At 57.2% G+C, this 202,998-nt stretch overlaps 2 protein-coding genes and 1 long non-coding RNA gene across 6 annotated transcripts; all 3 read right to left on the bottom strand.

The window, feature by feature from the left end:
* Positions 1-1,160: 1,160 nt before the first annotated feature.
* Positions 1,161-14,405, bottom strand: LGALS9 (galectin 9). 2 transcript variants are annotated; one of them, XM_008271048.4, is made up of 12 exons: positions 14,299-14,405; positions 14,055-14,166; positions 9,968-10,056; positions 8,073-8,274; positions 6,898-7,008; positions 5,919-6,011; positions 3,898-3,933; positions 3,394-3,444; positions 2,904-2,945; positions 2,449-2,537; positions 2,141-2,303; positions 1,161-1,499 (listed from the first exon to the last, which is right to left on the bottom strand). In XM_008271048.4, exons 1-12 carry the CDS (start codon positions 14,388-14,390, stop codon positions 1,353-1,355), a joined length of 1,227 nt encoding a protein of 408 aa, XP_008269270.1. In that variant the 5' UTR covers positions 14,391-14,405; the 3' UTR covers positions 1,161-1,352. The 2 variants fall into 2 exon arrangements, with proteins under 2 accessions (XP_008269270.1, XP_069916135.1); XM_070060034.1 differs by lacking the exon at positions 5,919-6,011.
* A 22,321-nt stretch (positions 14,406-36,726) lies between these two features.
* Positions 36,727-192,381, bottom strand: KSR1 (kinase suppressor of ras 1). Of its 3 annotated transcripts, XM_070061100.1 has the most exons (21): positions 191,837-192,381; positions 101,770-101,910; positions 74,523-74,670; positions 70,360-70,819; positions 66,522-66,526; positions 64,191-64,251; positions 62,154-62,237; positions 60,839-60,900; positions 60,645-60,748; positions 58,449-58,614; positions 56,633-56,674; positions 54,191-54,245; positions 53,596-53,650; positions 52,315-52,694; positions 50,381-50,477; positions 47,469-47,602; positions 46,773-46,904; positions 45,743-45,878; positions 42,415-42,548; positions 40,630-40,710; positions 36,727-39,106 (listed from the first exon to the last, which is right to left on the bottom strand). In XM_070061100.1, the coding sequence occupies exons 1-21, from the start codon at positions 192,065-192,067 to the stop codon at positions 39,028-39,030; spliced, it is 2,787 nt and encodes a 928-aa protein (XP_069917201.1). In that variant the 5' UTR covers positions 192,068-192,381; the 3' UTR covers positions 36,727-39,027. The 3 variants fall into 3 exon arrangements, with proteins under 3 accessions (XP_069917201.1, XP_069917202.1, XP_069917200.1); XM_070061101.1 differs by lacking the exon at positions 40,630-40,710; XM_070061099.1 differs by lacking the exons at positions 40,630-40,710; positions 56,633-56,674; positions 66,522-66,526; ... (2 more) ...; positions 101,770-101,910; positions 191,837-192,381 and having other exon boundaries at positions 64,191-66,420.
* On the bottom strand, positions 124,508-159,453 carry LOC138846169 (uncharacterized). Its single transcript, XR_011383603.1, has 2 exons — positions 156,521-159,453; positions 124,508-153,513 (listed from the first exon to the last, which is right to left on the bottom strand). It is a non-coding gene; the product is annotated as an uncharacterized lncRNA (long non-coding RNA).
* Positions 192,382-202,998: the final 10,617 nt, after the last annotated feature.

Below are 202,998 nucleotides of genomic sequence, written 5' to 3'. Positions count from 1 at the left end.
GAGCCAGCTCACGAACCTGGTCTTGTTAAAATGCAGAGGTGGCAGGAGGGCTGGGCGGGCCTGAGATCCCGCGTCTCTGCTGCTGCTGGAGGTCCCTGGGGGGCTGGGGTGGAGCAGGATGCACTGGCTCCCTGACATCGGCCCCGCGGCTGGCAGATCCCATACACGCAGCCGCTGTCCCTGTGCGCACCCTCACCCCTGCAGTGGAGGCAGCCCCTGTGTAGTAGCACAACCAGATCTCACTCCCAGCTGGCCTCTCCCCACCCCTCCTGCCCCCTCCTCACTCTCAGAGCACCCCCCACCCCCACACCCCTGCCGCAGGCCAGCCCTGTGATCACAGCTCCAGCTCCACCCAGCGTCTCTGCTGCTCCTGACACGTTACGGGCTGGGTAAATGATAAAGGGGTTTGTTTGGGTGCGCCCCTCATGAGGTCCAAGGTCAGGTGACCACAGCTGGTGGTGGCCTTGGTGGTGAGTGCAGGGCGTCATGCGCTGAGGGGTGGGGAGCACACATGTGTCCTCCAGGCCCCAACCCTCTCCTAACAAAGCCACCGGATTCCAGCCTGGGGGCTCTGCCCATGACATCATCACATCCTACCCACGGCCCAAGCCTCAGCCTCGGGGAGGCAGGGCGGGCTTTTGGCCTGGTGGTTGGGACGTCCACATCCCGTGTCAGAGCACCTGGGTTCAAGTCCTGGCCCCACTCCCAATCCCGGCTTCCGGGTGATGCCCACCCTGGAAGGAAGCAGGCAATGGCTCAAGTCCTTGGGCTCCTGCCGCCCACAGGTGCCTGCATTGAGTTCCCAGCTCCTGGCTTTGGACTGGCCCAGCCCTGACCACTGAGGCGTCCAGAGAGTGAACCTGTGCATGGGAATGGTCTCTCTGCCTCTCAAATCATGACGCCCCCTAGCTGGCGTGAGTCTCCACCCCCAAAATCCCTCCCGCTCTGGGGCAGACAAACCACACGTGGGCCCCTGCACCCAGGTCCCTCGCCTAGGGCTCCCGTGCCAGGGACTCTTGCCTTGGAGGCCAGAGCCCCAAGCTGCCTCCCGATGGCCTGTGGGGTAGACGTGGGCGCCCACGCTCTCTCCTCCCACTCCCTTCCGATTCCAGACTCTACAGTGTCCCCAGACACACTTAGTAAACCACGGCCCCCTCACATTATGCACCAAGAAGCTTGTTTATTGTAAGGACACGGCCAACGGGCGAGCCCACTGCTGAGAAAGTTCTGGCCAATTGCAGGCCTGCAGGAAGTCATCAGGTGGCTTTCCTGGAGGGTGAGGGGCTGGAGCAGGTGCAAGGTGAGGCAGCAAGGCTAAAGGTCAGAGGCCGGGGAGGCCCCTGCGAGGTCGCCTATATCTGCACGTGGGTCAGCTGGATGTCGCCGGCCACCTCCAGGTTGTTGATGGCGGGCAGGTTCTTCAGGCGGTGGTTGTACTCAAACAGGTGCTGGCCATCCACGGCCACCTTGAGGCAGTGGCTCTCACACATGATCCACACCTGGGCAGAGAGGCCGGCGTTGGCACGTGGAGACCGTCAGCCCGAGCTGCAGGCTCAGGTCTCCTCCTCCAGGCCGCCTTCCTCAGGCAGCCTCATGTCTGTGTTCCAGCCGCGCGGGAGGACTTGCTCCTTGCCCCGTCCCTTAGCACGTGCCAGTCCCCCGCCGAAAATGCTGCTTCCCACCCTGGGATAGCCGCTCAGGACCCCGGAGGAGGCAGCCCCCTCCTTGCGGAGTCTCTAAGTGCACCCTGAGCCACCAGGGTCGGGAATGCCTGCTCGAGCCCTCTGGCACCCCTAGTAGCCTCCTCCCTAGCCTTTTTCCAGTCTGAGGGTAGTTGGGGCCAGAGGGTCACAGCCTCATCAGCCCGCAGCTGCTACCAACGCCCCCCCCCCGCCCCAGCAGATAAATGGCCTTGAATGAATGTGTGAATAATGACCACACCTCATTCTTGGTTCCACCTGCCCTGGTTGGCAGTGTACCCTCAGGGCCGGTCACTTGCACCTGAGAAGTTGTGTCCCCACCACAACAGGTAGTGACAATACAGTCACCGCAATGTCATCCTGGAGCGGCAGCAGCTTCCGCCCTGCCCGCATCCCAAGACGCCATCCGCACTCCCTGCGCGCCCGGCCGCAGGCCTCACCGCCACGCTCTGGCCACGGTGGAAGGGCATTTGCCGTGGCAGCCTCCGCTCCTCAGACCCCCACGAGCCCTTGATCTGGGTGTTGCGGACCACGGCGTTCTCGTTGAAGCGGGGGTTCAGGTGGAACGCGATGTCACTCCCGGAGCGCAGGTTGATATGGAACCTGGGGTGGGCGGGCCACAGGGGTTCTCTCTGCCCACTGGACTCAGGGCCAGCCACCCCCTCAGCCTATCCGGAGGCAGGGGGATGGCCAGAATGACCTCGGAGGGCCCGTCTCCTCCCTGCCAGCCCAGGCATCCCTGGCTTACTGCTGAGCACTGGGCAGGACGGTGCCCGTCACGATGATGGACTTGGATGGGTACAGCCCGCCCGGGATGCTGGTGAAGAAAGGCATGGGCTGCGGGCAGGAGGGCACAGGTCAGCCGGAGGGTCGTCTGTATGGGCCCCTGTGCCAGGCCGGCTGCATCCTGCGTCCTGGGGGATTAGCACTCAGGACAGCCAGCCAGGGTTCCCCAAGGGAAGGGGCTAACACTGTCGCAAAAGGAACTTGGGACAGAAACCAAGGGACTCCAGGGGGACAAGGGAAGGCCACGGCGTCTGCTCGGCCGCAGGGCAACTTTCAAGGGGAAAGCTCCGTGCGGCATCTTCCAGTTGCCCTGGCTGCTTTATTTAGCACATTCTCAGCTCAACACAGAACTGCATTCAATTAGGCAAGGTCAGAGGGTCACCCCAGCTGCCTCCCCGCCCCCCCCAGAACACTTACATAGGTAGGGTTTGGGTACAGCATGGGTGGGATTCCAGGATTCTGTTGGGAGAGACCAGGAAACTCAACGTGGGAGCACAGACATGCGTTCCCTAGAGGGGCTGCTCCGGCGGGAGCCAGGGGTCCTCCTGGCCACCTTCCTGGTCACGTTAGCAGTCCTGGGACTCCCATCACGGTCACCTGCCCTTCCACCCTCATCCAGACCCCCACCTGGCGTGTACAGCAGGAGGGGAACAGGAAGAGCTTGTCTGAGACCAGCAGTGTGCCCCGCACTGAGGGCCAGGAAGCGCCTCTGTGGGTGTTGGGGCCCAGGTACCCTGCTGGCCTCTGCACCCCTGGGGAACCCACCACATGCTGCGGCTGTGCCGTCCTGAGCCGAAGCCCACCTGCTGTCCCCATCCTCCTTGCTACATTGCTGTCCCCCTGGCCCCAGGGCTCCAGCAGGCAGCTCTTGCTGAAGCCGGACGCTGTGGGGCATCTCTAGACTTACTGGGAACATCTGTCCAGGGACACTCTGAGCCGTGGGCATCACCACTGGAGTCTGGCAGAAAGAAACGTGCAGCATGAGGACCACCAGGGGGCGCCACATGACAGCACTCCCCTGGGGCCCTGAAGGAGAGAGGGCTTTCCTCTCTCCACGCGCTGAGGGAGGGCAGTGACTTCCTGGACAAGAAGTATGGCTGTGCTTGTGGCCTTTGACCCATCTTTCCTCTGCAGGCCAGCTTCTCTGAGCTCAGCAGGGAGGAGAAGTCAATGTGAGACCTCAAGCAGGGGCCTGAGCAAACAAGTGGCAATTCAAGTTCAAGTTCAAGGACCAGCCAACCCCCCCCCCCCCAACGCCCAGCTCCTTCCCACCAGCATCCTGCAGACCAGGATGGTGGTCAGGGGCTCTGGCCTCCCCAACCCACCCTCCCCATGGGAGAGGGCAATGCCTGGGCCTTCCTGCTCCCTGTTGACCCACAGGTGACAGGACCAGCCAAGAGCCAAGACTTACGACAGGGGCAAAGTTGGCAGAACCGAAGCCTGGAGGCTGAAAGGGGTGAGAAAAATCGAAACAGTTGTTATTGTGGGTGCCACGTGAGGTCTAGAGGCGAAGTCAGAGCTATTGGGAACGCTGCCTCCTTCCCACCCCCCTGCCCTCAGGTGCAGCAGGGACCAGGCCGGGGGGAGGAGGGGAGGCAGAAGATTCTCATTGGTTTCTCCTGGGAGAGAGGAGAGCGCGCCTGACTTGGGCCACAGCGCTCCTCTGAGCGCCCAGGGCAACATGATGCCTTCCAGGGACAGGTTTTCCCCGCCAGCGGCAACCATTGACTCCCAAAGGCCTGGTAAGTGCTCTTTCCAGCCCCTGTTTTGCTGGGGAGGTGGCGAGGTTCAGAAAGCTTCAACAAGCTGCCCGAGCTAGCTGGGCTGTGAGTGATCCAGTTCCAAATGGTGCCCTGAGCTGTCTGATTGCACTTGCCACAGCCCCTGTGCCCCCGAGGCCAGGGCCAGCGCTGGGCTGCCCTGCCAGGGTCCCCGGGAGCTCAGCCAGTGTTGAGGCAGGTGCTGTGCTGGGAACAAGCTGGACTGTGGGCTGGCTCGGCGGATGAAGCTCCCCTTTCCCAGCCCCCACCGCTTGAGTGGCCGAGGAGGGCTGCTTGCCGTCCCCTCCCGGATCCTGGCGTGCCCAGCGGGCTGCTCTTGCGCTGGCTGAGCTCCCATTCTGTTTCTCCATTCCCGACGGTGTGAACGACCTTCCACACTGAGCCACTGAGTCCCTACCGTCTGTCAGGCACTGGGCAAAGTGCTGGGGACACAGACATGAACAAGCCACAGTCCCAGCCCTCCGAGGGCGCAGGGAAGGTGGAGGCGGGCTGACGGAGACGGACAGGTAGACACGACCATACATGTGGTTATGGGGGCACAGGGGGGAACATTGAGCAATCTCTGGGTGGGGACAAGTCCCCAGAGGAGCAACACTCAACATGGCATTGAAGGGCACTTGGGAGCTTGCAGTGGGCAGAGTGGGGACAGCGGTGCCACAGCATGTGCAGGGGTGCTGAAGCTGGGAGTCAAAGGGTGAGTGTGGATGGGATTCTAGAAGTCTTGCTGGGGACCTGGGGCTTCTGTTAGAAGGTTTGGGGATTTTAAAATTTTTAAGCAGGGATTAGGGCTGGCAGTGTGGCACAGTGGGGGCAAGCAGCCGCCTGCTTCACGACCATCACATATTGGAGTGCCAGTTCGAGTCCCGGCTGCTCCACTTCCCATCCAGCGCCCTGCTAATGAGCCTGGGAAAGCAGCGGAGGATGGCCCAAGTGCTTGGGTCCCTGCACCCACACGGGAGACCTGGATGGGGTTCCAGACTCCTGCTTTTGGCCTGACCCAGCCCTGGCCATTGCAGCCATTTGGGGAATGAACCAGGGATGGAAGATCTCTCTCCGTCTCTCCCTTTCTCTAATTCTGCCTTTCAAATAAATCTTGACCGAATTCCTTATAAGACTTTTAAGCAGGGGGAGGACGTGAGCAGACGTGTGTCCAGCAGGGTCTCCGTGGCAGTGGTGGGTGTCGGGGCAGTGGGGAGCCGTGACAGTGACCGTCGTGAGGAACTGGTGGCCGGGCCGGAGGCAGCGGCTTTGGGGAGGAAGCTTCCTGCTATGTACCTGGAAGGCAGTGGTGATAACTCGAGTACTCAGGTCCCTGCCACCCACGTGGGAGACCAGGGTGGAGTTCCAGGCTCCTGGCACCGGCCTGGCCCAGGCCTGGCTGTTGTGGGCATTGGGGCAGTGAACTAGCGCATGGGAGATCCCTCTCTGTCTCTCTCTCTGTCTTTGTGTGTGTCTCTTTCTCTGTCTCTCTCACTTTCCAAATAAACTAAAGGTAAATAAATAAATTTCTAAAGGAAGCGGAGGCAAGGATGAGGGAGCCCTTAGGTGGGTGGGACGAAGCCCACTGGTGCTGGCTGGCCATGGGCTGCGCCAGCCGCTCAGCCCTCTGTCCTTTCTGCTCAGCCTCCCATGGCCTCCATGTTCAACTCACTCTTGCTTTGCGCCCCTTGCACTTGTGTGGGGAACGCACTGGCTGGGAGGATGGCCTCGTGAAGGCAGGCTGGCAGAGGGCCACGCGGGTGCTCTGTTAAAGACAAAAGGTGCCGTGCAGAGGAGAGAAGCGTTAGTAGAGCCACGGAGGGGCAGAAAGCAGGGGTAGGGTCGGGGGGTGGAGAGTAGGCAGGCAGGGGGATCAGGTTAGGCTGCAGTGAGTGAGGGGGGTTGCCCGTCTACCTCCCCTCCCCTTTTTTCTCTCTCTTGCCTTCTCTCTCACTCTCTCTCCCTCCCTACTCTTCAGGGAAGAGACTCGGGGAGGGAGGACTATGGGAGATGAGGACAGAGCCTGCATTTGCAGAGGACCTACTGTGCACTCTGCTCCCCTCAAGGAGCCCACTCGGAGCCACAAGTGGCCACAACAGCAGCTGCCTGGTGCCCAGTGGGAATGTGGACCCCCCAGTTGGTAGCCTTCCTAGTTCTCACACAGGTCTCCTGACCCTTCGGATGTCAGCAACATATTTAGAAAACATGAAGGCATAGGGAGGGTCAGGCAGATGCTGGGTGGGCCCGGGGGGCCACGTGTGACCTGACACATGTGGTTTCTGCAGGTGGTGGTCACTGTGCTCATCCCAAAGATGAGGAAGCCTAGACGGGAAGAGGTGAAGTCGTGCCACTAAGACTGAACAGACGACAGGAATGGCAGAGCCAGGAATTTCAGCTGCCTTTAGCTTGGTTCCCAAGCCTGGGTTCTTTCCCCAAACACCTGGCCTCATAACTGGGGTAGAAATAGCAGGGGCCAGAGAGCAGAGTGGCTGAGGAGCCTGGGAGACCAGGGCGGGGGTTCCACATGGAGACAGGACTCAGAAGCAGGGACAGAGAAGGGGAACTGCTGTGTCCCTGGAGCCACCAGGAGAGGCGATGAGCCGGGCCCTGCACCCCAGTACCCCGGACAGGTTCCAGCTGGACGGTCTGACCTTGAAGGTGATGTAGAACAGCTGCACACAGCCAGCGACAGAGATGGCGTTCACGCTGCTGAAGGGCACCCGGTGTGCGTACTGCACAAAGAAGGAACCATTCACTGTCACCTGCCGCAGAGAGTGTGCATGGTCAGCAAGGAGGCCCCGGCCTCTGCAAGTCCAGCCCCGAGCGTGGTCAGCGTGCCCACCCTCTCCTGGGAGGTGGCGGCAGCCTTTGGCGCTGTCTCAATCTCAGGAGTGGGTGTCGGCCCCGAGGGGCACCCACCCGCATTGCCGCCTGTCTCTGGCACCTGGCTCTTAGTTCTTATGGTTGGCTGTCTGTTGCAAGGTTTGTCCTTGTGGATTATTTAAATATACATAAAAATATTCACAGAGGAGCTGTGACCCCTGGGGGCGAGTGGAATGGATGGGAGCGCCCCAGACAAGCAAGGACGTGGACACGTGCACTCCACCCGCTCCCCGCGCTGGCAAAGACAACTTGGCGTGACTGACGGGTGGCCCAAGGACTGGAACCTGGGTGAAGTTTGGAACAACATTGCTGGTAAGCAGATGTTACTAGGAACCTGGACTAGAGAAATGGCTGCTGCTAATTAACCTGGACCTTAAAAGGCACCCATGGGACTGGTGCTGTGGCCGAGCCGGTTAAGCTGCCACCTGTGATGCCGGCATCCCGTATGGACACTGGTTCAGGTCCCAGCAGCTCCACTCCTGATCCAGCTCCCTGCTAATGCACCTGGGAAAGCAGCCCCCACTTCGGAGACATGGATGGAGCCCCAGGCTCCTGGTTTTGGCCTGGCCCAGCTTTGGCTAACGTGGCCATTTGTGGAGTGAACCAGTGGATGGAAAATCTCTCTTTCTCTGTGTCACTCTGCCTTTCAAATAAATTCATCTTTTTTGTTGTTTGTTTAAGTGAACCCAGACAAAAAACATGGTGATGAATCTCGGGCTCGGCTGCAGAGTGCAAGAAGTAGCAGGTGCACCCGCAGGTCCAGGTGGAAGTGCATGAGGGGCCCAGCCAGCCATCGGCAGCACCCTCCCAGGAGCTGCTCGTGGTGTCTATACCGGCTGCTGCTCTGCCCTGACCTTGAGAAGTGTGATGACTCAAAGGTCCCGCCTAGCGCCGGCAGGGCTGGAGGGGCAGGGAGCTGGGCGCAGGGGCGAGGTGTGCTCACCTGGAAATGTGAGCTCTGCACCAGGATGCACAGCTCGAACGGCGCCCCCTTCTGGAAGGGCATGTGCATCTTCCTCTCCTCCACGCCCCAGTTGCCTTTCTGCTTGGTATTGCAGACCACGTATCCACCCTCTTGGAAGCGCGGGTTGAAGTGGAAGGCAATGTCGTTCTCGCTGAAGCCACTCTGTAAATTCACTGCAAACCTAGGCGGAGGGAGACCAGGGTCTCCTGTGGCCTGGCTCACCGCCAGGGAGAGGGAAGCCTCGCGCCTGAGACAGCCTGCGTTCCCCTCCTTTTTGCTCGCCTAATGGTTTTTGTGCAATGACTGCTTTTTTGCTCTCCTCGCCTGATTTTCTCAGAATGAGTGGAAAATGGATAAGGCGGAGTGCTGGCACCAGCGACAGGAAGCACAGGGGTTAGAAATGATTACGAGGTGGCGGGCACCGGTGCACCTGGGAGAGGGCCTGTGGCTCTACCCGCACACTCGCTGGAGGCCGGCCCGAGCCTGCTGAAGTGGGAAAGAGGAGAACCAGCTTACAGACGGAGGGAGATGATGGGAATGGCAGTTGTCTGGCAGGGCGCCGGCTCTGCCTAGGTCCCTCCCCAATGGGGGCTGGTGCTTGTTCTGGGGAACCCCTTTGGTGTGGATGTGGTGGCCCCGATGTCAGATCCCTGCTCTGTGCTGTCTGTCGTCTGGGAAGACCCCTGAGCCACAAGACCCTTCAGTTGCTCCACCCACAAAGGGGGGGGGGTCCTTCAGGGATGGCTAGACCAGGCCGTGCAGACGAAGTCCCCAGTGCGAGTCAAGGTTCTGTCCCATCCCTCTCCTCAGGGGGCCCCTCCTGTCCAAATGTCCTTGGGCACAGGTGGAGCCCTAAGAGTGGGAATTAAGACAACAGGCCCTCTCCCAGCAACAACAGGGGCTGTACAGCTGTTCCGCCTTTCCCTGGGCGTTTCCCACTCCTATCCCAAATCCAAGTTCCAGCTGAGGCTCTCCTCTGAGGTGTCTCTGCCGCCTGCGGCCTTCGCTGAGCTCTGTGCAGCTTCCCTGGGTCACTGCGGTCTCCCCAGCCGACACCCGGAGCTGCAGCGCAGGGCTCTTGTTCCTGTCGCCTGCATTCCCCCACAGCCTCAGCACTGTGCCCAGCCCCGAGGCAGCCACGGCCGAGGGAGGCATCGGGAGTCCCGGAGTGCAGAGCCCTGGGGGCAGCATGGAGGGGCTCCCGAGAGTGCCGATGCCGCTCGTGAGCAGGTGGCAGGAGCAGCGTGGCTGAGACCCAGGCCGGAGTGCAGCGGTGGCCCCCAGGCGGACGCCAATCCAACCAGGTGAGGGCCACATACCCGCGGGTGCCTCTGCAGAGACTGGCCAGGGCTGTGTGTGGTCAGAGACCTTGCCAGCCCCTGAGAAGACCAGGGACCCTTCCCCGAACCCAGACAGCCCACCAGGGAGAGGTGGGGGACAGGGGCGGCCAACAGTACTGACTAGATAACAGGATTTGAATCGGCTGAATATTTCCCAGGAAGGGCCTTGAAACCAAAAGATACCGCATTACTTTAGCCGGAAACTCGAACACGCTAACAGAATACGGGCTCCAGAGACCAGAGCAGTTACAGCAAGCCAGGCCGCTTCTGGGTTTGCTCCCCTGGCCTGTGCTGTGCAAAGCTCAAGCCTGCACCCCAGCTCTGGCCTCTGGGCTATTCTGTGTCCCTCCTTAGACCGGGACTGGGGAGCCTGGGGGTCCCCTTAGCCCTGGAGCCTGTCGGTGGCACTGTACAGTGATGCTGGGCGGTATGGGCAGGTGCAGGAGAGATGGGAGGTTGCTGGGTGAACCCCACACCCAGGCACAGTGGCCGCTCAGGGCCAGGCTGCAGACAAAGGCTACTTGTATCACGTACCTGCTGGCGCTGGGGTGAACACACCCATTGACAGTGATCTGAAGCCCATCCTCCAGGCCTCCTTGGATCTCCCCAGTAAAGGGCACAGCCTGCAGGGAGAAGGGTGGGGCTGTCAATCAGCTGGTGCTGGCCTCAGGGGACAGCCCTGTGCTAGGGACTGAGGAGTGGCTGTGAACGGGGCAGATGGTGAGGAGGGGATAAGACAGGGCCGGAGCTCACGGGGGAGTCTGAGATGAGTGGCAGCTGCACTGAGGGACCCCTGGTGGGGAGGGACTTGCAGGCCTGGAAGCAGCATGCAACAGGCCTGACCTAGCACCCTGGGATGAGCTCCCAGCAAAAGCCCAGGGCCCTGGCCAGGATGTAGGAGAGCCAAGGGCCCAGGGGCCCCAGCAAAGTATTCTGGAGGGTAAACCTCCCACTGCCCGGCCGGCCCTCGGGCCAGGCACCCTCGCTCCACCACGGGAAGATGGTGCCAGGCCCCTAAGCGGAGCCTGTGCCCAGATGCCCTTCACAGCAGGGCGGCCGCTCTGGGCTCCTGCTCCCTGACCCCCCGGGCCCTCCGCAGCCCCGTTCTCTTTCTAGTGGGTCATGGGGAGGTGTTGTTTTAGCCAGGAGACTCCAGGTTTGAGTACCACCACCACCACCCCCCCCCCGCTCATTTCCGAAGTGGCTGTGGGAAGCTCAGTTAACTCCATTTGCCTGTTTCCTCATCTGTACACAGGAGTAAATCTACCCCCTGCCTCTGCATGTGATTGTTTGATGATTTGGGTGGGTGAGGGGCAGTCTTCGGACAAGACTGGAGCGCAGCAGGTGCCTCTCTGCCCCTGGCTCCCCACCCCCCCCAGTCTTTCGGAGCAAAATTCCCAAATCGGTTACTCGGTTACTTCCCATCTTTCTGTAAACTTTTTTTTTTTTTTTTTTTTAATGAGAGGGGGACAGGGGGAGAGGGGGAGAGGGGGAGAGGGGGAGAGGGGGAGAGGGAAAAGCAGTGGAAGATGGCCTAAGTGCTTGGGCCCCTGCACCCACATGGGAGACCTGGAAGAAGCTCCTGGCTCCTGGGTTTGGCCTGGCCCAGCCCTGGCTGTCAGCCATCTGGAGAGTGAATCAACAATGGAAGATTTCTCTCTCTCTCTTCCTCTTTCTCTCTCTGTAAATTTGACTTCCAAATAAATAAATAAATCTTATTTAAAAAAAGAAATTGAGGCTAATCCTATAGACAAGATGATTTTTTGGCATTATAATAACGAAGGATTGAAAAGACCCTAAAAGCACACCAACAGGAAAAAGTGGAAGAATTTATGCAATTTCCATACAGCAGAATCTATCTTAAAAAGGGGGCTGACATTGCTGTGTGGCAGGTTAAGCCACTGCCTGTGATGCCAGCGTCCCGTATCGGAACGTGGTTTGAGCCTTGGCTGCTCCAGTTCCAAACCAGCCCCTCCTAACGCACCTGGGAAAGCAGTGGAAGCCGGCTCAGGAGTTTCAGGCTCCTAGCTTTGTGCTGGCCCAGCTCTGGCTGTTGTAGCTATTTGGGGAGTGATCTAGTAGATAGAAGGTGGATCACTCTCTCTTCTCTCTCTCTCTCTTTCTTACTCTGCCTTTCAAATAAGTAAAATAAATCTTTTTTTTTTTTTTAAATGGAGGAAGTACTTGGAGCACCGAGTGGGAATGATGCCATTGTATACACAGCGGGTGGAGGAGGGCTGTATACAGGAATGTTGGTATTTGCAGATAAAGTGTCTCCGCTGGCAGACTGCTCCAAAGGGCTCCAGGCCTGGCCCAGGCGTTCCCAGACATGCCCACATGCTAACCTGTGAGCATACCACCTCTCCTGCAAAGGGGACTTTTGCAAATGCAGTTAAATTAAGCACCTGGAGATGAAAACGCTATGCTGGGTTCCTCAGGCTGCCCAAGGTAACCACAAAGATCTGTGTGAGAGCGAGGATCCGGTCGCAGCCGGTGGTGGCCGAGCGAGGCCCGCAGGCAGCTGTGGGAGCTGGGCGGGTGAGGACACAGACTTCCCCCTGCCACCAGCAGAAGGAGACAAGGGACGGCGGGCACGCGGGACCTCCAGAAATGTAAAGAACCTGTTTGTCGCCGTCCCCCACCCCCACTTGTGGCTTGCTGTGGGATTCCAGCCCGCCTGTGAGTGCCAACGGGGGGTCTCTGGGACCCAGATGGAGTTTTGCAGCAAGCCTGCGATTGCACAGGCCCCGGGGTGGCAGTGGCTTGTGATCGCACAGTGGTCTGTGTTCCGCTTCCCTCCCTGCATCCGTGGTGGGGCAGTGTTCGGGACAAGGTTAGATGAGACCAAAGCGGAAAGCCCCTGGCGCTGGTCGGCCGCCAGAGAGGCTCTCTGAAGCAGTCCCTCTGCGGGGTCAGAGCGGGCTGCCCACTCCGGGCTGCGCCTGCAGGCTGGGGTCCTTGCCCTGCTCTTCCCACGCAGGGGCCCGGAAAGTGAGGTGAGGGCCCACAGGCCAGGGTGTGGGCAGCCCCCTCCTGCACGTGGCATCATGGGGCGGGGGGGCTCAGCCCGGCTGGCCAGGGCTGGCCCGGGAGCTGAAGCCCTGCCGCTGGCCGCCTTCTGTGCCCGCGTGACTTCCCCCCGGCCATTGCCTGGGTCACGGCACAAAGATCATCAGTGACTTACCCAGACCACACTGTTGCGTCTCAGGAGGAAGCACAGAACATCCTTGTTTCTGTCACCCACACCCCCGCGGGTCCCATCCAGGCTGCCCTGACCACTTCCCTCTGGCCCTCTCTGGACACCTCACAGGGTGAGGGTGACCTCTCGGCAGAGGGCAGCCGCGTGACCTACAAACCTCCTTCAGAGGAAGCCCGGCTCCTGGGGGCCCTGGGGGATGGCAGCCCTCCTGGGGCAGGGGCCAAGTATGCCGCTGGGTGGGGTTTGGCTGCACTCCTGACCCTGTGGGAACTCTGCTGCCCCGGGAGGTCTTTTCCTGCTGGTTTCACTAATTTCGCTTCTGAATCCCAAGACGGAAAAGCAAATACCAGTCCCCAGAGTAAGCAGGTGCCAGGTCCTGGGAGAACTGGGGAGCGGGCGCGTGGCCCAGGCGGTACTTCTGATCTGGAGGCTCCCCTGGTGGGGCCGGCAGCCTGTGCCAGTTTCTCCCCAGGCACTTTGCACAGGTCCCACCTCTGGAGCCCTCACAGGGTGGCTGTACGGGCAGCGGTGACGGCAAACAGGAAGGGGCCTCAGCGACGCCCAGCGCCTGCTGTGGCACACACGCCCACCTGCTCTGGCCCTTGGAGAAGCTCTTGGTCAAGGCTGGGAGGGACCCTCCTGTAGGCCTGGCCCAAGCACGAGGACCACAGGAGGCGCCGGGCCTGGGGCTGCCTCTCTCTGCCTCCCCCTGCCATCGCTCTGTCCCCGGCACCCCCTCTTCTGAGGGGTGAATCAAGGCACTGCCTTGGCTGCCGCTGCCCCTCGGGGCACATTGGCCCATGACCTCACCTGTCTGAGTCGGTTTTTCCACATATGAAGGAGAAAATAAACTTTAGAGGGTTTAGAGCAGGCCGCCCGCCGACAGAGCCGGCGAACAAGGCAGCCGCGTACCCACACTGCTAGGACAGCCCCACACCCTCAGTTCTGAGAAACCCTGGACCCCGCCTTGCCAGGCAGACTCCAGCTTACCCCCACCCCTGGGCACAGACACCTCCTGGGGAGGTTTTCCTGCTGTTCCCAGGCTCCTAATAACACCAAGTCCCCCCCCCCCCACAAAGTGCCTACTGTGTGCTAGACACGGTCCCCACGTGCCAGGTCTGCTGCCTCACTTCATCCTTACCCCAACCTTGGGAGGTGGGCTCCAGTCTTGTCCCCATTCTATAGATGTGGACACTGAAGCCCAGAGAGGTAAAACTATCTTGTCTGAGGCCTCTCACCTGGTCAGTGGCTGGCCCCAGGCAGGCCATCTGCAAAGCTAGTGCCCCCAGTGCCATGATAGGCTACTGTCCCCCCAGGAGCCGCCTTTATAAACTGTCACCATCTAATACCTCCCGGCCCTCACGATGGCGGGCAGCTCAGCACAGACCCGCCTGGGACCATGGCTGCAGCCCCAGAACTCACCGGATACAGGAAGGGAGGCTGGGGGCGTTGGAACGCCATCATGTTCTCACCAGCACTGGGGCCACTGCTGCTGTTCACACCAAGCCGAGAGGTCCTTTGCTCAGGGAAGGACCTAGCAGGGAAATAGAAACTAAAGAAGTCTGGCAGTTAGCCAATGGGGAGGAGCCAGGGGCAGGGGGACCAGTGTCGGGGAAAGAGAGAGCTGGACAAGGCTGGACTCCGGAAGAAGCCAGTGGGCACTCACAGCCCCAGGGACCTTCCTCGCCTCGCTCCAGCTGGGCTCCACCCAGACTGGTCACCTGGGGTTTGCACAGGTTCAAAGTGCAGTGACATCATTGCTGTGGTGGGGATGGGTTTTGCCTGGGGATGTGGGTGGGGCAGGTGGCTTCTACCGCCTCACACAGGGGACGTGCTGGAGGCCACACAGCCAATCAGTGGCCACCTGAGCCGAGGGCACTGAGGCTCTCCAAGCAGCTTGCATCCCTTTTACGGTCCTATTCCTTGTGCAAACACATAATTATGCAGGAAGATGCCTTTTACAAGAAAAGCATCAGGGAAGACCTTTGCCTCTGCCCCGCTGCAACTCTGCCTTTCAGATACATAAGTCTTTAAGAAAGATAAAAACATCACAATGGAGATCTTTTTTTTTTTTTTTAAAAAGTATTTGTTTGATAGTCTGAGAGAGGCCAGCGCCGTGGCTCAATAAGCTGATCCTCCACCTGCGGCGCCGGCACACCGGTTTCTAGTCCCGGTCGGGGCGCCAGATTCTGTCCCAGTTGCCCCTCTTCCAGGCCAGCTCTCTGCTGTGGCCCAGGAGTGCAGTGGAGGATGGCCCAAGTGCTTGGGCCCTGCACCCGCATGGGAGACCAGGAGAAGCACCTGGCTCCTGGCTTCGGATCAGTGTGGTGCGCCGGCCGCAGCGGCCATTGGAGGGTGAACCAACGGCAAAGCAAGACCTTTTTTTCTGTCTCCCTCTCTCACTGTCTACTCTGCCTGTCAAAAAAAAAAAAAAAAAAAAAAAAAGTCTGAGAGAGAGAGGTAGAGAGGTAGAGAGAGAGAGGTGTCTTCCGTCTGCCTGGTTCACTCCCCAAATGGTTGCAATGGCCAGTGCTGGGCCAGGCAAACCCAGGAGTTTGATCTGAGTCTTCCGTGTGCGTGGCAGGGGTCTAAGCACTTGGGCCATTATCTGCTACTTTTCCTAGCCCATTAGCAGGGAACTGGATCGGATGTGGACTGGAACCGGTGCCCATACGGGATGCCAGCATCCGAGGCGGTGGCTATGCACAACACTGGCCCTGACAATAGAGATCTTTATTCTGGAGTGTGGTGGTACCCCCAGGAGCTTCCAATCCTCTCTTTGTGGATTTATCCATCTCCTTCTCTTCTCTGGATTTCAAGCTGGAGAGAGGAATCTCAGGCACAGGAGGATACTCCAAGTGACGTGGGTGGGAGAAAGTGTATGAACTAAATTGCCTTAAGTTGGCCTCCACCTCTGGGGAAGGGAAATAATTGGCTGAAAGAGAAGCACAGGATAGCGGGGGGTTGGCGGAAGTGGGGCCGGGACAGTGAGGGTACCTGCGGTGCACTAGTGAGAAGGACCCAGGCACAGTCGGGAGGCACAGTTGAGTGTTGCTGTGGTTCACCACAAAGTGTCTACTGGAAATGTAAACCCCCCATGCGCCAGTGTCAGGCCAGGGGCTGATGGGAGGGGCCCAGGGCACGAGGGCCCCACCCACACCGATGGATTCCCACCAATCACAAAAGGGCTTGAGGATGTGCGTTTGAGTTCTTGCTCTCACTGGGACCTTCTCTTGCCCTCCTGCCTGCTGCCGTGGGACGAAGCAGGAAGAGGGCCTTCAGATGCTGACACCTTGGCACTGGTGTCTCCAGAACCCGAGGAAGCAAATTTCTACTGTTTATAAACTGCCCAGTCTGTAGCGGCAGAACAATGATGGAGCAAGGCAAGCATCCTGTCTCACAGGCACCGAGTGGGCAGGAGGTGTCTCAGGGCCATCTGTGTGTCTGCACCTCCTTTTCTGCTTCTGCTCTGCCTATGTGCCCCAGAGTTTGCAAAGAGACTAACTTCTTTGGAATGCTGCTAGAGATCAAGGCCACGTGCACCCTCGTCCCCAGGATGTTCCTGGATCAGCCAGACTTGGGGTGCATGTCGGGAGCAGACGGCACAACCGGAGGGGGAGGAAGGGGATTCTTTACCATTCTGACACCAGGGAGAACCTTGTCAGCGGCACCTCACTTGCAGACAATTGCCCGTGGATTGGGATGTGTGCGGGACAGCCGGAACCCTCACAAATCGCAGGTTAGACAGTGAACACAGCACAGCTTAGGGGAGCGCCTGGTGGATAGAATGCAGTTGAATAGCTCCTTCTCCTATGTCCCAGCTATGCCGCCTCTGAATGCTGGCCCAAGAGAAAGGCAAACGCGTGCATTTCTTACAACAACTTTACTCAGTCTGGCTCCAAGCTGGAAGCAGCAGAAATGTCCAGCGCCCAAAAGCAGGAGACACAGGAGCCCTGAGCTGAGGGCTCACCACGGTGCAAGAGCCCTCGCTGAGAGCAGGAAACAGCATTGAGAAATATCCCGCTGAGTACCGGAAGCCAGTGCAGGGAGTTGGACAAAGGGTCAAGACCGTTGTCACCACCCCCACCCCCAGGGAGGGGAGTGCTGACTGGGAGGGGCCTGTTGGAGCCACCTGGGGGCTGGGGGGGCTGGGGGGAGCACTTTGGATTTTGACCTTGGTGATGATCACACAGATGTCTGCGTTCGGAAAAAACTCACATGGCAAACCAGGGCCTATGCACCTTCCTCTTTGTAAACAATATTTCCATAAAATATTGTTCAAAGAAAAAAGTCTTCCAGACGCACGAGTGGCTAACAGGCTGGCAGTTCCCGGTGAAACGAAACCTGGAATTAGCATGCGTTCTAGCAATTCCACTTCTGGGAATGGTCCCAAAGGAGGTGATAGCAGAGACTGGAAGCGATATTTGCACACCTGTGTTTGTGGCAGCGTCCTGTGCAATGGCAGCCGTGAGGGAAGCACCCAAGTGTCCTTGGATGGATGAATGGACAAAGAGCATGTGTTATCTCCATAAAACTCAGCCTTGCAAAACACAGAAGTGCTGACTCATGCTACAGTTCTGCAGAACCCTGCAGACATTAGGCTAAGTGAAGTGAGCTGGTGGCTAAGGGACACACACAGTAAGGTACCACGTGTCGGAGGACCCTGGAGTGGCCAAAACCAGAGGGGCTGGGAGTGCCGGGGTGGGGAGGGGTGCGGAATGGGTGCAGAGTCCTGGGCGGGGGCAGTGGGGTGACCACACAGCAGTGTCCCTATCCTGCGGGCGTCTGACTATACCGACAAAGCCGTCACAGCTAAGTCTGACCCAGGTTCTACCACTGCCGGTCCCACCGGGTGGGGTGGCAGGAAGGCTCCTGTGGAACTGGGTCTTCCCACGGCGAGGCAGGAAGGGCCTGTTCTCAGCTAGGACTGTGGGGAGCAGGGTGCAGAATGAGGGAGAGCAGCATCCTGTGGCCAGCGGGAGGCACAGCTGGGGCAGAGCGTGTGGAGTGCAGCTCCCGCAGGAAGGCAGACCCAGCTGGGCCCAGGCCTGTGCTAAAGGCGATGGGAAGCTGCAGAGGGTGCTCATTTTTTATATTGCTCATTTTTATATATATATTTATTTGAAAGGCAGAGTGAGCCAGGTTCGTGCCGGGCTGAAGCCAGGAGCCAGGAACCCCACCTGGTCCCCCACCTGGGTGGCTGGGGCCCAAGTACCTGGCCATCTTCTGCTGCCTTCCCAGGCAACATGAGCAGAGAGCCTGGTCAGAAATGCAGCAGCTGAGGGCCGGCGCCACGGCTCACTAGGCTAATCCTCCACCTGCGGCGCCGGATTCTGTCTCGGTTGCTCCTCTTCCAGTCCAGCTCTCTGCTGTGGCCTGGGAAGGCAGTGGAGGATGGCCCAAGTGCTTGGGCCCTGCACCCACGTGGGAGACCAGGAGAAGCACCTGGCTCCTGCCTTCGGATCAGCGCAGCGCGCTGGCCATAGTGACCACTTGGGGGGTGAACCAACGGAAGGAAGACCTTTCTCTCTGTCTCTCTCTCTCTCACTCTCACTGTCTAACTCTGCCTGTCAAAAAATAAAAATAAAAATAAAAAAAATCTTTAAAATGAATAAATTCATTAAAAAAAAAAAAAAAGAAATGCAGCAGCTGAACTGGAGCCGGCAGTCTGGGCTGCCCCCATGGCGAGCAGCGTCCTAAGCTGCATCACGGTGCAGGCCTCTGAGACGTGAACTGCAAAGAGGAAAATGCACGAATCTCAAGTGTGCAGCACGACTAAATTTGGTGTATGTATCTGCCCATGCAAGCACCACTGAGATAAGACAGGGCACCTCCAGCAGCCCAGGGGGTCCCCTGGGTCCCCTCGTCATCAGCACCCCCGACCCTCATCTCCTGCCAAAGGAGAGCACGTGTTCAGGGCCCAGGCTGCAGCCCGCCAGGCCAGAAGAGAAGTCAGCAGGTGTTGGCCGGTATCTAGCCCCTCTTCCTGTCTCCTCGTTTAACTACTGGACAAAAGTCAGGGTGCCCCCATCCTTTATGACCTAGACAGCGAGCTTGTCTCGGGCCACACCGAGCACCTGCAGTGGATCGCTGCACAGGATGGGAGGATCACCTTCCCCCTGGCTTCGGCTCCAGCTCTGCCCACCTGGAGTTGATGGAGTTTCTTCCCTTCCTGGCTCCCTGCACCCTGACCCTGGCCCCGGTGTGCTCTCCGCCACATCACCGGCGGCTTCTCCCACTCGCTTGGAGGAAAGACCGCAGGCAGTGCCATCAGCCAGAGCCCGGGCTGGCTCCTGCGGTTCACCAGACAACTAACTGCGTGGCTTTGGCAGAGCCTGTAAGGGACCTCCGAAGCCGGGGCGAATCAGGAAGTCGCGGACGTTGGTGAACGGGGCTGTCACGGCGTCTCAGGATGCTTTCAACGTGCGTTTCCTTACAGAACTGTGCTTCAATTCATTGTGTACCTTCTTTACATCGGCATATCTTCTTTTGAATTGTCTGTTCAAATATGTTGCCTGTCTTTAGAAGTAGATTGCTTTCTTCTTATTGGGTTTTGAGAGTTACTTATATATTCGGAATGCAAATATTTTTATCAGAAATCTGATTTGCAAATATTTTCTCTTAGTCTGTGATTTATCTTTTCATATTTTTAAAAATTTTTTATTTATTTATTTATTTATTTATTTTTGACAGGCAGAGTGGACAGTGAGAGAGAGAGACAGAGAGAAAGGTCTTCCTTTGCCGTTGGTTCACCCTCCAATGGCCGCCGCGGCCGGCGCGCTGATCCGATGGCAGGAGCCAGGTGCTTCTCCTGGTCTCCCATGGGGTGCAGGGCCCAAGTACTTGGGACATCCTCCACTGCACTCCCTGGCCACAGCAGAGAGCTGGCCTGGAAGAGGGGCAACCGGGACAGAATCTGGCGCCCCGACCGGGACTAGAACCCGGTGTGCCAGCACCGCTAGGTGGAGGATTAGCCTAGTGAGCCACGGTGCCGGCCTATCTTTTCATGTTTTTAAAATGACATGTTTTAAAAGGCAGTTCTTGATTTTTTTTTAAATGCACTATTCACATTTATCTCCTTTTTTCTTTAAAAAATTTATTTATTTGACAAGCAGTGTGACAGAGAGAGGAGAAAGAGGGAGAGAGGCACAGAGATCTTCCATCTGTTGTTTGTCACTCTCCAGATGGCCAAGCTGAAGCCAGGAGCCAGGACCTCCATCCGGGTCTCTCAGGAGTGCAAGCGCCCAAGTACTTGGGCCATGCCTCTCAGGTGCAGTAGCGGAAGCTGAACAGAAGCGGGGCAGCTGGGACTGGAAGCGGTGCTCTGGACGCTCTGATACGGGATACCGGCAGCAGCTTACCCCTCTTCATAACAATGCCGGCCTCTTGGCTCCTTTCTTAAAAAGCAAAGGACAAAGATGTACTCTATTGATTTTTCTTATTTATTTAACCTAAGCTTAACTGTATGAATTGAAACAACTGTCAAAACCTGCGAAGTTGCCAGCCAGCCTTCGGGCACAGCTAGAACACATCCTTATTTTCTGTGAAACCAGAAATCCATTTAGGCATTGATGTCTTTCACTACTAGAATGGAGAAAAGCTGTAAATCACTCGGCAGAGGGGTCAGCCTGGCACGGCAGCAGGCCGACACCACCTGGCTCACACCTCAGACGTCACCAGAAGGCACATCCGTGCTGGTGTCCGTGGACAAGCTGCTTCTGCTAATGAGTCCTGGTGCATCTTGGATTACACTGAATAATAATAATAAGTGCATGGAGGGATTTGCAGTTTTAAAGACCAAAAAAATAAAAAAAGGTTCTATCAGGTTCTCCCAACAATACATCAAAAATTCTATGACAGATAGGGGCTTCAATAGACTGTTACAACACTTTAGTTACAGTTATAATGAAAGTCAAGTTCATGTGAAATCATCAAAAAAGTGTCTGCAAATGGTGCTTATTACAGTTGGACCTTTCTGAGAAATGCATTCGTGAATTCCTTCTTATCTGAACACAGCAGGTGCCTCTCTCTGGCCATCTTCTTCCTCTTTCTTAGCCTTTCTCAACAATTCTCTGTAATGATTCTGTCATTAGCTTTTTTTTTTTTTTTTTAAGGATTTATCTACTTATTTGAGAGGCAGAGCCAGAGAGAGGTCTTCCATCCACCGGTTCACCTGCCAAATGGCAGCAATTGGCCAGAGGTGTGCTGATCCTGAGCCAGGAGCTTCTCCCAGGTCTCCCACGTGGGTGCAGGGGCTCAAGCACCTGGGCCATCTTCCACTGCTTTCCCAGGCCACAGCAGAGAGCTGGACTGGAAGAGGAGTAGCATCTTAACTGCTAGGCCAAACACCCACCCCTTCCTGATTCTAAGATTTATCTAGATTATATGAAGAACTCTTAAACCGCAACAATAAAACAGATCAGTCATAAAATGGGCAAGACTTGAAGAGCAAAGCACGTATGAATGACAGAAAATCCCAAGAACAGACGCTCAGCATCAAGACCCTTAGGGAACTACAGGTTGCAACCTTGGTGAGATAGCTCTCTATGTATCAGAACGGTTCAAATGTCGCATTCCAGTGCCGCACAGCACGGAGGGCCACTGTCCTACACGGTGGTGTATTACCCACTCGTGTGTCTGGCTGTGTAAATGGAAGCGAATTGGAATCTTAATTGTGATGAACAGGACAGGGCTTTTGCAGTACCAGCTCCATTTTGGGCTTTTTCTTGTAACACAGCTGTAACTCAGCCAAGCTGCTGGCAGACAGCAAGGAGGCAAACAACTTCGCGTGGCCCTGTAGCACCCGGGCAACTGTGGGCCTGTATGCAAATGAGCCCGCTGGGTGTGGTGCTTTTCCTGCAAGGTTGCCACCTGGAAGCTAGGAGAACACGCCTCGGGGACCGCTGCCACGAGGCACGCCACCTCTGTGCTCATTCCCCTTGCACAGGCATCGCCCAGTTGATGACCCCTGCTCCCTTGCTGGCGGCTCCACATCAGTGAGCCATGAGGCTTGCCTGGAAGGGCTGTTCCCTGGGCGTTTGGAAGCCTTCCTCCATGGAGGCATGCTGTCCTCAAGTTATTTTCTTGACTTATTTTTTGCCTAGCTTTTCGTATCTTCCTTTTGCTTATTTTTGCTAATTCTGCTTTTGTGTGTATTGCCATGAACCAATTAATTTGGGAACTATCTTCGCCCCTCACGGCTTATTTGATTAGAGTAAAAGGTCTGAACCACTTAGAAAGTTATAATCTTGGGGCCAGTGTTGTGGTGTAGTGGATTAAGTTGCTGCCTGCCAATACCAGCATCCCACCTGGGCACTGGTTCAAGTCCCAGCTACTCCACTTCCTATCCAGCTTTCCTCTAATGAGCCTGGGAAAGCAGCAGAGGACAATTCAAATGGGAGATCTGGAAGAAGCTCCTGGCTTTGGCCTGGCTGAACCCTGGCTATTGAGGCTATCTGGGGAATGAACCAGTGGACGGAAGACATTTCTCTCTAACTCTGCCTTTCAAATACAAATAAAATAAATCTTCAACAACAACAAAAAAGGAAAATGATAATCTTTCCATGTTGTGGAAACCAGGCCACTCTGGCTGGTCCCGTGTGACAGCACTGAAGAACTGGAGAGCAGGACAGTGAGCCTCCTAACAGAAAACCAAGGAAACAGAAATGCTCGTTGCCTGATTTGATGCGATTATGTTGTAGACATGCATTGATATATTCTGTTGTACCACGTAAAAATATGCAAGGATTACATTTAAAAAAATATATATATTTTGATTTATTTGAAAGAGGAACAGAGAGTGAGAGAGATCATCTCTCAAAGGATTCACTCCCAAAATGGCTGTAACAGCCAGGGCTGGGCCAGGCTGAAGCAGGGGCCAGCAACTCCACCTGATAATGGTATAACTAGGCAGTTAGTTAAAGTTTAGGCAAGCTGGATTTCTTGTTTTCTTAGATTTATTTTGAAAAGCAGAGTTTTATTATATTATTTATTATAATATTATATATTATATAACATATGATTGTATTTTATAATATATAATTATATTATAAATTATAAAAATACATATTAAGCAGAGTAATATTCTAGATAAATATTTTCTTTTCCTTTTTTAAAAAAGATTTATTTATTTGAGAGGCAGAGTTACAGAGAGAGGGAGAGACAGAGAAAGGTCACCCATCTACTGGTTCACTCTCCAAATGGCTGCCATGGCCTGAGCCAGGCAGAGCCAAAGCCAGAAGCCAGGAGCTTCTTCTGGGTCTCACATGTGGATGCAGGGGTCCAAGTGCTTGGGCCATCTTCTGCTTTCTCAGGTGTATTAGCAGGGAGCTGGATCAGAAGCGTCGCGGCTGGGACTTGAACCGGCATCCATTTGGGCTGCTGGTGCTGCACGTGGAGGCTTAGCCTACTATGCCATAGTGGCAGCCCTGCAAAAAAAATCTTTCAACTGCTGGTTCACTCCTCAAATGGCTGCAACAGTCAGAGCTTTGCCAGACTAAGGCCAGGAGCCTGGAACGCCATCAGGATCTCCCACACGGATGGCAGGGGCCCAAACACTTGGGCCATCTTCTGCTGCTTTTTCTAGGCCATTAGCAGGGAGCAGGGTCAGAATTGGAGCAGCCTGGACTCAAACTGGTGCCCATATGGGATACTTGCATTTCAGGCAGCAGCTTACTCACTATTGCCAAAATACCGTCCCCCACCCCCACCCCCCGGAATTCTGTATGCCTGAATAGTGTTGCTGTCTCTTTAACTGTTGGCTTGATAGGCCCACTTCCCCAGGATGCCGCTGTTGCATCCGGGACCAAAGCTCATGCTCGGACCCCACCCCCTTCCTTATAAAAGGAGGTGGAAGGGCAGCTGTGGTTTTTCCTCTGCAGACTGCTCTCCTCTGTCTGTCCTGCTTTTGTTTTGTTTTGTTTTTTGGCAGGTAGAGTTCTAGACAGCGAGAGAGAGAGACAGAAAAGTCTTCCTTCCGTTGGTTCACCCTGCAAGTGGCCGCTACAGCTGGAGTTACACCAATCTGAAGCCAGGAGCCAGGTGCCTCCTCCTGGTCCCCCATGTGGGTGCAGGGCCCAAGGACTTGGGCCATCCTCCACTGCCCTCCTGGGCCACAGCAGAGAGCTGGACTGGAAGAGGAGCAGCCAGGACTAGAACTCGGTGCCCATATGGGATGCTGGCGCCGCAGGTGGAGGATTAACCAAGTGAGCCACGGTGCCGGCACCCCCCCCACCCCCCGCTTTTGTTTTTGCTTTTTTCCCTCTCTCGTTCATGGGCAAATATCTGGCCAGGCCTGATGGGTTTTCCAGTGTGGGGCGGCCCACACTCACCTGTGAATGCGTGTTTGTTCCCTTGATGTTTTGTAGCTTCTGTTCCTATTTGTGTACAATACATCTCTGCTTAGCTCCTCTATCTCTGCGGGACAGATTGGAAATTAATATATTCATTGCCTATATCACACCTCTCTCTCAGATGGGTGGCAGGGCCCAAGCACTTGAACCATTTGCTGCTGCTTTCTAAAGATTTTATTTGTTTACTTGAAAGTCAGAGAGGCAGAGGCAGAGAGAGGTCTTCTATCGGCTGGTTCACTCCCCAGATGGCTGCAACGGCTGTAGCTGTGCCAGTCTGAAGCCAGGAGCTTCTTCCGGGTCTCCCCGGGGGGTTCAGGGGCCCAAGGACTTGGACCATCTTCTACTGCTTCCCCAGGCCATAGCAGAGAGCTGGATCGGAAGTGGAGCAGCTGAGATTCGAACTGGTGCCTATATGGGATGCCAGCACTGCAGGCAGTGGCTTTACCCATGATGCCACAGTGCTGGCCCCAATAAAATTTTTTTTTAAAAAAGAGAACTTCCCTGAACCAACTCTGGCAGGAAAATCTTCCCACTGTCTCATTGAGAATTGCCTCTTAGAGTCGTGTCTCTCGATCTCTTCCTGGCCGGGGCTCACATGAGGCTCACACGGGCCCTTGCAGTAGGATCACGTGTGGGGCAAATCGGAACGCAGCCAGGCTCTCTGGGAATGACTCCAGGTGGCTCGCAGGCCGAGCCCCAGCTGCAACCCCGGCCTGCTACTCCTTTCCATCAGCAGGAATTCCGAACCTGCACAGACGATCCCTCCTCCAGCAGCAGCTGGTTTCCAGGAACAGGGCGGGGTGGATGGCAGGAGGCTCAGCTGCCTTGATTCCCAGGCCTAAAGCAAACAGGCCAGGCCCTGCGGGTAGGGAAGGGCATTTAGCCTGTGGGAGCAAAGGTCCTCTGAGTCAGGCCTGCTCCAGGATTCCGGAGTTCGGAGTGGGGCTGGGAATCTGCGTGTTTAACAAGCATCACACACAGATGTGGACCTCGGGGATCACAGACTTCAGGGAACCTATTTAAGAGAAAGAAACAGGGGTGGAAGGGGGGCCCAGCACTTAAGACACCGTCCGGGTTGTGTGCTTCCTGGGTCAGACCGGGTGCCTGGTTCAAGTCCCAGCTTCCCTGCTTCCAATCCAGCTTCCTGCTGACGCGCACCCTGGGAGGCAGCAGGTGATGGATGGCTCAAGTACTCAGGTCCCTACCAGTCATATGGGAGACCCAGATGGAGCTCCTGGCTCCCCGCTTCAGCCTGGTCCAGCCCTGGTTGTTAGGGGCAATTTGGGGAATGAATTTGGGTGGATGATCGCTGGCTGTCTCTTTGCCCTTCAAATAAAATGAAAAGGAATAAAACTTATTAAAATAAAAGTCTTTTACAAAAATCGATAACCTGTGAATATGTTGGCAGGGTCCCTCCTAATGCCCGTGCAAGGCAGGGACCCTGGAGCCCGCGCCTCCTGCGGCCCTCGGTGAGTCTGCACGCAGGGCCTGAGCTTGGCCGTACATCCTCAGGGTTGGTGGTTCTGGGAATGAGTAAATGCACCCGTGGACTGCGAAGGACGTGGGGCGGAGAGGCATAGACAAAAGCTGGGTGAATCGGCGCAAGTTCTTTAAACTCCCCAAGCCGCCTTTTTCTCATCTGGCCCCATCTACTGAGTTTGTTGGGGAGAGTTAAACGGGCGAAAGCCGGTCAGGCAGTCCATACAGCCCATCTGTGTTTTCACATCTGTCTGCGATGCTGAGGCCAGGAGAGACCCGGGAGAGGAGGCGGGCCTGGGGCGGAGGACTGACAGTGCCACCGCAGCAGAGGAGCCGGCAGGTGACAGCGTGTGCGCATGCGTGCGCGTGTCTGGCACAGAGGGTGCAACTGGTGCGCGGAGGCCGCGGACGAGGCTGTGAGACAGGCGGTGCTGGCGGAGCCCTCACCTTGCCCGCGAGGAGTTTGGTTTTGTTGTAGCAGAGTAACCGGAGGACGCGTGTTATGGGTTAGGCAGGCCACGTGGGTCGCGGAGAGGAGGCTGGTGGGGAGAGGAGGTGGGCTGAGAAGCGGCCGAGGGTGTTGAAGTGCCGTGTCGCTCTGTTCTCGCCGGGGTAAAGAGCTGCGGCAGGAGGCTGGTGTTTGGACAGCGGCTAAGCTCCAGTGCCGCAGGGGGACGCAGGCCTGAGTGACGGCGAGGCGGGCCCTGGCCACAGGCAGTGTCTGGTTCAGAATCGAGCAATGCTTTCTGTGCCTGGGGAGTGGGAAGCCCAGAGCGCTGCAGGCCCCCCGCTGGTGCCGCCTGTGCCCCTCATCCAGCCCGGACTCTGGGGTGGGAGGGGGGCTGCAGGAGAACATTCTCTCTCTTAAAATACACGTATAGCTCAGTTATTTGATTTATTGTCTTTTATTTTTTTAAAGATTTTATTTATTTGAGAGGTAGAGTTACAGACAGTGAGGGGACAAGACAAAAGGAAAGGACCCCCATCCGCTGGTTCACTCCCCAAATGGCCACAACGGCCAGGACTGAGCCAATCTGGAGCCAGGAGCCAGGAGCCAGGAGCTTCTTCTGGGTCTCCTACATGGGTGCAGGGGCCTAAGGACTTGGGCCATCTTCTACTGCTTTCCCAAGCGATAGCAGAGAGCTGGATTGGAAGAGGAGCAGCTGGGACTAGAACCAGCACCCATATGGGATGCCGGCATTGCAGGCGGAGGATTAATCTACCGTGCCACGGTGCCAGCCCAGCCATTCTCTCTTGTACACGGAGGCTCCCTGAGAAAAATGGGATGTGGCATGAGATGGTATTTTCCACGGAGTGGGACATCCTCTCGTGTGGGGTGGGGAAGGCAGGCGTCAAAGCAAAAGCAAGGGTAAAGGCTTGGGCGTCGGCTGACCTGGCTGCAAGTCCAGGCTCCTTGAAGTGCGGGCTGGCTGACCCTGAGCGGGTGGCTCCATGTGGGGGCCCTGCTCTGTGCTTCCGTGTATGGGAGTGATGGGAAGCGAGAGGACACGTGCACAGCCCAGAGCGTGGGTCCAGCCATGCTGCTGGCCAGCGTCATTCCCCTTTGCCCCGGCCTCCCGGTGCCTGCCCAGCACTGGGCCATGTGCTCCGAGGACCCTGGTCAGTGTATCGCCGTGGGAGGCTTTTGCCTCCCCTGTTTCTAGATGCTCTTCTTCCAGGAACGCAGCCCGTGCTTACATAGCAGTGGTCTCAGCAGCTAAAATCCTACCGTTCTTTCCACGAGCAGCAGCTGCCCCTCAGCCTCCTCCCCATGGCCATAATGCTGAACAAGGCCAAGTGCAAACAGTCATGGGTGTGGTGTTCCAGAAACATGGCAAATCCCGGGCTCCTCCCTCCATCCACACTGCTGTGGAAGACTTTCTTAAAAACCCCAGGAAAGCAGAGGCCACTTCCCTGACCCCTCTAGTCCTGGGGGTCTCCCCAGCCATGTACCCGGCCGGGAGTCAGTAGACAGCCCACTCCCATGGGTGATAAGGTGAGTACACTTCTCCAAAGCCGCTCCGTCTCCCAGCCTAGAAACCTACTGCCCTAACAAAAGGCTTACAGGCTTTTAAAAAGACTAATTTATTTGGAAGGCAGAGTGACTAAGCTTTCATTTGCTGATTCACTCCCCAGATGCCTGCAACAGCCAAGGTTGTGCTAGGCTGAAGCCAGGAGTAAGGAACTCCATCTGGGTCTCCCCAGGGTGGCAGGGACGCAAGTACTTGAGCCATCATCAGCTATCTCCCATGAGATAGGAAGCTGGATTGGAAGCAGAGGGGAGACTCAATCCCAGGCACTGAGATATGGGTTGTGGGCAGCCCAAGCCGGGGCTTAACCCACTGTGCCACTACACTCCCTCCAAGCGCTGGTCCACTCCCCAGATGGCCGCAATGGCTGGAGCTGGGGCAATCTGAAACCAGGAGCCTGGAGCTTCCTCCAAGTTTCCCATGTGGGTGCAGGGGCTAAAGTGCTTAGGCCATCCTCCGCTGCTCTCCCTGGCACACTAGCAGGGAGCTGGATTGGAAGTGGAGCAGCTGGGTCTTGAACTGGGATGCCGGTGCCATAGGCAGCTGCTAAGCCACAATCCCGGCTCCTGGGTGGTAAAATTTTTAAAAGTGGGCTGGGGGTGAGAGGTAGAAACCTATACTCACACTGGAAACTAGAGCATCGCAGGCCATCTGCGTGCTGTGATCATGGAAGATGACCCACCGCTGGGGTCCACGCGGGCTGGAGGGAGGGGAGTTACAGGGTCGCCGGGCTCCAGGCATAGCTTCCTCTCCAGGGAATGGGTCTGGTGTTCTGGCAGCAGGGGTGCAGATGCTGGCTGGCCGAGGCTCTGCGCATTCGCTGGGTGCTAAGGGCTGTGCACGCTTTGTTATTTGGCCACGACAACACCAATGCCAGGGAGCAGGGGTCCATTGTCCCTATAGACAATGGGGTCCAGGAGGTGTGGGAGCTCCTGTAGGCTGTACAGTGAGGGGGCTGAGGTGTGGATCCTGCTCAGGATCTTGATGTCCGCTCTTCCCTTTCCTGCAGTACCCCAAGCCCTGGGTTTGAACTGGGGTCGCACGCGCTTCAACAAACAACTTGGCTCTGATGGCTCGGATTCTGTTCTCTGTAAGCTGTGACAGTAGTGTGGCAGCGAGAGGGTTAAATGAGGTAACCAGGAATGGTGCCTCCCCTAGGGCCTGGCACATAGCAAATGGCCAAAGATGCTTACAGAAAATAGGGGCTGCTTGTTTGCTGGTGCTGTGGACTTGTGGCCAGAGGCAGGGAAGAGATCCCAGAGACTTCGGGAGCTGTCCCTGGGCAACTCTGGCCAATCCTTTGCCCTCCGGAGTGGGGCAGAGGGGACCTGGCATCCCATTCAAATCCTGGCTGCTCCACTTTTTTTTTAAGATTTTATTTATCTGGCCGGCGCCACGGCTCACTAGGCTAATCCTCCGCCTGCAGCGCCGGCACCTCAGGTTCTAGTCCCGGTTGGGGCACCGGTTCTGTCCCAGTTGCTCCTCTTCCAGTCCGGCTCTCTGCTGTGGCCCAGGAGTGCAGTGGAGGATGGCCCAAGTGCTTGGGCCCTGCACCCACATGGGAGACCAGAGGAAGCCCTGGCTCCTGCCTTCGGATCAGTGCAGCACACCGGCCATAGCAGCCACTTGGGGGGTGAACCAACGGAAGGAAGACCTTTCTCTCTCTCTCTCTCTCTCTCACTGTCTAACTCTGCCTGTCAAAAAAAAAAAAAAGATTTTATATATTTATTTGAAAAATAAGAGTTACAGACAGTGAGAGGGAGAGACAGAGAGAAAGGTCTTCCATCTGCTGGTCAGTTAACTCCTCAAATGGCCGCAATGGCCAGAGCTGAACCGATCCAAAGCCAGGAGCCAGGAGCTTCCTCCAGGTCTCCCACACGGGTACAGGGGTCCAAGTACTTGGGCCTTCTACTGTTTTACCAGGCCAAAGCAGAGAGCTGGATCAGAAGTGGAGCAGCCAGGACTCAAACCGGTGCCCATATGGGATGCCAGCACTGCAAGCGGAGGATTAACCTACAACCACAGTGCCGGCCCTGCTCCACTTCTGATCCAGCTCCCTGCTAATGCGTCTGAGAAAGCAGCAGAGAATAACTCAAGTACATGGGCCCCTGACACCTATGTGGGAAGTCTGGAAGGAATTCCAGGCTCCAGGTTTCTGTCTGGCCCAGCCACAGCCACTGCAGCCATTTGGGAAGTAAACTGGCAAATGGAAGATATTCTCATTCGTTCGTTCTATCTCTAACTCTGCCTTTCAAATAAATAAATTTATAAAAATAAATCTTAAAAAAAAAACTTTTAGAAGAAAACACAAATCCACCATGATGATGGATTTGGCAGTTTCTTAGATGTAATGCCAAAGGCGCAGTCAACAACAAAATCCAGGGGCCTGTGTTGTGTGTGGCACAGCAGGGCAAGCCACCACTTGCACCGCCTCCTCCCCTGTCAGAGAACCAGCTTGTCCCAGCGGCTCCACTCCTAATCCAGGTCCCTGCTGATGCACCTGGGAAGTCAGCAGATGATGCGGTGCTCAGGCCCCTGCGCCCACCGTGGGGGATGTGGACAGAGGTCCTGGCTCCTCACTTCAGTGTGGTGCAGCCCTGCCTGGCTGTTGCAGACAGCTGGGGAGTGGACCAGTTGGTGGAAGACCTCTTTTCTCTGGCTCCACCCCACTCCATAACTCCGCCTTTCAAATAAATAAATCTTTTTTTGAAAAAAGGAAAAACAAGTTGGACTCTGCAAAACTTAAAACTTTTTTTTTTGTGTTAAAAGACAACATAAACAGAGTAAAATGACAGCCCACAGAATGGAAGAAAATATTTGCCTATTGTGTATCTGCTAAGGCATTGGTGGTACCCAGAACATATAGACAGCTCCTAAAACTCAGCCACAAAAATCAAACAACCCGATTTAAACATGGGCAAAGACCTGAAGTAGACATTTCTCCAAAGAAGGTAAGTAAATGGCCATCAAGCACAGGGAAAAAGACATCAGTTATCATTAGTTAGGGAAGTGCAAATCAAAATTACCATGAGATACCCCTTGCAATCATTAGGATAGCTACTATTTTTTAAGGTGTTGGTGAGGCTATGGGGAGATGGGTGCCCTCGTGCACTGTTCCTGAGAACATAAATGGGGAAGCTGCCATGAACAGCAGGGTGTGTACACACAGGAACTGAAAACAGTCTTGAAGAGACATTTGTAGACTTGTGACCTCAGAATAGTTAGGACATGGACACAACCCCAGCGTCATAGACTGGGAAATGGATAAGCAAAAGGTGATCTGTATGTAGAAAGAAACATTATTCCATCTTACAAATGAAAGGAAGGGCCAGCACTGTGATGCAGCGGGTTAAGCCACCTGCCATGCCAGTACCCCATCAGCGCCAGCTGGAGTCCTGGCTGCTCCACTTCCAATCCAGCACCCTGCTAATGTGTCTGGGAAAGTGCTTGGAACCCTGCACCTACTTGGGAGAGCTGGATGGAGTTCCAGGCGCCTGGCTTTGGCCCAGGCCCAGCTGTTGCCTTCTCTGTAACTCTGCCTTTCAAATAAATGAATAAGTCTGTTTTAAAATGAAGAGGATTCTGCAATGGGCTGCAATGAGTGACCCTCGCAGGACATTATGTTAAGTGAAATGAGCCAATCACAGAAAGACAAATACAGAATCATTTCCCTTGTATTAGGGTTGTCACTATCAGAGACAGAAGAATGGTGGCTGCCAGGACCAGGGAAGGGTGGGGAAATAACTCACTGATGAGTGCAGTTTCACAAGATGAGTTATGTAGGGGGGCCGACGCTGTGGCGTAGAGGGTAAAGCTACTGCCTGAAGCACAGGCGTCCCATATGGGCACTGGTTTGAGACCCGGCTGCTCCACTTCAATCCAGCTCTCTGCTATGCCTGGGAAAGCAGTAGAAGATGTCCCAGGTCCTTGGGCCCCTGCACCTGCATGGGAAGACATGGAGGAAGCTCCTTGGAGCAGCTCCTGCCATTGCGGCCAATTGGGGAGTGAACCATCAGATGGAAACCTCTCTCTGCCTCTCCTTCTCTCTCTGTGAAACTCTTTCAAATAAATAAATAAATCTTTTTTAAATAAATAAGTCTTCAAAAAAAAAAAAAAGCTATGTAGGAAGATTGATTACAATGGGGGCTGGCGCTGTGGCACAGTGGGTTAAAGCCCTGGCTTTTAGAACCAGCATCCTATATGGGCGCCGCTTCTAGTCCCGGCTGCTCCACTTCCAATCCACCTCCATGCTAATGCACCTGGAAAAGCAGCAGAGGATGGCCCAAGTGCTTGGGCTGCTGCACCCATGTGGGAGACCCAGAAGAAGCTCCTGGCTTCAGATTGGCTCAGCTCCAGCTGTCACGGCCACTTGAGGAGTGAACCAGTGGATGGAAGATCTCTTTCTGTCCCTACCTCTCTATATAACTCTTTCAAATAAATAAAATAAAAAAAGAAAACAATTGGCGAAGATATGGGTTTAAGGGAAACACAAATTGAAAAGGAAAACAATAATTTTAAAAGATTACAATGGTGGTTGCACATGATAAATTGTAATACCAATGGAAACACTAATTTGATTAAATTTGATACCACTCAAAATAGTTAAGACGGTCAAGTTATTTGTATCTTAAGCCAATAAAAGGGGAGGTAAAGGGGGAACAAGGAGGTAGTAAGTGCTGGAACAGAGGAGGAAGCAGCACCTTTGCCTTTGGTGTGAGCCAGTGAGGCTCTGGCAGGCTGCCTGGAGGAGGTGACGTGGGAGCTGTCTTGAAGGTTGAGTACACACGTCTGGGGCATGAAAGGCCTCCTGCCCAGCAGCAGTGTGTGCAGAGCTCGGCGTTCTGGGAACCGTGGCCTGCTGGGGAACCAGGAGTGTTTCGGCCTCTGTGCATGGAGCCTGGGCAGTGAATGAGCCTAAGGGATCCTGCGGTGCCAGCGAAGGGGCTTAGGTTTGCACACGGCAGGCCACGGTTTGCTGGTGCTGTGGACTTGTGGCCAGAGGCAAGGAAGAGATCCCAGAGATCACTGAACACTGTTGCGGGGGGGAGGGGGTGGTCCACAGCAGATTTACACAGTAGACGTTAGGGTGGACTGGGGTGAGGGTAACCAGGAGCAGGAGGGGTGCTGGGCAGGGCTCTGGCTGTGGCAGAGTGGCTCATGGGATGGGGGGCCCTCTGGGAGGGGTCGTGCTTGCGGGACACCTGAGTGAGAGCTGCAGGAAGAGCGAGACGGGGGGACAGGTGCACTCGACAATCAGCACGCGCCAGGCCATGGCAGTTCATGAGGCAGGGGGCTCCTCACTGGCTGAGACAGCCAGCTTGCCGAGCCCCTCGTCTCCTCCTCTTGCTCCCGTCTCAAGGACAGAGCTAGCCCACTGCCCAGCCTCCCTTGCAGCTGGGTGAGGTCACGTGGGGGAGCTCTACCCTGCCGGATGTGAGTGCCTGGCCCCTGAACCCCACCAGTGAGTCTCCGTGTGCTTGTGCTGAAGGCCCGGGGCAAGGGGGATGAGAAAGGCAGCAAAGGGTGGGGGTGGGGGGGGCGTTCCTAATTCACCAACCACGCTCGCAATCACTGTGCCCTTGGGCGCTGTCCCCCAGGGGCATTGGTCTCAATAATGCCATGAGTATTGTGGCTTCAGTAAAATGTCCCTGCAAGCCATCCTCTCTTAATTAGCCCAAAGGGGGCCTGTCTGTGTAACAGCGGGTCCCGAGTCGGGGCTGCTGTGGACATTATCTCAACATTGTCTCAGTCCAGCCGTGAGCAGCCGCTCTCACACTCCACAGGAATTGCTTCTGAGACAGTGTGGGACCTCTTCCTCTGGACATCCATTTCCTCATTTAAGACAGACGAGCACTGTCTCACCGTAACCACAAACCACCCCAAAACCGAGTTACTCGCAGCAACCGCCGTCTGTCTGCCCAAAGTCTGCATCTTGGGCAAATCCAGCAGGTGTGAACGAGTGAATGAGCGCCTGTACTCGCCCGGCTGCAGCCTCGGGGCCGAGCCGGCCATCCTGTGGTCTCATCTCCCACGCACCTAGCCTGGGCTTCCCGACAGGGAGGCAGGAGCATTGCAAGACGGCAAAAGCAAAAAGGCCTTCTGGGCTCCTGGCCCAGAAATTGTATGCTTCTGCCACATTGTATGGCCACAGCGAGCCACCAGACCAGCCCAGTTCCAGGGGTGGGAAAGAAGACGGGACTCTTGATGGGAGGAAGAGCAAGGACACACGGCTGAGCGTGGACACAGAAAGTGCGGCTCTCTGGGGACCATCGTAGTAAAGACCTCTCCAGTGCCAGCCCCTAGAGCACCAGCACTCAGGAGACAAGATCTCCCACTGCAGACTGACCCCGAGAAGGGAAAGCCAGGTCTTCCTTTCACTGCTTTGTATGAGGTTTGCTGTGGGTTTTCATAGATGACTTTTATTCTCTTGAGGTAGTTTCTTTCTGTTTGTAGTTGTTTTATTATGAAAGGATGTTCACTTTTGTCATTTTTAAAAGAATTTATTTTATTTATTTGAAAGGCAGAGTTAGGGAGAGAAAGATCTTCCATCCACTGGTTCCCTCTCTAAAGGGACCAGGCCAAAACCAGGAGCTTCTTCCAGATCTGTGTGGCTGCAGGTGTGCAAGCACGTGGGCCAGCTTTCACTGCTTTCCCAGGTGCAGAGGCAGGGAGTGAGACGTGGAGCAGCGGGGACTCAGACCTGCGCTGTGTGGGATGACGGTGTTGCAGACGGCAGCTTACCCTGCTACGCCACAACATCGGCCCCCATAAGTTTGTTCCGCATCAACTGAGATGATCATGCACTTTCATCCCCTTCATTCTGTTCTTGCAGTCTATTACATCAATCACTTTTTGAAAAAGATTTATTTATTTGAAAGGCAGAGTTACAGAGAGGCAGAGGCAGAGAGAGAAATGGTGGCAATAGCTGGAGTTGTGCCAACCCAGAGCCAGGAGCTTCTTCAGGGTCTCCCACATGGGTTCAGGGGCCCAAGCACTTGAATCATCTTCTACTGCTTTCCCAGGCCATAGCAGAGAGCTGGATCAGAAGTGGAGCAGCCAGGACTCAAACCGGTGCCCACATGGGATGCCGGCGCTGCAGGCAGTGGCTTTACCTGCTACGCCATAGCACCAGCCCCCATCAATCACTTTTTTTTAAGAGATTTTATTTATTTGAGAGGTAGAGTTACGGAAGGTGAGAGGGAGAGACAAAGTTCTTCCTTCTGTTGGTTCACTCCCCAAATGGCCGAAATGGCCTGAATTGCACTGATCTGAAGTCAGGAGCCAGGTGCTTCTTCCCAGTTTCCCATGCAGGTGCAGGGGCCCAAGCACTTGAACCATCCTCCACAGCCTTCCCAGGCCACAGCAGAGAGCTGGACTGGAAGAGGAGCAGCCGGGACTAGAACCCTTGTCCATATGGGATGCCAGCGCCACAGGCGGAGGATTAACCTACTGTGCCATGGTGCTGGCATCCCATCAATCATTTCCAATGTGTTGAACCAACCTTGCATTCTAGGAATAAATCCCACTTGGTCATTGTGACTAATCCTTTTAATAGGCTGCTGGGTCTGATTTGCTAGTACTTTGTTGAGAATTTTGACATCAATTGTGATATCGATGTTCGTAAGGGATATTGGCCCAGTTTTCTTTCTTTGTAGGATGTTTTCCTGGGTTTGGTATCAGGGTGATGCTGGCCTTACAGAATGAACTATTAAGTGTTCCTTCCTCTTCAGTTTCTTAGAGAAGTTTTGGAATTTTGGGTGTTAGTTTTTCTTGAAACGTTTGGTCAAAGTCATTTGTGAAGCCCTCAGACCCGGGGCTTGTGTCTGAAGAGTTCTGATTACTGACCTTGTCAGTTCCCTAGTGATTTAGCTTGGGTAGTTTTTGTGTTTCTAGGAATTTCTCTGGCTCACCCAGGCTGACCAGTTTGGTGGCACACAGCTGTCTGTGGCACTCTTAAACTCTATTTCTGTACAATCAGTGGTAATACCTCCACTTTCATTTCTGATTTCAGTAATGTGATTCTTGGTCCATCTTGCTAACGGTTTATCAATTTTCTTGACCTTTTCAGAGTTTTGGGTTCACTGATGACCTCTAACATGCTTTTCCATTTATGTCTGCTCTTCATTTTCTTTCTTCTGGTTTCTTCTTCTAGCTCCTTAATTTGCAAAGCAAGGTTATTTAACTTCCTTGCTGTTTCGCGTAAGCCTCTGAAGCCTTAAGTTTCTCCGATGAGCACCGTTTTCTGCGCATCTCATAAATTTTTATTTTTGCCTCCAAGTATTCTCTGGCTGCCCTTGTGACTTCTTGGACGCACCGGGTAGGAGTACATTGTTTAATTTCCATGAATTTGTGCATTTTCTAATTTCTGGTTACTGATTTCTAACTGCATCCTATTGTGGTGACAGGAAACATTCTGTATGATATTTATCTTTTTAAAATCAAATCCGACTTAGATTTGTGGCCTGCCACATGGTGCAACCTGGAAAGCACTGTAGGACTTGGTGCTGGCTTTTGAACACAGTAGGTGCCCAGGGAGTACACGCCAGTAGGTTGTTTGTCTTGTGATGAAGGGGAGGTCAGGGTCAGGGTCAGAGCCACGGCCCGGCCTGGCCACCTGTGGCCGTGTGGCCTCAGGTGAATACCTTCCGCTGTATTCCTGTGTCCTCAGTCCCAATCCCCCCAGCCCCCGGCCCGGCACTTTGAGGACGAGGAGGAGATGGGGTGAGGTCATGTACAGAAAGTGCTCCGAGCAGGGCCCCACCAAAGCCGGCTCCTCTCCCCTCCACCTGTTCTGCTTACCCCAACCCCCGAGGGGCCTGTGTTCTAACGGGCAATGTGAGGCTCCACATCCCGCCCCCCGACCTGAGGTTGCCTCTGAAAGGCAAAGGCCGCTCTGGCCATGGGACGAGCACCTCGGCCCAGGGTCCTGGGGTTGTGCGTGGGCCTTGTGCCCCCTAGGGGCTGATGCTCTTCCAGGCACATCACGGGCCTTGCACACGGCTGCTTCCAGGTCCCAGCGTAACCTCTTCTTTGGAGGGGTTCCTTAATCCCGAGAGGGGCTTCACCCACCCCGACCCCTCTGTTCCGCACGGTCCCAGGCACTCAGGGGACGCCGCCTGTGGTGCGAGCGCCAGGGCCCCTTGGCAGGACTTTATGTGTGTGGCTTATTCACTGGCTCACTAGCTTGCAGGTGTGTTCTTGCCAGCGGCAAAAAAACCCAAGCGATACGGCTTGTTTGTTCGTTAATACTAACCATTTTAATTTAAATTAATAGCATTTCTGGAAGACAAATGCAGCTGATAGAAAATATAAAAACTTTTCCTGTACAAATTTTACATCACATTCAAAAAATGCAAGTGTGAGCCTTGCGGCCGCAGAGGCTTGCTTTACACGCACTGTTGACGCCCTGGCTCCCAGCCGCCTCTCGGCGCGGGCTCTGCCCCACCGCCCAGACCCTCCCAGGATGGGCTTCCGATGCCCTGAGTGAGCACAGGGAGAAGCGGCACAGGATGGCAGAGGGTGTTCGGACCCGGTGACGCGCGGAAGCCAGTTTTGCTACAGGCCGCTCACAGTTAACTCTGAACCAGCATTGGTTCAAGACCTTGCGTTAGACAGCTTGGGAGCCACAGGCTTCGGGGCGAGGCTGGGATCGAGGGGTGCCTCGAAGGGCTGAGCCCTTGGAAGCTCCCAGGGGGCCCTTCTCCACCTCCTTCACAGTTGGCTGTGGGGGCTGAATTCACAGTATCTGTCATTCTCCACGTGTTTCCAAGGCAGGCATGTCTTCCGCACCTCGATTCACAGTTACTTCAATAAACAGGGCAGGGGGACCGGGGCGGGGTTTCCGTAAATGACAGGCAGTGCGGAGGGGACAGGCCCAGAGCCGGGACCTGTGAGGGGAACGGGGACTGTGTCCCTAGTAGCTTCCCAGCGGCCAGCCCCTGAAGGCAGGGCCCGAGTTCGCTGCAGTACTCGGGAGAGAACGCCCTGCACATACCGGGTTCTTGTGGGCCGCATCACCGTCAGGGCATGTAGAAGGGTCCAGTCCGCGAGACTGAGCAGCGTGTCCACAGCTCTGCTCTCATCCGAGGGAGGAGTAGGGTCTCCGGGGGGAAGTGGGAAGGTGCAGGTATGTGGGAGGGGTCTGCCCCCACCACGGTGGCTTTGGGGTCGTGGGGACCTGGGGATGAGGGCGACCTCATGCAGTCTCTACAGGGCTGAGCCCACTGCCGACAGGGGCTCTTTCCTCCTCGGCACTGGCTGGAAGGGGTTAAGAGGCCCAGGGCCTGGGCATCCGTGTGCTGGCCTGGGGAGCAAGAGGCAGCAGAGGGGCGCATTTCAGTGCTGATCCAGCCTGGATCTGGGCGGGCAGGCTCGGAACACTGGGGCCTTGCTGGTGCTGGCGTGGAGGAAAGGCGCCCGGCCGGCCCCACGCCCTCCCGGACCCCCTTGTGCTTTCCGGATTTGGAGCCTGACCCTCCCCCCACCCACCCCCCGCCCCGGCCCTGGCACCCTTGCTGCCACTGGGAACCTGTCTCTGGGGGACGCTTTCTCACTGACGGGTGGGCAGAGGTTCCCTCAAACCCAGCCCCTGCTGCTGGCTGAAAGGGGAACAAGTGGGAGGCCTGGTGGCACAGGGAGGCTCACCTGCTAGGTGAGTCTAAAGGAAAGGGGTAGCGGACAAGTCGGGGCTGGGCAGGGACGGGACGGGCAGTTCTGGAGCCCCTGGTGCGACTGGAGAAGGGGTTCTCCAGGGCTCAGGGGCCTCTGCTGTCTTCCCGCCTCCACACATGCAGCCCTCATGCCAGCGCCAGTCGGGGACAGGGATGTGGCTGGAGCTGAGGCCCTGTGTCCCATGGCTTTGGTGCCTGCCGGGGGTCTTCATGCAAGCAGCACACATGTACACATCTCTGGCTCTTTGGTCACCTTGCAGCAGAAACCATGGCTGGGAGTCGACATTGTGGGGGGGTAGATTCTGCCAGGAAGGGGAACCCAAGCTCTCTGGGAACTGCTGACCCCATCACCCAAGGTGGCTCCTAGCCAGGGTTTCCTCTGTGGGACAAGGAGGGGCCGGCATCGCTCTAACAGGGAGACGCCCCACTGCTGGGGTTCAGGCTTGAGGCTTCGCTTTTGCCTGGCCGTGTGGGCCCCTCACTGCCTGCAGCGTCGTCCGGAGCAGTGGCCACTTCCACCCTGCTGGCCGCGGGCCTGCGCCTCTGCACGCACTGCTTTAATTATTCCCTACTGTGAAACATCAAGTTCACGCAGCGGGCACATGCGTGTCGTCAGCTGTCGTTCAGTACAGGGTGAGCTGGTGGTGGCGTCCGTGTCGGGGGAAAGTGCAGTGGCGGCGGCTGTGTGTGTGGTGTGTGTCGGGCTCCAGAAGCCTGGGGCTCCGTGGACGAGCAGTCCGGAGTGGGCCCCTCGCACTCCCGGGCCATGGCGCTGGGCAGGCAGAGCGTCCATCTGTCGTGGTGGAGGTCTGGGGTTTTAGCAACACGTTTTAAACAAAGACAGGAGCAGAGATTGCACGGCCGGCTACATCTTTGGATTACTGGACTCCAGGACCCCCAGGCCAAACCTTTCAAAGCGGGGCACAACTTTGCTGCCGTTAATGCTGCAAAGAGGAACAAAGACATGGGTCACGGCCCCGCCGGCGTGGGTGAGGAGGAGGGAGACACCTGTGAGGAAGCGGGCGGGGGACCCAGCCCGCACCAAGAAGTGAGAATGATTGCTCTGCCCCTGGTCATGCTGAGTCCCCGGCACCAGCACGCACAGGCACCGCCCCGGGCTCTCTTCCACATTGGCTTCTCACTTGCACCCCAGGAAAGCTCTTGCTCCCCGTGGAACTGGGAGAGAAGAGACCTGGCTCCCAGGGTTGTGCCCCTTCTAGAAATGGCTGTCAGTGGCGGGGGGCAGCCTGGGTTGCGGGGTGAGAGGCCGAGAGCCGGCCTGGGCAGGTCTTGTTGGGGGCAGGGTGAGAATCTGTGTTTAATGAGCAGTGCGCTGCCGACTGTGGGCAGCCCACAGGGCGGACTCGGGGTCTGGTCTGGGGAGTACGGGCGGAAGTGGTGAGTAACTTCACCCTGCTGGGGCAGCTGCTTGGTTTTCCTGACTGAAATAGCCTGGGGCACCCTCTGCATGAGGACAGCTTCTCGGGGCGTGTGGCTGGGGACACAGGCCTCTGCAGCTGGGGTCCTGCATGGCGACAGAACTCTGCACCCAGCCCCCACAGAGGCCTCTGAGTGGCTTAGATCATTGCACTCCTTGAGGGACGAGATCCCCACGGGTTCAAAGCCAAGGCAAGCCCCCACCCCTGCATTCAGAACACACTAGGCCGGGAGACCCGTCTCATGAGGGTGTTAGTAGGGGAAAGAGACCCATCCCCCCTCCACAACAAGGCAGCCCCCGGAAGGAGGAGGACAGAAACCAAAGTCACGTCCAGGAAGGCGTTAGAAGCTGCTGGAACCGCCTCGCGGGCGAGCCCGGTTAGTGGGATCCTCTGCGGGGGTTACTCGGCACACGTGGGCCGTGTGGACAGGGGAGCAAGCGGAGAAGGCTGCAGGCAGCGAGGGCGTCCCTCGGGTTAGTGCCCGCGTCTTGTTTTGCGTTTTAGTAGAATCTCAGCGCCGAGTTGTCGATTAGGAGGGAGCAGCCCCCGGTGCATGCAAGGCAGCCAGGCCTACAACCTACGGGAGGAAAAGAGAAGAGGGAAGAGCGTGTCAGAACCGGAGTTTGTGGGTGTCTGGGGCTCAGAGGCACGGCCGGCTCGGAAGGGGCCTGGGAACAGGGCGCGTCTCCGAGCCTCCCCAGGGTAGCTGCAGGCTGTGACTGACAGACGGCCGTACAGCCCCTGCGCCTGGGAGCCGAGCCCTATGCTCCCTGGATTCTTTCTCAGGCTCTGGCCTTGTTTCCCTGGGTGCCCTCGGGCTGGAGCCTGAGAAAGAGGGACGGGCCCTCTGCCCACCACTGAGGCCTTGCCGCGTGCCGTGATGGTCTCTGAGCCCCCGAGGGAAGTGACAAGGCCGTGTGGCACTTTGCGCTCATGGGAATGAAACACAGGCGAGGAAGCTGGGGTGCAGGCGGCGCAGGAGGCAGGTGCGCTGGGGATGGCACAAGCGGAAACAAGAGTAAACACACTATTCCTCCAGAACCGGACAGCAGTTCTTAAAGTCGGCGTGGCCATATCGTCCTTTCCCGGAGTAGCGGCTCCGCCAGCGACTGCCGGTGCCCCCGGGGCAGTCCGCCAGGCGGGGAGGGGGCGAGGGAAGGGCGCGGTCCAGCCCAGCAGGCACCAGTGGACAGCGGAGGAGTCAGGACAGCGGCAAAGGGGAGGACGGCGGCCAGGCCAGCACATCCGCCGCCCCCCAGAACAAAGCGCCACAAGACCAATGGGAAAGAAAAGAGAAAGTGAGAATTAGAGACGAGTAGACAGTGGAAATGTGGACATTGTGACCAGTGGGTGTGGAGAGACTCATTCGCTGGAACTGAGGGTCCTGGGCAGGCAGCACCCTCCTCCCCCACCCCCCATGTGTGACTCCGTTTCCCGCCTTTGAGGTGAAAGGGTGCACCCCCGGCGTTTAGGGAACTGGAATCCTCTCCTGATACCAGCGCCCACCTAGTGCAGCCTTCTCTTTCATGGATGGGAAAACCAGGGCCCAGGTTGTTAACCAAGGGGCCCACGGGCTCCGCTGGGGTGGCTCCTGCTCAAAGCCAGCTCCATCATCCCTCACCTGGACACCCTCACCCTCGCCCTGGGGTCCCAGGGGAGCCCTGGGCTTTGTCACGGAATGCAACACATGGCAGTCACTGCCTCGACTGCTGTGTTCCTGGGGCCGGTGAAGCAGGAGTGACGAGTCTGCGTGTGGCCCCACAGAGGCTCCACCGCGGCAGCGGCTACCTGCCTGTCTGTGCCTCCTAACACTGCAGACTCCCTGTGGGCGGAGTCCCAGCCTTGGCCGTCTGTGTCTCCCTGGGCGCACAGCAGGTGTGCAGCAGTGGTGGAGTAAGAACGCCAGCCTCTAATGAGTAGATTCTGTCGCTCTGTGTTTGTAGGGGAGGGGACTTGAATCCCTCCAAACAGCAAAACACTGCACATGACATGACGCAGGGAGCTAGAGCCCTCCTGGACCCTGCCACTGGCCCTGCCCAGCCATGTCTGCCGCCTCTCTTAGGTGAGTTTGCCTACGCTGGCCCTGGGTTTGGGTAACCAGTGGGCCGGCCTCCCCTCACGAGGTCTTTTAGAAAGTGTCCTGGGCCTCAAAGCCACCCCTTTCCTCCGGGAGTCCAGCCTGCACCTGGTTCGGCGCAACCCACAAGTGGTTTGGGGAAAAGAAGTTCTTGTGAGTGTGAAAGTTGCAGGAGACAGATTCGCATGGCGGCGTGTGAGGGGCACGGGCCAGCTCCTGGCTGACGTGGTGTGTGCGGCTGCTCCCGCGCTACAGGTGCACGGCTGAGTCACAGTGACGGACACAGAGCTCACTTGCACTTCCCTTATGTCTCGCAAAGCTTGAAATATTTCTGACCTGGCCCTTGACGGCCCTAGATCGGGTCCCACACCTGCTTTGTACAGCCAAGGAAAGCAGGGCTCTGAGGACAGGCCTTGTCCAGATCCTCGCGGAGGGTGGGAGCAGGCCCGGGACAGACAATGCAGGAGAGGGGAGTGTGGCGGCACAGGGGCCGAGGGCCGTGGGCAGAGCCCACCCGCATCAGCGCACCACACCCACCCCAGTGCTCTGGCCCTCTCCGCCCCTTCCGGAGGGATGCTGGTGTCGGCGCTGGTCTGAAAGAGATTTGTAATTTTTCACAGATGCAAACTGAAGGTTTTAAAGCCTGACAAAGGGAGTCTCCAATCAGAGGCACAGAGGCAGGCAGTGAGCTGCCGGGGCCTGGCGGGCAGGGTCGGGCTCGGCGAGGGGTACTTACTCAGCTGACTTCCAGAAGTGGCCAGGGTGGGAGAGCCGCCGGTTCAGCTTGGGCAGTTTCTCCAGCATGTCCATCAGCAGGCTGAAGCTGGGTCTCCCCTGCAGGTCGAAAGCCCAGCAGGCAGACAGGATCTCCTGCAAACGGAGCTGGCGTCAGCGGGGTCTGTGCTGGGCAGGGTGAGAGCCGAGAAGCGCTCGTGCCTCCAGTGCAGGAGCTGGCCTCCGCACTTTGCTTCCTGGCCCCCAGCCCTTAAGGCCGAGTGCACAGTACCCATGTTGAACAGAACGGCAATGGGAATGAAACCAGAAGTGGGGGCTGTTAGCTACAGAGGCTGGGGGTGACAGGGAGGCTGATGGGCAGGAGCAGCCGCAAGGCCGGCAGGACGCTGATCCACTGCGACATCTTGCTGCCTGTGAGGACACAGCACCCCCCTTTCCTTCCGATTTGGGCAGGAGGCTTGCACAACACAGCCACATGGATTTGCAGCGTGGGCTTTTGTTCTTAAATATGACTGGGTCCCGTGGGGTTGTCTGCGTATCAGGGAGACCAGAGACTGCACAGATAAATAGATCAGAACGCTGTCTCTGGAGGGGACGTGTGTGTGCGTGGGTTAAGGACACCACTTGGGATGCTTGCACCCCGTAGTGTAGTACTTGGGTTCAAGTCTTGGCTGTGCTTCCAGTTCCAGCTTCATGTTAATGGGTGCCTGGAAGGCAGCAGGTGGTGGCCCAGGGAATGCGGCTCCAGCCACCCCTCGGGAGACCTAGCTTGAGTTCCTGGCTCCTGGGTTTGCACCGGCCCAGCCCTGGGCTGTTGTGGGTAACCATCAGTGCTAAAGGCTATCTCTGTCTCTCAGATAAACATATAAAAAACAAATCAACAAATAAGTTCTTGAAAAGATAATTTCTGAATCAAAACATTCAAAGTGATAGAAGATAAAAATCCAGAAAATTCTCCAGCGTTTGGACCCAGTTTTGGAAAGGGATGGAAAATACAAGATTCTGTATTTCTGTATTTGATACAGAGGCTCGCTAGGAAGGACTGAATTTTAATGGGAATTCCCAAAACAGAAAACAAATAACAGGGTAAGAAATTATCAAGGGAATAATAAAAGCAAATTTTGCCAGAAACTTGCAAAGGAAACAGGAACTTTCACTGCTCACTGAAGAAAGAGAAAATAGCCGCCAACCAGCCTCTGCTCTGCTCATCTGCAGTTTCACAGGTCCTGCGCACGTACATAAAGAACAAGGGCAACAAAAGGTGGAGAGAGAGAACCCACAGCAGAGCAGGATCCCTGAATTATTTTATTATTATTATTATTATTATTATTATTATTATTATTATTATTATTATTTGACAGGCAGAGTTAGAGAGACAGAGAGAAAGATCTTCCTTCCGTTGGTTCACCCCCCCCAAATGGCTGCTATGGCTGGAGCTATGCTAAGCCAGGAGCCAGGAGCCAGGTGCCGCACTTGGGCTATGCTCCACTACACTCCCGGGCCACAGCAGAGAGCTGGACTGGAAGAGGAGCAACTGGGACTAGAACCCGGCGGCCATATGGGATGCCGGCACAGCAGGCGGAGGATTAACCAAGTGAGCCACGGCGCTGGCCCCAGGATCCCTGTATTCCTGTCAGTGTAGAGTCCTGGCATGAAGCCACCACAGTGACTGCGTTAGGCAGGCAAAGGTTCAGAGTTGACTTCTCATGCATCCACCGAGAGGAGGATTCACTCTCACTTTGCCGGAGTGCAAGTAGAGAGGAAGACGAGAGAGAACAGTGCCAGTAACCCAAGTCCGACTGAACACAGGACAGCAGGCCCAGGACCCACTGGTTCAGACCACAGAAATGAACAGAACAGACTCCACCCAATGAGGAGAACGCAGAAGGAGCTAAAGGCTCCATGAATAAGATGAAAGTGTTCTTGCAGCAAGAAAAAAGGCAGTTAGACACTACTGGTAAAACCTAAAACCGTGCAAGGAAGCCTTGTGTAGACGACAAAACTGAGGCTTTGATTAACGGAAGTGGAAGAGGAGAACCCAAGGTGACAATGACGTAATCCCAGGAACTGCCTGCCCACGGCCGCTGGCACTCAGTCACCCTAACGGCACAGACGCTGCTCACTGTCCAATTGCTTGCAGACACAGAATGGAATACATAACCACGGAGACACACATCAACTTCCACAATAACTGTTCCAAGAGAAAGCTGACCAGGGTTGAGCGCCTGGGGCACAGCGTAAACCCCTCTGGCTGTTGGAGCTTGCCCTACATGCCCAAATCCTTAGATAAAATTATGAACTCCCGAGTGCCTCAAAGCGTAAAGCAGTGCCAGCACTCTCCTCCCAAGGTGCCCACGGCTGTGCCACTGTGGAGCCGAGTTCAGCTGGCCGTGGTCCAAGAGCCCAAGAGCGTCAGGGGGGTCTCCACATGCTCCCCTGCCCACCACGGAGAGCCCGCTGCTGGCGCTGGAGACCAGCACCCCGAAGGCATTCTGGGAGGAGTGGAACTGCAGATTCCGCACTTCCACCAGAGGACACAGTGGCTCAGACGGAACCTCTCTGTGAGCCTTCAGCTGACGGATCCTGGAGGGAGACGATGGCTCAGTCCTGGGCCTGTCCAGAGGGTGCACGAGGGGTCCTGCCCACCTGCTTCATGACAAGAAACCGCCTCCAGAGAGACCTCAACCTGGACCCGGGCTGGGCAGCCACAGATGCCATGGGAACTTCTTAGCTGTTCTGCCCCAGTCCTGGGACTCAGGAACACACAGCTGTCACCAATCACACCGAGAACACCGATTCCTGACATCTTCCCGTGTGACTGCACCGTGACAAGGAAGTGTGGAAGTGCAGAGCAGTCACTCGAGAGAATCTGTCCGGCAGTGAGAAGTCATAAACTGCCAAGTTTGCCATGGAAACTTCAAGAACAGTCAAGAAAGAAAAGTGTTCTAAAGATTTGATGTCACAGCATAACCTCACTGTATTTTAAGGAGTGTTATTTGAAAGACAGAGGTAGATGTCTCAGCTGCGGGTTCACTTCCCAAATGCACACAATAGCCAGACAGAAGCCAGGAGCCCGTATCTCCCTCTAGGGTGGCAGGGACTCAGGTATTCGAGCCATCACCCGCTGCCCCCAGGATGTGCACTAGCAGGAAGCTACCGTCGGGGATGGAGCCGGATCTGAACCCCGGCACTCCAGCATGGGGCGGGGGCCTTGTAAGCAGTAGCTAAGCCCTGCACCCGACGCCCACTGCAGCGTGTATGATTTGACTCTATCCCGACACCTCTGGGTGGCAGGGCCCCTTGCCGCCCCACATCCTGCGGCTACTCACGCTGACTTCCTTCCCCAGGTTGATGGAGGCCAGGATGCGCTTCATTCCTTCCCCGCTTCCAATCTGCCAGATCAGGGCCTCGGCGGCCTGGGTCTTGAAGGGCCAGTCCCGTGCTTGGAGCTCATACCAGATGGTCCTGCAGAGACCCGGGCCCCCAGGTGAGCTCCCAACCTTCCTGCACGGCACACATTGAGGTCCTGCGGGCAGGGCGTGAGGAACCTTCTCCGGCCCTTCTCCCCCTCGAGGCACTGGGGATGCTGGAGGAGGTGGGCTCCGCGCTCCGGCCTCTGCTGTGGGAGCCAGGCTTGATCAGAGCGCCCCGGGCAGGAGGCCAGCCCTGCCATGATCGAGCTGTAAGATGCTGGTCTAAGGAAGGTGACAGATGTCCCAGGACCAAGACTGCCAGTGCACCTGGCACTGGGAAAGTGACCCAGTGGGAGGGACACCCCGAGAGACTGGAGTGAGGCTGAGAGGTGGCCGGCAGCCCCGCCCCCTACACGCACTGTCCCAGAGGCTGTCACTGACACCTGAAGGGGCGGCAGGTGTAACGCACCATCTCAGGAGTTTGCTTTGTTGATGTTATACTGAGACGGAAATATTTTTTCCATGTGCTGGGTTAGGTAAAAAGTTTCAAAACTCACTTCATCTGCTTCCTTTTCTTTCTCAACATTGCCCATGGATGGGGCCCATGGGATTGTCTGTAGATCCTGCACCCCGTGGTGCACCTGAGGCCACTGGCAAGACAGGCAGTGCTCCCAGGCTGGTGGGGGGGTCCAGGGGAGCACCCCGAGGGCCAGCGGATGAGCCTGAGCCCAGCATCAGGCACTCCATGATGCTCTGGGGTGGTGTCTGAGGTGCTATGATTTCCCTCGTCTTACGGGTGGGGAAACGGAAGGTCAAGGACGTGGTCGCTTGGGTAGCAAGCAGCAGAGCCACGACTCAAACCCAGGGTTGTTCTCACTCCACAGCCCAGGCTCAGAACAGCTCAGCCCACACCTCCCCTGGCCCTGGAGCACCCGGAGCCGCTCACCCGAACGCATAGACGTCAGCAGCTTTGGAGAACGGCAGCTGGTCCTCGTCCTTCCCGGGCGTCATCTCACGCACGATCTCGGGCGCCAGGTAGCACAGCCAGTCATGGGACAGCTTCAGCTGGTTCTCACGCCTGCGGGCCGGGGCACCAGCACAGGACACAGGCCCTCAGGCAGGCAGCACAGGCCCGTCTGGCTCATAACTGCCCCAGGGGGCAGCAGAGTCCACCACACACGAAGCAGCAACAGCATGCGGACTCTGCACTCGCAAAGGCACTGGGGGCCGCTGCTGCAGAGCCACAGCCAGGTTTTCTAGGAAAGTGGTCAGAGCACGGGGCCTGGCAGGGCCCGGCTCTCTACGCCAGCTGGGAGGTCTCTGGCATTCTGGGGTGGCGGCAGGTCACCCCACATGCTCGGGAGGAGCACTGCCCCCTGTTGGCCTCTTTGATATCTGGGTCAGTAACATCTGATGCTCCTCCTCATGCTGGGGATGTGACCCCTGGTTCCTTGCCAAGCTGGGAGCAGCCAGGGAGGCAGGGAAGGACCCCGTCTCCCAGGGGTTAGCCTGGGACGCAGTGCTACGAGAGACCGGAGCACCTGGCTGTCCCCGGGGGGAGGTTGCTCTTAGCCACGTGCAGCCCGCGTGCCCGGGCCGCGGTGGGGTCCCATTCCCAGCCAGCACCCCCTGGTCCACTCACCGCTCCTCTCGGAACACTCCCGAGATCCCAAAGAGCCCAAAGTCCGTGATGACCACTTTGCCGTTGTCGTAGAAGACGTTCTTGGACTTGAGATCCTTGTGCACAATGCCCTTGGCGTGGAGATAGCCCATGCCCTGCGAGAGAGCCAGCCTTGCGTCAGGGGCAAGGGACAATGCCTGGCTGGAGGCGGTGCTCAAACCCCCTCATCTCATCATGACAACCCGAGCCTGGTGCTGCAGCTGGGAGCCCTCTCGCCCCAAGCCCCAAACCACACCGCGGTTCCAGCAGCCAAGTCTGTGCCTTTCCACACCACTGTACCACACTGAGAGCAGCCACCTCAACGGGGTAGGTCCAAGGGGTAGCCCAGAGTTGGGGGGGGGGCAGGAGGGCAGGGCATACGAAGCAGTGATGCCACCCAGGTTAAGACACAAGGGGGCTGGCGCTGTGGTGTAGCTGGTTAGTCCCGGCTGCCCCACTTCTGATCCAGCTCCCGGCTAATGCACCTGGGAAAACAGCAGAGGACGGCTCAAGTGCTGTGCCCCTGCACCCATGTGGGAGACCCAGATGAAGCTCCTGGTTCCTGGCTTCAGTCTGGCCCAGACCTGGCCACTGCAACCGTTTTGGGAGTGAACCAGCAGACAGAAGACTTCCGTCTCTGCCTCTCCCTCTTTGTAACTCTGCCTTTCAAATAACGACACAGAGGTCCGGCAGGAGCTGGGGGCTCCACTCAATTTGCACCGCTGGTGTCTGCTCCCTGCAGGGCGAGGGCTCAGCCAGGGCTACTTGGGGCCTTCCCTCTGGTCCCCAGGCTCCCAGGTGGCCGTGCTTTGGTAGGAGCAGCCTGGGGCCAACACTGAAATCCAGGTTAGAGTGGACATTAGCGCACTCTTAGCCACGTGGCCTCACTTCCTCATTGGTACCGGGTACTGTTTGGACTGAACACCAAGGGCAAGGCACTCTGACACAGCACAGTCTCACCCAGGCCAGAGCCCCCTGTATCTCGATGCCACAGCCAAAGCAGCCGTCCCTGTGTGCTCGGATAACACAAACGTCAGCCCCTCCCTGTCTCCCTGGTGGCGGGGGCATGCTAGGGCAGAGGGCGGGCAGGTGACACCCAGGGGAAAGCGGGCCACGCACACATGTTCAGGAAACAGAATGAACTGTGAGGCAGATGCAGACAGAGCTCAGGCCAGCAGTCTGGGGAGCACCAGAGAAAAATCTAACACAGCACACCCCCTGCTCCGAGATAACTACTTCCCCCAAGCTTGCTGGGCGCCATCGTCCCCCAGCAGAGGCGGGCTGGGAATTCCAGGAAGGCAAAACCCGCTCCTTCCCAAAACTCTGTCCTGAAGGTCACACGGCCCTTGACCCACCTGTCCCCTTCCCAAACCAAACCAAGGTTCAGGCTGCCCCAGGAGCCAGACCGAGCCAAAGAGGCTGTGTGACTGAGGACAAGGTGCTGTGCCTCTCTGAGCCTTATATACAAAACAGCCGTCAGCCTCAAAAGGCCAGGGTCAAGAGACAAGACGGGAAGCCCTGGAACTCCACAGCGGCTGCAACAGAAGCCAGGCCCCTTTCCACTGAGCCGCCCTTCAAAGCCCTAGCGCGGACTGCAGAGAGGCCGCGGCTCAGCACTCCCAGCTGGGGAAAGGGGGCCGTCTCTCAGCCCCTCGGGATGGAAACCCAGCAAGCCAGCAGAGGCAGCTGCGGCTCTGGGGCTCCAAAGCCTTTGGCAACCTTTCGCCTCTGCCCTGGAGGGGTGCGGGTGGCTCAGTACTCAGACGCCCCCGTGTTCCCACACCGAGGAGGGCGGAAGGGGGCAGGGCCCACGATGTCTGGGGCAAAAACGGAGCCGTGGTGATACTGCAGCTCCCCCCAGCCCCTCCAGAGGCAGGAACGGGGAGTTTTTGTCTCAGAAGTACAATTCACCAGTTCAGCCGTGTGGAAGGGGCTAGGGGAAACCTTGGTCAGCCCACAGGCACCATGGAGATAACCACAAAACGGAGGGGAGGAAGACAGGGCAGGAGGGAGACAGGAGATGGAAGACGCAGGAAAAGGGGGCACGCTGGTGGGGAGAAAGCGTTCACACCCAAAACAACAGGAACCAGGGAGCGCAGGAGGAGCCCACCCCCCAGGATCCAGGTTTTTCTGTGGGGCTGCTTACTGCTAACTGAAGCAACAAATGGATTTATTATTTCTTAAAAATGGTCAAAGAAAGGAAAAAAGTAGGGGCTGAAGCAGTGGTACAGTGGGTAAAGCTGCCACCTGCAGCGCTGGCATCCCATATGGGCACCAGTTCGAGTCCCTGCTGCTCCTCTTCTGATCCAGCTCCCTGCTAATGCCTAGGAAAGCAGCAGAAGATGGGCCAAGTGCTTGGGCCACTGCCACCCTTGTGGGAGATCCACAAGGATCTACTAGCTTAGGCCTCATGCAGTGCCCTGGCCGTTGCAGCCATCTGGGGAGTGAACCAACAGATGCAAGACCTGGGTGGAGCTGCAGGCCTGTCTCATGAAGCCTGGATCTGAGAGCACTAAGGAGCACACGGGAGTCCTGTGCCCCCGGAAGTGAAATTTCACACCCCGACCCCTGCCAAGGGCCGGGCCCCATGCCCACTGAGCTCTCCTCGGATTACTGCGTTCCATTCTGGCACCCGCCCAACCAGGGGTGACACAGGGAGCCCCATTTCACAGTGGAGGGGGCTGAGGCTCACAGAGGACAAATAACCTGGCCCAGGTCGCTCGGCCGCTATGGGTGGGACTTGCCCCGGCCTAGAGGCTGCCGTACCCCTGGTCCACATCTGTCAGTGCTGAGTGAGTGGGGTGGCTCTGAGTGGCCCAGCGGGAAGGAGATGGGGCCCACGCGGGGAGCACTGCAGGAGAGGAGCAGCGGACGAGCGGGAGATGCCCTCTTACCTTGATGATCTCCTGCGCGATCTGCCTCGTCTTGTTGATGTCCAGGGACGTCTTGGGGTCTCTCACAAACGAGTGCAACGTCCGCCCCTTGCAGAAGCTGTGGGGGTACTGGGGGTCAGTCGGGTCCGGGCTGCTGTGGCCTCACCCACCTGCCCGTTGACTCTCGGTCAAAGAACCCTTTCCTGCTGGGCCTGGCCTGGCCGCGCGCACGTGGATATACACACAAGTACGCGGATACCACATGCACGTACATGGACACACACGTGTGCATATATATATACATGGATGTGCACACACATGAATGGATGCGTACACGTATGTACACACACACACACACACACACCCTACAAGAGGAAACCCAGCTCATCAAAGCTCCCAGTAGCTTCGAGCGGCCCAGCCTCAGGAGGTTCAAGGCAACACCACAACCCCCAGAACTCAGATGGGAAGAAGGCAGCCTCTCGGGGCTGTGGTCGGACAGCACAGAGGGTCAGGGGCTCACTGTGGAGAGCCCCATTGCTGTTTTCATTGTTTGTTTGACCCTTTTCTTACAGTGAAGGGGTGTACGAGGAGGAAGGGGGGAGGCGTGTGATCCTGGAAATGGAGCGTGCATCAGTCAGGACCCAGGAGAGGCGGGCTCGCCCCAGCTGGTGCCGGACTGGCTTCTAGGAAGGGTCTCCAGGTGCCTGAGAGCTGGGGGGGGGGGCAGGGTCTCCCCGCCTGGGCCCCTCCTTCCTCAGTGTATTCTAACACACGTGCAAGACCTCTGTGTGTGCTGTCTCGCTGTGGCACTACGGTGTCTTCTGGAAAGAGGTGAGAGAGGGAGGGAGGCAGGAGGATGGACAGAAGGAGGGTGACATGGCGGGCTGCTGGGGTGGCTGAGCCGGGCACCGTGGTCAGGATCCCTAATTCTGCCTCAGGAGGAGTGGCGTTATCGCGAGGCTTAGCGGACCTGGTGGGTGTGGCTTCTGTCTCTAATAAGTAAGCAAAACGCCAACCCATTTTTGCTTGCTGGACAAAGTTTGAGAAGAGAGCTCTTTTCAAAGGGCAGGATCCAGCTATGGGGAATGACCACAAGGGTTCTTGGGCTGAAGGAATTAAAGCGAGTTTTAGTGTCTTCTCAAATTTTCTGCAAACCCCCAATCTCTCTAACGACCTCATGTTACTTTCCCCGATTTTCAAAGTAAACGATTTCTTAAATGCCACAAGCAGACAGGCTTCCGTCTCACAGCCCCTGGGGCTCCGGGCACAGGGCCACTCTTGGACCACGGGGCGGGGGGGTAGGGGAGCTGACGGACCCCCTCTGGGGTGGAAACAGGTGGTTACAAATGCCCACCCCGAGCCAGCCCAGACCATGCCCTCACTCAAGTCGAGAATGAGCGAGTCTGCTAGGACGCGGCGAGGAGCGCTGCTTAGACGGAGTGGGAGCCCTGACATCGGCTCCTGAGACGCCAGGGCCCAGCCACGGGGCTCTGCTCTCACTCACGTCACGCTGGTGGCCTGACTCTGCAGGTGGGGCAGGGTTACATGCAGGACCTGCCCAACAGCCCGCTGTGGAGCCGCGTGCTGAGAGTACTGCGCAGGGTCAGTGACGAGAGTGAGGCGTGCCCCAGCAGGACCGGGGGGCGTGTTTGTAGAGGGCAGCTGGGCAAACCTCTGCGTGTTCCTGGAGGGGACGCACAGTGGCAGTGCCTGTGCCAGGGGGAAGCGCCCTGCAGGGCTGGGAGCTCCGACTGTGCAACTTTTGGGACCGTCGACTTCTCCCTGACCCGAGAAGGCGTCCTCTTAGGTCATGACGCTTTTCCGTCGGTGGGGTCCGGCCGCGGGGCACTCACGCCCGCTTTGGGCTTTCTCCTCTGCGGGTCTCTGTTGGACACGGGCACACCCTCTAGCATTCACCCAGGTGACGGGGCTCCGGGGGATGGGCAGGCGGGTACCTGGTGATGATGGCCAGGTGGGGCGGGTTCATGCAGGCGCCCATGAACAGCACCACGTTCTCGTGCCGCGTCTGCCGGTAGTTCATCACCTCCTTCTTGAACAGCTTCAGGTGGTCCTGGTTGTGGCCGTCCATCTCCAGCAGGCGGATGGCCACCTCGCCGTGCCAGCGGCCCCGGTGCACGCGGCCCCAGCGGCCCTGCCCGATGGGCTCGCCCAGCTCCACCTGCTCGAAGGGGATGTCCCACTCCTGCAGGTACACGCTGGTCTGGCTGGCCTTGCGGGAGATGGGGCCGCGCCAGGGCCGCCGGGAGCTGGGCAGGTCGTCCACCTCGTCCTCGTCATCTTCGGCCTCTGACCTCCCCGCCTCCGGCTCCTCAGCCTGAAAGGGAAGCGGGGGGATGGGGAGGGCGGCAGGTCTGGGCGCGGCCACTTCTCGGCCATTTCCTGGAGACCTCCCCGGGAGATGGGTGAGATGCACGGGGACAGAGGCACTGGCTCCAGCTGCAGCTCCGCGCTGGCCTGCCGTGCACCGGGGACACGTCTGTCACTTGGCTGCACCGGGCCTCAGCGTTCTCATCCACGAAACGTGCCAGCAGGCCCAGGCGAGCACACTGCCCTGTGTGCTGCTAACACTCCAAGGTCTACCTACAGGAACGTCTACCACTTAGGGGAGGGGCTGGTGCTGTGGCGTAACAGGAAAGCCGCCGCCTGCAATGCGGCACCAGTTGGAGTCCCGGCCACTCTACTTCCTATCCACCTGCTGGCTGATGGCTTGGGAAAAGCAGCGGAAGATGGCCCAAGTATTTGGGTTCCTGACACCCACATTGGAGGCTGGGATGAAGCTCCTGGCTTCTGGCTTTGACCTTGCCCAGCCCAGGCCATTGCATCCATCTGGGGAGTGAACCAGCAGACGGAAGATCTCTTTGTCTCTCCCTCTCTCTCTCTGTAACTCTTTCAAAACTCGCCGTGCCATACTGTGTGGCCGGGGCCCAGGCTCAGCCAACACTTTTGGTCAAGGGTCCAAACAGCGGTTCTCGGCCCTGGCTATCATCGGGATCACCAGTTCCTGCCCCTCCCACACTCACTGAACCAGTCTCCCAGGCCAGGGTCGGAATTAAACGTCAAAAACAGCAATGCAAGGGGAAGCTGGCTGTGCTGCACACCTCACCACCCTTCCCTGCGTCTGTAGCTGCCGGGCACCCATTCAGCCCCAGACCCCCAAGGGCTCTGAGATGAGGGCGGGGAGCAGAGAGAGAGCCCCTGCGCGTCACCCTACTCACCTCCGCTCCAGGAGCCTCCAGTGTGTCCACGTCGGCTCCAGGCTGCTCGTCGGGCCTAAGAGTAAAGCAGCCTTGGTCAAGGAGGCCCCGAGGGAGGGCTGCTCTGCTCTGCGCCGGGCGGGGGCAAGAAGCCAGCAGGCCTGGCCAGGGCACGGACTCTCCCAGCAGTGGGAAAGGCAAACAGGCAGGAGGCAGAGGGCAGGCCCTTTCTGGCCTCAGCCCTCCCCAGGCTGTCTTGAGACGGCCGGGCACACGAGCTGGGCAGTAACCAGCACGGCCCCTCTCCTACCTGGCACTCGGGACATGGTGCCAGAGCACAGGCACAGACCGGGCCTCTGACAGCCTCACCCCCCAACAGAGCCGGCCCTGGGACCTTTGGTGGTGCCTTAACCCCCAGCCTGCCACCTTCTCCAGTGGGGTCAGCACCATGGGGGAAAGCAGGGCTCTCGTCTGCCAGTCCCGGGTGACAAAACGCAGCCCCCTGGTGCTGAGTGCCCCACGGGCAGGCAGAGGCAACGCTCGGGCGACTTAGCCTGAGGAGCATTCGGGCCAGGCCAGAGCCATACAGGTGGGACCGGGGGACAGGGATGCCTACCGGTCACCGTCGGCTGTGTCGGGGGGCGGCGCTGTCTGCGGGAAGGCCGAGATGTCTGGAGGAAACAGGAAGCGGACACAGCATTAGCCCACCTCTCCAAGCCCCACGAGACCCACGCTTGACACCCAGCAGCCTGGGGGGCCGCCCCTCACCTCAGCGTCTGCCACCCCCACCAGTCCCACTTGTGCTCCCCCCTGGAACCTTCCGTGGGCTCAGCACCAGCGGCACCTGCTTCTGCCCACACAGCTCTGGTCTGGGAAGGACGGTGGGCGGGGGTGGAGACTCCCAGGCCAACACCTGTCCCCTGTGGCCCAACTGCCCCTGCATCAAGTGTGTAGCAGCCACGTGGGCGGAGCCGCCCCTCTGGGGGAGGGTCCCTCTGTGGGGTGGCAGGGCTGGCCGTAACCACCTTTGAAGGTAGAGATGGGGGCGGGCGTCTGGCACAGCAGTTAAGACACCGCTTGCCTCCCACCCCCAACTGCCTGGGTCTGAGCCCCAGCTCTGCTTCTGATCCAGCTCCTTGCTGATGTGCACCCTGGGAGGCAGAGGGTGACGGTCCAAGTGCTGTCTGCCACCCACATGGGAGGCAGCCCTAGATGCAGTTCCTGGCTCCTGGCTCTGGCCAGACCCGGCCACAGCTGTTGTGGGCATTTGAAGAATGAACAAGAGGTGGACGATCTCTCTCTTTTTCAAATAAAAATAAAATAAAATAATAATAATAATAATAATAGTAATAAAACAAAGCAAAGAGACTCCTTCACTCAGGCCGGCGGAGTGGCCGACAGGACTTGCAGGTGGCTCAAGTGAGGCTGAGGGTCTCCAGGGCAGAGGCCCCACCCCCTGGGCTTCTGGGGTTGGGCCGCGGGGGAAAGAGCTCATAGTCTGTCCAGCAGGGGGCGCGAGATATGGCCCAGATGTGTGTGGGTCCCTGTCCGAGCACAGGAAATCCCGCACGCAGGGACAGCAGGACCCATGGTCACCGCTGTGCAGAACCGCAGTGCCACAGGCGCCCAGGATGGGTGTGGCTGCCCATGACCCCCCTTTCAGCAACAAGAGAGCCCACGCGTGGCAGTGACTCAAGCTGTAACAGCTTCTCTCTTGCCTTCCTGGACACAGTCCCTCCCTCCCCAGCGCTTCCTGGCCCTACTGTGGCTTCCTCCACAGTGACCTCTGAAGGTCATGGGGCCAGAAGTTGAGGCCTCTGGGACCTCGCAGACTTGGGGAGCGTGATAGAAGCCGTGGGGCTTCTTATCAGGGGGACGCATGCACGTGCCCGCCAGCCTGTGGGCTTGCCCTGGCACCAGGATGGCTGTGGTGGCCTGCCCATTTCCCCACCTACAAGCGCCCGGGTGCAGGGACACCGCCCGCCTGGGGGAGGAGTGTGCAGAAGAAACACCCGAGAGGGAAGACAAAACGCCTCTGGACTCATCCTTTGCCGTAGAGGTTGAGAGCTTTGCGCATTCTGTTCCCAGACATGCCCACGTTTTTAACAAGAATACATTGCCTTCCCCTGGACATAGCTTCCGGGCGGGACAGGCCCTTCTGGAAGAAGAGCCATGTCTCCCCAGTGCCCTGGGGTAGTCCCCTGTCCCAGAGCTAAGGTGCCCAGCCACTCACAGGAGCCTCCACGGGGCAGGCCCCAGGCCCCTGACGGCTGCCAGTCTCCACGTGCTCGGGCAAAGCCATAACACTCCAAGCCAGCCCTCTCAGAGAGCCAGGCTGGGGAACAGGAAGTCCTGCGATGACCAGACCTCTGTGGCTGCAAAAGGAGGTTGCTTTACCTGGAGGCACCCCGTTAGCTACAGGCTGTCTGAAACACCTTACAGCCAGCATGTCACCACCTTCAGTTGATCAACTCCTTCAAGGCTGGGATATGGTCAAGTGTAAAGGCTGGCACATGGCACGTGTGCAAAAGAATCAACGGATTGTCTTACTGAACCCAACAGTTTTCAACTCTGCCATAAGGAGGCATTTCCAATGATGACCAGCAGATGGCACTGTGCAGTAAGGCACAGGGAAGCCCGCTGAACACATGGAGCCTGCAAACCTACTCAGCTTGCATCTCTTCTCTAAGACAGGTCCAGTGTCATTATGCAGGGATGACAGGGTGACAGATGCTTCTAAAGCATCAGCCAGAAGTCCTATCTCTCCATTCCGCAAGCCAGGGTTATAGCCCTGTCCTGCCACCTCCCAGCTGTGTGACCTTCAACAAATGGACCGCAGTGTCAGTGCAGGACAGCGTGGTAAGGGCATTGCCCATCACCAGGACACATGCCCTGCCCCCTGCCCAGCCTCAATGTGTAGTCAGCTCTCAAAGCAGGTGGAGGGACACTCAAGCACCTCCATGGATGGGCACACAGAGAGGGAGAGGGCGCCTGGGTGAGCCGGACAGAAGGGGGTCACAGCCAAGGGGCAGTTAGTGGGGCCATGCAAAAGACTCACCTGGGAAGATGAACTGCTGTCTATGATGAATGAAGTAGGCAGCTTTAAACAGAAGAGGAGGTGAGTCTCACACACAGAGAATGGCAAATGCAGAGGCTGGTTACTGGGCTAGGACAGCCTGATCCCACTTGCCCCACCCCAGGGGGCCTGGAAGGGACAGGCACAGCCATGCAGGGAGGCGGGAGCAGCAGGGGAAAGACGGGCACTGGCAGGAACCCCAGGATGAGGGGTTCGCACAGAGGACTGGGGGTCCCGAGACCCAGCCCCGCGGCCACCTTGCCGCAGAGCCCGGCCAATGCCCTTCTCTGTGAAATACACGTGAGCCCAGGAGGGCTGCACACCCAGGGGGACACGGGGACTCTGCAGAGGACAGCCTCCTCTCCGTGTCTCCTCACCTCTTCCTACCTGCGGCCCCCCAAAAACCCAACTTCTCCCTTAAGTGGGACTGCACGGGACGCAGTGGGGTTCTAGAGGCCAGGGCGGAGTGTTCTGACTCCCAGACTCTGGGCCCTGGGCAGGCAGGGGCTGGCTGGCTCGCCAGCTGCGTCCCTCTAAGGGCGGTGATGTGTAGCCCACTCCCAGGTCATCCTTGAGGATCAAGGCACAGCACAGAGCCAGGGGGGCCCCAGGAGGTATTCCTTCCCCATCACTGGGCTGGCCCGACCCCAGGGGGCTGGCACCCCTGGTGTTGCCGGGAGCAGAAAGAGGGATGGAGAGAGGCGTCTACAGGGGACAATGAGGCCTGGTCCAGGGACAGCAGGGAGAGTGGAGAAGCTTTGCTGGTCTGAGGCTCCCTTCCCTTCGGGAGCTGCAGCAAGAGGCATGACCTCGGAGTGTCAAACGGGCAGGGGCGTGGGGCAGGGGTGGGGTGGGGAGGTTAATCAAGGGGTGCGGCTCAGCCATGGGAGGGGTGGGGGTGCTCTGCTGATGCGTTCAAGTGCGTGACGGCCAGTGCGTGCACGTGAAGGCAAAGGGACAGGCGAAAAAGAGGAAGTCCCACAAAACGCCAGGGGCCTTGCGAAGCTGGGCTCAGAGAGGCGGCCCAGCCTCCTGCTGGCTGTGTGGCCCCAGTCCCCAGTCTCCTGGCACAGGAAGAGCTGCACCTGGAACTCCAGGACCCAGTGACGGGGCCTGACCCGGACCGGGACTACAGTCAAACAAAGGCTGAGCCCCACCGCGAGGCCGCGGCAGAGCCACTTCCCTGGGCTCCCGATAGGCAGTGCCGGCCAGTGCGGTGGCAGCTGAGGGCAGGGCAGGCCGGCACCGCGACACCTCCCTCCACGCCTTGGGGCAGCCAAGCCAGAGGCCTGCTCCGCTCCACCTGCAGGACACACGCCCTCTTTCCACAGTGGGGACCACTGAATTCCCACTTGCGGTGGTCTCCCTGCTGCACAGAAAGGGAGGGAGAGCTCTCCCTGTTCACAGAGCAGATGGGCGCTGGGGCCCAGATCCCTGCCCCGTGCCTGCAGCACCTCCCGCGAGCTCAGGGCCTGGTCCTGGGGGGAGACACGGAGACTGCGACAAACCCAGGCTTTGTGTCACAGGGACTGAGTGTCAGAACTGGCTCTGCCACTTATGGGCTCCTCTGCACAGGGCAAGCTGCTCCCTGTCCCAAACCTCAGGGGCCCCATCTGGTAAATGGGTGTGGCCGCAGCATCCAGCCCAGGGCTTCGTGCTGGAGGCCCCCGGCAAGCGCTCCAGGAAGGGCAGCTCCCAGTGGCCCCAGCAGGGCTGGACCTGGAGCCTGCCGGGGTCTGCTGAGAAGGGGGGTCTGACCCCGGCCCTGAGGGCTGGGCAAAGCCCCGAGGGGTGGTACCTGGGAAGTTGAACCTGCTGTCCCGCTGGCCAGGTGAGGGGTTGGGTGGTGTGGTGGCGCTGGAGGGGTTGGACGTCGGGAAGGGCGCCGGCGAGGAGGGCGTGGAGGAGGTGGTGGACGACGGGTTACTGCTGGAGTCCAGGTGGTTCATGGCCGGAGGATGCTCCTGCAGGACCAGAGCCGCGGGCGTGGGTGGGGCTGTGCTGCCCGGGGCCCCTCTGTCCCTGACGATGACCTTTAGTCTCATCCTCAGGCAGGGTGGCGCACAGACGGCCTCCCTCACCCTTCCTAGCTCAGCACAAACACGCTTCGCTGAGGACGGGCTGAGGCCAGGCTCCTCCTCCTCATCCGCCCATAGCTCCCAGCCGCTCAGCAGGGCATTGTAACTACAGGTTCTCCACTACCCAACACCGTGCATCCTGTGTGGGCAGGGTGCTCGCCACAGCTCAGCCTCTGACCACGGTTCAGCCTACTACGCGCCACGGGCTCTGCTGTGGGAGAGCAGAGGCACCCAGTGTTTGTCTCTGCAAACCTTGCTGTCCCCAGTGAAGTCCCATCAACGGAGGACTCCCAGAACCCACAGGACACTGCAGACCCTGCAGGCGGCGGTGGCTGGGGCTGCTGCCGGCACACACCTTGGAAGCGTTAAGAATTTCAGAGCTGTAAGGAGCCCAGTGTCTGTTGGCCGAGGAATTCCTTTCCCACCTGCTGAGGAACTGGCATTTGGGTCTGGGACGCACTGGTTGGATCCAGGGCCCCACCTGAGACAGATGCCCCCTGCAGCCCTCTCTCGGGTGGGCCTTTGGCCCTGCTAGGGCCAAGCTGCTGGGTGGTCCCAGCTAGCAGGTCTGCGAAAGAGTGGGGCAAGCACTTAGGAGGCACCTGCTGGGCACTGCACGCTCATCTGTCACGTCTCCGGGCCACCATGCCCTGGCACAGGACTTGCTACTTCCATTTGAGGACGTGGAGGCCCAGAGGAGTGAAGGAAATTGCCCACAGACACCAGCTAAGAGCTGCAGAAGCTGGATAAGACCTCCTGTCGAATTCCCCTAAGCTGCAGAAGCCCGGGCTGGGGTCTCCTCCCCACCCTCTGCCCCTGCGAATGCCTTTCACCACCCCCGCCCCGTTCCCCCTCCCCAGGGCTCGCTGCCACATCCTCTCCCTGGCTCTGGCTCTCAGCCATGAGATGCTGGTGCAGTTCGCAGGGGTCTCTGTGCTGGGATCCGGCCAGACTCCACAGCCAACGCCTGTGCCCAGGGCCAAGTCCTTCGCCTCCCTGGGCCCCTGCGCTGAGCTCTGAAGCGGGACCGTGGTAGCACCCAGGGTGGGGTGGGGGGGAGGAGGGAGCTGCTGCCGCAACCGTGCTGCCAGGCCGCTGACAGGGTGCGGAGCGACCTGGTGGTTTCTGTCTGAAGCAGGCCCCGTGTGAGTCACGGTTTACTTACGAGAATTCACTTGACGCAGTCATCGCTATCATGCTTGGAAAAACCACTCAGCACAGGGAGAAGGCAATCAGTGTAACACACAGAGCTGAAACCGGCCAGCCACCACCTGCCCTCTGGCTGGCGGCTGGCAGGGGGCCTGCTCTGCCCTGGGCATTAAAGAGGGGACCGGCTGCTGTCAGGGAGGTGGTGCAGGCGCTGCAGGGCAGCCCTGATGGAGGCCTTGCCCTTGGCACATTGAGAAGCCAGGAAGAGACCTCTGTGCTCAGGGGTCCCTGTGTTGGGTCCAGGAGCCTCGCGAAGTCAGCTCACAGCCACCAACCCATGTGTGTGTGCCGGGCAGCGCGGGGTGAAGGGTGCGGCCGTGGGCATTTAAAGCAGGACAACAGAAGTGGGCAGGCCTGTCCTGGCAGACGGGCTCCTGCCACCTTGGGCTCAGGCCTTGGCACCCTGAGTTTGCCTCTTGCTCTTGGGGGGCCCCAGGCTCAGTGTCCTTGGCACACTGGGGTAACACCAGCTCATGCCCTTCAGAGTGTCTATGGGGGCGAAGGGAACACGGAGGGCAGAAGCCCCGTGGGCGGCGATCGTGGCCACGTGACCACTGCTGGACGTGAAGGTGAAGTCAGGGCCAAGGAGAGGTCCCAACGCCCACCCCCACCTGCCCGGGCCGTGCGTCAGTCACCTGTGCCGGCCAAGCCTCTGCGGGAGGGGCGCCTCACAGACAGGAGCCGGGGCGGCAGCTGTCCCCACCTACCTTCTTTGTCAGTGCTTTGGGGAGGGTCCCGAAGTGGGGTTCGGCTGCTCTGTCCACCGGGTTGTTGATGTCCGAGGGCACAGATTCCGTCCTCCGAAGGGTTACTGCTGGTGGGGGGAGGGGAGCCTCAGCAGGGGAGCGGTGGGACCACAGCCTCCGCGAGTCCGGAGGGGGCGGGAGGGCAGAGGACTCACGTGGCAGGAAGGAGATCCTACAGGCGGGGGCTTCCTTTGTGCACTTGTTGTGACACTTCAACCTGGCGAAGGGGGCTGCGTTAGCGAGGGGAGGGGCTCCAGGGCTGCGCACGGGGGCTCGGAAGCCCGGGCCAGGCAGCTCCATGTAGCATCCCTCTGCCCCCTGTGACAGCCATGGTGGCCACGAACTGCCTGGCAGACGTGAGCTCAAAAGCGTGGTCCCCCTGACACTCATGGCCTCGGTGGCCTCTGTCTGCCTAGTGCCTGTCCTTCTGTGTGCCCGGAGAGCAGGTCTGATCACCCCTGAGCCTGACCCAGCGTGACCCACGCTTCGGCCTTTCGAAAGATGAAGAGACCTGCCACCTACTTTCGGAAAGCTCGAGATACCCGAACTTTAAATAATGCCAGGCAAACACCGGCATTACTGAGAGACCCCAGGGAGGCCGGGTGGCCCCTCCTTCCAGCACGGGGCCACGTGGTCTGAGGGTTGGCACTGGGCCAGGAATGCAAAGAGCTGGGTTCTCCTCCTGGCCCTGCCTGCTCCTCTGGGTTTCAGTGTTCTCGCCAATGAAATGGGCTGACAGCTGGTGCCCTATCAGCCTCACACGGCAAACGCGGGGCAGCCTGGGGCTCAGGGTCATCCTGTGCTCTCCACAGGAAAAGCACTACTTGAATGGCGGGTCCTGGATTAAAGCCAATGGCCAGGAGCCGGCGGGGACCTAGACCCGAGGGAAAGGTGGCACTCCCTGGAGATCAGGAGACACCAGACCCAGGAGCAGGCACGAGTCGCTTTCCTGCATACTGATTCTGATTCTTGGAGCACTCCTCTGGGAAGCAGCTCCGCAGTCAGAAGCGACAAAACCAAGGCCCAGAAAGGGCATGCACCCTGCCTCAGGTCATAGAACAATGTGGGGGGCAAAGGGGACCAAGACCCCAGGGCCACGTCCACAGGGGGAGAGCAGAGGACGTGTTCTGCTCACCCCTCCTCCCCCCTCCCCCTGGCCCTCCTTCCCACCAGAAACCCCACGGCGTGAGAAGCCTGGGTGGGATCAGGCCGGCAGACGTCAGCTCTGCACCACAGCCTGTCCCGGGTTCCCCGCCCGCGTCTGCTAACACACCAGGCTGCGCTGCAGAACGCCTTCCAGTCCCGAGTGCTCTCGCTGCTCGCTGCCTTCTCCACACAGACGTCCCCTCCAGCCCAGTCCCCGTGTGCCGGCCGGCTGGGTCCCGCAGGAAGCCCTGCCGATCCCCGGGACTCTGACTCAGCCTGAGGCCAGGACTCAGCAGGGCCGTCCCTGCCGCCCCGAGCCCGCACCTGCAATGCTTGCACTTCACTCCGAACATCATGCTCTTCTGGCACACGTGGCACACCTGCGACAGCCAGGACTTGGTGGAGAACCTGCAGGGGGTGGGGGGACAGGACAGGTGCTCAGGCTCACGCAGGTAGGGAGCGGGGGCCTGGCCACGGCGTGGTCCCAGGGCACTGAGACTTGGCTCCACCCCAGAGCCCAGGGGTCCTTCTCCAGGGACCACCGCTCCTCCCCAGCCATGGAGTCCTCACTGCCAATCCCCTTGAGTCAGTGTAGACTTCGTGCCAACCCAGAAACAGCGATGAGAACAACCAGTGTGCACGTCCTCTGACCCAGCGACTCATCCGGCAGACACGCTCACGCTGTCACACGACAGAGGGACACGTTCCACCTGGAAATCACCCGTGAGTCCACCCACAGGGGCCTAAGGACAGCCCATCGAGGGAGGGCTAGGGAGCACTCGTCAGCCAGCACATAAAACAAGGGCTCTTTTAGTCCAAATGTGTTCTCCAAATCACACTGTCAGGTGAAAAGGAGAAGGTGCCACACGATGTGGTTCCATGGCCACAAAGTTCAAGTACAGGAAAAACCGATCTGTAATGACAGAAAGTCCCATATCTTCACAGAGCTGATACCTGCAGGTATCTGAGAAACTCCACCAGGAGATCCTCACGACAGGGCTACAGGACAGCCAGGTCTGGGCCCGAGGGGCAGGTGCTGGGGGGGGGGGTGGGCTGGCGGGGGGAGGGGAGGGGATAAAGCTGTCCTGGGCCAGCGAAGGATCATGGGACAGCTCCCCCCTCCCCAGATGATTAAACTGGAACTCTGCAGGCCTTCTTGTCAAGAGGGTGTGAGCCTGACCTCATTGTCTCAAGCCCAAGCCCCAGGGTAGGTGGGGCAGCCGGGCAAGGCGGGGGCAGGGCTGTGCGCTGGCAGCCACAAGAGGAAGCAGCAGCCTGGGAAACGCTGGGCCAGGCTGGCCTGGTCCCAGACGCTCTGGGAAACCACAGGAGCATTGAGGCAGAAGAGGGCACGGTGCCAGCTTGGTTTCCCTCGGGAGCCCCAAGTTAATCCTGTGGCCGGCCCGTGAGGCTCAGGGCATGTACCCTTATGATGGGACTGGGAGGAAGATGCCACCACCCCATTTGCATATGGGGAAACTGAGGCTCAGAGCAGCTGCTGTCTACAGCTCACAGGGGGATAGGTGGAGTTCCTGACTGCAAAAATCCCTTTAGTGGCCCCTGGAGGACCACGGCTGACACCCCAGGGGTGGCTGACTGTTGCTTTCTCCCAGCTGTCCCTGAGAGCCCTGACTCAGAATACAGGTGCCCCGGCCCTGACAGGGCTTCAAACACAAACCTTGGGTACCTCCTGGGCGTCAGTGCTGCCCCCAGGTGTGAGCTCAGACATGCTTCTCACTGCTGGGGAGCCCAGGCCAGCCTGGCTCACAGCAGACGGCAGCTCACGCACCCTGGGGGCAGGGGAGGCCTGTACGAGTCCCCGGGGGCCCTTACATCAGCCCCGAACAGGGGCAGCTGGAGCATGGGCTTCCCAAGCCCGAGGCAGAGAGAGATGCCCTCCAGCCCACGGCTGCCATCCAATATCAGCCTCGCGAGCGTCGAGGCCAAGACCGCGGGACAGTCCCCATCACCAACCCCGTCAGCCCTCCCCAGCGGGTCTGAGCGGCGGAGTCAGGAAGTCGTTGGAAATCCCGATCACCAGGCGAGGAGCTCAGGGAGGTGCATCTCCAACAAGCTCCACAAGGGGCTCTGGCACGTGGCCAGCGTCACACTGGACACAGAGCAGCTCCTGGCTCCTCCTCCCTGTGACCGTGACCCTATTGGTGGGGTGAGGAAGGGATGCAGGCAGGGGCTGGAGAGGCCCCAGCAAGACCACGGGGCCGCGGGTGACGAGGCAAGGGCTCTACGTGGGTGCAGGACTGTGTCACACACAGACGGGCAGGGAGCCCCAAGAGACAGTAGCCAGGGCGGATTCCCCAGCCCTGCTCTGCACCCCCTCCTGACCCAGGCGGCTCGGCCTACCTGTGCGTCACAGAGAGTCCGATGTCCCTTCGTACCATCTGTGGGGATCCGTGTGGGAGATCTGCAGGGAAAGGGGCCAAGCCCGGCAGTCAGGGGGACCCCCGCCTGGTTGCAGGCTGGGTGGGGGCACAGGGTTTAACACATAGGGGAGAGACATCCTGGAACCCATGTCTATCAAAACAGGGTCAGAGCAAGCACAGTGGCCCTGTTCTTGCCTCGCTTCTCTGAGGCCCGTTACTGCCCAGCCTCTGCGGTTGGCCCAGTCTGCTGAGCCTGGGCGGTTTCCAGCTCAGGTGCAGGCAGGCAAGCTCAAGAAGGGGCCAGGCACAGCCAAGGTGAAGGCCAAAGCCCTCCACGTCCCAGTCTCTCGCACTCCCTCATGGACGAGGCCACAGGCCACAGGTCTGCAAGGGCTTTGCTCAGGTTACTTCCTGTTGAGCGGGTCGGAGTTGTCGGCCTCTGGGGACAGGTACAAGGCCAGCGAGCTCTGCAGCTCAGCGCGGCCCCGTGCAGCCTGCAGGACGCTCCTCAGAGCCACCAGTGCCAGATCCCGTGGGTGGAGCGAGCGCAGGTGCAGCTGTCCCACACTCCCCCCGGGTCAGCCCTGCCTGTGGCTGTCTCTGGGGCTACCTGGGGCACCCCTTCCTCTGCTGAGAGAAGGGCTACCAGCTTCCCTTCTGCCTGCCTCCCTGAGGGCGGCCTGGGCGCTTGTTCTGCTTCCAGATTCCCCATGAGGAGAGGCACCCTGTTTTCCACATAGCAGGTCTGGGAGATGCAGGAGCAGCAAGAACCAATCTCTCTGCCCGCTGGTGGCCTGCATGCTCAACTCACGTGGCCCTGTCTCCTTCTGGAGCCCCTGGCTGGGCGCCAGGGGTCTGTAAACCCCCTGGACCAGTCAGCAGGATGCTGTGGGCTTTTCCCTGCCAATTAAGACCTTCATGCAGTGATCAAAGGACCCAGAACACGCAGGAGGACAGTGCCCCGGCCATCTGTGGCCAGCTCACGCCCTCTGAGTCAGCAGCCCCTGATAGGCAGCCACTGCCCCTCGTTGGCCAACTGCTGGCCCTGCACACAGCTGGTGCTCACTCAGAAAGTGCTGGTTCTCTGAAAGCCAAGAACACAGACCCATCCACCAGAGAAGCCCATGCCGGAGGCACTGGCACCTCCCACACCAAGGGCATTCTGATGACAAAAGGCCCAGCGCTGCCCTGCTGCTGATCGGCAGCTCTGGTACATCTGGGGTACGTCCCAGCTCCTGCCCGGGGCCTAGCCTACCCTGCAGGAGCCACAGCCAGCAAAACACACAGGTTATCTGGCAGCCACAGAGAAGACGAGGCTCCAGCCATGCAGCTCTGCATGCAGGCTGCGACTTGTAACATCTGCCCCTGGCACAGGACAGGAGAGTGGGGTGGCACACGAGCCGGGGCATCCACTCTCTCTGAGCTAGATGGAAATATTGGCCCTAAGGGTCAACAGCTGCACTGTCCCCATTCCTGGGTCACCACAGGGTCTGGAAGATGACAGATCCTCGGCTGTGCAAGGGACAGAGCTGCTAGATTTTCCTCCAAGGCTCTGTCAAGAGCCCTGGGAACCACGGATGTCTCCCTTCCTTACCCCCGTACCGGCTCCACCATGCCAAAGCACAGCTGCTGCCTCCGCCATTGCCAAGAGCCCACCCCAGATACACCCCCACTCAGCCAAGAAACGGCGTCTTGCCCAGGCAGCAGACAGACACTTCTGGACTTCCGCTTGGACAACTGGAAGCGAGTCCACAGGCACAACAGCTTCGCTCTGCTTTGGCTCCTGGGGGAAAGGCTGCACCGCATAGCCGTATGTAAGAACTTGGGGAGGGCTGCTAGAGCTTCCTCCTCCTGCCCTAAGGGGGAGCGGCACCCTCTGGGCTCTTAAGGCCTCCTGCAGAGCTGCCCCTGAGAAGGTCCTTGTCCTAAATAAGGGGTCTGGAGACACGGGCTGGGGTCCGAGCTGGCTGTGGCCCACCTATGCTGGCAGATGGTGGTGACCTCTCTTCACCGCGGCAGCCCAGTGGGCAGAGCACCTGCCACAGGGGTCCAGGTGGAAACGGGCTTGGCACAGGCTTGCCCCCAGATCAGGGTACTGTCCAGGTCTCTGCTGCCCAGAGAGGAGCCGCTCGTGGGGAGGTGGACGGCTGCCTCTCTCCCTGGGCGGCTGTCACCAGCACCTCTGCTCCTGGGCCATGCATGCAGAGGCCCAGTGGGCTAGGAGAGGGTCAGAAGAATTCACTCCCGACGGGGACGGCGACACGAACGCCACTCCCGGCGACAGAGGGGACCAAAATGAAATCTCTCTTACCAAACCTGGAGGAGACAAAAAGGAGAGAGAGGGATTATGTTGGCGTGCTGCGTCAGCGTGTTCTAGAACATTCTTCCTGGGAGACAACAGGCAAGGGGCTGGGATGTGGGACTCTGAGGCCTGGCTTGGGGCCAGGCTGCCAAGCGACTGTGGGAACCTCCGCCCGCCCTGTGGGGAGGGACACTGTCTCCACGCAGAGAGCCACAAGGGCCCTGGCTGAGCTTTCCCAGGGGACATGGACATCATACCCTGTGCTGTGCACTTTAATGCACTAGCTTACGCAAGCCCAGCCAGCCAGCATGGTTGCGAGTTTACCCCATTTCACAGCTGAGGAAACGGGCGTGGGACCCACTGGTGGGGCGAACCCAGGATCCAGACAGGAGGAGGGGGCCGTCTGCTGGAGAGGACACAGCTGGGCCAGGAGGGCAGAGAGAACAGCTGTGCGGAGTACAAGGGTGGCCCCACGGGGAGGGTCAGGCAGGGACATGCCCTCAGCGACATCCCGCCTGGGGCTGCACAGTCCCCTGGGGCCCTGGGGGATCAGCCAGGGCAGCAAGGTGGCCTGCGTGTCCCTGTCTGGTGTCACCTGCCCACGGGCCTGTTCTCTGCCTGGAAGGTGGGAGTAAGGCTGCCTGTGCTCTTCTCAGGAGAAGAAGATACAAAGGCATGGGGTGGCCCACGAGGCGTCTCTGACCAGCCCAGACTGTGGTCCACAGCCCCTTCCGGCTGGACCGGGAGTAGCAGGGTGGGTATCCCTGGGTAGCAAGCTCATCACAGCTGCCCAAGTCTCTCCTGGAGTGCGCCCAAGAGCCCGCACCAGGACAGAGGAAATAAGCCCCTGCCACCCAAGGCAGACCTGACCTTGGGAGCCCCCAGAAAAAGGGGTGCTTGTGTCAAGTACCCCAACCCTCAGGGGTACCCACAGGGAAGAACACCCAAAGGAAACACTGTCCTTTCACGTGCTCCCAAACGGTAAACCGACAGAGGTGATCTTTGTAAAAACAACAGTGGCTTAAACGTCCATCACGGGGCCGGCACTGTGGTGCAGCGGGTAAAGCTGCTACCTGTGGTGCCAGAGTCCCATATGGGTGCCAGTTGGAGCCCTGGCTGCTCCACTTCTGATCCAGCTCCCTGTTAATGTGCCTGGGAAAGCAGAAGAGGGTGGCCCAAGTGCTTGGAGCCCTGTACCCATGTGGGAGACCTGGAAGAAGCTCCTGGCTCCTGTTTTCAGATCAGCCTGGCACTGGCCATAGTGGCTTTTTGGGGAGTGAACTAGCAGATGGAAGACCTCTCTGAGTGTCTCTCTCCCTCTGTGATTCTGCCTTTCAAGTCTCACTTGGCGTGTCTGAGTTCAACTCCCAGCCCTGGCTCCCAACTCCAGCTTCCTGCTAATGCAGATCCCACGAGGCAGTAGTGATGGCTCAAGTGACTGGGTTCCTGCCACTCACATGGAAGACCTGGGTTGCATTTCAGGCTTCTGGTTCTGGCCTAGGCCCACCCCAGCGGTCGTGGGCATTTAGGGAGTGAATCAGCAGATGTGAACTCTCCCTCTCCTCCCTCTCTCTGCTTCTCAAATAAATAAGAATAATTAAAATTTTAAAAATAAGGGTTAAGTCACCACTTGCAGTGCCAGCATCCCATATGGGCACTGGCTCGAGTCCCAGCTGCTCTGCTATGGCCTGGGAAAGCAGCGTAAGATAGCCCAGGTGATTGGGCCCCTGCACCCACGTGGGAGGCCCAGAAGAAGCTCCTGGCTTCAGATTGAGCCCTTGGCAGCCATTTGGGGAATGAACCAGCAGATGGAAGACCTCTCTCTGTCCCTCCTCTCTCTCTGGGTAACTCTGCCTTTCAAATAAATAAATACATCTTAAAAAAAAAAAAAAAAAAAAAAAAGAAAGAAAGATGTACTGAGCTGGGAGCTGCCTGGTGTGATGCTGTCACACACGTCAAGGTGAGCACAAGTCACAGGACAGCGTGCACCATACGTGACAGTCATTTGTGGTTTCAGCCAAATATGCCAGCTCTCCCCCTCTGGGTGCACAGGAGGACGGCCCTTGCCAATTCCCTGCCTTGGGTGGGGCCCCGACCAGGGAGTGGAAGGAGGACAGCTGTCCCGCAGAGTCTGTGGGGGCGGGGCCCGGGCCCCCGGCAGAGGCTCCAGTGCCTCAGGCGCAGTGTTCGCTGAGAACCTGTGCACACCGCTTCCGCACACTTGGAATCATCCCGGGTTTCCGGATAGCGCTAACGCAATGCAAAGGCCGTGTAAACAGCTGTTACGCACTACTGCTCGGAATAACGACACAAACCCGTCATCATGTCAGTGCATCACGAGCCTGACTACAGAGGCCACGCGTGACATTGGCAGTGACACAGGACATTGGCAGCGATGCGACAGTTTTTCCCTGAACTTTTCAATCCTGGTGAGTTGACAGCAGGTGTGGAGCTGGCATTCAACCAACAGTGTCCAGGACCTGAATGCCCCATTCCCTCCGCCACAGGGGCCAAGCACATGCCAGAAAGTGGCTCTTTGGCCAGCCTGGGACCTGAGAGAGTCTGACCCACCTGGACAGTGAGAAACAAGTCTTCCTTGTTCTAAGCCCCAGAGCTGTGGGTGCGCTCATTCACGTGGCCTCACCCAGCCTACCCTTTGTGTGTGTGCAGACAGGAACCAGCAGGATTCAGCTCAGCCAGCTAAGGCCGTCAGGGCCTAGTGTGAATGGGGAGTGCCTGTGGCTCCCACACTGCACAGTTCTGTATGGCTGACTTCCTTGTCTTTTGTGCACACTTTCTTTTTTTTTTTTTTTTTTTGACAGGCAGAGTGGACAGTGAGAGAGAGACAGAAAGGTCTTCCTTTTCCATTGGTTCACCCCACAATGGCCGCTGTAGCCAGCGCGCTGCGGCTGGCATACCACGCTGATCTGAAGCCAGGAGCCAGGTGCTTCTCCTGGTCTCCCATGGGGTGCGGGGCCCAAGCACTTGGGCCATCCTCCACTGCACTCCCGGGCCACAGCACAGAGCTGGACTGGAAAAGGAGCAACCGGGACAGAATCCGGCGCCCGGACTGGGACTAGAACCCGGTGTGCTGGTGCCACAGGTGGAGGATTAGCCTATTGAGCTGTGGCACCGGCATTGTACACACTTTCATGATGAGAATGGCAGGCAAAACTCCTGGTGCGGGGCCAGCACTGTGGCACAGTGGGTTAAGCCGCTGCCTGCGATGCCAGCATCCAGTGGAACTGGATGCCAGCATTCCAGTCCTGGCTGCTCCACTTCCTATTCAGCTCCCAGCTAATGCACCTGGGAAGGTAGGTAGATGGACCAAGCACCTGGGTCCCTGCCACCCAAGTGGGGACCTGGATGGAGTTCCTGGCTCATCCCTGGGTGTTGTGGTCATCTGGGGAGTGAACTAGCAGATGGAACACTCTCTCTCTCTCTGTAACTGTGCCCTTCAAATACATAGCATAAATCTTTTTATTTATTTATTTTTTGACAGGCAGAGTGGACAGTGAGAGAGACAGAGAGAAAGGTCTTCCTTTTCTGTTGGTTCACCCCACAAAGGCCACTGTGGCCAGCGCACTGCGCTGATCCGAAGCCAGGAGCCAGGTGCTTCTCCTGGTCTCCCACGCGGGTGCAGGGCCCAAGCTCTTGGGCCATCCTCCACTGCCTTCCCGGGCCACAGCAGAGAGCTGGACTGGAAGAGGAGACTAGACTGGACTAGAACTGGACTAGAACCCAGGGTGCTGGCGCTGCAGGCGGAGGATTAGCCTATTGAGCCGCGGCGCTGGCCCATTGCATAAATTTTATAAAACCTCGTGGTGGCTGCGGCGGGAGCACTCACCGCATGGGGGTGACGTCGTCGATGCGGTTCCCGAGCTGCGACTCGTGGGACTTGCTCCGGGTGAGCGTGGGGAAGCTGGGCAGCAGCTGGAAGACCTTGCGGCTGGGTGGCGGGGGCGTCCGTGGCGGCTTCAGCTTGGCATGCCGGCGCAGCTGGGGCGTGGCGGGTGGCGTGATGAAGCTGTGCAGGGCGCGGGGGGTGAGCCGGCCGCTGGCGTGCAGCGGGAGGCAGGTGTCCGAGAGGCCCTCGCTCAGGCCAGGGGCTGCGGAGTCCGAGGCGGGCAGGGCTGACACGGAGACGGAGCGTGGGCCCTGGGTGCTGCTGCCCCCTCTGCCCAGCTGGGAGCTGCCTGGTGTCCAGGGCAGGCTGGCTGGAGGGAGGGTATCCGTGGAAGGCCCAGAGCCACTTTCCCGCCGAGCATCCACTGAACTCCAGCCCGAGTCCTCTTTGTGCTCTCCTCCTGTGGGTCAAGAAGCTGAGTCGCAGATGGTTGGGGCTGGAACAGGTGAAGGGACTTAGGGTCCAGAGAGGTTAACTGCCTTGTCCAAGGTTGCACAGAGCATCTGTGGAAAGCTTCAGACACCAGCCTGTCCCCGGTTTGTAAGAGCATCTCTCGCGCACATGCAGCATTCACACTCTTGCTGACGGTGAGGCCCCCAGGGCGGGTGCTACTCTGAAATGGGCTTCACAGAGCGGGGAAGGAGGCCCAGGGAGGGAATGGCTTGTGCTGGGCTCCTGCGGGCAGGACTGGGGGTGCAGGCTGGGAAGCCCACCCGAAAGCTGATGACCCCTTTACGGGTTAGGAAAGGGAAGTTGGGTGTGTGAAGGGAAAAGCCTGGGGCAAGAAAATCCAAACAGCAGGAAAGAGGGCTGCCCTGGGCTGCGGAACAAAGATCCAGCCAGAGAGGCTGCAAAGCCATTTTCTTCTGAGAGGTGCCCGTGAGGGGCTTCTGGTTGCCCCCACTGGGAGCTGAGCCCCAGGAGAACCCGAGGTTCCGTGGGGCTCTGTGTCGACGGTGCAATCCGTCCACTGCTCCGTGTGCAGGCTGGGTGCTGGGTGCAAATGCACAAGGCAGACAGACCTGTCTGCTGTGCCCACAGAGGCCCATGGGAGCTCTCAGTGTGTGGAGCACTGGGACAGGGAGACGCGTCTGCTGAGACAGTGGCCTGGGGAGGCTGGGGTCAGGGCTGAGGCAGCTGGGGGTGGGGAGGGGGAAGGGTGTCCCGGGCAGAGGGAGCAGCGTACGCACAGGGAACAGCACGCGGCACCTTCCATCACTACAGAGTGTTCCGTGTGCTTTGCGAGGTCAGGGCAAGGCGGGGACAAGGCTGGAGGGCTCAGGGCGGCACGGCCAGCTCAGGGAGGCTGGTCTGTCTGCTAAGGACTCCGGGTTTGTTCCTGTAGGTCAGGGGAGGGCAACCTTTACTCAGCCACAGGCTGTCTGGGTATTTACATCGGCATTCACGGGCCATATAGAACCATAAACTTAATAGCCAGCCTGCGGTAGACGTGCTGAAGTCCAAGTCCTGCCTGCGGTTGCCTTGGCGGGGCCACGGCGGTGGGGGCGGGCGGTACTAATGGGCGAGCTGCGACAGCAGGAAGGAGAAGACACCCACTCCCTCTCTCAGAATTATCCACACGTAGAGCGAGGAAGGTCAAGGCTGACCCAAAGTGACCTCTGCCCTGGAGGCCTTTACCACGTCCTGCAGAAGCCCTGCCTCCCACAGCCCCCGTGACAGGGGAGGTCACCCACACCACCAAGGTCGGTCAGCAAAGGCAACAGTGGGATGGGAGGTGAACCCCTCAGCCCTGACCACAGCGCTATGCCTCCTCCCATGATGCCATGCGTTCTGAGGAACCCACACTGGGTCAGCTCTGGGTCAGAGGTCAGAGGTGATGAAGCCCCGCCTCCACAGCCTCCCCAAGTCATGAGCTTGGTTTGTACTTTCCCCCAGGTTCATGGCACAGGGAGGCAGGACGGGTCGTCCTGCCTCTGATTTACACTTGAGCTTCTCTACTGGCCTGGGGGAGGCACTGAACACAGGTTTCTTGCTAAGTGGATGAAGAACAGATTCCATGAATCTCTGAGCAAGTCTGCCACCCAGGGAAAGAAGCCCCACATTCTTCAAACAGCCTATTTAATCACTGTTGCTCTGGGCCAGCTCAGGGATGGCAAACAGGTCTTGGTGCACAGGCCAGTGCCAGTCAGTTGGCAGTAGCCACGCTGGAGTCACTCAGTATAAGCATTCACGGATTGATTAGTGATGTCTGCTGTGGGTGAAGGATAGGGAGTATCAGCGGGAATGGTCGTCCCTATGCACCAGCACAAAGAACCATCGCTCACTCACCCTCTAGGACCAGAGACCATAGTGCAAATGGCACCAACATAATCCATCACCCCACAGGCCTAATGTGGGAAAGGGCACCTAAGCTATGGCATGCTCTGGTCTAAACACTTCGCTTCAACCCTGTGCATCTTCACAGCAACCTCATGGGAGAAGTCCACAGAGAGGTTAAGTAACTGGCCGAGGCCCCACGGGTTCCGAGTGGCCTCGGCAGTCTGCTGCCACGGCCCGCCTTCACGGAGCTCAGGCTGCCATCACTGCACCCTGTCTAGGTGCCGTGAAGATGCACCAACAGTGGACCCTAAAGATAGGCATTGCCGGTACCCACCCAGTCCCTAGCAGGTGTCCAGGAAGAATGGCCATGGCTAGGGCAGTCGAAAGGCCTGCACCCTGGCCTGGGATATGGCCAGGACTCTCTTGGGGAGGCAGGGGCCCCAGGAGCTGGCACTGAATGAGGCGGGACCTGGGAAAGGCCCCTCTCCCCAGGCCCTCTGAGGAGGCAACCTGAGTTCAGAGCCCAGCTCTGCCCTGCGCCGGATGTGGGAGCCCAGACCCCTCCGCCAGTGCGCCCCTTGCTCTGCTGCTTCATGCCTCCTCTGTGAAGGGTGTGGCTCCAGCGTGTCATGTGCCAGGCACACGGCAGGTGTTTCCCAACTAAGTGCCCCCTCCCCATCTCGGCATCCGTGGGAGGCAGACGGCGGCCTTCATGACACCGGCAGGTCAGTACCACACGACAGCTGGCTCCTTGAAAACCCCTGCATAAGGGGGATGGGGGTGGGGTCTGAGAGGCGACCCTAGGGGCCTCAGCTCCAGTGACAAATCCTCCTGCCCTCTGCTGCCAGCGGAGCCCGAAGCACAAACCCTGGCTCTGCTACTGACCGCCGTGTGTCCCAAGCCCCTCCCCAGGGCTTCCTCTGTATGGGTGGAGACGAGGATTCTGACCACACCTCTGCCATGTTACACCCAGCACCATACCTCTGCCATGTTACACCCAGCATCTGCAGGGAGGCCCGGCGGGTCACGATTCTCTGAACCTGCACTGAGTTCTGGGTTCAGATGACTCGGGAGGAAGCTAAGCCTCATCTTCCTGGACGGCAGGAACTAAGCAGCACATACACCTCGGTGCTTTCCTGAAGCCCCAGGCAGCCGGGGCTCAGACAAGAGGCTCAGATAATTAAAAACAGGCTAATTCAATTCACGAGGCTCATTTCAATGCGTATCTGCCCGGGGCCTGCAGTGGGAGCATCGGGCAGGCATGCGAAGCTGTTTCCAAGGCAAGATCTAGAAAGCCTGCAAAGAATTCCCCAGCTCCTCGTCCTGCAGCCAGGATTCCATGCCTTGCTGTGCACGCACTCTAAGCATCTCGGCTCAGGCTAAGCCCACATCCACGGTGTCTCTGAGCACAGAGTGCAGCCGGCCGACAAGGGCCGGGGGCTGGAATGCAGGAAGCTGGCGGAGTGTGCACAAAACCCCGCACAGATGCACTCCCCGGAGGGAAGTCACACAGGGCCCTCCCAGTCTGCCGATTTCTAACAATGGCTCAAGTCTTCCCAGGTCCAGACCGGCCAGACCCACTGCGATCCAGAGCCCCAGGACCCTGGGGGGCCTCCCTTTTGGGTCATCAAACACATTCTGAAGGTTCACCCTGGCCTTTCCCAGCTACCCCAGAAACCTGGGGCTGTGGTTGCCCCATCCCAACCCCCACCTAGGCAGGGGCCCGAGCCCCCAGGGGAGCAGGCTGGCCCTGGAGAGAGATGTCCCCTTCATCCCCCCACCCCGTGGAGGCAGGGGACAGGAGGCCAGCAGGCCCCACTTACCCAGGCCCGTGACCTTCCGCAGGCAGGCGAGGGCGTGCTGCAGGCGGCCGCACTCCTCGGGGCTGGCTCCACAGCGCCGCAGCGTCTCCTTCACCTTGGCCTCGTTCATCTCCAGCAGGGCGTCCAGCGTGAGTTCGTGGGGGATCTCCTGTGTGGCACAGAAGGGACAGGAGAGGCCGGTGAGCAGGCAGGCAGGCAGGCCTGGGCGGTGGCCTCAGCCTTCGCCTGGCCTGGGCCAGGGCAGCCTCTTGGCTGAGTGGCAGGGGCCAGCTGCTGGCCGGGCCGGCTCTGCTTGTCTAAGGACACAGGCAGAGAGCTGCCGCCCCCACCCTCCGCAGGCCCAGGACAGCAGCTGACGTGAGCCGAAGGGGCAGGGGGAAGCCAGGAGGGTTTCAACAGGGCGCCCTGCCTCTCCTCTTTTTATTTCTCCACACTGAAAAAGGCGGGTCATGGGGACTTTGTCGAATGACAAGCACTTCCCACAGAGATGGCCCTTGGGAACTCTGTTGTATCTGTGTCAGGAGATGCCAACAAGGGGAGGACAGAAACAGAATAAGCAACCCCCCCCCCCCACCGGCACTGCTCTCAGGTGAGCCTCCACGGAGGAGGCTCAAAGAGGCCATGGCACCTGTACAAGGTCACGCAGGGGCCAGAACTTTCAGGTGCCCAGGTAGGATTAACCCAACCACACGAGCCTGTAAAAGCAGAGGGTCTCCTCTGGGGTGGAGGGAAAGCGTGCGAGCGATGCCATGCCAGCTTTGAAGACACCGCAAGGGCCACAGGAGGAGGCACGTCCATGGCCTCAGCTGACAGGCGGCGAGGAAGCGGGGACCCCAGACCGACAGCTGTGTTGGGGCTCAGAGGACGACACCTCCCCGAAAGGTGGCATTGGGGGGCACATTTGATCCAAAGGAAATTAAAAGTTCCCCAAAGCCGGTTCAGAGTCAAGGTCCCTGTAACCTCGCCTCACCGCTCTCCTCCCAAGTGCAGGAAGAAGTCTCTCTGGGCACGGAGGGACCTGGCCACTCCCCCCCCCACCCCGGGTGATCTCGTTGTCTGTCTCAGGAGAGAGGACAGAAACCAGGCCAAGACCGGCAGGCTCGTCACAGCGTCACAGCGTCAGCTCCCTGGGCTCATTCAAACTCCCAAGGGAACCTTGCCTCAAGCTAACTGCTACCTCTGGGGCCACTGCTTGCCCCCAGTCACTGTTCACAGCCCCCCTACAACTGCTGACCCCCATGCCCCCTCCAGCCCCCAGCCCACAGAGTACATAAGTGGCTGAGTGGTTTGCAGTGGGCTGGTAGTGATGAGATGTGATGGGCTCACGCCCGCAGAAGATCTGTGTATCTCCCGGCTTAGCCAACTCCGCCACCCTTTCCCTTCTCCCCCCAGCTATCCAGACCGCGTCCCATCCACAACCTGGGTGAACATGGAAGTGGCCTCATGAGAGGCAGGGCGGGAAAGCTGGAGGAGCCAGCCTGGAGCCTCCCCGGGGGCTGCAGCTGTGCACGGTGAGCTGTGGCATGCGTGTGCAGTGTCACGGGCCACCACGCTTGTCATGCAGCACCAGAAAAACAATCCCAAGAACAAATGTTTGGCTCAAGGCCCGGCTGACTTGGGTGCTCTCCCCTCACGTCTGGAGGGTGCGCCAAGCCTGACACAGACACAGAGGACAGCAGGACACGGCTCTGGCCTCAGGAGCCTTGCAGCCGGGGCTGGGGTGACACCAAAAGGAGTCCTTGCAATGCGTCCTGACCTGGGCTCAAAGACCTGGGGCATCAGGTCTTCTTTTCCCCTTTTTCTACGCACATTTCCTGGATTCTCCAGGAAGCAAAGGCTGGATGAAATAACCCCTAGCACGTGCATGGTTCTTGAGACTCAAAAGCAATTTTGGGTGAATTTTGGTTAAGTCTGGTGTCATTTGACTTGGAAACGGTAACTCACTGTCAGTCCATTCACAAGGCTGTAAACCTGCACCCGAGCTAGGAGGGCAATGGTGTGGGGGCGGCCACACCCCCTCTTCCCACCAACAGGGCCCCCGGTGGCTGTCTGCATCCTGTGACTGCGGCCTTCGATGTCCCGGCTCGGGCAGGAATCTCACCAGTGTCTAGAATGATCCGCACCAGTATAAGAACCAGACACGTGAAAGTACCAGGAAGTACGCTGCCTGCACACAGCCTCGGCTGTCAGAGATCCTTCTGGATGACAAAGCGAGGACAGGGAGGCTGCTGTGAGGGGCACAGCCCAGACGGCGGCTGGCTACAGAAGGGACACCCCCCACCCCGCCACTCCTTTATGGCCTCAGCAACTCTTCTTCATAGAAAGCCAGTTTCTGGGACCAGGGTCGTGGCGCTGTGGGTTAAGCTGCCGCCTGCAACGCTGGCATCCCGTATGAGCGCTGGTTCGAATCCTGGCTGCTCTGCTTCTGATCCAGCTCTCTCCTAATGTTCCTGGGAAAGCAGCAAGAAGATGGCCCAGATGCTTGGGCCCCTGCACTCCCAAGGGAGACCTAGATGGAGTATGAGGCTCCTGGGTTTGGCCTGGCCCAGCCCCGGCTGTTGCGGCCATTTAGGGAGTAAACCAGCAGATGGAAAATCTCTCTCTCTGTCTCTGCCTGTCAAATAGATGGGTAAATAAATCTTAAACAAACAACACACGTGGGGTCAGCGCTGCAGGGTGGTGAGCGAGGCCATCACCTGCGATGCTGGCATTCCATACTGTGTCCTGGCTGCTCCACTTCCAATCCTGCCCCCCCGCTAATGGCCTGGGAAAGCAGCCAAAGATGGTCCAGGTGCTTGGCCCCTGCCTCCCACATGGGAGACCTGAGTGAAGCTCCTGGCTTTGATCTGGCCCACTGTGGCCATTTGGGGAGTGAACCAGCAGCCAGAGGGTCTCTGTCTCTCCCTCTCTCTCTGTAACTCCAATTTACAGATAAATGAATAATTTTTTTAAAAGGCAGTTTTGATGCCATTTTATGTAAAAGACAACTTGGTCAAAGAGTCAGGGCAAGAACCAAAGCGACCTTCAACTCTCACTGCACAAAGCAGCCCTCCATCTCCCTCTGGGTGGGGGACCCACACACATAGACATGTGCACATAGGTAGACAGAGACACACAGGTAGACACATGCACACAGAAGACATGCGCACATGGGTAAACATGCATACATGGGTAGACACGCTCATGGTAGACATGTGTACACAGGTAGACACGCCCAATGTAGACATGTGTGCGTGAGTAGACATGTGCACATAGGTAGATGCACACACAGGTAGACATGTGCATACAGTAGACGTGTTTACATGGGTAAACATGTGCATACAGTAGACAGTTTACATGGGTAAACATGCATACACAGTAGACATGTCTAAGGTGGACACATGTATATGGGTAGACTTGTGCACACAGGTAGACACACACACAAGTAGACACACACAGATAGACATGTGCACACAGAAGACATATGCACACAGATAAACATGCGCACACAGGTAGACACATCCACAGTAGACACATGTATGTGGGTAGACATGCACACACAGGTAGACACGCACACACATTTTCCCAGGGCAGTTTTCTCACAACAGAAGGTGGTGTCTTGACAGTGCAAGTGGAGAAGCAGGCCCGGGCAACTCAACCCCAATCTAAACAGAGCTTCCCCTCCTTGCTTGCTTCTTCCCTCCTCACTCACACCACGTGTCTGTCTCTCAGGCTGCATTTATTATTACAAACTGTGCCAGCACGACATGCCCAGTGCATTTCAGCTCCCAGCTCTACTCGACACAGTGCAGCCTACTGGCTGCACCCTTAAAGCAGGATAGTCTCGAACCAGGCTCAGGCCTCCTGCTGTGCGGCTTGAAGTCCAGTGGGGCCAGAACCGAAGCCCCTGCGTGTGCCAAACTCCCCCCGCCACGACGACTCCACCCTGCCACTGGGTGACCTGGCACAGCCTTGGGACACATGCAGCAGATACCTTTTGGGGGCAATTCTTTTTTGGAAATAAATGAAAGTGATTAATTTCTATTTACTTCTTGAAAGAAACATCTATTGTAAAACTGAGTGTTCTTTAAGCAAGGGAAGTAATTCCCTGAGGAAGAGAAAGGCAGCACCTGTTCAGAGCCCTTCCCTTATAAAGACCGGGGAGGGGGGGGGCATGTGGCAGAGCAGTGACGACGCTGCTTGTGATGCCCTCACCCTGTAACCCTATGCCACGTGGAGCTGCCTCGTTTGAGTCCCAGCTCCTCTACTCCCATGCAACTTCCTGCTAATGTGCACGCTGAGAAGGCAGCAGGTGTGGCTCAGGCACTTGGGTGCCTGCTGCCATCCACGTGGGAGACCCGGATGGAGCTCCAGACACCTGGCTTTGACCTGGCCCAGCCCTGGCCACTGTGGGCATTTGGGGAGTGAACAAGAAGATGGAAGATCTTTGCCCCCTCTGCCTTTCAAATAAACACACACACAAACATAATTTTAATTTTGTTTAAAGTTTTTTTTTTTTTAATATTTGACAGGCAGAGTGGACAGTGAGAGAGAGAGACAGAGAGAAAGGTCTTCCTTTTGCCGTTGGTTCACCCTCCAATGGCCGCCGCGGTCGGTGTGCTGCGGCCGGCGCACTGCGCTGATCCGAAGGCAGGAGCCAGGTGCTTCTCCTGGTCTCCCATGCGGGTGCAGGGCCCAAGCACTTGGGCCATCCTCCACTGCACTCCCTGGCCACAGCAGAGAGCTGGCCTGGAAGAGGGGCAACCGGGACAGAATCCGGCGCTCCAACTGGGACTAGAACCCGGTGTGCCGGCACCGCAAGGTGAAGGATTAGCCTATTGAGCCACGGTGCCGGCCTGTTTAAAGATTTTATTTATTGATTTGAAAGGCAGCATTACAGACAGAGAGAGGGAGAGACAGAGAGAGGGAGAGACAGAGAGAGAATCTTCCATCTACTGGTTTACTGCCTAAATGGCCACAATAGCTGAAGCTGGGCAGACTCAAAGCCAAGGGCCAGAAGCTGCTTCTAGGTCTCCCACGTGGGTGCAGGGACCCAAGTATTTGGGCCCCTTCCACTGCTTTCCCAGGGTCATTAACAGGGAGCTGGATTGGAAGAGGAGCGGCTGGGACATGAACTGGAGCCATATGAGATGCTGGCACTGCAGGCGGAGACTCAACCTACCACACCCCAGCTCCAGCCCCCAGTAAACATTTGTTTTTAAATTAAGGAAGAGAAAGGTGTATTAACTGGCGCCTTGGAGTCAGGTGGGAAGCACCTGTCTCCCGGGAGGTTTTGGGATGAGTCAATTCTGCTGGAATCATCGGGAGGGGCCGCCTTTCCTGTCCCTCCCTTGCCCCTTTCTTTATTCTCCAATCTAAACCAGCACGAGGGGCAGGCAGGGGTGCTGGAGCCACAGAGCCAATCAGGGCTCTCCCGACCTAGACCTGCCCTGCCTCTCACTACAGACAGCAGCACCTCTCTGTTAGGCCGAGGGCGAGGGCCCCGCCCTCTGTATGCCTTGCTGCCCGGGGCGTCAATCACGCATCTGCACATCAGTGAAATGACGGTGCTGAGCACACTAGCCTGCACCAAGGTCACTATCATGAACTCTGAGCGACTGCTCCTTCCCCGCTCTAGCCCCTCCTTCCTGCAGGGCCTGCTTCTGGAACTGGGGCGGGGTCCACCCTGACCTATTTAGAAGCCTTGGTCGCTGCAGCCAGGATCAGTCAGCCAGCAGGTTATCTGGCAGAACAAGGGTCTCCAACAGGAGCAGCCTCAGCGGGAAGTGAGGCCAGCAGGGTGTGGCCCCTGCACCTGTCTTCTGATGGAGAAGCAGGTGCTGGAGACGCTTCTCTCGCCTCTTTGGTAGACAAAGAAGCTGACAGTGGCGTTGGGGATGCTAATCAGAGACCCACCTCTGCCCTCGTTCAGTGCTGGGGGGACATGGGGAAGTCACAGGGGGCGCCAGCCCTGGCTGTAAAGAACTCAGAATTTTTTAAATGGCTGATCTTTCTACGTTAGCAAGTAATCCAAGTCTGTGCAAACAGCTCACGTGCAGGGTTGCGTGGGGCCAACAGCCGGAGCGTGCAGACCCGGCGGGGAGAATCGGGTGCCTGTGGAGGCTGAGCTGAGTAGGCAGCAGGAAGGCAGCAGGCCAGCAGCAAGCACGCCAGGAGGCCAGGCCCGCTCAGCCAGCATGCTCCCTGCAAACACAGCACCTGGCCCCGGACTCCTAGACTGCCGGGGACCCAAGTTAAGTGAACCAAGAGAAGGAAGCACACGAGGCAGGCACGTTGGAATCATGGAAACTGGTGTATGAAAAAGATGCAGCCCCTCAACCTCGCCTGGGCCTCCAACTAGGCGACTCCCTGGGGAGGCCTGGCCGTGGTGCGGGGCCTGGGAAGTGGCCCCAGTCTCTTCCCATATCAGGACTCCACAATGCCCTAAGTCAGCTCAGCATTCCCCAAACCCCACACGAGTGAGACTCCATCACCCGCAGTACCAGGCACGGCCAAGTCTGAGCTAGGAAATGATTTTCTCTCTCTCTCTCGCTCTCTCTTTTTTTTTTTTTTTTTTTTTGACAGGCAGAGTAGACAGTGAGAGAGAGAGACAGAGAGAAAGGTATTCCTTTGCCGTTGATTCACCCTCCAATGGCTGCCGCAGCCGGCCAGTGCACCGCGCTGATCCGAAGGCAGGAGCCAGGTGCTTCTCCTGGTCTCCCATGGGGTGCAGGGCCCTAGCACTTGGGCCATCCTCCACTGCACTCCCTGGCCACAGCAGAGAGCTGGCCTGGAAGAGGGGCAACCGGAACAGAATCTGGCACCCCGACCGGGACTAGAACCTGGTGTGCCGGCACCACAAGGCGGAGGATTAGCCTATTGAACTGCAGCGCCAGCCAGGAAGTGATTTTCAACAAGCAGAACCCACCTACACCGTGTCTGGGGAATCCCTATGCCAAAAGCAAATCAGGGACTCAGCTCCAGGGCCTGCCCAACATGGACCTGCAGGTGAAGCCACTCTGAACACGCTCAGGTCGGGAGGGCTCAGGAAGGCGCAGAGAAGATGCGACACTGTCCCAAGGCTGAGGCCAAGGGCCTCCTCTCTGCTCAGAGGGAAGGGAGGAAGGCCACAAGTCCAGATGGCTTCTGGGAATTACCGCCATCCCAGCTTCTGTTTAATGGAGAAAATGTGGATCTAGAAATCAAAGTGGCCAGTGCTGTGGTGTGGTGGGTAAAGCTGCGGCCTGCAGTGCTGGTTCGAGTCCTGGTGCTCCACCTCCCATCCAGCTCTCTGCTATGGCCTGGGAAAGCAGTAGTAGATGGCCCAAGTCCTTGGGCCCCTGCACCCACGTGGGAGACCCCGAAGAAGCTCCTGGCTCCTGGCTCCTGGCTTTGGATTGGCCCAGCTCCGGACATTGCTGCCAATTGGGGAGTGAACCAGCGGATGGAAGACCTCTCTGTCTCGGCCTCTCCTTCTCTCTCTGTGTAACTCTGCCTTTCAAATAAATATAAATCTTAAAAAAAAAAAAAAAAGAAAGAAAGAAACCAAGAACGGAAGAGTTGGTGTCCAGCAGCAGCTCCAGCCAGCCTCGGGCGGGCAGTCATGGGAGCACATAGTGGGGCAGCGGGAACATGGAGCAGGAGAGCAGGGACCGCCTGGCCCCGCCTGTGCCGGAGCTTTTGGTGGCGACCTACTGTCACTAAGCGCTGACAGTAGGTAGAGAGCGGGCCAGGCAGTGCCTTGAGGCCGCCGCAGCCTGTGCCACTTAAGCTGTGCCATCAACGGGAGACTGCTGGCCTCTGGAGCAGAAGCAGCGGTGGGTGTGGCAGCTGGCAGCAGGCAGTGTCGCAGGCCAGGCTGGGTATCAAATGGGTATCAAATGGTCTCCCAGACAGAGCAGCAGCCAGGGGCGGCCTGGGGGCTATACTTAGAAACTCCACGGCTGACAGCAGGAGCCGTCCACATGCGCTGCAGGTCCTCCAGGGTGATGTGGCCTGTTTGGGGACCAGTGCCCAAACACGTTACGGTTCAGACCGGATATCGGGTGGAACCCAGGGAAGACCAAGCAGAGGACCCATGCGGGGCCCAGGGCATCGAGAAGTCAGTCTAGTAAGGGCCACGGCCTCCACCAGCACTGTCAGCACTTGAGGCCTCAGGCCAGGGTCTGGGACTGTGGATGCTTCCCTGGGAACTGCTAGCACTGGAGAGGCCAAAGGCAGACTCCTGGAGTCTGTGGCTAGCGAGGGAGACCTGGCCCATTCCCGTGAGGTCCGGCCCAAGAAGCCTGGGAAGGCAGGAAAAGAGGAAGGGGCAGTGTTCCACGGCAGCCCAGGCAGGGAGGCTGCACAGGTGTTCCTGCCTGGTCCCCGCCTCGGGGGCGGCGGGAGGAGACGGACTTGGATAATAAGAATCCGACATCCTGGCAGCTACAGGAGGGGCTGCAGAGCCAGGACCTGAGGGGTGGGCGGCCTCAGGGGTTTCCATGGAGACCAGCAGCCAGCCTTGGGACTGGTTCTGGGCCCAGCCTCCTCCTCATCCCATCCTGGGCAAAAAGGAGAGCAGTCAGTGCCTCCTCTGGGCAGGCTCCTGTTTCCTCGCACCACTTCCCAGCAGCCGGCGCAGGGAAACACGGCGCCAGCACGCACCGTAGACATGCCCACACCTGACTGGGACCTCCGTTTCCTCATCCATACGAGTGAATTGGCCTCAATCAGATCAGTGGCTTTCAACCCTGGCTGTACCCTGCAATTTCCTGGGGGCTTTAAAGAAAGAATCCTGATGCCCGAACCCAGCCCTGACCAACTGCATGAGGATTCCTGGGGACGGGGACCACCAGGGCAGACAGGCTGTGGGGCTTCACGGGTGGCCAGTGGAGTCCAGGGCAGAAAGGGTCTTCGAAGGCCCAGTCAAGAAGGCAGGTGTGGCCAGGGCAGGCCCTGCCCTGGGCGTGTCCTCCTGCCCGACCCCTCATCTGCTCAAGCTCTGCTCAGCGCAAGCTCAGACGTTCCGGATGTCCCCTCCCGTACACATCCAGTCCCCCCCGGAACTGGCACTCTCAGTGGCCGAATCAACCCTCAGGGACTGGCTGTCCTTGGCCTGTGCACTGGGTTGTCTGGGATGTGGAGGCAGAGGAGGACAGGATGAAGGGAAGGAGACTGGAGAGGTGTGGTTCAGACAGACAACTGAGGAGCACCGTGCGTCTCCTGGGTACGGGCGCTGTTAGATGAGGGCCAGTGCATGCAACCCTCTTACTATCCCGAGATGGGGGAGCAGGCTCAGGCACAGCGAGCAACTGGCTCAAGGCTACACAGCACAACGGGTGAAGTTGGGCACAGCTGTCTCTACCGACTGCCAGCCGCTCAGCCCCTGCTAGCCCTGTACCCACTGCCCTGCTCGCTCTACGAAGTGAGCTCTTTTCTCTCGGGAAGTGTTTATCTGCAGACTCTGGTGTAACAGGTCACATCTGGTGACCAAGCCCCCCGGTTCAGCTGGGGTAAGATCTGGCAGTGGCTTACAAGGTCGCCCCATGCCCCACCCCCACCACACACACCTGTCGGGCTCCCTTGGCTCTGCCCAGCCAGGTCCTCTCCTGTCCTCTAGAGAGGCAGGCGCTTTCCAGCTGTGCCTGGGACAGGGCTTCCATATCACTCACTGTCACCCTCCAGGGCTGGCTCCAGCCTGCTGGGTAGCCTGTCTTGGGGTGGTCTCCATGACGCCGTGCCAGCCATGGAGGCAGACACCTCTGTTCGTTGTGTCACCAACATACGTTTGAAAGTGGCCAGACAAATCCAGCACTGCACAAACATGCATGGCCCCCAGCTTTGGGTGGGAGCTCTCCCTCTACACACCTCTTCCAAGACAGACAGCAGGTGGGCAGGCCCCTTTTCCGTACAAATTGGGACTACCCAGGAAGCCAGGGTGGTAGCACCCCAGGTTTGTAGCTCCCCCATCCCCATGTCCTGTTGAGCAGCAGGTGAGATGAGGAGCTAGCAGGGTGACTGAAGGGGAGGGGCTGCAGGCAGGGGAGCACTGCTCCTTTAAGGAGAGGGGGAGCTGTGACGACAGGCCTGGATGCGACTGTCCCCAGTGGTCCCTCCCAGAGGCCGCAGGGTCGGGGCTAGCATGAAGCGCGTTCCCTGTGGGGGAACCCCAGCTCTCCTGAGGGTTAAGGCCCTGGCAGAAACAGACAGGGACTCCTGGGTGTCGTCAGGTCTCCAAGCACATTTATTGCCTGCTGGTCTCCAACATCGCCTCCTCCCACCTGTGCCCAACCTAAACGCCATTGCAAGGGGAATTCTCGACAAGCCCACTCCTCCTGCTGTGCCCACCTCCTCCATCAGCAGAGTGAGAGCTCTGAGCCCAGCAGGGAGGCTGCTGCATCAGGGGGCACCTGTGCCACCCAACAGCCCGCAGGTACAGCTTGCCCCAGCCTTGGAGTCTTGCTGGTCCCCAGTGGGGCTCGGAGCCAAACCACTCACCCACTCGGCCCTATGGCCAGGGGCCAGGCTTTGCCTGGTGAGGTTTGTCCTTTGGAGCAATGCAGCTCCCTGTCCAGGTGGGGACTAGGCGGGGCCTTCAGAGGCGAGCTCGGCGCTGGAGATCCGAGAACCCGGTTCCACTGGCCCATGACAAAGGCTACGCTGTTTCGGAGCCAGGAGATGGCGATCTCTCGGGAGATGGGGGAGAATAGCCTCTCTCTGTAGTTTTCCACCAATACTGGGAACCCGTCAGGCCCCAGAAAGCCGGAGAGGCCATCGCCACGGACGCCAGGTGGACACTCACGAGGTGACACCCTGTCTCGGCCGGGGTCAAAGGCAGATTTCGGGGGGCCTTAGAGACCGTCCACAACAGTCACTTGAGAGGAAGAAGCCGGGACCCAGGGAGGAGGGCAGGCCTGCCGGCGTCACCCAAAACAGCGCCAGCACCAGGAGCCAACCCAGAACACTGCGCCCAGGCCCCCGCAGCTACGCCCACCCAGAGGCAAAGGTTTCGTTCCTTCTGGCTTTCCTGGGCCTGCCAAGACCAGAGCCAAGGGGAGGATTCCCCTGAGGTCTGCCTGGAGAGTCCCCTCCCGTGGCCTGCGGGAGGCCATGTGCTCACCTCATGGGCCAGAGTCTTGTGCAATCCAAAGCAATAGGGAGCTGGACCCGGCCTCACCCAGAACCCTAGAAGACCATGGGCACGCAGGCAGACCCCGCCATGCTCTGGACCAACTCTGCCCTCCCCTACACGGGCGACAGGCCACACTTTGGTTCTGCTTAAAAGGAAAAAGCAAACCCCGCATGACATCCGAACATCTAGTTGCAGCAGGGGCCTCGGACCCCACAGGGCTGCAAGCCTGGAACCCCTCCCAGTCCCCCACACACTTCCTCTTCTCACAACCAGCCTGATCCTAACAGCGGCAGCCACTGCTGGTCCCACTGCCGCTGCGTGGCCCGAGAGCCCAGGAACGCAGGCTCCCATCGTGTGACACAGCAAGTGATGACAGAGCCTGGATCTGGATCCGGGTCCACGGACTCCAAAGTTAGCACTCAGAGGCTACAGGGGTCAGCCCCCACCCCCAGCCTGGCTGACCAGAGGCATGGACAGGCAGGGCTGGCTCAGCCCACACGGCCCCTGCTGCGAGCCAGACGGCAGGATCAAAACAAGGGCACGTTCTGTGTAAACCAGAGCGTGAGAAGACCACAGACCACGGCCCAGGAGGAAGGGGAGAACCTATTTCAGGAAGATTCTAACGGCTCCCAACCACTGTTTCATAAGGACAGGGACTGGGATGATGGAATGGAAGCCACCATCCACCCCCTACACGCAGACTTCTCCAGATTGCTCCAGTCAGTGGGTGCAGCAGGGGCTAAGTGCAGCCCAACACACCCATCGCCAGGACTCACGGGCCCGGCCCCGGCACCTACCTGGCAGCCGTCACTCCCAGGGAAGCTCAGGCCTTGAGCTTCTCTCGGCATCCCAGGTGGTGGGGCCTCCGTGCCCCTGGAGGCCCTGGCTGTCGCCCAGCTCCACAGGCAATGCATGGCGAGGGGGCCTGCGCCCGGGGCCCCGGCAGCCCGGCGCCCGTGCCCTGTGCGGCGTCCCGGCAAGGAGTGAGGCAGGGAGAGTGCTCTCTGTTTTCATGACTGTAGTGAGCAGTCACCGCAGCCAAAAATAGTCTGTGCCTGGGAGCCTGGGCGTCAGCACATACCTCCGGGAGCAGGTGCTGGGTGTGAGGGGCGGGCCTCGCGCGGCAGGGGGCTGGGACCCATCAAACCAGCACGGACGGGGGTTCTCCCTGCCTTGCTGCCTCTCTCCAAAGAGTAGGATCTGAGTCAGCAAGAATGCCGTCACTTCGGCGCTCCGGTGAATCACAGGGGGAGCCCCCACCCCCGCCCGGGCTCCAATGTCCCCCGGAAAGCTCTCGTGCATTTGGGGCTGGGTAGTTTGAAGACTCCCAGGAAAAGTCCCTGGAGGGCACACACACTCGCCCCTGGAAGCGGTTATACCTCCCAGATGCGCATGGCCCACCGTGAAAGTCTGCCTGAGCAAAAGAAAACAGCGATGGTGAAGCCGGTGCCGATGCCGGCGACCTGGGGCTGCCGGCGTCACGCTGGGGTTGCGGTTTGCTCTTTTTTTTTTTTTATATATGTATTTCTTTTTTGAGGTTTTTTACATTTTTACAATGAACACTTAAAAAAAAAAGATTTATTTATTTATTCGAAAGGCAGAGTTAGAGGCAGAGGCAGAGAGAGAGAGAGAGAGAGAGGAGGAAGAGAAAGGCCCAACAGGCCTGACTGGATGGAAATGCACCCAAATGGTTCAAGTTTTCTGAGTGGCAGGACCACAGAATCAACCACCAACAAAAGGTGGCTACTGCTGCTTTCTATAATTTCTCTGCTTTTCCCACTTGAAAATGAACACAGCTGTACATCTGTGGCTATTAAGAAAAAACCTAAAATGCCAAGAACCAATGTATCTGAGTAGCATATGGTAACCTGTTTTCTTTGCTTTTCACTATTTTCTAAAATAAATGATTACTTTAGTAATAGTGAGAAAAATGACAAATGTTATTAAAAGCAAAAGCTGAGAGACTGGCACACCTGCTGACTTACAGAAACATGATCTCCGGCTGGCGCCGTGGCTCACTAGGCTAATCCTCCGCCTTGCGGCGCCGGCACACCGGGTTCTAGTCCCAGTCAGGGTGCTGGATTCTATCCCGGTTGCCCCTCTTCCAGGCCAGCTCTCTGCTGTGGCCAGGGAGTGCAGTGGAGGATGGCCCAAGTGCTTGGGCCCTGCACCCGCGTGGGAGACCAGGAGAAGCACCTGGCTCCTGCCTTCGGATCAGCGCAGCGCGCCAGCCATGGCGGCCATTGGAGGGTGAACCAATGGCAAAGGAAGACCTTTCTCTCTGTCTCTCTCTCTCATTGTCCACTCTGCCTGTCCAAAAAAAAAAAAAAAAAAAAAAGATCTCCACAGACCTGCCCCATCCCCCTGCACCCCAGGAGCTGGAAGACCTTCCTGGGACTCCCTGAGCTAGTGGGGCTCTGCCTCCCCCAACACAAGGAGGTCTGCTGACTGACAGAAGCAGAAGGGTGACCCCCGAGACTCCCAGGTGGCCCACGTCCTTGGTCGCTGCTGTACAAAAGGCATCGGCAGAGGGAGAGCTTTCACACACCTGTTGCTACACCTGCCTCCTCCAGGAACCCGTTTCTGAGGGCAGGTGGCCCTGAGCTCAGGGCCCTCCATCAAGGCTGAGCCCTATCAGCCAACTGGAGTGCTCCATCTTCCGGGCCCAGGGATTGGTTACAGCAGGAGCAGGCGACCCGAGTCAGGCCAAGCTAAGGCCTCTCTGGGGTTTTTCAGCTCTTCGCTGGCAAGCACGACTAGAGAGGCAGGAAGGGAGGCTTGGCTGCTGGTGCAGTTCCTACCTGCCCCGCGGAGCATCTGCCATGTGGGCTGTAACAGAGGCGTGTCCTAATGGTGTTACCTAAGCCTGCGTGTGCAGAATTCCCTGGACACAAAGTCTCTAACAGTCCCTGTTTAAGCTCATTCAAGGGTGGGGAATGCACGGCCCATGGGCCGTATAAGGAAGGAGAAACCGTTTGGTCTGGCCTTGCAGAGGCAATCGCCAGTGGGACTAGAAATTCAGTAATTGCACAGCAGGCTAATTTTCAAGCTGATGACTTGGTATGGACCACGAATGATGTTATAAATATCCAAGTGGCCTCTGGCAGAAAAAAGGGTCCCCACTCCTGTGGAACAGAATAGCTTTGACTTAGAAAGTGGGTATGGGGGCCGGCACTGCGGCATAGCAGGTAAAGCCACCACCTGCAGTGCCGGCATCCCATATGGGCGCCGAATTGAGTCCTGGTTGCTCCACTTCTGATCCAGCTCTCTACTGTGGCCTGGGAAAGTAGTGGAAGATGGTCCAAGTCCTTGGGCCCCTGCACCCACGTGGGAGACCCGGAAGAAGCTCCTGGCTCCTGGCTTCGAATCAGTGAAGCTCCAGCCCTTGTGGCCATCTGGAGAGTGAACCAGTAGATGGAACACCTCTCTCTGCCTCTCCTTCTCTCTGTGTGTAATTCTGGCTTTCAAATAAATAAATAAATCTTAAGATAAAAAGAAGGCCGGCGCCGCGGCTCCCTAGGCTAATCCTCCGCCTAGCGGCGCCGGCACACCGGGTTCTAGTCCCAGTCGGGGCGCCGGATTCTGTCCCGGTTGCCCCTCTTCCAGGCCAGCTCTCTGCTGTGGCCAGGGAGTGCAGTGGAGGATGGCCCAGGTGCTTGGGCCCTGCACCCCATGGGAGACCAGGAAAAGCACCTGGCTCCTGGCTCCTGCCACCGGATCAGCGCGGTGCGCCGGCCGCAGCGCGCCGGCCGCGGCAGCCATTGGAGGGTGAACCAATGGCAAAGGAAGACCTTTCTCTCTGTCTCTCTCTCTCACTGTCCACTCTGCCTGTCCAAAAAAAAAAAAAAAAAAAAGATAAAAAGAAAGTGGGTATGATATGCCCATATCACGCACTCCTTGCATCCAGCCAGGCAGGCACCAGCTACTGGATGCCAGCTGTGTGCCAGGCAGGCACTTCACTGCACACTGGGACGCAACAGGGAACAGAACAGACAGGGAGCTTATATTCTAGTAAGAACCACAAGCTAAAATACAAACCCAACAGTGACTACACTATGTCACTGAAGCTTGGGAATCAGTGCTAAGAAGAAAGGCGCCTGCCGAGAGGAGGCGGTGGGTCGGGGGCATCTATTCTAGGGAAGCCTCTCTGAATGGCAGACCCTCAAGCCCAAGCCCGAGGAGGTTCCACGGAGGCTGGAGACACAGGGCAGGCAGGAGACAAGGTGGAAGAAGGCGGGTGCTGAGCTCAGGGCCCCAACGGCTATGGGGAAAGGTTTGGGTTCCACACTAAAAGCATCAGGATGCCCACAAGAGGTTCAACTCCCAGAAGGCCAAAGACCTGATCTGAGTTTTTTAAAAAAAGTCTCCTGGTCCCTGAGTGTGAAGAAGAGAGGGCAAGAGCAGGGCAGGGAGGCGGCAAGGATGGGTTAGGACGGAACTGGACTGGGGCCACCTGTGAGGTCTTGAGGCAGCACGAGGGGGCCTTGACAGCTGGCTGAAGGTGGGGCTGAGGAAGATGGAAACAACCCCGAGTCCCTGGCAGCAGCAATGGGCAGAGGACAAAGACCAGCTCAGAGCGGTGCAGGGACTTGGCCGAGGGCACTCGGCTGCGAGTGGGAGTTGGGGCTCCGGCCACCTCCCAGGGCCACGCCCTGGGCCATCTCCTTCCAGAGCTCTTTCCAATCCTGCCACCTGCCCAGAGGGACACAGCTGGAAGCAGGGGCCCTGAAACCCATGTGCTGACTGTTGTTTTTTAAAAAGAAAGGTTAATGAAAGAAGAGACTTGCTGTGTAACACCCAAGATGGTGCAAGGTCAATGTAAAAATGTCCCGGGGCTGCCTGGTGCGTCAGACGTGTCCTACGGCCCTCCTGCCTTCGAGGTGGCACCTGCGGGACAACCTGGCAGCCCAGGGAGGCTCAGCACGCACTGGGCCAAAGCCTGGCCACACAGCAGCTTTATGCCCGAGATCCTTGCAATCCACACAGGTGGGACAGCTCCTGCCACACCTCGGCCCAAGAGACCAGAACTCTTTGGAGGATCTGATTTGAATGCAGTCTTCCTGCAGGAGTGCCTACTACGTGCCAGGCACTGGGGATAGAGCGGTGAGCAAAGCAGCCAGGTCTCTGCCTGCAGGGTGCATCGGTCTCATCAGTGGACTTGGCAGCCCGGAAAGCCACGGACAGAGGAGGTGGGCTCGATGCTCACACTGCCGAGTGGGGCAGAGCTCAGCAGAGCACGCGTGCCGGAGCGACTCCTCCGTCCGTCCGTCCGTCCATCTGGGGCAGTGATGGCTGCCAGTCGCTCTAGGACAGCAGCTGCGCTCAGTGCCTGGAACAGAACCGAGCACACAGTAGGTGCTGAAGACGCTGCACTTAATGTGACAATCAACTGGACGAACGGGGAGATTGGAGAAGTGGTCCTCCACCCTGTGCCCACCAGTCTCCCTGCATCCCTGGGGACCGTCACAGATGCGTGTGTCCCATCAGTGGGAAGCCCACGAGACGGGCTGTGCTGTTCATCCATGAATCCTTGTGGGGACTGACCCAGGCACCTGGCCTAAGGCAAGTGATCAGTGGGTGCATGGTGCACAGATGTAGAGGAGAGAGGGAGAACAGGAGGAGGCAGGGAGGGCAGGCAGAGATACCGCCGCAGAGACAGAGAAGGCGAGGGGCAACTCAGTTACACAGCCACAGAATAGCCCCAGGCTGGGCTACCCTGCTAAGACACCAGATGGCAAAGTCCTGTGCAGGGAGGAAGCTGGCTTTGCAGTCACATTCTCATCCTGCACCAGCTGGTGATGCTGCCAAATCACTCAGTTCTGAGCCTCAGTTTGCTCAACTGTAAAATGGGCATCAGAGCCTCTCCCCATCAGCCTGCCCAGGTCCAAGGCTTCAACAGGGCGACACAGACACGATGCTGGCCTCGTAGTGTGCCCTTCCTTCCATACCCCAACCCCAGGTCCTCACCTCTGCCTCCCTCTCCTAAGTGGGAAACTCAGCAGCCCAGCCATGCTGAACTGGTACTAAGATCCAGCACCCAGCACTAAGATCTTGCTGGGCTGCTGGGGCTGACATGTCGGCGCAGGTCCTACCACGAGGCAGGGGAGGGCGTGTGCTACCTCCTGGGGAGGCTCCCAGTTGCCAGCGAGCAGGGCTGTGAGAGCAGCCAGGCCCTTGGCTCTCAAAGGCGGAGTGTGGGCCCCATGGGGCGAGAGGCAGGAAGGGGGCCTCAGGACACGTGCACACTAAGCCGTGGACCCCAGGGGCCAACGCTGGTGTGCCTTTCTGGTTTCGATATTATAGACTCCCATGTCACAGGCCTCCTGTCCTGAGCACTCACAGAGCTGCGGGCATGCCCAGCCAAGGGCAAACCACGATGGTGGCAGGTGGCAGGCAGCTTCCACCCTCAGCCCCAAGAGAGGGTCTCGCTGGAAACCTGGGAGGGCCAGGGCAAAGGGGGAGGGGAGGAGGACCTCGCCCGGCCAAACCGCCGCAGCCCCTTCACCAGACGCCTGCGTCTTCAGTTCAGACCCACCTGTAGCAGGGGCTCGTAGGGGACCCTGGGGCCAAGCCGTGGGGCTGCGCCTCTCCCTGGCAGAACTGACTCCACCAGCACTGGCGGCTTCCTTCAACAACTTCCAATGAGGAAACCGTTGAAATCATTTCCCCAGCTGCAGCCAGAATGCAAAGCCATGCTTTTCAGAGGTAACCTGCAGGGCACAGGTGCCTGGAGGCTGCCGCTGTGTGCGAGGGGGACGGGGCCCTGCCTCTGAACACTCACCTCCTAGGACACCCCTCCACCTTTGGCATCCCAGCCCTGTCTCTCACCCCAGCCCCAACACACCCAGCCTTGCTGCCAGTGGTCTCACTGTCCTTGGCACAACGCTGATCTCCACGCTTCCTCCCCGTTCTCACACACACACACGGTGATGGTCCCCCACAGAAACCCAGCCCCCACATTCCACACGTCCCAGAGTCTTCCCACGAGCCCTCTGCAGAGGCTCCCGCGAGGACGGCTCCAGCTTTCTCAGACTAAAGTCTACGCAGCTGCTGTTCCTCCAACTGCTGTGCCCTTGGTCCCCACTGGTTCCCAAGGCCTGGGGCTGGCTTCCGCCGGGGCCCCTGGCCCAGCTCTGAATTCACGTTTCCCCTCCACCTGGGAGCTCCAGGGCCCTGGGGAACACCCTGAACCTCCCAGCTCTCAACAGGGCCCTGGCTGGGGCAGGCTCCAGACCCACATGGCCAATGCAGCAATAATCAGAGCTCTATTTAATGCAAATTTACTGCATTAAAATGCAGTGCAGGGGCCAGAACTGTGGTGTAGCAGGTAAAGCTGCCACCTGGAATGCAGGCATCCCATGTGGGCGCCGGTTCAAGTCCTGGCTGCTCCACTTCCGATCCGGCTCTCTGTTCTGGCTTGGGAAAGCAGCTGAGGATGGCCCAAGTCCTTGGGCCCTTGCACGTGAGAGACCCAGAAGAAGCTCCAGGCTCCTGGCTTCAGATTGGCCCAGCTCCGGCTGTGTGGCCAATTGGGGAGTGAACAGCAAAATAGAGGATCGATCAATCTCTCTTTCTGCCTCTCCCCTCTGTGTAACTCTTTCAAATAAATAAATAAATAAACAAACAAACAAATCTTTTAAAAAAATGCAATGTAAATTTCAGGTTCTCAGATGCACGTGTCTTTTGAGCATCCAACAGCCATAAGTGGTGAGTGTGGCGACCACACTGGGTGGCAGCTCCCGGTGAATGGCAGACGGCCAGGTAAGCAGGCGAGGGCCTCGTCCAAGCACCCGCCGCTGAGGGAGGAGAGGGTGAACTGTAGGTGCTGCTGCAGGCTCTGAGGCGCAGAGGGCCAAGAACTGACACCGACTCAGGCGGGGGTGGGAAGGAGCCAGCGCAGGCACCTGAGCCCCATCAGAAACCTGGGCCTGCAGCCCCCGGCGACCACAGGGCACCTTCACGTCCACGCCCCGCCTCGCCAGCCAGCACAAAGGCAGGATTTCCTGGAAACTTTATGCCCACAAACACTACCCAGCCTGCAGAGGAAAGCTGAAATAATGTTAGATAAGCGTACAGGGCCAGCCCCCAGGAAGGCAACACTGCAAATACACACTTCACACCTGGAGGTGTAGCACGTGTGTTTTCCTATGGGAAAAACCAGGTTTACCACTCCCCCCCACCCCCCAAATCAGGGATCCGAGAAAACTCCAGGTCAGCAGAGAATTCAAAGAGGCCAAAGGGACAAAGCCTGCCACACACAGCCCAGCCCCAGGGGCATCGGGGAGCACCCCCAGTGCTGACCACACCACACTGCAGCCCTTCTGCCCGAACAGCTTAGCAGAAGGAAACGGCCAGCCCTTCTCAACTATGACAGGAGAGAGGTGAGGGAGACATGGCTGTGGCAGGGAGACCCAAATCTGAGGTCCGACACCCGCAGCCTCCAGGCCACAGAGAGTCCATCACTCCCCAGTGAGACCTTCACCCAGCAAACACGCATGCATGGCGGCGCGCGCCTCTTGTGGGAGCAGGCAGGCACCCCCCTCAAACCGTCCTAGGGGGTCCTGAAGACACGCACCTCTACTGGAGCAGGAAGCACATCTTTAAAGACTGGCACAGGGAGGAGTTTAAGAGCAAGCCCGCAGGAGGGGATATTTTGCATGGTCCCATCTTAGCAAACACACAAGAAGCAAGGGGGAGGAACACGCTTGAATGACAATTTGTCAGTTTCAATGACTGCCACATGCACACAGGGGTCTGGCAGGGGCCCCTAGCCGCGTGAGAGGAAGAGGAGGGTGGTCTCAGCTTGCTCAGCCTTGGGTGGCAAACAGCTTACTACACACAGGTTCTCAGGATCCACGGGTGTGCTTGCTGCCTGACGGCTTCCCGCGTGGGCTGAAGCCAGTGAGTGAGCACACACGGGCAGAGGTGCCCCGAGTCCACGGGAGAAAAGCCTGACTCGGGGCCCGCAGAATGGGCTCTGACACCATCCCCGCCTGCAGATAGTGCTGCTTCCTTCAGCGTTGGCCGGCCGGCAGCAGAAGCACAGCAGTGCTAGCAACCCCCGGAGGACGGACACAGCCAAGCCACTCTGGAGGGTGCAGGAGGAAGGGGGGGTTCCCTCCGGCCTCTCCCACTCCAGGCTCCTACTGTAGCCTCCAGAACAGACCACCCGAGCAAGGGGCTTCAAAGACCACTGAACCTGACATTTCTCATGAGGGTAAACTGAGGCCCAGAGAAAACGACTTGTCTCTGACCCCATGGAGTGTAAGAGGCAGAGGGGCAGGTCCTGTCTGCCCCACTCCTGGCTGACCACAGCCACAGGCCCACAGATCCACTCTCCCGCCACCGGGGGCAGCTCTGGTCAGGGCAGGCCCCCGGGCTCTACCTGCAGTGCCCCTGCACCACCTGGCTACAGAAGCCACACTGCAAATGCAGCCAGGAGAGCGTGGCGTGCGTGAAACATGGGACAGACGCCGCAACTTCCTGACCTCCCATACCCCCCAGGACACCCGCCCTGATCCTGCTGTGGCTTTCTGTCCCAAACCTCTCTCTCTCTCTCTCTCTCTCTCTCACACACACACACACACACAGGGCACACGGGATGGGGGGGGTTAGGGGGACTGAGCTCTGCAGTCTGAACCACCCTGACGCTGACTCTGTCATGGGCAAACTTCACGGTCAGGCAGCGGGGCGGGCAGCTCCAGAGGATCCTGCAAGCCAGGTCAGCTGCACCCCCCCACCCCCGAGACCCCTGGGAAGCCATCTCCAGGCCAGGTTTCTAGAGATGAGTTCTAGGTCCTTCCTGAAGCTCGGCAAAGGGAAGCAGCATCCATCCCCCCAGGCCTGGACACTGGAGCTGGGGCTGAACCATGAGGTCCCATGCAGGACCTCGGCCTCCTCCGCCTCAGTGTGGGCCACGCGGTCCTGGCTGCCCTTCTTAGCAGCCAGCTAAGGCCTGAGGCAGGCAGAACAGAATGCAAATACTGCTTAGGGGCCAGCGCCATGGCGCAGTAGGTTAATCCTCTGCCTGCAGCGCTGGTATCCCATATGGGTGCTGGTTCTAGTCCCGGCTGTTCCTCTTCCAATCCAGCTCTCTGCTGTGGCCTGGGAAAGCAGTAGTAGATGGTCCAAGTCCTTGGGCCCCTGCACCCACGTGGGAGACTGGGAAGAAGCTCCTGGCTCCTGGCTCCTGGCTTTGGATCCGCGCAGCTCTGGCCACTACAGCCATCTGGGGAGTGAACCAGCAGATGGAAGACCTCTCTCTCTGTCTCTCCCTCTCACAGTCTATAACTCTACCTCTCAAATAAATAAAATATTTAAAAAAGAAAACGCTGCTTAACTTCCAGTCTCCCAGGTGTAGCCCCCCATAAACACCCGGCATCCTAGAGGGGTTCCTGAAGTTGGGCCAGGGCAGGTGCATCGGGGCCCTGCACCACAGTGACTTAGCGAGCGCACACAGGGACACGGTCTCTCCTCTGCCTCTCGGTGTCTTGCTCTTTGCGTGTGCTCTACACAGTTTCTGGGGGAGGCTGTGCGGCAGGGACTGGGTGGGGTCCTCACCACCACTGCCCCGAGGATGAGTCTGGGAAAGGAACACACGCAGCTGACTGTGCTGGGCTGGGCTGAGTCTCTCTCTGCACTCCCTGCTTTCCAGAGCTGAGCGAAAGACCACGTAGACGGCTTTGTTGCATTTGAAAGGACACCCTGGCAGGATTCATTGAAATCCTGCCCCGCGAGTTCACATCCAGGAAGGGTTTTTTCCCTGCAGGAACACACAGGTGCACAAAGATGTTCCTGGGGGCAGTGTCCGCAATCGTGGGGAAGGCAGACTGTGACATGCAGAGGCAAGCTATGGGACCACGGGACTGCGGGAGAGGACGGTGGGGCCCAGAGTCCCCTGCAAGGATGCAGATGCCGGGGACTGGGGAGGCCGGGTCGCCTTCCTCTCTTCTTCTTTGCTTTAAGCCCCACACCCCATTAATAGACACCTATTTTCTAGCAAAAGCGACGTCTGAACAAGCAATGGTTCACTTGGGAAGAAAGCTCTGGTGGTGGTAATGCCATGTGCTCAGCACCACGGACCCACAGGCCTAGGAATGATCACGATGGCACACTTCACGTCACGGGTGTTTTTAAAAATACATTCAGAAAGGCACGGCAGAGCCAGGGCTCACCAGGCTCGCCAGAGATGGAGCTGTCCTAGGATGTGCTGGAGCATAAAGCAGGAGGCTGGAACATCTCGTAGGGTCAGCGTGAAGAAAGGACAGGGCGTGTGCAAGGACACGGGTACACTAGGGACAGTGCCCCGCAGCCAAAGCTGGAGCAATCAGTACCGCATTACACCTGACGCAGGGGCTAAAACCGGGACCGTGGAGTCATGCACAGCCAGCAGGTCCTTGTGGGCAGAAAACCGCCAGGCCCCGCCCCCTCCGGTCTCATTTCCTTCTAGCCCTGCAGGTGGGGATGCTGGGTGGGAAGACGTCCTTGGCAGCAGCAGGGGGACAGGTGGCCGGCACTCAGTGAGCCATCCTCTGCCCTAAGCCTTGGTCTGACTCCTAGTCAGCCCGTTCCCAGCCCTCCTCTCACTCCTGGGGAGCCTGCTGTAGGCTCACAAGGGAGCAAGCCTGCCCCACCCTCTGCCGGGTCTGCACCGGCTTGGGATCAGCCACTGCTGAGGGCGAGAAGTTCCTGGGAACATTGTCTGGCTTTTCCTTCTTCCACCCCGGTGGCCGCGTCTGTGCTTCTGGGAACTTGGTCCTTGCACCTGTGCGCCAGCAAGTGGCTGTGAGCTTCTTCTTGTTTTAAAGGCGGGGACTGAGGCTCAGGGAGGCTGAGAGCCCAGGCACCCAGGGGGAGGAGAAAGCTAGGGTGACAGCCGGGCCTTGCAGTCAGGCCTGAGGGGTAAGAGGTGCCTGGCTCTGGGATCCTGGGTGAGTTACTGCACGCTCCACGGAGCCCGTTTCCACGACCGTGATGCAGTGGAAGAAGGACCTGCTGATGGGGTGTGGGGACAATGGCACGTGACAATGCATCCGGGTACTCAGCACCACTCACCAGATGGGACCCATCTGTCAGCTTCCGAGCAGGCAGCCTGCACTTGGTGCAGCCCCGCAGCCTGCAAGCCTCCCCAGGCTCCTTCCCGAGGTGACCCCACAGCACCACGGCACAGGTGGGAGGCGGTCCTTTGGGCTGGGGCACCTACAGTGGCCTCTCCTGCAGGGCTTACCCTGAAAGGCAGAGCCGAGAGGAACCTCCCACCACCCGCTCAGGACCCGACCCACAGCTACAGTGTCACCATGAACTTCCCCATTCAACAGATAAACATCATCCATATTTGGATCTACCTCAGTCAAGTGATTGTCCTACCAGGCCCAATATCCAATAGTGACGTTGCAGCAGACAAGCCAGAGCAGTGGGGTTCCTGCCTTGAGGAGCTCACATTGCAATGGGAGAGCAGAGCAGATACAATGAGCAAGTTCAACACTTCCAGAAAGCATTCAATGTCATTGGGAAAGTAAACCAAGGTGCCTTGGTAGAGAATGAAGGGTGGGGGTGACCGTCCCTCAGATCAACAGGGAAGCCTGCCTGGAGGAGGTGGCCACAGATCTGACACTAAGCACGATGTTCACCGATGAGTCGTGGAGAGAGGACCCCAGGAGGGTGTGGGGAGGAAGTGCAAGGGTGGGGACCAGAGGGAGCAGAGAAGAGGTGAGCGAGCCGCCGCAGAGGCTAACCCCCGTGAGGCCCCTGGTGCTCGCTCAGAGGGGAACGGGAAGGAAAATGGTAACACCTGATCACGTCCTGAAGCGGGCCTGCAGCTGCTCGGGGAGACGGAACGAGCTGGGAGCGCACGAAGCAGGGAGCCCAGCAAGGGGCTGCTGCCAGGGTTTGGGCCCCAGAGGGGACAGCCCGGACCACGGTGCTGGTGCTGGTGCTGGTGCTGGTGCAGAAGGAGGTGGGCAGACGTGCAGCACGTCCGGGGCGGGGGGGGGGGGCCCACAGGGCTTGCATGGGTAAGGCAAGGCAGCGGGCAGGGAGGACCACAGTCTGGGGCCTGAGCTGCGGGCTGGGTAATGGGGTCATTTCCCGAGGCAGGGAAGGAAGCGTGCATGTGTGCGTGTGTGCATGTGTGCGTGTGTGTGTGTGCGTGTGTGTGTAGAACCAGAGCCCTGCCTGCGCCGGTTTCTGAGCTGCCTCGCTGCCTCCAAGAGGGAAGATCCCCGGGCGGCTGAGGACGTTCCTGCTGCCTCGCCCTGACCTCAGAGCTGTCTGCTCAGACATCTCCACACCAAGACACATCCTGGCTCCCGGCCTCCCTCTGGCTGCCGGACCCCACTGCCTGCTCCCTCGGACCACCTAGCTCTGTTGTGCTGCACGTGACTTGGTGATTCCAACATCCCGACTCAGCATCCACTGCACCCCTGGGCCCGGCTGAAGACCCTGGTCTCAGCTGCCATGCCGAGCCCCCAGGGCCAAAGCAGCCCCCACAGCCTTGTTGCTGGCTTCTGCTCCAGAACCCTGCTTTCTCTCTCAAAGACGGGCACGGATGGAGCTGGGTCTCCTGCATGTTTTACATCCGGAGGGAAAACTCCTGAGGAGCAAAGCCAGCAGTGGAAAGATGTCTTAGGACCGAGAAAGCAAGCGTGGCACAGCTTGGGGCCCAGCCTGCCTGGTCTGAACCTCAAACCTGTCGCTGTCACCAGCTCTGTGACAGCGGGAGGAGGACACAGACGGGGCTGTGAGAAGGCGTTTTCTGTCTCTGGAATCGCAGTGCAGGCAGGGAGGAGGTGAGGTGGGACGGGGCTGGGGGACCGGACGGACCGCTCGGTTCTTCCCAGTCTCTGAGTCTATGGTTACGGATCTGTAACCGGGGACTTGCCACTGCGTGGTCAGAACTCCTTGCACGGTGGAAAGCAGGCAGGCAGGCAGCTGGGTCGGGGGGCAGAGAGGACGGCGGGCCACACAGGCCCGGGCGGGATGCAGCTGCTTGCTAAGGCTCAGGGAACCTGTCTCACTGGGCATGGGCTTCCTGCAACCTTCATGCTGGCCCACCCTTTGGCCTTCTCCTTAACACCAGACAGGAGGGTCCCTGGGCAAGTGCAGGTGCCAAGTGCTCTGGGGCTCAGTCTCCCTGTGCGGCCCCCACTCGCCCCCCACCCCATGACAAGAACCTTTTATGCTGGTGTCATTTCCTGCCCGGGAATCTCTCCCAGGGAAAATTTCCAAGTATACAAATAGCTCCATAAACAATACTAACCGCTGCGTTCAACCTAATAGCCAACATCTGCAATCAACCCCAGCCTGGTAACTCCATCACATGCACTCAATAAAACACTGGTAATGACTAATATAACATAAAACAGGACAACGTGCTGGTTAGCAGGCCAGACGACAAGAGCAAAACATGAAGTTATTATTCAAGTTGGTTTAAATCAAGGCCGGCCCACAGAAGTGTAACGCAAGGCACACACGTACATTTTAATGTTTGAGTTGCCCTGTTTAAAACAGTTAAAATGGAGGGGGCAGGTGGCCAGCACGTGGCACACTGGGTCAAGCCACCGCTTGTGGTGCCAGAATCTGGTATCAGAGAGCAGTTCTGAGTGCCAGCTGCTCTGCTCCCAATCCAGCTCCCTGCTAATGTGCCTGTGTGCTTGGGCCCTGGCCACCCATGTGGGAGATCTGGATGGAGTTCAAGGCTCCTGGCTTTGGTCTGGCCCAGCCCTGGCTATTTTTGTGATTATGTGGGGAGTGAACCATTGGGTGAAAGATCTCTCTCTCTCTCTCTCTCTCTCTCTCGCTTGCTCGCTCTTGTTCTCTCTCCCCCTCTATGTTGTTCTGCCTTTCAAATAAATAAGTGGATCTTTAAGCTTTTAAAAAATCCAGATATACAGAAAAGTAATTTAATTTTATTTAGCCCCACATCCAAAACAGTACTTTCAACATATACTAAGGATAGACGTCATTCACGGGGTTGTTTTCCATTCTTTGTCCTGTACCAGAGCTGGAACATCTCCCAGCCACGTCTGGCGTTAGGGCAGGTCTCAGTTTATCAGCCCCACTGAGCTGAGCTCACAGCAATTTCAAAAAGACGTCTGTGCTAAGCCAGAAGACAAAGGCTAGAACACCAGAATCTCAATGATGCCGGGGTTTTCTCCGAGTGCTGGGAACGTGTACAGGATTATTCTCCCTCCCTCCCCGATTCCCTGAGTATCCGCGTATCAGGAACTCACACCACAGCCAGGCCAATCCTTCTGATTTCCCAGCGGACGGAGAGATGTGATGACCTGACCGGGTGAAGCACGCCTGTCGTGTTGGGAACTGCTGACACTCTGGGCACCTGGCACCGAATCCTGGCTAGCTGGGTGGGAGGTGGGCAGGAGAGATGGCGGAACAAAGCGAGGCAAACGACAGACCGTAAACTAAACTCTCACTCCAACTTCCAAATCCACACTGACTGGATGCGCCACTACGTTTTTTTAAATTTACATTAATATTTTAAATGTTTACTTATTTATTTGAAAGGCAGAGAATGAGAGAGAGAAAGAGAGAAAGAGAGAGATCTTGCATCTGCTGGTTCACTCCCCAAATGCACCCAACAGCTGGGGCTGGGCCAGGTGGAAGTCAAGAGCCTGGAACTGAAGCTGGGGCTCCCATGTGGGCGGCAGGGACCCCGCCACGTGAGCCATCACTGCTGCCGCCCAGGGGGTGCATCAGCAGGGAGCTGGACTCAGAAGAGGAGCTGGGTTGCAAACCCACACATTCCAATACTGGGCACGGTATCCCGAGTGGCATCTTAACTACCGCACCCAACAACTCACCCCAGCTGCACAACTCAAAGTAAGTTACTTAACCATTCTGTGCCGTAATTTCCTTGTCTAAAACGCCAAGTGGTAGTAAGAGGTACGTAGAGTGTTGCAAGAAGAGAGATTATCTTGGCAAAGCATCTGACACAGCTTCCAGGAAAGCTGGCTGCTGTGAGCTGAATCCATGGTGGCCAGGCTGCCCCGCTGTCTCCGGCCTGGGCACGTGCTCATCTGGCTGTGCCCTCCCCCACAGTGCACACCCCTTGGTCTTAGCCATGGTGAAGCTGGCCCTCAGAGGTCCCTGTGCCTTGCCCTCATGCCCTGTCCCCCGCCCGCGTCCCAGCCTGCGTACCTGCACCAACTCGGGCCTCACACTGAAGATGTAGAGCCAGTCACTGAAGCGGGGGTAGCTGTTGAGCTCCAAGGTCCTCTCGCTGGGAGCCACGCTGAGCTTGCACTGCCGCTGCTTGCAGATGTACCGGACCAGCTTGGCCTGCAGGACACACGGGAGAGGAGAGCCACCCTCAGTCACAGCACAAACACGCGGGCTACAGGCACAGGCAACTGATGAGACGAGGCTCCTGCAGGATTCCGTGCCTCAGGACAGCAGGAATGGGAGGAGGGGCGGGGGGCATGGGGAGGACTGGGGAGACAGCAGGCAAGGAGCCTGGGGGCCACCTGGAACCCCAGCCGGCTGACTCCGTCTCAGCCTCAGGACCAGGACTGTGGGGAGCAACCTGGACTGGACTAAGTTACTGGAATTAAGACTTATTCTATGCATCTGCTCTCCCACAATATGGCGCTGAGAAGGGAGTAACAGCTTCTACACAGCTGCCTCCAGTTCAACCAATAAACAGCACGACCTGCTCCTGATTGGAGGAGAGCAGTGTACTCGGCGTGTGGGTAGCAGAGTTGGGATTGGCGGAGGAGGACTATAAAGGAGGAGAGAGACAACATGCACCAGGAACATCTAAGGGGAACATCTAAGGGGAACACCTGTGCAGCCCCCGAGAGAGCCGGCCGGCGGTGTGCCGCTCCCCCGCGGAAGTGGGGAATGTGGCAGGGGGAGCGACATAATGGTGCCGTGACTTGGATATGAAGCCTAGGCAGAGTTTAGTGTCGTTCCTCCACGAAGAGGGGGAGCGACATAATGGTGCCGTGACTCGGATATGAAGCCTAGGAGGGTTTAGTGTCGTTCCTCCATGAAGAGGGGGAGCGACATAATGGTGCCATGACTTGGATAGGAAACCTAGGCAGGGTTTAGTGTCGTTCCTCCACGAAGAGGGGGAGCGACACAGGACGATCCTCGGAGAGCAAGGGACAGGCCTGGTCGGGATGGAGAGCTGGGCTAACACACAGAGACCTTGCTGCTGCGGCCGGGCAGCTGGCGATGCTACCATGGAGGACCTGGGGGCCTGGGCAGGGTGGGCAGCCGTCCACCCAGGGTGCTTCCAGTGCAGGTTCGGATGGTCTGGGGTGGGCCAGCTCTGGACCTTGGACAAGTCACTCAGCCCCCTGCAGAGGCTTCAGTTCCCGCCTCCAGAAAGTGACGATGATAACAGAAGCGCCTTCTCAGGGAGGGTGAGAAAAACACAGCACTCAGCATGCCTGGCCCACGGTGAGCTCCCACAGCGCTGGCCAAGAGGGCCGGGCCGTCGCGCGGTGCCAAGCGTTCTGGATTCAGGTCCCTGCGCTGCCTCTAGGGATCCCACCCGGAACGACAACGCTGACTTCAGACTCTCCAAAGGCCAGAACTTCAGACGAGGCTGGGAGGCCTGAAGTAGGTCAGCACATTCTTCTAACAAACTCGGGGCTCAGACCAGGTACCCGATGCGACGCTGAGAGTCGCGGTGGGGGTGGGGGCAAGACAAGGAGGGCGCGGTCTGGGGCTGATTGAAAAGAGAGGTGCACCCCCACTGGAGGTGGGCTGAGCAGACTGCAAGCAACAGGAAGGAGCAGCACCACCTGGTGAGAAGCAGGGGCCCCTCTGGCTGGGCTGAGATCACGCAACCCAGGACCAGGGGCAGCTTTGCGATGTGGGGGAGAAACCTAGTGACCTCCCATTGGGGTCTCCCACGCTGCCCTCCATCGCACTGGGGGACAACTGCACCGAGGGTCCTGTTGCTGGGCTTTCGCTGGTTCCTTTCCTTTCCTCCGCAGGTATTCCAGGGTACTTCTCTAAAGCGCTAACGCAGTCACAATTCTAACATCAAAATACACTTAGAATTTTAAATATCCAGAAAGACTCCTGATTTCCAATTACAGCAGGAGCTAAGAACCACGCTGGGGCCATGGCGGTCTAGGGAAGCCTACAGTCTCTCTCCAGAACAAGGCTTTTGTATGCAGAAAATAAAACACAGCTTCCCAGAGACATCAATGATATTTAAATACATTGACTGAAATACTACTTAACATTGTAACAGTAATAAACCCTTCTTTATAAAGTGTTAAATAATAGCAAGCATTGGGGCTAATAACTAACCAACTTCCAAGCTGGAACGGCGTGAAGCAGCTTTTACAGAGCCCCAGAGCTGCACAAGCAGGTGTCGCCTCCCAGAACTCCTGCAGATGCAACTTGAGGTCTTCATGTTGCTGCTCGGGGGACGAAGGGAGGAGACCTGACCTAACCGAGGCACCTGCCAGGTGCGGCCAGTGGCAGGCCTTTGGGTGGTTCATTCTTGCCAGAGGTTTGATGAGCTGAGTTCCAGTTCAGCCCAGGTTCCGTGCTCCTTCCTGCCCCCACACCCACACGAGCAGCCTCCGCCAGAAGCCAGACTGATCCTGCAGCCTCCAACCATGAGCTGAAACAAAAACATCTCCTTCCCAAAGAAGTTCCCTTGGGTATTTTAAAGTAAGGAAAAGCAGATTCATATCAGTGCGAGAGGAAAATAGCTGTGATTCCCACCGGAGGCCGAGTCCCTGGTCTTTGCAAAGGTGCATATGCCTGCTGCCTACAACCCAAATGAACCACACGCTGAATTCCAGTTAAGGTGAATGAAAATACAGGTGGCCAGAGGGATGTGAGTGTGAACGGAGCCTCTCAATGAGTGTGAACTGAGATCTACGATGAGTGTGAACTGAGACCCAGAGTGTGAACCAAGACCCACGGTGAGTGTGAACTGAGTCCCACGGTGAGTGTGAACCGAGACCCATGGTGAGTGTGAACCAAGACCCATGGTGAGTGTGAACAGAGTCTCTCAATGAGTGTGAACCAGGACCCACAATGAGTATGAACCGAGACCCACGGTGAGTGTGAACTGAGACCCAGAGTGAGTGTGAACTGAGACCCAAGGTGAGTATGAACAGAGACCTACAATGACGACCAAGCCTGTTTCTGTGTAGCCCTTCTGAAGCCTTCCCCAGAAGCTAGTTTGGTCCCAGGCCAACCACAAGCTGACGGAGCCAGATTCTGCCTGCCCATGGTTACTGGCCCACTTGAGTGGTCCCCGATCCCATGGGTCTTGCTGACTCAGGGTTGCCAGGGGGCTCAAAGAAAAGTGGGGACGCATGCAAGAGATGCAACATAGAGCCAAAATCAAGACTCTCCCACCCACTTGCAGGGTTTGGGGAATCAGTGACACAGAGGCCAACGCAGGTGCAGACCTGTGCCATGCATCCCTGCTGCACCCACAGCAGGTAGTGCTAATCAACCAACCACACACTCTGTGAGGCTCACTACTCTGCAGTCTTTGGCTGTCCTATCGTGGAACCTAGGCATGCAGCTCACAAACACAAAGACACAAGTGCCACTTTGACCCTATTGGTTCAAGTAGAGACACACACATCTTCCACCCAGGCTCACCCCACTGATACCGCCTGCCCCCGACCAAGGTGTGACCAGAGGCACATGCCCAAATCAGGGCCCCAACCTGTTCTTCCAGGCTCACTTCCAGTCCACTCTGCTCCTGGTGCTGCCCTGCCCCCAAGGTGCTCACCTCCGATCAGCTCTTCCCCAGGCCCTTCTGTAGCCCCCCCATCCCAGCCTTGTAAACCGTGGGCTCCGGCCCAGAAGGCCCTTGCTCCACCCGACTCGCCAGGCCAAGCCAGACCTCCCCTTGTCTATTCTGAGCACACAGTTTGCAACCGCTGTAGGCCACAGGGAGCTTTGCACTCAAGGTGAGAGCTTGTGAGTGGCTCTCATCCAACAGACGGGAGACCCCGCGCCTGGGACAGGCTTCCCAGCTGAAGAGAAGCGGGTTCACATCTCCTTACTAGCTGTACCTGCGAGGGAGTTTATTTGCTTTTCCGAGGCTCAGGTCAGCACCTGTAAGTCAGGAAGGACTCGCTCCCACAGAGCCACAGCATGGGAGCCCCCGATGACGGGACGAGCTCCCCTGTTACAGCACCTCGGGGCAGGGGCTGCGCTCCCCTCATTCAGTACTGTCCCACAGACCCACCACTGCACATGGCGCAGGACCTGCTCGGAACTGCCCCCGCCCCTCCCCCCACAGTGTTTCTCACAGTCACTCCCTCCTTCCATCAAACCACAGCTTCAGAGGGCTGACCAAAGACAGGACAATCAATGAAACAGCTGTGTAGATTCAAAGCCACTCTTTTCCACATCCACAGAGGAGGCCGGGCTCTCAGCACTAACAGCAGCAGCTATAAAGGCCACCCGTTGGGGCTGGCGCTGTGGTGTAGCAGGTAAAGCCGCTGCCTGCAATGCCGGCATCCCATATGGGTGCCGGTTGGAGTCCCGGATGCTCCACTTCCAATCCAGCTCTCTGCCATGGCCAGGGAAAGCACTGGAAGATGGCCCAAGTCCCTGGGCTCCTGCATCCATGTGGGAGACCCAGAAGAAGCTCCTGGCTCTGGATCAGTGCAGCTCCGGCCATTGCGACCATCTGGGGAGTGAACCAGTGGATGGAAGACCTCTCTCTCTCTCTCTGCCTCAGCCTCTCTGTAACTCTGCCTTTCAAATAAAATACATAAATCATAAATACATAAAATACATAAATCATAAATACATAAATCATAAAATACATAAATACATAAAAAACCCCAAAAAACAGTAAATTGTCCTGGAAGCACTAACTGACAGACATTAAAAAAAAAAAAAAAAAAACCAGACCGCCTGTCACCAGCTAGAGGGCTACACCCCTGGGAGCAACTCATCACACCTCCTTCCTGCCCGAGACTTGGGCCAGCGCAGAGCAACAGAGACGGCCAATCTGGCCTTGGCCTGGGCCAGCACCTCGGAGTCTCCACTTCAGCCCCTCCGACCTGTCCGGCCCTCGCTGGCCCTGAGGCACTCGTCCCTCCACCAGGCAGGCTCGTCTTAGTGCCCACTGGGTCTGCACAGCTCAGCTTGGACACCCCCTCCTCCGAGAGGCTTCCTCCAGCCTGTGTGTGACCTCTGGCTCAGACCTGATATGACACCAGTCTTTTTTTTTTTTTTTTTTAAGATTTATTTATTTATTTGAAAGGCAGAGTTAAAGAGAGAGAGAAGAAGAGACAGCGATAGATCTTTCATCTGCTGGTTCACTTCCCAAACGGCCACGATGGCTGGGGCTGGGCCACGCTGCAGCCAGGAGCCAGGAGCTTCTTCCAGGTCTCCTATGTGAGTGCAGGGGCCCAAACACTTGGGCCATCTTCTGCTGCTTTCCCAGGTGCATTAGCAGGGAGCTGGATGGGAAGAGGGGCAGCAGGGACTTGAACCAGCACCTGTATCAGATGCTGGCACTGTAGGCAGCGGTTTAATGGGCTGTGCCACAGTGCCGGCCCCTAGGCTTGTCATTTTTAACTTTTCTACTTCCTCCTTTACTATAAACCCTGTGAGGCCAGGGTCCCAGTCTGCGTGCACAGTGTGGGGTTTTCAAATCTTTGTTCATGGAAGGACAAACAAACACACACAATACACTCTGTAGCCAGGAAAGGCACAGGCATCTCTTGGGGTGGGGGTGGAAAACACACCCCAGCGGGGCAAGTGCTGAGTCAGCAGCCGAGTGCTGCTAGAGAGCCACACCACGCCGCCCGCGGCAGGACTGCCAGCACCCAAGTGCCGGGGGCACAACCCCGAAAGCATGCAGCCAGGGCCAGGGTAGGCGGAGTCAGCCGGCAGCCTGGGGCCTGTCGGGAGGCCTGGGAGCCGCAGGCAGATGCGGTTCTGCGAGGAGTACAGCTTCTCTCATCCAGGACGCGAGAGGCCCCGGAGGGCAGCGGCTCCCATCACGGCCAAAGAAAGCTGCTCTCGCTTTTCAGAAAGTGGGTTGCAGTCACAGAAGCCCCAGGGGCTACTTTCCCAGACAAACCGCAGCAGGGCTGCCAGCTCAGCCCCGAGGGCCTGGAAGGGGACCTCTCCTATTAGTGGTGTCATTTTCTCTTAACCACGAAAACCACAAGATACACATTTTCCGGAATAGGAAAGCACCTGGGGTTTCTGAGCTGGGAGCAGCAGCAGAGGGAAAGAGCCATCAGGATGCCGGCCACAGGGCAGAGGAGGGCCCAGGGCAGAACTGAAGCCCCGGGCGTGCCCCACCACTCCTGGACAGAGTCTGCTTTACAGAAAGGGCAGAAAAGCATCGAGTCAGCCCCAGAAACACTGCACACAGTAGGCACTCACTGTCCCAGGCTGAAAGACCCAGGCTCCGGCCCCGGCTCTTACATTTAAGATCAAGGCATAGCAGGTAAGCCCTAGTCTGCAATGCCCACACCCCATATGAGTGTGGCTCAAGTCCTGGTTGCTCCACTCTCCATCCAGCTTTCTGCTAATGCCCCTGGGAAAGCAGAAGATGGCCCAAGTACTTGGGCCCCTGTACCCACATGGGAGACCAGGATGGAGCTCTTGGCTTCTGCCTGACTCAGAGCTGGCAGTTGCGGCCATTTGGGGAGTGAACTAGCGGATGGAAGTTCTCTGTCTCTGTCTACCTTTCAAATAAATTAATTAAAAATATATACACACGTAAAAGTCAAGGATCAAGATCAAGGATTCTGGGGAAATCACCATGCAGCGCCAAGGAAAGTGGCATCAACTCCAGGAATGCGGCCTGCCCAGGTGTGCACTGGACACACTGACCAAGTTCAAATGCTGAAGTTCAAAGCTTGACCCAGACCCAGGCCTCCCAAAAGGAGGCTGCCACAAGCATTGCTTCAATGGCAGTGAGGCTTATCAACATTCCTGAAGGGCACGGGGCTGGCAGAGCAGACACTGGGCAGGGCACACAGTCTGGTCTCAGAAGCACATGCCACTGACAGACACTTCTACGGAGACAGCAGGTGGCTCCCAGAACCCCAAGGTTCACCAGGAACGTAAACTTCGCATAGCAGCACTGCTCACAGCTTCCAGGCACACGGGCCACACCCTCCCCTGGGGAAGGCCCTCTCCCTGTCACTCTTACCTTACCTGCACCCAAACCTGTTTCCCCATAGGTGGCACCCACTGATGCTAGGGCCACCCAGGCAACCACACGCCAGGATGACAGGGACAGCAGGCCCTTCTGCGGGCACAGTGCAGCTACCATGGGAGCTGTTTTACTTCCCCAGGCCAGCTTAAATGGTTGTCCAAGCAAAAGCTTCTCACAGAGGTCCCCAGGGTGGCTGGGCTGTGGCCAGCCATTGTGAGGGACTAGCCGGGCAGCACAGGGGTGGGGGCCGGGCGGACATACCACCCATGTGCACTGCAAGCCAACACCTCCTGTTGACCACCAGCACCTGTTCTGACAGGGCAGGGCCAATGCCCACCATGAGTTAACTGTTCCACCCCTGGCAGGAAGCATTGGCTTGGCAGGTGCCACCACCTCACTTATTTCCTTATAGTCTCCCCACCCACAAGGTAGAGAAGACAGCGCAGGCTGCACAGCGCACAGAGAAGTCACTGTAGACCCGACCTGTCAGCGCATAGTCCCACGTGCAGAACACCTGACGGGCCCACTACACGCGCCCCTGTCAGGACCACTCCTGCTCAGCCCACAAGGGTGCCTGAGGGAGGAGGACGAAGACTGGTGGGTGCCATCTGGACTACACCTTACCCAAGCCTTTTTGCACTTTCACAGAGAACCTCTGTTTCCAGAAAACTGAAAACAAAGTCAGCTTTGCAAACCAAGTCCGCTCCACCCCTAAAATTGCAGGGCTTCAAGTGGGGAGTCCCTCCTGCGGGTGACTCCCAAATCCGTGAGCTGGGCTACGGAGGTGGCCAGGTGCCCCGGCATTTGTTACCCTCATGCTGGCCTGTCGCGGGCCACTGCAGGACCCTCAATGGGGCCCATGTCTTCATATCTCAAAAGCAGGCCAGGAGGTTAAGTGTATGGGGACAGATGGGGCAGATGTTGGCTTATAAATAGACACATGAACCCCAAGCACAGAGCGAGATGGACTGCAGACCCCATGGGGACCACAGGCTCCCTGATTAAGTAAACCATGTCCATGACTGTCAACTTGCTAGTTCTAATTTCCCCCACTGTTCCCGGTCACCTGCTCCCCCGGGATTCTCAAATTCCAGGAGGCAGGGATTACAGTCAGTGCCAGACAGCACAAGGGTAGTATCCTAATCATCACACAACCCCAAAGCTGGCTCTGTCTGTGAACCTGTTGTGGCACAGCGGGTTAGACCACCTTCTACAGTGCAGCCATCCCATAGGGGCACTGGTTCGAGTCCCAGCTGCTCCTCTTCCCATCCAGCTCCCTGCTAATGTGTCTGGGAAAGCAGTGGAAGACAGCCCAAGTGCTTGGGTCCCTGCATCCACATGGGAGACCAGCATGAAGCTTCTTGGTCCTTGGCTTCAAGGTTCTTGGCTTTGGCTTGGCATGGCCCTGGCTGTTGCGGCCATTCAGGGAGTGAACCAGTGGTTAGAAGATTGATATCTGTTTGACTCCCTCTCTCCCCCCATAACTCGGACTTCCAAATAAATAAATAAATCTTTCAAAAAACAAAGGGCAGGAAATATTCACACTCAAACTTTAAACAACAACAAAGTTCAGCCACGAGGAACAGAAAACATTCTAGACCCTTCTAGACTTCTGGTGGGAAGTACCACGTACTCAACATCAAACATAGAGCCAGCAGGTCTTGAGTGCCTGGCAGGGCTCATCCGCAAGATACAGGGTGCCCGCCCAGCCTCAGTATGGGACAAACCACTGCTCATCAGAGTCAGTTACAGACAGCAAAACCATGTGCTAAACCCACGACACTTACGATGTATTCTGGAACTCTCGTCTTACAAATGAGGCACCTCCTCCAACCCACATGGATAAAGAAGGGCTCACTCCCATGCTCTGTCTTGTGTCTTCTCCCCAAATAATGACTCCTGCTACCTACTCCCCTTAACCTATCGAGGTTGCCCTGACTGTACCAGGAGGATGGCAGTAGACAGGGCCTCTCTCTTTCTCTCTCTCCATCTCTCTCTCTGAATGGCAGTGAGTAGGGCCTCCTTCTCCCTCTCTCTTACTTATTTGAAAGACAGAGTCACAAAAAGAGAGAGGGAGAGAGAAAGGTCTTCCATCTACTGGTTCACTCTCTAGATGGCTGCAACAGTGGGAGCTGGGTCAGTCCAAAGCCAGGAGCCAGGAGCTTCTTCCAGGTCTCCCACATGGGTGGCAGGCTCCCAAGCACTTGGGTCATCTTCCGCTGCTTTTCCCAGGTGCATTAGGAGGGAGCGGAATTGGAAGTGGAGCAGCTGGGACTCAAACAGACACCCATCTGGGATGCTGGCGTCCCGGGCAGCAGCTTTACCTGCTACACACAGCGTCAGCCCTAAGGGCCCACATCTCTTAAGACCCAAAGCCAGCAATGTCTACGCCGTCCCAGGCAATGAATCCTGTGAATACAGCCACAGGCTTCCCCACGCCCTCCACGTGTGCCGAGTCACAACAACCCATCCTCAGGCTACCTGGCATCCCTGGCTCCAACCAGAACTCAGTGCAGGAAAACGAGTCACACCCTGCCCCGTTCCCAGGGCCACCACTTACAAGAAGGTGCCAGCAGGCTTTGCCGTGTTGATGAAGCACCTGGATGGCCACCCCACTCATCCATCCTCTTCCTCCTGGCTCTGTAGCCCTGCCGCTGGCAGGCACTCAGGGACCAGCCCTCGTTCACCAACACCCCTGCAACACTGGCTCCTTTCTCCTAGAGAGACAGCACTGGACTTTTTGCTTCTTAAGATTCATTTATTTTATTTATTTGAAAGGCTGAGCGCGTGCAGAGAGCGCTAGAGTTCCTCCATCTGCTGGTTCACTCCCCAGATGCCTGCAACAGCCAAAGCTGGGCCAGGCCAACACCAGGAGCCAGGCGCTTCATCGGGGTCTCCCAGGTGGGTGCAGGGGCCCAAGCACGTGGGCCATCCTCCACTGCTGTCCCAGGTGCATTAGCGGGGAACTAGATTGGAAGTGGAGCAGGCAGGACTCAATTGCTGCTCTGTTATGGGATGCCGCCTCACAGGTGGCTGTTCAACCCGTTACACCACAATACCGGTCCACAGCTGGACTCTAAGTGGATACCCACAGCAGTCCCTGTGAGGGCCAACCCCCTATCTAGACCATCCTAAACTTCAGGCAGTCCCCTAAGGTCTCCTGCCTCCATGCAGCCCGCTCTCCATGGCCCCCATTGCTGTCCCTCCTGCCCCAGTCCAGGGTCCTCTGCACCAGCCTCGGGCCGTTCCCCTTCTCCACCGCCTCCCTGAGGCTACAGTGTGCTTCTAGCGACTCGCTGCCAAGCCGGCCAGCTCAGCGGTCAGGCCTGGCTGTCACGGCTGGCTTGTTGCAAAATCATTTCTGAGAATGTATGGAGGCCTCGCTGACAGCTCCGTGCACAGGCACAGGCTGACCTGGCACGCAGCTCCGGGGCGGCCAGGGGAGGGCGGACAATAGCAGGCAGGGGCAGTAAGAGAGAGCGAGCTCCAGGGCCAGCACGGCCAGGACAGGAGAAAGTGCAGGTGACCTCAATCCCGCGCCGGGCGTTTTGCAACGCCAGCCCTCAGCGCGCGGCCGCCGGGGAGGCTGCCAGCCGAGCGTATTTGTCGCAGACGACCTCCCCGCCAGGCTCCCGCCAGCCGTCCTGCCTTGACGTCAAACTTGGAGTCGGGGAACTTCAAACACAAACAAACAAGTCTGCCTCAGACCGCAAGCGGAGCCGTTCCCAAGGAGGCCAGGGCTGAGAGCAGCCGCAGCTGCGAACTAGGGCTGCTTCCCCTGCCTTCGGCTCCACCTCAGCCGCCACCTCCAGGGACCCGACACCAGGCTGCGGACCGGAGGTGCAGCACCGGCGGGGACCCAACAAGCCCAGTCTCCAGCCCTAGCCCAGAGTGCAGTGGCTGCTGAGGGGCTGGCACGGCAGTGGGTGTGGGAGACAAGGGAGCAACAACACATCACACATTCTGATCTCCCGAGGACCAAACCCGAGCTGTGGGAGGAGTGGGGCAAGGGTGTGATATGGGTTGGACGTGCTCACGGAGCTACCTGGGACACAGAGAGCTGGCAGCCGGGCCAAGGTGGGCAGCCCAGGACCACACTCTTCTCAGTGACACCTGCTGACCCATCTCACAGCCCGCTAAGGTCGTGATGTTAAGCAGGACTTTCGGGGAGATGTCCCCTCCCTCCCTCGGACATCTCCCTGGACTCAGTGTCCTGACCCAGCTCCCGCCTGGGCAGCGGGGTGAACGTAGAAAACAATGCTCTTCACAAAGGAAGCCTGACCCTGCCAATCAGCGGGTGACCTGTCTCTCGTCTGCCCTTCTACAACCCTTCAACACCCCGGGACTTCTCAGGACCAGTTGTCCTCGGGGGCTCGGGAGACTACAAGAAACCCGCTTCATCTCCTGGCTGCCCTGGGCCAAAGTGAACACACAAGAGCAAGTGGAGCAGAGTCTCTAACCATCACCAAGTCACTCAACAGTGAGGAAACTCTGCTATGCACCGTGTTAGCACTGAGGACACAGTCATAGCAATGTGGGGATGACAGATGTGGCCACTGACACACCTGCCTGGGGATGGCCAGAGGCGCAGACAATGGGTGTGCCCGCCCGCCCAGCATACCTAACACAGAGGCCCCACTGCTGGGAGCTTTTGCTGGGAACCTGAGGGCAGAGCTGGCCCAGGGGTTGCAGCCCCGGGTATGGCACTGCCCACAAGCCAGATCCTTCATGAACACATCCAAGTTCCGACACTCCACAGCTCGTCTGAAGTTCAGCAGGCTCCCAGGGCAGAGCCATGCAGCAGCTGTACCCTTCAACCCCTCAATTATGACAGGCAACTCTGGAGAACCCTGACACTACATACTGGGATGGCCCTGGTTGTGAATTACCAAGCAGAGGCCATGCCCAGTGACAAAGGTGGATGTCTGCAATGGGCCCACCCCCTTACCTGGCTCCTTAAGACCTGACCCTGGAAGGCAGCGGAAGGGCGGAATGGGGGAAGATGAGGCGCTTACACTCTGAGCTGTGTGCACCTGCTGGACGTACTGTCAGATGCTGCCGGAGAAAAGGGTACGTGTGTATGTATGTATCTGAAAGGCGGAGAGACGAAGAGAGACCTGCCATTCACTTGCTCGCTCTCCAAAAGGCCACAACAGCTGCAGCTGGGCCAGGCTGAAGCCAGGAGCCTGGAACTCCAGCCGGGTCTCCCACGTGGGTGCAGGTGTCATCTTCCGCTGCCTTCCTAGGCACACTAACAGAGAGCTGGATTGGAAGCAGAGCAGTCGGGACTTGAACTGGTGTTCACATGGGATGCTGGCCCGCAGACAGTGGCTTAACCTGCTGTACCACAGCGCAGGACCCAGAAACAGGCTTTGACTTTGCCCAGGAACCTGGGCCTCTACGGAGAAGGAAAAAGCACTGCACAGAGGCCAAAGGTCAGTGCAGATGAGTGCCTTGGACGAGAGGGGCCAGGCGATGGCAAACTCCCCTGGGACGATGATGGGTGCCAGGACCCCCTGCCAAGCACCTCCCTAATATCCACTTCTGTCCTCGCTCACGGAACCCAGTCTCATGTGGGGTTCATACTGTATCTGGTGATGAACTGGAATGAGCCTGCGGTTCTCAGCTTGCCTTCACATGACAGCCCCAGGGGCCCCGCCCTGCAGATGCTGACGTGGCTGACCTGGGATGACCCAGCCCCAGGCCACACGGAAGGCTTCTGGCCAGTGAGACGAGTGTGGGATGGCCTCTGGGGAACCCCCTGGCTGCTCTGAAGATGGGCAGGCTGCACCAGCTGTCTCGCAACCATCAGAATGGCCAAGAGACGCCGTCACGGCCCAGGGGCTGGGCCAGCACACCTAACTCCAGCCTTCTCAAGGTCGGACAAACCCAAGGGCCCATCAAGTCCCCTCCACTGTCACCTGCAGCCAGAAGCAGCCCTCCCTAACAGCGAGGAAGCCTGCACTGTTTCAAGCCTCCTCCTGAGGCTCCCAGAAAACCAACAAGCAGAAATGGGAGGTATCACCTCCTTCTCCTCTGGAGCCGGGTGCCCTCCATAAGTCCTTCCACGAGCAGCTAGTGTGTCAGGGAACCAAATTTATCACCCTTTATTTTTGAGTATGTGCCTTTCATTTCCTATCTAAGAAACCGTTGTCAATTCTCCATTCACAAAGATACTCTCCTAAATTCTAGACATTTTAGAGTTTTACCTTCTTTGTTTAGGTCCACGATGTACTCTGAATTAATATTTGTATTATAGGACTGTTTTTTATCACAACTATGTATTTTTAAAAAACTGGGTATCCCTATAGGTCAGGCACCATGCAAAGCATTCTATGTAGATTATCTCATCTAATGCATGAATGCTCCGACAAGTAGGATTTAATCCCATTTTAGAGATGAGAAAACTAAGGCTTAGAGAGTCACAGAGACTTGTACAGCTGTCACTCAGGGACTGGCTGCAGGACCTCCCCCCACCCCCGTGGACACCAAAGTCTGCAGCTGCACGAGTCCTTTCTGTCCAGCGGTGTCATATGTGGATGTGACCTGCTCACGCCTTCCTGTATGCTTTAACTCATCTCCAGATTACTCCTAGTATCAAACGCAACAAACACTACATGAACAGCTGTGATTCCTACTGCTTAGGAAATGACAAGAAAAAGGAAGCCTGTACATGTTCAGTACGGGTGCAGCTTTTTTGATCCATGGTTGGGAGCCTGCAGATAGGAAACCCACAGAACCCAGGGCCGACTGGACTTGAGAAGCACACCTGGAGCATCTTCGAGTCCACTCCGTGGCCAGGTGCTCTTCCCCACCGGGCAGTGACTGATGGGTTAAAGACAGCTGCAAGGTATCTCACACCCCTCCAAGCTACAGGCCTAACAGAGTGCAGAGCGAAGAGCCCAGCCACTCTGCCAGAGGCCACACGGAGTGCTCCTGAGCCCGGGTGGAGAGGGCGGGCAGCGCAGCTCAGCTCAGCTTCTGGCGGGGCTCACCGAGTGCCAGGTGTTTGAGTGGAGCCTTCTGAGAGCCCCGGATCAGGACAGTAGTGCCCTGTGGAGCGCGCTCTGTGGGGTGGAAGGGCCGGGAATCCCCAAAATGATTCAACCGGCTGGGCAGGGCAGGGTGCACAGGCAGGGTGCTCTAGGCAGGCGTGGCATGAGCACAGACCAGAGTTGTAGAACGTCTTTTTTTTTTTAAAGGGGACAGAGAATAGCTGGGGACTAGAGGGGATGGGGAGGAGCAGGAGAACAGGGCCAGGGCCCAGGGCCAGCTCATGCAGGTCCTGCAAAGTTCCAGGAGGTCGCTCACTGCAAAGCATCTGTACTCAATCTTGCAGGCTTGGGGAGGGAAGGGAAGGCAGAAACGTGATCAGATCTGCAGTTCCGAGCGACTGACATTTTGGGAACCATGTGGAGGACAGATTGAAGAGGGTGTGGGGAGACAGGAAAATCAATTAAGAAGCCATGGCAATTCAGCAAATGCTGAGAACAAAAGGTAATGCAGTCAGTGGCAGTGTGGGTGGGAAGGAAGGAGTGGATTCAAGAACTGTTTTATTAGCATTTCTGCAAGAAAGCCAAGACTTCCCTTCTCGCCTGGCCGGGGCATAGCTAGCATACCAGCAGCCTGGAATGCAGGAAGCTGAAGGGCTGGGTCTCTGCTGCACATCTGAGCCAATTGAGCACGCCCCCGCTGGTGGTTCGATTTTCTAGAATGTGGCGCTTCATGGGGCAGGAGGCCTTGGGCCGAAGGTCAACTGTCGCCTGGGTGCTGCACCTGCCCTGCTTCCCAGGCAGAGGGGAGCCCTGCATTTGCCAACAGCCAAAGCCGCTGCTCCGACAGCTCTATCTCCAGCCCTTCCCACCACCCTGCAGGTGCATCAGACAGAAATAGGGGAGAGGTAGCCCTGGCCAGAGTGGCCGGACCCGGCCTAGGGATTCTGCTTCTGTCCACCCTTCTCTACCCCAGATGAAAGGGAAAGGTCATGGGGATTAGAGCTAGGGGAACCCCAATCCAAATCTCACTGCCATCTCCTACCAGCTGAGGAGCCACAGAGCACCGGGGGAAAGCTCTCTGAGCCTAGTTCCTCTGCTACAGATGGGATGTGGGGATGAGCCGCAGAAGCTCCCGGGGCAGACAAAATGCTGCAGCGAGTGCCCAGTGGTGGGTGTCCTGCAGGTGGGCACCCAGCAAACACTTGCTCCCCTCTTCCTTCTCTCAGGCCTGAATCATGGGAAAGGTCACGCCTATGACGGCTGGCAGGGAACAGGTGATGGGGGGGTGGCTCCCGAGTGGACGTGCCATCTGCAGGGTCCTCATGGACACAGGGAGATCAGTACCCACCCTAACCCTAACCCACTCACTGTCCTCGGGGGCCCCAGGCGGCGCCTCTGACAGCAAATGACTGAGCAGAGACCCATAGGATCACGGCGACGCATTGCTGGCACAGCCGCCTGTTCTCGCTGGGAGGCACACCCAAACGCCACAACCGTGGGCCTGACGGACACTCAGTCACGGTCACAGTGCTTCAGTACCGCGCTCTGGGGAGACGGCATCTCACACAACCTTCACCCCAGCCCTGTAGGACTATCTTCACCGCCACCGAATAGCGGTGGGAGAGTTAGGCGGCCAGGGCCACACACCTGACTCTGCAGCGGTGCCCACTCCACGCCCACCGCCCCTCCCCACCGGCCCTGCGAGAGGAAGCATGATTTTAAGTTAGTAGATGAAAGCCAGGTGATCCTGAGAGCCCAGGTGGCACCCAGGTCACTGCCACCTGTGACCTGAGGGACCCCAGTGGCCCCTCCGAGAAGGGGCTGTGCTCACAGCACGCACGCAGAGGCCAGTGCAGCAGCCACAGCCTGCTCCATCCTCCCATGATCACCGCTTCTTCCCGGGGGCCTGCCTGGTCTGCCAGATAAGGAAACACGGCGTCTAATGATGCAAAAAGGAGGCAGCTCCACCCCAGGAAACCGGACCGCAGGGGTGACGTCGGCTCTGCGAGACAGTGAGGGTGCAACCACCTCACCAACAAGCAACGGCCGGAGACCAGGGCCTGGGCACCTCGGGTGCCACAGCTGCAGCAGGCTAAGCTCGCCAATGTGAACATGAGCAGGGAGGGCCAGGAACGCACGGAGAGGCGGGCAGCGAGGGACAGTCGGGTGCAGGGGCCTTGGGTCAAACCCCAGCTCTGCAGCTCACGAGCTGTCCGGATTCACGCTAACTCATCCAATCTCTCAATGCCTCAGTTTCCTGACCTGTAAAATGGAGGGAGAGAGAGAGACTAAAGTGCTGAACACGAGGCTGGAAAGTCGTCAACCCTCATCGTTGGCCATGTAACCCTGAAAACCCCATTATCTGTCAGAAACAGACCTGTGATTCCACTGAAAAAAGTTTTTTTATTTGACAGATAGAGTTAGACAGTGAGAGAGAGAGACAGAGAGAAAGGTCTTCCTTCTGTTGGTTCACTCCCCAAATGGCCACAACGGCCGGCGCTGCACTGATCCGAAGCCAGGAGCCAGGTGCTTCTTCCTGGTCTCCCATGCAGATACATGGGCCCAAGCACTTGGGCCATCCTCCACTGCCCTCCCAGGCCACAGCAGAGAGCTGGACTGGAAGAGGAGCAATCGGGACTAGAACCCGGCACCCATATGGGACGCCGGTGCCACAGGTGGAGGATTAACCAAGTGAGCCATGGCGCCGGCCCCTCCACTGAAATTCTTAAACATGTTCCCACATAACAAGCCCCGCACATGACAAACCCCAAGCAAAGCTCATGGATTCCCTGGAAAGGGGATGGCTTAGACGAGGTCCATTGCAAAGAACACGCTCACTCTGGAAGACCCTTTCCTGGCCCTGATTTTACTCCTAGGAGGTCAAGAGCCGGTCAATGTCAAGCCAGACGGAGAACAGAAGAGCCAGGCCAACCAGGACAACGCAACCTGAGGAAGCAAGTTGAGGAGGGCTGTAACGGGAGCTGCCCTCTGGGCCTGGGGCCGGGGCCGGGGGGGGGGGGGGGGCACAGTTCAGGAAGATGGACGCACGTGCGTGCCCATGACACACAAGCACACACCTGCATACAGGGGACCTGTTTCAAATGAAAAAGAAGCAGGAAGCGGCCGCCAGGCGCCCTGGAAACCAATGTGAGCACACCCACTAGAGAAACTGGATCCCAGGCCACCTAGACAAGGTGCTGATCACGGGCCAGGCACGGCTTCACAGGTGTGACACACACACTCGTTGGATCCTCACAAGGGACCCAGAAGAGAGGTCCTGCTGCCACCCCACCCACAGAGGAGTAAACTGAGGACAAGGAGCAGCCCCGAGTCCCACAGCCAGCAAGTGGCACAGGCGGGACCTGAACCCAGATGGCATGGCGGCCAAGTCCACCCTCCTGAGCACAGGCTAAACTGCCTCCTTGAAGGACTGATGCATAGGGTACCTGCTGTGCCAGGGCCAGGGCTAGGCATGCTGGTCTGAGCATCCTCGTTTGTAAACGAGGCCCCAGAGGGACAGGAGCCCAGGCGCCATCACCAGCAGGTGCGTGCCAGAGCCAGCTTGCACTCTGGAGAGGCTCAAAGCCCTGGGTCAGGCCTGACAGGGCCCACCCCCTGCCAAGCCCTGGTGCCCAGGACACCATCCCTGTTGCACTCCTCCAGGACTGCCACACAGATCCAGGCAAGGGGCCCAGAGGGCTGCTGAGCCACCTGACTGGCAAGAAGCCAGAACCTTCCAGAAGGCCTTAGCTAGGGAGAAAGCAGGGACCAGCAGAACTTGGGCAGAGAATCTGTCAGCCCCAACACTCCCCTGTATTCCCCAGGGGCCCGCCAGCCACATCTACGCCTGGCCGACATCACTAGAAAGAACAGGGCTGGTTCTGCTCTGGCTCCCAACGGCAGGAGCTGTGTGTGTTGAACTTTCTGATGTAACAGCTCCAGCAGAGACTCATACACTCTCTTGCCCAAGTCCTGATTTCACTTATACACAGACCTCAGGCAGAACAAGCAGGGAGCCCCAGGAGCCAGGCCTCACCGTGGTTGGTGTGGCCTGACAGAGGGGCCACACCATGCACGACTGCACATGTGTCACAGCCCACTCCCATGTGCCTCGGACACACTAACTGGTCGTCCAGGTGGAGGACAGCTCTCCTGGGGACCCCAAAGGGCTATGCATCTCCTGCTCCCCGGTTCTTGGCAGTCAGTCTCCAACAAGGACCGCACCAGTAGCCAATGGCTCCTGGTAGGACTGAGCCCACCTGAGAACCAAGATAGCTCATCCGGGTCTCCCACGTGGGTGGCAGGGAGGGGTCCAAGCACTTGGGCCATCCTCTGCTGCTTTCCCAGGTGCATTAGCAGGGCGCTGGATCAGAAGCAGAGCACCTGGGATCCAAACGGGCAATCTGATGTGGGATACCAGCGACACAAACCTGCCACACCACAAGGCTGACACCTTCGAAATACCTTGCGATCACAAAAACCCGGAAATGTCCAGAGAAGGGCCGTCAAGGTCATCTGGAAGGTGACTAAGGAATGGAGGCACTCGGGCCCAGGAAGAGACAGCAGCAGGGTCAGATCACCCAAAGCCGAAATGCAGGCTGGGACAGCCCCCACCCCCTCGGCTCCCTGCTTCCCTGCAGCACTGCTCAGGCCTGGGTTCAACCTGCTGGGAGGACAGCTGAGCAGGCCCGCCAGCTGCCTGTTTGTCCTGGACAAATCAGAAGTGAGCTCAGTGTAATTACTAAGCCCCACGTGGGAATGAAAGTCAGACTCGAGGTAGAGGAAGTGGCCGGGGTAGGCTGTGACACCCTAAACCCTGAGCCCCGAGTAATGCTGCCCCTCGGGGTGCTGCCGGCTGAAGCCTGAGGGCTTTGCACCCACTGTGCCTCCAAGAGCTCCAAAGAGGGGTGGAGGGGCCTTGGGTCAAACCCCAGCTGCTCACGAGCTGCCTTGATTTGAGCTAAGTCATCCAACCTCTCAATCCCTCAGTATCCTGATCTGTAAAATGGGAGGAGAGAGAGACCAAAATGACTCCAGGGCAGCGGCCCCCACAGCAGCCCCCACAGAGACTAAGGCTTAGAACACCTGGAGTACATTTGCCATGAGGGAGCCATGTCTGGAACCCAGCTCTCTGCTAGCGCTCCTGGGAAAGCAGCGGGAGGATGGCCCAAGCACCTGGGCCCCTGCCGCTCATGTGGCAGACCCGGATGGAGCTCCTGGCTTTGGCTGGTTGTGGTCATTTGGGGGAGTGAACCAGTGGATGGAAGATACCTCTGTCCCTCTTCCTGTAACTCTGCCTTTCAAATAAACAAATACATCTTAAAACAACACAATAAAAAGACCAAGGTATTCACACTCCCAACTCCTACAGGGACCTCAGGTGTGTGGCCAGAGCCAACACTCCCTCTGCTCTCTGTCAGCGAGAGTGACAGTGACATTGCCAGGTATCGGGCCAGTGGCCCCTCCAAAACCTTGGCTGCCCGCTGCCTGCAGCCCTGGGCCACGAAGGGAGAAGGGCCGGCCATGCAGCGCCAAGGCCCTGACCAGGAGGCCATGATTCTGCACTCTTGTGTGCAGCCTCCTCCGGGCTCAAGAGCTTGAGTCTACTTCCAGAAAAAGGAAGCCGTTTCTCAACATGTTGCCACACACAGATAATGAGCAACACAAACCAAGAGGCAAGCCAGGCCCTGGCCCCGCAGGGAGGGGTGTGGGGGGAGGGGGGGCAGGATGCGGAGGGGGCGGTCTGCCAGGCCATGCAGCGCACACACTGTCCACCACCCTGCAGTCGGCAGCAGGCGTGCCACGGTGGAGACAGCCCAGAGACCCCGTGCCAGCCGGGCTGCTAAGCATGCGGTACCCTCTTACAAAACCATCAAACCAGTTTACAGAAACAGGCAGCATCTCGTGCTCGTCTGCCGAGTGACAGAGCCACAACAAGAAAACAGCACGATCGGTCCTTCAGTTACGTGGAGGGGGTGGAAAACTGAACCTTCCGCCGATGAAATGCAATTGAAAGACTTGTCAATCATGAGGCAGTGGGCTTTGAATGGGAAGGCTGCAGGAACTCGTTTTCTTCCTTCCAAATGTTCTACAATTACCACGTGCTGATTTGTGGGACTATTAATGATAATAATGCATTTTATGCCATTGGAAGACGCGTGATTCTCCCCCAGCCAGGCAGAAAGTTTGGGGGAGCCAGCAGGCCAGGTCCTTTCTAAGGTGGAGTTCTGCTGGGGGTGGGGGCCGCCCACGCTTCCCACGAAGGCTGCCTTCGCTGGTGCCTCCACCTGCCACGCAGGGTTGCAGACGGAACAAAACCCCACTGCCTCAGATGGGAAAGAGCAGGAAAGGAAGAGAACAGCCTGGTAAGACAGCCCCAGAGCCACGCTGCTGAAGCGTGTGGGGGCTGTGTCCATCTACCCATCCATTCAAGAGTAGTCTGTGGTCAGCACAGAGCCAGGCCCTACGGATAATACGGAAACAAGTAAGACCCGTTTCCCACCCTGGAGACCTTAGCCCTAGCACGGACCAAAGACACCCTGTTATAGCGAACAAGGTGGCTTGATTTAGGCTTTAATATACACACTGCTGGGGCCAGCTTGTGGTGCAGCGAGTTAAGCCGCCTCTTGCAATGCTGGCACCCATACCGAAGTGCCGGTTCAAGTCCTGGCACTGCTTCTGCTGGCACTGCTTCTGATCCCGCTCCCTGCGAATGCGCCCGGGAAAGCAGTGTAAGATGGCCACGTGCTCGGGCCCCTGCACTCACATGGGAGACCACGATGGAATTTCCAGCTCCTGGCTTTGGCCTAGTCCAGACCTATCTCCTGCAGCCATTTGGGGAGTAACCAACAGGTAGAAGATTCTCTGTCTCTCTCTCTATCTCTCCCCTCCCCCCTGGTCACTCTGCCTTTCAAATAAATATTTTTAAGTGCAGCTTCAGAGCAAAGACAGGTATCAGAAAAGGGCTCGTGGGAAGTGCGTTAGCAGTGTCTCGGAGAGCAAGCGGGAGCCCAGCAAGAGGGCAATGAGCTGGGCTGAGGAATCACAGCGCTTCGTGTTTGGAAAGTCACAGCTGCGATGATCGCATCAACGCTTTCCACCTGAAGGACGGGGCAGGAAACAGAGGTCACACACTCATGCGCCCTCTCTCTCGGCTCTCTCACGCCCGCTCTCTCCTCTCTCTCGTTCACTCTCTCTGCTCTCTCTCGGCTCCTCTCCCCTCTCTCTGTTTTTCCTTCCTCGCCCCTTCCCTCCGGCCTGCTGGCTTTTCCCCAATAAACCCTTGCCCTTACTCCGGTGTTTGGTGTGTTTTGTGACGATCTTACACTGGTGCTGTGACTCGGATCCCGGCCCCTCCCCCAAGTGACTTTGCTCTCCATTTGGGGATCTCTGAGCTGCTCTGGGGTCCTGGATTTCTGCCAGTCCAAAGCACATCCCCGGAACTCCTTCCACACCACCGAACGCCCCGTGATCTCCATCCACACGCCGGCCTTCCACATTCTGAGGTAAGATGAGAAACGGGAAATTCTCACAGCGACTTCTCCTTTTGAGTTGTGATCTACTGTCGTCTGCCTGTCAGGCTATTCTACTCCCGTAAAAGTCATAGTACCAGGCACTAACCACAACTCCTACCTAAAGGCTTTTAGTCTCTACGGATGCTGTGTCCAGGCAACAGTGGGTGTGAGTGACCCAACAGTGGGTGTGAGACCTCCTGTCCCTTCTACAAGCTAAGCCCTGGGCTCCAGTGGGTGCTTGGGTGACGACCCCGCCCTCTGCTCCCATATCCTCTCATTAGTCAGATGGCCGGGATTCAAGGACACTTGCAGTCCACAGATCTGACTCTACAGGTCACAATGGGAACTTTTCTCTAACCACATTCCGACTTATTCTCCTCTTGGTTGCCTTTTAAGTAATATGGTCCCTCCCAAATTGGCTCCAGCCCTCAAACGTCAATGCCTCATCTTTAAAGTAGCCCTCCATGGCGGTGCGTTTGGCCCTGAGGGATCAGCCCAAAGTTGGAGTGGTTTGAGAATAAAATAAATATATATATATATATTTAAAAAAATCAATGTTCTGAGGCTGGCGCTGTGGCGCAGCAGGTTAGCACCCTGGCCTGCAGCACTGGCATCCCATATGCGTGCTGGTTTGAGATCCAGCTGCTCCACTTCCAATCCAGCTCTCTGCTGTGGCCTGGGAAAACAATGGAAGATGGCCCGGGTCCTTGGGCCCCTGTACCTGCGTGGGAGACCTGGAAGAAGCTCCTGGCTCCTGGCTTTGGCCTGTACCAGCCACGGTCATTGCAGCCATTTGGGGAGTGAACCAGTGGATAGGGAATTCTCTCTCTGTCACTCCTTCTCTCTCTGTAACTCTATCAAATAAGATAAATTTTTAATAAGACAGAAAACTACAAGAGTAAACTTGAAAATTCTTTTAAAAGAACTGTTTAATGACATGTGGCAATGCCCATGATATTACAGTAAGTTAACCACTCACTCAAGATACGCAAACTATGTTTAGGATAAAATCTCAATGTTTTTAAAAAGTATTTTACTTATTATGAAAGGCAGAGAGATGGAGACAGACAGATAGCTCCCGCTTCCTGGTTACTCCCCAGATGCCTGCAACAGCCAGGACTGGGCTGGGCTAGACTGGAGCCAGGGGCCAGGTCCCCGCCATGGGGCCCAAATATTTGGCCCATCACCTGCTGCCTCCTGAGATGTGCATCAGCAGGAGGCTGCAATGAGGACCAAGAGCTGGGACTGCGGCCCAGGCACTGCAACATAGGGCGCGGCATCTTAACCAGAGTCTTAACCCCTAAGCCAAATGCCTGTCCCCTCCGTTGATCTTTTTATGGCTTTTTTTTTTTTAACTTTACATTTTAATTTACATTTTAAAGCAAAATAAGTATATCAAAACGTTGATACTGGAAGCAGGATTTTTATTGTTTCTACTTTGCCGTACTTTCTACGAGGAACATGTGTCCTTTTTATGATCACAAAATGTTACTCAAAATGAAAGAATAATCTGGGACATCCTAGACTTAGAAAACAGTGGAAGGCAGAAGTGAAGCGGCGTGGATCTACGCTGTGGGGGAGAGAGAGCAGAGCTGCACAGCCAGACAGACCGGGGCTCAGCACCTCCACCCATTACCTCCCAGATGCCCTTGGACCTCAGCGTCCTCTGAAGACACAGTGCACCTGCCTGATGCACCAGCCAGGGGCCCACGGACCCTCCAGAGTCAGTAAAGTCAGAGTCCCATCTATGGAGCAATAGCACAAAATGCAAACAGGACACAGCCAGGTGAGGCTGGAAGGCTGGGGTGTGAGCCGCGCCATGGATCTAACAGGAGCATTCCGGGAAAACAGAGATGTGCCCAATGAAGACACACGTGCGGGGGGGCGGTGCTGTGGCATAACAGGTAAAGCCACTGCCTGCAGTGCTGGCATCCCATATGGGCACTGGTTCAAGTCCCGGCTGCTCCACTTCTGATCAAGCTCTCTGCTATGGCCTGGGAAAGCAGTAGAAGATGGCCCAAGTCCTTGGGCCCCTGCACCCATGTGGGAGACCTAGAAGAAGGTCCTGGCTCCTGGCATCAGATCAGCCCAGCTTCAGCTGTTGTGGCCATTTAGGAAGTGAACCAGAGGATGGAAGACCTCACTCTCTCTCTGCCTCTGCCTCTCTGTAACTCTGCCTTTCAAGTAAATAAATATTTAAAAAATCTCTCTTCTAAAGACAGCAAGGATGCTGGGTCAGAGTCCGCGCCGGCACTGATGCTCCCAAGCTTCCCACATGGGCTGATGTGCGCTCCAAACAAGGAAACGGACAGGAAGTCCGGCAGCAGCCTCTGAGCAGGCCTGTATGCCAAGATATGCCTTCCAAGGAAGCAGCCCGGCATCGGATGGTGCTGCCCTTACTCTCACTGGAGCCCACTGCGTTTGTCCAGTCCGACAGTTGCGGAGAAAGACTGAGGCAAAGCTTTGTCTGCCTCCTGGGGTGTCCTTGACCCCCATCACCCCGTTCTCCCTAGATGAGGAAGCCACAGTAACACCAAGGCCAGGTGGCATCAGAGAAAGCGATCGTGCCCTGGAAAACACACGAAGTTCAGAGTGAACCCTGTGGGGCAGCACCGGGGCACCGCAGGTTAAGCTGGCACTGGTGATGCCCGCAACCCTTATTGGAGCACTGGTTCAAGTCCTGGCTGCTCTGTGGCCAATTCAGTCCCTGCTAATGTGCCTAGAAAGGCTGCCGAGGATGGCCCAAGTCCTTGGGTCCCTGTCACCCACATGGGAGACTCGGATGGAGTTGCAGGCTCTGGCTCCAGCCTGGCCCAGCCCCACCCAGTTATTGCGGCCATTTAGGGAGTGAAGCAGCAGGTAGAAGAACTCTTCTGTCTCTCCTTCTCTGCCTTTCAAATAAATAAAAGTAATTCTTAAAAAAAAAAAAAAAAAACTTTAGAAAGAAACAGAAGGTCAGTGACCAAGCTGTAAGTAACGGAAAGCCACATCCTTCCTAAAAGCAGGCTTTGGCAAAGCCAAGACGAGCCTTCGGAGGGAGAAGCCAGCACACTGAGCTCATGTTCCGGGGCCTGATCCTTACCATGGTCCTTGCCCTGTGCCGGGCACTGTCCCCGACAGACACTCAGCACGCTGCGGCTCATTCACCTCCAGACAGGAGAAACCCATGGACACAGAGGGTACCCAGCCCAAGGTCAGGTGCAGTGCTCTTGTGCAAGCTGGAAGGGGGCGTCCCTTCTCTGCACACACACACACACAGCTCCACCCCAGGCACCGCGCAGTCTGGGTTTCGGCAGCCCTTCAGCTCTTTGTGCAATCCACAACCTGCTCGACTGTGCACTGCCAGCCAGGTAAGAGGCTGCTAACAGGCAGAACTGCAACGCCGACTGAGCCCACCTGGCTCCTGGGACCTGCTCGAGCGGCCTGTGGGTCCACACTGCACAGTAGCGCTGATTCGGGTGACAAAGTCCAGAACTCCGGATCCTGGGGGATGTACTGCTCCCGGCCCCTCCCTGGAATTGCTACTGCAGGGCAGTGGGTGTGCAAGTGGGCCGGGCGGGTTCTCACGCTTGCTCCTCCTCGCTCCCACCCGACCCTTCGCCAGCTTCCTGCCCTGCCAGCCCCTGTGCACTCTGACACCTGAACCAGCCCCTTGAAAGGAGGGAGCCTGTGGAGACCCCACCCCACCCCAATCCAGTCTTCCTGGCCTTAAGACCCTTTCCCTCTGCTTCCTGCCAGCCTCCCTCTTTTTAAGCTAAACATCCGGGGACGCTGGCCCAGCTGCCCAGCACTTCTTCCGCGTGTGGCCAGAGTCCCACTCCCATGCTCGTCCTGCGTGGCCTCCCCTCCCAGACACGTCCTCCCCCAGCTTCTCCAGCCTCCTTCACCTCTCACGGGCTGCCCAGGACTCCCACCGTAACCCATACATCCACATCCCCCAGCCCGGAAACCCTGAGAGCAGGCCTCACCCCAACTCCAGACCCAGAGGCAGCTCGGTGCCAACAGGTCTAAAGCACTTCCACTCTCTCCTGACCTTCATCCTCCTCCCTCCTTCCCGACAGAAGGCTGACGCGTAACTGGCTCACTCCAGGCAGGTGCAGCTGGGTGACTAACACCTGGCCAGCGACACAAACGGAAGTGTCTCGCGGGACTTCCACAAAGACTATTTTAAAAGACACATCCTTCTGCAGCCCTTCGTTCATTCTGCAGTCTTGAAAGTTGATGTGACAGCTGGAGTGTGACAGCCACCTTGGAGCATAAGGACAAGGGACGGCACAGGGACAAGCTGGAAGGAGTCTTGACGGCCTGATGGGTCTGTGGACCCACCTCCGGCCATCACTGACGTATGAGGAACATCCAGTTGTTTGAGCTGCTGCTGTTTGAGCCTCAGTCTACCTGATCTGTTATCCAAACTGGCCTCCTGCAGCCCCTCCTGCCGACTGCACTCCTCTGAGAATGTTGCCAAGATTCACCGTCTGGAAGCCCCGGCTGCTTACCTGCCGGTTTTCCCCATCACGCTGTGAACAACTTCATGGCAGGGACCTGTCCCTCATTTTTCAATAAAATAATTCATTTTAAAAAATATTTATTTATTTGAAAGGCAGAGTAATATATAGATACGGAGAAAGAGATCTTCCATGTGACAGTTCACTCCCCAAATAGCTGCAATGGCCAGGGCTGGGCCAATCAGAAGCTGGGAGCCTGGAACTCCATCCAGGTCTCCCCCGTGGGTGCAGGGGTCCAAGCACCTGGGCCATCTTCTGCTGCCTTTCCCAGGCCACGGCAGGGAGCTGCTGGAAGCTGAGCAGCAGGACACAAACTGGCAGTCCCGCCCGCGATGCTGTCACTGCAGGCGGTGGCCTGACCCTCTGGGCTGCCACGCCAGCCTCCAACAAAATAATTCAAATACACAAAAATGGTACCCGTTCTATCTGGGGTTTTCCATTTTTGCTACGTCGTTCTGACGTTTTTAGCTCGCAGAAATGGTGTCATCACCACACACACTCTGCACGTGCCCATCTTCCGGGCAGCCAGGCGCACTCCTGCCGCCAGCGGGCCCGCTGAATGGCACCACACTGCGAATTCCCCATCAGCCAGTGACGCGGCCCCTGCTCCTGAGCGCCTAGCTTGCTTCCAGAGTCTCAGAACCCACGAAAATGCTACCATGCACATGCCTATGCCTAATTGTTTCTCTAGCACAGACACGGGGCGATGCTCCTGCCTGGGGGTATGTGTACCCCTAACCCTACCAGATACAGTGGGGTCCCCTGGAGAGCAGCTGTGCCACTTCACACCCCCCCGCCCAGGCCCAGGGTGACGCAACAGCCTTCTCCCCAGCAGGCGTAGGAGGGGCCTCCAACAGGCTCAAGGAAATGCATTTCATGCATTCTAACTATTTTTGCAAAGTACTTCTCTTTCCAAAATCTTTGAGAAATTTATTTGAGCGGCACTATGGCACGGAGGGCTAAGCTGCTGCCTGTGATGCCAGTATCTCATACAGGTAGGTGCTGGTTCGACTGCTGGATGCTCCACTTCTGATTCCCCTGCTGGCACGCCGGGGCAAGCAGCGGAGGCTGGCCCAAGTGCTTGGGCCCCTGCCACGGGGGAGACCAGGGTGGAACTCCTAGCTCCTGTCTTCAGTCTGGACCAACTGAGGCCGTGCAGGGGGCTGGAGGGGTGTGGGCCCCTCGGACGTAGGTAGAACGCCCTTCACAGGCAGGCTGTCGCTGCGGCTGGTAAGCCTGTCTCCAGACTGGCCCGCATCTCCGCCACTAATAGCTTCTTGTGCTGCGTGTGTAACCTTGCGGTTCGAAACCACACCTTCGGGTTGGTTGCAATCTTTCACCCAGAGCTAGGAGAGGAGGGGGCTGAGCCCCTAAGGAGATGGGCTGTCTCCAAGAGACCCCCACTATCTCCATGAGCCCCAAGCCAATCCACATACAGTATGTGAAGCCCCCACCTAAAGGGCACCCCTATAGAATGCCTTAAAAACCCCAGGCACTTCCTCAAAGCCAGCATCCCATTCGGGCACTCCGCCTGCTCTCCTCTCAGACCAGACACTTTCCTGTCAAATGAAAGTTTGTGCCTCTTTGCAAATTGTTTCCCAGCTTTTTATTTCTATACTAAGCTGAAGAAAAGAACCACGAAACTCACTCCTGCAACCGCCCTCCCCTTCGCAACCGGTAACACCAACCCTGGCCATGTGGCCATTTGGGGAGTGAACCAGAGGACAGAGAATTGATCGATCAATCAATCTCAATCTCTCTCTCTCTCTCTCTCTCTCTCTCTCACACACACACACACACACACACACACACACACAATGCCTTTTTTAAAAAGAAGAGATTTATTTATTTGGAAGTCAGAGCTATAGAGAGAGAGAGAGAGATCTTCCATCCATTAGTTGACTCCCCAGACAGCCACAACAGCCAGGGCTGAGCCAGGAACTTCATTCAGGTCGGGTCTCCCATGCAGATGGCAGGAGGCCCAAACACCTGGGCCATCTTCCACTGCTTTCCCCAGGCCATTAGTAGGGAGCTGGATTCTAAGTAGAGCAGCCGGGATTCAAACCAGCACCACACAGGATGCTGGCATTGCAGGAAGCGGCTGTACCCGCTATGCCACAACATCAGTCCCATTGCCTTTCAAATAAATAAAATTAATCTTTAAAAAATTTTGAGAGGCAGGAGAGCAAGCGAGAGAGAGCATGCCTATCCTCTGGTTCACTCCCAAATGCCTGTGAGGGCCAGGGCCTATGCACGGAGTCGGGAACTCAGTCCAAGTTCCACGTGGGTGGCAGGCGGTCGGTCACCCGAGCCATCACCACTGCCTCCCAGAGTCCACGCTAGCAAGAAACTGGTCAGCAGCTGGAGCCAGGAACGCAAGCGTCCCTGCGGGGGACTCTCCCGTCTTCCCTACCTCACACTCACCTCGCCCCTTCATTCTATTTTCCACTCACTTAAAAGTTTTATGTATGTATGTACGTATTTTCTATTCAAAAGGCAGAGAGACGCTCTTCCATCCACAGGTTCACTCCCCAATGACTGCAACAGCTGGGGTTGAGCCAAACTGAAGCCGGGAGCCTAGAGCTCCATCCTGGTCGGCCACACGGGGCGCAGGGACCCAAGTACTTGAGTCACCCATCACCCGCTGCCTCCCGGGGTGCGTATTAGCAGGAAGGTGAATCGGAAGAAGAGGAGTAGCCAGGACCTAACCAGGCCTCCAATATGCGATGCAGGCATCCTAAGCAGCGTCTGAAGCTCTGCCCCGTTTCCCACCCACTTTGAAGTACCCTCGCATTTCCCTCTGAAGCTCCAGTTTGTGCCTCACACCACGGTAGCAGGATGCCCTCTGCTCTCCTTATACTCAGAGGTACTGGGGCAGAGACCTGGGCGCCCCCCAGCCTGAGCTCCGCTCCCCAGCTGCCCCTCTGCAGAAAGTCTTCAAACCGGGCGGCCCACGCTGAGCCAAGGAGCGCGTCATCTCCCCACAAGACATCTCCCCATCGCCCAAGGAGGGCGCCATCTCATATACAGAGCCTGCCCGCAGCTTTGGGGGCGAGAAACTAGCGCTCCCCGCTCAGTTATCTCATAACAAGCCCACTCCCTCCTGGCCAGATGGCAACACCAGGACACAGGAGGACAAGGGACTGTGCCCTCCCTCTTCTCCCCGAGTCTTGTCTCGGGCGGTGGCTCCTGCGTGGCTCCTGATAAAGGCAAGTTTCGGGCAGAGAAGGGGCCAACTTGTTTATTCCCAAGTAGGATCCAGATTCCAGCCGTGACATGTCCACTGGGTCTGCTCACTGCAAAAGCCAGCAGAGCCGCAGGGCCAGAGGGGGACGGAGGAGAAGCGGCCTTGTTTATTTTTAGGTAAGCCCGTATTCCCAGGATCAAGTTCACAGCCACTTCCCGGTCCTGTTTGTCCTGCCTCTGCCTGGCCACGCACTCTTCATGTGAACCGGCCTCCGGCGCAGAAGGGCGGCTGCCTGACCCACTTAGGCAGGGGCTCCAAGAGGGACCCAGGCTCCTCCTTGCTCGGCACTCACGGTCCCCCATCCGCCCTCCCTCCCCTACGGCCTGTGTGAGCGCTGTTCCGTCCACGCTCCCATGCACAACCCAGGAACTGCCCTCAGAAAGCTCACAGCCGGGTGAGGCTATGTGGACAGATGCCGCAGCCAATAAAACACAAGATAAAGCGGAGCACAGAGCACGGGAGATCAGAGGCAACCAGACTTGGTTTCCCTACACGCACCAGGACACCATGAGCAGACTTTTTTTCCAGCACCATAATCCCAGCTGCCTTTGTTCTCCTGACATGACCATGAGTAACAAGGCAGCAACCAGCACTTAGGGGAAATGTGCAGCTCCACACTGGAGCCCCAGTTCTCACCCGCTGTCCCCCATCCGGTGGCCTTCTTGTGCCTGGCCTGAAGTGGGGGGTTGGGCAGGGGATAAGTGGCGCAGAGCAATCCTCCCAGACCATGCCCTCCACCCTAAGGCTCTCAAAGCCCCAGATGTTGTGCCTGTGTGGGAAGAACACAAAGAGCTGCCTGGCCCGGGGACCCCACAGACAGCAAGTCGGTCGGTCTGGGGCTGCACTTCCGATGCTGCTACAAGCATCCCAGGGGCAGGTGTTTGGCACAGGGGCCAAGCTGCCACTTGGGAGGCCTGCGTCCCCTATCAGCGTGCCTGAGTTCCAGTCCTGGCTCTGCATCCAATTCCAGCTTCTCGCTAATGCAGACCTGGGAGGCAGCAGGTGCTGCTCCAGTAGCTGGGTCTCTGTGAATTGAGTTCCCAGCTCTTGGCTTCTGCCTGGCCCAGCCCTGGCTGTCATGGGCATCTGGGGAGTGAACCAGTGGCTGGAAGATGTGTCTGTCTTCCTCTCAAAAAAATAAAATAACAATTTAAAAAAATAAAATAAAATAAAAGTGATCTCAGGTGATGCAAATGTGCAGGTAAGGTTAAGAACCAGTGTCTGTCTTCCTCTCAAACAAATAAAATAACAATTTTAAAAAATAAAATAAAAGTGATCTCAGGTGATGCAAATGTGCAGGTAAGGTTAAGAACCAGTATCCTAGGGGCCAGCAAGGTGGTGCAGGGGGTTAAGCTGTGGTCTGTGATGCCAGCATCCCATATGAACAACAATTTGAGTCCCAGCTACTCCACTTCCAATCCAGTTCCCTGCTAATGCACCTGGAAAAGCAGTAGATGATGGCCCAAGTGCTTGGACGCTCTGCACCCACATGGGAGACCCAGACGGAGTTCCAGGCTCCAAAAGAACCAGCATCCTGAACAGGGTTCCTGGCGTTGACCGCCTCCAGTGCTGGAGGGCCAGGAATCCCATTTCACAGAACGTGCCTGAGGCAGGGGGTGGACCCGAAGCCAAGCAGCCTCTAGGCGACTTCTCTCTTCTCTGGAGCACAGAATGGGTTTCAGGAAGATTCCAGCAAACGGGGAACTGCACTGTCCCCAAAGCTCGGCTTTGCTCTGCCTGTTCCTGCTCCCATGAGAAACAGGTAACTAGAACAGGGGCCACCCCACCCTCAGGACGGAGGCCAGCAAGAGCTGGAGGCAGCCTCTGAGAGGCCTCCCTGGAACAAAGGGGCAGAAGAACAAAGCCCCACTGTGCCAGGGCAGGGGGGAGCCAGCAGAGCCCGAGGCAGCATTAGCATTTCATTTATTTATTTATTTCTCATTCTCTCAAACAAACACCCTAGTGACACTGCACTCACTCCAGTGTGCCAAGCAGGGCTCTGAGCCGGTTCCAAATCTTAACTCATCATTTCTAATCATTACGCTGGCCACACACTCAGAAGATGGAGCCTTCCATGGCCCCCTACACGGACACACAGGAGCCACTCAGGGGTAACATCTGCCCAGGCCACCGTCTGCTACAGCTGTGCCCCTAACAAGACCCGATGCCTTAAAAAAAAAAAAAAAAAAAAAAAAAAAAAAAAAAAAAAGCTGGTGCCGTGACTCAATAGGCTAATCCTCCGCCTGCGGCGCCGGCACACTGGGTTCTAGTCCCGGTTGGGGTGCCAGATTCTGTCCTGGTTGCCTCTCTTCCAGGCCAGCTCTCTGCTGTGGCCCTGGGAGGCAGCAGTGATGGTTCAAGTACCTGGGCCCCTGGCACCCATGTGGGAGACCTGGACTGCATGCATGGCTTCAGCCTGGCCCAAGCCCAGCTGTTGCAGGAGACTGTGTAGCCCCGAGGCCACCACTGACTTCCACCCACTGTCTCACGGCACCTGCCAGGTCCGGTATTGCTAACCCCACTCCCAGATGGGGAAACTGAGGCTCAGCTGGTCACAGAGCAACTCCTTAGGCTCACAGCTGCTGAGCCCAGGTTCAAGCCTGTGCCAAGGACTTCCTCTGGCCCCTAACTCTGGGTGTTGAAGGGCACTGACCCGCATTCGGGCTCTGAGTTTACACAGTTACAAACCTCAGTGGCGCACCTTGCTTTCTTCCTTCGCTGGGATGGGTTTTCACAGTGGCACAGTCCCCCCACAACCCGGCAGTCCTGAATGCTCCCTCGGCAGCCCCACACAGCCAGGGTCCAAGGCAAAGCTGTAGAGAGGAGGGGAGGGCGGGCCTATCGGGGGGACAGCTGGGGTCGTGGGACCTGCAGGGTGGCAGAGACTAGCTGTCACCACTCCAGATATCTGTTCTTGGCATCAAACCTGCGTGGCCAGGTCAGAGAGGAAGTTGTGCTACACCACAGAATCACCAAATGCCAAGGGCCGGCTTTGTGTCGTAGCAGGTAAAGCCACCACCTGCCATGCCAGCATCCCATATGGGTGCCAGTTCAAGTTCCAGCTGCTCCATTTCCAATGCAGCTCCCTGCTAACGCACCTGGGAAAGCAGCAGAAGATGGTCCAAGTGCTTGGGCCCCCGCACCCACACAGGAGACCCAGATGGAATTCCAGCCTCCTGGCTTTGGCTTGGCCCAGCCATGGTCACCCCAGCCATTTGGGGAATGAACTAACAGGTGGAAGATCTCTTTCTCTCTCTTTCTTTGTCTCTCTGTCTTTCCCTCCCCCTCCCTGTAACTCTACCTTTCAAATAAATCGATCTTTAAAAAAAAAAAAAAAAGTATCACCAAACATTGAGGCTGAGGGTCGAAGGGGCCTCAGTGTCCTCAGCTGTCAAATGGGTACAGGAGGAGGGGTTGCTGAACTGAACAATCTTGGAGGAATCTCCTGTCCTCCCACCTCTGGGAGCCCTAAGGGAGGAGTTGATTCAACCCCAACACTGCCCCACGCTTGGGAACCCAAGGCCCAGAAAACAGCAGCGGCTCCAGGTTCTCCCAACAGAGGAGGGTTGGGGAGCTATTTGGGATTGTTAAGGGGCGGGGGCCACTTAAGTAATCTACAGATGATTGAGACCAAACGGAAACTTCCTCTCCAAGGCCTCAGGCCCCCTCTCTGCAGGGGAACCACACCCAGGCTTTCCGCATGCACGGCCACCAGAAGCCATTACTTGGGGGCGGCCAGTGGTCAGGCCTTCCTCACCCTGTCACCACCACGCTACAGCAGCTGGGGGTTGGGAGGCCCAGAAGTGAGTTCTGCAGCCCTGCGCTCCAGGGCCAAGCAAGCTGGGAGGCACGAGCCCTGCATGGCAGCCTCAGGTTCCCCCCGCTCTGGCCGACCTCCACTTTCCACTGAACTGGCCAGCACAGAAGGGCGGGATGAATGCCGGCGTTCACCTCCCCAGACGGTCAAGGTCTGGCCAGGGCAGGCTCTGGGCCCCCAGCACCACACCCAGGAGAGAACGGGTGGGCAGTACCAGATCATAGAAACGTCGTCCACGGCGTCTGGGGAGAACACATACACCCCTGCTGAAAGGAACCGCCAGGCTACTTGCACCTTTCTAAGAATATTAAAGTTGGGGCCAGCGCTGTGCTGTGGCGGAAAAGGCCGCCGCCTGCAGTGTCAGCATCCCATACGGGTGCTGTTCAAGTCCTGGTTGCTCCACTTCTGATCCAGCTCCCTGTTAATGCGCCTGGGAGAGCAGCGGAAGATGGCCCACGTGCTTGGACCCCTGCTCCCACATGGGAGACACAAATGACGCTCCTGGCTTCAGCCTGGCCATTGCAGCCATGTGGGGAGTGAACCAGCAGATGGAAGATCTCTTTCTCTGTAACTCTTTCAAATAAATAAACCTTTAAAAAATAAAGTTCATGTGAGATCTCACCAGTGCAGGCTGTTTCACACTTTGCTTCTCACACCTGTCTCAGCCTCCCTAGGCTGCAGGGAACACCTTCCCTTCTTGAGGCTGGGCCGGGGGCGGGGGTGGGGGTGGGGCAGGATCTCAGAGCACTCCTGACAAGTCACTGCACTTCTGTTTAAGTCTTCACTCCCTGAGAACTGGGAGCCTGAGAGCTCCTATCTCACCTGCTTCTGAATCAAGCGCCCGGCCTGATGTGGCCAGCACAGGTCCTCAACGACGACTGAATGACTGAATGAACAGCCGGAATTTTTCACCTGCTTTGGCTTATGGTGGTTCCTCCCCCTTGAACAGGTTCCTGTTCACATCTGAAACCGTTCCAGATCCCGGAATCTTCCAGTCGCAATCCCAGCCAATGCCCTCCACACTTGCTGAACCCGGGACCCAGCGCCACTCGCTCAGCCCCTTCGTCGGGCAAGAGCAGGTTTTCTGTGTGATGTGGAAGTGGGCTAAGGGAGGCCTCCCTACGATCACCCAGGAAAACGAATCAGTTATCACTTATGGTGGTCTTTCCCCCCGCCAGGTACAACTCATCCAGTGGAATCCGACACGGCGCCCTCGCTGGTGACGTCCTGCTCTGTGGAACACAGGACGGGCTCACCAGTCGTGTTTGCTTGTTTCTTTTCTTTTTGAAGTTCTCTTTCTCTACACACATGCTCACTCACACAGCATGACTTCAGAAAGTTCATGGAAAATGCATACTATGAAAAAAACTACACATGGATTTCAAAAAACTTCGGCACTGGGACCGGTGCTGGGGTGCAGCGGGGTTAAGCCCCTGCTGGAGACGCATACATCCCATGTAGGAATGCCAGTTTGAGTCCTGGCGGCTCCACTTCTGTCCCAGCTTCCTGCTAATCTGGGAAGGCAGCAGCCGACAGCCCAGGTTCTGGGGTCTCTGCCATCCACTCAGGAGACCCAAATGGAATTCTTTGCTCCTGGCTTCAGCCTGGCCCAGATCTGGCTGTTGAAGGAGTGAGCCAACAAATTGAAGACTGCTCTCTCCCCGTGTGTGTGCACACGTGTGCCTGTGTGTGTGTGTGTGTGTGTGTGTATGACTCTGCCTTTCAAATAAATATATCTTAAAAAAAAAACTGGAACCAAAATAAACATTTTAATTCTATTCTTCCAGAAAGTTATGAGACTTTGCATGTGTATGTGTATTTTAAATGCAATTTTAACATTTTCTTTTGTTTTAAATCTTTTTTTCATAATGAACATATATTAGGATTTCTTTCTTTATTTCAGGGACAGACAGAGCTTGCATCTGCTTGTTTACACCCAGTGCTCACCAGTGACAGGTGTAGGCCCAGGCTGAAGCTGGGAGCCAGGAACTCAATTCAGGGTTCCCACATGGGTGGCCACCACCTGCTGCCTCCCAGGGTCTGCATTAGCAGTAATGCTGGCACCAGGAGCCCAGCTCAGATGCGCTGCTGTGGTGGGCATGTGCTGCCCTAGGCTACACGCCTGCCCCGTACCTCACTTTACAGTTAGATATGAAAATGGAGGAAGGAAGGAAGCAAGCAAGATAGGGGACAAGCACTCCACTCTGCCCAGCATAGACAGCGGACAAGGCCAATGCACACTGAGACATCTGTCCTTGGATTCCCAGTGTTGTCTCAACAGCAGGGTCATCTCTGTCACCAGCTACAAATAGCCCCAACTGCCCTGATTCCACTGCCACACGGACCACAGCCACCAGGGAGACGGTGGCAGTGAGCTCAGGCCCTTCCCGGGCATGTTCTGTGTGCTGCACATGATTCCATTCAATTCAGTCTGTTGTAGTTCAAAGGTTTATTTCTTTATTTGAAAAGTGGAGTTACAGCAAGGGAGAGAATCCTGGATCCCCTGTTTCAGTCCCCAAATGGCTGCAACGGCCAGGACTGCAGACTGAAGCCAGGAGCTTCTTCCAGGTCTCCCACACGGGGTGCAGCGGCTCAAGCACTTGGGCCATCTTCCCCTGCTTTCTCAGGCCATTTGCAAGGAGCCATTGCAAAAGAGGAGCAGCCGAGACACAAACCTGCACCATATGGGATGCCGGCATCGCAGGCAGCGGCTTTACCCACTATGCCACAGCGCTGGCCCCAGTCTGGTTCTTAAAATGACTGTGAGACAGTTCTTCTATCCCTCCATGACAGATGAGGATGCAGACACAGAGAGGTGCGGTAACTGGCTCACCATCACACAGCTACCTGTTCTTCATTCTTCTCCTTTGGCCACAGCCTGGATGTGCTGGCTCTGAGATAAAGCCAGGTGTTGCGGATGCTGTGACAGGTGGGGGAGGGAGGCAGCGGCGCTGGGAAACCAGCAGGCAGTCAACTTCATCAAGCCAAGTGTCCATCGTCACCAGACCGAAGACCCGATGGGACACTCACTCCCCTCATTTGAAAAGGGCACACCAACTGTAGAAGACTGGCTTCTGCTATCCGGCAGGCCACAGCCATCAGAGCCTGAGCCCACAGCCTCCTCCTGAGGGCTCTGCCTCAGCCATCCAGGTGCAGTGCTGTTGCCCGGCCCCTCCCGCCCATGGACTCCAGCAACGTGAAGGTGAGAAGATCCACGGCACCCAGCAGGGGATGCAGAGGCCACAAGATGCCACAGCGGTAATGGCAGAGGCGGGGAGAAACCACCCAGCAGCCCCGGGATGCAACAAGCCTGACTCCCCGGGGCCACCATGGAGGAGCAGAGCGGCCTGAGACCACTGCTCAGCCAAGCCCACTGAGGCACCCAGCCACCCCGGGGCGGGGCGGGGGCGGGGGCTGCCACTGCACGGCCACAGAACCTATGCTCTTCTTCCAACTAGCTTAAATGATTACAATGTACTTCGGGTCCTACAGAGACGTTTCCGTTACTCAGGCAGGTATTTGGTGCAAACCGTTAAGCTGCCACTTGGAACACCTGTGTCCAGTACTGGAGTGCCTGAGTTCGAGTCCCAGCTCTGCTCCCAACCCCAGCTTCCTGCTGCTGGGCACCCTGGGAGGCAGCAGGCAGTGACGCAAGCATCTGAGTCTCTGCCACCTACAGGAGAGACCTGGATCGGGCTCCCGCTCCCGGCTTCAGCCCGGCCCAGCCTGGGCTGCTGTGTGTGCTTGAGAAAGAACCAGAAGACAAAAGATATCTATGTAGCTCTCTCTTTCAAACAGATATAACTAAATACATTTTAAACTTTTTTTTAAGGTTTCAATTACCAAGGAAACTAACTTTCTGTGAGATAACTTGTGCCCTCTCAATGTCATCCAGTGAATCTGGCACCTGCTGTTAGCTGCTTTCCCATGCCTGTCCCCTCCTCACTTCCAGGGTCATGATTTTTTTTCTTTTTTTAAAAAAGATTTTTATTTATTTATTTGACAGGTAGGGTTACAGAAGTGAAAGAGAGACAGACAGAAAGGTCTTCCTTCTGTAGGCTTACTCTCCAAATGGCCGGTACAGCCGGAGCTGCGCTGATCTGAAGCCAGGAGCCAGGAGCTTCTTCCGGGTCTCCCATGCGGGTGCAGGGGCCCAAGCACTTGGGCCATCCTCTAGTGCTTCCCCAGGCCACAGCAGAGAGCTGGACTGGAAGAGAGAAACTGGGACTATAACCAGTGCCCATATGGGATGCCGGTGCCGCAGGCGGAGGGTTAACCTAGTGCGCCACGGTGCTGGCCCCCAGGATCCTGATTTTCAAAATAACCATGTGCGCAGCTCCCAGGCTCCTTGGCACACACTGGCTACCACACGATCCAGCTCTAGCCAATGAAATGTAAGGGGAAACCTCAGTGCTTACAGGAAGAGGCTGCTGGAATGCAGACATGACACCTATCAATAAGGCAGCCCTCCTGAGCCCATGAGGCTATGCACTGAGGACGAGAAAGCTCAAAGCCAGAAGGAGCAGCATGCAATCCTCGGCCAGCCTGCCTCATGACTTCCTGAAAAACAACCCGATTTGTTAAACCCAGCGTTATCTGGATTTTCTGTAACATGGAGCCGAACAAACCCTAACTGACATATTCACATGAGATGACAATTCCAGGGTGGTAAAAACGACTCCTCACGTCTTACCCTGTTTCTCCAGGCAGTCTGCGCTTGGGTCACCCCAGTTGAGTGCGGGCTGGCCAAGCGGTCTAACTCGGAGCCTGCCTCCCGAGTGGGAGTGGCAGGTGGCCACCAGTTGTGGGACTGCGTCTTTGCTAATCTCCTGCAACCTGGAATTTTGCTAGGAAACAAAAAGTGCTTTATGGCAACGGCGTCAGAGCCACAATGGGACCTTTCTGCTCTGGTCAGGGGGACACATGAAGCGCTTAGCAGCACTGCAAGCAGCAGCCAGGGGCCGCGGTGAGGCCTGGGCCTTCCTGACCATTCTCCACTCTGTGTGCCACTCGGGAGGAAACGTGGCGGGCAGAGACCAAGGCCCAGGTCCACTGCGGAGGGCTGTGATGAATGGACTGTGCCCCGACACGGTCGGGTCTACCTCGTCTCCTCCCCAGCCTCTCCCATCTGCTCCACCCGCTGGGGTTATGCAGAAGCAGCTCTTGGAAGCCCGGCAACACCCAGAGAAGGGATGTGTCCCCACGAGGTGCTCAGAGACAGGACAGTAAGCAAAGCTTCGCGGGGAGGCCAGCGGACATGCACCTGTGCCCTCTGCTCACCTAAGATGGACGGGGAGGCAGTGAGTGTCCCGCTAGGCACACCCAAGAGAAAGTATATGCACACACACACAGGCGTGCACACACACACAGGCTTACCAAGAGACGCGCCTGACAAGGAGCACAGTATGTTGGGGTAATATCCTCAAGCAGTAAACAAGCCAAACGGCACCCACAGGAGAATGGGTACAAACACCGTGCTCACCAGTGAATGGGCTGATGAAAACAAACGAAGCAGCTGGCGCCGTGGTTCACTAGGCTAATCCTCCACCTTGCGGCGCCGGCACACCGGGTTCTAGTCCCGGTCGGGGTGCCGGATTCTGTCCCGGTTGCCCCTCTTCCAGGCCAGCTCTCTGCTGTGGCCAGGGAGTGCAGTGGAGGATGGCCCAAGTGCTTGGGCCCTGCACCCCATGGGAGACCAGGAGAAGCACCTGGCTCCTGCCATCGGATCAGCGCGGTGCGCCGGCCGCAGTGCGCGGGCTGCGGCAGCCATTGGAGGGTGAACCAACAGCAAAGGAAGACCTTTCTCACTGTCTGTCTCTCTCACTGTCCACTCTGCCTGTCAAAAAAAAAAAAAAAAAGAAAGAAAAAGAAAAAAAAAGAATGAAGCACAACTAGAGGCAACAAAGACGTGTGGATTTCATAAACATAACAGTCATCAAAAGCTGCCAGATCCTGAAGATGATACATAGTAGGGTTCTTACAGAAAGCTCCAACAATGAGCCACACTAAATGCCGCTGTTCAGGGATGCGTACGAGCAACAGACAAGCATGCTGAGAAGCAAGCCGGCGACCACTGTGCAAGTCAGCCGGGTTACTTCTGGCAGAAGGGCTAGGGGTCACCACCAGGGGGCTGTGGGCTGCTGGCAGGGTCCCCGTTCCCTTGGAGTGGATGTGGGGACAGGGTGTCTACTCTGACAGCCCTGAGCTGGACTTCACGTTTGGGTGTTTTTCTGAACTTATGCTCCATTTCACAACATAAACGCACAAATGAACGGACTGATGTCTAGATACCAACCCAGCCTACTGTGCGCACTCAGCGCATGAGAACCTGAGGCTCAGAAGTGGGCATGGGAAGCACCGCAGGATGCAGAGAACGGAGCCGGAGAACGGAACACGCGCACACACACGTTGCAAAGACACTAGACAAGCATGCCCTGGCAGCCCTCCAGGAGCCCAGCCACAGCCCCAGGCGCTCAGGAAAGCCAACAGCAGAGAGCCAGCGCGGTGAGCACACCAGGCGCACACGGCTCACTCAAATGCTCCCAGCAGCCCCCACTGCACAGACGAGGACACGCCGCCCGGGGAGGTTCCCTTAGGCTGCGGCCAGCAGCTCAGTAGTGAGGCTTGGATTCCTCTGGCTTCCGCGTTCTTGCCAGTCTACCGTGTCTGAAACCGGTCCCTGCACCAACACAAGATGACGGCTCACATAGGACCACGGCCTTTCCCTGACCCCGCCAAGTACTCACCACTCCTCACCAACACCCCCCTTTCACAGCCGAGGAAAACTGAGGCTCGGAGGGGGAAAGAGACGTGCCAGGAGCCGCTGAGATAACTGGAGCTGGGAGACCCCACTCCAGCCCACGCAAGCTCATCAGAGGCGGCTTCCCAGACTCTCGATTCCGCCACAACCCACGGCCTCGGGAAGAGGGATGGAAAGTCAGGGTGGGGAGGCACCCCAGAGTTATCTCCAGGCAGGGTGCGGCCAATGGGGAGCGAGTGTTTGGGGTGCATTCAATGTGGAGACAGAAGCGGCCCAACTGCCCTGAGTGCACAGCTGGGGCGGGGTGGGCAAGGTGTGATACTGGGGCACCATCCACTGCAGGCCCCCAAAACTTAGGATGACCTCCACCCCTGCACACCAAACCCGCCTCCCTCATGGGCCCTGACCCTCCTGTCCCAGTGCACACCTGCCTAGTGGGGGCCCTGGCCTCTGAGTATTTGTTCAGTCATTAAAAGCTGCCTGACCCAGGAAGGAGGAAACTGGGCTATGCCCACTCTGTGCAGAGTCCACAGCGGCCTCAGGCCTGGCTGCCCAGCCTCTCCACACTGGCCTCCTTGTGGGGCTGTTCTAATTCACAGCAATACCTGGTGAACACAGGAAAGAGGGCTCGGTGGAGACAAGGGCACACCCCATGCCGTTCCCCTGGACTTCACAGCAAGCTCCTGCCACTTACTGAACAGCAGGACTCTAGGCACTAAGTTACCACATAGGCCCTCAGTGGTCCTATCTGTAAAATGGGTATCATGGCACCTGCTAGACAGGAGGGAGAATTCAGGGGATGATGAAGTGCCCCGCACAGACAACCCATCCGTGGCACCATTATTCTAACCACCCAGAGCCACGATTCCAGCCAGGGCTCAGGACTTCTCTGTCCAGCGTGACACTGTCATGCCCATGTCCTCACCTCTAAAGTCCACTCAAAACCACGCACTGCACATCAAGAGAAGCTCCCTTGGGGATGCGACTTCCTGCTGCTCGGTCCCCAGACACGTCACCAGTCACCAGGGTGGCTGTCATGGTGGACATTCCGCTCCAGGGCACTTGGTCCTTAACCTAGAGGCAGGCCCGGGGGGTTAGGAGGGTGCCCGGGAGAGTTGCCCTTCTGCCCTTCTAAGCAGGGTTCGCCCTTGGCGGAGCAGGCAGGAGCTGCCGGCCCACACTCTCCGGGACAGCGCAGTCCAACAGGCGCCCAAGGGAAGCCCCGGGTGGAGCTCTGTGTTTTCCAGAAGTCAGAAGAAACAGATGCTGTGAGTCGTGAGGCCGCATGGTCACGTGTCACTTCATGCCGGGACGCATTCTAAGAAACGGGTCGTTGGGCAATTCTGTTGTGCAAACATCTCAGAGCAAACTGACAGAAACTGAGATCCTCACCCTACCAGCTCCCCGCCCCCGCCACCTCCTCACCTTGCAACCAGCCCACGTTTGCCATCTGAAGTGCATTTTCCTTTCCTTTTCAGGTTCTGGTGAACAAAAGCTAGCTGCCAGTCCGTGGCCGACCCCAGGGCTTGCTCAGGCTGACGTGGACTGGCTGCAGGGAGGCAGACGGCCGGAGCAGCAGGCCTCAGTTTCCCCGAAAGCAGCATCAGCATCAACCCTGGAACCTGTTTCACAGCCTCCCCAACTCCCCCTTTCCAAGTCCTCCGTGTGTGGCACTAGAGTCTGCCCTTCTTCCCGTGTGGCCACCTGAACGCCGCTGTCCTCTGGTCTCTGGGGTGGTGGCTGCCCGGCGTCGCACAGCCCAGCCCTTATTTTAACAGGTAACTCGATGGCTGCAGAGTCACGACAGGGTGTCCTCTTGGGGACCCTACGGTACGTGCAGTCCACGGGTCACAGAACATCAGCACGTGGTGCGTGCCTGTATCTGACCTACCAAACCTGCTCGAAGTATTTTAACACACGATCAACATAGAGAACACGAGGTCAACACAGAGCACCCACGAGAGTCTATGTTCCGTCGGCACCGTGCTCCACACCTCCCATGCCTTTTAACCAGATTAAGATGAGGCCCGGTTTGGGTACTTCATAGCCACACAGGCTAATGGCGATCCCACTGGAAAAAGCCAACCACACATTTCCATGACCGTAGAGGCGTCTATTACACGGTGCAGCTGCCTGGCCGCCATCACACCTTGTGGTGTGGGGTGGGCGGGTGCATGGGTGGGGTTCTTCTCGCTGAGTTAGAGGGGCTGCTTTCTCCCACAGCTGGGGGCCAGCAGGAAATGCCTGTTTGGCTATGAAAAAGCTTTCCCCTCCTTCCCCAGGCTTGGGCAGGGCTGGGGGGTTTCCATGACACCTGCAGAGCCCAAAGCACCGTCCCCCAGGGAGCTCAAGCAGAACACTGCAGAGAAAACCCCAGGCTGCGGGGAGGGGCTGGGTGATGGACACACAGGCTGCCCTTCAGCAGGGCTCCGGGCAGCCTCCTGGCTGCAAAAACCCCTAAGAATACCAAATACCAACTGCCGAGGGCAGCTGCCAGTCCCCAGTCAGGGGACAGCAAACAACCAAAGCACCCAACCTCAGAGGCAGCTTGGATGAACTCACCTACATCCATGCAACCAAGCGCCCAGCAGCTGTCAGCGCCACAGCAAACGCACACAACCAGTAATAAACAGCAGGCTTGGCTAAGCAGCCACACTGAGCTACAGCTCACAATCAACACAGTGGAGGTGTAAGCCGTCTCGTTCCTACGCTAAAGGGGAGAGAAGGTGCCAGAGTCGCCAAGGGCAGGGGCCAAGGCCACACTGGCCCAAAGCCCACCAGACCCCAGAACCTGAACTTCCTACTCTGCTACCACCTTCCGGCGCTGTCTCTGATGGGGAGGGAACAACATCTTTAAAATGTGTCTTTGCTCTTGATTCCTAATACCCACCACTAGATGCCTGTCTGCCCACAGATAGGGTAGGAAGGACGCGTGCAAGCAGGAAGGCACGCTGCCTGGGTGGGGGCTAGGAGCTCCTCACGCTACACAGTGTTACGCTGTGTGTGTCACGCAGGATTCTTTTTTTTTTTTTTAAGGCAGTTATCTTCTGGAAAAAGAAAAAAAAAAAAATAAGAAAACCAACCATGTGCACAGCCAAGCTGTGCTGGGATGGTCCCCAAGGTCTGGGATTGAGACTGAGCTCCTAAAATGTAAAGCAGGACCCAGCCTCTCCTCCGTCCCCCTTAGCCCAAGGTGTCCTTGCCCGTCTCTTATCACAAGGAATTCACTGACTTGAGGGAGTGGTCCAGCTGGCCCTACAAGGCTCTAATCACCCAACTCAAGGAGTCATTCACTTCTCCAACAGATAAGAACCTTGATGGCCAGTGCTGTCCGGGGAGGTTTGTGTAGGGGAGGTCCAGGTCCTGGCAGAATGTCACTGCCACCTTCACGTAACCCCCAGACAAATGGAGCCCACCTGGCCACCATAAATTCCCTACAGAGCATGGCATCGCCGACCAATCAGGGGAAGGTCACGAGCACCACTGACCAACCAGGAGTTTGGACACGAGCTGATCACGCACCTCTCGGCCTCAGTTTCATTCTATAAGAACCTTCACCCCTCACTCCACAGGGAGCCCGGGAAGCAGGCCACAGCTGCACGGCTCCTTGCTCTGTGCCGTGCAGTGAACACCCACTTTCTTCCACCATCGCGATGTCAAGGATTGGCTTTCTCCACGTCGGGCGAGTGGACCTAGTTTGGGGGTTCAACAGCGATGCCTCCGCCTAGTTTGGGGGGTTGTTTGGCAACACGATCTGACACCTCCCACAGGGGTCAGGCTGAGGCTTGAAGGAGATGAGCATGGTGCTTCAAGCAAGACTGAAGACACATCAATTGTTGACGTGGGAGAACCGGGAGGAGGCCTGGCTGATGCCACCCCTTGGTGACATCCATACCTGGCACAAAATGGGAGAAACAAGGCGAGCAAGCTTATGGTGCTCTGGCACTGGTGGAAGCACTGTGCACATAACACATACCATCTCGTTACAGCCACACAACAGCCCTGCCGAGGTGGGTACTGCCACCATCTGCATTGCACTGACGAGACAGCCAGGTCTCAGGAGACTAGTCCCTTGCTTAAGATCACAGCCAAGGGGTGGCAAGGCTGGGATTCAAACCTAGGCCTCAGAGCGAGAGTCGCAGCCTCCTTCCAGTACTGCCTCTCTGCACAGTGATGAACCTGAAGGAACCACCCGGCTGAGGCAGGGCCTGCCGGCGCCTTCTTGGGTGAAGAATCAAGCCCCCTGGATTAATGACGGTTGTGGAAGGAGACCCACAGGAAGCACACGTGGGCTCGCAAGCCCAAGGGACCAGGCAGAGGCCGCCTGGCTGGGCAGGTGGGGTGCACTCAGGAGCCCACAAGCTAACGTGGAGCTGAGCCCAGAAGCATCTAGAACAGGGAGGTGAGAGGAGGCCCTCCAGCCGGGCAGCTCCCAGAGGATCTGAACTGTTGCGTTGTCTTGTTGAGAGGCATTCTCTCCCATTAGCTATTTCACTCCCCCAAATGTCCACAATGGCCAGGGAATTAATCTCCCAGAGCCAGGAACTCAATGCAGGTCTCCCACATGAGTGGCAAGGACCCCATCATTTGAGCCATCACCTGCCGCCTCCAGGGTTCATGCTAGCAGGAAGTTGGGACTAAGAGCAGAGCTAGGACTGGAACCCAAGGCGAGCGCTCTGATGCGGGACATAGGGCTCTCACCCAGCATCCTAACCACTGCACCTTCCTGCTACAGGTGCTCACCGGCCCCCAACCCCAACCCCCTCCAGGCAAGAGCTCCTTGCAGACCTGAACTGAGTGGCTGGGAATGAACTTGTCATTCCCTGCTTTCTGGCTTTACGGGACAGATGCCTTCCCAGGCCCACCTCGCGGAAGGCAGGCAGGCAGGGAGAGCTCTCCCGAGCACAGGAACGCCGAGGTGCCAGGCAGCATGAGTCAAGCTCACTTGGCTCCGCAGTGCTGGGAACGGCGTGGCTCTGTGCCAGCATGTCTGCTCCTGGCACTAAGTGATCACCCCGGAGCCTCGAGGGAGATGAGAATTAATGAGGCTTCAGAGCACTTCCTGTGCAGGGACAGCCCTTCCCAAGGGCACCTGCTCCACAGGAAGGTCCCACCTGCTCAGGAAAGAAGGGCTGCGGGTGGGGGAGGGGCAGGGGCGAGACGCTGTCTGGGACCCACTAAGGGAAGACGCTAGCACCTTCCTGCTTCCCAGAGTCCCTTGTGATTGGGGTGCTTCATGCATATCTGGAATGCAGAGAAGAGTGAGCAGCACCCAGGCCTTCTCTACTCCGGGCCCAGGCCCTGTGCACCTGTGCCCACTCTTCAAGCCCCCAGCTGCAGCCCGCCGCAGCACCCCCTCCCTGACTCACTGCACAAACACCACCGTACCAGATGCTGCCAGCAGCCCTAGAAGGTAAAGGTAGACTTTGCTCTGAAAACAACCAACCCAGCAACGGATTGCAAGCCACTTGCTGAGCCTGGTAAGCATGACCCAGGCAGCGGACCCAGGCAGCATCCCACAGCCCCACGGTCTGGCGTAGCTGCTGGGTCCTGGCGTGGGGCTCACAAAGCAGAGAGGTCCAGACAGGACAGCCCGAGCTTCTTGGCTCCCTCTGCTTCTTTCATAAGGCAATCAGTCAGCATCTCTGATCTTCCCTTCGGGTCTCCTCACTACGGGATGCTTGGGCTCTTAGCCACAGGGTCCACCTCCCCACCTGCCTGCTCCAGATCTCGGCTTCTCCTGACCTCTGGTCTACTTAGAGCGCATTAGGCGGGACTGGACAGGCAAGGCCATGGCAACAAATCAGCCCTAAATCTCGGCAGTTGAATACCAAAGGTGATGCCTCACCGTGCATTGACCGGGAGCTCTGCCCCTACCTCCAACTCCATATATATACCTGCACGCACTGGAGACCAGGGGAAGAACAAGGCGAGTCACCCCAGCTCCTACAGGCTTCCGCCCTGAAGTGCCAAATTACTTCCTGCATAGTGTTCATTGGCCAACACATGTCACGTGTTCACGCCTAACTGGGAGAAGGCAGGAAAGTGAAGTCCGACTATGTCCCCAGCAAGAAGAAACCCAGGAATAGATGGAGATCTGCGCCAGTGACCACCAGCAGGTTTTTTTTCTTCTTTATAGGTTTATGTATTCAGTATTTATTTTAAAGGTTAGGGAGGGGAACTCAGTGAGAGAGAGACAGAGAGATGGATCTTCCATTTGCTGCTTCACTCCCCAATTGGCCATGACAGCCAGAGCAGTGCCAGACTGAAGCCAGGAACTCCATCTGGGTCTCCCCTGTGGGTAGCAGGGACCCAAGCACTTGAGCTGTTATCTGCTTCCTCCCAGGGTGCATATCAGCAGGAGACTGGCTCACAAGCACAGTGGAACTCAAACCCAGGGCACCCCAAGTGGCAGCGGAACCCACTGTGCGACACACACTAGCCGGGTTTCAGCGGAGGCTAGTGAGATCAAACGGGACGAAAGACTGAAGATGGCTTCTAATTCTCTCTAGAGGTTCTCAATCTCACACAATCAGGAAACTGTCACGGGGGCGTCCCCAGCATTGCAGCATCTTTAGCAGCATCTCTGGCCTTGACCCGCGGGACACCGGTAGCACCCTCGCCTCCAGACCGTGGCCTGCTGCCTCGCAGCGTGCACAATAGCAGGAAGCTGGAATGCAGGGTGGGGCTGGGACTTGAACCCAGGCACTCTGACGTGCGATGCAGGCATCCCAACCGGTGGCCTAACCGCTGTACCAAACGCCTGCTTCTCAGAACTGTCTTCAGAGACAGTTTTCTCATCGGCGATGTAATAAGAACGGTTCCCACCTGGCAGGGTTGTGGGATGGAAAGCAAACACCAGGGTCTGGTGATTAGGTGGCAGCTTAACCCCCTGTGCCTGCTTGAGTCCCGGCTGCTCCACTTCCAATCCAGCTCCCTGCTAATGCACCTGGGAAACAGGGGCAGATGGCCCAAGTGCTTGAACCCCCGCACCCATGTGGGAGACTGGAAAAAGTTCCTGGCCCCTGGCTTTGGCCTGGCCCAGTCCTGGCTGTTGTGGCCATTTGAGGAGTGAAACAGAGGATGGAAGATCTGTGCGTGTGTGTGTGTGTGTGTGTTTATCTCTGTAACTGCCTTTGAAATAAATAAATAAATACTTTAAAAAAAAAAAAAAGCAAATACCAGCGAAGCCCTCGGCACAGGGCGTGGCACACAGGGAGAATGAGCTGCTGGGACCCTTGCCAATGAGTAATTGGGACTCGCCGCCGTATTCCTCTCTGTGTGCCAGCTTCGCCTTCCTGCAGAAGAGATGGGCACCGCCAGGCAGACGACTCTTCTCAGAGAGCCGGGGAGCCACTCTGCCGGCTCAAGTGGACGCCTGCAAGACTGCCGCAGAATGCTTCCTGCATTTGCACCCCGGCCCCGGGTACTGAAGCCAGGGCTGGGCGGTGACTATGCAGGCCCTGCAGGCAGAGCCCGGAATAGGCGAGCGCTGTGGACAAGCACAGAATGATAACCGGGCATTGGCCCGCGGCCCGCGGAGAGCTCCTGACAAGGGACTCGGTCAGCCACAGGCCAACAATGACCATTTGTGAGGCTGAGCAGGGCCAGGCGGGCCCCGCCCCTCTCCATAGCCACACTCCTGTCTTTGCCCCCGGGGCTGGCAGGGCGGGGAGAAGAGGGAGTCCACTTAAAATTGGCAAACAGAAAAGGACAACGATGTGCAAGAAAAGTGCCAGGTGTGAAGGTATTTGGCTCTTACAGACGTCTTCCTTGGAAGCCGACTCTCAGAGCCAGCAGCAGGACACCTGGGGGCCACAGGGGCCACCCTCTCTCCACCTGCTAGGGAAAGCTTCCCACAGGGAGGACAGCTGCCCCGTCTCCCAGGCAAGGTCAAGACGACGCAGGCCGCACCGGATGGTGCTGACGGGCGCGCGGTTCTCTCTCCTCCGCCCCGGCGCCCAAGCGCTGAGCCTCAGCAGGCCAGCTTGGAGTGCCAGCTCTGCCGCTTCCCAGCTGCGCAGCTCTGCCAACTTCTCACTCCCATCCTCCAGGGCCCTTGCCCACGGCTGCGCAGTCTGGGCCCTGGGTTTAAGCACCAGGCAAGGAGGAAGGCGTGGCAACCAGAACCCAGCCCAGACAACTTCCCCAGGCCTGGCATCCCAGCTGGCAGGGTCCACTTTAAGGGGCAGCTTTTAGTAATTCCCATGAAGTCGGCAGCAGCCCACCTGCTTCTCAGCTCCTCTACCTCAAAACTGGATTAGCAATTCTCAAATCTCCAGAGACTTCTTAGGAGGGCACACGGCAGCGCCAGCCAGGCGTCCAGCCCAGGGACCATTGTGATGAAAACCGTGGAGCCTCCTGATAAGGAGATGACTTAATCCACAGCCTCGTCAATGCCCCGCCTCCAAAGCAACGGAAGTGGCCTACACGCTGCCTCGGGGGCTGCAAGCAGGCGTAGATGGGACCCGGGAGGAAGGAGTGCAGTCCAGCGGGAAGGCCTGATGAGTGTCAGCAGTGACCAGCGCAGTGCCTGGCATGGGGGAGGGCGGGGCGACGCTGCCATTACTTCCGCTGCGTAACTGGCAAATCCCTGGGTCTGAATTCTGTACCCTAGAGCTTCACGTAGCCTTGAGCTCCTCCTAGGGAAGCTGCGCCCAGGACGCCAAGTGAGCACTTGTACAGCGGCAGTGCCTGGCCTGGCAGGGCCGGAGGGGGCCAGGCAGCCCCTCTGCTGTGGATCCCCGTGGCGGGGTGACTGCCACTCTCCTCCCATCCCTCTGATCTCTGTACCCAAAATGCCCACAGCTTTATCAACACCTCTCCCCAAGTGCAACCCCACTGACTCCCAAATCTGTAGTTGCCATTTTGCTGCCTTAAGATATTCTTTCAGAATAATGACTTCTCGTTTAATCAAACTAAGCTAAAAATGAAGTGCAGCCCTCGGAACGAGCACACCCAGACAGGGCCTGGCTGGTCCCGTGGGGAGCCCTGATGGTGTCTGAGCACTACGCCTCCGCCTGTGTGCTGGCCCGAGAGTCCTCAGCTTGGTCAGCAGCCACACCTCCAGGCAGTTACCTGAAGCGCAACGGCAACTCAAGTCCTAGTCCTTTCTACAACATCAAACCTGGGTGGTCCTGCACACCTGCCACTCCCTGGCTGAGCCGCCTGGAGGATGTCACTTGCAGGATCAGCCTTCATATTGCTAAGATTCCTGGGGCCACTTTTTAAAGAAAAAATTATTTTACTTATTTCTGAGTGACAGAGACAGAGAGAGCTCTTCCATCCAAAGCTGGGAGCCTAAAACTCCACCTGGGTGTCCCCAAGTGGGAGGCAGGGGCCCAAGTAGCTGGGTCACCGTCCACTGCCCTCCCAGGCGCATTAGCAGGGAGCTGGGTGGGAAGTGGAGCAGCTCTGATATGAGTTGCTGGTGTTGCAGGTGGTGGCTTATGTCTCAGTGCCATAACGCGGATCCCTGGGGCCACTCTTGACACTGCACTAAGGGGACACCTTCAAGGTATCCATTCTGGAGGCTTTCTGACCAGAGCTTTCCACCCACCGCACCACCCTCGCCCTGCACTCGGTGTAAACCTGCTGGTCACCCAGCCTTCCCGGCCTGGGTCTTTCAGAGACATCCTTTATCCGAGGTGCTGCCACGACACAGGAAGGGAACAGCCAGGTGTGTCTGTCCCCCGACTCTCTCCTCTGTCAAATTTCAAAGGACCCTCTGCTTTGGGGCCGAGTGGTGCGCTTACTCCAGACACACAGCTGTAGCTCCTTCTGGGCCCCACGTCCCTGTCTTTCTACAAGGACGTTCACCAACGTTCTTGGGTGCCTCCCTGAGCCAGGCTTGGCTTCACTCTAGGAAGCACGATGACATGAAGGGCTCTGGCCAGCCACTGCTGGTACCAGAACAGGGTTGTGAGCCAGGCATGGCCCTGCTGAAACCAGACTGGGCCCAACACGCGCTCACAAAGCAGCTGCTTCAAATGCTTTCTGGAAGGTTCCTGGAAATGGAGCTCTAGCTCGTCAGACCATAGTTTCAGGAACTCACTTTTTCCTAAGGTCCTAAGAGCTGGGGCAATTTTGCTCCCCACAGTCTTCCAGAGCCTCCATGCTCCTTCACAGCCCCTGAAACTGACCTGCAACAGCCCTGCAATGGGGCAACCAGGTTCCCCAGGGGATGAGTCCAGGTGGTCTCGTTACAGCGGCCTGTGCTTCAGGCTGGAGCTTCCCCCTGCCTCTGCCCATCGCAGCCTGCTTCCTCTCGCTCTAGCTTCTGTGGTGCGTGCTGCCCAGGGGCCTCACAGAAAACAGCCCGAGTCCCTCCACCTCCCAGGGCTCAGGCTGTGTGGCCTGATGGAGCTGCGGGCTTATTGCACCCTTGTTCCTCTCGCTCTGAGCAAACCAAGAGCCCTCTGGACCCGTTCACCCACTCGCCGCTGCCCACAGGCCAGGGCCGCTCTCCCACTCGCCTGGTGTTTCCTGCCTTCTGCAGCCATGTTGTCACAGAGGCTCTCTGAAACCTGGGCTCAGACGTGAGCATGTCCCCTACAGCCACGCTGATTTCCTCAAGTGCCCGTGGGTCCCTCTGCTTCTTCATCAAGAGCCGTGCATTTGTTGTCTCCCCAAGAGTCAGTGGGTCTCCACCTGCCCACATAGCAGCATCACCCGTGGAACATCTTTAAAAACCCCAGGGCCCAGGCTCCAGGCCCCAGCCCAGTCTCCAGGACAGTCCAGACCTCAGAAGTGTTAACAGCTGCCCCGAGGGTTCCACAGGGCATCCAGAGCCAGCACCCAGCACCTAAACCACCTCCAACACTGTGTGTGCTGGAATCCATATCGCCTGGAGAACAAATGACGTTGGTGAGCGGGTGAGGGACGAGTGCCGAGCCTGTTGTCCACCAGGTTCCCCAGGCAACCCTGATACCCAGCAGTCTGGAAACCACTGTTTGGAAAATGGGAAATCAAACAGCATGAAAAACAGATCTAACAATCAGGCTTTGCCAACCCCCTGGGCTGCTTCCCTGTAGCTAACATCCCCCAGACTGGGGTAGGCACTGGGCCTGGAAGTTAAGACTCCAGGCAGGAAGCCCGCGTCCCACATCAGTCTGAATCCAGTTTCCTGCTCATGCGCACCCTGATAGGCAGCAGGTGACAGCCCAAGTGGTTGAGGCTCCGCCACCCACAGGAGAGACCTGGATTGAGTTCCCAGATCCCGGCTTCAGCCCTGGCCCCGCCGTGGGTAGTGAACTGGTGGGTAGGAGACCTCTGTTTCTCTTTCTCTGTCTCTCTGATAATTGCTTTTAAATCCTCTAAGTAGCATTGCACACTGAGCTGTGCATAAGCAGAGCCAGTGGTTCAAGGTCTGACTGCTGCTGCAGGCGAAGGCAGTGGCCGTCTGCACGCACACGCTCCCATCTCTGGGGCAAAGCCTGTAGGAACCTGCCTGCCTGTCCCGGAAAGAAACTGCCACTCCGAAGGCCTCATGTGTGCATGCGTGCGTGCACAGACTCTGCCAGGCATTGCAGAAGACGCCGTTCCCTCCCAGGCACTCGGCGCCCAAGCCGCTGGCCTTCCTCATCGCTCACGTGTTGCGAGAGGCAGGCAGGGTTTCTCAAACTTGCCTGCTCATCACTTTTGGCACATGCTACCAGAGTTGTTACTTAATATTTCATCTTTTTTTTTTTAAAGATTTATTTATTTATTTGAAAGTCAGAGTTACACAGAGAGAGGCGAGGCAGAGAGAGAGAGAGGTCCTCCTTCTGCTGGTTCACTCTCCAGTTGGCCGCAACGGCTGGAGCTGCGCCGATCTGAAGCCAGGAGCCAGGAGCTTCTTCCGGGTCTCCCACGTGGGTGCAGGGGCCCAAGGACTTGGGCCATCTTCTACTGCTTTCCCAGGCCATAGCAGAGAGCTGGATTGGAAGAGGAGCAGCTGGGAATAGAACCGGCACCCATATGGGATGCCGGCGTTTCAGGCCAGGGCTTTAACCTACTGTGCCACAGCGTCAGCCCCTAATATTTCATCTTAAATCTACTCACTTTTTGGGGAAGAAACTGTACATCATTATTACAAAGGGGACCCCAGGATATGGGCTGGACAGAGATTTTTGTAAGAGCAAGTGCAACCAATGTAAAACTATGGTAATCACATTTCTTGGGCCCTATTGCCTGAAAAAGGCTGAAAAACTGGGGTTTGTTTTCTTCAGGTCTCATGCCTAGCTTTTCTTTAAGATCTTATTTATTTATTTGAGAGGCAGAGCTACAGAGAGAGAGAGAGAGAGAGAGAGAGAGACATCAAGAGAGATCTTCCATCCATTTACTCCCCAAATGGCTGCAACAGCCAGAGCTGGGCCGATCCAAAGCCAGGAGCCAGGAGCCAGGAACTTCTTCCAAGTCTCCCATTTGGGTGCAAGGGCCCAAGGACTTGGGTCATCTTCTACTTTGTACCTTACTTTTTAAAAAGGGGGCAGGCTTTTGTTGTAACAGTTAAGTTATTGTTTGGGGTACCCACATCACATATTGGAGTACCTGGTTCCAGTCCCAGCTGCTCCACTTGCAATCCAACTTCCTGCTAATGTACCCAGGAGGTGGATGACAGCTCACGTACTTGGGTTCTGCCACCCACGTGGAAGACCCAGATAGAGTTCTGAGCTCCTGATTTCGACCTGGCCCAGGCCTGCCTGTTGCGGGCATTTGAGGAGTGAACCAGTGCATGGAAGCTCTCTGTCTGCCTCTTTGACTCTCTGCCTTCCAAATAAAATAAAAAATAAACTTAAAAAAATTTTAAAGGGAAGTTGCATTCAAACTTTCCCTTTGCGGCCGCTCAAGGACTGGAAGAGGGCTGAAAAGAGACAGCTTCTTACACACGGATGTAAGGCGCCCAAGGCCGAGTTCCCCGGAAGGGAAGGACACCAGGCCTGCTGGTCCCATGTCAGAAGACACTCCTCTCTCCCTGCTCTGGGGACTCCCCCAGCTCCAGCCTCTGGGTCCCTGCCTCGGGTGGGTGACCCTTTTCCCTCCTGGAAGTTAGCTGGCAGGGAGAAGAGGGTTGTCAACAACAGCAACTGCAAGCCCTGGACCAACAGCCACTGTCCACACTGTGCAGCGTGGGACGGAAAGAGCTGAAGACCCAGTACCTCATCTGCTGTACATCCCCGTGTCCTGGCAGGGAGGGAGGAAAAGCCCCCGTGCTGCTGCCCCCGCCAAACCCACAGCAGCTACGACCTGAGGTTTCCTGCTGACACAGAGGAAGACAAGCACAGCTTTCAAAGCTGTCTGGGCAACTGACCAAAGCTGGACTTCGGGCCAGGCCTGGGTGGCTGTGTCCAGCGGTCTGAGGCACCTGCCCAGGGCCACCTCACCTTTTAAGGGGTGGCAAGGCCGGTTTGCGACCACGGCAAACTTACCACCTGGCCCTCGGGATTTGGCCAAGACACCTTCCAGCTTCACCCAGCCTCAGAAGCTAACAGAAGGAAGAGGCACCATGCGGCCGCTGCCCTGCTGAACTGACCTGGAGGGCTTAGGGCTTCCTCGTGAACCTGCAGTCCTCCAGGCCTTGCCTGCTGGTCACCACGGCACCTGCAACCTGCCTCTCGGATCTGGCTCTCTGGCACGGTCAGCCGGAAGCCCAGCTAGACAAACACTCAAGCCACACTAGGGCCTCCCCTCTGTGCGGGGAGTGGGCAAGTGAGGAAAGAGGACCAGCAAATATGGCTATGACAGATTTCCAAGGCAACATCAGCCATCACGCTGGACAAAACCAAGACAGAAAGCAACAACTTATCCAGGCTTTGCAATCAACTCACGAACGTCACGATTTCCACTACTAGGGAAAACTGGGCTTTTGTGAACTGCAAGTATCTGCCCCCCTCCCAGGCCCCATCCTCCAGGCCTCAGTCTCTGCAGTTCTTACAGCAAACACAGGCCGACCCCAGGAGGTCACAACAAGCCAGGGCCTGGGGCTCCTCCTGGGGCAGGGGCAGAGCTCAGGAGGCTCCAGAGGCTGACGGCAAGGGCACCCCCCCACCCCCGAGCCCCCAAGCCCAATCCAAACTCTTCCCTCGGGGCTCTTCCTGGGAAGCAGAATATTACCAACCACCACGGGTGAGTAGGATTCCACCCAAAAATCACGATTCCCAGCTCCGAAACCAGTGGCAGACGGCCGCGGGCAAACCAGATCCGCTGGAGACACGCCACCAGCTCGAGTTCCACGGGGACCCCAAGACAGACGAGGCCGTGATCGCTCTGCGGGCGCTCACCCTGCTCCTCTGAAATACCCGCTCGGCAGCCCTGTGTCACGGGTGGAGACGGCCTCCCCAGGCGACTCGGCTCATGGGCTTCAGAGCTGGACGGGAGACTGGGCACAATCACCAAGCCTCCCTCTTGTTGCCCAGCTCCACCCTGGGGCAGGTGAGGGGGCTGTGTCCCAGGGGGGGCACAGGAACAAGGTGGAAGACATCACCCGGGCAGACACTAGGACCCAGGTCCTCAAGCTCCTGGACCGGCTAGTCCACTACCCTCTACGTGAAGGACCCTGTGTCTTGAGTTAAAGAAGGACCCGACGCACAGTCCGTCTGTCTGTCTCTCTCTCTCTCTCTCTCTCTCACACACACACACACGGTCTCAAAGATGCATGTATAAACAAGGCATTTCTGCCAACCCAGACACTGGACGAGTCCGGGGAAGAGAGACTGCCGGGAGAAAGAGGTCCCAGCAGGGAGCACAGCCCACAGGGCCCCTCAGCCACAAAGGCCCACAAGCTGGTGCCTTGCTGAAGCCAAACTTCCCACAGGCACCTCCTCCCAAACCAGGCTCAGCTTCCCACACTCCTTTCCCTGCCCAACAGGTAAAGGCGACAGCCAGACACCGCCTCCCGGCTCTGGCTGCACCCACTCCGCACACCTGAGGCCGCCCACTTACCGGCTGCGCCCACCTGGGACCCCCTCGGCACTGTCTCGCCAGCTGAGCACGATCACCTGGGGTACCTGCTCGTGGGCTGGGCCCGGGGACAGTGCCAGGGCCGCCTCCGGAGCGCGGGTGCCACCCAGCCGGCCACACTGAGTCAGCGGCCAGGGTTCAAAATCAGCTTCCTGGAGGACTGGGAAGGGACCCCGCCCAGCGGCGCGCTCAGAGAAGCCATCATTATCAGGACATTGACAGAGAGAGGGAAACAGCCCCATCCAGATTTTTCTGTGTCTAGTTGGTTTTGGAACGGTGCAGACGCCAGAAATCTCCTTCCTGCTCTTTATTGCTTTTAAATGTAAATCGAAAAACCTGTTCATTCCTGTCTCCGGAATCCCAAAACTCGGTCCTTCCCCTCCACCGGTCTCTAGGAAAGCGTTAACTGCTGGAGTCCGGGCAGGGGGGCTGACGGCAAGTCAGGGGTCCACGGGAGGAACTGGCAGGCCAGCACACGACCCTGGGCAACTCTGTCCCTTTCACTCTTACAGCCTGACAGACAGACACGCCTTCTTGTTAGCCTCACTCACGGGTAAGCTTCCCAGTTACCGCCACCTGCTGTTCTCTTCCTTGCCTTCCAGAAATCCCTGCTTGGACTGCCAGGCAGAGCCACACCTGCACACCTCTGGCCCCGAGCACAGCCGCCTCTCCAGGAACCCCACAAGCCCTGCCCCAGGCTCCAATGCATCCTCACTGAAGGATTTTCACAAATAAAACCCCTCTGGTTCCGGGAAGCTCTTTGTATTCCCACCCATCCACCGGCTGTGAGGGAAGGAGGAGAAGGAGCTCTGTGTCCAGTTCACAGGGACCCCTCCCCTAAACCCTGACCCAGCGTTCCCAGGCCTCTGCTCCAAACCACGGCAGACAAGGCCAAGGGTGACAGGAGGCGCGGGAGGACACAACCACCTCAGGGTCCCGGGTTTCTCTCTGGCCAGGCACAGAGGTGGTGGAAGCCAGCCAATCACACCACAGAACCGGCGCCTCAGGGGCCTTGATTCCAGGCAAACCTCTTGGCCCAGGCAGGGGTTGTTTTGCTCTGTGACTTTCCCAGCAGCAGGCAAACACCGTGGTGGCGAACATCGCAGCAGCACAACCTCCAGCAGTCACAGCCCATTATTTCCTGCTCGGTGCCCCGCCCTCTTCACCTTACCCCCTAATTAGAGAGTTTAGAGTTGGCATTTTTTTTTTAATGATGCCGCTTTTTAAGCATGTGACAACACAGAAGGAAGGGTTATTTAAGTCCCAGTTAGAAGGGAAAAATCTGCATTGTGAAAAGGGCAAATTAAGAACACATTTCCCTGGCTTTTAGGTAATCCAAGGTCACTTGCAATAAAACCAGACAGAAAATGAAATCGTCTGTCCCACGGGCTCGACCACCACCTCGCAGGGTCAGACGGGCCCATGCACCTTGTGCAGCTGACTGTTAATGTCTCTGAGAAAATCTACAGCTTCCAGAGTTCAAGGGCATGATTTCCTATGACCCCGGGGTTTCACGGTGTGTCTCACAGCTGGAGCTGTCCCTGGCCTCCTGCCCTGAGCTGTGCACAGGCGCGTTAAGAGGGAGGACTCAAGGGGCAGGTGTTTGGCCTAGCAGCAGTGATGACTTCAAGTCCAGGCCCTGCTCCAAATTCCAGCTCCTGCTAACGTGCGCCCTGGTAGGCAGCAGGTGATGGCTCAAGGACTCCAGTTCCAGGCTCCTGGCATGGACTCAGTCCTGGCTGCTGCAGGCATCTGGGGAGTGAAGCAGCAGGTGGGAGATCTGTCTGTCTGTCCCTCTGCCTTTCCAACAAACAGGCAAATCTAGAGAACAAGGACTCAAAGAAGCAGCTCCAGAACCAGCTTTAACACTGACTGCCACTGTGACCTTGGGCTCAACACGTCACTTCCCAAGCCTCGATTTCTTCACTGCTAACTCAAGTGGGACAACAGCCCTCCCTGTGCACAGGATTGCAGGAGAGGGGGTTGTCACACGCGCCACACACAGCTGACCTGTCCTCAGCAGAATGACGAAGGAACGCGCGCACAGCGCTGGGAAAGGCTGGTGCTTCGGTGACGTGCACCAGTGAGGCGAGATAACCCCCATTTCCCGCCCGACATGCTCTCCAGGGGCACCAAGTGCACCCCACGGTTCAATGAGCCCCCACCGGGAAATGAACCACAGTTTCATGAATCCTCATCGCTTGGCAAGGCAAGTACTGTTTTCCCCATTTTGCACAAGAGGATCCAAGCTTGAGACACGTCCCACCTCCTCCCTGCTCCAGACCGTGGTCTGGAAGCGAATGAGCCACATATCACAACTTACAGTCCTCTGCCCGTGGCCAGCACAAAGGCACGTGCCTCACATGCTGGAGCTCTGACCAGCTCTGAGCCTTCTCCCTGCGAACCACAGGGGTGGCCATATTACTCACTGAATGTTTAAGAGCTATGAGAGACCCTGGGACGGGCCTCTTCCGATCCCCTGAGTTAGGAGTGTTCGAGGGACCAGCGTTGTGGTACAGAGGGTTAAGCCACCACTTGCAACGCCCACATCCCGTATCAGAGCACCAGGTCAAGTCTTGGTTGCTCTGCTTTGTTTGCCGGTTTATTTGAGAGGCAGAGTTGTAGACAGAGAAGTCTTCCATCCACTGGTTCACTCCCCAGTTGGCCACAACCACCAGAGCTGGGTGGATCCAAAGCCAGGATCCAGGAGCTTCTTCCAGGTCTCCCATGTGGATACAGGGGCCCAAAGACTTGGGCCATCCTTCATTGCTCTCCCAGGCCATTGGCAGGGAGCTGGATTGGAAGTGGAACAACCAGGACTGAAACCAGTGCCCATATGGGATGTCAGCGCCATAGGGCTTAATCTACTAAGCCACAGCTCCGGCCCCTCAAACAAATTAAAACTTAAAAGAAAAAAAAAAAAAGCAAGTGTTCAAAACTCAGCCCAGGGGACAGGAAGTGGCTTGGTCAAGGTCACACGGCAGGTCAGCATTGAGCTTAGGTCTACAGACTCCAGAGAAAGGTCCCACCAGCGCTGCCCAACAGTTCCTCGAAGACCATGTGGACACAGGGACCAAGCAGGTGCTGCTTTGAACAGGCCCGGGGTCTGAGTCACGCGAAGGTGAGCCAGCTAGCAGATCCTTCCTCCCCAGCCTGCCTGGCCTGTGCTGGGCCAGCTGCCTTCAGCTGAGCTCACCCTGAACCGCGGGCTCAGATGACCGGTGTTTAAAGTTACCTTCCTAGAAGCCACCCACACTGAGCTGTGGGGTGCACCCCCAAGCTCCTCCCTCCTCCCTGTGTGTCTACTTGTCAGGACCATGACGTCCCATCAGGTGGCTGACCCTTGTACATAATTAAAGGGTGGTCCCATAGCCTCGGCAGGGGCCTATTCAGAGGAGCGAGGCTGCTGAATTAGACATGGGAAGGAGGCACTAGGAACAGAATAACAAAGCTTCCTGGACAGATGGTGAGCAGAGCGTGGCAGGAACGCAGGGCAGTTCATACAGCCAGCCTGCCGGGGGGCGAAACCCGGGCGGAGCAAGGGGCCCTGTCTAGCAGGCAACCCCAGGATCAGGGATCATGGGGGCACCTTAGCTCCCCACCACACACACACACAGTCTGTGGTTGGTGGTCGTTCTTCCTCCAAAGACTGGCGCAGCCCCAGGCACACCCACCACCCTGCTGCAGTTGTCCTTAACCCTAAAATGACCGGCATCCTTTTATTTCTGTTTCTTTCTTTTTAATAGGGGAGAAAAAACCTATTACAAACTGAAGTTACTCAAATTATAAGCCTTCTGTGGACAGCCCAAGGCTACATCTCCTCCATCCTCCCAAAGCTAAAGGCTGCTAGTGTCTGGTCTGGATCCCTCCCAGCTGGTCCCCCACTGGGCATCATCAGAGCCTGCAGGGAATCTCTGTGTAACAAGTGCATACAAACACCTATTCATGTAGATACAGATACACATGCTTTTTAAAAATATTTATTCAAGGTTCTGGCATTGTGGTGCAGTGCGTTAAGCCACAGCCTGCAACACCAGCATCCCAAATGAGAGCTGGTTTGAGTCTCAGATGTTCCACTTCCAACTCAGCTTCCTGCTAATGTGCCTGGGAAAGCAGCAGAGGATGGCCCAAGTGCTTAGACCCCTGCCTCCTATGTGGGAGACTGGCTTTGGCCTGGCCCAGCCCCAGCTGTTGTAGGCATTTGGAGAGTGAACCAGTAGAAAGACGACGGACCCCTCCCTCCTTCCCTCCCTCCCTCCCTCTCTCCCTGTCTCTCTCCCCTGACTTTTAAATACATAGATCATTTAAAAAAATTTACTTTTTATTTATCTGAAAGGCAGACCGACAAGGAGCTTCCACCTGCTGGCTTACTCCCCAAATGCCTAAAAAACTGGGAGTGGACCAGGCCAAAGCCAGGAGCACAGAACTCCGTCTGTACCTCCCATGTGGATGGCAGGGACCCAACTACTCGAGCCATCATCTGCTGCCCTCAAGGGGCACATTCACAAGAAGCGAAAATCAAAAGCCAGAGCTGAGCTGGGGAAAAAAGAAAATAAAAATCCAAAGCTGAGACTTGAACCCAGGTCCTCCTATGGGATGCGGGCACCCCAAGCAATGGAACAGCTGCTCCCAAAGGCCCACCTCTACATATGCCCTTTTTTTTTTTTCTTACAACTTATTTATTTGAAAGTCAGAGTTACACAGAGAGAAAAGAGAGGAGGGAGGGAGGGACGGACGGAGGGAGAGAGAGAGAGAGAGAGAGATCTTCCATCCACTGCTCACTCCCTAAATGACTGCAACAGCTGGGGCTGAGCCAGGCCAAAGCTAGGAGTCCAGAGCCTCTTCCAGGTCTCCCCCACAGGGGCAGGGATGGCACCCATCTTCTGCTGCTTTCCCAGGTACATTAGCAGGGAGCTGGATCAGAAGCGGAGCAGCTGGGACTGGCACCGGCACACATACAGGATGCCGGCACTGCCAATGGTGTCTTAACCCGCAACACGAAAGTTAAGAAACATATGTTTTTTAAGAATAGAATCATATCACATATTCCATTCTTCATCTTGAATTTTTTGTTTCCTTTAATTTATCATAAAAATTTTTCCAAGTCAGTTGACAGATCTTTATGTGGCCCACTTTCTGGTTTTGCAGTATTCCAAACCTGATTCCGCTTTCCCCCGCTACTGGACATTTAGACATCTCTAACTCTCCTCAGTGAACAGCCATGGGCATACACTAGTATACACACAGGCTACGGTTCCCATAGGTGTTGTAATCCCACGAGCGGGCTTGCTGAATCCTAAGGCGCACACAGATACTGTCAAGTTACCATCCAAACAGGCAGCACCAAGCTGTACAACGTGACTGTACACAGAGGTGCACACTGCTCCCTGGGGAGCCAGCAGGCAGATCCCCAGGCCTCCGCTGCTCGCCTTCGTCGCCCCCCACCCCACCCTCTCCACCAGGGCAGCCTCCATTCCATCTACTCCACATACCGGCTCCCCCTGAAGATTCCAGTCAAGAGAGAAAGGGGGAATGCTCTGGTTAACAGGTCTGAAAACCACAGAATGAGCTCTGGGCTCATTTCACCTGCATTTTTGAATAATACGGAGTTTCTTTTACATAAAACCCGTGAGTCATTTCACACACACACACACACACACACACTTTCCATGATAAATGAGCTAATCTGCTAAGGTCTCTTACAGAGACCACCCAAAGACACCCATGACTGCCCGCACTGACCAAGCATTCCCAACTGCTTCCCGTTGCACAGGGATAGCGCCACATAGCCCTAGCATTCCCACCCTACAAACGGAGAAGCTGACTTTGACAGTGATTTTTATAAATTTTTATTTATTCATTTATTTGAAAAGCAGAGAGAACAAGACAGAGAGGAAGAGAGGGGGAGGGAGGGAGGGAGGGAGAGAGAGAGAGGGAGAGGGAGAGAGGGAGAGAGGGAGAGGGAGAGAGGGAGAGGGAGGGAGAGAGGGAGAGGGAGGGAGAGGGAGAGAGGGAGAGGGGGAGAGGGAGAGGGAGGGAGAGAGGGAGAGGGAGGGAGAGGGAGAGGGAGAGAGGGAGAGGGAGAGAGGGAGAGGGAGGGAGAGAGGGAGAGGGAGGGAGAGGGAGGGAGAGGGAGGGAGAGGGAGGGAGAAAGAGGGAGAGGGAGGGAGGGGGAGAGGGAGGGAGAGGAAGGGAGAAAGAGGGAGAGAGAGAGAGAGGGAGGGGGAGAGGGAGAGAGAGGGAGGGAGGGAGAGGGAGGGAGAGGGAGGGAGAAAGAGAGAGAGGGAGGGAGGGAGGGAGGGAGGGAAAGATCTTCCACCACGGATTCACTCCCCAAATGCCCACAATAGCCAGGGCTGGACGAGACTAAAGAAAAGAACTTAGAACTCAGTACAGGTCTTCCATGTGGGCGGCAGGGGCCCAACTACTTGAGCCATCACTTGCTGCCTCCCACGTTGTGCGTTAGCAGAAAGCTGGAACTGGGAACAGAGCCAGGACCTGAACCCATGCACACTGACTGATAGGAGATGGGGATGTTCTAGGCGGCACCTTAACCGCTGTGCCACACGCCGGCCCCCAAGCAGTGATTGTTCCTAAGGTCTCACCTGAGTGCTGACGGGAAGGGCAGCTGAGCCCAAGTCCACACACTTGCTCCACACCCAACCGCCTTCCACTGGGGCTCTAGGCACACAGAGACACACATGCACACACGGTCCTCAGCCTCCTGGTGTCTTTGAACCCACTCCAGGGAACAAGTTCTGGGTTTCCCCTTTCTGCCCAGATTGGTGAGCTGAGTGGACACCATCATTTTGAAAGGTGGCTGCACCTCCTCCCCTTCAAGGACCCTGTCTGCCACCCCCAACCCTTCAATCCCCAAACCTGAAGGACAGCATCCCTCTAGCTGACTCCTCGCGACCTCCTCCTGGGCAGGTCTGCCTTCCCCTGCTCAGCCACACACTCTGACAGGGAGGAAGCCAGAGGCCAAGGGCAGAGGACCAGCCCACGGGAGACAGCAGCTGCAGAGGGGAGCCGGCCCCACTCCCGCAAGTCACTGCCCTTGGACCTCAGCTCACCGCCTCGTACCTTCCCCACAGGGAACACCCGCAATCAGAAAGCAAGGAAGAGCCGGAACCATGCACACGTGGGTGGAAGAGGTGGCTAGACTCCCGGGAAGTGGAGTCTACAGTGGGGATGAGGAAGAGAAAAGAAGAAAGAACAAAAGAGAGGACAGGCAAAGCGGAAATGAGGATGAGGCAGAGGAGGCAGGAAAGGGAAGCCGAGGTGGCTCCTCTCGCAGAGACAAGCTGCCTGGCCTTGAACGCCCCTAACGAGTCTCTGCAGAAAGACAAAGCGAAGCAGAAGAGCAGACCCAGCCCCCCCAGGGATGCTGTGTAATCAAAGGAAAGGAACCTTCCTTCCGAGAGCACAGCCTGCAGCTGCCCACGAGCGTGCCCAAGGGGCCGACCCAGGATCTGGCGGGGACAGCCCGAGGGGCTGCCGCAAAGCTGAATGCTGGCACTGCAGGGGGCAGGGGAGATGCCACAGGACACCCATCCCGGTAGGAGTCGGGCCATCAGTGCCTCCCTGCTCCAGAACCAAGGGCCAGTCAGAAGGCTAGGGCAACAGGTCTCTTACAGCACATTTCAGTGACTGTCAGTTCCTGGAAGCCAGAAAAATGATTGCAGCATTGTTGGCAACAGCAAAATACTGGAAACACCCTAAATGTCCCACAGGAGGGGCACATCCACGTACAGGAAGTGTCAGAGCTATGAAACCCAAATGCACACAACAGTGCAGATGCCTTCCCGGGCAAGCAAAAGGCTGCAGAACACGAAGGGTGCTAGGGACTGGAGCATTCTGCCTCCTGACTTGAGCAATGGGTGCACGGGTGTTCACGGCATCTGCTCGTAAACCTGGACATAGAGTGCACACACACCTTTGCACGTCTGTTTCATCATTTAAAATGCTTCAAGGTGGAAACGCACGTACACAGCGAGGGGTGCACTTGCACAGAAGGTTGCTCAACACTGCTATGAATGCCGCAGAGAAGAGAAACGGGGCGGGGGCAATGTGATGGGGTGGAGGGAGGTCCCCTCTTCTGCTCTAGGTCCTTTTATAACAGGTCCACGTCTCTGACCACATGCATGAACAGCCCATCTAAAAAAACCATCGCTGGCAACTCTCCAGGGTGTTTCGGCATCACACATCAGGAAAGTACCCAAGGGGCTAGTTCCCCCATTTCACAGCTGAAGGAGCTGCAGCCCAGAGGGCCGGAGTACCCTCTTTCTGGCAGCATGCAGGCCTGGGTGTGGGGTCCCACCACCTTCTCTCTCAACCAGAGACTCTGAGGCTGCCCAGCCCAGGGAGCACTTGCCCAGCCAGCTCAAACCCTCCTGTAGCCCCTCTCCCCACCGCAGCCACAGACGGCACAAGGAGGAACAGGGGAGCGGCCCACAGGCCCCAGCCCAGGGGGGAGCCCCCAGCCCTAGAGCCTCATGACCCCATGCGCTGGGCTACTGCCTGCCACTGTGCGCACACAGCCGAGAGGGTGGGCTCCCACCTCCCGTCTGTTCTGACGCTCCAGGCACTGACCATCTGCACTGCCATTTCTGCGTCCTTGGCCGGAATCCCTCCCGCATGGGGGAGTTCCACTCGTGGCCACTCTGCAGTCATCGCCACATCTCAGGGGCACAGGCACTTACCCGAGGCCTTCACACTGGCATCCAAGCACTGGGCTGGGCAGGCCCACAGCCTTGGATGCCAGACCCAAACCAGCGGGTGGGCACTCGGAGCCAAACCCCCTGGAGCTGTCAGCCGCCCCGCTGGCCAGCGTGTTTACATTGAAGGCAATCCTCGTGGGGCTGGGCAGGAGAACCATGAAACCTCAGAGCCCTCAGAGCTAAGAAAACAGGATGGTTTTGCCACAGTAAAAATCCACCATGCCTGCTGCATTTACTGGTGGCCAGCAAGCACTCACTCCACATTTTAATACTTCCTTATTTAACTAACACTCTGAGTTCATCGGTTTCTTTCCAACAAATGCCACCCTGCGCTGGGAGCAGAGAGAGTATGGAGAATGACTAATTCTGGGAGACCCGTTACTACACCACTGAACTTGAGCCAGCCAAGCCCCTGGCGGTTAGCACACGGCACCCCCGGGGGTCCTCCCAGCAGTCCTGTGAGGAAGAGACCCATTTTGCAGAGAAGGAAATCAAGGCTTCGGGGTTAAGCAACTCATTGAAGACCACTGAGCTACCAAATGGCAAACGCAGGCCTGTGTGGTGCCAAAGCCCATTCCCACCCACTATGCATGCACTGTCTGCAAGGTTCCCCCTGCCCCCTAGTTCTCGGGTGCTGGCCCTTCCTCTAACTACACTCTGCCTGCAGGGTGCCAGCAGGGCTGACTTCTCCCACTCCCAGACTCCAAAGTCCGCGCATGTGAACTCCAGCCCTGGGGGCTCATCAAGGGGGCCACCCAGCTTGACTGTGGGGCAGCTAGCGCACTGCCTAGGAGTTCCAACAAAGTGAGAGCCCAGTGCTCATCTGTGGCACTGTCCCATCCACCACAGCGCTAGCCAAGGGCCCTGGTGAGCCCCACATGTGTCACCACACCAGGCTCACAGCCTGCAAGGAGGACTCAGTAAGAGAGGAGAACAGCCCGGGACAGGCACACCTGCCCACACTGGCAGAACCAGCCCCAGTGACAGCCAAGGGCCAGGCGGGCGGCTCCTCCCTTGGCTGCACAGAAGCCACATCATGCCCTTCCAGCAGGCTGGGGAAGTGGGCGGGGCATGTGGAGCGGGGTTCGAATCCAGACTCAGCCACAGCTCCTCTTCGGGAAACCCCCTAGAGCTCTCAGGAACACGTGTGTGCCAGGGTGATGCCACCTCCAAGTCCCAGGGGGAGAGGGCAAAGGGCGGAGGGACCTTTCAGGTGAACTTCTTGGGAGATGTGTTTTACAGGTGCATGGCACCACTCTGCACCCAGGCCTTTCCCAGCCATAGCCACAGGCAGCTCCTGTGCCCACCATGTGCCTGGCACATCCTGCATGGCCTGGAAGCTGCAAAGATCTGAGGTTCAAGCAAAACACTGCCACCCTTCCCTGAGGCAGGCTGCCCTCCCCTCACTCACAGGTACCCCCAAGAACTGGACAAGCACGGTCAGTCTCTCCTGGAGCACCCCCTATACGTGCCAGGGGTGACTGACATATACTAGGTGCTCAATAGTGTTTACTACATAAACGGCAAGCAGCAGCATTAGAATCCTCCAAAATCTGAGAACAGGACAGCACCCCCGGGGGTGGCTCCCCACAGGAGCCTCCAGCATGAGCCGGTGGACACTCTTGGACCCATCTGCTCCCAAAGTCAGCCCTGTAAGGAGCTGGCCCTGAGGACTCTCTGGAGACACCAGCCCCAACCCCCACCACGTGCACACCAAGGAGCTCCCCACCTGGAACTCCAGGCCCCAGGCCCCCAAGAGGGCGTGAAGAAGACAGACCCCTCCTGACGACACGTGTGTCCCTGTGACGGACACCATGTGGAAGCGTGGGAGTGCATGTCTGTAACCTGTACAAGGAGACGCCGAGGCTGGAGGCCAGGGGCCTGCTGGGACTGCAGCAGGCCAGCCAGTGAGGGACACACAGGGAGAAGCTCCCAACACTCCCAGGGAAGGGGCACAAAGGAGAGATTGGGGAGCCTCCGTAAGGACATGCTCAGGGCTGGGTGTCTGGTGCAGCGGTTAACTCTCCACTCACCTCCTCCCACATCACGGGGTCTGGTTCCAGTCCCTGCTTCTTCACTTCCCATTTAGCTTCCTGCCACTGTGCACCTGGGAGGCAACAGTTGACGCTCAAGTGCTTGGGGCCCTGCCACCCATGTGGTGGACACGATTGAGTTCCAGGCTCCTGGCCTCAGCCTGGCTCAGCCCTGGCTATTATGGGCATTTGGCGGGTGAACCAATGGACGGGAACACACGCTCTCGCTCTCTGCCTTCCAAAACAAAGTGAAAATAAAACTTTTTAAAAGGCCAGGGGGAAAAGCCAAGATGCTCAGTGCCTAGGGCGTAGCATGCTCCCTGTCAGGGAGAGATAAGACAGGAGGGAGAAAGGAAACAGAGGAGGGGCAGGGAGACAAGGAGGGACTTCCGGCACTGCCAGGAGAGGAGCCGACGGCATCCCGCAGCAGGCCCACCCCCACCAGACCACAGCTCGGCAGGGCCAAAAACCGAGACTCAAGGTGCTGGATGCCTGGAGAGGCAGGCACAGCGCCAGGCCACACTGAAGAGGTGGGACTCCCTCTGCACGCCCAGGAGTGGCCCCAGCCAAACGCTAGGCGAGCAACTGTCTTCCCTCTTTTCCCCTGCCCATCAGCAAAAGGCCAACTGGTTGAGTGACATTTTGAGCGTGTGAGGACAGCAGTAGCCCGGGGGCTACACACAGCTGCTCTGGACACAGGGGAGGCCCTTAGAGGGCAGGGCTTGTGGCTGGGCGGCCTGTCCCCAGGATCAGGATCAGATTCTAGAAGCAGTCATAGCAGGTGGCTGTGGCACAGGTCTACAGCCTGCACATTTCACTCTGGACCCAAGAACCTACACTGAGTGCCTTGGATGGGGCGAGCCGGCACGGAGACCCCAGCTGCCACCTCCCCACTTCTGACCTCGGCCAAGCCCGTGAGGAACTCGAGCAGGGACGGCCCCCAGAGCTGATGCAGCAAGGGGTCCAGCCTTCGGACCTCAGTCTTTGGATGGGAAGGGGGCTCTTGTGGGAGAGGCTGTTCCCTACAGCTGAAGGCAATTCCTGGGGAGGGACTCGGCTACGAGCTATCAGCCACCACCCCCCACACCGCCAGGGCCCGGCCAGCTGGTGGTGCCGAGAGGCGTTTGTGCGTCTTCAGACGGTGCTACCCAGAGAGTGTCGTCTGCGACACAAGATCAGTCCAGCCATCTCAGGACTGACACGTAAGCCACAGAGGAGCAGCGCCTGTTACGTTCATGTCGCCCGCAAGGGCGCTGATCAGATCTAACGTTCTCGTTCCCGGTCTCGGATGAATCTGAAGAACACGTAATCTCATTTCAAAAACACCCGCCGCACAGTCGCTCTGTGAATTTCCCATCTTCTGCCTCCTCGTTCGCAAGCTCCTGGTTCACACACTTGAAGCAAAAAGCTATTTTTTGATCTGCAGACTCAAGCCGTGTCACGTGGACAGACACTCGCTGGGGACAAGGTCTAGGCCACAGAACAGCTAAAACGTGACAGTGGGTGCACTCAGACGGGAGAAGCGTCTGCCACATTTTAAAGCACATGAAAACCCACCAAAATGTTTTCAGATGGGACCATCTCCCTCTCCCGCCCCACACGTGAGAAATGTGAGTTCACAGAGGGAAAACACAGCAGCCAGAGGACAATGCATGCACACCTGGGGCTTTAGGTTCACGCGTGGGTCTCAGAACATTTCTGCACCAAAATACACTTATCTTTTCATTCTATTTTTCCACAAACTTAAAATAATCTGGCAACAACATAGTTGATCACTTTCAACATCTCTCCAGCTAATTTAAAGTTTTATTTACTTATGTGAGCGAGACAGACCTTCCACCTGCCTGTTCACTCCCCCAAGCGCCTGCCATTGCTGGGGCAAAGCGGGCAGCCAGGAATCCCATCCACACCTCCAGTGACATCGCCAGTGCAGGTGGCAGGAGCTACTTGAGCCATCACTGCCGAAGTCGGGAAACAAATCCGGGTACTCCAACGCGGGATGCAGGCGTTATTTATGTATATGTGTTAGTGTGTGTTTACTTGAAAGTCAGAGAGAGAGAGAGAGAGAGAGAGAGAGAAGTATCTTCCATCCACTGGTTCATTTTAAATGGCTATATCAGCCAGGACTGGGCCAGGCCATAGGCAGGAGCCAGGAGCTTCATCCGGGTCTCCCACGTGGGTGCAGGGGCCCAAGGACTTGGGCCATCCTCTGCTGCCGCCCCAGGTGCATTAGCAGGGAGCTGGGTGGGAAGCAGAGCAGTGAGGATGTGAACGGGTAGGATGTCCATGACAGGCAGCAGCCTAACCCACTATACCACAACGCTGGCCCCACAAGGCCGGCCCCTGAGCAGGCCTCTTAACTAATGTCTTAGCCGCAAGCCTCAACACTTGCCCCTCCCTCAACTTTTTTTTTTTTTTAAGATTTATTTATTTATTAGAAAGGCAGAGTTACAGAGAGGCAGAGAGAAGAGAGAGAGAGGTCTTCCATCAGCTGGTTCACTCCCCAGATGGCTGCAACCATACAGGATGCCATCACTGCAGGCGGCGGCTTTACCAGCTACGCCACAGCGCCGGCCCCTCCCTGGACTTTCTGAAAGGCCCTTGGATGTTAACTATGAGGCCACTATTCAGCAATGAGCTTCCCCCATTGGCAACCAAATGCACAGCTTTTTCTTTTCCTCCACCTAGGTCTTTTTTTTTTGGACAAGCAGAGTTAGACAATGAGAGAGAGAGAGACAGAAAGGTCTTCCTTCCATTGGTTCACCCCTCAAATGGCCACTACGGCTGGCACTGCACTGATCAGAAGCCAGGAGCCAGGTGCTTCCTCCTGGTCTCCCATGCGGGTGCAGGGCCCAAGCACTTGGGCCATCCTCCACTGCCCCCCCCCCCCCCCGGGCCACAGCAAAGAGCTGGACTGGAAGAGGAGCAACCGGGACAGAACCGGTGTCCCAATTGGGACTAGAATCCGGAGTACCAGCGCCACAGGCGGAAGATTAGCCTAGTGAGCCGCAGCGCCAGCCGACCTAGTTCATTTTTAATAACTGATTGATAACCTATGTTTTTCTAGCAGTAGTGTATGGTGACCATTTTTTTTCAAATAGTAATTTTTAAGTTAATTTTTAGTATTTTTAAAGGCCATAAGTCTAAATGTGCTCTAGTATTATTTATAGCCCAAGGTTGGATGTTTAAGATATCAGATGTTTACACTATTTGCAATTAATTTTTTAATTAATTTTTTATAATACTGAAGTTAATATCCTGGGGCAAAAATTATTTTTTAAAAAAGATTTATTTATTTATTTATTTATTTGAAAGGCAGAGTTAGAAAAGAGGGAGGAAGGGAAGGGAAAAAGAGAGACAAAGATCTTTCATCTACCAGTTCACTCTTCAAATGTCTGTAACAGGTGGAGCTGGGCCAGCCAAAGCCAGGAGCTTCCTCAGGGTCTCCCATGTGGGTGGCAGGGGCTCCAGTGCTTGGGCCATCTTCTATTGCTTTCACAGGTCCATTAGCAAGGAGCTGGATCAGAAGTGGAGCAGGTGGGACTTGAACTGGCACCAGTACAGGATGCTGGCATTGCAGGCAGTGGTTTAACCTGCTGTCCTATGACACCAGCCCCCCAAATGTTTTCTGAATCCTAGTTGATCCTTAACATAATCCCCCAGTGCCTACACTCATGCTAATGATTGAACGTGCATCTTACGAACCTAATAATGGATTCCTCAAGTCTGTAGCACAGTGACCAGCTGAGAGAAGACAATCACAGGCCCACCCTGTCTCAGCAAAGTCCCTGCTCCTGCAGTCCCAGGAGGGGCTAACGGGCCAAACCCCACCCCAGGCTAGGCACGTCTTCCATTCATGAGGCTCATGTATTCTTAGACACCTGCTCAGACAATAGAACACTGGCTTCCCACAGGTTTCCCTGGACACAACTGATGTTTTACCTGCGGTATATCTAAACGGCACTAACTCAATCCCAAGTCTTTTAAATTCAGAAATAAGTTTGGTGGCACAGTAGGTGAAGCCACCTCTTGCAAGGCCAGCATCCCATATTGGAATGATTCTGAATTCTGGCTGCTCTGCTGCTGATGCAGCTGTCTGGTATCGTGCCCGAGAAGGCAGTGGAGGATGCCCAAGTCCCTGGGCCCCTACACTCATGTAGGAGACCTGGAGGAAGCTCCTGGATCCTGGCTCTGGCCTTGCCCAACCCTGGCTGTTGCAGCCATTAGAGGGGTGAACCAGCTGATGGAAGATATCTCTCCACCTCCCTCTCCCTCTCTGTAACTCTGCCTTTCAAACAAATAAATCTTTTATAAAAAGCAAATAAGGGACCAGCGCTGTGGCACAGCAGGTTGGGCCAGCACCTGTAGCTCTGGCATCCCACACAGGTGCTGTTTCAAGTCCTGCTGCTCTACACTTCCTATCCAGCTCCCTGATAGTGGCCTGGGGAGCAGTGGAGGATGGCCCAAGTCCCTGGTCCCCACCACTCACGTGGGAAACCCAGAAGAATCTCTTGGCTCTTGCTTTGGCCTGGTCCAAACCCCAGCCATTGCAGCCATTTGGGGATGGAAGACCACTTTCTCTGTCTCTCCTTTTCTCTCTCTCTCTAACTCTGCCCTTCAAATAAATAAATCTTGTTTAAAAAAAAGTAAATAAAGTAAATAAATTAAAAAAAAAAAAAAGCTATCCTGAGAGAAATTATCAGCCCCATCTGATGGACTAGAAGACTTGGGTTCAACACAAGGAATCGACCAATGCACCCAGCTAGCGGGACAGCACTCGAGATGGCAGGAAGTCAATGCCAAGGCTCAACGTCATCAGGCTCACACTCTGGCAGTAAAATCTGCAGCTGTGGAACAGGCAGGAGACTGGTGCCGATGGCCTGCATGGACAAGTCACCGTCAGACAGAGACGGCCACACAACTGCTAGTGGCCCTGGGGCATCACGCTGTCAGTACCCGAGCACCAAACAGGAAGCTGGTGGCTCCCGGGCCCCAGCCACGCGACAGGAAGGCATGAGGCTGACCCATGCTGGAGGGGTCTCTCTGTGACAGGGAACAGACCAAGGGCAGCGTGCCTCACTGGCTAAAATACAGTACATACGTGCTATAAAGCCAGACTACTGCCTCCTGGACTTTGGTCCATGAGAGCCAGGACCACAGAGGGGAAAGGGATCACAGAGGAGTCAGCCTGTAACTCCCTCGACTTCTCTCCACAAACAAGGAACCAAGGCCCTGGAAGCTGGGCCACAAACCCAGCTGACAGCAGATCCAGGTCTGCAACCTCCCAACCTGGGATCCAAGAGAAGTCACAGCGGCACAGGACACAGGAAACTCGTGAGAATTCCACTGAAGACCCCAAATGAAAGAGGGAAAATAAATTGTATTTTTAAAAGACTGAGTTATCTAACTTACAGGACTTTAATCAACCTACTGTCTACTGTCCCTAGTATATCTGATCCCTCCCTCTGAAAAAAGTCACAGCTAAAGACAGGACAAGCTCTTTGGGCCAAGGCTGGTCTTGTTTTGTCAACCGACATCGAAGGATCACGGCAGCTTTGATCACAGGTGCCCGGGACACATCCAGAACTATCCTGGCCCAAAAAAAGCAGACACACAGGTATGCAGGCACACACACACACACACACACACACAGTTACAATGACCAGCTTTTCCAAATCTTTCCATGGGTCCTAGGTTGTGGCAGTTTGCTTCTTTGTTTCTGTTCTTTCTTTCATTCATGTGTGATGGAGGAGTCCACTGTGTTTGGGTATTCAGGACAGTCAATGAATCAGAGAGATGAAAACTGGGCCAGTGTTGTGGTACAGCAGGTGAAGCCACCGCCTGAGACACCAGCCTCCCATATGGGTGCTGATTTGAGTCTCAGCTGCTCTACTTCTGATCCAGCTTCCTGCCAATGCACCTGTGAAAGCAGTGGATCGTGGCCCAGGTACTTGAGCCCTTGCACCCATGTGGGAGACCCATGGAGTTCCAGGATCCTGGCTTCAGCCTGGCCCAGCCCCGGTTATTATGGTCATTTGGGGGAGTAAACCAGCAGATAGAAGATATCGCTCGCTCTCTTGCTCTCTCTCTCGCTCTCTAACTCTGCCTTTCAAATGAATAAATAAATCTTCAGGAAAAAAAAGAGATGAAAGTCCCTATTTGGGGTGGGCATTGTGGCCCAGGAAGTTAAGCCACTACTTGGGACCCCCATCCCATACCAGTGCACCCCATCCCATAGCAGTGAGGGTCCAAGTACTTTGGTCCTTGCACCCATGAGGAGACACAGATGGAGCCCCAGGCTCCCAGTTGTAGCAGCCATTTGGGGTGTGAACCAGTGGATGGAAGATCTCAATCTCTTATTCTGTCACTCTGTCTTACAGATGAATGAACAAACCTTTTAAGACTGTCCCCGCCTCAAGGAACTGTCACTCTAGTGAGGGGAGGAGGGCAAGCAGCAAGTCAGTCCAGCACACAGTGCGCCAGACAGAAGGGAGAGTGTGGGAAAAGGCAGCCGACTCAGGGAATGCGGGGCAGGTGCAGGGCAGAGGCAGGGAGGGTTCACGCTTACATGGGGTGGTCAGAGAAGACCTCACCCTGGGGAGGTTCCAGCCAAGCCCTGGGGACGAGGGTGGGGCGGGGCCCCCCGAGAGCACCTGCAGGATAGCACGGCGGGGAGCACCAAGGGCATCCAGGTGGGACAGGAAGGAGGCCAGCAGGGCTGGGGCAGAGTGAACCATGGGAGGTGGACAGAAAGGATGAAAGCCAAAGTCAAGGCCGCCCTAAGTGCCATGAAGGCACTGACCAGATGACCTGTGTTGTCTTTCCTTGAACTTTACCAAGAACTCCTATTTACAGTCAGACAGACCCAGTGGCAGAGCCAGGCCAGAGAACGGCCCAACACCCCCAACAGTGCAGGCCACCTCCAAGCCCAGGTGCTGTGGCCGCCCCTCTACTGGTCAGTCCCTTGTGCCCAGCCCTGAGCGGGTCTTGCAGAACCCCTGCCTACAGAGGCCTGGGCTGCGGCCTCCTGGCAGCCACGCGGTTTCTGGTCGCGACTCTCTCAGGCTGGCAGCTCCCGTTCCTAGGAGCCCTCCTTCGTCCAGCCCTCGCTCCTCCCTGCACCCCAGGGGTCCCTGCACCCCACGTGCCTGTCAACCATGCTCCAGGCATGGGAAGGAGCAGCACCAGCGAGGGTCAGACTGGCCTGTCGCTGTCACCTGTGCCAGGAGAGACCTTCCTTACCTACGCCCCCTCCCACAGCTCAGACAAATGGAAAAGCAAAGCGCCCAGGCAAGCAGGAGAACCCAGCTGGGCTCTCACCTCCCACAGACGCAGGCTCTGAGGACTTCCCCATGCTGGAGGGAGAAGATCCAGAGAGAGACTGGGACGTACCACGTGCTTGGCAGCACCGACCCTGTCTGGTGGTCCCAGAGGAAGGCCTGCCTGGGGACACGGAGTGACAGAGCTGGAACACAGGCCTTCCCACCTCCAAATACATTCAGTCTTCCTGCGTTACTTGGGAAGCATACTAAATGCATCCCGAGGTGCTCCTCTCAGGGTGGGGTGGGTGGAGGGAGGGCAGAGAGGCTGGGGGCCCTAGGTCTAGACACTGAACTCACAGCCAGGGTGAGAATATTCCCACACACACACCCAGAGGCTGGGAATTCTCCCAGGAAACTTCACTGCCCGTAACCTGCGGCTGATGACAACAGTAACAATAAGTGACAGTGACAACTCACCTGGATCAAGTGCTTACTGGGCACAAAGCTCGGTCACATGTCCCACGTGTGACTCACTTAATCCTCCCCACAGCCCTAACAAGCAGGTGCTGCAACTGTCCCCCTCTGCAGACACAGAACCTCCAGAAAAGCAAAGCACGTGACAAAGGCCAGGAGGAGCCGTGAGCACAGGCAGAAGTCCCAGGCAGGCCGCCTCCTCCTGACCCTGGGGACCACGCCCCTGGCCCTGCGCGGGGAGGGTCTTCTGCACTGCCGCCGTGTTACTCCTCTAGGAAGGCCTGGAGGCTTACAACACGTGCTGCAGGACCCTCGCTCAATCCCCCACCATGCGACCTGTGCCAGACCCACTACCAGGCCCTGGGTCTCTGGATAGGAAGGTCATGACACAGTCTTTGTCCTCAGAGAGGAAATCCTTCCACCGCAGCTCAAGGGCTCCGGTTATCCCCCTGAGAGGACGGGAGGCTGGCCCCGAGCGTGTGGCACACCGGGCTGGGCTGGGAGTAGGAGGTGGACCCGTCCCTGTTTCGCGGTTCTCCCTATGGAGCCAGAGCCCAAAGGGCTGCAACAAGAAAACTGCTTTGGCATCAGCCAGACCCCAACCTGATCCCAGCCTGTCACTGTGGGTAACACTCTGAGAGGCCAACTAGGCTCCTGGTCCCCAGTTCCTTCCTGCACAATGGAGGCGAGCCTCAGGCTCCGCTACCCCAGCTGCAAGGCCTTGTGGGTACAGTATGCTAGGGGCTGCCTGAGAGCCAGAAACACGAAGAGCAACCAGCGAAAGTCGCAGTCAAAAACCATCAGGGTCCTTACCACCCTCCCACCATCATCCTCACCACCCCCCCCACATCTTCACCACCCCCTGCCATCATCCTCACCACCTCCACCACCATCAGGTCACAGTGTGGCAAGCAGGGGTCCATGCGGCTGTCCCGGTTTCCACACCAGTCTTGCTGTGCCAACCGCAGGCTTCCTGGGCCCATCACAGCCAGTATCCCTGCTGTGAGTGTCAGGCATGCAGGAGGGGAGCCCACTGCAGGGTCTCTTTCCTGGCAGCCCTGTGGTCAGAGGGCAGGGGGTTCCTTTGGACAGCCCACTGGGACTTGTGCACAGCTCTCGGCACCAGAGCGGCCAAGACCGGGAGGCCCTGTTGGTCCCAGGGCCCTGCTTTCACAGGACCACTGGCTAGCAGTAGCTCCTCACGCTCAGCATTTCTGGAAACTTCTGTATCTGCAGAATCCAGGGGCCTGAGGGCCCTGAGGAGAACCTGCAGGACACAGTGTCCACTTATTTCTGGTAAGTTTGAGCTGGGCACCCCATGCGCCTTCAGTCTGTGAGCAGCGAGGAGGGAAGGGGGCTTGGCGGCCGGGGTCTGTGCAGCCCCCTCCATGGCCAACTCTGAACACAGCCTCACATCTGGGAGGCACTCAGACATCCACTGTTTCCCTAAGTGAACAAAAGAAATTACAGCAGTAATAAAGGAATATTGCCAAGAAGGACCATCCCCGCCACGACCCACTCCACTCAGCACCCGGAACCTCCCACGACAATGTCATGATAAATGCTGCAAGGGTTCAGTCTCGCCCTTCGTGCTCACACGTTCCCACAGGAGGCGATATCACAAGTGTGGTCCCGTCATTCCCCGCCTTGGTCCCGCCTGCTCCATCTTCCCCAAGCTGAACCGAGCCAAGCCACGGGTTCACGGCTTGTGCAAACACCCTGCTAAGTTCCAGTTCTCTTCCTGCTGAATGACTGCCTCGGGATAAAGTCCCGGGGAGGGATGGGCCGGGGGCAGGGTCTGAGCTATCCTGGGACAGAGAAGGAAAGTGACCCCAGGCAGGGACAGCCGGACTGGGAGCTCAATAAATGCCTGCGGAATGGACACACATGACGCCCGTGTTGCCCTCAATGGTGGCAGAGCCGCAGCCTGCCTCAGGCTAGGCCCACGTCATCAGAAAGGGAACTTTCTGGCCGGCGCCACAGCTCACTAGGCTAATCCTCCGCCTAGCGGCGCTGGCACACCGGGTTCTAGTCCCAGTTGGGGCACCGGATTCTGTCCCGGTTGCCCCTCTTCCAGGCCAGCTCTCTGCTGTGGCCAGGGAGTGCAGTGGAGGATGGCCCAGGTGCTTGGGCCCTGCACCCCATGGGAGACCAGGATAAGTACCTGGCTCCTGCCTTGGGATCAGTGCGGTGCGCCAGCCACAGCAGCCATTGGAGGGTGAACCAACGGCAAAGGAAGACCTTTCTCCCTGTCTCTCTCTCTCACTGTCCACTCTGCCTGTCAAAAAAATAAATAAATAAATAAGTAAATAAAAAGAAAGGGAACTTTCTCTAATTCAGGAACACGGTTTTTCATAGTAGGCTACTGGGCTGGAGCTCAAACTCCATTTTTTTTTTTTTAAGATGTATTTATAGGGCCGGCGCTGTGGCACAGCAGGTTAAAGCCAAGGCCTGCAGGATGAGCATCCCATGTGGGCGCCAGTTGGAATCTCGGCTGCTCCAGTTCCAATCCGGCTCTCTGCTGATGTGCCTGGGAAAGCAGAGGAGGCCCCTGCACTCATGAAAGACCTGGAAGAGGATTCCTGGCTTCGGCCTGGCCCAGCCCAGGTGATTGTGGCCATTTGGGGGGAGTGAACCATAAAATGGAAGATTTCTCTAGGTAACTCTGCCTTTCAAATGAATAGATAAATCTAAAAGAAAAAAAGGTTTATTTATTTATTTGAAAGAATTACAGAGAGAAAGGAGGAGAAGGAGTGGAAGAGGGAGAGAGAGGGGGAGGGTGAGAGGGGAAGAGAAAGAGAGAGAGGGAGAGACAGAGATTTTCCATCTGCTCGTTCATTCCACAAATGGCCCCAACAGCCAGGGCTGGGCCAGGCCAAATCCAGGAGCCAGAGATTCCATCCAGTCTCTCACATGGGTGCAGGGGCCCAAGCACTGGGGCCATCTTCCAATGCTTTCCCAGGCACATCAGCAGAGAGCAGGATCAGAAGTGGAGATGGGTCTCTAATTGGCACCCATACGGATGCTGGCACTGCTGACAGTGACTTAACCCGCTACACCACAGCACCAGCCCCAAGCTCCGGTTTTTAATAAGGAGGGCTGAGCTTTGAAACCCCTTGTGGATTGTACAAGACAGAAGCAGGGCCCACTGAAGAACCCACACAAGGCCCAGCATCCACAGCCTGCTTTTCTCCCTCCGTCCTGGGCTCAGGGTCCAGTGCTTGCAGGTGACATCCGAGAGCCTCCCCAAAGGGCACGCCCAGGACACCTGGCAGCCTCCCGAAGCCAGGCTCCCTCTCCTGGGCCTTCACACCTGCTGCTCCTCGGCTTGCAAAGCCCTGCTCCAGATAGCGGCCCAGGGCCACCCCCTGGCCCTCCGGGGTCCTTGTTCAATGCTCTCTTTTCTGCAAAGCCCTCCTGACCCTCATTCAACAAGGCTCCCTGCGGGCGCCGCTCCCTCCTGCTTCCGGCCTCTCCACACCACCTTCCCCACACATCCCAGGCGGCAGATTCCACTCTCTCTTTTGTGGGCTGGATGTCTCCTCTCCACAAAGCTCCATGTGTGTCCTTTTGGTCACTGATATTTTGCCAGAGCTTAGAACAGTGCCCAACCCATAGTCAGTGCTAATCAAATACTCATTGAAAAAACAAATGCGATGCTGTGACAGACAAAAGCATTGTGCTTTACGTGCTCATCTTATTAGCCCCGTTTTATAGATGGGGAACCGGCTGTCTAGACAGGTTAAGCACCCAGTGACACACAGCTTACCAAGCAAGGAGTAGAGTTTGAGCCCACGCTGCTAAGTGTCAGAACCTGTGCCCTTACCCACTAACGGGCGCTGCTCACCCTCCTGGCCATACCTGCAAACGCAGAAGCAGCCAGGGATCAGTGGGGCTTTCCAGAACAAGGCCAAGCAGGCATCCATCCTGCGCTCCAACAGCAGGAACAGAAGGTAGGGGCAGAGGCCAGGCAGTAGCCCCCGGAGCCCACCTCTGCCCCCTTCCCCAGGGAGCAGCACAGCTGACTTCCAGAACCCAAGTACAGCCTGGTCTGGCAGTCGCAGGGGGACAGGGCCCGGTCTCCCGTGACTGGGACGGGTGCTCTGACAAGCCAGGTACTTAGACAACAAATCCTGCCAGACCAGGAAACTGCTTAAACCAACCGGGGCCGGAGAGGAAGTCTGGTTTAAGCTGTCAGATGCCCGAGGTACAGTCCGGTCATCTGAGGCCGCCTAAGTATTTTTCTAAGAAGAGTCAGCAGCCCCCTCTGGTTTAGGGGTCAGAGGTGGGGGCAGTACAGATGCACGCCCCATTAGTCACACGGCCAGTTGCAGCCCAGGGTGGCCTGCACACAGGCACACATAGCAACCACGTCAGAGACTTCGGGTTTCTTTCTTTTTATCTCCTTTTTTTAAAAGCTGCTTCCTAAAACGCAACGCTGTCAAACACTGCAGTTGCAAGAGCGGCCCAGGGCTTTGTCTCAAGTGCTCACTCCTCCTCGCCAACCACTAGGCCAACCACACAGCAAAGGTTTCCTGTCCCCGAAAAAGACAAGTTTCCATTCGCCGACGGATTCTTCCTCGCTCTGTTCCATCCCCTCGGCCAGGGTGAGTCAGGGCCACCGAGGGCAGTCTCCCCAGGGAGCTGTCCCCTCTTCCTCCTGAGATTCACCAACACTCAAAATCCAGCTGGGCCTGCAAATCGTCTCCAACAGGCCCCAGCCGTCCCCGCTGTGTCACCCTTCTGACCACAGCGCTTGCAGCTCAAGCAAAATTCTCTGGGAGGCAACCACTGCATTCCGTGGGCTCAGTCCAGAGCCTCTGACCCCGCAGAGCCCGAGGCGGCCTCGGCCCGCAGCCTCCTCCTCCGCCAGCTCTGGCTCTGACTGTGCCTCCTCTCTTCAGCGAATGGCCACCTGCTCATCCAGGTGCCACCCCCTGCTGTCGTGTCCTGTTCACAGCTGAGACGCTCTCCTCCAAATGGGCCCCAAGGGGGAGCTTCCACCAGCATTACTTCTTCCAGAAGGCTCCGCACGAGCAAGGTGCTCTCTGACCTCTTTCTGCCCTAGATGGGACCCCAGGGCAGCAGCTACCTGACGTCTTTTTTACGTTTGTTGTTCCTTTGAAAGGCAGAGCAATGAGGGGAGCAAGAAGGGGGGGGGAGAGGGGGAGGGGGGGAGAGGGGGAGAGGGGGAGGGGGGAGGGAGTAGTGGGGAGAGGGGGGAGGGAGGAGAGCGGGGAGAGGGGGAAGAGGGGGAAGAGGGGGAGGGGGGAGAGGGGGAGGGGAGAGGGGGAGGGGAGAGGGGGAGAGGGGGAGAGGGGGAGGGGGGAGGGGGGAGGGGGAAAGGGGGAGGGGGAGGGGGGAGAGAGAGAGATCTTCCATCTATTCCTTCATTCCCCAAATGCTTGCGACAGCCAGGGCTGGGCCAGGCCTGGAACCAGGAACCACATCATCCCAAGGGGTCTCCCTAGTGGGTGGCAGAGACCCAACTACTTAAGTCATTATCTGCTGCCTTCTAGAGTGTGGAAACTGGATTGGAAAGAGAGGGGGCACCGGATCCCAGGCACTCTGACATGGGGTGCAGGCGTCCCGGGGTAGGGGCTTAACCCACTGCACCACATCCCCGGCCCAGGTCAGCGAGAGTACAGTGAAACCAACACAGACACGTTCTGGATTTGGATCCCAGCCCCACCTGTGACTACACGACTCTGGGCCTTGTAAAGTTACCCTGCCTAGGGCGTTCACTGAGAAAACTCCAGCAAAACGCTCTCAACTCACAATACAAGGGGCAGGTCTCTCGCAGCTTAGCCTTGGCTATGGGAGGAGGAGACGGAAGCCCGAGTGATCCCACTGCTAGGATCTGGAAGGAACCCCTTCTGTTAGAGTGGCTCTGGTGTAAGGGACCCAAGGAGCTGGTTAACTCCGATCAAAGCTGGGCACTCTATGGGTCACAGGCCATGCAACCCCCTCTCCAAACAAAAAGGCACCCAGCATCTTCCCTAGGGCCCGCTTCCTGGCACCCTTACAATTGGCTACAGCCTAAGCTGTCCCAGAAGCACCTGCACTGACCTTATACCCCCTCCGTCCCACCCGAAGGGGAGAAAGCCACAGACAGCACAATATCCCCAGGTCTGTGTTCCCGACCAGAGCCACACGCCAGCGTGGCGGGGCAGAGCAGGAAGAAGGGGTTTCCCACTTCTTGGGCCTGTTTCCCACAAGTCAGTGCCTCGATACCCGGAGCTGGCCTCAGCGCCCCACGTCAGAGCTGGCAAGCTTGGTCCCCAGGCCTGGCAGCGGTCCGGGGCGCCCCCAACCGCGCTGGGACTGCCAGCCCTGCCTCCAAGAGCCGAGTTTCAGTTACCACAGTGGAGGCTGGCAGCAGAGCGCAGCTCGCTGCACATCAAGGTGCATCTCCCAAGTCCCCGCACAGCTCAGGGCAGAGATGAGTCAGCCACGCGGCCTGCGGAGCCCTCTTCACACCCCTCCAGCACCTTCTGTAGTTCACTCATCCACAGCCTCCCCCACGAAGCTGAGCATGTAGCACCACACACCTCAGTCACGCCCATCCCGGAACAGCACCTAGCACGAGCTGGGGAGAGGAAGGGCTCAGTGCCAGGTGCTCAGTTGGGGGGCATTAATTCTTTCCCAGGGGGCCACCTTTAGGAAAACAGCCCCACGGCCCTGCCTGCCTCCCTGACCTCATGGCAGACCACACTCTTCCTCCTCCCACGCATCCCAAGCCTGTGATCCTCCTTTCTGGCCCCTGAACACTCCAAGCTCATCACTGCCTCAGGGCTCTTGCGCGTGCTGGCCCGGCTGTCTGGGACGCCCTTCTAGGCTGCAGCAGCCGCCTCACCTTCAGCTCACTCTCCTCTCTATCCCACGGCTAGACCGCGCCTGTCTGTAGGCTGACGATCTCGTCCACTGCCCTTCTCCTTCCTCGATAGGAACTGCTCCGTCTCCAGGCCCTGCAACAGTGATGGGCATACCGCAGATGCTCCACAAATCCCCACTGAATAACTGAACAGAGAAATAAGCAGCAGATGCCAGAGGGGGGGGTGATCCAACAAGGCGGGAAGGCAGGGAGGGAGGGAAAAAGGGGGAAAAGGAAGAGAGAAGAAAACAAGGACTAAAGGCACAAGAGCCAAAAAGGATTGCAAAGAAGTCTTCCTATAGATGGGCAGATGCCTGCATGCAGGTATTGAGTCTAAGACATCCATGCCTCACATCAGAGCACCTGGGTTAGGATCCCAGCCCTGGCTCCCGACTCCAGCTTCCTGCTAACACAGACCCTGGGAGGCAGTGATGATGGGTCGAGCAACTGGCTTCCTGCACCACCTACGTGGGAGACCTGGATTGCGATCCCATCTTCTGCCATTGCAAGTACTGGAGAGTGAATCGGTGGGCGGGAGCTCACTCGCTCCATCTCCCAAATAAATAAAAAGTGATTTTAAAAAGAGGTATTTGGGGACAGCACTGTGGCCTAGCAGGTAAAGCTGCCGCCTGTAGTGCCAGCATCCCATATGGGTGTCGGTTCAAGTCCCAGCTGCTCCACTTTCAATCCAGCTCTCTGTTATGGCCTGGGAAAGCAGTAGATGATGGCCCAAGTCCTTGGGCCTCTGCACTCGTGTGGGAGACAGGAAGAAGCTCCTGGCTTCGGATCGGTGTTGCTCCAGCCATTGCGGCCAACTGGGGAGTGAACCAGCAGATGGAAGACCTCTCTATCTCTCTGCCTCTCCTTCTCTATGTGTGTAACTCTGACTTTCAAATAAATAAATCAATCTTTTAAAAAAAAAAAAGGTATTTACCTGGCAGTACACTCTTTAAGATAGCCATCACTCAAAAAAACTAAAATGGAGAACAATTTAGCAACTCCCCCCCATCTCTCTCTCTCTCTCTCTCACACACACACACACACACACACACATACACTGATACTCTTTGACCCAGGAATTACATCCCTGGAAATCATCCCAAAGAAATGAACTCAGAAAGGGAACAAAAATAAAGAGGCACCTGTACAATCATGGTTTATAACAGCAGAAACCTGGAAACAACCGAAACGTCCGGAACAGGAACTGCTTTGGCAAATTACAGCACAGCCCCTGGAGGGGCTGAGGAAGGTGACGGGGAAACGGGAGTGGTGTTGTGGAATAAGACTAAGGGAGAGGAAGTCCGAAAGACAATTCTGCACGCCTTCTAAGTGCCAGACACGGTCTAGCACACCTCCCGGATCTCGTTCGCCCCTCACAAGGGCCTAAAGTGAATCCTTCCAGCTAGCAAGAACCCTGGGGTTCACAGAGCTAGGGAACCTGCCCAAGGTCCCAGGGCCAGCAAGAGTCAGGATGCTAACAGGCTTCCCAGCGGCGGGAGACAGGAGTCTGCGAACGCAAACGAGGCTGCCCTAAGCTTCAAGCCACAGCGCAGCCCCTCCTGAAGCTCCCTGTGTCTCGGCTTGCCGGTCTGTAAGATGGGGATGCCAGCAGGCCCTTCTGCGCGAGGCGGTGGTGAGCAGTCACAGGGCCAGGCAGGGAGTGAGCCCGGCGCACAGGTCCCCATCAGCTCTTACGACACATCCGTCCCACAGCGGGAGCAGAAACCACACATCCCTTTGACTCAGTGATCCGGGGAGGACAAGATGGGGTGGAACAGCACCGTTTCCGAAAGCTCAGGAGCACGCGGGAGCTGCAGCGGCCGCGCCCCCAGGGCAGCCCCAGCCGGGCCCAGCAGCACACTCTGCTGGGGAGGGCCAGAGAGAGCCCCTCCTTTCAGAGAGCCCCGCCAGAAACAGGAAGCCGCTTCCTTTCCTTTCCCAGCCAGCACTTCCTTTCTTGTTTGCAAACGCATTCCTCATCTGCAGAGCGGCCTCTGCCCGCCCTCACAGCCCAGGCTCCGCGCGCCCATGGCCGTCTGCCCCGGTCCTCTCCGGCCAGCAGCGAGGTTCCTGGAGGGCAGGAGGCGGCAGCGAGTAGGCAGGCAGACCTCTCGGGCCCTCTGCCTCTTCTTCACGGAAGGGCACAGTGGAGCTGTCCCTAACTACTAGCAGACGCCAGAGGACACGGGCTTCCCTCTGTGCGCCACCACCCTTGACAAAAGGCCACCTCTCCGGGACGGGAAAGCCTACAGGGACACGGGTGGCTGCTCGACCCACCAACGGGAGGGACCTCAGTTTCATAAAAACCTAAAATATAAAGACAGCAGCAGCTGAAACAAAGCCTGTGTATGGCTACGACAGCGTTTCCCCAGTCATGATCAGTGGGGACAAAGTCCCCGTGAGTCAGTGACTTGCTGCAGGCCTTCTCAGGGCCTTTACAACGGGAGGCTTATCCTCCAGGATCTCCGGAAGGGGGCCGGCTGATGCGGCACACCATGGACTACCAGAAGGCTCCCACACAGGCCGCAGCAAGTCCTCGCAAGGGTCCCAGACCTAGCAGGCGGGAGTCCTCAGGGGAGTGCCTGTGGGATGTTTTTAAAAAGCACTTGTGTGGCACAGCGATTAAGATGCCACTTGGGATGTCCACAACCCACACAGGTGTCCCTGGGTTCGAGTCCCAGCACCGCTTCTGATTCCAGCTTCCTGCCAATGCACACGCTGGGAGGCAGCAGGGGACAGCTCAAGGACTTGACTCTGCCACCCATGTGAGAGGCACAGGTTGAGTTCCCGGCCCCAGCCCTACCTGTTTCTGGCACTTGGGGAGTGAATCAACAGACGGAAGATCCCTCTGCCTGTCACTTATTGTTATTTTCACTTGTCAGTGGCTGTGTCCGGTGATCGGACCGCACTCATCTAACCGGCCCGGCGCTGGCCGTCCATCCTGTTTGTAAGTCTTGCTTTTGTAAATCACACAGCACTAAGCAGTTCCTAGAAGCGGAGTTTGCTGGGTCAAAGTGTACGAACACGTTTAACATAGGAACACCTAAGATTTTTTTTTTTTTAAGAGTTATTTATTTGAAAGGCAGAGTTACAGAGGGGGAGAGACACAGGGAGAGAGAAAATAACAGTAAAGATTACCTGTAACAGTTTTTTTTTCTCATCAGCAAAACTGTGCAAAGTGAGCAAAGTTGGTCCGCTTATCCGTATCAAACTAACTCAAATTAATTGGCTCAAGTGGGACTCAGCTGCTCTAGGTGCCCTGAAGAAAGCCCACCACCCCGCCAGCAGCTTCCCTCATCAGATCTGCACCCTCAAGACCCTCAAGACCACAATGTTGCCAATACAACTATGTAGTTTAAGCTGTACAGAAAGTTCCTGATTGTAGCTGGTCAAGTCCATAACTGCCATAGAGTCACACTTCACTCACACATATATTCTTTTCCTTTCAAGAAATGTTTAACACAAGTCTTCATGTATTCTTCTAATTATTTGGAGGGCAGAAACATGAAAAGATGAGGGCGGGCTTTGGGGCAGCAATTAAGTCACTGCTTGGGACGCCCACATCCCATAGCAGAGTGCCTGGTTCAAGTCCTGACTCCTCTGCTTCTGATCCGGCTTCCTGCTAACTGCACACCTTGCGAAGCAGCGGGTGACGGCTCAAGTACTTGGGTCCCTGCCACCCACATGGGAGACCTGGATGGAGTTCTGTGATCCTACAACAGCCTGACCAAGCTCTGGCTGTTGCAGTCATCTGGGGCGTGAACCAGCGGATGGAAGATCTGTTCCTGCCTCTGCCTCTGTATCTCTTAACTCTGTCTTTCAAATAAACAAATGCTAAAGAAAAAAAAAAAAAATACTATCCATACAAAACCCCAAAAGGATTTCCAAGAATCCCTCCAGTCCTCAGGGTGCCCGGGACTTGCAGGTGGAGCTGAGAATAAACCCATCTGCTTCCTCTTGCAGGAAACCCCTGGAGATCCAGACCCAGCACCATAGAGAGGGCAGAACTGGCCGGCTGCGGCTCACCCCAGCCAGCAGACCTGGCTCCAGCTGGAACCACGTCTTACTAGGTGTGGGCCCAGCTCTGAGCCCAGCCCAGGGGTCCTTTAGGGACCGCCATGTGTTAATTCCCCTAACAGGTGGTCCTGCTAAGTCAATTCCCCACAGGTCTTCAGTGTTCTCTCCCATATGACGAGAAGGCTGGGCTGATGGAAATCCCAAGATCCTCTGCAGGCCTTAGGAACCCACCTCTCTACCCAATCAGCCCAGAGCCAGGCACCCCAAATAGCTCTCTGATGGGTCTTTGTGGTTAGTCGTGAAACCAAGGTGACGGTTACGAGCAGTGCCTTCCTCGAGCCTCAAGAGCTCAAGGCTAGTGTGGCTGTGCACTGTCCAGAGGCAGCCAGTGCAGACGCCTGCACGCCAGCCGTAGAGCAAGGAAACAGTCTCCTCTAACTGCTCAGCCCAAGGGCCCCCACCACACCCCTGAAGACAGCCCCAGAACGAGAGCCCCCATCCCTGACACACCACCCAGAACCTCAGACACGCGCAGCCGCACAACCGGGACACGCGCTCCTGACCCTCAGCTCCCGGGTCCAGTCCCGTCTCCCGTTGAAAGTCCTGCACACCCATCGTGGCTGCGCATGTGGTGCCGTACAGGATAGATGCGTATGGCTGCCACCTCCCAAGTGCCGGCAGTCCTGCAGGGCAGGGAGACAGACGCCCTAGAGATCTGAAGTGTCGGGGCGCATGGACGATCTCTCTCCCTGTGTCTCTCCCCCTCTGTAACTCTGCCTTTCAAATAAATAACTCTTTAAAAAAAAAAATCTTAAGTGTTCCTATGTTAAACGTGTTCTTACACTTTGACCCAGCAAACTCCGCTTCTAGGAACTGCTTAGTGCTGTGTGATTTACAAAAGCAAGACTTACAAACAGGATGGACGGCCAGCGCCTGGCCGGTTAGATGACTGTGGTCCGATCACAGGACACACCACTGACAGTGATGACACCTTTGTATTTGTGCTGATGTAGACTGAAGGCCACACACACAGTATTTTCCACACGTCCACACATGTACATTTGTACACAAATGTGGAGGATAAAAAGACTGGATGCACACACAGCAACATGTTCACGGAATTAACTCCGAGAATGGGTGCTGGGGGTGTTTGCTGTGGTTCACCCTGTGTTTTCTTTTCTTTTTGCAGTGAACATATTGTCACAGTTTATTTTTTAAATATTTTTAATTAAAAGTAGGAAGTTAAAGAATAATCTGTTTATCAGAAATACAGCAGGTAGCCATTGAAAAAATTATGAGTAAGCTGATCTCTGGGCAGCTTCTCGTTTCTCAGAAGGCAGAGCTAGATGCGCCCCGGCTTGCTGACAGCGGCCTGTCTTTGAGGATGTGCTGGGCTGGACATTAGGGAAGCAGTCCCACACCCAAACTCAGAAGCCACACAGCCTGGGATGGTCATCAGGCAGCCCAGTACCCCCAGGCCAGCTCTTTCTGCTAAGGGCCATTTCTGTGGTCTCAGCAGCCATGACCTTGACCCACCACTGCCACAGTTTCCACACACAGCCACGGAGCTCAGAGCATCCTCAGTCAACCCAGGTTCAAACACCTGAGAACACAGCCTCTCAATCCCTCAGCAGCAGAACAAGGGCAAAATCTCACAGGGCCACTGTGAGTGTTCCACGGGGCCACGCAAGCCAAGAGCCCAGCAGAGTGCTCCACACAGCGGGAGACCGAGAGCGGCCACCCTCTGTCTGCCAAGGCCATTCCTGCAACCTCAAAGGCACCTCTGTAGCTTTCCCTTTGAAGTGAATGCAGAAAAAGACTTCACCCAGCCTGTGTGAAAGGGTGTCCTTTTTAAAAAGCACAGCTTAGAGACCTGGCCACAGACCTGCTGCTTCCCCCCACTCTTGCAGGCCACTGCCGCTGGGCCCTGGGCCCTCTCCAGACCAGAGCCGGGGCAAGACCAGAATGCTGGTGGTGTGGAATGCTGCTTTCCAGAATTCTGAGCCAATCCAGAGCAAGGAGAGGGGAGGAGGCCCTCCCATCAGTGTTCCCCCAGGCAGCAAACCAGGGCCTCCCCGCCTCCACAATGACCTGGGCTGCAGATCTGATAAGGCCTCCTCCTCCAGGCAGCCTCTAAGGAACACTCAGGAAAGTAGGTGTGACCAGGGGAAAAGCTGTCAAGGGGAAAGCCGACTCCAAAAGTACAGGGGTTAACCGAGTGGCAGCGGAGCAAAGGCAGAGAGATGCCGCTCTCCGGCTCGGCGGGGAAAGGAAAACCAGGTTTCGGTCTCGGTGCTGCCAGGGCCGTGCGACTCGAGAGCCGTCACAAGACTCTGGGAATATTTCCCTGAAAACCAGGAGGCTGCACCGGCCAGAGGGGCAGCGGGTCTCCCAGTGCAGGGTCGGGGGTCGTCTCCCCTGGTGGCCCTGCCAGGCACCTGCCTGGCCCCCCTTCACACCCACAGCGCCCCTGCAGCACCCCACCCACCTCAGGGCACTGCCAGCTGGCAGCCTGGGAAGCGCCTCAGTACCTCAGTAGGAAGGGATGCTCTGGCCATGCCTCACCCACTAGGGACCGGATCTGAGGCCAGGTGGCAGCCCTGTCCCCTCCCAGCAGGTCTTCCCCACCTGACCTGACCTCTGGTCGGCTGGGGGAGGAGGGCAGGCCTCCCTGACCTTGGGCCTCCCTCAGGGACACAGCTAAGCCAGGAACCGTTCTTACCACAGTGCCCCTGTGCTCCTCCCTAGAGGAGCCTCACGGGCCAGGGCCCCGGGAAACCCATTTCCCCAGGAAGCCTCGCTGGGAGACTTTTCCCTAGAACAAGGGCAGGCTGGGGCGATCCCGTGTGGCCAAGCCGGTCTCCGGGCAGCACTAGTAGGCTGGCAGGGACAGCAAGCTGCAGTGTCCCCAGAGTGGGACTCGCCACAAGGCCTGCTTCTGCACGCCAGTCTCCCCAGCACAGGCGGGCACCAGGGCACCCAGTGGGGAGGAAGGAGGCGGCTGGCGTGGGGCCCTGCGAGCACACCTGGAGGAGGGGGGCCTCCCCTGGGGCCTCGGTGGGGCTCTCAGACTGCGGGAGGAGCTGGGGAGCCAGGGCACCACTTCTGTTCACAAACCCCAACTCTGGTTCCAGGTCCTTTCCCTGCCCTCCCACAAAGAGAGGAACGTGGGGGTGGTGAAGGCAGGTGGCTCACCAGGCAATGCCAGGACATGGAGAAGAGTCCAGCACACCGCCAGGCAGGCAGGAGGCAAACAGGAAACCCTCCTTCCACGCTCTTCAAGCCAAGCCAGACTGCTACAGAGAAAAGCCACCACAGGGCACGCAGGCACGCTGACCCCCGACACCGTCATAGCCTGGGCTGGTGGGCAACACAGCCTGCCCCGGCAGGGACATCTCACGTGCCACTTCTCACACTGAGGGCGCACTCAACCAGGGCCGGCATGGGCCGGGGTTCCTAAGCTGCTGGCAGAAGCCTGATGCGGTTGTGTAAGCCCAGCCCTCGAGTCAGACCCTTCTTTCCAGGCTGGGAATCTAATGTTGCAAGTGCAGTGTCTGGGGAGTCCAGCCCAGCGAGCCAGAGAAGCCCACAGAACAGGAAAGAGCCCAGGAGACACAGCCGCTGGCTGGCCGGGCTGCTGTGGCTGAGCCACTCCAACCCCGCACGCTGGGGTTGCTTTCTGGCCCTTGTCACCCACCTCTGGGCGCCGGCGCCAGCGGTAGCAGCTCCTTCCCCTAAAGGTGCCCTGAAGGCCAGTGGACCCTCACAAGGGCAAGTTCCAAGGCAGGACCTTCCAGAGGTCACCGTGTGGACCCACGGCCTCGGAACACGCTGCAGGTGTGCGCGCCGGCGGAAGGGGAGGCCAGAGATAAGTGGTCACGGGACTTGCCCACAGCCATACACACGGAACCAGACCCAATTTCAAAGCCGGGGGCTTTCTGTTCACCACACAGCTCCCCTCTCGAAGCTCTCACCAGTTCATGAAGTCGGGATTTTAGAACCGTTCTAAACCAGGAGCACGAATAATTGCAATCACAAACGTCCGACCCGCATCTCCTTCACTGAACCACAGACCTCAGAGCTGGGAGAGCCCCCAGACTCACTCCAAGCTGCAGTCTGCAGATGAGGAGGCGGAGGCCCCCAGGGCTCTCCCCAGCTAGCTGGGGCCGACTCGGGGGTCTAAATTCCCATGCTAAGAAGCGACCCAGGTCCTGCCTTTTCGGGGAGCCAGGGCACCAAAGGCACAGCCCAGGGGCTTGCACAGAGAGCCGGGGCTGAGTGCACCCACCCTGCCAGTCACCTGTGGGTCTTCCTGCGACGGGGCCCCAGCTGCCAGCGACACCATCCCAATAGCACAGACTTCACACCTTCCTCAAAACCAGCGGCTCTGGAGCTCAGGCGACCTGGAGGACCGCAGGCCACTTCCAGAGCAAGGACAGCGAGCGGTTCTCCTGCCTACGCACTCTGGGAGCCAGGAGCACTGCACAAACACTGGGCAGGATCGGCAGAGGCCACACCAGAGAATCTTCTCTGAGCCCAACAACACAGCGACCCCTCCTCCCGGAACTAAGCCACACAGGCCCCCTATTGTGTGGGCTGAAAAACTCGAGTTTGCTGGGCAAACACACTCAGCTGTGTTCGAGAAATCAGTTGTGGAAAACGGCAGTGTGCATACAGAAAGGCCGGTGGTAGGGGTTCTGTCGGTGTGCCCTGGTCAGCGCTGCTATAGCAACTGTAATTAAAAAAAAAAAAAAATTAACAGCCAGCACTGACTGCCGTCTTCCAATGTCCCCAGCTTGGTTGCTTTTAAGAAAAATAGGAGTGAGGGAGAGTCATCCCCGAGCATTCTGGATCAAACAAGGATTCGGGCTTGTGGTGGCACAGAGGGAGGATCGGCTCTGTAACAATTCCTGCAATCACGGTTGGCCCTGTGACAGCTGGCAGAGGTAATTAGCAGGAGGGGGGGCACTAATAAAATGAAACTTCCCAGACCTGCAGAGGGACAGATGTAGCAATGCAGGGTGCTGAGAAGCCCCCCTTCAAGACACGGCGGCTATTAACTGGCCCCCAGAATTTCGCAGGTCTCCCAGTCTCTGGACAAAATTGGGACTGCATTGGTTTCCCTCTATTGTGTACGGGGTTGCCGAGAGCTCCACCTTGTGAGAACCCAACCACCCCTCTCGCTGGTTCCTCCAAATCCTTTTAATGGGGCACTTCCCAGCCATCATTTGCAAGTGGGGGGGCCGAGTATCTTTCTCCTCTACACCCCAGGCCATCTCCTCCAGCGGAACCCCTCCAACCGTGTCATCTTCCCACCCAAGGCTGCCTTCCCCAGCATAATCCGTTCTAAGCCCAAATCCAGTGTCTGCGGGGAGGGAGGAGTCCGCGAATTCCGAGCGTTTGGAGCAGGGAACCGCGGTGACAACGCCAAAGGAAAGCACCCAACGACTGAACAGCACAAATGCAGCCTCAGCAAACGCGTTCTGAAAGGCAGCAGACAGAGACCTGGAGGAGGGGAGAAAGGAAGGGACAGGACGGAGTCTGGGACGTGAGGGGAAGGGAGAGGAGGGCGGGCCGGCGCTCACACTTCAGGGGGATCCGCCTAGCACACGAGGCAAAGCCCGGCGCGTGGCTGCACCGGCGTGAGCCCTGCGGCCCCGCAAACTAGAAATGGGGTGGAGGCGAGGCCGGGGATGTCCACGCGTACGGCGCCTCGAGCCTCCATCTCGGTTCACACTAAGCAACCCCCGCCCCCAAAACGTCGCCCTTGGCGAGGCTGGTCCTGGGTCCTCGAGGGGCCGCCTCCACCGGGGAGACCCGGCTCAAGGACGCAACTCCAGCAGGAGAATCTTCGGGCCGGGAGGGAGGCGTAGAGGCCACCGCCCCCCCCCCCCCGCCCCGGCGCCGCGGCCCCTTACCTCCAGGGTCCGGATCTCCTGCTGGGTGAGGTCGTTAGACACGGCACACTTGGTGCGCAGCCCGCGCAGGCTGCCGATGGAGATGTCGATGAGCTTCTGGAGCTGCCCGCACTGCTGCAGCGCCCGGCTGGCCGCGGCCCCGGCGCCCCCATCCGCGGCCGCCGCGGCGCTCCCGCCGCCGCCCTCCTTCTCCTCGCCCATCGCCGCCGCGCTCAGCGCCGCTCTATCCATGCCTCGGCATCGGGGCCGCTGGGAGCCGAGGCGAGGAGCCCGGGGCGGGGGTCGGGGGCGCGGGCGCCTCGGCAGGGAGTCCCCGAGCCCGGAGGGCTGGACGAGGCGCGCCCCTCGGCGTGGCCAGAGCCCGGACGCCGGGAGAGCCGGCCGCCGAGTCCGCTCCTCCCGCCCGCCCAGCAGCCGCAGCAAAGCGAAAGCCGCGGCGACCCGACGGCTGCGGCTCCCGGAGCCTTTAAGCGGCGGCGGGGGCCGGGTCAGGGCGGCGGGGCATGCTGGGACTTGTAGTCCGCGCCGCGCACCTGCCGCGCGGCCCGCGCCCTCGGGGCCAGCTGTCCGCGCCGGGCGGCGGGCTCTGGGCTCCCGGCGAGCGGGGGTGCCGCGGGAGAGCCCACCCCGGCTATCCTCCCGGGAGGGGCTGCTCCGCGCCGCTGCTGGCCCCGGCGCTGAGGGTCTGGGCGCCCCCTCTTCCCACCCGCCCCCGCCGCCCGCCTCGGCCTAGGAGCTGCCGGCGGCTCCCGAATCAGGCCGGATAGGGGGTCCGTATCCCGCTGGACGAGAGGAGGGTGTGCATCCCACCGTTCCTCAGCGGCAGCCGAGCCCTGGAACTCCCGGACAGGGGAGGTTCCGGAACGTTTATGTGGGTTGAGGGGCCGCCATCTAGTGGGAAGGGGCTTGAAGTACTTCTGTAATGGCTCACACCGCACTTTTAATTGTCTGAGAACTGGGAGTTCTCAGGCGTGGAGAAAAATGAAAGGACTTTCTCCTGGAGGCGGCCCACAAAATAAGTGTCGGGGTTCGCCAGGCGCGGGATGCGACTCTGGGCGGCGGCCCTTTCTCAGAACGCGAGGGCGTCCGGGCGCGCATGGCTGCGGGCTGATGGCTGGCGCCGGGGGTAGCGGTCCTGAGGGTCGAGCGGCGGCGCGCGTGGCGCTTGCGCCCACCTCCACCGCCTCGGGTCACCCCGTGTGCTTTCTGTGAACCCGAGACACCAGACGCCCATCCAGGTGCGACAGCTCCGGACCCGCGAGACTCGCCAGCAGGAAGGATGTGGAGTTTTCTGTCGCTCCTTGGTGGCACAAGTCTCTCATTTATCCCCACAGAGCAAAATCCAGGCCGGAGCGCGGCACACGGCGAGGGCCCGTGACACTGGGCAGGCGGCGTGGCCGCTCTTTGGGTCCGGTCCTCCTGTGCCGGTGGCTCTTATCTCTCAGCCCAGCTGAGGCTTAGGCGCGCGCGTGTGCGTGTGTGTGTGTGTGTGTGTGTGTGTGTAGACAGATGGAGCTTTCTTCAGGGTGAGGACTGGACAGGAGGTGGGATCCACGCACATTCTCACTTGAGAATAGACAATGGTACTGGGTGGCAGTTTGTATTACACCTTCTATAGGGGCAGGCGCTCAGCACAGCGGTTGACCTCACTTGAGACGAGTCCCATATTGGAGTGCCTGGGTTCGAATCCTGCCTGTGTTTCCAGTTCCAGCTTCCTGGGAGGCAGCAGCCATGGCTCAAGAGCTTGGGTCCCTGCCCCCAACATGGGAGACCGGGCTGGAGCTCCAGACTTCTGGCTTTCAGCCTGGCCCTGTGCCTGCTGCTGCAGGCATTTGAGGAATGAAGGAGGAGAAAGAAGATCTCTCTGTCTCTGTCTCTCTCTCTCTCTGCCTTTCAAATAAATAAATACGTTACACTTTCTGTTAATGTCATTTGGCATTTCAAAATAAATATCATGTCTAAAGGCAGGATGGAGCTCCTGGCTGAGACCCTGCCAATGTGGCCATTTGGGGAGTGAACAAGCAGTTGGGCGATATCTCCCCCATCACTCTGCCTTTCAAAGAAATAAATGTTCTTTAAAGAAGAAAGGAAATTATGATAACTGTAAAATGTGCTTTTACAAACTAACCCCCGCTCTGGGATTTTTTGAAACACAAGGGGTCTCCTTGCCCCTCCCCGTGAAGACTCACTGACGCGGTCCTCACTGGGTTTGTAACAGAACCCCCGCACTGGACCTATGAATTCTCCCCCACCTCTGACTGCCACCTTAACCCCGCCCTGCCCCTTGCAGCAGAGCAATAACTGCCCTGAAAGAGAAACTGTCATCAGGCTCGCAGACTTGACCTTGCTTCAGAATTACCCGGAGAGCTTGTTCCTTCCTGGCAGGACAAAGCCGTCCCTAGTTCCCTGTCACACAGGTCAGAGGATGGGGCCGGAGCGCATGTGTTTCCAGCAGGTTCTGGTGGTGCTGATGCTGCGGGCCAGAGAGCAATGTTGAGAGACGAGCCTCGGCTCCACCTGGCCGGCTCAGAACCTCCATGTGTCCAGCAGCCAGAGCTGCTAGGCTTGCACGAATGACTCACTCTAATGCAATTTGCAAGAGATTTCCTGATAAGTGCCTATTTGTGCACTTACATCAAGCTTGTAATTGCCACTGGGGCCTGGTCAACACATTGTCCCTCCAGGGCCACTTAATGTGGGAAGTCACGTCCTGAGAAAGGCCACCGCCAGCCTGCGGCATGCACGCCCCCATGCAGCGCCAGGATGGTGGTGTCAGGGCTGGAGATGGGGTGCATGCGGCTCCCCGGCTGCCCGGCCCCTCTCCCACAGACTCAGTCTTCCCTCTGATGGCCTAAAGCATCCAGGGGTCCGCAGCTGCCCTTCCCAGGTAGTCTCAGTGGACGCCAGCCCTCCCCACTGGATTTAGTGTTCTCACAGCCACACATTTACAGAGCTGCCTCATCGAGGTGCAGAAAGCAAAGATTTGCAAAGAATCCTTTCATCCAACCTTCTAACATTCAGCAAGCGTTCCTTAAGCGTGAGCCCGTGTGGCAGGCCCTGTCCTGGGCTCTGGGAAACTCGAGGGAAGAAAACAAAGATCCTTACCTGCAGGGAATCTATACCCTGGCAAGAGGAAATGGACAGACAGACAAACAAGTAAGCAGAATGTGAGGTGGTGGCCTGAAGCAGGGAAGGGGGCGGGGCTTCTTACCACTGACGGAGCTGGTACAGGGAGCAGGGTTGTCAGCTCCATCTCTCATTTGCCAGTCTTGCGTGACCTTGGGCAGGTCTCCTAATCTCAGATAGGCTCCTCATTTCCAAGACAGTGATAATGTGTGGGGAAATGAATGGCTAACTACAGGATAGTCGTAAAGCAAGAGCAGCTATTTAGTTATTTAATCAGTCATCAGTTACTGTTGCTCACTAACACTTGCCAAGGGTTCAGGAAGTCACTGAACTCACCTTAGTCACCTTCTTCCCCCACCTGCTTCCAGAGTGAGTCTCTTCGAGTTAGGCGACTCTGTGTATTAGGTGATGATCCTGAGGTTCAACGTCATGTCTAGGTGCTTGAGACATGTTTTTCCGCATCATTCTCAGCACAGAAACTTTGCATCCTCCTCACCCTTCCCTCCAGTCTGCCTCAGTGTCACTCTAAGTTCTCCCGGCTTGGAACGCATCTCAGTGCCACAGCAACCTTGGAAGCATGGTCCCCCAGAGGTCCAACAGACATGAAAGGGGTGCCTACCATGGGCCGGGCTTGGGATAGGCTCAGAGTGAAAGAAACCAAGTCCTTAAACATTTGGAATGGAAGTGGAGACAGGAAATTAACAATAAATGTATGACCAGATAAATTCAGAGAGTGACAGATGCTAGGAAAAAGGAAAAAAAAAAAAAAGCAAGCAGATAGCTGATAGACCCGAGAGGACGAGGTGCTTCATTAGATGAAGGGTCAGAGAAGTGCTTGACTGATCTTGAATTAAGATCTAAATAAAGCAAAGCAGCGAGCCACGTGGGGCTCCAGGAAAGCGGCATTTCAGGCGGTGGGAACATCACGTGCAAAGACCCTGAAGTGGGGACAACTTGGCCGCCTCCAGGAACAGAACGAAGGCCAGTGTGACTGCAGCATGATGAGAGAGGAGAACAGAGGTTGCAGATGACGTGGGAGAGCTGGGCAGGGGCCAGATAAAGTAGGACATGGGAAGAAAGTTTGGATTTTTCTCTGCTAATGTGGTCCGGGAGCAGCAGCAACTTCCCTGCCTGGAAGCATGTGTGAGATACAACCTCAAGCTCAAGACCAGATCAACTGAAGCATGCCCTGCGTGTTAGCAAAATCCCCAAGGATACAGTCAGTTTTTAGAAGAGCAGCTCTCTAAGTACATGGGGAAAAACCACACTTAGCAGGAGACATGCTTTCTTCTCTTTTCTTTCTTTCTTTCTTTCTTTCTTTCTTTCTTTCTTTCTTTCTTTCTTTCTTTCCTTCTTTCTTTCTTTTTTTTTTTTTTTTTTATTTGACAGGTAGAGTTATAGACAGTGAGAGAGAGACAGAGAGAAAGATCTTCCTTCCGTTGGTTCACTCCCCCAAATGGCTGGCGCACTGCACCAATCCGAAGCCAGGAGCCAAGCGCCTCCTCCCGGTCTCCCATGAGGGTGCTGGGGCCCAAGTACTTGGGCCATCCTCCACTGCCCTCCTGGGCCACAGCAGAGAGCTGGACCGGAAGAGGAGCAACTGGGACTAGAACCCGGCGCCCATATGGGATGCTGGCGCTGCAGGCGGAGGATCAACCAAGGGAGAGATGGCGCCGGCCCCTCTTTTCTTTCTTTTTGTTTTGAGCCAGAGTCAGAGAAAGACCTTCCATTTGCTTGTTCACTACCAGATGCTCAGCACAGCCAGGGCTTGGCCAGGCTGAAACCAGTAGCCAGGAAGTCCATCCGGGACCCCAGGTACTTGGGCCATCTTCTGCTGCCTTCCCAGGTGCATTAACAGGAGGGTGGGTCTGAAGAGGAGCAGGCAGAACAGCATAGCAACTGTCAGCTTTAAGCCGCTGCATGACGATGATGGCCTCCTAGCCATGAACTTCTTGAAGTGCCCTCTCCAGTGCTTGGGGGCCTGGCCCACTCCTGCCTAGTGCAGTTATCTGGGGACTAAACCAGTGGATGGAAGACTCCCCATCCCTACCACCTGTCCTTCTATTTCTCACGTGCTCTCTCTCTCTGTCACTCTGCCTTTTAAATAAATATATATATTTATGTATTTTAAAAATTTATTTTATTTATTTGAAAGAGTTACAGAGAGAGGTAGAGACAGAAAGAGAGAGAGAGATCTTCCATCCGCTGTTTCACTCCCCAATTGGCCACAACGGCCAGAGCTGCGCCGATCTGAAGCCAGGAGCCAGGAGCTTCTTCTGGGTCCCCACATGGGTACCTGCTTTCCCAGGCCATAGCAGAGAGCTGGATTGGAAGAGGAACAGCCGGGACTAGAACCAGCGCCCATATGGGATGTCAGTGCTACAGGCCAGGGCTTTAACTCGCTGTACTACAGCACCAGCTCCAATATATATGTATTTTTTAAAGTCTGTGGATAGGCAGGCATTTGACACAGTTGTTAAAACACCATCACATCTCAGAGTGCCTGTATTCAAGTCCCAGCTCCTCTTCCAATCCAGATTCTGCTAATGTACATCCTGGAAGGCAGTAGGCAATAGCCCAAATACTTGGCCACGCGCATAGAGTTCCAGGCACCTGGCATTGGCCTGGCCCAGCCCTGGCTGCTGCAGACATTTGGGGAGCGAACCAGTGGTGTAGGACCTCGCTGTCACTGACTCTCACTCTCTCTGTGTCACTCTGCCTTTCAAATAAAAAATGAAAAAAAAAAAAGTCATAGAAAAGTGGAATTAAGAAGTAAGTTTATTAGGGTAAAAAATAACTTTGAAATCCATGCATTTTTTTCTAATATGCACTTTCCAACAACTTTCCACAGACTCCTGTGCTCATTTATTCATTCAGCAAATGCTCAGCACTGAGCCAGTCTCTAGGGATGGAGCCATGGGGACTGCTCCCAGGACGCTCCCCCCAGTCCCAAACTCCATGTGTGCACAAATCCCTTGCATAAGTGGCGTGGTATTTGCAGATAATCCACATCCATCCTCTTGTGTAATTTACATCATCTCCAGATTACTCATAATACCTAACAGTATGAAAATAGTTGTTATACTGTTATTTAGGAAACGATGACAAGAAAAAAATGCATGCATGTTCAGTGCAGACACCATATGCTTTTCAAATCTTTCCCACCTGTGGACAAGGAACCCCCAGCTGCCTGTGCCATCACTTTATAATTGCTAGAAGGACTTTGCTTCTCTCCGAGCTGGCAGGAAACCTGTGTTGTCTTCTAAGGCTCCGCCCACGGGCTTCTCCCCAGCTGGACAACCCCCACGGGCTCCATGTTGACCTCAGCGTGCAGTCTGAATTCCCGAACAAGGCGTACGAGGTCCTTCAGTCCCGGGCCCTGCTGACCGCTCCCAGCTTATCGGCTACCCAAGGCTGTTTTGAGTCGACGTCCCTATTTAAGGATCTGGTGAAAAAATAAAAAAGCTTCTCTCCAGAAAAAATGACTGCACAGATCCCCAAAACTGCAGTACAACTTTGGGGTCCAGGGGGCCCCTTGCAGCCGTCCATGGATCCCCCAAGGGCCTCACGCAGGGCTCCTGGGCCCCCCGTGGGGTTCCCTGCCATGGTGTCTTTGCCCAGGCTGTCACTTCTGCCATCATCTTCCCAGGGAGATTCCCATTCACACTGGAGGGCCAGCTCATGTGCACACCGCTTCCTCTCCCACATCTCAATTAATCTTTCTAACGTAGGACTTTGCACACTGCACTTTTAAAGACCTCTCTAGTTGAGAGATGAGAGAGAGAGAAAGATGGCTCCCATCTGCTGGTTCACTCCCCAAACGCCCACAACAGCAAGGATTGAGCCAGAGTGAAGCTGGGAGCTGGGAACAGGTGTCCCACATGGGCAGGAGTGACCTAACTACCTGAGCCATCACCTGCTACCTCCCAGGGCGTGGAGGCTGCAGGAAAATGGAGTCAGGAGTCGGAGCCGGGAATCAAACCCGGGCACTCCGCTGTAGGATGTGGGCGTCTGAACCACTGGGCTAAACCCCTGCCCCCCCTCCACTTTCATTATCTGCTTTTTCACTGACAAAAAAGGTCCTGCGTCTTCCTCCCTCCCTGCTCTGTGGCGACCCGCGTTCCCCCATGACTGTCACCCCTGGCTGACACCCTCAGTGAGCCTGCTCCCTCTCTGACCACCCGAGGAACCTGGCTAAATCCCAGCCCTTATAAAACCCAGCTCTCCACGGAGCAGCTGGCCCACACTGGAGAAGCACACAACCCTGCTGAAAGCCGCTCTTTAAAGTCCTGTCCACAAACCTCAAACCGGCCTGCCTGCTGCCTGCTGCCTGGCGCCTGGCAGCCCTCCCGCCTGTCCTAGAAAGTTCGCCTTCCTGTCGGCTCCGCTATTGTTCCCTGATTTCTTCTATCTCCACAGACCTCCTTGCGCCCCTCACTCATGGCTTGTCTCCTGAAACCCTCCTTTTGAAGGTCACCAGGGGCCCCCAAGTACCAAACCCGAGGGACAGTGGCAGGTGCAGCCACCTTGCTCCAGAGCTCAGCCCGGGGCCTTTATCTCTTCCCTACATGGCCCCAACCAGGTGCTCCGTGCTGCCTCACATCCATCCTCCACGCCACTGTCACCTCCCCAGAGGGATCGTCTCTGACCCAGCTCTGTGAAACAGTCACCCCGACCCTTGTCACTGTCCTGCTGTCCCAGTTGTTCCCTTCACCGACTCTGTCCCTGTTTGTCAGCCTGGTTTGTCGAGTACTCTGTTCCCCAGAGGTCCTGCCATTGCTGTGTCCCCAGAACGGTGTCTCAGAACGGTGCTTCATGCATAGTAGGTGCCGAATGAATGAATTGTAAGGGCTTTGCAAGTATCACATAGCAGGATAAAGTCAGTACTTTTTTTAAGATTTATTTATTTAAAAGTCAGAGTTACACAGACAGAGAAGAAGAGGCACAGAGAGAAACAGAGGTCTTCCATCCGCTGGCTCACTCCCCAGATGGCTGCAAGGGCTGGAGCTGTGCTGATCCAAAGCCAGGAGCCAGGAGCTTCTTCTGTGTCTCCCACGTGGGTACAGGGACCCAAGGACTTGGGCCATCCTCTACTGCTTCCCCAGGCTATAAGCAGAGAGCTGGATCAGAAGTGGAGCAGCCGAGACTCGAACCAGCACCCATATGGGATACCAGCACTGCAGGCAGCGACTTTACCCGCTACACCACAGTGCCAGCCCTGAGTCAGTAATTTAAGAACACAATTTTACTTAAATATTCTACTGGGTCTTTTTTTTAATATTTATTTATTTAAATTGCAGTATAACAGAGAGAGGCAGAGATAGAACTTCTATCTACTGGTTCACCCTCCAAATGACTGCAATAGCCAGGGATTGGGCCAGGAAAAGTAGGAAGCCTGGAACTCCATCTGGTCTCCCATGCGGGTGGCGGGAGCCCAGGCACCTGTGCCATCTTCGGCTGTTTTCTCAGCGTATTAGCAGGGAGCGGGACTGGCAAGCAGAGCAGCCTGGACTCAAAGTGGTGCTCAGGTATGGGATGCTGGCATTGCAAGCAGTAGCTTAACCCATCAGCACAGAGCCAGCCCCTTCTGCTGGGTCTTTTGAAGGAAACTTCCCTTCTGGTTAAATTCTGCTTCCATGTGTTACACGCGTATGTGAAAGACACCTGAGCAGAGGCCCCAGAAACCCGGATCTGGTGGCAGATGAAGCCTCCTATACACCTCCACAAGGTGAAGGCTCAAACGTGTCTCTTTGCCCCTCTGGGTCTAGCCTCCCCGAGGCAGTACACGGGAGGCTCACCGGCCAGGGCTGGACTGACAGGAGCCCAGTTTAATCTTCCATGCTAACCCTCATTGAGAATGGACCTTACCCAAGTCACCTTGTCTCTCCAGGCCCCAGGGCGCTCCTCCGCAAATCGCCCAAGGAGGCTGTCATGGGGACGGAGTAAACAGTGCAGCAGAGGCTCAGCCCCTGCGACTGGCGCCTGTGAGCGCACTGTGACCATAGCAAACATTTCCATGGTTATTACAGGATTTTCCGATTCCAGACGCTTCCCAGCGGTCACAGGCCGCAAAAGGGAGTGATGGATGGGGGTCGGGGCACGGCGTTGAGGGCGGGCAGCTGCTCCTGGCAGGTTGTTTGCAAGAAGGAGGGGAGTGACTCCAAACGAAGGGGGATGTTATGTCCTTCCCGGGGACAGGGCCCTGAGGACAGTACGGTGTCAAAGTAAAAACAACACGGCAACCACAAAACATAAAGTCTGCGTGTGTGCCTAAATGGAAATAGCCTCTTCCTAGATGCTCTGCGCACGCGTTCTAGACAAGTCCAAGAAAGCCTGCCCCTTTGTCCTCCAGGGGCCCAGCTCCCAGCCCTGGGAGGATCCTGGCGGAGACACTCCCCACACCTGCGACGTGATTAATGCGGGTGTTTCTTTTGTCCTGTTGTTCTACGGACTCCTCAAAGCCCTTTCACCTACTTGCTTCAGCCCAGCCTCTTCAGGGTCAGCAGGAACCTGTGGGTTTTCTTCATGGAATAACCGGAAATGTGGCCTGGGCGACCTGCAGATTGCCCTTTGCCTGGAGGATACCTGCTCACTTTTTTTTTTAATTTTTGTTTATTTATTTGAAAGGCAGAATTTACAGAGAGAGAGAGAGATCTTCCATCCACTGTTTCACTCCGCAAATGGCCGCAATGGCCGGGGTTGGGCCAGGCTGAAGCCAGGAGCTTCTTCCAGGTCTCTCACATGGGTGCAGAAGCCCAAACACTTGGGCCATCTTCCACTGCTTTCCCAGGAATGTTAGCAGGGAGCTGGATGGGAAGTGGAGCAGCCGGGAGGCGAAGTGGCGCCCACAGGGGACACTGGCATCGCAGGCGGCAGCCTTACCGGCTCTGCCACAACACCAGCCCCACTCGCTCACTTTCGATCCCAAGAATCCAACCCACCACTCAGCACCCAGGTGTCGCCTCGCCTCCAGGCTGGCCCAGCTGGCTTCCTCCAAGCTGCCCAAGTTCCCAGGGCTCAGCCCGGCCTCAAAACCTGTTGTTTCCTCCCCTGCTTCTGGCACTGGGCCGCGAGTTCTCTGAGGAAGGGGACTTTCACACGTCGCCCAGTGCTCCAGAAAGCGCGTGGTTCGTGGAGGAATTGGTGGGCCCACGCAACACGCAGCCCTTTCACAAGCCCGGATGAATACCCTGGGAGGACCTGTTTTACTGGAAGTGGAGAGTCCGCCAACCTCATCCCAGGCAGAAGACAAAGGCTTGGGAAAGCTCTCCTCTGCCCCCACCACCCACAAATGCAAAGCCACGCCCACCGCCCACTGGGGACCACTCCCACTCTCCCAGACTGTTGGGGATGGCGCCAGGGCGGTGGGTGGGTAAGCGCCTGGGAGGGGAGGGGCTGCTGCAGGCCTCGGTGGTCCTGTGACCATTCGCACACCCGCCACTCTCACCGTCTTCTTGGGGACAGAGATGCGGCACACCTGCGTGTGTCCCTGTGCTCAGTGGCCCAGTACCCAGGCTGCTCCTGCCACAGTGTGGGTGCCATGGCTCTCATGATCTTTCTTAAAGTTGTGTTGTCTTTTTTCCCCATCTCTGACTGGCACAGACGTAGCGCACCAGGCAGGCCCCCAGCGAGAGCCTGGGCACGGAATGTCTCAACCGGCTGTAGCTCCCGGCAGGAATCCGTGGGGCCACGCAGGAGAGGGAGCAGCAGTTCCGAGGCTGTCCACAGGGGAACCGCTTCTCAGCCCCCCACCAACAGCCGGGAGCCGTCCCTTGCCACCAGATGGGAGAGGAATGAGAGGCTACCCCGGCCCCAGAGCAGCAGTCCCAGAAGAACCCCAGCCGAGAAAGCAGAAAGGGCCCCGGGGAGCAGGGAGCTGGAGGGGCAGGAAGCCCTCAGGAACCTCTCCAGATGCTCCTCTCTCCTCCCCTCCAGCTGATCTGGGGCCTGCCTCGTCCCATCCCCACCGGCAGCTCCTGCCGCCCTCACCACCCCAGCTGCCCTTGACTTTCAGTCGTGTTCAGCCAGAACGTGGC

Source organism: Oryctolagus cuniculus, chromosome 17, assembly GCF_964237555.1.
Source record: "Oryctolagus cuniculus chromosome 17, mOryCun1.1, whole genome shotgun sequence".
Lineage (NCBI taxonomy): Eukaryota > Metazoa > Chordata > Mammalia > Lagomorpha > Leporidae > Oryctolagus > Oryctolagus cuniculus.
This window is presented reverse-complemented; position numbering and strand designations above follow the sequence as displayed.

Bases quoted from the DNA above. Each gene is read 5' to 3' on its own strand.
- LGALS9 (XM_008271048.4), bottom strand. From the start codon at position 14,390: ATGATGTCACTGCACTTTGAACCTGTGCAAACCCCAGGTGACCAGTCT. The intron at 10,057-14,054 runs GTGAGTTCTGGG...TTCTCCCTGCAG, and splicing joins AGCCTCCCTTCCTGTATCCG to GCTGTGCCCTTTACTGGGGA. The intron at 6,012-6,897 runs GTCAGACCGTCC...TGTCTTTAACAG, and splicing joins TGTTCTACATCACCTTCAAG to AGCACCCGCGTGGCCCTCTG.
- KSR1 (XM_070061100.1), bottom strand. From the start codon at position 192,067: ATGGATAGAGCGGCGCTGAGCGCGGCGGCGATGGGCGAGGAGAAGGAG. The intron at 60,749-60,838 runs GTGAGTCCTCTG...CCCCACCAGCAG, and splicing joins TAGGATCTCCTTCCTGCCAC to TAACCCTTCGGAGGACGGAA. The intron at 39,107-40,629 runs GTGTGTTTACTC...TCCTCTTTGCAG, and splicing joins TGTCCGGTTCTGGAGGAATA to CATTAACGGCAGCAAAGTTG.